Here is a 213,161-nt window from a genome sequence, read left to right on the forward strand (position 1 = left end):
CCTGTGAGGAACTGTGGCAAGCTCACAAGCACAAATTGTGCAGGACACCCCTGAAAATGTCTCTGGCCTATATCCAGCCTCCCTCCTCCCCACAAGCCAGTATTGATCCGTCTCTCCTGGTCGGAGGTGGCTTCTGCCTCCGGATGGGTTGCTGAGCTCAGCGCCTATTCCGGGAACTGTCAAGAGCTCAGATCGATGGGCTGTGTCGGTGCTGCAGAGCTGATTGGTGGGGTCCTGAGAACGGAGAGCCCCACAGGGTGTAGGTCAGATGGGGAGGAAGAGCAGAGGCTGTGAAGCCGCACACTGTAGAGGGACGTGAGATCACACAGGCCCTTTTCTGCTTTAAAACCCTATCCCGAGGAAAGATCAGAAGGCAGAATCCGGGCGCTCGGCAGGGCAGCAGAGATCTGATCTATGGGGCACAATCTGTGGGGAAGTTCTCCTTTGCCAGCGCCACAGAAATGAATGGAAGCACAATATTAGGGTTCAGCTGACAGTACCTGTATTTACTCGGATACAAGACAACTCTGAATTTTAAGACGAGCCCCTTAAAAAGTAAATGCAGGTTATACCTTTACCTACCCAAAAGGAAGAGGATTCTGAATTTAAGATGACCCCCTTGATTTCTAACATCAAAGGTCTTGTGGGAAAAACCTAGTCCTGGATTCGGGTAAATACATTCTGTGGCTTTGGCTGCTCTGCCTGACCTGCTGCCTACACTAAGCCTCCCAGCAAGCCTCCAGCTGGCTTTATCATCTCCTACTGCAAAAGCACAACATAATTTAGCAGCTGTCCATGACTGCAGGACCTCTGCGTATTTTTGCATCCACATCAAACTTGGGGTCTAGGGCAGGGGCTTTCCATGACCCCCCCCCCCACAGTGGCCCAAATGTTTCGTGGCTGCATCCACACTTGCACACCCTTAGCAATAGCAGACCTACTCCTTCCACTCTCATTCATCACAGCATCTCATCTGTAGCTCCTGCACCACCACCACCCCCATGCTGGCACATGTACATTTATTTTCTTTCTTTTTTTTTAAATCCCCAAGGCATCCTACCCTCACCCCCAGCCCACCCCCGACTGCATCACGCCAGCTGTAAACACGCTCCATTTCCTACCCAATTTCCTCTTAGGGAGAGCTAGAAGCAAACGAGAGGTGGAAAAGTATTGGGCGGGGGGGGGGGGGCGGAGGGAGAGTGGAGGGAATAGATAACAATGTGTGCACTCCAAAATTGCTTCCTTTTGTGGCGGGCCAGAGGGGGGCGCGGGATCGATCTTTTAATCAAGCCCTTGGAAATTGGATGCCCACCCTCCATTTGGGGTGGGGTACCACTGCAGAGGGGAAAGGGGACAGAGCCTGCCAAAAAGAAGGTGGTGAGGACGTTTACATTTTAGGAGAGGGTGCACCCACCCACCCAGAAGAAAACAACTCCTCTCTTTGATGGGGTGTGTGTGTGTGTGTGTGTGTGTGGTGTTGTGTTCCATGCATCCTGTCGCTGTCCCTCACTCCATGCATAGGATTTGGTCCAGTTGGCAAGGAGAGGAGGATGCGGTTTCCACGGCGACAGATGAAGTGTCTTCCTTGGCCTGATGGTTTCAAGGTTGGGGGTGGATGGGAGGGAGGGAGAGGGGTAACATTGCCGAGGGGGAAGCAGCATAGAGGAGAGCCAGTGAAGGGAAGAGATCGGGACTGACAGAACTGGCGGGGGGGGGGGGGAGTCCATCATATTTAGGGCACCGCCCGGGGCGGGGTGTCACTTTCAGCCCCACTTTCCTGATGAATTCTGAGCCTGCCCCACAAGACCCCTTGCTGCCTTGGACCGCTAGGGAGCATCTTAGTGGATGCGCCTTCATTTTAATCTCCTCTCATTGCAGCCATGGGGTGCCCCCCGCCCCCAGTCCAGGCTTCTGAATCCCCCAGCTGTCTCCCTATCCCAGCCTTGGGCCTCTCGTGCCTCTGTCTGTGGCTTTTAGATGTTCATTTCCATGGCTTGGTGACTCAACACTGACAGCGGCATGTGTGAACTGTGGCCCCCTGAAAAGCCCCATGTTTGAGGGGGGAAGAACAAGAAAATGGCAAGCCGGCGGAGATGCACCTGCTTGACGCACACACCCCAAGCTGGCTCACACCCGCTTGTACACCCCTTGACTTCTCAGCACTTGGTGGTGCACTGGTGTTGTGAACCCACATCACTGGAGAGCACAGAGTTTTTGAGTGGTCCGAAGCAATGGGAGTCCTCTCTGTGGTGTTGGCTCTGGAGTAGCTCATTGGCACCTGCCCAAGTTTAGGCAAACTCTTGGAGGATGAATCAGTCTTTCAGTGGCTACCAGTGCAGATGGCTGGAGGCGATCTCCAGGCTCAGAGGAGGAGCTGTGTTCCATCTAACAGGGATTCCCAGACGTTGTTGCATACAACTCTTATCATCCCCAGTCAAGGGCCATTGGAGCTGGGGATGATGGGAGTTGTAGTCAACAGCACCTGGGAATCCGTGTTACAGGAAATGCTGCTGAGGAAATGCTTAACCTGCTGGATTTCTGCCTGGGGCTGCACTTTATTTCCTTTTCTTATTAGAGGCACATGCCCTGCAGCTCTTAAGAGTGCAAGCAGAACTCTACCTGGCGGCGGGCAGGGTGGGTGGGATGGTGAACTAGCAAGCCTAAGGATTAACTTATTTTTCAACAGATTCGTCCCTGGGTGTGTCAGAAATAGGCCATCTCCCATGCAAAGTACTGTGCAAAGGCCCTAGAATTTGCCAGTCTAGCAATAGCTGCCAAGCCAACTTAGAGACTGCATTTTAAAAGGACTGCATAAATTCATGACAGAGTTACCACTGCTCATTGCTTTGGATGGATCCAGGAATGGAACCACTGAAAAGATGCTGCAGACAAACTGGGGTAGAGAGCTGGTCTTGTGGTAGCGAGCATGAAGGGCCCCCCCCTTGCTAAGCATGGTTTGCCTTGGTTTGCATTTGAATGGGTGACCACATGTGAGTGCTGTCTGCTCTAAGATCTTCCCTTAGTGGGGTGTCAGAGGCTCTCCTTGGCATGCAGAAGTTCCCAGCTTCAACCCCTTGTCAGCATCGCTGGCGTTACAGTCAGGGCTGTTCCCCCGAATCTCCTCCAGAAGAGAGTGTGTGCGTTCACACACCAGCCAAACTTACCCCGAAGTCCCTTCAAGATCCTGGGAAGCACTCCACACACAAATCGGGCTTTGTCTCCCAAATTCTAAGCTTATCTTGATGTATTTCCTGGTTTTTAAAATGCTGGTTTTAAGTGACTTTTTCTGAAAACACCAGAGCAAATAAAGAGAGGCAATGATGGTAGAATCATTAGCATGATGAGAGGGATACTCTCTTTAGAAATATCTCTCTCCCCCCCCACACCCCACCGCATTGGCTAGAAGGAAAACAGAGAGGCATGAGCGGTGAACTTGCGCCAAAACAAAACCCGAGAGCAGAGGGGAGCGGCTGCTTCCCTCAATGTCATCAGTGTGATTCGAAGTGGCTTTGCTGCCAGTCAGTGTAGACAGTACTGAGCTAGAGAGACCAAGGGTCTGACTCAGTATATGGCAGATTCCAGCGTAACTTCAGAGGCTACACCTCTCTCCATCAGGGCCTTATTTGCAATCACCCCACGGCTGGCGACCGGGACTCAGAGTGCTGGACCTCTGCTCTGACCCAGCGCTCTGTCTGCATGCTGTTCAGTCCCGGTGGAAGGCTGTAATGTATACGGGGTGAGACCCCTTCCATATGCTCCTCTGGAGGTTAAGTTGATGCCCAGAGGGAAGCAGGGTTGCCAGATGCCCCTCCGTTTGAAAGACATCGCCCATCTCAAGGGGGAAAGGTCATTTCTTTCCCCCCTAAACATCACGGCACAGATGGCAGATGCCCATATGAGATTTCTTGCTCACAGGTTTTCACCCTCTGCAGATTTTTAACCCTGATCTCTTTAGACAGAGAGCCGTCGGGAGGGTTTCCATGCCCTCTTGAGCTCAGCCAGATTCAGACCGCTGGGTCCTCGTGTTTAATTTCTGAGAAACCTAACCATAGTGCTGTAGCCAAAGAGCATCTGCTTTGCATACAGAAGGTCCCAGGTTCACTCCCTGGCAGCATCTCCTGGTAGGGCTGTGAGAGGCACCTGCCTGAAAGCTTGGAGAAGCTGCTGTCAGTCAGTGTAGACCAGGATGGCAAAACGTTGGCCCTCCAGCTGTTGTTGGACTACAACTCCCATAATCCTTGACTATTGGCCAGTGTAGCTGGGGGTGATGGGAGTTGTAGTTCAGCAACATATGGAGTCCCACAGGTTGGAGACCTCTGGTGTAGACACTACTGAGAGAGATGGACCAACCGTCTGTCTCAGGATAAGGCAGCTTCCAAGGTTCCAATGTGTTTGGACTACAATGCCCATCATCTCCAGCCACAATGGCCTTGTGGTTGAGGATGATGGGAGTTGCCGTCCAACCACATCTGGGGACCCCAAGGTTGGGAACCCCTGGCTTAAGAGAAAGCCTGCTGGCCGCCTCCCACCTGTGTCCCCTCTAAGAGAGATTCCCAGATGTGGTTGACTACAACTCCCACAATCCCCCAGCCAAAGCCATGGCAGCTGGGGATGCTGGGAGTTGTAGTCGACAACATCTGGGAATCTCTCGGAGAGGGAAAACTGCCTCCCACCCACTTGCTCTCTCTGGAGACCTGCAGCCATGGAGGGACAGGCCCTTCTGCTGCGACCTCTGCAGAGACCGCCAGAGCTGGCCGCGTGTGAAAGCCTTTCCGTTCCTCCCCACCCAAACTCCCCGTTGCTAGGGAATGACAGCCCGAACCAAGGGCTGCCCAAAGGGAAGGAAACCAGCCGTCCCACCCAGTCCTTTCCGCCCAGAGGAGAACCTGTCCCAGCACTGCTGCTCTAGGAAAGGAGGAAAACTCCCAGCTCCCTCCCATCGCCCCTCCAAGAGCAGCGACCGGATGACATAAGGCATCTATTGTTTTGCCCTGTGATACAAAAGTTGACTTTTTTTCGGTAATTGCTACTGGGATGCTTGAAAGGGGAAAATGGTTTTCTTCTCTTTCCCTTTTTAGGCTACCTGCCCACACAGCTGGGTGGAGCCTGGATTCCTGTCCCCAGCAGAGGCTGTTGACTAGGTGGGCAGCTTTTTAACCGGGGCACATGCTTGCCCTGCCAGGCAAGGTTTCGCCTGCTGGTTGTCTGTGGGCCAGGCTGCTGTTAAAGACCAAAGAGGAAGACGGTGTCGTGTAAGAAAAGATGGCAGTCCCGGTTATTATATGGAGTGGGGGAGACAGAGAAGGTGCTTTTCAGGAAGGGCTCTTGCCAACCCTCCCAGGAGCCCTGCCTCACACCCTCGTCCTGCTCTGACACTATTTCCCTACCGAGAACCAGAAAAAGAACTAGCGTGGCCAGATAGAAAATGCACAGAAGACAGGATTTCAACAGGTGCAGCTTGTCATGGGGAAAAGCCACACCTGGAGTTTTTTTTTTTAGATGGCAGTTTTACTGTGGCTTTACTTTGGGAAGGTGGGTATGTGTTCACATAAGAACAGCTCTGCTGGATCAGGCCCAAGGAAGCCCATCCAGTCCTGCATCCTGTTTCCCACAGTGGCCCAGCAGATGCCTCGGGGGAGCCCACAGGCAGGAGGTGAGGGCATGCCCTCTCTCCTGCTGTTGCTCCCCTGCAATTGGTATTGAGAGGCATCGTGCCTCTAAGGCCCACAGCCACCAGACTAGTAGTCACTGATAGACCTATCCACCATGCATCTGTCTAAGCCCCTCTTAAAGCCATCTAAGCAGGTGGCCATCACCACATCCCGTGGCAAAGAATTCCATAGATTAATTGTGCACTGTGTGAAAAAGTACTTCCTCTTGTCGGTCCTAAATTTCCCGACATTCAGTTTCATGGAATGATCCCTGGTTCTAGTGTTGTGAGAGAGGGAGCAAAATTTCTCTCTGTCCACTCTCTCCACTCCATGCATAAATTTCTACGCTTTGATCATGTCTCCCCTTAGTCGCCTCTTTTCCAAGGTAAAGAGCCCCAGATGGTGTAGCCTAGCCTCATAAGGGAGGTGCTCCAGGCCCCTGATCATTTTGGTTGCCCTCTTCTGCACCTTTCCCAGTTCTACAATATCTTTCTTAAGATACGGTGACCAAAACTGTACGCAGTACTCCAGCTGTGGCCACATCATATTTCTACAAGGGCATTATAATATTAGCATTTTTATTTTCAATCCCCTTCCTAATGATCCCTAGCATGGAACTGGCCTTTTTCACAGCTGCCGTGCACTGAGTCGACCCTTTCCATAAGCTGTCCACCATGACTCCAAGAAGATCTCTCACTATTTCAGAGAGCACTTCACACACGATTTGGGTTTTTTCCTCCATATTGGAACCTAACTCAATTTGTGTCCAGGTTATTAAAAAATCCATTTTTTGTGTGTCGGAGTATCCATGATGTCCCAAACTCACAAAAAACCCTCACAGTAAACCCGCAGCAAAGCCTCCTGTTGAAATTCCCTCTTCTGTGCAGCCATTCAAGGCAAGAAGTCTTGTACTTTTTCCCAAATGACCACCCTCAACAGAACCCCAAATTAAGCCCTGATCGCCAGGCAAAGAGGCACCTTTTCAAGTGGTGGCTTTCTTATTTTTAGCGGGGAGAAAGCAACTGTCCCTGTTCAGGCCAGTAGCGTCTCTCCCAGTAGCTGTTGCAGTGGGGTGTGTGTGTCTCCTTTGTGTCTCTTTTTAGATTGTGAGTCATTTTGGGACAGGGAGCTCCTTCCTCATAACTGCTTTATGCTTTGGTTCAAAAGTGGCATCTGAATATTTTTTACTAATAATGTCTGACACCTGTGAGTACAATTAAGCATGCACAGAGTGCCATCCCCTCATTAATGAGAGAGAGCTCCCAGACCGCATTTGCTGCTTATTATGGGCTGCCTGAGGAGAGCCTCTCCCCACAGATTGTCCACCCACCCACAGATTTAGTGTTCTCTCCTTGGGACCTGCCATACCATTTATGGGAGCTGGAGTCTCAGCAAAGGATGTCTCATGCACAGAGCTATGAGAAGCCCCCAGGGGCCGTTGCTGGCATCTGTGCATGCCAACTGTGCAGGGCGTGCCTAGAAACCGGACGGCAGTGCGGCACAAAGAGGGATAATCCCTGTTGACGAAGCCAGGAGGCACGCCTGTCATGTGCAACCACGTTCGTCATCCATTGCAGCATCAAACATGGGTGAAGTTGCCCTCACGGCTCCAACAGGACAGGCAGAACTTGTGCAATGTCTCAGAGCTTTTCAAGGGAGTCTGTTCACACGTTCAGCTGAAAGGGTTGAGAAATGAAGGGACGTGCTCATGTGAATCAGGAATGAAGGGACATTTCTGGGGATTTCTGCCTTGCATGCAGAAAGTCTCAGGTTCAGTGTTTGGCAGCATCTCCAGGTAGGGCTGGGAAGGACTCCTGCCCGCAGACTGCCGCCAGCCAGTGTAGCTGGCGGCTAGCTGCCGCCAGCCAGTGTAGACAATACTGAGCTGGATGGACCAATGGTTTGACTTGGTAGAAGGCAGCTTCCTATATGACATGTACTTGCAAATCAGCTCAAAGGCCCCAGTTAAGCATCTCAAGTTGCACCGTCTTGGCCCAGTGAAAGTGAAAAGCGAGTTTATATTCAACTGGAATATAATAATAATATAAAGATATTATTACATAAATATTTTATGTATCTCTACATAAAAAGATTTGGCTTGGTTCAGTTTGGTTCAGTTCGGTTCGGGGCAGCAGGGACAGGATTGGCCTGTTGGAGCTGTGGACCTGGTCCTGCTCGTATGCTTGTTTGGCGTACTGCCCCTTTAAGAGGCCTGTCAGAAGGCCTCAGGATGAAACCGGCCACATGAGAGGACTGGGGAAAGCGTCCCAGTTTTGCAACCGATGCTAGAGGGAAATGGGTCTGAACTGCCCTAAGCCTAGAAACAAGAAACAGTCTGGAGATAAGGTGTTTTTCTTCTTTTTCTCCCCACCCATCTAAGTTTTCTGCACTGGGCTTTTCCAGTGAGCTTTCAGTAATAAATAGCTGAGTTATTAGGAGGAGTCCAGACTGTGCTCTTCTTCTGCCTATATTCACTTGTGCACCCAGACAATACATATCTGCTCAGTGTTGTCCGTTTGTAAACAAATGGGTGATAAGACACCATAAAGCCTTTTCGCCCTGGGAAATTTGATCTGTGTCATTGCTGAGCTGAGCTGCACTTCTCATTGCTCAAGGAAGGGGCGAAATGCACAATGGTACCTTATTTTGGAACATGAACGTTCCACAAAGTGAGCATTTCCCACTCAGTGACAACCACTGTTAAAGAGATTTTGACTTTAAAAATATCCCCACATATTCCAAAGACCCCAGACACCCCCCTGCAAAGACCCACAGTCCTCCAGGAGGGCTGAGTGGGGCACACCGCATGGATAGCATTATTTGGATCCCGATCTGATAGCTCTCCCCACCCCCACCCCCAGGATTCCTGCCCTTTAGCAGGCATCCGATCCAGATGGCAGCTTCTTCCCCAGCTGGCTGCTGCATAATTTCATGCTAAATTGGCAGTGTGGAAACCAGGAAAAAATAAATAAAAGGGGGTGGGGGGTCCAATTCACCCCAAGGCTTGAAGTAACCATGGTTTGGACTTTGCGGTCTGTCCTGATCTCGCTGATCTTTGAGTCTGACATTTTGGCTAAGTGGAGATCAGCAAAGACCAGGGGAGGAGAGCCGGTCTTGCAGTAGCAAGCACAAATGGTCCCCTTTGTTAAGCAGAATCTACCTCACTTTGCATTTGGATGGGTGACTATTAATTAATTAATATACTGCCTGACTCCGAGGCTCTGGGCGCTTCACAAAAGTAATGACAATAAAAGCAAAATAAAACCACCATTAAAACAATTTAAAACATTCACAGATTACCAAAAGCCGAGCTAAAAAGATGTGTCTGAAGGTTTCTTTTAAAGGCATGTTGAATCACGAACGGCGCATTCCAGACCCTGGGAGCGACTATGCAGAAGGCCCACTTCCAAGTTGCCGCCCGACCAGCTAGCGGCATCCAAAGGCGGACCTCTTTTGAGGACCTTAATGTGCAGTGGGGATCATGCAGAAGAAGGCGCTCTCCCAGGTAACTCGGCCCTATGCCATTTAGGGCTTTAAAGGTCATCACCAGCACTTTGTATTTTGCCTGGAAACCTATTGGTAGCCAATGCAATTGCTTTAGAACCGGCATAATATGGTATCTCCGAGAAAGCCCATGACAACATGTGAGCACCATCAAATATTCCCCATAGAGGATGGGGCATAACTCAGTGGAAGAACATCTGCATACAGAAGGTCTCAGATTCATTCCCTGGCCACATCTCCAGGGACTTTTACCCGCATGGCTCTTAGTTCGCATCTCCTCCGGAACAGAGGGTGCAAATCCACATATCAGCTGGATTTCCCCCAAAGTCTCTGTGAGCTATTAGGGACCAGTTCACACCCAATTCTGCTTTCCCCCGGATTACTGCTGCACATTCTAGCTTGGCCCGAATTATGTCAGGGTTTTTTTTTTAAAAAAAATCATCTATTTGTGGCAGCTTAAAAAAACCCAAACCCAAACCCGAGCTTTCTGGTATGCCCCACCACTTCTCCCGCTATGTGTGGAGGGGCCATTGCCAGTAATTCGGCTTTTTTCAAACTTGCACTGGTCACTATAGGAACATAGGCTTTACATATGCAGATGTTTTTGGAGGATGCCTTAACATTGGAGACTACAGGCTCAATATAACCAGAGGTGCTCTTACCCTAGGACTTTGGGGCCTAAGTCTAGGGCCTCCACAGCCCCTGGAGCTCCCCAAATCCTCTTTAGTCCATCCCAGGTGGTGTGGTCATTCAGTGGAGCATGATGATGCTTAATTTGCAGGGGAGGGGGGCCTCCAAAGGCCTTTAGGTCCAGGCTCCAAAATTACCTAGGTGCAGCTCTGGATGTAACCTGAGCCCTTTGTGTCTGAGCCGATTCCATGAGGCTGCATTTGTCTTCATCACAAAGAGAAAGCAATGATTTCTACTTTAAATTTCCATGGCCTCTTAAATAGTCTGGGGTGGGGGTGGGGACATGAGATGATGAAGGCAGTCACAAAGGCAAGTTCATTATAAAGATAGGCAAGGATTTGGGTCAGATTTGGCTGGTATGGGTTAAGCGTTCTGTTTGATCTGGCTGCTTGGCAAATTGTCCCACCAGTTTTCTATAACTAACTGTCAAACTAACAACAACAACAACAACAACAGATCTCTTGCCTCCTCCTCTGGGATGCGATTGGTTGGAGAAAAGACCCAGAGCAAGCTGTGGGTACACACACAGGAAAAAGATCTGCAGGGATTGTGGAGAGGAGCCAAACCTATGTGAACGGTCCATTTAATCCCCCGAACTAAACATCTGCAAATCTGCTGCGAAGTAGATTCGCTCTTCATATACCCCGCGGCATGAAGCCATGTCTGGATAACTTCCAGGTGGAGCTGGGAGAGACTCCCGCCTGAAACATTGGAGAGCTGCTGCCAGTCAGTGTAGACATCACTGAGCTTGATGGACAAAGGGGCTGACTCAACAGAAGGCAGCTTCCTGTGTTCCTAAAGACCCCTTGATGCGCCCAGCACCCTCCAGATCCCCACAGGCAGGGTACAGCCTGCCAGACCTGCTAGCCCTCCAGTCTTTAGGAACCCAGCCAAACTCTGAAAGGTGCCCAGTTGCTCTCCTGGGCTCCCCTCCTCCTCCTCCTCCTCCACTTCAAGAATCAAGGAGCAGCCGATCTGGGTTCTTGGAGCCTGGCCTCGTCCGCATCTCCCACTGCAGAGAACACACACTGCATTATTGAATGCTGTAAAACAAAAGATCATAAACGCTCCTACATTATTTACTAGGTTCCTGCTCCCTTGATGCCTAGTAGGTAAATGCAATACACCGAGAAACGTTTGCATTAGCGCATTGCTCTCTTACACAAGGCATGTTGTGGAAACGGAGCTTCCCGGGCTGGGTCACTGCTATGGTCCCTGGGGAGCACTTACGAGGGACCCCGAAGCGTGCCCCAAAGCTCTTCTCGGTGCTAGGTTTCTGCCTTGGGGTGGATTACACCAGGGGTTCTCACACACCAGCCACATGGTACAGGCAGGGACCCACATATAGTCCTTCTGCTTCCAGGGCCTTTAGGAGGAGGACGGAGAGGGCTCATCAGCTGGTGGAGACATCTGGCATCGGATCTGATTACCTCGCCTCAGTGCCCTTTCCAGACCCTTCCTCTCATGCCATGAACCATCTCCCCTTGGAAAGGTTATGGGCTCTTGGGTAGGGTTGCCACCTGAAAAAGAGGACAAGGGTCCTGTGGCTTTTAAGAGATGCACAGAAGAGGGAATTTCAGCTGGTGCAACTTTTCCTTCCCCTGCATACCAAGCTGCACCTGCTGGAATTTCCCCTTCTGTGCATTTCTTAAAGGTACAGGAGCCCTGTCCTTGTTTCCAGACAGCAACCCTATTCTTGGGTCTTGTGGGATACACTCTCTGATGCCCTCCCCTCAAGCTTGGCAGGAACTTCAGCCAGCAAACTCGGACTGCTGCGCTTTATTCTCCTTCCTTCTCAACCTGCCACTGTGTGTAAATCTGGGCTGCACAACTTCAGCCCTGTTAGGGATTATGGGAACTGTAGTTTCTGGACTACAGTTCCCATCACCCCAACTATTGTGGCTGGAGATGATGGCCAGTGTCAAAACTGTGCAGATCCCTGGGACAAATAATCAGCAGGTTTTTCTTCTCCCAAAATCCCAGAGCTGAAAGCACAATTTGCATGAAATTTAAATTTGACAAAGAGTGCAGAAGTCTTATTCTCATTACTTCATTGCAATCAGGACTGAGCTTTTCAAAAACAGAGACGGCTGTGAAGAGCATGAGCTGCAAATGAGAAAGTCCCAGATGCAAATCTTACTTTCTGTTAAGGAGGAATTAGAGCAGTCTGTCAACTGATCAGAGAAAACGTCTTGGCTCGCTCCTGTGCTTTTGACACCACAGCGATCTGCAGAAATTGGCAGGGCTGTTCCCAGATGGCTATTTTACTCTGCTTCACCATGGGAAGGGCAGGTGGTGTGTGTTCACATTCTGGGCAGTTGAAGTCCATGCGAGATATCGTGGAGCACTCCTCCATACATGATTCAGAGTTTTCTCTGCACATTGGAGCTTAGCCCGCATTATCACCATGTGAAGAAGTTCCTTTTTACAGTAGTTTTTTTGGATACTTTGATATCTCCGATATACACCAAAGTTTCTTCTGAGATGTAGAACATTGTCTGCACCCTCACGGGATGGGTGCGTATGATGTTCCTCAAGATCACCACGCAAAAGTTAAAAATTTGAAAAGCAGGAAACAAGGCTTTAAGAAAAGCCTACATGTTCTTAAGTACGCCATAAAGTACCACTGGGGGTGATACACCCTACACAGACTTGAATGGTGCACTGAAAAAGTTTGGAAAGAACCGACAGGAATCCTATTAAAGCAGCCTATGTGAACAATAAGTCACCTTAAGTGGTGCAGTGGGGAAATGCTTGACTAGCAAGCAGAAGGTTGTCAGTTCGAATCCCTGCTGGTAACTATATTGGGAAGCAGCAATACAGGGAGGTGCTGAAAGGCATCATCTCACACTGTGTGGGAGGAGGCAATGGTAAACCGCTCCTGTTCTACCAAAGGAAACCACAGGGCTCTGTGGGTGCCAGAAGTCGACATCGACTCAACGGCACACTTCACCTTTATGTGAACAGTCCCCAGGTTCCTTCAAATTATCTTTATTGCTCGTACATGCAGCTAATATATTCTCTCATAATTCGCTCTACTGTACCCCACTTAATTCCGCAATTAAGTCTGGGAAAGGCCCAGGTGAAACTCGCCGTGCTATGGAGATAAGCCTCCTAATATTTGCAAAGCAAGTTGAGATTCAAGGCACAGGTGCCAGTGCCTGTTTTTTTTTTGTTTTTGTTTTTTTGTAAGTTGGCAATTCTATAGTCAAATAGGCTCTGATGGGAGTCAGAGTGAGCATCGAATGAGTTAAAAGTCAGGAGAGGATGCTGTGACTGAGGAGCAGCAGAGGAAGGAACTGCTCTGATTAGCAGCTGATGAGTCTTCCAGCGATTGGAGAGTCCCCCTGGAACATGTGTGAAAGATGGAAACTCACAAGCCCCCTTGCCAAAAAAATGGCCTACATTTGTGGGAGCTGATCTCAGCCTGGACAGATCCTGCTCTTCACCCTCACCCCATTCAAACCCCAGGGTGTTTTTCACCCAGGGCTTTTAGCTCACTTCTCCTCCAGAATGGAGGGGGTGCGTTCACATATCGGCCAGATTTACCCAAAAGTCCCTGCAGCTATCGGGAAACACTTCACACGCGATTCGGGTTTTGCATCGCATGTTAGAGTGTAGCCTGATTTATAGCCAGAGTTTTTTTAAAAAAATACACTTTTTGCATTGGGGTTTTTTTGGGCAACTTCGAACTCGCAGTGAACCCGTGGTAAAACCTGCTGTAGGAAAACGCCCAGGATTTGATGGGACCCAAGAACTGATTCACATACACTTGGCCTTGACCATCACTCACTTCCTGACCCTCGTTTGTACCGTTTGTACCACACTGACTTCCTTGAAAAGTATTGCATTTGCATACAGGATGCCAGGAAATAGGAAAGAACTTCCCTTTGAACCAGGAGCCTAGGGAAGCCACCAGAGGCCCCAGTTCATCTCCCCCCCCAGCGGACCCTCCCCCCCACTTCCCCAGCCACACCCCATATCTGCTATCAGACCCAGGGGGTGTGGCACACTCGCAAATGGAGCCATGCACCCTGTTTTCAAGCACATCGTGCAATGGTGACTCTGCTCCTGCTTTGAACTCTCTGAATTATGACTGTGACTTGAGGAAGAGTGGGATGTAGATAGATAGATAGATAGATAGAAAGCACGGTGTGTGTTTTGGCTTTGCATGTCTCAGTTTTGCTTTCTAAATAGCTTGGGTGGATTGGGGCAGCGGTGTGTGCGAAGGGGGAGCTTTAACCCTTTCCCCCACTGGAATCTTCCATGGGCCACTTCCTTCCTTCTCCAGGCAAACAGCCGATCCCGATCAGGCCCATGGCAAGAGAGAGAGAGCCATGAGAGACCCAGCGTGGTGTAGTGGTTAGAGTGCTGGACTAGGACCGGGGAGCCCCGAGTTCAAATCTCCATTCAGCCATGAGACTTGCTGGGTGACTCTGGGCCAGTCACTTCTCTCTCAGCCTAACCTACTTCACAGGGTTGTTGAGAGGAGAAAATGTAAGTAAGTAGTACACCGCTCTGGGCTCCTTGGAGGAAGAAAGGGATATAAAAATGTAAAAATAAATAAATCCTCCGCCCCCCGCAACTGCTGTTTTAAAGTAAAAAAAATAAGCTTGCCATTTGATGATGGTCCATTGAGCATCTGTTACTTCAGTGGTGGTGCATCTGCTTTGCATGCAGAGGGTTCCAGACCAGGTTCACCACCTGACAGCATCCCCAGGCAGGGCTGAGAAAGACTTCTCGGAAACCTTGGCGTGTCACTGCCAGTCCGTGTAGAGACAGTACTGAGCTGGATGGACCAAGGGTCAGGCTCAGAAGGCAGCTTCCGATGGTCCTAACATCACGCGCCGTGTGGCCTAGAACTGCTCTGGCAGCCGTGGTGAAATTCCCTGCAAGGTTATCTAAACTTGCCAGGAGTTTCACAACCGCTGCTGGAACAGTCATCCCCAAACTTTGGCCCCATCACATGAGTGTGCTTCAGAAAGGATGTGCTTAGATAGTGAAGCTCTTCCCACGATGGGTAGAAAGCGGGCTGTGGGAGCCTAGCCCGCTTTCTACCCATCGTGGGGACCACCAGGCTCGCTAGCGGTTCCCAGGCGGCTAGTCTGCCTAATCCACCCTCCCCTTACTGAGAGCTCCGGTAACCCCGGTGCGCGGCAACACATAAGTAGACCCCCAACGGGGAGGCTACAAGCAGCCTCCTGGGCTTGAGGGTCCCCCCAGAATGCCCCACAGACTCGCGCGGGTCATCCTGGCACTTCTGGGGGCTGGGCAGCCCCCAATCCCCCACCAGCTCCGTCACGGAGCCGGTAGTCGTGTGGGCAGCCGATCTGGCCACCCAGGCTGCTCTGGGCATGATCGTTTGCAGGGAGAGCGGGCGAGTGGGCTGCTAAGCCGGCTCTCCCCGCAGACCTCACCGAGGGGCTTCAAAGTAATCGTGTGAAGCGCTTCCGTGTCATTCAAAGGTCCTGAAGTGGGGACCCACCCACAAAGGAGGCTGCCCCACTCAGTGCACTGGGGACTTAGGAAGCTGCCTTATACTGAGTCCACCATTGGTCCGTCTAGCTCAGTATTGTCTACCCTGACTGGCAGCGGCTTATTTACCTACCTTCAGATGCTGGGGTGTGAACCTGGGACCTTCTGTCAGCGAGCTACGTCCCTGTCCCCTATGAGGAATATATTATTATTATTATTATTATTATTATTATTATTATTATTATTATTAATTCAGTTTCTATACCACCCTTCCAAAAATGGCTCAGGGTGATTTACACAGAGAAATAATGATTAAATAAGATGGATCCCTGTCCCCAAAGGGCTCACAATGTAAAAAGAAACCTAAGATAGACACTAGCAACAGTCACTGGAGGTCCTGTGCTGGGGGTGGAGAGGGCCAGTTACTCTCCCCCTGCGAAATAAAGAGAATCACCACATTAAAAGGTGCCTCTTTGCCAAGTTCGCAAGGCCAAGTTAGCACGGAGAAGGGGTTGGGTCGGGGTGGGGTGGTGGGAAGAAGTGCTGCTTCAACGTCCCCCCTTAAGCGTCTGATCACTTCCCCAGCTGCTTTTCCACCCACAGGGAAAAGAGACGGAAAAGCCACTGAGGGGAGGGTGGAATTTCCAGCAGCAACCATGCCAGAGGGAAGGAGGGAAGCTGAGCAGTTCCTCCCTGCCTTTCCGCAGCTCAAAACTGGCCACCTCCCCATAGTGGCTTTTCATATAAGATCAGGAAAGTGTGTGTGTGTGTGTGTGTGTGTGTGTGTGTGTGTGTGTGTGTACTTCCGGTGTGACGTCAAATGTGGTCTTCAGAGGTGAGCAGGAGCTTGGGGGAGGCACTGCCCTGAGGGGGGGCGGGCGGAGCGGCTTCTCTTTGCAAGACCCCCGAGAAAGGAGAGCCAGGCCGGCTGGAGGTTGCCAAGCCTCCCTCCCGGCCACTGCTGCCAGCCTGCCAGGACTTGCCTTTGTTTAGGTCTCTGCAGACAGTCCCAGGACAGCTTCCGGAAAGAGAGCCTTGGCAGTAGCTCAAGTCAGCAGCGGCGTGACAGGAACTGCCAAAGGCTCTGGAAGGCAACACCGCCGACTTCTCAGCCTTCTTTCTAGCAAGACGGCGGCTTCTGAGGTCGCCATGTCCAGGCGGGTCCCCTCCAATAAAGGGCTGCGTTTACAGTCCAATGCGCACCAAATTCGCAAGCTGAGAGCAGAAGTGTCACCCCAAATGAAATTTGATGAAGAAGTTCAGGGGTCCTCCCAAGGGGAAAAGCCGGGGGATTTTCTCCACACAGGGACTCCATATCCTGAAGATGTATTGGCACTGATGTGCTTGCCGTCAGAATAGAACGAGCCCCTGGTGGTGCCGTGGTAAAACTGCCGCCCTGTAACCAGAAGGTTACAAGTTCGATCCTGACCAGGGGCTCAAGGTTGACTCAGCCTTCCATCCTTCCGAGGTCGGTAAAATGAGTACCCAGAATGTTGGGGGGCAATATGCTAAATCATTGTAAACCGCTTAGAGAGCTCTGGCTATAGAGCGGTATATAAATGTAAGTGCTATTGCTATTGCTATTAGACGCACCAGAAACATGAAGCCCAAGGAGATCAAGAGCCAGCGTGGTGTAGTGGTTAGAGTGCTGGACTAGGACCGGGGAGACCCGAGTTCAAATCCCCATTCAGCCATGAGACTTGCTGGCTGACTCTGGGCCAGTTGCTTTTCTCTCAGCCTAACCTACTTCACAGGGTTGTTGTGAGGAGAAACTTAAGTATGTAGTGCACCGCTCTGGGCTCCTTGGAGAAAAAGCGGGATATAAAAAGGTAAATAATAATAATAATAATAGGAACATAGGAAGCTGTCGTATGCTGAGTCAGACCATTGGTCCATCTAGCTTAGTATTGTCTACACAGACCGGCAGCAGCTTTTCCAAGGTTGCAGCAGACAGGAATTTCTCTCAGCCCTATCTTGGAGAAGAACTTGGAACCTTCTCTTCCCAGAGCGGCTCCATCCCCTAAGGGGAATATCTTCCAGTGCTCACATGTGGTCTCCCATTCAAATGCAACTGGGGTGGACCCTGCTTAGCAAAGGGGACAGCTCATGCCTGCTACCACAAGACCAGCTCTCCTCTTAATTCTTGCCAGATTCCTGCCAAGGATGCTGACCTCACCCAGCAAAGTATCCTGGGTGCGCAGAAAGTATCGCTTAACACAGGTTACTTATCTCTAAACTGTGTAGGGTTCCAGTGCCTGTGCTCTCGCTTTGTGAACTTGTCACATGTCAGCAGGCCATGGGAAGATGAACACCAAAAATAAAGCAAACCACTCCAAACGGATGTCAGCCCACCCGTGACCATGCCAGCCAGCCACCTTGAGGGGAGAGGAAAAAAGGCAAGAAACCACACACTCCTACTCAGTGCTGCTAATTTTACCTTCTCAGGAGGAGGAAGGAAGGCAAAACGTTCCCAGACAAGGTGCCCAAAGGGATTCTCTTTGTGGATGGAGCAGGGATGGCTACCTCTGCGGCTTCAAAGGCTCTGGGTGGTACATCTCAGAGGAGTAGAGGTATATTTTTGAAATCCACCAAAGAGAGGGTGGGGAGGGCAGCATTCTGCCAGGAAACAGATGGGGGGGGGACCCAAACAAAGGAACTTGGGAGCCAAACGAGGTTACAGTCTTTTTAATTGCTAATGTACAATGTAACCTGGGGTGGGGAAGGGGCAACAGGCAACAGACACATCGGAGAGGAGGGAGGCCCTGGAGTTATGGCAGGACGGGGAGGTAGTCCACAAGCTGGGCCCGCACACATTGGCCATGGTGCCATCTCAGGGGATGGATGCCCATCGTGACTTTTGGCAATGCCTACCACTTAATGGCGCAGCGGGGAAATGACTTGACTAGCGAGCCAGAGGTTGCTGGTTCGAATCCCCGCTGGTCTGTTTCCCAGACTATGAGGAAGCACCCATATCGGGCAGCAGCGATAGAGGAAGATGCTGAAAGGCATCATCTCAGACTGCGCGGGAGGAGGCCATGGTCAGCCCCTCCTGGATTCTACCCCAGGGCTCTGTGGTCGCCAGGAGTCAACACCGACTCGACGGCACACTTTACCTTTACACCCCCTAGAGATGGAAAAGAGGGGAGAGCATTCTTGCACTTGGAGCTTTCTGGTGTCATCACCCCTTCTTTACCCAGACGACCCCCCCTCAAAGAATTAGAGTCAAACTGCAGTCATGTTTGCACAGAGGAATGAGTTAAGGGCTAAGGTAACAATGAATAAATGGTTTGTACTCCATGGACTAATCCCTGGAGGGCCTTCCTGCCAATATTCATTTCCATGCCTCTGGCAGCGATAACATTTTAATAGCCGGTTTTGTTGTTTTTAAAACTTTCAAAAGACCATTTGCACATTTGGCCACTTGCAGGTATGAGAAGACACTGAAAGCTGCCAAGTACTGCAATGTTGCGAACTATTTCCCATCCCTAGGGGTGCGGGCCTTCTCAAACATCACAAGGAGCATGCAGCCCCCCAGATGGTACTGGCCACCTCAGCTGGATCAGGTATGCAGGGAGACTGGAGGGAGGAGAAATGGCCACAGTTGCCAACTGACCACTGAAAACTGGGCCGGCCGGCTCCTATGCCTTTAATAGCCACCACTCCCATCATGCCCAGCCACAATTGCCAGAGGAATGGATGATGGGAGCTGTAGTCCAGCATCTGGGGACTACAGGACTCAGGTTGAAGAACCCCCCTGGGTATCTGATACCACCCCCTTCCTCCCCTTCTCATGTGAAACCAGTGGCCAATAATCAGCCCGTTCTTGCTCTCCCGGCCGCCTCACCCCAGGATCTGCCATAGCTCCACAGCCATGCCCCGCTTTCTCTGGGATGCAACACCATTAAATATACTGCGCTTAAAATAAAATTTTAAAAAAGCCCCAAGTCCCCTAAAAGCCAGTGTCTTGACCAGACAGTGCAAGAGAGAGAGAGAGAGAGAGGAGGGGGTCACACCATGAGGATTGGGGGAGGACAGGGAGACTACAACACCCCCCACCCGCAAAAAGCTTTTTCAAGCTTATTCTGTACAGACAAAAATGCCATATAAAACAACACATCTCAATGAAGAGAATTATAAACACACGTTGCGAGGGACGGGATCGGGGCCCCCTCTGGGTGGGGGCAGAAGACCGTCACCCAGCAGTGGTGCACCTTAATGACCCAGGGGGCTGCAAATCAAGTTGCCGCTGCCTCTGGCCCCCAGCAGCCTGGCTGTGCCTGTTTCTCCCATCCTGCTCCGCATCAACGAGAGCCACAGGCTGGCCACTCATCAGGTAGAGCTCTGCCGACTAAGCCGCACAACTCTACCTGATGAATGGCCGGCCGGCAGTGCAACTGGGCAGCGGAGGCAGCTGCGCCTCATTGGACGCCCCCGTGGCTTGTCAGGGCGAGCTGCTGCCGCTGCCACCTTCCTGGCCGCGGGGCTGCTCAGAGCAGCTGGACCGCAGGGTGTGGCTGCCCCCTAGGAGGTAAGACTCGACGTTTGGGGCCGGTCTCCCGGTCCCCAGCTGGCAAAGGACGGAGGTGTGGGGATGCGCAGGCAGGAAATGCCAAAGGTGCGTGTTGTGCAGGCGGAAGGAACACCTCATCGGCAACAGGGAAGATGCAGAAGGCGGCCTGGGAAGCACGTGCAGAGGGGAAGGGGCTCTTCGCCCGCCAGCCTGCAGGCACCACGAGAATTCTCCTTTGGAGGGTCCTGGCTGGGGTTCCAGGGTGTGACCTGGGAAGCCTGCAGCCCAAGCTAGGGGTGGGTGGTCCTGGCAGGCCTTTGGGGCACTGGGGCGCCTGATGGGAATATGCAGGCATGGCGGAGGTTGCCGAGGGGCCGGAAATGCAGCTGCCCGCCTGGCCTGCTCCACTGGTCTGCCGGAGAGGCCGGATCTGCCGACAGCAGCAGCAGCAAGTTTCTTGAGAGCTCGCGAACGGCCGCTGGCGGAGACCAAAGTGCTGCTAACGGGGAAGCCGTCCCAAAGCAGGCACCCTGAAGATGTTGGCGAGCCTGCTGGGGAAAGATGAGGCCCGATCAGGCTTGGCCGATGGGCTAGGAACAGGGGTCCCTGCTGACTGGACGTGGGCATGGAAGGCAGGAGTTCAGAAGATGGAACGGGTACTGCATCGCAGACACACACCGGGGGCAAATGCATGGCATGTGTGAACACCCTGCTTGGGCAAGGTATGTTCCCATGTGCGGCTGCTGAGCGTACATCTGCAGAGCACGTGCCTGGGTATGGCAGGGCTTCTCAAGCTTGGGTCCCCAGATGTGGTTGGACTACAACTCCCATCATCCCCAGCCACAATGGCCTTTGGCTCTGCACCAGCTCTGGTGGCCTTTGGCCAGTGTGGCTCGGGATGATGGGAGCTGTAGTCCAACCACATCTGGGGACCCAAGACGGGGTATAACAGGCATGCACAATCAGTGTGTTCATGGTGAACAGGAGTGTATAGGTACACTTTTGGTGCATGCTCTGTGTTGAGGCTCCAGGGTGTGTGTGTGTGCAGGAGCACGGGTGTTTCACACGCCTTTGCACAAGCTTGAAAACAGCTGCTCAGTTTGGTCACCATTGAATCGAGCAAGGCTCTCCTCCAAGTGACCAGGTGAGGGAGCCTGACACATTCAGGGCGTACGTTTCAGACCAGAAAGGACTCGGGGATGTGTGGCCGCAGAAAGGTTAAGTTAAAACAAAACACAAACAAAAAGGCGGGCCAGTAACTTCTGTGAATGTCCGGGCGAGGCTGTCTTTGCGCATTCCTGACGCAAATGCCAGCGTGGGGCGCCTCTGCGTCAAGAGAGGGGCAAAGGCCCGTCAGTGGTGACACGGCAAGGATCCGGGTGCGCCGATGGGGTGTCCGCTCGTATCGGAGGGGTCTGGGCATCGGTCAGTCTTTTCCTTTCGGGGTGGGGGGGAAGCAGGCCTTTGAAGGAGGAAGAAGTCGTGGCAGCAAAACCCCTGCCCTGGCAGTCTGGATGCATGGATGCCCGCTGCCCCTCAGAGGAAAGAGCGTCTGGAGGGACCGTCTCCCCCTCCCACAGTCCAGCCCTAGCATCCTCTTCATCCAGTGTGTGGTGCAGAGCTGTCAGGGCGGTTCTCTGGAAGGTCAGCTCCAGGCTTCCTCTCAGCACTGAAGGGAGGAGAAATTCAGTGGAAGCAGTGAGGGAAGCCGATGCAGCAGAATCTCCCTCTGCTCCTCCCCAATTTTTCTAACCTCTAGGCCAGGGGTTGTTGGACTACAACTCCCATCATCCCCAGCCACAAAGGCTGAATGGGGTGCTGGGAGTTGTAGTCCGAGGGTCCGAGCTTGGGAGCCCTCGTTCTAGGCCCACATTCCTGCCCCACCTCAAAGCAGGCCCAGAAGAACCCTGCGGGTTGCTGAGAAACAGAAGGGTGCCCCCTTTTTCTCCCCTCCCTCCCCACCCGCCTTGCTTACCTCATTCGTCCCGCCTCCGCCGCTGCCCCCGGGGCTCAGCAGCCCCGTCTGTTCATTCCTCTTGTCCGTCTTCATCTCCACCACCGTGTCGTCAGGATTCCCTTCCTTAGGGGTCCTGGCAGGAGAAGGGAAGCAGATATCTGAGAACCGCATTCCGGAGACAGGTGGGCAAGTGACCCTGCAGAGTAGCATTACTTGCTGGGAGCTCTTTGCCTCTTCGGTGTCCCTCCCTCTCTCCCTCCCGGCCGGCATCATGCACCCATTTATGGCTCTACAGCTGGGCAAACGCGGCTTGTTAAAGGAAAAAATAAATCTGGGCTCTGTGGCCCCTGAGATACATTTGCATCTCTCCAAGGATAAAAGGAAGAGGGTCTGTAAAAAACAAAAAACAAAAACAAAAAAAACAACACACGTGGCTGCTCATTTTAACTGAGCAGGGGTTTTGAAGGGCCACGTCAACGAGCCCCGGTGCCCACGGACTCGGCGGCCACCCTGCAGGCCCTCTCCTCCCAGCGTGAGCAGCTGCAGAGGCTTTTGCTAAAATGCTTCCCTCACTCGCCCGCCCACAGCCGCCGAGGCGCACATGGGAGTGAATGGCTGTGGAAGAGAGAGGCCAACGCCTCTGCCACTCTTCCTGCGGAGGCTGGGGTGGGATGGCGTTAGAGCCCTTGGCCTGTGCATAGAAGGCAGGTGGCTTGCGGAAGAAAGGGAAGGAGGCTTGTTTGGGATCAGGACCGGACAGGAAGCCTCTGCGGAGCAGATGGATTGGCTGGGGCCATCACTTGCCTGTCCCTGAAATCAAACGCTGCTTGACATTTATGCAGAAGAGGCAGGCGCAGATGTGATATCAGTTACGAGAATCTCTCCTTCCTCTCACTTTACAAATTCCCAAGGGATGTTGGAGGAGGAGAGCTGGTCTGGTGGTAGCAAGCATGAATGGTCCCTTGCTAAGCAGGGTCTGCCCTGGTTTGCATTTGGATGGGAGACTACATGCGTGAGCACTGTGAGATCTTCCCCTCAGGGGATGGAGCCGCTCTGGGAAGAGCAGAAGGTTCCAAGTCCCCTCCCTGGCAGCATCTCCAGATAGGGCTGAGAAAGCCTCCCGCCTGCAACCTTGGAGAAGCCGCTGCCAGTCTGTGCAGGTGATACTGAGCTAGATGGACCAAGGGTCTGACCCGGTAGAAGGCAGCTTCCTATATTCCCAGGACACTGCAGGCTGGGGAGGTGCCGGGATTGGGAGCTGCGGGCAAAGCATTCGGATGCCCGATCTGGCGGCGTGGCACGCCGAAGCTTACTCACAGTGATCTCTTCTCGCCCCCGCCACAGGGCAGCCGGCCACGGCGTTGCATGAAGTAGAAGAATCCCACAATCAGCAGCAGCAGCAGGACACAGATGCAGACGGCAATGACCGCGATGGTGCTGCCGCCCTGGGCCTCCTCCCCATCCACTGTTGGGGACGAAGACACACGTTAAATGGGAAAGCCTGTGTGGACACCACTCCCCTGCCCATGCAAACCCCGAGAGCCAGGGCATGGGGCTTCTTTGGCCTGAGGGCACGTCTGACTGGTGAAGCAAGCAAGCGGGGAGTGACAGGGAGGCATTTCCCGTCGCAGTGGCTCAGAGCTACTCGTACGCTTTTGGTGCCATGGTAGCGCTCTCTCCTGCAGGATCTTTCTTTCTTATTTATTTATTTAATTTATTTATTACATTTTATATCCCGCTCTTCCTCCAAGGAGCCCAGAGTGGTGTGCTACATGCTTAGGTTTCTCCTCACAACAACCCTGTGAAGTAGGTTAGGCTGAGAGAGAGAAGTGACTGGCCCAGAGTCACCCAGCAAGTCTCATGGCTGAATGGGGACTGGAACCCGGGTCTCCCCGGTCCTAGTCCAGCACTCTAACCACTACATCACACTGGCTCTCCAGAGGATGTGGATTACTTGCTTTCCCCATGAAGATTACCGCCCCGCCACAACCCCAAACCACATGTTTGGCAGGAAATCTTCACTGGGATTATATATCTGGACCATGGACTTCGATTCGTTTAGATTAGAGGGAAGGGAAAGATGGACGCACAAACGAGCCTCAAACTTTCCCTCTTCTCCTTTCCACCTCTGGCAGCTCCCCATATACCCCCTCCACATGGTCAATCTGTTCATGGGGTGGGACACAACCCAGTGGCTCCTTTTTCCCACCCCACAAACACCCACCTGTCCGGAGCACAGGGTTCTCTATGGCAGCGTGCAGGAGAGGGAGAAAGCAGTTAGTGGCCCGCACCCCTCAGCCTGGCGTGGCAACCAAGCCCACCACCTGAAGCCATGCTCACCTCGCCAACTCAACTCAACCACGGTATTAGCAGAGCGGAAATTTAGGGCAAGGGGGGAAGTCAGGGGCGGGGAGGACTTACCTGCTGGTGCTTGGGGAGCAGAAGTTGTTGGGGGAACTACAGGGAGAGACAGGTCTGTTAGGAAAGGTTCCTGCCGAATCCCTTGCCTTGGTCTACATCCCCCCTAACCTATGCACCCCTGTCCCTCCACCCCATCCATCCTCATAAGGCCACAGGACTGCCAGGGCTACGTGGGTTTTGCAGTTCAGAAAGTGTGCATGAAAAAGCAGCCCCAGGCACAGAGTTTGGAAACAAGAACGACCCTTCAAAGTCTACTTTCCCAGGGCATTCCTCAGGATGCCTAATTTTTATTTTATTTTATTTTATTTATATACCGCCCTTCCACAAATGGCTCCGGGCGGTTTACATCAAGAATTGATTGAAGCACAGAAGAGAGTGATGTGATGTCATTGTGCTGAGGGCTGTCCCACCTCCACCAGCCAATGAGGTGAGGGAGGAGAGGCGGGGCAACACAGGGCATGATGACATCATGCTTTTGATGTCAGAGATCAGGAGGCGAGGAGGGAGGAGACGCAACAGAATTGTGGCAGCAACCATCGAGTTCTGCCCTTATAGTGTATCAAATTCTGGGCCTGGTGGTGCCATCTTTGCACATCTTGGGAATCAATTAAAAAAAAACAGGAGTCCTTAGAAATAGAATTTAGAGACTGGCAGGGGCTTAAACGGACAATCAAAAATAGATAAGAAGAGAACCCGTTTACTACTTTCCATGCATTTTGGAAGTCTAACATAGTACAATGGGTGAAATCTTTCTCTTTGCATTATTCCCATTGAGAAGAAGGAGAGAATATCCCACAAAATGATTGCCTTGTTTTAAAATGAACTATTAAGTACTGGAGTTGCACACTGAATTTTTAAAACAACAGCATAGTAATGAACGTCATGAGTGATGTGATCGTGCAAGATGGTTTTGTATATTTCCGTAGCTCCCCAGGGGCATGAAAGGTGTTGGATGTTCCAAGATAAATTTGACTGGAGATATTTACAAACACCTTCGGAATGTTCTTTTGTGATTCTTGACTGAAGGGCAGTGTATGGTGAAATTAACCAGATTAGCAAAAACATCCGGTGTCTTTGCTCTAAAAAACAAAAAAGCTAAAACACTTTAATTCATCTGTTTTAGGCAGATGTAGAAAACTTGCCTTTAAAAATTCTGCAAGGAACTTTACAATTATTTCTGTTACATAATAGACACCTCGTTTCATACTGATTGTTGTGCTGCTGTATTTTAGGCCACTTACATTTCAACTGTATTTATTGTTGGGTAATATTTTTATTTTTACTCATGAGCACCTTTTGCACCAAATAAATGAACTGGCTTCATCAGATTTAGGAAGCTGTATTTTTTTTAATTGTTATCTTCTTATAAAAAATGCCAAAGATAGTGATACAGTAGAAAAATTTGTAAATAAATGAGCCCTGTTCATTAATTACTGCAATAATAATGATAATGATCAGATTCGTTCTTACATGCTGTTCTCCGTGATTTAAAGTATGTTTTGTTTTTCATTTTCTTTTGAAGATGTATGAGATCCCTCGTTTCTTGTGACTTTTGTAAATGTTTTTATATGACGTAAATTATTAATTGCTCAAAAAATAATAATTTTAACTAGCTTGGCCGGGCGCAGAAAATCTTCGCCTCTAGTTCTCCCCACCCAGCCACCCACCTCCGCCGCGGTTTCCTTCCTTCCTTGTTCCCCCATATTCCACTGCTGTTTCATTCCTTCCTCCCCACCACCCAACTCTGCCTCTGTTTCCTTCCTCCCCGCTCCCGCCGCTGTTTCCTCCCTTCTTTCCTCCGCCCACCACCACTGTTTCCTCCCTGCCCGCCGGCCAGCCAGCCGTCCATGCCCTCTCCGCCTGGCTACAGTGCTGTCATTTTCTCAGCCAGCCACCACTGCTGTTAACTCCCGGGCGCGCTGGCCGCCGCCATTTTCTTTTCCCCACCCATCCCCATCGCTATCCTATCCAGCAGCTCTCTGAACTCTCGCGAGATCTGCCACGCATGGGATTAACCATGGGTATGCCTTAGAGAATTATATATAAAGAAGAAGATTGAATGGATGAAAGCAACCCTCACTACAAATACTCACCAATCTCAAACTGGAAGGACTTTTCCATCTGGCCGAATTCATTCTGTGCGTGGCACGTAACCCCACTCTGGGCCAGCTCTGCGGTTACCTCCACTGACAATTCGCTGGTGACTCGGTTGGCAGCGATCATTGTGGAAGCTCCATCTAAGGGCTACAAAGAACAAGGTTCAGGAGGGAGAGAAGCTCCAGCCCCAACTCCCTCCCTTGCACTTACGCTTTTGGATTCACTGCCTCTCCTGCATTATATATCGGCTCATCCGGCAAGCCTGACATGCAATCCCAGCATGCTGCAGAGGATTCTGGGGGAAAGTTCTAAGGGGCACACACTGCCTTTACCCAGAATATTGTCCAAGCCCACTAGACTTCACTGCTTTCTCATGTCAGGTCCAAGGCAACCTGCACCACAGCCATCTGCAGGACGAGCATACACCCTCATTTACCCTGGATATGTTCTCATTCCCACGGAAAAAAGCAGTTACCTGGAGGAAAGGCAATCTGACTGGTATTTGTATACCTGGCCTCCACCATCCTAGCAGCCAGCTTTACTGGATGGGTGGAGCAGGCGCCTCCCTTCCCCAAACAATGGAGGGGTTCTGGCCACTCTACTGACACCCCACTCTACTCAAGTCTATGAGTAGATTGGGCCTCTGTCGCTCCAGAAGCCAGCTCTACTCCTGCCACCTGGCTGCCCCATTCACAACAATTGATAGGCCAGGCCTCCATTTTCTCCCCACCATTTAGGTGGTGGGAAGAAGGTCCTAATTTTTCAAGTTGAAAATTTGTGTTGTGTGCAACAGATCTAGGGAGTGCCCTTCGGTCTACCTCCTTGTCCTTCACCATTGGCCACCTGTCATTTCCTTGGCCAATCGCTCTTTACTCTACTCACCTTCCCAGATCCCATCCAGGTAATCTCCGGTTCAGGATGGCCCATGGCAAAGCAGGTCAGCGTTACTATCTGGCCCAGACTGTGGTAATGGCTCCGAGAGTGGAGTTGCTCCATCGCTGGTGCTCCTGTTTTGGAGAAGGAGGTCAGCCGGGATTACGTGTGCACTCCACACACCCCAAAAAGGCCAATTCTGCAAGATGCATAAGTCACACCAGCTTGCCTCCCAGGCTTTATTTACTCTGCCAGGCACAAGGAGGGCATGCAATAGCACGGACTCCTGACCAGCTGGAATCCTGCTGAGGTTCTGAAATTAGACCACCCACACATATTCAAGGAACTTAAAAAAAAAGAGATCTGAGATTTTGAGGATGATTAGCTGCATGCGTGATACCAAATTCTGTGGTGGTGAAATCCTACACTTTCATGGAATCAAAAATGGGTGGAAATTGAGGACCTCCCTTTTTAGAGAAGTTTTTGGTCCTAGCTAATTTGCTTTTTAATTCTCTCCTTGGTTTTTAACAGAAACTCCGGGTCTCCAGATTGAGGGGTTACAACTCCCATCATCCTTCAGCCATTGTAGCGGGGGATGATGGGAATTGTAGTCCAGAAACTACAATTCCCATCAGTCTACAGTGGCCGAAGGATGATGGGAGTCACAGCCCAACAACATCCGACGACCCAGATTTGAGAACTCCTGCTGTCCGGGATTCCCCAGTTATCATGGAGCCTCTAGAATTCTGCCTCCTGGACGGCCAAACAGTTGAGCCGGCCTTGCTCTACACCCGCCAACTCGTGAAGCCATCTCCTCTGCAGCATCCCTTTGCTCTGCCTCCATCCGGCCCACCACATGCTTCCCAACACACACCACCAGGCAGTGCACACGATCGGCACTAGAGTAGGGCAGAGCTACTCACTTTCATCCCTCCTGCGAATGTTGGCCTACAGCTCCCATCCTCCCTGGCTATTGGCCACTGTGGCTGGGGATGCTGGGAGCTGTAGTCCAAAAACAGCTGGAGGGCCACAGTTGAGTAGCCCCCTATCCTAATTCTGGGGATGGATTCTGGGGACGGCTCACTCGTCCTACCCAGCTGGGGCTTGACTGAGAATCAGGCTCCCTGCCTCCGGCCTTGTTTTTATTGAAGACACGATCAGAACAACACACGGAAATCGGGAGCAGGCGGGTAGGAGGCTTCTCCGACCCGAGTGTTGACTGTGCGAACCGCCCTTCTCGCCGGGCTTGCCAGCAAAGACACCACTCAAGTGTACCTTCCACGGTGACATGGATCGTCTGCTCCTTCCGCAGCCCGGGGACGCTGGGCACGGTAGCCTCGCAGGTGTAGGGGCCAGCCATGCGGTACGTTAGCGAATCCAGAGCCAAAGTTCCGCCGACCCCCAGCTGTTCCTTTCCCTGCAAGAGGAAGGAAAAGACAGGAAGGCAGCTGTAAGGAGGTTGGCTTTGTAGAGCCCCGGAACCTGCCGTGAGACCTCCAAAGGAGAAGAGAGGGGTTGTGGTTCTGGGGAAAGCTTGCGCTTTGGTCTCACAAGTCCACAGCCGGATGTTGTGCCCCAGTTGATCACTAGGAGGTGCCGAATGTCAGGGAGCCAGATATCCCAAGGGCACATTGGCACCAGAGAGTTCACCTGGTTAAATAGGTTTTTAAAGAATCAGGGGGCATGTATGTATAATTGAGCGGTCACTCCATTAATTTCATTTAAGGGGAGGGGGAATTAGGCGGGCTAGCTGCCTTGGGAGCACCAAGCTCGCCCGGTGGTTCCCACGATCCCTGGAAAGCGGGCTCAGCTCCCTTAGCCCGCTTCCCAGGGATCGTGGGAATAACCTCCCGGTATTTCCATCTTAAAAGATTTCCAGTGGCAGCGCAGTCAAAGGCTTCCTGATTCTGGAGAGCTGCTGCCAGTCACAGCAGACAATTCTGAAGTGTATGGACTAATGGCCTGTCTCATTATATGGCAGCTTCCTTTGTTTGATACAGTTTCCAAATTTAGATGACGCCCCCACCCCTCCAGCATCTGCAGAAAACACCCTCAAGCGCCTGGGTGTGATCCAGTCAAAAAGGGAAGTCATTTCAGTGAGTGGGAGAGCGCTAAGCACCTGCTTACTGGAGACTTAAACGTGCTGCACTTTGGCTGGATCGTACCCACAAGTCTGCTGCTTTGAACTGAAAGGTCTAGGGTTCCCTTTCGGCTTTGCAAGCAGCAAATGTAATGATAGAACTACGTGCAAACACAATGAGGCCAGAATGAGAATAGCTGGCACAACAGTTGATAGCCAGAGATAAAAGAACAGGATTGCAGTGCCCCAAGGACATTTTTGGTGTTTCAGCTTTGTAACAGAGTGAGGGCATGTGGTGAACCTCAAACACAATGTTTCTAAACGCCTTTGTTCTGATAGCTGGGGCACCCTTTTTTTCCTTTGCCTTTCCCCGAATCAGAACAAGTGGGACAATTCCACTCCAGTTTCACAACTCAAACAGTTTACTTTTAGGAATGTGTAAGAATAGAAGAACTGCCCACCCTCAGAGGAGACCAACCGCTGGGTTTCTGCATGAGTCTCTGGCGATGTCGCCTGGCTCATCCAGAGGTGCCACAGGGAACCTCTGAGGGCAAAGGAGTCTGCAATACCTCCAGGGCACAACTAGATGAGACTGCCAGAGAGGAAGCTTAAGCCCCAGATGTTATTTCATTCATTCATTCATTCATTCATTCATTCATTCATTCATTCGATTTCTATACCGCCCTTCCAAAAATGGCTCAGGGCGGTTTTACACAGAGAAATAATAAATAAATAAGATGGATCCCTGTCCCCAAAGGGCTCACAATCTAAAAAGAAACATGAGATTGACACCAGCAACAGCCACTGGAGGGATGCTGTGCTGGAGTTGGATAGGGTCAGTTACTCTCCCCCTGCTAAATAAAGAGAATCACCACGGTAAAAAGGTGCCTCTTTGCCAAGTTAGCAGGGGTTAGACCACAACTTCCATCACCCCCTGCCTTTAGCCATTGTGGCTGCGGATGATGTGAGCTGTAGACCAACAACATCTGGGGACCCAAACTTGAGAACATCTGGGCTAGAGGAAGCGATCTGCCTCGAGAATGACTGTGCAGGTCCCCCTTACCTTTCTCCAGGACAACATGGGTATCTGGGATCCAGTCCCAGAACAGTTCAGCTGGACGTTTCCGCCTTGCTTTACCGTCACCTTCTGGCTTGGGGTCAGGTGAAGTGGGTCCAGATCTGGAGTGAAACATACAACAAAGAGAGAGGAAGAAAGATGGAGTGGGCTTTAGTCCCTAGCCTTCTCCCCCAGGGACATGTTACAGGCATCTCTCCCAGCATTCTAGAGGGTGCTCACAGTTGACGATGATGGTCACCTCCTTCTCCAGCTCCACTTCAGATGGACTGTCGAAGTCGAGGACCTGGCACCGATACGTCCCACTGTCGGCTCTGGTCACTTGCCGAAGGTGCAGGATTCCATGGTTGCTGGCTCCCAGGTCCTTTGAGCTACCATGAGCCTGGATTTGCAGGGGGCGAAGAGGGCAAAAAGGAAGAGGCCAGAGCAGAGTCAGGCTCAAGCCCAGACCTCTATGTTTCCGAGATCAGCACAGGTGGCTTAAAGAAAAGGATATGGCTGCCAATATGTTTCCAAATGAATTACAAAGTGCTGGTTTTTACCTATAAGGCCCTTAACGGCTTGGGTCCAGCGTACTTAAGAGAGTGCCTTCTCCGTCATGAACCCTGTCGCCTATTAAGATCATCTGGAAAGGTCTGGTTAGGGTTGCCGCCAATTTGTTTGGTGGCAACTCGGGACTGGGCCTTCTCTGTGGCTGCCCCAGGGCTTTGGAAAGCGCTCCCTGCTGAAATAAGAGCATCTCCGCCTCTCTTTGCTTTTATTTGGACCTGGAAGACGTACCTGTTTTCCCAGGCTTTTAACTGAAATTTAATTTTAAATTTTAATGTGTCATTTTATCTATTGTGATTTTTATCTGTTTTTATGGATTTTAAACATTTTGTTTTATATTATGTTTTAATCTGTACACCGCCTAGAGATTTCTATACTAGACGGTATAGAAATGCAATTAATAAAGAAATAAAATATGGCAAGCTCTTAGGATAGGGTCATTCAATGGCCATTAGCCATGAAAACGAAATGGAGCCTCCAGGAGCCGGACACCTTTGCATTCCTGGTGCTGGGAACAAACAAGGAGAGCTGTTGACTTCCTGACCTGCTGGTGAGCCTCCCAGAGGCATCTGCTGACAACAGGATGCCGGGTGAAGCAGACCTTTGATCTGATCCAATGAAGCACATTTTAGGCTTCGGTGAACAATTCACTGGCCTGCTGAAGAACCTATAACCGGAAGTCTCCTCTCTTTCCACGGATCACACCAGCTTAGCAACTCCACATCCCATGGACGGTGCTAGAGAGGACAAGCCCATCTGCTCTGCACGCCGAAGGTGCCAGGTGCAATCCCTGCGAGCCTCTCCAGGTAGGGCTGGGAGATACTCCTGCCTGAAACTTTGGAGAGCACCTGCTGGTCAGTGTAGGCCAGGGATTCTCAGCGTTGGGTCCCCAGATGTTATTGGACTTCAACTCCCATAATCCCCAGCCCCAGTGGCCTTTGGCTGGGGATTATGGGAGTTGAAGTCCAATAATATCTGGGGACCCAACGCTGAGAATCCCTGGTGTAGGCAATACTAGATGGATCAATGGTCTGTCTCGGCAGAAGGCATCTTCCTGTGTCCCTCTGTTACCATCTGTGTACAATGTTCATACGAACAGATCTGTACACATGTAAAATTATTCATACATTTTATCTGATGCATGTACAGTAGAACATTTTCCGTCTGTACCCTGCATTTGAAGGGGCCTGTGGCCAGGTCCTAAAGTGTCCGTATGTACAGTCAGTCAGGCCCAAACATGTCAATATGTGCAGACAGCTGTATACATGTACAGCATAATGTCTGAACAGGATGACCTCCTTTTCTACACTCGGTCGTTTGGTAACAGGCCAGTGCCTAGATGGGAGACCCAATGTATGCCACCTTTGAGGATGGGGCTGCAGCTCATTGGCAGAGCATCTGCTTTGCACGCAGATGGGTTTTCGTCCTGAATTTTCATCTTTGGCAGCATCTCCAGGTAGGGCTGGGAAGGACTCCTGCCCGAAACCTCGGAGAGCTGCTGCCAATCAGTGTAGACACTACTGAGCTAGCTGGACCAAGGGCCTGGCCCGGGTAAGGCAACTTCCTATGCTACACCCCAGGAAGGGACAGACATTACCTGCAATTTGTAGAAGGCGGTCTCCGGCGGTGGGGAGCCATCACTCTGGCAGTGAAGCTGAACATCATCGCCTTCCTTGATGACCTTTGGAGAGTCCAAAGCAAAGTGCACGTTCTCTGTGTAGTCTGGGGGGAAAGGAGGCAGGATCAGACGCCTGGTGCCCAACGGAACCTTTTCCCGCCAAGGAGGCACAGAAGCTACGTACAGTGTAACTTGAGCTGGAGAGATTCCGACTGGGCGCTTCCCATTTCTCCGTCTGGCATCGAGTAGTTGACTTGGCAGTGGAAATTCGAGTCCTTATCAGCCTTGGTTGGGCGCAGGTACAGCGTGCTGAAGACGGACTGGAGCCCTGAAGCCTCTTTCACAGTCCGCCACACCACATACCGTTCTGGGGAGGAGCAGAGGAGCATGGGAGATGGCAGGGAGGGACTACGGGGAGGAGGGGACACAGCAGGGTGGGGAGCGCTCAGGCAATGGGGCCACACGGGGATTATTCAGCATAATCTCCCGGCCCCCATAAGGGCACCTTGTCCCTTTAAAAAATGACCCCATACTGGGAAGTGTTTTCATTTTTAAAAGTGGGTTTCCATCCCCACATTTTCCATATACCTTTATTGCTTTAGGACATTAACAAATATTTATCCCCCTGCCCTGCCTGCGATCCCTCCTGGGTTGCTGCCTTCCTCTCCAGAGAGCCAGTCTTGCAGGAGCAAGCTTGAATAGTCATCTTTGCTAAGAAGGGTTCGCTTTGGTTTAAATTTGGACGGGTGACTACATGTGAACCCTGCAAGACAGTCCCCTCAGGGAATGAGGGGTGCCAGCATGGTGTCGTGGCTAGAGTGCTGGACTAGGACCAGGGAGACCCAAGTTCAAATCCCTATTCAGCCATGAGACTTGCTGGCTGACTCTGGGCCAGTCACTTCTCTCTCAGCCTAACCTACTTCACAGGGTTGTTGTGAAAGAGAAACTCAAGCATGTAGTACACTGCTCTGGGCTCCTTGGAGGAAGAGCGGGATATAAATGTTTTTTTTTAAAAAATGAGGCTGTAGCTCAGTGAAAGAGGGTCTCCCTGACTGCAGAAGCTGCCAGGTTCAAGCTCTGGCAATATCTCCAGGTAGGGCTGGGAAAAGCTCCTGCCTGAAACCTTGGAGAGGTGCTGCTAGTCAGTATCAGCTCCTGGCAAATCCATTCATTAATTTCCCCAAGATCTTTAAGCTATAGTATTTGCAATCTCGACAAAATATATCACCCCTTTTGCATGATTTAAAGTTAGGGTTTAGCAGCAAGGACTAGACATTCCTTATTTCACGAACACAGTCCTCTCTCGCCAGTTAATTAATTAATACAGGGTTTCTCAGCCCTGGGTTGCCAGATGGGAGCTGCAGTCTGTCAACAACTGAGGATCCAAGGCTGATAAACCCTGTTTTAGGAACACAGGGACATAGGACGCTGCCATATACTAAGTCAGATCATTGGTCTATCTAGCTCAGTATTGTCTCCACAGACTGGCAGCAGCTTCTCCAAGGTTGCAGGCAGGAATCTCTCTCAGCCCTATCTTGGAGATGCTGCCAGGGAGGGAACTTGGAACCTTCTGCTCTTCCCAGAGCGGCTTCATCCCCTGAGGGGAATATCTTACAGTGCTCACCCTTCTAATCTCCCATTCATATGCAACCAGGGCAGACCCTGCTTAGCTAAGGGGACAAGTCATGCTTGCTACCACAAGACCAGCTCTCCTCTCCGGAGAGGAGGGGAGACCTCTTTTAAGGGACTTCCCCAACAGACAGAAAGATGAAATTTGATAGTCACACAGCCCAACATACTCCAATAACTAGAAATTGGTTTTTTGATTTTGCCCCTCTAAATGAGGAAATCACCCTGATTTGCTGGAAATCAGGGTGGGCAATCAGGGTGGGCAGAGCTTGGGCACGTGTACAAGCCTTCAGTCAGGAACTGAGAACTTTCTGGTGGCAGCCAGACACCACGCCCCAAATACTGAGCAGAGGCTGCACCCAGAGAACGCTTCTGCCCAGGCAAGATGAGGAGGAGCAATTTTTAGCTATCCACCCATGCCTCTGCAGCTGCGTGAGACTCCTGAAAAAATGTCCCCGAGGTATGATCTAGATTTGCTGAGGGAGAGCTGGGTTTACATTCAGGCTGTGGATGACCTTGATGGGGAAGCAGCGGCATGTGGACTTCCGTACCCTTATTGCGCTCCGTGGGGGTTTGCAGAAGGACATTGTCTTTGTACCAGCTGATAGTTGGCAGTGGGTTGGCGTTTCGGCTCACGCACATTGCAATCTGGGGAGAAAAGGAATGCAGTGAGTTGCCTGCCTAGATGGCTCTAAAGTATGTGTCTCCTACCTGGAATGCTGCCTCCCTAATGAGTGCCACGCCCTCCCACTTCATGGCAGGGCTCTGAGCTATTTATAAAGAAATGCATCTTCACTGTGCATCCAGAAAACCCGAATTCCACAGCCTGTATAAATTATGTAAATAAAACTACATATGCATGCCATTTCTTTGCATAACTTATTCCACTTCTGCCAGTCTTGGCGAGGGCCATATCTATACAGGAGAGAGAAGCCCCACCACCTGACCAGGTGACTAAGAACTTTCAGCCCAGCCCTAGATAAATCCTTTTAAAAAACCAAATATCTCCTACAACGATTTTTCTTCGGCTTGTGCAGGGTGGGCTGGAAAAGGAAGAATTCCTAAAGGAATGTACCAAGTGCCCACCCTTCCCTGCAGGAATGAAGGCTTCAAGGCAGAGAAGAACCACAGTCCTTCCGGGGAGATACTATGGCTGCTCCGGGGCTGTGGAATGCGCTCCCTGCGGAAATCCGTAATTTGAATTCTTTATTAGCCTTCAGGAGAGCCCTTAAAATGTATTTGTTTGGCCTGGCTTTCCAGGGTTTTTAAATTCTAACCCGATTTTGGGGCTTTTAATTACTGTAATTGTTTAATTGCTGTTTTAAAATGTTTTTAAATTGTTAATTGTTATATTGTTTTTAATTTGTTTTAGCTTTTCATTGTTTTAGTGGCTTGTTTTAATTGTAAACCGCCCTGAGCCATTTTTGGAAGGGCGGTATATAAATCAAATAAATAAATAAATAAATAAATATAGATTTCCCACTTTTAAAAAATTGAAGCCAGGCTCTCACCTCTGAAGCACCTTCCTCAGTCACTGAGAGGGTCCCATGGTTAGGTGTGAGCTCTGGGGGCTCAGGTGGGCCTGTAAGAAGAACAGTAGTTGTTATCAGATAGGCCTGGGGACAAAGCAGGGCTACTGGGGGGGGGAGCATCACAGAAAATATACAGATGGGGGCCAATTTTAATATCTGGGTCTGAGAGTTACAGGCGTGCGTCTTCTTCTTATCTCTCTTTTTTCAGGCTATTTTGGTTCCAGTATGTTACTGTAATAGGGAACGCAGAAGAAAATGTTGTGTAAGGTGAGACTTCCTGCTAACCGACAAGCAGTCGCTTTTGCCTGCTAAATTCTAACTTCTTCTCCTTCTGTATCTCAAAAAGCCATCTATACTGAGGTTCTGCTAATTTGTCGATTTACTGAAACACCATCAGTGAAACGGCAGACCAGTCAACTAACCGTTCTTTACATCGGCTGACAGTCCTAACGAAAAGCCAGTTCAGATTGTAAATGAAAGCTACGAGAGCAATGCCCTTTCCATGAGAGAATTTTCAGATTCACGGAAAAATGAGGAGGAGGAGGAGAACTGAGAAAACGAACATGGAGCCTTGGCCTCAACCCACATTCAAGACGAACCCCCAAAAGCAAAGTCCTCGTCTGTAAACAAGATTAAATCAATAACTAAAACCAGCAAAGCTGAACCATCTGAGCTGGATCCCAGGACCACAACCCCGCCCATTTCCCCTTTATCAGCGAGTGGAAATAATCAGGAGCCGCTCTTTGTCTGCAACCCCCCAGCCCCCCTTGTAAATTAAAGACAGCTGCTTCTCCCTGCCAGATTCCTGTCACTTTGCAGTTTGTGTCTGTAGCTGTTCGGTGGAGTTGAGAGTAACGGCAAGCAGGCTTTGGGGGCTGATGCACCTGAGCCTCTGTAGAAACAGCGACGCACACCGCCTGGGAAAAGCAGAGCCCAGGAGGGCCTCCCGTGTTAGGTGCCGGGGCACAGTTTGTCAGGCTGAGAGAAAGGGATGATGGGAGATCAGCCGGGTCTGCCTTTGCCAGAAGAGCCGAGGTGCCTCTCCAGGTGTTTTGCTGCGGGCAGGGAAACAATTGCCTAAGCACAGGAATTAATGAGGTACTGGGTGACTTGGCTGCACAACACCTGGTTGCTGGGGGAAAGACCTAGCTCCAGGTGTCTGTGTTGCTAGGTGTGGTGGAGAGAGCTACAGAGATGGAGAGGAGAGATAAATATGGGCAGCAAAGCAGTGGGATATGGGCATTTCTTCTTGCCAACTTGGAGCTGACTAACCTCGCCGGAGTGTCTGGTGACTGAACCAGTTTTGAACTAGTTTGGTTTATATTTCGAGGTTTTGTTCCAGTCCCAGTCGAGGTACCTGCCAACTAAGAGATCTCAGGTCCAGGTTCAGTTCTGGGTCACTGAAAAATGTCTCTCTGAACTGGTTTTCAGGTTTGGATTCACTTCAGCTGCTGGATAAAAGTGTGTCGGGGGGGAAGAGGCAAATTAACAAGGGGCTCCCATCCACTACCCCTGGCAGTGGTGCCAGACAAGACTTCCCGGAGAAAGCGTTTCAGAGTTGGGGAGCCACCATGGAAAAGGCCCTGTTTCAGACTACCCCCTGCCTTCCCTCAGATGGTGGGGGGACCAGAGGAAGGGCCTCTGAGGTTGTTCTCAACAGCCGGGCAGGTTCATGTGGGAAGAGACAGTTCTATCTAGCAGGCGTTTGCATCCTTGGGTCCCCAGATGGTGATGAACAATGACTTGGGATGATGAGAGCTGTAATCTAACAAGGACTGAAAACCCCGGGATTAAGAGGATTAAACCCAAGACTTCATGGCAGAGGGAGTTATGAAGGAGAAATCTGAAGGCTGAAAGATGCAACAGGGAGTTCCAGGCACAGCGGCAGTGAGGGAGGAAGCACAGGACCACTGAGGGCAGCAGGAGACATTTGGGCAAGAGAGGGCAGGAGAAAAGAAGGAGCAAAGTTCTCAGGCAGGAGCACGTTGGGGAATAAGGGCAGAAAGACAAGGCAAGTCCAACCCGCAAAGAGCTTTAAAGGGAAGGACGAGGAGGCTGTGCTGAACATAGAGGGGGACAAGCAGCGATTCAAGAGGTTGGGAGGAGGGCCCTTGCCTGGCCCGAACCGAGGAGAAGAAGCACAGCCAGAGTCTCACCGTACACCTTGAGCTGGGCTGACCCCGTCCCGATTCCTGCGGTGCCTGCCGTCACCTGGCAGGAGAAGGTCCTCTCATCGCTCACACCCACTTCTTTGATGACCAGACTGTTGTCGGCATCCATGGAGACGCGGTCGGAGTACTCTGTGCTTCTGTCCACCCCTTGGCGGCCCTGATCAGTGTAAGCCACACGCCGCTGCTGCCCATTCTTGTCCGTCTGGTTGGGGGGTTTTGGCCGGTGGGGGGAGGAATGCTGGTTACTAAAGCGGTCCAAACCACGGCATGGCCTCGCCCACCAGCCCACTCCCCTTCCCGAGCCCCCCATACTCACGATGAACCACTCCACCAGGAGGTAGCTGTTGTTCCCCGTCACAGTGTGCGTGCAGGGGATGGACACCTCCTGACGCAAGAGCACCTCCTTCAGAAGCGGGACTGAAACTTGTACTTCTGCCTGGCACCCTGGAGGGAAAACAGGGGGACGTTCAGGCAGACCCGGGCAATACCCTCTGACCTCGGAGAGCAGATATTCTTGCCGGAGGGCTAGCTGGGGGGCAAGCACAAGACCCAGTTCCCCGGAGGGCCTGCCAGCATGTCTTACTCACGCAGACCTGTTGCTGGACTACAACTCCCATCATCCCCAGCTGCATAGCCAAGCCCACACCCTGTTGCACGAGTTTTGTATTTGCAGAGCACATCTGCAAATTAAGATAATTAAGAAACAGTCCCCGACTGAAACGGCACGGCCCATTTTACTGCCTCAGCACCCTTCACGGCCCCCATCCTGCACTCCTCTGCCTGCAGAGACTTGGACGCTGTGGCCCAGCTTCCTCTCCGGGCTCCAAAAGAGTCCTTGTCATGCAGCTCCCCAGCTCCTCGAGACCAGAGCGCAGAACAGGGCTCTCGGTTTCCATGACCATTTGCTCTTCACTGAGGACAGTGAGTACAAAGTTTGTCACTTACGGCCTCACTGGGCAGGGCTTGAGGACCTGGGCAGGGGCCCCACCATGAGTGGCTGCCCTAGACACGTCTTTGAAACAAAAGTCGCACACACGCACACGTCTGATGTACGCACGCACACACGCAACACACACACACACACACACAACGCGTGCGCACGCACAATCGCGGGTCAGACCCTTGGTCCACCTAGCTCAGGATTGTCTACACACAGGTTGGCAGCGGCTTCTCCCAGGCTGCAGGCAGGAGTCTCTCTCTCAGCCCTCTCTTGGAGATGCTGCCAGGGAGGGAACTTGGAACCTCCTGCATGCAGTCAGTGTAGACAGATGGACCAACTGACTCGGGATAAGGCCGTCTCTTCTGTTTCTGTCTTGGCCAAAACTACAGCCCGTCCTGCACCGTTCCAAAGACTAACCCGCCTTCCGCATTCACTTAGCTGCTCGACACCACCACGGAGTGCCCTTCCCTAGTCCCGTCTCCTCTTTCTCAGCCATTCTAAATATATCAACGGCCATGCTGGCACTAAACGGAGCACACAAACATTTTGCTTCACACTCAGACCACTTAATGCCTCTGCTTCAGCAGCCACATTACTCAGTACAATGTCCAGAGCTACTGAAAAGTCTGCATCTAAAGGCCCCAGTTTATGCAGCTGCAAACCCACATTTTGCTATGTGAAGAAATCAAGCCATTTGGGGTTCCAGTACTGTACCGAGAGTTCCTCATTTTCTCGCTCTGTGTAGCACCATAGCTGGTGCACACCAGTTTGCACACCTTTAAATCTAGCACTCTTCTTCCTATTAAACAGGATCCAACAACTTTGCTAGCCCAGACAAAGTTTTTGCAGCCCTACAAAGAACTGGCCAGTTGCATATATTTGACTTGCCAAAACATAACCGCGACATGCAGGAACATTTTTGCAGAGGATGAGATCTTGGGTCTTGGGAACTTCATGAGTTAACTTTGCTGAGTTGCCCAGAAGTCTCTCTCTCTCTCTCTTAAAATATTCCACCCACTCTCCCTTACCGTCCCGCGTGCCTGATAATCTCTTCTCAAAACACCTACGTAGCAACTCCTCTCTTTAGATGGCAGTTCAAAAACCAACTCTCCCATAAAGTGTTTTGAGTTCGTCTTTGCTGTGAACAAGAACTAAAGTTGCATCCTACACACACTTAACTAACAGCAAGCCCCCGTGAAAACAGTAGGACTTACTTCTGTGTAAGGGCCCCGCTGAGAACATGTGTAACTAACTACCTGATTGCATTCATCCCCTGCCTTCCCATCTCTTCCTTCTGTTGTCTTCTTCCTCATCTTGCAGGCTAAATCCTGACTGCACGTTCCTTGGGGAAGAAAGTCATCTTTTTTGTTAACTAATGTGACTCTACACTGATGGCACTATATTAGTAACAGGATGGAGCTTTACTGGAAAATGCAGTCGTTCAGGAGAGACTGCCTCAGCCCAGACAGTCCTCCAAATTATGGTTTGGAGGATCACAAGCAAGCGATGGAATTGCACATGCCACACACACACACACTCCCCTTGCACACAGCTTCCCTCTCCATTTGCTGCTTGGCGCTAACCACAGTTTGCTGTGACAGCCTGTTCAACAAACCATGGTTAGCCCTCCAAAGCAGAACCAGAAGTCATATCTTAGTTTCTGATTCTGCTTTGAAAGGCAAACGCTAGCCATAGGGCTTGTTCAGACGTCATGCGGAACCCTAGTTAAAGCCAGTCTCTGCATCTCTGTCTCGAGAGCACACAATCCCCTATCCCATCCGGCACAAGCATCCACTTCCCATCCAGATTAAAATAAACTAAGACTGGTGGTAGCATCCAAACCCACCAGTCTTGGTTTATCCTAGTCTACTTACTTCAAATAAGCTGAAATCTGTTCCGATAATTTGAAGTAAGTTACAGATCTTGGCTTATTTGTAGGCTGGAAGAAACCAAAATTGTTGGGTTCAGATGTCACGGCTGATCTCAGTTTATTTTAACCTAGATGGGAAGTGGACCTTCGCGCGAGTATGGGACACGGGAATTCGGTCTCCTGAGGTTCAGAGATGCTGTGCAGAGCCCAGCTGTAACTGAGGTTCCACATGAAGTCTGAACCAGATCACACCAATTCAACTGTCGGACGGTCAGCAATTTTGTGGTTAATGCAAAGCTGGAAATGGAGAGAGAAGCCACCTGCAAGGAGGGAGGATGTGAACCTAGGGCTTGTTTTCAGCCCGTCAGAGCACGATTTGAAAAGACTGCCTGAATCGAGTCGCACGGTAATGAAGTGTACACATTTCAGATATCTGCTAAAATGAGGGGCTGCTGAGAAATACGTAATTTCGGAGCGAATCTTTCAAAAGTCATGCACACATATGCTCCCTCCACAAAAGCAAAGTTGTCTTTTGCATCACATCTTGTGAACTCCTCATTCACTCCATCTCAAAACAAACACACTTCTTTTCCCCTCTGACAAACACTGGGCAGTTATTATGATGTGCCTTTGGCCGCACTGAAGGCAATCTCGAATAAAAAAATGTGCTGCGGGGGGGGGGGGGGGGCGGGAGGCAGCAGAAGAAGGAGGGGGAGGGAAATAAAGCAGTTCTTTGGCACCGTGTGGGTGGGGGTGCGAAAGGAGGGGGAAGCCATGATATGAAAGGCTCCCAGCGAAGCCAGCTAGTAGCTGCTTGAGATTCCAGGCCGGCACTGAGGGCTTTGTTCCAGGATAAGCCCCTCGAAGTGGGGGGTGGGGGGGGGGTTATCTCCCGGTTGGGCAGGGAAGAGGAGGGAGGGGCCCTGGAAAGGCGAAGTGCCCAGAAACGAGGGAGCCAGCTGGGAACTCCAAGAAAAGAAAGAGAGATTGATTCACAAACACCGGCATACAAACAGAAGGGTCCTCTTCACAGAGCATCGCAAACCAAGCCAGATTAAGGGATGGAGCAGGTTGTCTCCCTGGCCCACCCCCCCAGGGAAGGCTGAAGCCCCCCATTAGACAGAGTGGCACGGATAAGGCAAGGCTCCCTCAGAGAATGGCTGAGAAGGAAGGACCCGTCCGGACTGCAGAACAGGCAGGCACGGGGCCCAGTTACATTCAGAGGCAGACGATGGGGTTTGCTTCCACACACACCCCGTCCGCCACCCTGAAGAGTTGGAAATGGGTCAGGGAAGCATTGCTGGCTTTAGTGTCTACATGCACACTTTTATTTTATCCCACACCGTCAAGCAAGTTGTGTTTTTTTTTTGGGGGGGGGTCTACTAAAACCTGGTTAGCAGAGCCAGGAGTGGGATCAGCGTTCGCACTATTGGCAATGGTGCCTCTTGTGCACGGTTTTCGACACGGAAAAAGAAAACGACCCCATCTCCAGCCATTCGTTTCCCCGGCAGCCCTGCGGTCACAGAAGTGCAGAAGCCACTTCAGTGCAGCCAGTGCAAAGAATTAAAGCATGGAGTGACCTTCCAGGGTTTCTTTTCCCTACAGGCACTCTTAAGGCAGCAGATGGGAGACCCACAACACACCAGTTTGGGGGAGAACCGAGGATGTCCTGACGGGTGCGTATTCAAACAAGCGGCAAGCTGGATGCTGGATAGGGCGGGTGGATACAAGAGCAGTGTAGGAGGGGCAGATTTTGGCAAAGGCTGCGATGTTTATCCAGCCAATAGCCCGCCTTGTCCCTAAGGCTCAGGGCAAATATCAGGGGGGTAAAATAACCATATTCCAAGTAAGCCCCTAAGCAGCCAACCCTCGTCTGCTTGAGGCTATGGCAGCATGCAGCTTTGCTGAGCAGGTTTATGAAGGCGTTGGAAGCATAATCTTCCTTGGTGGTGGGAAATATACCATTGGAAAGCATGGAGATCGCTGATCTTTGCAGCTGTCCTTTCATCTGTGACTCATCTTGTCCCAACTATCCCTGGCCATCAAAAATCAATTCACACACACACACACACACACCATCTTGCATTGCTCCCAGAAGTCATCATAGGCTGCTTGCAGAGAGAGGGCAGAAGGAGTCCCACCTGCCTCAGAGGCACAGAGGTCCCGACGGTCTCCTGTGCTTCTTGCCATCCCAGAACTGAGATGGAAAGAGGAAATAAAACTCAAGAGCCCCGCTAGAGCAGAGTGAGGCTGTGAGTGCCAGGGTGGGAGAGGGCTAGAGTTACGGCTCAAACATTCCTGTGGCGAAGAGGGCTGAGCTGATAAGAGGTTTGCTACAAGGCGACACAGTCTCAAAGGTCCTCCTCCCACACCTTCCCATCCATACCTCTTCTTTCCCCTCCTTCATTTTCTTAACACTTCCGTTCTGTCCTTAGGGGGATGCAGGGCAATGGGCAGAGCTCAATGGGTTCAAATGCAGAGAGCCCCAGTGACGTGGAGATTTCTGCCTAGAATCTCCCCTTTCTTCTTCTTCTTCTGCTGCTGCTGCTGACCAGCGGAGCACAGGTGAGAAATCTCCGCAGGGCCACCACCACTGGCAGAGTGTGGCTGCCTCCCACCCGCCCCAGCCCTCCACCACATAGCGTAAGCGCACGGCGGATGGGGAGATTCTAGGCTGGACTGCGGACGGCACAAGGCTGGGGGGGCCTCGGGGCGATGCCCTCTTTGCCCATCCTAAGGATGGCACTGATTCCACTCTTCCCCTCCAGAGAGCTCAGGTCGGAGCTAAACTTTATAAAGAAGCACAGAGCTGCCTCTGAAAATGGCAGCCCTAAGGCACATTCATTGATCCTATTCCTGACATCATTAAGTGATACATTTCCTTGCTCTCTCTAACCAGGCTCAGCGGTGCCACACATTAAGAAGTCAATTCAACTATTAAAAGATGCAAGAGCCTGATCCTCCATCCACGGCATATGGCTGGGAGCCTTTGTGAAACGAAGATCTGCAAGATCGGCAAATCTGCAAAAACTGTCTTCTGAAATGGACCACCCACTCTCTCCCTGGCTGACAGTACATACTGTAGGTTTGCGAGCTAAATGGAGAAGTGGGGGAGGGGGGAGATCCAACCTTTCCAAATGCACCACGGTCTTGCAGTGAAGTAGCTCCCTTCTCCAAAAACACAATAGTCGCTTCTAGTCCGAGACTGGAAATTACACAAAAGACTGTCAGGGAAATGTTGCAATATGTCCACCAGCTGCAACTTAGCACCCGCTGAGCACATGCTAAATTGTATGCAAATAAGGTTAATTATGCATAAATAAGACGGGCAGGTCAGGTGCTGCCTGCCAGCTTGCAATTCATTGCCAACGTGGCTGTCAAAGCGGAACAAACTCTCTGCACCGGAGTTGGCCAGGCTGAGCTCCAACACACAGAGGCTGTTCACACGTGCAGCATAGCCCAGGCTAGGGCAGGCCAGCCTGGGCTAGGCTGTGTGTGTGAACTTGTGCTGGGATCGAGCCCAGTCCTGGCGCTGTCTCCATGCTGAGCCCGAGTTTTTAATCTGGAGTTTAGCCGAGGTTAAGCAAACCTGTGGTTTGCTTAACCTTGGCCCGCAATTGACTGGGCAATCCCCACCGAGTTAATGGCTTCCCCCCGGCTCATCACCATTTTTGGCAGCGAGCCGGGGGGAGGAGTGGCCGCACCCCAGCCCTGGGGCACCCTGGGATGTGGGGTGGGGGGAAGTCCTCCCACTCCTACGGCCGCCGCTCGGCCGCTCGTGTGAGCACATGGTGCGGCGGAGCAGACGGGAGAGCGGCCACTGTTCGTCTGCAGGGGAAGGCAAGAGAGTTCCTGTCTTTTCTGCAGCAGCCGTGAGGTCGTGTGAAAGATCTCAATAGGTTATTGCAGGATTTCTTAACCTTGGGCACCCCAGATGTTGATGGACTACAACTCCCATCATCCCCAGCCATGTCCATTGTGACATGGGAGTTGTAGTCCATCAGTATTGTGACATGGGAGTTGTAGTCCATCAACATCTGGGGGCCCAAGGTTATGAAACCCTGGGTTATTGTATTCCTCTTTTCCTAAACCCAGGTCCTGAGAACTGCTGGCTCTAACCAAGCCGGCTCAAATGCTTCAATTGTCATTTGATAGTCTCTCCATAGAGTTGCTCTATCACCTCTACTGGCTAGAGAAATATTTCAAATTCAAACCATTCCAGCCAATAAGCCAAAACTTGAAGGCCATTTGGCAAGAAGTGTGCTTGTTAATTTCAGCTCTGTGAACGTTTCTTGAAATAAAATTTTATGCTTTCCCCAAGCCTCCCTTTTACATTCTCTTTTGTTTCCCCTGCTCAGTTGGCTATCGGGATTTAATACAGATGTGAACATCTGTGGTCTTTTATAATATCCTCCTGGGGGAGAGGCCTTAATAGACCGTTTAATAAAATAAAATAAAATAAAAAGGGAAAATCAACGCCCTTTGGTTCAAGTAAGGATTGCCTATATCCACAGTCCTCCAAGTGCAGGCTGGGCTTCCCGTGGGAGGGACAGATGCCAAGGAGGCACTTAATAATCCCAAAAGGGCAGGCTCTGCCAACCTGCTACTACCACTCTGCCCAAACCAACACACACACAAGAGCCGGTGTGACTCCATTCCTTGTGTTGATGTCCAACACAGGGTATCAATAGGGCAACCTCTTAGTCTTCTAATTGCTAATGCAATGAAGAAAATTCCTCAAAGCAGTCCCCTCGAAACGAAAAGGACAAGTAAAGCAATGCCTAACTGGTCCTTTTAATTTCAATGGGACTACTCTAAGGAATTTTCCCTCGTCCTGTCAGCCCCATCACTCCCCCAGGGTCATTCTCCCAGGGGCCTAGAGGCATGCCGTGGAACCATATGGTCCCCGTTTCCCTCAGATCTGCCTGTCCCCAGGGACACAGCTGGGCCCATTTTGGTCTGGGGATTATTTCATTTATTTTTGACCCTCTTGACATACAGTTTGGAAAAGACTGAGAAAGGACAGACGTTTGAGAGCCTCTGGCCTGTATCCAAAGGCTCTTTGGTCAGGCTAGGCATGTGAAAGAGACAGAACCGATCAACCTACCCACCCAGGGGCTTGTGCGCTCGTGAGTGGCCAGGGTGGGCCGGCTGGACACCCTTTACACCACTGAGCCAGGAGGGCAAAATGGCCAATAAACCACAGACAGGGCTGGCTCCAGATTCCAGGATTTTTCAAGAGCCCCAGGCGACAGACCTGTCAGACTTAAGAGTGTGCTGCTCAGGCTTGCTGGCTTGTTCTCTCCCTGCTCTCTCCCGTCCTGGCAGAACTGCCAAGGAAGCGGTGCTAGAATCACACAGCAATCCATTTAGGAAGTAGACTCACTCCACTTCAATGCATACGCTGGCTGGGTCCTTTCCCAGCTGATGGCTGGGCACGATTCCTAATGCATCCCTTCCTCCCTCCCTCCCTCCCGCCCCAGAAGGCCCTGGCACTCTGAAGAGAGGTTATGTTCGGAATAAAGGTGCTTTAATAACAGGGACAAATTCACGGCACTCTCCAGAACACTCTCTTAAATAGGAGCAGTTGGCTCTAAGCCACGGATAAAATAGGATTTGAACCCAAGCAGGTCATTCCTCTCCCATCATCATCAACAACAACAAATATTTATATACCGTTTTTCAACAGAAGTTTCTAAAGCAGTTTAGTTGGAGAAATAATAAATAAATAAGATGGCTCCCTGTCCCCAAAGGGCTCACAATCTAAAAAGAAACATAACATAGACACCAGCAATAGTCACTGGAGGGTTACTGTGCTGGGGGTGGATAGGGCCAGTTGCTCTCCTCCTGCTCAATAAAGAGAATTGCTACTTTTAAAAGGTGCCTTTGCCGCGTTAGCAGGGATTACCATCCCATGGCTGGACAGCACAAAGAGACACAGCAGAATGGAGACCAAAAGCTCCAGTGACTGTTGCTGGTGTCTATCTTATGTTTCTTTTTCGATTGTGAGCCCTTTGGGGAGAGGGAGCCATCTTATTTATTTATTTATTATTCCTCTGTGTAAACCGCCCTGGGCCATTTTTGGAAGGGCGGTATAGAAATCAATCAATCATTAGTACTGCCGTCTCACCACCAAGATAAGCTTCCATACACAGGGGTAGGCAACCTTGGGTCTCTAAGCTGCTGCTGAACTACAACTCCCATCATCCCCCGTAAAAAATAACTGTGACTAGGGATGATGGGAGTTGGAATTCAACAACAGCTGGAGAGCCAACATTGCCTATCCTGGCCTTAGAGAGCCCAACTCCGGTAAGAAGGAGTCCGCTGAGAGCCTCAACTTGGAGCTGGCCTTGCTTGTGGACGAGGGTTCTTTAATGAGGTGCATAATGGTGGACAGCCATCTCTAGAAAGACACCCACCCTCAAGAGTGGGTGGGGGTCTTGCACTTATCCTGGGTATCCCTGCAGTTTGCACAAGCCTAAATTCAAATGGCAAAACATGACACAGTAATGACACAGTGGCCTCGTGACACATGACACAGTTCAAATGACAAAACATGACACAGTGGCCTCAGCTGCAAGTGGTTTGAAATGATTAGGTTTCCCAGCAAAGAAAACCCGCTTCTTAGACATGGATGTATTGTTTACAAGCAATACAGCCATGCAGTGTTTTGCTACCTAAACGTACGTAATCTTTTTAACGGAGTCTAGAAGTAAAGGAAAGCACTAAGACGGCTCCTTGTACTCCCAGGGTATGTAAGTGGATTTCTGCAGCATGTGCTCCTCTGAGAGAAGAACGTAACCCCAGTTCAAGCTGTCTTCCCAATAAAAGCTTGCCAAACTGAATATGTGCGCTGCCTGAGTGGCCGCAGACCGTGTTTTTGCCCTCTCCACCGCGGGTTTGTATGCAAACAAATCTACGAGAGTGTGTCTATATGCTTGCCAACAGTGTGCAGTTAATCCTTTCTCTCAGCCATACCTACGTGTGGGCAAGCACAGGGCCTTGAAATGCATTTTTGTGCTGCGCCCACTTTGTGCAGGAAGCACCAAGGCCCGGAGAAGCCTGTCTCACAAGCTGCGGCTACCCTGTGGTGAAGGGTCTGCAAGTGTAGAGGGCAAAATGTCCCAAAGAGTGCAAATAAAATGGCTGACCCTCATTCCAATCTTACGCCACCTAATGGCGCAGCGGGGAAATGCTTGACTAACAAGCAGAAGGTTGCCGGTTCGAATCCCAACTGGTATGTTTCCCAGACTATATCAGGCAGTAGCGATACAGGAAGATGCTGAAAGGCATCATCTCATACAGCGTGGGAGACGGCAATGGTAACCCCCTCCTGTATCCTACCAAAGAAAACCACAGGGCTCTGTGGGCGCCAGGAGTTGAAATCGACTTGATGATGGCACACGTTACCTTTCCCTTTAATTCCAGTACGGAAAACCATGTTGCAGGGCCTAAGTGTTTGTGGACGCTGGCTCTAAATAAGCCTTGTGCTTGTGTGTGTGTGTCCCCTGCTTGTCCCTGGCTAGGTGAAGTTCCAGACTTGCAGCCAAAGTTGGCCTGAGGGCCCTCGGGTTGGACACTATGGATATATTTCTACCACAAACGTAGACTGGTTTAAGAGCCATTTCTCTCCTCCAAACCCCCCCCCCCCAAAAAAAACCCCAAAAACCTGGGGAACTCTGTATGTGTAGAGATCACTAAAAACAAATCCTAAGCACCAGCACCGAAATACAATTCCTGGGATTCTTTGGAGGAAGCCAGGGCAGTTCAACTGAGGTAAAAATAATATGTGTTTGTCGTGCACTTTAGATATTGTCTCCCTTTCTCTGTACCTCACAGGGGTATTTTTGGTGAGGCGAATATAAACAAGGGAGTGTGATAGCCGAGCCCTGGCGCCCAAATGGCCCACAGACCCTGGTTCTAATTTTAACTTTGAAATTACGTGCTATTAATTCAATGTATATAAATACCATAATCTGATAAAAACCCTTTAAATAAGGGTTTTAAGCAAAGGGTTTTAAGGGAATAAGCAAATTCCCTTTTGCTTGTGACAAAGGGAAGTGTCCATCTTCTCACTCCTCTACTGGTTCTCCCTTTGATCGGACAGATCACTGCCAGTTTTCTTTCAAAATGTTTCATTTATCCACGCTTCCTTTCCTCCACGTTGCAACTGAAACAACGTTCCAGTTCCTTCCGTTACCCTAATCCCGGTTTACTCAAGGGTGGATGCTTTAATAATAGCCGGATTCTGAGGGAGCCTCTCACACCTCAGTGAGGCCCCTGCCTGGACATCCCATCCCCAGGGACACTACACTAGTCCTGTCTGGCTCGCTTGAGCTCCATCTTAAAATGTCTTCAGAGGAAACCGCCTCTCCCCATATCGGGCCGTGGACCGTGGCCCACCTCAGACACACACACACCCCCAAGCGGCAGTTGCCGGCACATCTGAGCCCGGCCATCTCTCCCCCCCACCGCCCCCAGCCGCCCCACTCCGTCTGGGTTCAGGCAGCCCTGTCCTCCTCCCTCAGGCCACCCCTGCCGGCAGAGTGACAGATTAGCCTCGTTAGCGGGATTCCCGACACACGAGGGGACACAGACCGGTGACAGCTGGCGCTGGGGATGCTCTCAGGCCATGGAAAGATGGCCCCAGCCCCCAAAGCCTGCACCAGACACAAGCCACAAAGGCTGGGGAAAGGGTGGTTTATAGGGCTCCGGCCCACACCTGTGCCTGCCCTCTTCTATTTGGGAAGGGGTGTCTTTGCTTCTCTTTTCCCAGAGCAGATAAGCAACTGGGGGGAACCGAAGCTCGGTGGTGGCGGACCTGCTTTCCAAGCAGGCATAATTTGCTAGTAGTATACTCGGGTGCGGCTGGGAAAGACCCCCTGATTGCAGCCTTGAAGAACTGCTGCCCAGGCAGTATAGAGAGACTGAGCTACGTAGGACCAACCCAAGGTCAAGCCAGGAATTATTTTAAGCATATGGTTGGCCTTTGTTCCTTTTTTCTTATTCCAAGACCAGAGCGTGAGTGGAGGGGACCTTTAGTGCTCTGCCTGGCCACACTCACAGTGTTGCAAAAGCTGAAATAGCTGTTACTGACCACAGACGGCAGCGGTCAGAAACATCTCAGCTTCAGTTATTTTTAAAGGAAAAGCAAGCTTCTAGTCCTTTTGGTCCCAAAGATACACTTGATATGTATCAGCAAAGCCAGGCAAACTCTCAGAAGCCAGAAGCAGGATTTCCAGAGTCATCACCCTTTGTCCATCCTCGTGACTAGCAGAAGCAGTGCATTGTGTACAATATTTTATGACAATTTTGTTTAATTTACACAGGTCACAGAATAGCCACGGTGCAGAACTAGTATCCTGTTCACACTCCACGATCGACAAAAACTACAGGTTGTGCAGATCTGGCTTCTCGTGTTCTAGTGTAGAGCATGATGGGAGGAGGAATGGATAAAAGATAGCCACAAGGTAAGCTACTCTTTCCCCTCAACGTACAGTTACAGCATCTGCAGATACTTCTGTATAGTGGTGTGTGCAAAACTAAATCAGACTCCCTACAAATATCTCCTCATTGCTGAAAAAGAACCTAGATGACCTGGCTGCTTCTCACCAAGTATACTTTATGATGAAAGATATTTATATTCCATTCCTAGTAGGATCCTCAAGGCAACTAACAACCAAAATTAGCCCACACCGGTAAGGGAAACCAAATCTGAGCTCAGAAAAGGATACACCATCAAGAGAAGAAAGACAGAGCCTGGACAGATCCCCTCTAGGTGAGGGCCCATGCCAGATTAAAGGAAGTACAAGGTGCTTCCTCAAACTCTGAGGAAGCACAGCAAAACAAATTGTGCCACATGTTTACACAAAGCAATGAAGAAATGCAGTTTGTTGCAGGAAGAGGGAAGGAAAATCCCCAGATTGCATTAGTTCAGGGGTTCTCAACCTGGGGTCCCCAGACGTTGTTGGACTACAGTTTCCATCATCCTCAGCCACAGTGGCTGGGGATGATGGGAGCTGTAGTCCAACAACGTCTGGGGACCCCAGGTTGAGAACCCCTGCATTAGTGATTCCAGAATTACCCCATTTCCTGTATACACAATAAATAACACAATAAATAACACAGCCCCTCAACATTAGGCATTAAACACTTTAATCTATAGATTCAATGAGCCAGTTTGCAGGACAACTGTCAATTGACGTGGCTGAGGTTGGAGAGTACACTGCTTGTGGGTTTTCAAGCCTTCTTAGACCCGATGTGTCACTGCACCAGGAGGTGGGAAGAGACTGTTAAAAGTCCCCTCTTCTCCCAACAATGGGCAGCAGCTTATGTTGATTAAACTGTGAGAAACATACTTCCTTCAAACATCCTCCATTAGTCACTAGTATTAAGATTTTGAGCACAAGCCAATGGACTAAGCAAGCATTGAAAGGGTGGGGTAGGAAACCACTCTTTAACCATCCAATGAACTACAGAGTAGTTACAGGACTTTAATGGGGTACTTAAAGCTATCATTTCTGGGTAAGAACCCAGATATGGCTTCATGCCACCGAGTGGGAAAAGAGGAACAGGACAAACACATTGCAGATAGGCTTGTAGCTCAACCAAGGAGGGTACAAGAGGTCCCAGCTTCAATTCCTGGCAGCATCTCCAGGTAGGACTGGGAAGGACTCTAATGAGTCTGAAACCTTGAAAAGCTGCTGCCAGTGCAGACAACACTGAACTAGATAGACCAGGGGTTTGACTCTGGGAGAGGAGAGCTGGTCTTGTGGCAGCAAGCATGACTTGTCCCCATAGCTAAGCAGGGTCTGCCCTGGTTGCATCTGAATGGGAGACTTGATGTGTGAGCACTGCAAGATATTCCCCTCAGGGGATGAAGCCGCTCTGGGAAGACCAGAAGGTTTCAAATTCCCTCCCTGGCTTCTCCAAGATAGGGCTGAGAGAGATTCCTGCCTGCAACCTTGGAGAAGCCACTGCCAGTCTGTGAAGACAATACTGAGCTAGATAGACCAGTGGTCTGATTCAGTATATGGCAGTTTCCTATGTTCCTATGACTCAGCAAAAAGAAACTTCATATGTTCAAAAATTGTATCCTTCACCTGCATTCTGAAATGGTACAGTCTGTGCTACCACCTCATCCCACGGCATCGGTAAACCAGGCCACAGGCCGAGAATATATCTGAGGTAGCTCACAGCCCTTCCCAGCAGGGAAAGATACTTGGGGCACAACATTTTTCAGATTATTTTCATATTATTGAAACCTTAATATTAGCTGCCTTCTTGAGATACTAAAGGAGATTTCTATGAACAGGGATTTGTTTTTGAATAGGGGAGCACCTAATCATGTAAGCCCCCGACGTGCAGGTTCAAATGGTACAATACAGACACAGGTTACAACCAAATCTGCTGTTTGAAAGAACTAGGTCTGAGTATTGCTTGAACCCATGTACTTCCCCTGTCTGTACCAAGATCTTAACCTGTGCATCACACCAGCTCTCAAGCCAGGGTGAGCTCAGGAGCTGTGCAAAAAGTAGCAGGTCCCTTCTCACCCCAATACACCCTTGTTCACTGCAGAAAGGGCTTCCTTTCCAGCACTTGGAAACGAGAGTGGAGTTTAGTGGTTACAACAGAGGGTGGGAATCAGAAGTTCTACTTCTAGCAAAAGGACAAGGAAGAACCCGCCGAAAGAAGAAGAAGCGGTACAGGACTCCTGGGACCTAATCTGAGAGCGTATGCATGAGTAGGAGGGAGGGAGGGAGCAGGACTTGGAACCCAGGTTTCTAGATTTTGTTTTCAAACTTCACAATAGCAGCTCTGTTTAGTGCACTCTAAAAAGAGCAAACAGGTAGGGCCCTGGTGAGATGAAGACCGCAAGAGCTGGTTTGCTAGCTACCTTCTCATTGTAGATCTCCTAAATGTGGCCCCTGGGAAATCCCTTCCTGGCCATGTGGGTGCCAGACAGTCCCTGGAGACAGTGGAGAGGAAGGGGTTACAAGGCCAGCAAGCAAAAAAAAGGCTGATTAAACAGTAACAGGTGCCACTGACCCAGGGAACAGCTGTGCCTTGCCATGAAAAAGGAGCCAGGGACATCCAAGGAATCAAAACAGAGAGAGGAGGGAGAACAGGGCCCAAGGGGGAAGGCAGAGGCACCAAGAGGGACCAAAGTTGCTGAGAACGAATGGGAGGATGGGGTCAGAAAGAAGGCTGGGTGGGTGTGCTTTATACTCTGTGCAGCTGTGCCGTTGGCTTGCAAGCATGGCCTTTGATGTCTGATGCAGAACTTGGGCATCCTGGGGCAATCATCCCTTTCTTTAAACAATTATAGAAACAGACAAGTTTCTAGCCCTCAAGATGGGAAGAAAGAAAAAAAGGTCTTCCAACACTCAATGAAAGAGCAGAAGCCAGAAACAGCAGAAGACTTGGGTCCCTTCCACATCTTCTTGCTCCTCATCGCTGCCATACACTGTCCCCAGACCCAGCAGTTCTCCAATATCCATCCATTTCCCAGGCCTAATTGAACAATTCCAAACTCCTGGGAACCAGAGTCCCACAAGCAGAACCAGGTACCTCCTGCGCATTTTACTGCACAATTCATTCAGCTTAAGGTACACAATATATGCACATGCATTTATTTCCACAATTTATTCCAGTTGCAAAGAAGTTGAATTTCCTTGCCACAGAATTAGAATTACTTAATTATTTATTTTGTGTGCATGTGCACACAGAGGCCAGGCAGCAGAGTCTACTCAGACTGGCAGCAGCTTCTCCAGGGTTGCAGGCAGGAGTCTCTCTCAGCCCAGTCTTGGAAATGCTGCCAGGGAGGGAACTTGGAACCTTCTGATGCTCTTCCCAGAGCAGCCCCATTCCCTGAGGGGGAATACCTTAGTGCTCACATGTGGTCTCCCATCCCAATGCAACCAGGGTGGGTCCTGCTTAGCAAAGGAGACCATGCATGCTTGCTGCCACAAGACCAGCTCACCTCAGGTGGCAGATTATTCAGGTGCCAGCAGGGCAGCAAGACGCCCCCCTCCATTGCCACAGGAGCAGTTGGGGGGGGAGGCCTTTGCAAACCTTGCAAGAAGTGCCTCTCTTCCTACTCCTTGCAAAGTTTGCAAGAAACACGAGCAGAGGAGAGGAGGAGGCTGCTGGCAGCTTTCCCTCCCCCCGCCCCGCCCCATGCACTTTCAAAGCTTGCAAGGGTTCGTTTTGAAAAAGAGCTGGTCCGTCCCCAGCAGGGTGATGGGGCAAGGCAACATTTTGTGCTTGGCCTCAGGCACTGCAGTGCCTTGAGCCACCCCTGCAATGGTCCCATGCACAGACAGCCTGTGCACAGACACCCCCAATTCCGGGGCTGCCGCTTCCCCATATAGGGGGGTTCCAGGGCACAGCCAGCAGTGGGTCCCGAAGCGGGTCCATGCCATGTCCAGCACATGCATTCCAGAGGGTGGAGCTGGGGAGAGGAGGAATCCTACCAAGCTCCTGGTTCGGAGCCAACCCCGAGAGGCTCGCTCCCCTCTGCTCCGGACTGCCGTGAGAAACTCCCAACAGCCCAATGCCCAGCTATGAATAGCTCCAGCCCTTGGCTACCTGGGGAGGCCGGGCCCCAAATCCCCAGAGCCGCTAAAAAAAGACCCCGGTCTAGAAATAGCCAGGGGCCGGAGTTGCTGGCGCAAGGCCTTTCGGAGCTCTCTTCTGCTGTGCCCGTCAAAGGATGAAAGAGGAGGCGGTGTTGCCGCCGGGCACATTGTTTATCTGCCTGGCTCCCAGGGCAGCAATAAGGGCAAGGAATCATCTCAGCATCACGGCCATGCTTGGGCGCTTGCAGACACGCTTAACGGAGCCAGCTAATTAACATGGCGGGGTGTGGGGGGGCGGAGAATTGGAGTTTGCCTGGGGCGGGAGCTGCCACCAAGTAGAGCAAGGAAGGAAGGGACTTTAGAAACTCCAGCCCAGATGCAGCACTCTTTGATGGGGGACAGGCTGGGGCGGGGAGTCAAGGAGAAGGGGAATTCCAAGAGGAAAGTAGAGTTGGTTCTTTTCCCAGCTCTGAAAAGTCGGAGCCTTTCACCAGCCAAGAACTAATCTAAACACATCAAGAGAGCGGCTAACTTTGAAGTCGGAGGAGAAGTGCCAGGACCCCCACCTGCCTAGAAGCCAGACTCCTCAGCCCTGACAAGCCAGTGTGGGGCAGTGGTTACTGTCCCGTCAGATTAGGACAGGGGAGACCCAAGTTCACAAATCCCTTCTCAGCCACGAAGCTCACCGGATTACCTAGGATCAGTCACTCTCTCTCTCAGCATAGCCCACCTCACAAGGCTGTTGTGAGGATAAAAGGATGGCAGAGCAACCATGTGATGGGTATAAATGTAGACATGGCTGCTTATGGCAACTCCATGGAAAGAGCAAGGCCTTCTGCACATACTCAAGAGATACTTAACGCTCCACAGACCCCAGGCATTTTAAATTACAAGGTTCCAGGGCTGATTCCCTAGCATAACTTAAGCCCTGGGTCTAGAGCAGGGCTGCTCAACTTTGGCCCTCTTGCAGATGTTGGCCTACAACTCCCATAATCCCTGGCTATTGGCTATTGTGGCTGGGGTTTATGGGAGTTGAGGTCCAAAAACAGCTGGGGGGGGCCTAAGTTGAGCAGGCATGGTCTAGAGGGATGGATGGACGGGATTCTGCGGCAGGTCTCCAAGGTTTCTTGGGGCAGCTTGTCAGCCTGGAAAGGTTTCGAACAAAACCAAGGCACCCCTAGGAGTCAAAACCTCCGTATCACACTTCAGCAGCTCCAATCCGAGCTGTTCCGTTACGGCCGAATCCATATCTCAGCTCTGCCACGGATGCGTGTGGTAACGGAAGCAGGGGGGGAATCATTAATTTCGAGTCTGCTATTTGAGGAGGTTACATGCTTCGCCGGATAAACACAATGCGGCAAAGGAGGTGGATGAGTGAAGGAGTCACGCAGAGCAAAAGAAATGGAGGCGGAGGGGAGGGGAGAGAAAGAAAAGAAGACGGAGAGAGCGAAAGGGCGGGAAAGGAGGCTTCGCCTCGGGGAGGAGGGGGGCTGGGGCAGGTGCCGAGCCATGAAAGGCGTTCTTGTGGGACGGGGACAGGCCTCAACACACCTGAAACCGCAGCCCTCCCACATAAAGGGGCTTTGAGAGGCCTGGATGAAAAGCGGGGAACAAAGCGGAGGGGAGAGGGATGACAGGCTTGCCAGGGGGAGACGGGATAGGGCGCCATGTCCTAAGGCAGGCCTCCAAAGGAGAGAATTAGCCACATCCCTTGCTCCAGCGAAGGCCGCCCCCAGCAGCTCCCTCCACGCCGAGGGCCCCTTGAAGTGGCCAGACCGGTTGTCTCCTTGTGCCCGCTCAGGGATACCTAAGCGATGTTATCAGGGAGGCAGGCAGGCAGGCAGCCAGAAGCAGAGCGAGGGAGAGCCGCGCCAGCAGCCCCAAGAGCTGACAAGATGGCGCGGTGGCCTCCATGGCCAACGAGGCCGGCTTCGTGCCCGCTTCACACGGATGGAGAGTGCCGGCCGGGCACATCAGCCTGACGGGTCTCCATGAGGCAAACTGGTTGCGCGGCTCAGACGGAGACAGCCTGCAGGGGCTAGGGGGGAGAATCAGAGGCAAAGAGGGCCAAGAGCCAGGAAGGGGGTATTGTAGCAGGTGGGCCATGACAGGCTTCCTCCGTGCAGACCGGCCTCAGGCCTGCTTGGACCCCGCCTGGAATTGCATCTGCACCGAGGGTGGTCCATGCAGCAAGCTGTTTGTACAGAGCAGCCCACTCTCACGCTATCTGTCCCCCAGAAAAGCAAGTCTGCCAGAGATTTTCAGCAGAACAGAGGAAACCACGGGCGGAGCGGGGTGCGTTAAGCTGCACAGTAAACCACTGACTTTGACCGCCACCAGGCCACCCCCAGACGTGGCTTCTAGCCACTTTCGTGCCACTTGTGCATGGATAGATGGCCCAAGTCTCATTTCCTCACTTGTTCAAAATAGCCAGCCCTCACAGAGCAAGCCAAAGCAATTTCCACACCTCAAATGTCACACATGTGCTACTAGGCAAAGCCAGCAGGCTCACATCAGCCTCATTCACAAACCCCACCCCAGGCCGACCCACAAACAGGCAGCCTGCCCTGCAGTAATCCATGCGCAATGTCCCCCCAGGGGCTAAATTTGTGCCTTCCTCAGTTTTCTCTCCTCTTAGACAGAGATCTGTCAGCTGGTTATCTTATTTCCTAACTTTCCATCTTTCAAGGGCCAAACTAGACATCATATCTCCTTTTCCCCAGACTGCAAATAAGGGGTGTTGGGGGATTTAGGGACTGCTTGCACCTCCTGTTTTCAAAGCTTTCCTTCATGTCCATGAGGACTAGAAACTCGAATTTTAAAGCAGAAGCTCTTGCAGTAATGAATATTTTGCTATGTATTTATATGTTGCTTTCCCACAAGGATTCCACAAGGTAGCTCAAAGCTTTTAAAAAATCATATAAACATAACAGTATAACTATAACAGAGCATCTATGCAGAACTAATAAATAAATTGCAGGCTTAGCAAACAGCAGGGAGAAAAATCAACCGTCTGCCCCCTTAAAGGTTCAGCCACCTTCCTCCATGGTTTTACGCTCAGCACCAGTAACATTCCACCTGGTGCTTCTATGTATTTACCACTAATTGTGTATATGACATCTGGTTTACAGCCTGATCCTATGCATGTTCACTCTGAAGAAAGTCTCAGTGAGTTAAATGGGACTCCCAAATAAATGTGCTTAGAATGGTGGCCTTGGCACTTCTCTTCTACATGAAGGTGTTAAGCAGTTCACGTCCTTTTGTTCTCTTCTCTTTGTTCCTCCTTGACTAACATGTGCCACAGTCCTCATGATCCTGCCTGCGAATCCCACATTAGAGAAATGTTCCCTAGTGCTGCATTCATGCTCATTAGCAAGGATTAGAATCCCATGTCTCTCTCAAACATGCGTCTGAAAGGAGAAAAATTCATCCTTTTATCTCTTTAACTATCTCAGTTGGCGGAATACAAGCAATCTTCACCAAGCGATAACTTATTACGGCACGCGCACAACCACATGGAGAGTTGGCCATCTGGAGTGCCTCCCCACACGGCTGAGAAGAAAATTACCGTGCAAAGGGACTCCATCAGAAATCAGGGAAAGAAGATTGGGAAAAAACCTCCCAATGTGTACCTACATGGGTACAAAGTGCAGATTACCTGTCTCATTCGATGCTTGCCCCAATAAGTTACCAGTTGGTGCTTGTGTGTGTTCACCACGTGCAGAGCACAAAAAAGGATAATTCAAGAGTGCTAAGGGTAACTCATCCATTTTAAGCTATCTCAAGTACATGCGTCCCTATTTTATCTATTTGTTTTTACGTTTATGTCCCACTGCTCGGCAGCATCCCAAAACAGCTTACAACACTGATAAAATACAGTCCAATCATTTTTTAAAACTTAAAAATACGACACAAAACCCAAGAGGCAATAACCAACATCAATGTAAAGCTGGTTTTAGCTGCTTGCCATGGGGCTTTGTGGTACACTGGGCTGTGAATGCAGATAAAGATGGTGGCAGTCATGCCAAGCATATTGCTGTGGCACTGGAGGCCTAGGAGAGGGAAGAGAAGGGTAGGAGGGTTCCTCAGGGCATCTTACCACTCACAGGGCCTACTCAACAACTCTTCTCCAGTATCCAGTTGTGAGGAGAAACGCAGGAGCTGCTCTGAGCTGGGATTCTGTGCTGGTACAGAGTGTCTCTGAGCGCCTGCAAAGTGTATTTCCCTCACCAGTCAGAACCCATGGCCAGCAGCTTGCCCTCAGACATCTGAGACTGGAGGCAGGACTTTAATTGTGAGCCTTGCCAGGGTCACCTTACAAAGCAAATCAGACAAGGGTCCAGCCTGCAGACTTGCAGTCCAAGAGCATATGTGGTTTGCATGCAGGCTGAAGCTCCTCAAATTTAAGCATGGGACTATGGGGCCTGCGGGCTGGAAGATCCCCCCAGATTCCTCTCAGGCTGCCTGATACTGCTCCCCCTGTTTCGGGGAGGCTCCCCCATCTCTCAGAGTGGGAAAGGGCGTGGTTCCTGCAGCCCAGGAGGCTGGGAAAAGCTAACGCAGGGGACCTGGAATGCAAGAGGCTGGGGCTGAGCAAACAGCCAGCTGGGGCATGTTTGGAGAAGAGCATCCCTCCCAGTACTGGGGGTTGGGGAGGACCGGTGACTTGCAACTGATTTACACACCCCACTTACCCAGCCCGGCCACTGCCCCCCCTGCCTAATTCCGACAGAAACCTCCTCCCTCCACACCCAACATAACCACTCCAACAGCCAGCCTCATTCACCTCCCTAAACTTTTATATAAACATCCTCCCTTTGGTGCCAGGCTCTGGCAGCTGCAAAGTCTGCTGCCAGGGGGACGCGACCCACAGCATTTTGGATACTCTGCCTGGAGAGGTTGAAGGGTGGGGGGCTCCCTCCTCCGCTAGGAAGGAGAGGGGCTCCAGCGGTAAGAAGAACGGAGAGGGAAAGTTCTATGGAGCCAGGGTTCCTTATCTGGGACAAGGAGAAGCATGTGAGGCTGCCCTACATGGACTCAGACCACAGGTCTCTCTAGTTCGGTACAGCCTGCACGGTTTGGTAGCAGCCCCCCAGGCTTTCAGCAGGGGTCCTTCCTGGAGATGGAACCTGGGACCTCTGGCGTGCAAAGCAAATGGATCCACCACGGAGCTACATGAGCCCCTCCTTTCAGCAGTTCTTTGCTGAGGATTAAAAACCAAGTTGCCTTTCTTGACAGACATCAAAACAAGCCCAGAAGCGGCAGCACTGGGACTCAAGCTAGCATCGAAGCCACACCCTCGCAGCCTGATGGCTTCACCCCAAATGTGCGGAGATGGGCTGCATCTACTTCGATACATACGAGGAAGGCAAACTCCACACATGCTCAAGGGCCCTCTCCTTCGCTACGTTCCCCCGACAGGTTGCGCCACCTCGGCACTGGTTCAAAAGAGGTCCTGCAGCTGTGCCCAGGTGCAGATTATGAGAAACCCTTTAACACCCTTTCCCCCAAAAGTTGGGATGTTAAGGGTGGCATTTTCAAAGCACGTTTCTGGGGAGAGGGAAGTGGCGTGAGTTTGGTGCACTGTGGCCCTCTGGAGAAGCCCAAGCATGGGATCTCAGTTAGCTTAGTCGACCTGAAATCAAACAGCATGCTCTTGGGCACGGGGCAGTCCTAGATCGAAGGAGATGTGCCTGGAGTTGCACCACCACAGCTTTTATTCCTCATTTGGGCAAGGACTATGTAGCCTATGGCGGGGCGGGAGGGGGGTGGTCCTCTTTCGGCTTCAGTCCCTGCACAAACAAGACTTATTTCCCCTCATTTCATCTTCCCATCAGTCCTTTTCCATCTCATCACCGTGCCCATGACTCACTTAAGAACGGTCAAGTCACTGCTGAGTAAGGAAGAAGAGCCAGAAGGGGGGGCAGGAGATGATGCCAAAGGATGGAAGGGAAGAGTAAGGTGGGGGCAGGAAGGGGTGGATGGGGAGGGGAAGAGCAGAGGGCAAGGATAGAGGGGAGGGAAACAAGGGAATGACACTCAATGTGATTGCATCCTCCTCCCCAGGAGTGCCATGCACCTGGCCAAGGGCTTTGGGAAATATTCATTGGAGAGGTGGGGCAGGGGAGAAAGGGGGCAGACTGGAGGAGACCGGGAGGGAGAGGGCTGCTGGGCTGAGAGCAGGCACCCTGCAGAGTTTCGAGACGAGAAGATCTCTCGATCTCGATCTCTCTCTCTCCACATACAAGCACCACCCCACCCCTCTGCCTCCTCCCCCCGCCCCACCTGCCTTCGCCACTCCTGTCCCATCCATTTCTGCCTCTCTCCCCTCCTGGAACTAGGGGAAAGAGAAAGCCCTGCACACGAGCGCGCGCGCGCGCGCACAGCCCGCCACTAAAGGGGAAGGGGGAAAAGGTTGCCCAGCAGCAGACCCCCGTCTGTCTCTCTCTCCTCTCGGACACCCTCGCGCATCTTGATGGAGCTGGGAAGGGGGCTAGGCGCGAAAGGGGGCCTGGTCAAGAGGAAGGGGAGGAGCCGGAGCCACGGCTGGGCTCGGGGAGCAGCAGCAGCAGCAGCAGCAGCAGGTGAATCCAAGACTTTTGGAGAGTGGGGAGAGGGGGAGGAGGCGAAGGAGGCAACTTCAGAGCCTCCGGAGTTCTCACTCAGGTCCCTTCGGCAGTTAGCAGCACAAAGGGAGTCCGGGTCGCCCGTCTCAGCAGGATCTTCTGGAGCGCAAAGAGGCTCAGGGTGGGACTCGCGGCGACTGGGGCGCGCGGGTCCTCCTCCCAATCGCCCGCCCCCAACTGCGGGGCGCATGGGATTCCCTCCCCGCCGCCCCCGATCGCCTGGCGGGGGCATCGCAGGGGCGCGAGAGGGCTAGCCTTCGGCTCCTGTCCTTACCTGGGCGGGCGAGCAGAAAGAGGAGCCCCAGCAGGAGGGCCCCCTGCGCGGGGAGCGCCTTCGGGGAGCGAGCCGAGCCCATGATGCGCGTTGTCGCCGGAGGAGCGCTCCTACCAACAGCAGAGCCGCCGCTGGCTAGGCTAGGCTAGCTAACTCGCCCCCTCTTGCCCGGCTTCGGGGCCCGCCCCCCGGCCCGCCCCCAGCAGCTCAGCCCAATCCCCGGCCCGCACCCCACCTCCCATTCCCTGCAGGCGAGCGAAGCGCCCGGCGAGACCATCTATCCTGCTCCTCCTCCTCGTCAGGACTCCCGACCACCCCAACCCCCAGTTAAAGCCTCCTCGACTTCCATGAGGGATGCCGCCGGGACTCAGTCCCGCCACAACGGTCTCGGTTAGAGCTCCCGAGCCTTTTTTCCGTGCCAGGCTAAGAAGACCCAGAAGGCATCCCAGGGCCCGCGAGCGCGTGCGGCGCGCTTTTCTGCCCACGAGCCCCCATCGACGGAGCAGTGTGGCACCTTCAAGGCATACACATCCCTTCTAGCATCAGCTGTCGTGGACCAGAGGCGGGCCCACTTCGTGGAGAGCGGGACAAAAGATGAGACAGTAACACGAATACATTTCAGTCCACAAAGCACGTGATCCAACTAATACCTGTATTTTATCATAAGCTCTGTGGGCTAATCTCCACTTGATCGGATGCATCTTCTGATCAAGTGGACTCTAGTCTAATCCACACGAATCTGGGGGTAAAATCAATCAATGTGTTAGTTTTGCAGTTGCCACTAGACTTTCGGTGGGGTTTGCTGCAAGGGATGAACAGCTTTGAAAATCAATCATGTCTCATTGGGTTAGTGGGAAGATGATGATGATGATGATGATGATGATGATGATGACGATGATAGGAACATAGGAAGCTGCCATATACTGAGTCAGACCATTGGTCCATCTAGCTCAGCATTGTCTTCACAGACTGGCTTGATGAATATTTATATGATGATATAAATGATGAATATTTATATGACACTTTTCTAGAAAAAGGAAGCTATCAGTGTTAATAACTCCCTTTAAAAACTCGGGTATATCTGGCGTTTGATATAAAGTCTGCCATGAAGTGTGCGAATTCCAGGAAGGCTTGAACTCTTAGCAATTACTCTCAAATTACTCATCTCCCGAGAGGCAAGCTTTCTGCATTATCTCACGCATGCAGGAGCTTGTTGTGGTTTATCCCGGAGTACAAGCCCTCTGCATATACGCAGAGACACTCTCTTTGTTACTAGAACTTGATTCTGGGGCTGGTTCATGGTTCAGATTGATCCCTGCAAACCCTTCCTTGCTGACACTTGCCCTCGCATTTCAGCATGAACTCCCTCTATTTGTACCCACCCACACAATTCTCCACCACTGAACCCACACACACACACACACACACACAATCCCTCTTCCACTGCAATCATTTTTCAAACTTTGTGATTCAGGGACATCCCCCCCCCCATATAGATTGGCCCCTGTGTAAAAGACAGTCATAGAATCATCAGATTTTGGAAGGACCTTCAAGGTTTCCTAATGCAACCCACTGCTCAGTGTGTGTTCACTGTGCTGAATTATATGCCACTTTTTTGGCCAAGGCATTCAAAGTGGTTTACAATTTTAAAATACTAAAATGACAACAGCCAGAAAAAATATGGCAGAGGAAGTTTCAGAGCATACCCTGGGTTTATGCAGGACACTGGCCTGGCCATTTGGTCTTCATCATTGCTGCCCAGTGTGAACTGAACAGAGCTTGTCCTTATTTTAATCCGTCAGATGTCAAAGGGTGATAGAGTTTTTTGTGATATCAGAGCTCAAAACCAGAAGTGATCATATAAGGCCAGGCAAAGACCTTTTTATTCTCCTAGGCCTCTCAGAAATCATTCCTTTTATGACTATTTATTCTTATTCAGTAACTGCTATTTCAGTTATTTTTGCTTTATTGTATGCCACTTTGCATATTTTTAATAGAAAAGCTGCCTAGAAATTTTCTGAATACATAGATATTCATATAAGAACAGCCTTTGGCCAATCTTTGAGCACACTGACTCCTGAAGAGTGTGATCTCTCTCTCTCTCTCTCTCTCTCTCTCTCTCTCTCTCTCTCTCTATCTATCACACACATACACACACACACCCCTTGCCCCCTTGTCTTGGTATCCCAGCAAGCTACTTGGCTTCACTGCAAGGTCAAAAGCCACTCCTTTCCTTCCCTATCAGGATCATCAGTTATTTTAATTCCGGCTGTGGTGAATCCTATAGCAAATGAGCAGCCAGCTGTCCTGGGCAGATAGGAACGGCTCAAGGTCAGCCAGTCAAAACAGAAAGAAGGGGGGAAAGACGGGTAAACAGAGCAGGTTGAGAATGTGGGGATTCCCAGCATGCTTGTGTGCGGTGCCTGCATTTCCCCCACAGTGGGGCCAATGGCAGCTTCGGTGGGGGGCAATTTACCTTATGATGTGTGTGTGTGTGTTGGGGGATTTAAACATAGACACCCCAGTGCCATCGCTCTTATCAAAACAGGAGTTCCGTGCAGTTGCTTTGAAGTAAAAGAAAAAAGAAAAGAATCCGGAGATCTGATTGTGGCTTTCCTGTCATGTCTGTTTTGGCCCCACTTCAACATTGTTCTTGCATTTGACAGCTCCGCTGCTGCCAGCATAGGTCTTGCCTTGGATTGCAGCCCCGCAAGGGAACTGGACAAGGCCACCCCAACTGTGTAAGCAAGCAAACCTGGTAGCTTGCAACCCTGCTTGAACCAGCCACATTTTTAGCAGGGAGGAAAGCAGCGAAGCCTCTATGGAGCTCCCATACTGATGAATCAGATGTCGGTCCACTCAGCCTGGTCACACCTGAAGGGGAGCAGTTTTCGGCTGCCTGCCTTAGGAAGACACTTTCCCAACCTGCAACTTGAGATCCTCCAGCTAGAACAGCTCGGGACCTTCTGAAGCGAACTTCCTCAGAGGTCCACCTCAGGGTACACCCACATTATGGAGTCAGACGGGTGGCACAGAGAGAGAGACCAGTTGGTGGTGACACCCTGGTTGTCAGATATCCTCCCCAGAGAGGTTTGTTTGGTGTCTGCTTTGTCATATTTCCTTGCAACCAAATGAGAACTTTTTATTTCCCCAGCCTTTTAAAAACTGGAGCGTTTTAGGGCACAACTTTGGCCCACCTGCAGATGTTGGACAACAAATCATAATCCCATACAATTTGTCCCTGTGGCTAGTGATATTGGGAGTTGTAGTTCAACATCAACGGGAGGGCCAAGGTCGTGATGCCTTGTTTTAGAGGATGGGACTCAGTGGGAGAGCATCTGCTTTGCAGGCAGAAGGTTCCAGGTTCCCTCCCTGGCATCTCCATGTTAGGGTTGGGAAAGGCTCCTGCCTGCAACCTTGGAGAAGCCGCTGCCAGTCTGTGCAGACAATACTGAGTTAGATGGACCAAGGGTCTGACTCGGTAGAAGACAGCTTCGTATGTCCCTATGACCCAAGGCTGGGAACCTCTATTGTAGGCCAACCTTCCAACCACTACCCCAGCCTGGTTCCTCTTCTGATGTCACTCTGAGAGACGGCCACCAATGTGTGCAGACAAATCACGGGCCGGGGGCCAATTCACAGGATACAACTGCATGTTCATAGTGCCTCCATACAATCGTGGAGGAGGCATGATTTACATATAGGAACAGAAAGTATCACTCTCTTGTTACTGGCAAAAACTCAGCCGGCCACCTGCTTGCTGTTTCCTAAGAAGTGCTAAGAAAATCCCCTCTTTGTAACATTTTCCAGCAGAAAGAGAAATTTCGCTCTTCTTCGAAAACTACTAGACACAGGAAGGAGGAAGAAGACTTTGGGGCTGGCGACTGCTGTGCTAAGCAGCCTGCCTCGGGATTCAGAACTGGATTCAGGGAAATGGTTCCCTGAACCCAAAGGGCTTGCAGTCTTAAAAAAAAGAAGATTTTTTTAGCACCGGGCACTGGAGAGATGCCATGCAGGGCTGAAGAGGGACAGTTGCTCTCCCCTGCACTGCTTTAAAAGGTGCATCTTCATCCAGTTAAAAGGGCCTAAGTCAATGGGAGTATCACCTTAAGTGACGCAGCGGGGAAATGCTTGACTCACAGGCAGAAGGTTGCTGGTTCAAATCCCCACTGCTACTATATCAGGCAGCAGTGATATAGGAAGATGCTGAAAGGCATCATCTCAGACTGCGCGGGAGGAGGCAAGGGTCAACCCCTCCTGGATTCTACCACAGGGCTCTGTGGGCGCCAGGAGTCGAAATTGACTTGACAGCACACTTTACCTTTAAGTCAATGGGTGCCAAGATCCCTTGCAAACAGCAGAAGTTGCTAGCAATCGCTGGGCTGTAACTCTTGCATTGTGTGTGGCTGGCTACATGCCTTCCAAGAACTACACCCAGAATCCTCTGTGACGTTACAAAGGATTCTGGGGCATGCAGCTGAGCTTACACACCATTGTATGGGAAGAGTCTAATGGTAGAATACACACTTTGTATGGCTAAGGTCCCAGGTTTGTTTGTTTGTTTGTTTGTCCTGTCCTTAAAAAAACCAAAATATTTTCCAGGGCAACTAATAAACATTAGAAAAGTTACAAAGCACAATCAATAAAAACATAATATAACAAGTTGTTCTGGTCATAACTAATCTGTCTGCTTTCCATTCACTACCCCTACAACTGGACTTAATTTGGTTCAAATTGGTTAGGCAGTTCACACGTTGGCCCACTTGTGCCTCAAATATTCATGCGTCCGCCATCCTGAATCACCATTACAAACTATGCCCTTGAACTGTCCCTATGTGTCCCTACACCTGTAGCAAATTTGGTTCAAATTAGTTAGGTGGTTCACAAATTAGATCAGTTGTGCCTCGAATGTTAATGCATCCGGCATTTTGAGTCGGGGTGGATGACATAATCACAGACTACACTGTTGAAACGTCCCTTTGTCTCACTCACTACAACTGTACCAAATTTGGTTTAAATTGGTTAGGCGGTCTGCAAGTTAGCCCACTTGCACCTCAAACATTTATGCACCCGCCATCTTGGACGGGGGTGGATGACATCATCACAAACTATGCCGTTGAGGTGTCCCTATGTGTCCCTACAACTGTATCCAATTTGCTTCATATCAGGAGCAATGCTGAAGCCCAACCGGCTCAGCCGGTGCCCTGTGTGAACTGCACCCTACTCAAACTGTGCACCCACCGGGGATGTGACCCAGAATTCCCTGCAAAACACACCAGAGAGCCATGACCCATGCATGAGGCTTCCTCCTAGGCAGACCTCACGGCTCGGAAAGGGATCTCTGAAGGCAGGAGGTTTGAAAAGCCCTTATCGAGATGCAAGAGCAGGAGCCCAAACTAGGCTCCAGCGAGGCCGTGACCTTTCCTTGCCACAAGCAGGTCAGCGCCTGCCCCTCACCTCCCCAGCCAGCCAGGAACCAGAGCCTGTTGCATGCTCCACATTCCAGTGATGTTCCACTGGGATGAAGCAACCCACCCCCCAAACTTTGGGGTAAAGGTCACGTGTGCAGAGGGGGGTGGAATCAGTAGAGCTGGCTTGGCTTGCTGTCTCCGCAGACAGAACCATCTTTCTTCCAGTTCTACAGACCTTAGTTGGGAGGCATAACCGTACCAGAGTTTACCAAGTGATGGTTAAACAATTTTGATTGGCGTCTTTGCTGCTGACCTCCAGCATCCAGCTCAAATCTGGCTGGGGTTTATATGCACTGCCCATAAACTGGATGGATCCTGAGTCTAAATCCAACCGAGGGCCTTCCTCTAAGCACTAAGTAACCACAGACAGTCACTGCACCGCTGGGATTTGAAGGGCCAAGACTTCGAGGTCAGAGAGCTACGATTCCAGGAAAACATGTGCTTGACAGAAGCACGCTACCTTGCAATAAAACCATCTTTATCGCCACTGGAGGATTACCATAGGTCAGCACCGAATTAAAGAAGGTTTTGTGCACAATGTAGTTTGTCCACTTTGGGAACTGGATCTCAATGCTCTGCTGGTGCAGAAATTTGAAAGTCTTTTGCACCACCCAGAGACTTTGATTTGGTGTCTGCCATGCGGCATGATAGGAAAGCCATAGCCTTGAGGAGGGCAGGATGAGTGGAAAACTAGGAAATCCCTGCTTCAAATCACATTTTAGCCACAAACTCACTCAGGCTGCTATTCTCTCAGCCCCCTATCCCCAAACTGAGAATAATAAAAATTGTTCTGGTAAGAACTAATCTGCCTACTTTCCTTTCACTATCCTTACAAATTTGGTCCAAATCGGTTAGGCGGTACACAAATTAGCCCACTTGCACCTCAAACGTTCATGTGTCCGCCATCTTGAATCGGAGTAGATGACATAATTACAAACTACACCATTGAGAGGTCCCTATGTGTTACTCATTATAACCGTACCAAATTTCGTTCAAATCAGTTAGATGTTCCACAAGTTAGCCCACCTGCGCTTCAAACGTTTACATATCCGCCATCTTGAATTGGGGTCGGTGACATACACACAAACTGCGCCGTTGAGGTGTCCCTTTGTGTCCCTACAACTGTACCCAATTTGATTCATATTGGCATTGCAAAGTTGATAGTGGGGACACCCACGGACACACACACACACAGAATGCCTGGTGATCTCATAAGCATACTTTCCTGGAGGAAAGTAGGCTAAAAAAGACTGCCCTACTTGCCAGGGTTTCTAGAAGGATTAATAGACTGTGGGTTGCTGTCTTCAGAACCTCCTCTAGGTGCCGAAATGAGGTGGGTACCAGCTACAGAGAGGGTCTTCTGAGTTGGGGAATGGCTGTAGCTCAGTGAGAGAGGATTCCAGATTCAATCCCTGGCAGTTTTTAAAGGGCTAGGAAAGACCTCCACCAGAAACCTTGGCGAGCTCACTGTTTGCTTGCTTTCAGGCTGCCGGTTGTGTCCTGCCTCTCTAAGTGGTAAGTCCAACCGAGGCCTCAAGATGAGATGGGCCGTGTGAGATAGAAACTTCAGCTCTGTACCAGAAGCCTGTGCAGATATTGGTTCTGTTCCCTCAGGGGCCCAGATGGACTGGAAACCAGAGATAATCTGTAGATAAGTCATGCTTTCCCCCCGCCCCCCCCCCCCCTGGGCAGGATCTGGACTAAGTTAGTCATGACTAAAGGTGAGGCAAAGTGTTCCGTCAAGTCAGTTTCGACTGCTGGTGTCCACAGAGCTCTGTGGTTTTCTTTGGTAGAATACAGGAGGGGTTGACCATTGCCTCCTCCCGTGCAGTATGAGATGCCTTTCAGCATCTTCCTGTATCCCTGCTGCCCAATATAGTACCAGTGGGGATTCGAACTGGCAACCTTCTGTTAATCAAGCATTTTCCCACTGTGCCACTTAAGGTGGCTAGTCATGACTAAGCCCCCTTGATACTAAGAAGACTTAACTTAGTTATGTGCCATCTAATGACACAGCAGGGAAGCAACTTGCCTAGGGAGCAAAAGGTTGCTGGTTTGAATCCCCGCTGGTCTGTTTCCCAGACTATGGGAAACACCTATATCAGGCAGTAGCGATATAGGAAGATGCTGAAAGGCATCATCTCATACTGAGCGGGAGGAGGCAATGGTCAACCCCTCCTGTATTCTACCAAAGACAACCACAGGGCTCTGTGGTCACCAGGAGTCGACACCGATTCGATGGCACAACTTTACCTTTAAATTAGTTATGTAGAAAGTTTAATCAGGGCTTTTTCAGTGAATTGCTGGCAACAAATAGGTGTTTTCTTCATCTGCCACCCTAACCAGCCTTTCTCTTCAGGTAATGTCCAAGGAGCGTTGCTATTTTCCCCAGAGAGGGCACGGAAATACCAGTGCCAGTCTAGACCCACGGCTCGCGGAGGCGGCCACGAGCCATCGTATTCCACAAGAGCGGCTGTCTGGCCTCGCTGCACCCTCCCATAGCAGGTTTGGGCCTGTGCCATGTGGGGTGGGCACGGTCTGGGATTAGTGGCAGAATGGTTGGCACGCCGCCAATCCTGTGGGCGAGATCTGTAGAGGAATTTCCCCTCCTGCTGGGCACTCTCTTGTGCTCTGTTGCTCTTCTTGCCCCCTCTTGCCAATGTCTAGGGCAGAGTTCGAGGCGGATATTTGGCCTCGGCTCACACACTTCTGGGTCTGCCCCTACGGCCTCAGCTATCCAGCAGGGATTAGCTCCCTTTCGTTTAGAACCGAATAAACTGCGGTGCGAAGGTGTAACACGATCCAACTGAACTTTCAGGGCGTATCGGAGAGGAGAAGCTCTGTGTGTGTGTGTGTGTGTGTGTGTGTGTGTGTGTGTGTGTGTGTGTGTGTGTTTGAAAAAGGCAGCATCTGCATGCTGAGGGGATTGTGTGCTTGAGTGAGGACAGCACGGACCACGGTGTGTGCCTTAGCGACTGCAGCTTCTGTCTGTGTGTAGCTGTGTGCGTGTGCTGTGTGGCTGCTTGTGCAGTGTGTCCATTTGAGCATCCTGGAAATTTTGCAGTGTGTGCATCATGTGCCGGATTTAGGCACAAGCTAAGGAAGCTACAGCTTCAGGCCTCACACCAGGAGGGGCCTCTGAAGACCAGAAAAGGACTCGGTTCCAAATCTGACAGAATTGGGTGGAAAATAAAAGAGAAAAGGGGGAAAGACTCCAAAACAGACAATGCCGTCTTGAGAAGATGAGAGATACACTTCTGTGGCAACACCATTATTTCTCATATTGAATTGAAATAGCTTTGCAGAAGTAACTGAGAGTTATACCCACATTTTACTGGACTGGGGCCTGGCTTAGACCAAGGCCCGTCGTCACGGTTACAGGCAACGGTTCGCCTCTTCAGATGAATGCCGCTGTAACCGTGAGCAGTGCGGCAAGAGTGTGTGTGAGTGGCAGGGGGCGGGCAGGAAATCCAAACCCCTTTTGTCATGTTATGGGGCTGACATAGCTTAGAGCAGTGGTTCCCAACCTGGGTTCCTCCAGATGTTGCTGAACTACAACTCCCAGCATCCCCGCCCATAATAAATTGCAGCTGAGGATGCTGGGAGTTGTGGTTCAGCAACATCTGGAGGAACCCGGGTTGGGAACCACTGGCTTCGGGCCTCTGCATCTCCTAATCCGGCCTTGCATGTAGGGGCCAGGCAGGACGGGCAGGGGGACAGGTATGCTTTACCCAGGCCTAGCAGCAGTAGGGTTACCCACCCTTCGGGACTGGCCTGGAGTCCCCAGAAGCCAACACCAATCTTCTGGAGGCAACTGAAAGGAATTCTGGAGATTTTAAAGGGTGCTTGATCGTCTGAAAAATATTGGGGGGAACACCGAGGGAGAGAAAAAAGTTGGCCAGCCTACCCAGCGAGACCTGGGAAGCCCAGCCTGGCCTGCAAACCCTTTAGCATGCAGAAGGCTAAAAAATTGTAGGTCTTTTCTGAGGATACTGATGCAAATTTCTTTCCCCACGTCTACAGTATACGGGACCTGCCGATCTTGTGAGACTGCTGGAGCAAGGCCTCTTCTGCCAGCTTTTCGAGAGAGAAGGGATGGGGAGAGCGGGGCCCCGCGGGACAAGTTTGTACCAGGCTCAGAGGAGTGACGCTTGGGTCATCTGCGTGGGGAGCAAACTAGCTAGCGGAGGACGAGAAAAGACAACAAGAGGTACACCTCCATGCCTGTTATTTATTGACTTTTATTTATTTATTTGGCTGATTTGTATACCGGCACCGCCCAAAACTCACGGCAGGGTTTTCACAATAAAACAACACAGATTCAAAACAAAGTTGAAACATCACAACAATTTTAAACACTGCATGCAGGGTTGCCAACTTTCCAGGACTGTCTCTAGAAATCGGCGCCCATCTCCAGATGACAGGCAGCAGTCTTGGAGATTTGAAAGGCTGGATATTGTGAACAATATTTCTGGAGGAAAACCAAGAGTTGGCAGCCCTGTCCTCCCTAGCCTTTCACAGGTGAAGGCAGAGATGTGTTTGTCAGACCCCTTGCTATTTGTCTATAGCAAGGATCATTTTGTCAACCCCTCCCCAACCACAAAGGCAATTCTGCAGGGTTCCTGATGCTTTGCTGCATGCATTTACTCTGCAAATAGCCCTGTGCTCCACTGCTTAAAAAGCCAAGAAATCAATGCTGGAATAACAACAGCAGAAAACAAAGCATAATTATCCTACACTATATTGTCCACCTTCACAACAGACACACACAGCAGCGGCGCCACATGGTACTATAATGCAGCTGCGTGTGTGCATGATCATGTATGCGCGCTACGGACAAGATGCATGCACGCATCCATCTATTCATTCAAATGTAATGTGTGCAGAGACCCTGGGGAAGGAACCAGAACTTGACTGACAACGCAAACAACCCATGCTAACCACACCGCAATAAGGCAGCTACAAAAGGCAAAACGAGGTGCAGTGGCTGGCATTCAGACCAAATTAGTCTTGAGTAGTCCTGTTGAAATTATGTAGTCCTTTAGAGCAACTCTTGAGTAACTTAAATCTGGGTGTCAGCCAGTGATTGAGCAGGACAGGAATCAGAAAGCGGGGCTTTCCCGGGTTATAGGGGCAGTTGGAGTGCATCACTGCAACATTTACATATGGAACTCACTGCCACAAAATGCGGTGACGGCCACTAGCTTAGATGGCTTTGAAAGGGGGTTTAGACAAACTTATGGAAAAAGAGAGCTCTGTCACTGGCTGTTAGGATGGCTACGTGGAACCCCCATTTCCAGGAACAGTCTACCTCTGAATACCAGTTGCTTGACAGGGTGACATCAGGGAGAGGACCACTTCATGCCCTGCTTCCCAGAGGCACCTGGCTGGCCACGATGCAAAAAAGACTTGTGGAAGTTAAAGGATTTGTGGTCTAATCTTGCAGGGTTCTTATGAGGAGTAAGAATGTGTAGCCTGAAGCACCAAGTAGGCTGAGGCAGGGCCTTTTGGTTAATGTGCAACCAGGCACCCAATCAGAACAGCTGGTCTTGTGGTAGCAAGCATGACTTGTCCCCTTAGCTAAGCAGGGTCTGCCCTGGTTACAAATGAATGGGAGACTAAAAGTGTGAGCACTGTAAGAGATTCCCCTCAGGGGATGGAGCCGCTCTGGGAAGAGCATCAGAAAGTTCCAAGTTCCCTCCCTGGCGGCATCTCCAAGATAGGGCTGAGAGAGATTCTTGCTTGCAACCTTGGAGAAGCCGCTGCCAGTCTGTGTAGACAATACAGAGCTAGATAGACCCATGGTCTGACAGTATATGGCAGCTTCCTATGTTCCTGCGAATAGCCCTGCTGGATCAGGCCCAAGGCCTCTCTAGTCCAGCATCCTGTTTCAGACAGTGGCCCACCAGATGCCTCTGGAGAGCCCACAGGCAAGTGGTGAGGGCATGCCCTTGCTCCTACTGCTACTCCCCTGCAGCCTCTGATGATGGAGGCGGCCTATAGTCACCAGACTAGTAGCCACTGATAAGTGTCCAGTTCCTCACCAAAAGTGGGGGGAGATTTGAAAGAACATTTGTGCAGTTAAAAAATTCAAGTCGTACATAAGTTGTGTGATGTTAGATGATACGAAAAGTGCCTGATACCAATGAGAAAAATAAAGTGGGTAGTCCAGCCTCCCCTAGAACCCAGACCTTGATGAAGAAGCCTACCCCGTTTTCCTCCCACTGCCAAGGACACTTCCTTCAGACAGACTCCATGGCTGCTCCCCACAGAGTCTCCTTCGCCAATGAAGAGAGCACACTTCTTTAACAGCACTGTCAAATTCCCCATTCTGAGGATTATCTCCCACTCTCTGCAGGCTTCTAAATGCCGTGGAATGCAGCTTTAGGCAACAAAGTGTGTGTGCACCAGAGGCCAGGAAAACACACAGACATGTGTATTGCAACAGCACATGCTGCATGTGCAGATTTTGCTCACATGCCACTGTGCACTTCTAAAATCTCATTCGAAAAAGTCCAGGCCTGAGGAGGTGGTGGGGAGAGAGAGGTCTCCTTGAGTAGCACTCAGGGGCGTAGCAAGGTTGGAGAGGGCCCAGAGACAAGATTTTAAAATGCCTCCCCCCCTCACTGAAGCTCAGCTCTTGAAGTATATAAATCTTAAACAAGGCTGAATAGTGGTAACAAAAAGCAGAGTAAAATATAACCTATGTGCCACAATAGAACATCATCCTAAATTATTTTTTAAAAGGTTTTGTAAATTGTGGCGGATGCAAGTCATTTAATGGTACTAGAGAAAGACCTGCTGTTCTGGTAGCTCCAGGTCTTCACACTCACATCAGTTTCGAAGGATGAATACAACTGAAGGAAGCCCAGGCAGGTGCGCAGCTGGGGGAGTCAATCATGTTGCCCCTGGGGGCCCCACAAGGCAGTGGGCCCCCGGACAACTGTCTCCCTATTGTAGTTATGCCCCTGGTGGCACTCTTAATACGCAAGAAACCAAATGGGGTGTCGGTTTTGTGCTGTAGGTCCTTTAGACCGCCAGAAAAGCTTGCGTTTGTGGGTGAGAAGTGTGTTGTGGGTCTGCGGTGTGTTGTGAGAGCATTTGTTAGCCAGCACCTCAGGCTCCTATAGATTACAGGAGGCCCTGCAGTGTTTGTGTGTGTGTGTGTGTGTTTTCTATGTGTCTGGGCCTGCAGACAACAGGCCTGGCCTGGAGGCGTGAGCCCCATGCGTGTGGGTTTCTGCTCTGAGTGCAGACAAGGCCCACACCCCACCCAAAGGCCCCTGAAACAGGAGGCTGCCTCTGCCTGGTATCAGACATCTCCTCCCCCAAGTGAGGCCTGTCAGCGGCTGCTGGCGCTGTGTGAGTCAAGCCAGGGATGGATGGCCTGATGGATGGTGCTGGGTGGTGGCATCCATCCAAGCAGCCCATAATAACGCCAGTTCCCGGCCTTGACCACATTCCTCACCCATAGGGTGACTGGTGCGCCCCGGGGGAAGTAATGCTGCTACTGGACTCTGGGTTTGCCCTCCAGTATGGGCAAGCAGGGCTGCTCTCACCTCTCCGTGCCGCGGAGGGAAAGCTGGCACTGCCTCCTGCATGCACTTTGCTGCAGCCAATCCACTTCCTTTTTGGAAAGGGAGCTCAAGTGAAGGGTTGCTTTTATTTTTTACTGTTTAAATTTGTAGACTGTCATATACACACACACACAAATATATGTTGATATATGTGTGTATCGCTATAGATATAGATATAGATAGATATAGATATAGATATAGATATAGATATAGATATAGATATAGATATAGATATAGATATAGATATAGACAGAGGTGCACTAGGTCATTTTGGAGCCTGGACCCTAAAGGCCTTTGGAGGCCTCCCTGCTGCAAGTTAAGCATCATTTTTTAACACGTAAGTTCTTGAGGGCACAAACCACACCACCCAGGAAAGACTAAAGACAATTTGGGGGGCCCCAGTTTGTAATGGAGAATAATTGCTACAGAACATGGTGTTGTCCACTAGCTCCAATGACTTTAAAAGGTCATTAGACACATTCATGGAGGATACGGCAAATAGCCGCAATAGTGATATGGAACCTCCATGTTCAGAGGCAGTATACCACTGGATACCAGTGGCTGTGAGACCACAGCAGCAAGGGTGGGCCACATGAAACTGAGGAGCTTCGTTACCCATTTCTTTCTCTCTGCCTGTGAAATGTTAGCAATGTTTGCTCATAAGTAAACATTCTTTCATCAGTCCTTAGGAGAAGGTGAGCCTCTTTTCCTCAGTCAGATGTTGGAGAGTAAAGCTTTGCTTGCCCCCGGCCCCCCCACCACTCCCCCCGCCTGGCCCCCTCTCCACCTAGATTCCTTCAGGAGCAGCCACACCTTGGAGCCGCACAGGAGTCCTCAGCACGGTCCCTGCTGCCTTCCCAAATTCCAAGCCAGGCCTGTGCCAGAATATTCATAGGTGACTAATGAGAACTCTGCATCAATACACAAGGTACTTTGGAGCAGCTTTTTGAAAGGAAAGCCAAAGAAGGCTGCTGGAGAGTTGTGAAAGGGTGGCGTTACTTCTGGTAGAGAACACAGGAGGTGATTCTGTAGGGATTCGGGATTCTGGATCACCGGAGATGATTCTGCTCCGACGCAGGCGGGCTGGCTTTTGCAAGTGACCATTCCTGATCTGCCCGAATGCTGTTTGGAACAAACACAAGAAAGGAAAAGGTGGGCTAAGTCATGAACCCACCTCAGGGTTGTTGTTGTTTTTAATCTAAGCTATTTCTGGGCCCCAAGTTGGCCGACTGGTTAAGGTGAGATCAGCTTTCACTACACAAAGAGGGCAATCCCAGCAGGTCTGAGAAACCGCAGAGTGGGAGCTGCCCACTTGGTCATGTTTGGGTTTGTTTACTGGAGGATTGCAGGGGAGCGGGCCGGAGAACTGTGCTTAGAAACCCTTGCAAAAGGGGGGCCTCAGAGGACCCCCTCCCTCCCCGAAAGGGACAAGAGGGTCACTTGAGCCATTTTGAAATTGCCACCGAACAGAAGTGCATTTCATGTTCTATATACTGAATGGCTGAACAGCCACCAAAGTTGATCAGCAGCAAAAACAGCCATTATCTGAAACCTGATTCCGCAAAAGAGATCATGGCGTGTTCCATGTGTCTGCATCCAAAGTGCCATGCCCAGACTTCTGGCCAGATGCGTCGCTTGCTTTCTGATCGTGTGTTTTCCCTCTCTTCTTCCAGTCCTGTCGTAATCAATGTTACTAGCCCTTGTGGTCGCCAGACGTTTCAAGCTGGTTGGCAACAGGGGCCTGGAGAAGGGCAGAGGGTGAAGTCTGTTTTGTCCCCAGCACCGCACGCCTTTTGGGGAGGAGACAGAGAGGAGAAGCCATCGCAGATGCCACAGCAAATGCCTGCCCCCCCCCCAGTGGAGAAGAAGCCATTCAGTGGGGGCCCAAGCCCCATGGGCCGCCATGCCCTAATGACGCCCCTGTGGGTTGGCTTGTCTTGTAGGGGGCTGGGGGAGCAGAAGGTCAGCCTGGCTGAAGTGAGGGTGGAGGGGAACTCCACACACAGGCACGAAGGAGTTGTGCTGCATCGGGGCTGAGGGGTGAGGGGCTGAGGAGGTGCCAGCAGGGTGGGGCTAAGCTGAGGAGGCAGGAGGAGCCTGCGGAACTACCTCCTACAAGGTCTAGAGTCAGGAGGAAACGGAATCTGGTGCCAAATGTCCTTGATCCAAAGTAACCAACCATTGCATACGGTCTCAAGTTTCCTTTCCATGATATACGATCTTCCATGCTTTTTACATGTGAGGTTAGGAATTTTATTTGGATGGATGGATGCATGAGTTGCTGGCTGGCTAGATGGATACATACATGCATGCATGGATGGGTGGGTGGGTGGGTGAGTGGGTGGATAATTACTATAGCAGATATTTCAGATATGGACAAGACATTTCAGCTTCTGCCTTCCTCAATGGCTCTGATGTTATCGGAAAGGTCCAATAGCTGCAGTGATCGTGATGGAATGGATCTTTCTGGAATCCTGATGATACCTGTACTGAGTGCTCTCGCAGGTCTTATTGCAGCTTGTGGCGGGGGGGGGGGGCTGCTTTTTGTCAGGACCGGGGCACAAGGAGGCTGCACGATGAGGGTGCAGTGGCCCATGTGACGTCTGTGGAATCGCCCTGCATGATTCTACTTGCCCAGGGAGCGCTCCAGAGCTGACTTCTGCCCTGCATGCTGAAGCTTGTCTGGCGAGCTCATGGGACAATTCTTCCTGGTGACACCCAGGCTCTCTGACACACAATCCCTCCCGTGGGAGGTTCATGTTGCCCCATCTCTTCGGCTCTTGAGACAGCTCCTGAAGCCTTGCTTGTTCCCAGCCTGCCTTGAGGACTGCTGCTGAATGTTGGAGTGGGAGGTCTCGCTGCTTTTCTGAGGGTTTGGGGCTGCCCACCTGACTGATGCGATGCCATGCTGTGAGATGGGTTTGCAGCGGAGGGCCTTGAGGTGAAAAGCAGCAGACAAATCATGAAATAAATGGTGTTTTTTGTTTGTTTGTTTGTTTTTTGTGATTTTGAGTATGGAGGAGCCAGAGGGGTGAATATTGGCTGCATTCAAAGTGTCACAAGGATCCTGGTTAAAAAGCGAGTCTGGATGAGTGAGCCCTGTGGAGCTGATTGTGAGGACACAGAATTTCAGGGCAAAGCTGGTCAAACTATTCCAGTTCAGCATCAGGGAGGCTCTATACACGATTCGTACCACACAGACGATCCAGCGCCCAGCCCTGGGCAGCCGGATCGGCCGCCCACACGACCACCGGCTCCGTCATGGCGGGGCTCGGGGCCTGGCTGTGGCGACTCACGATCGGATAAACGGGGTTTAAATGGTTTAAGGGTAGGGGTACTTTCTGCAGTTTGCTGCCGGGAGCTGCAGCACAGGGCCACAGAAAAGCGGGCTAGGCTCCCTTACCCCTCTTCCCTGCAGTCGTGAGAATCGCAGGATAGATAACTGAGATTTCATCCTGGCTAGCTAACCTTGTTACTTACTTGTTGACCAGAACGGTTTGACCAGGATTGCCCTGAAATTCTGGGTTCACACTCGGCGCTGCTGGACTCACAAATCCCGACTCACCTTTTTAATCAGGATCCTTGCGATTGTGTGAATGCAGCCCTAATCTGGCAGAAGCGTGACCCACTTCCCCTCACCCATTTCACCCTGCTCCTTTGCAAGGACTGGCAGGTCACTGACTTTGGGCCAAACGAAGCATTTGTGGGAATGCCTTGTTAAGAAGCGTGCAAAGCATCCCCACTGTCCTAAACAAACAACAGTGGTGGTGGGAATATCCTGACTGGGATGATGGTGCACAGCAGTAGCAGCTCATCCTCATGAGCCAGAGGGGTGCACAACAGGTCACAACTGCCCGGGCCTGCACAGCTCTACCTGATGAATGTCCAGCCTGCAGGCAGTGCAGCTCTTGTTAACGTCGGGGCGAGGTGGGAAAGAGAGGAGCAACCAGAGCTGCCAGGAACCGGAGGCAGTTGTGCCTCGTTTGGCATTCCCCAGGAATTCCTGGCAGGAATCGATCACTCCTGGAGTCCCGTCCCCCATCGTGTGAAATCCCAGACCTTATACGTGACACCAGTTCACTCTGGCTGAAGTAACAGCCTGCTTTATCAGGTGCGCGATATATATGTATGCGAGGGCCATGTGAGGATCTTTGTTTTCTGAAGACGAGGGGAAATACAGCTTCCCGCTAACGTACTGTGGTTGGCAGAGGAAGGTTTCAGCAAAAAGGGCAAACTGGATAGGGTTGCTAAACTTCCTGTGTTCAAAGCGAAACCCCTTGTTTTCAGCAAGTGCTGGCCTCATAAACATCCCATCTTCTCATGCTAGCTTGGAGCCACCATCCTGTCAGACCGAGCGAATGGGAAGGGGATATGGCTTTCAGTGGAGCCAGCGCCGTGTGAGGTTCGGAGTTGCACAGAGCTCCTCTCCGAGGAGTGGAAAGGCAGCTGATTGCCAGATACCCAGAGAGCAACAGTCGGTTACCAAACCAAATACCTTTCGTTGCTTGGTATAAACAGGTGCTGCTGTGTTCACGCATTCATGATCCAGTTGGCTGGCCCCCTCCCCGAGTTCAGGAGCTGTGTGTGCTCCCATTTTGTGATCCTGTGCCTTTAAAAAACAGTGGGGGGGGGGATGATCGTGTGCAAGGCTCTGCCTGGGTAGGAGGGCTTTCCCTCCTACTTCCTTAAACAGCTGGGTCAGTAGGATGGAGCCCTCTTACCCAATGGGAGGCTTGCAGATGATCACTTCCCCTCCCCAGCTTGTTTGCTAGAAGCACACGGCCACAGAACGGGAGCACACACAGCTCCCAAACTCAGGAGGATGTGTGTCCTACCCTATGAAAGGCCATGTGAACCAGCTTCGGTATTTGGACGACTCGCAGCGGAAAGTGTCTGAGGCGGGCTGAGCTGGGGCAAAAGAGAACACAGCCCTTGCCCCACGAACCGTTGATCTCCTGCAGAAGAGAACGTTTTTGCAGGCCCTGCTGGTCAGAGAGGCGTGAGAAAAACAAGGAGCAGAGGCAAAGATGCCCACCTGTGTGAAGGCCCCTTCTGGACACAACGGGTGATTAACCTCTTCTTCATGAATGTGTTTAAAGCACTGAAACCTAAGGCCATCTCGAGAGCTTGTGGCAAGGGATTCTGTACAGCAGTTAGCCGTTGTGTGTGAAGAAGCACTCTCTTTTGTCCACCTGGAGTCACCTGCTCAGCCCAAGTTGTCCTAGCATGATGAAGGAGGCGCGAAAGCCTCAATGCTTGCGTTCTCCATATCTTGAACCGCATGATATTTCTTTTCCTGCAAACTCCCCCTCCACTTCCTGTTTTGCATGGAAGTATCAACAAAGCAGGAGTGTGGGGAATGGCACCATGCAAGGGCTTGCATGAGTCCAATGCAGTGATGTAGCCACAAATTCAGAAATGCAGGGGCCCTCCAGGGCAGCCTCCATAGTCACGCACCCTGATAGCCACACCCCATAGCCACATCCACCCCAATGGACACAGACACACACCCCGCTTAGATAGATGCAGTCATGTTAGGGGGTTTGTTACAAGAAGTCAAGGATGGTTTCCTAATCCTACAGAGGTTGTGGTTATTCACCCGGAAGAGCAGTCTGGATGGCCAGCCACAAAGGGTGGAGGATACTCCCGGTCACAGAAGACAGGGAGAATGCTAATAAAATCAGTTGTAAGGCCAAGACTCCGTTAAGCAACAAAGCATCTGATGAACTGGACTGGTGCTACAGTACATTTGATTGCCTTTAAGGTGCCACAAGATTCTTTGCTGGTCATGGACTTTGACCAGAAATGTTTGTTTGCTTCATTTGTATACCGCCCATCCTAAAATGGCTCAGGGCAGCTCACAATGCAAAATTAATCCATTTTAAAAAATAATATAAAGCATTAACTGTTAAAATATTAACATTAAACCTCCTTAAAAAACCATTAAAAACTACTTAAATATTACTAGAAGCCGGACTGAATAGTCTCTCCAGGCTATTCTGGAGACCAATCTGGCTGCCACATTTTGGACTAAATAAAGTTTCCAGACTACGTACAAGGGCAGCCCTACATAGAGTACACTGCAGTAGTCCAGCCGGCAAGTTAAGAGCTGACGCACCACTGTTTTGCGATCAGTCTTTTCAAGGAGCAGGCGGAGCTGTCATATCAGCCCAAACTGATGAAAAATGCCCTTGGCCATAGCCTCAGCCCCAGACACCAAGGTGAGACCAGAATCCAAGAGCACTCCCAAACTGCATAGAATAGGGGTTGTTCCTGATTAGGAAGAGCAGCTGAAGTGCATTCCTCCATGCTGACCACTTGGTGACCTCTATATGTGCAAACAGAGACAATATTAACGGCAGGTGGTACTGAGCGTCTTCTCTTTCTGTGGAGCGATTGTGACACCTAGTGGCAGAAGACAGAATGGAGAGTGACGCAAAGAAGCCCATTCGAGAAACAATAAAACGCCCAAAGAAGTGATCACCTTTCCCTAGTATGTGTGAGCCAGGTGAGGAGGTGGTACCATCTGGGGGAACGGATGCTCCTTGTGATTTCTGGTAAGGCCCACACCCCTAGAGATGAGAAACAGTGATCGCCTCAAAAGACTTGTAACTTTCTGTGTGTTGCCCTGCTTTGATTGTCCCAACCATCAGGTCTTAAAAGCTTTTAAAAGTGTAAAGAACACAAAAACTACTGTCCCATGTTATTGAGGATGTCAGAGGAATGGCAATGACAATGGGCAGGAATGTCTTCCAGAGACAGGGAGAGAATTCCAGAGTTTGTCCATTGTGACCCTAACACAGACCCTAACCATTGCCTCTGTGCAAAAAATGGCTGCAATTTGACCCCAATAATTTGTGGGTCAGGATACAGAAGGGGTGATAACACACAGAAAGCTCTAAGTGCAGGAATGCTATCACCTATATTCCATCTCTAGTGGGGTAGACGTTGCCAAACGTCACTTTGAGCCTTCATCCCCCAAGATGGTAGCGATGGCCGACATGTGTGTGACTGGTTGGGCTCTCTGGGCTCCAACAGCTGTGTCACAACAAGACAGAAAGAGACAAGAGGAGGCACAGTTCCTCTGCCCACATGCAGATGAAGTGATGGGGGGGAGGGAGGAGAGAAGCTGCACCTGTTGAATTGCTGCCTGCTCCACAGATGTTAAATACATTGGTGAGGCAGAGCAGTGATCCCATCGAGGCCCCCAGTACAGCTGTTATTTAGCACCAATGCTGTTTGAAGAGGCAGATGGGAAAGAGACTCCACATTACCCAGACAGGATTGGGAGAGATCTGGAACGGAGGGGCGATGTGATGTAGTGGTTAGGGCCGGGTTGCACAACTCTGGCCCTCCAGCTGTTGTTGGACTACAGCTCCCATCATCCCCAGTCATAGTGGCCAATAGTCGAGGGTGATGGGAGTTGTAGCCCAACATCCGCGGGAGGACTGAAGTTGTACAGAGAGCCAGAGCAGGACTGAGACACAGATCCAAATTCCCTTTCAGCCATGAAGGTGACCTTGAGCCTGTTGTGATATTTCTACCTCCCTCCCTCCCTCCCTCTCGGGCAATGTGCCTGACCATCAACTGGGCCTACCCAGACCAGTCCTAACGTTTCAGGAGCTGGACCTGCTCCCGTTTTGTGATCGTCTGTTAGATTAAAGCTAGGCCAGAGAGGGGGAGTGCAATCTTCCGTCTGGCTACCGCCAAGCCCAAATGTGGAGACCTCTGAGAACAATGCAATAGCAAGAATTGAGCATGCTTCGAATGTGTGGGGGTTTTCTAATGTGTGGCTGCAGAAATGGACGCTGTTTTAGAGTGAGTGATGGCTCTGCCTTTGGAAAAGAGGATAGGCTCATAATTAGGGTAGGAGAAACCTGGCTCCTACCCTGGTTCTGGATCTGGGTGCAACTCCCGTTTTCAGCTGGGTAAGATCAGAGGTGCTGGCAATGACTGTATGGTACACAGCAGCTGAGGGGCACATCCTACCCGGAAATTTCATGTACGTCTTGAATGAGGCAGAAGGAAACGCCCCCCTACTCAGCGGTGGCTTAGCACACCATCACTGCTTCAGCCTCCAACCTTGTTTTTAGCTCACCCAAGCAGGAAACAGGAGTGCACACAGCTCTGGCATGAGGGTAGAGTGCATCTCCTATCCTATTCACCATTGTGAGAACAGCCCTATAACGTTGTGCCAGTGTTAACAGGCCCCAAAGCCAGAGACCAATGAAGGATCGCCCCCTTGCTTCACGAAATGTGTGCTGCTTGTGTTGCTTTCTAGGTGCTCCCGAATGAGGGGCATGTGAAACAGGACAACGGACTAGTATCCTGCTCGGCAGAATTGCTCAGCAGCCTTTTGCAACATTGCGTTGAGGCACTTTGGTGGTTGCATGTAGAAGAGGAAGTCCTTTTTCACACAGCGCATAATTCATGTATGGAATTCTTTGCCATGGGATGTGGTGATGGCCACCAGCTTGGATGGCTTAAAAGAAGCATAGACAAATTCATGGAGGCCAGGTCAATCAATGGCTACTCGTCTGGTGGCTGTGGGCCACCTCTAGCCTCAGAGGCAGGATGCCTCTCAATACCAGTTGCAGGGGAGCAACAGCAGGAGAGAGGGCATGTCCTCACCTCTTGCCTGTGGGCTTCTCAGAGGCATCTGGTGGGCCACTGTGTGAAACAGGATGCTGGACTAGAGAGGCCTGGGGCCTGATGCAGCAGAGCTGTTCCTATATCTTGTTTCACCAGCAGGAAGAGATGGGAGGCTATTGAGGCAGGTGGGAGTTATTTCTCTTTCTGCAAGGGCTATGTTCTTTCCTTCTTTTACTTGTACTATCAGTCGCCTTCTACAGAGACAACCACAGGGCCACCTTCTTGATCTCAGGCTGCAGATCTGAAAGGCAATTTAGTGTACCTTCTATACTTGTACTGACTTAACTGAAATATGACTTTACTTGGTGGCACAGAACTGACTGTTCCCATAATTTATAGTTGGCTTGCACTAGGACTGGGATGAATAATGTATAGTGGTTAGAAGTGCTGGACTCTGACCAGGATATTAAATTGCTCCAGAGCAAGTTCAAGATGGACAAAAGGAAGCAGATCTTCAAGCAATTGAGAATTCACTTGTATCCATTCCTGTGTAATGTTGAGATGGACCAAAGATATTCCGGGGCTCATTTTACGACGTAGTTGTTGTGCATGCCTGTGTCCGTTAAAAGTCACGCGAGACGCAGCCAAGCACAGTAGCTGAAACCCCAATGGTGTGTGCAGTGGCAAACAGCAACCACCAGGGGGCAGGGGATGCTCACAAAGTTATCAAGAGGTGGTGTAGCCCTGAGCAGAGGGAGACTGAGAAGTCTGAATGGGGAAGCCATTGAAGATGGATCTACACACACTGAACAGAATTGGGTGCTCTAGAATCCAGAGGTGACACTGCAGCTTGAGGACACCATTTTGAGCAACCTTCCTTGTAAACAGGGACAACCACCTGCCAGCAAGTAGAAAACTAGTCCATCAAGGAGAAAGGTTACAATCAAGCCAGCCCCCTTGATGTACTAGTTTTCCTCTTTATGGGAGAAGCTTTTTGTTTGATGTTTTACTTTAGTGGCACCATAAAACGGCATCTCTCCCCTTCTACTTAACGGCCCAGGCCAGCCTATCACTCCAGCGGTCTACCATCTCCTTCTGCTCAATATCTAGATCTCGTGTGCTATTCCTAGAGCTACCCTGAGAAGAAACATCCCTGTTGGGGAGCCTCAAGCAGCCCCTTCTGACACTATTAACCAGTTCTGATGCTATTTTCAGAAGAATGGAAATTTGCAACGAGAATCCAGGGTTGTTTAAGGCGTCGGGAGCATGGTGTGAAGGAAACTCCTGACCATCAGCCCCGCGGGAGAGCTGTGGGCCCTGGAATTTCCCTTGGTTCATGTTTCTCAGAGACCCCACCCCTGGTCCACACAACCCTCAGAATGGAAAGAGGTTAGATGGACTGGGGGCGGGGTGCTGTGGGGGCCTGACTGCGCCATAGATGTCTCCCACAGCGCACCCCTGCCGACTGAACAAAGAGGCACCCTTCAAAGTGGTGGTTCACTTATATTGAGCAGGGGGAGAGCAACTGGCCCTATCCGACCCCAGCACCGCATCCCTCCTGTGACTGTTGCTGGTGTCTGCCTTAGGTTTCCTTTTAGACTATGAGCCCTTTGAGGACAGGGATCCACCTCGTTTATTTATTCCTTATTTTTCTTTATAAGCCGTATATAAAAAGGAGTAAAAACAATAGTGGTGGCTCTGCCCCACCCCTCAGTGCAGAGGAGCTGAAAGGCAGCGTGCAGACTAGCAAGGGTGCCCAGCCCAAAGCAGAGACTTTCGCTGGGCAGTTTCTCTGGGATAAGGAAGGGCCTCCTTACTCAAACCAAGGCACACCCTTGCGCCACCAAAGAGCCTCTCAGGAGAAAGCGGAAAGCAATTTGGAAGGAAAAGATGAGGGGAAGGGGGTGGCAAGATGCAAAGGCAGGCTGTCTGGGGCTCCCTTCCAGGTAAAGGTCCATAGGACTTGGGCTGCTTGGGTAAAGTGTGTCGTCAAGTCGATTTCAACTCCAGGTGCCTGCAGAGCCCTGTGGTTGCCTTTGGTAGAATACAGGAGGGGTTGCCCATTGCCTCCTCCCGCGCAGTAGGAGATTATGCCTTTCAGCATCTTCCTACATCGCTGCTGCCTCATATTATTATTATATTTATATTTATATCCCGCTCTTCCTCCAAGGAGCCCAGAGCGGTGTACTACATACTTAAATTTCTCTTTCACAACAACCCTGTGAAGTAGGCTAGGAGAGAAGTGACTGGCTCAGAGTCACCCAGCTAGTTTTATGGCTGAATGGGGATTTGAACTCGGGTCTCCCAGGTCCTAGTCCAGCACTCTAACCACTACACCACGCTGGCTCTATAGTAGCGGTATAGTATAGTATATAGTAGCAGCAGGGATTCGAACCGGCAACCTTCTGCTTGTTAGTCAAGCATTTCCCCGCTGGGCTTTCCTAAACATGCCCAAGATCAGCCTGGAGGATCTGTGTGGAAGAGAGACCCCAAGCCAAACTTATCCGGGAAGGGGCGGGCGGGCGGGGGGCAGCGCCCCTCAGACATGTAGATGGCCACCCCCACCCCATGTCTGTTTCAGGAATCAAACATGCGATACACTGCTCGCCCACCCAGAAATGCACACTGCCCCTTCTGTGCCCCCCCCACCCCCGCCACTTTTCTCTCTCTTCCTAGTTCCGCGGCACTGGCGAAAGGCTGATGACCTCGGCCCCGTATGGAAGTAACCCGCACGCACCCGCCCAGCTTCGCCATCAAAGCAACCAACGACCTCCCCGCACCCCACTTGGACGTGACCCCTCCCCCGCCCCCCGTTTAGGGACAGAAGCGGGGGATCCTGCACCAACCCACGCAGACTGGCTTTTCCGCAGCGGGGGCGCGATCTCCGCATTCCCCAAGCAGCCCTCCGCGCTGCCACTGCTGGGCAAGGTGTCTGGCGAGGAGGGGGGCGGGAAAGGCGGGGGAGCGGCGGGGAGTGTCTGCCAGCCGAGCGCCAGCCAACAGGTCCGCGATAAGGGGTGGGTGGGCGTGCCCTCGCCGGTCCCCTCGGTGGGCGTGCCCTCGCCGGTCCCCGCCTCCCCGGGGGCGGCGCCAAGGGCGCACCGGGCGGCGGGCAGTTGCAGCGCGCAAGCCGGGCAGACAGACGCAACAGTAGCTCTGCGGCCGCTTCCCTCGAAAGAGGCAGATCTGCGCGCGGGGGAGGGACCGGCGGGGAAAGAGAAGAGAAGAAGAGCAGAGCGAGCCGGAGCCGCTGCCAGCCAGAGCCAGACCCGATCCAGACGCGAGCTGTGCCGCTGGGACCTCCACCGCCCCATGGGCGCGCCTCGGAGTTGGTGCGCTGTCCTGAGCCTCGCCTGCCTGCTCTCCTCGGGTAAGCCGCGCCCCCCTCGGGCACCTGGCAGGGGCGCTTTCCTTCGACCCCCCCCGGCCGATCTACTCCCCCTCTGCCCCCACCCCCGGCTAGCCGAAGCTCCTGCTACGCGCGCCTGGCTTTGCGCTTCTCCTTCGGCTCCCTCCTGATCCCGGGCGGGGTGCTGGGCTGCACCTGGCTCCGGCCCCCTCTCCTCCCCACACTTGCTTTCGGACCCCCGCCCCCCAGCGCGCGCGCGCTGGGGGTGCCTGTCCTCCTCTCCCCGGCTTGGAGCCCCGCCCCCGCCGCCCGGCTCCTTCTCTAAGTCCCGCTCCCCATCCTAATTGCTGGATAAAGTTTCTTTCTCCTCTCCTCCCTCCCAAGATGGCGAGGCCCGGGAACCTGTTTCTCTGGCTGGCAGCCCGGCCCTGGGCAAAGCGCGCGGGGAGGGAGGGGACGGGAGACGCCTCTCACCTGGCGGGGCGGGGCGGCAGGGCGGGGGTCCTCCTCCCCACGGACCCGCCTGCCACATCCCTCCCCGCGTCCTTTTCCCGGGGAGCCTCTCTTCGGCTCCCCGCCGCAGCAGGAATCTGGGGAATTTCGGGAGAGGTGGGGGGAGGAGGCCCCAACGCCCCCGGGTCTGGAGCACATTCCATGGCCCTGGAGTCAGCCCAGTCCAGCCCCGTGGGGCCTGCCCCTGCCGTGCCCTTAGAAACCTGGTGGGGTCTTGGTGGAGGATTCGAATTCGCGTCCTTCTCCTGCCCAGAGTTGGAGCCCCTTTGTGTCTTCTCCTGGGTAGACCCTTCGTCGCTTCCCTGAAAAAGACCCACACCCAGAAAACACACATGACAGGGTGCTGTGTCTAGTGCTCCCATAATATACAGCCGACCAATAATATACAGTCCATCAATAATATAGAGGCAAGCCCCGTTATCGGTAGCTTTTGCTCCTGAAATAATAAAGAGGGGCTCGGCTTCTCCCAGAGGCACTCATGCGCTGCTGAGCCGGAGCTGCCCGTCTGGGTCTGGTGCACCATTTCTTTCCGATAGACACGTCTCGGCTCGGTTGCTTATTATTTTGTATCCAGCAGTGATGCCTGGAAGAATTCACAGGGCGCTCTTGCTGCTCTCGGTTTGTGATTAAAGGCTGCATTCATCTGTCTGGCATTGCTCTCCGGCAAAGTCAGCAGGCAGTTGCTAAGGGAGCTTCCCTGGCCGCCTTCATGTTTCTGTAAGCATCTCGGCGGAAGACTCCATTAGGAAGAGACAAATTGTGAGATTTGGGCTCACACCCACAGTCCAGTGTGTGTGTGTGTTTAACTTGAAACTAAATCCCGCAGTGGCCCATGGCATGCTGGCCCCTGAGAAGCTCTCCAGCAGACAAGCTGGTGGTTCCCATATTCTGGTTTGGGGTCACGTTGCTTCTAGACGTCTGGATCCTATAATGAGTGGCCACGCTGGCCACAAACAGGAATTCTGCTTTCAGAAGCAAGATGCCTCCAGGACGAGAGATGGGAACTACCGCCTTGCCCCAGTGACCAGGCTCCCCCCCCCCATTGTTCTCCCTTCAGGGCGACTCTTTCTCCTCCGGCTAGCCACAGAAACTCCAGCCACAGAAACGCCTGCATTGTAGAGGCTTTGGGGTCACGTTCTAGGCTGACTTGTTGGCTCACCAGGACTGGGCATGGGCCTATTGGCAGGGATCCACAAATTTAGCCTTGTGTCACTAGCCAGCCGTGATTGGTGGGTTGCCAACTTGCCACAAGGGATGTGCACGGAGAGTGTGATGTGCACACTAGGCACTTCCGGTCCGACGTGCATTGGGGCGGCAAGGAGGTAGGCTGCCGCCCTGCAGGACCGTTTTTAAACACAGCGTGGAAATGTGGGGATGCTGGTGTAAGAACACCCTCCCTGCTCCTTAAAAGTAACCCCGAACTGGCCAAACCACCGGTCCTTTGAACCGGTTCGGAGGTCCGTAACAGGGCCTCCAAACCGGTTCGTGTACATCCCTAGTTGCTGCCCACACCGTCTCTTCCCTTGGATCCTTTTCTGGCCCACGAGCAGAGGGCTTGGGAGAGAAGCGGGTCTTCTGACATTTGCACTGGGAGACGGTGAGGGTAAGAAACGGGGGGAGCCCTCTTTTGCTCCTCAGAAAGGATTCCTGCTCTTCCTTCCTTCCTCAAAAATAGCAGTGGAAATGAGACTTCTGGTGCGAAGATCTGTGTGGCGTTGGGGCATTCACGAACTGGGAAGGGGATTCCAGGCAGCGGCTGGCCCGTTGGGGCATCTTGCTACCCCTGAACACCCCCTGGCAGCTCCCCTGTGGTGGCACATTGCAGGGAGTTGTGGGTAGTGAGGAGGGAACCTACTGCCTGGGGAAGATTGTGTGTCATAACTGAACTTCTCAGTGAGGAAACCTGGGGTTCCACCACAGTGCTGACACAAAACCACTTGGGTAAAATCCAGCCCTTGTTTTTAGAAGCTGGTGACGGATGTTTAGGAGCTTGCCCTGTTTGGGACTCAGGCCCCAGTGCCTTGCTTCAGAGGGCCCCCTTGGAGCAGCTGCCACCAGGAGACGACTTGCCCCTTGCAAGGGCTGAGCAAATGCTGTCTGCTCAGCACCAGGTCCCAGCTGAGAACTGCAGGGAAGGATGTAGCCTGAGCACAACGCCAAACAGTTCCCTGGGAGAGAGGGGTGAGGGCTGGTGATTCGGCTTCAGCAGTGCTGACCTCATGTGGACACTTCACTGGTTCCCCCTAAAATTACAGATAGCTGTATTGGTCCACTGGGGGGAAGTTCCTGCATAGGGAATTGCCTTTATTAGGCCTGACTAAAGGCATTTTCCCACTCTGGGTTTTACACTTTGGCTGTTCCCAAATGGCGCAGCGGGGAAATGAGGTTGCCACTTGGAATCCCCATTAGTATGTTTCCCAGATGACGGGAAACTCATATATCGGACAGGAGTGATACAGGAAGATGCTGAAAGGTATCGTCTACTGCGTGGGAGGAGGCAATGGTCAACCCCTCCTGTATTCTACCAAAGACAACCACAGGGCTCTGTGGGCGCCAGGAGTCCACACCGACTCGACGGCACACTTTACCTTTAAAGGTATTTTCCCACTCTGGATTTTACACTTTGGCTGTTCCCGGTAGCAGACTTTACTGTAACTCTCTGGTGAGGGTCGTTTGTAAGCCGCTTGGAAAGCTTCTTGGGCCAGTTACCAGAATTCAGATGTTCTGAGCAACCTGGAGCAGGAGGTATTACCATGCCTAATTCTACAGTCGACTTATTGTGCTCTGGTGTCTGGGAACAGGTGTTGCGGTAGCCAGCATGAATTGTCCCCCAGGGTCTGCCCGGGTTTGCCTTTGAATGAGAAACTACATGTGTGAGCACTGTAAGATATCCTCCTTATGGGATGGGGCCCCTCTGGGCAGATCATCTGCCTGCTTGCATGCAGAAGGTCCCAAGTTCCCTCCCTGGCAGCATCTCCAAGACAGGGCTGGGAGAGATTCCTGCCTGAAACTTTGGAGAAGCTGCTGCCAGTCTGTGTAGACAATACTGAGCTAGATGGACCTGTGGTCTGACTCAGTATATGGCAGCTTTCTGTGTTCCTAACAGTTCATTGTACCAGGCATCCCACGTTTGCAGGAAATCAGGTGGGTAGTGGTGGCTTCGGGATGTGCTGTTGGCATAGCTTATTCACATTTTATGTTCCATGCGTGTGCAATCTGTGTACCTGTACAGAATTGTAGGTGCATACAGTTATTTATGCTCATGCACAGTAGCAGACTTCCAGTCTGTTGCCTGCATTGAGGGGGCCAAGTTCACTTTTAAAATGAACACATGCCCAGTCATTCACACAAACTTGTACGTGTGTGTGGACACCTGTACAGGTGTACAACATCATGTCTGAATAGGTTGTGTGTGTTTTGTTTTTCCCACAGGCCTGCAGTGTGGATGGCATTGTTGCTTGCTCTGTAGGCTCTAGCCTCAAACTGACATGTAATATGTGAACACGTAGTCAGCTGCGGTGTGGGTTTTGGGGACTCGGAGCGGAGTGTGGGTCCTTGTGTTGGGATGGGAGGCAGTGTGTTCTCTCTCTCTCTCTTTTTCATCTGTGTGTGGGCTGAGTTTTGTTCTGGGCAGCAGTATCTGAGCAGTGTGCACGCACCTGCATTCAGAGTGGGGCCTTCCCGATTCAACCTGAGTGGGATCTAAAATGAACTGAGTGGACATCCAAAAACTTGTGAGCGCATGCGCATGCGCACGCCTTAGAGGGAACACTGCTGAGAGGTGCGTTCTTGACAGCAAGCCATTCTCCCACCAAAGAGAAACGACCTGGTTTGTGTGCATGGATTTAGGCTACCTGTTGGTCTTCGATAGCTGCGTCCCAACATCCGGTGTCTGTACAGTCCACACCTTCCCTTTTGGTTGAATTTGGTGAATCAATGGTGAGACAATTGCCTTCCTTTCCAAAAGGAAAGGAGTCACCCGTAGATCCCTTGCAATGCTGAGTTGTCTGTCCGCTTTTGCAAGCCCGATTCCCACGGCTGTACAGGAAAGGGTTGCAGAATGCCTGAGAACTTTGGAGTTGCCCTTTTCTTCCGCAGGTCTGTGGAGGTAATCTCCCATCTGTGTGTGTGTGTGTGTGTGTGTCTCCCCGCCCACCCCCAATCCCTTTTTTAAGCTTCCTGCTGATGCTGCTCATGAATAACAACCTTCACGACACATGCCCAGTCCTTTGAGGAAACCTTTACCTGTGTGGCCGCACCCTCCTGCAGTGCGGCCTGGGAGAAGCCAGGAGTGCCAGGTCTGACGTCTCCTCTAACACCAGATAACACGGCACCAAACAGTGGTGTTGCCTCCAATGAAACACATAAATTAAGTCAGATTAAAAACCAGTCATTATGAGGTTCAAATTATAAGCTGTCTTCCTTTTACTCGCCTCCTTGCAACTCCCCCCCCCACACACACAATTTGGAGTAACCTTCTGGTTGGTGTAAAAATATGCAGACTTCTAAGTTAAGCAGAGCTGCTTGCCATCTCCCCGCCCATGAGCTTTGTGTGACTTGAAAGCTTGCGTACGGCACACCTGGATTTGTGGCGATGGGTGGATATGTACACCTCCCAGAGCCTCTGGATGCGGCAGTTTATAAATGTCATAAATAAATATGGTTTATGTGCCCCATACGGCTTGTGGCAGGAGGATGTGGAGAAGGTAATCCGCGTGGAGAGAGTTATCATTATAATGTGCAAAGCAGCGTGTGTCCCAGAGTGTTTTGCTTAACTTTTCACCTCTCCCACCCTGCGGGTACTCTTCTGAAAGTCAGGAAAACTGGTACGTAAGAAGTGTGCACTGTTGATGTGGTCTTGGCTGGCAAAATGCAGGTCGAAGCCCGAGAGCAGCATGAAGTCACTTCAGGTCAGCCTGGGAGTCCGCTGGAGCCCCAGTGGCATTTGGAAGACTCCACCATGGACCTCCCTGGCAAGGGGAAGTGATTTGGGGTGGGGCAAAGCCTGCTGTTCACAGACCTGCCGAACATGGGCTCTACCCTGACCTGGGGCCCAGAGCTCGGCTGTGATGGTGTCAACAAGGAACTGGCCATGCTCTCCAAGGTGGTAGAGTAGAGTGGTTGTTTGCTTTAATTACAGCAAGACCCTCCCTTGGGCCAGCTGCTAGGCTGGAAGCTGGGGAGACTGTGAGTGTGGGAGAGAAGATTGCCTTTTCTCTACTTCCTGTAAGATACAGATTCTATTCCAAGACTGAAATGATGGTGGTTTTGAGGGTGGGACTGCTGCCTGTGCTCTTCAGATGTTCCCAGTGCAGTCTGGTTTGTTTACTCAAAAGTAAGCCCCACTGCTTTTAACCAGACGTCCTGCTGGGTAAAAGTGTGTGTAGGATTTAACAGGGGGAGTGCGCTTTGTGCATGCTCAGGGATGCTCGGTCCTTGGTAAGGTTGTCAGCTTTGACTACAGCATTCTTGGAAACCTTTCCCTCCACGGTATATTTTCCTACTGCTCTCATAATTTCCAACCCTCACACCTCCAGGGTTGCTACCAGTATTGGTGCTGATTTCTGGAGACGCCAGTCCAATCCTGGTGGGTTGGAAACCCTACTCTACGGTGCTGCTGGGAATGCTGTTGCATGATGTCTTAACTTGTACACTGCCTGGCGATCTCTCTATCAGGCGGTATAGACGTGCAATAAATAAATACATAAAATGGCGGACTCCCAATCCACAATGGCCTATGTTGGTTATTGCAGTTGGGTGTAAAATTCTTCTCTGTTCTAGAGCAGGCCTCTGCAGCTCATAAACTACAAATCCCATCAACCCCAGCCACAATTCTGCTCGATCACCTTGCGAGGGGGAAGAGGAAAAGCTCAGGCTGGGGTAGTGATGGTCTGGGGACATTTTGAAGCTGCCACTTGTGCGAGGAAGGGTATAAGAGCGACATGACTTCATCCATGAAGAACGCTTCTCTAGAGGTATCTCTGTAGCATCTTCAAGAGTCTGTCTGTGCTCTGGAGACGGCGTAGCAATCAGGAAAGCTGTTAGGATTGTAACTGGAGATGCTTCTTCCAGGAGCACTGATAACTGGCTACTTTTGTGCCGTTCTCAGGACACACTGCTTGAGAGCTTCACAAATGTGCAAGGATTCCATGCAACTGGAAATCGGGGGGGGGGGCGTAATACTCAAACGCCTAGGTGGGCTGGAGCCAACCAGGAACTGGCATGCGTGGGCTTAGGTCAGTTTTTCAGTGCATTACTACATTTGTGATTTATTTCACTTAGGTTTTTATACAACCCCCTGTGTACAAATCTCTGGGCAGTTCACCAGTTTAAAAGCACAAGACATTACATCGCTTAAAACAGTTTAAAAATAAATATCGGTGAACTTTAACTCTTATGAGCTAAAAGCCTGACTCAATGGGTGTGATTTCAAGTGTATCTTAAAAGCAGCTAGAGATGGGGAGGCTCTAAACTTGTTTGGGAGCACATTCCAAACTCCTGGGGCAACCCTAGAGAAGGCCGGGCACGTGCCTGCACACATACCTGAAGGCCAGGGCCCTCTTCAGATGCTAGAGAGCAGTTTTCCGTAGGGATGTGCATGGAACCGGTTCCGTGCACATCTGGGTGATGGGGAGGGGTTGCTTTAAGCAGTGGGGAGGGTGCCCTTATCTCCCCTGCCGCGTATGATTCCCAGATGATGGGAAACTCCTATATCGGGCAGCAGCGATCCAGCAGGATGCTGAAAGGCATCATCTCATACTGCGCAGGAGGAGGCCATGGTCAACCCCTCCTGTATTCTAACAAAGACAACCACAGGGCTCTATGGGCGGCAAGAGTTGACACCGACTCAACCGCACACGCTTTACCTTTAAAGAGGGCTAATGTGAGTTAGTAGTTGGAGCTGGGGTGGCCAACCTGAGGTTCCAGCTGTTGCACCTGGGGGTGATGGGAGCTGTAGTCCAACAACAGCTGGGGAGCCTCAGGTTAGCCCAGGGCAGTGATTCCCAACCAGGGTTCCTCCAGATGTTGCTGAACTACTACTCTCATCATTCCCAGCTACAATTTATTCCCTGCTTGGGAACTGCGTCAGCTGTAGTTGAGCTACAACATATTGTGGCTGGGAATGGTGGGGGTTGTAGTTCTATATATAGCTGGAGAGCCCAAGTTGCATACCCCTGGGTTAGCCAGTCCTGGTTTAGAGAGTAGGAGCAGCGGGACCCAGGTTCAAATCCTGCTCAGCTATGAAGCTCAAGTCGGTGCCCTTGGGTCAGCCATTCATATTCTCTCTCTCTCTCTCTCTCTCTCTCTCAGTTCAGCCTACCTAATAGGGTGCTTGGGAGGATAAAATAGGTTGGAAGAGAGAACCTTGTATGCTGCCCTGTGCTCCTTGGAAGATGGGTGGCCTAGGAGTTTGGACTAAATAAACTTGAGTCAGCTTGTAGTCCTGATGGGTTGGATCTTACGCTGGGTAGAGTCCCTTCTTTGCTTTGCTCTTAAATAGTTCCGGTTAAAACTTTCCGTGGCATGTGAGTCATTCTCTGTTTTGGTGTGTACAGTGATTTCCACGTCGAGTACTAAAGTGGGGCTCGTGCATTGCACCAGCAGTCATCTTTTAACGTCCTAGATGTACATGCGCACGCAACCGTGCCGTCTGTCCGCCCCCCCCAGCAAATATGTTGTCTTCTGACCTTGCTCACAAATCCCCCACACCCCAAATCTGCCTGAAAGTAATTTCCCCCTCCCTGCTCCCATCCCCCATCTTCTCTCCCCTCCCTCCCTCTCTCAGTGTCTCTGCCAAAGAGCCGGGGCTCGTCATTAGCATGAGAAAAGCAGTCTGCTAGCCACATGCCTTGAAGGAGGGCAACTGCAGCCAGGACAGGGTTAACCCTCTCCTGCCCCTGCTGAGCTTCTGCGGTTTGGTTTCCCACCCTAGGGAAATCACCCTTGCGGCTGTTTCTGGTGCTTTCTTGAGATAGAAGCTGAAAGTGGGGTGCACTTTCCTTCACTCTTGCCACAGCTTCGTCTCCTCCCCACCCCACCCTTGTGGCTTTCTCTCTTCTTCTTCTTCTTCTTCAAAAAAACCAACAAAACAAAACTGCTGGTTCATGCCACAGTTCACCTGGGCAAAATTTCTAGGGGCTTTTTCGACTCGGCTGCCTGTGCATCACATCTGGCTGGCATTTGTGTGCACGAAATGTAACCAGGGAACTCGGTCTTCTGTGTCTCTGGTGTTGCCGCTTGGAGATTTCCTGTGTGCATCTTGCTTTTTTTTAAAAAAAATTTTTTCAAAAAAATCCAGAGTGACATCAACTCCTCTCTGAGAGTGAAGGCTGTGCTGTGACGCCAAGAAGTCCCCTTTGTCAGTGTCAGGAATTTGTCAGATTTGGTGTGTTGGGGTTCCCCAGTGAGGCAGTTGGTAAGCAGATGAGCTTCTTGGGAAGACGGCTTGCTCATCGGTTTTGGTCTTCCCTTTAACTGCACAGCCTTGGGAGTGTGGCGTGTTCCCTAAGGCAGAGTTTACCAGCTTTGGGTCCCTAGATGATGTTGGACTACAACTGCCATCATCCAGTGTGGCTGGGGATGGTAGGGGGTTGTAGTCTAACAACATCTGGGGACCCCTGCTCTAAGGGGTAGGGGTGTGTGTGTGTGTGTGTGTGTGTGTGTGTGTGTAACATGCAAACGTTGAGTTACAACAACGCTGTGTACTAGTAATGTAAGTTGCATATCACTGATAGGAGTAGCAATAGGAAAGAGGGCGTGAGCCACCTCATGGTGCAGCAGCGAAACGACTTGCGTAGCAAGCAAGAGGTTGCCAGTTCGAATCCCTGTTGGTCAGTGTTCCCTCTAAGAGGGATTCCCAGATGTTGTTGACTACAACTCCCATACTCCCCATGCATAAGCCGTTGCAGCTGGGGATTCTGGGGATTGTAGTCAACATCTGGGAATCCCTCTTAGAGGGAGCAGTTGCCGCTGGTCTGTTTCCCAGACTATGGAGAACTCCTGTATCGGGCAGCAGCGATATTGGAAGGTGCTGAAAGGCATCATCTCACACTGCGCGGGAGGAGGCAATGGTCAAGCCCTCCTGTATTCTACCCAAGGAAACCAAAGGGCTCTGTGGGCACCAAGAGTCAACATCGACTTGATGGCACACTTTATTTATTTTTATTATTTATTTATTTATTTATTTGATTTCTATACCGCCCTTCCAAAAATGGCTCAGGGTGGTTTTACACAGAGAAATAATAAATAAATAAGATGGATCCCAGTCCCCAAAGGGCTCACAATCTAAAAAGGCATGCCCTCGCCTCTTGTCTGTAGGCTTCCCAGAGGCCTCTGGTGGGCCACTGTGTGAAACAGGATGCTGGACTAGATGGGCCTTCTTGGGCCTGATCCAGCAGGGCTGTTCTAATGCTCTTAAGGTAACTGAACAGCATTATTGCTGCGGTTTGGTGAGAGTCTCCATCTAACTTGCACGTGTTCAGATCCTGGAGGTGTGCATTATTGTGGCCACATACCCAAGATGGCACTCTCTGTGTTCCCACCTGACTTCCATCGACCGTTCCTGGTTCTGTCCTAAATTGCATGTGTCGGGTAGTCTCTCTTCTGTCCCCATAATATGCACATTGGGGGGGGGCATGTGCTTCCACCTTAGCTCACCCAACCTGGGCTCCCCTCACTTTGGGCTCTCCCCCACCTCCTCCGTGTCGAGCTTAATTTTTCACCAAGAAGTGCTGGAGCCTAAGCCTTTGTGGAAGATGCATTTTCTGAACCGGAAACCTACCTATGCTAGGTCTGGCTCTCACTGTGGAGTCAGCCGCCATGACACTCTGCACATGCTCAAGGGTCACCCCTGTTTATTTGGGTTGCCGTGGAATGTGCTGCAGCTGTCAACAGCAGGCCCCATGGCTCAGAATTAAGCCCTGTCAGCTTGTGCCGTGCCTCACCCCACACCCCATCTTTTCGGCAACCAGAGTTGTGTCAATTTTGTCCTGGGTGCTGGGCCTGCTGTTGCTGTCTCCTCATTGCCATGGCAACCTCTTGTAGGCCTCTTTCTCGCCCCACTTCCCTCTGAGATAGATGGGCTTCTCTTTCTAGCAGGTGATCCAAACACCTCACCAGGATTGGCCCTGTTCTGCTGTGGGGAAATGAGAACCCGGGGTGGCCGGTCTGGGGTAGAGCTGCCACACACACACACACACACACACACACACACACACACACACACACGAATTCTGGGCTCTACCCGGATTTTAAGCATCTCGTCCAGATTGTTTAGGCCACCCAGATTCAGCTTGCTTTATTATTTTTTTTAAAGCTAGGCTCTAGCCCTTGTAGAGGCGGACTTATGGAGCAAAACGTGCCATCACTATTCTGCTCAAAAATTATTTCCAAGCCAATTGAGTTAATATGCAAATTAGGCACCTGGATTTGGAAAGCTAGAATATCACAGCCCTAGTCTAGGGTGAATAACCCTCCAGCTCACATTGGCTCTGCATCCCCCCCTCCCAATTTCAGATGGGAATCTAAAAGCAACTTTGGAGGCAGATTTGGAGATGTTTGATGCTGTCAGCTTTTCTTCCATGCTGGGCCAAGTGGCGATCGTGTGAACAGTACCAAAGTGACCATGTGGAATTGGGTGAAGCCTTGATCTCCTCGGGAATGTGCTTTATGGCAGGGACCCCACACCATCTTTGGAAAGGCTGTAGCCCTCTTCCCCTCCCCCCATGTGAGAGGGGAGAGCATAACCATGTGCCTAAGGCCTCGCACCTGGTATTGGGGTGCTTGCCACCCCAAATGACCTTTGTGTGTTAATGGAAGTTGATGAGAAGGTCTCTGTTCACAGTCCTGCCCCATTCAGATCTGCAGTAAGGCTTGAGTTGGGGTGCTTGGCCCTGTTGCAGGATAACACCCTGTGCATATTGGGATGGGTGCTGCTTGCTGACCTAAACATATATGAGTCTCTTCTTCCATCTTGGGTTCTAGCAGCCCCTGGATGACCAGATCCTGCACCCCCACCATGTTCCTGCACATAGCCCATGCTTGCTGCTTACCCAGCATTCTTTGCACAGACGTCAGTGCTTCCCTGTTTCTGAAATGCAATGCCTTCCTGTCCTTCTTGTGTGAAAAGCTATCTGTGTTTACAAGTAACCTAGACCTTGGCTGCACAAATTAATTTCTTCGTTCACTTTTGTCATTAAAAAACCCAACAAATTAAAAAGGCACAGGTTGTCTACCACAAGGCTAGAACCTGCAACCTTTGGATTCTCCAGATGCCCAACTTGTGCCTGCAGGCTCCCTGAGCTATAACCCCACTTCTGTTGCGTGGGTGGGGGGCTCCTTCCATGCAATCTCTCCTTGGTTTTTTCTTTGGCTGCCCATTAAGACATCCTTCCACAAGAGAACCTGTGACCTTGGGCTCTCTGGGGTGATCACAGCAGTTTGCCGCACGTGTGTGTGTGTGTGTGTGTGTGTGCGCACATGCGCACACATGCCTGCCCTCCTCTCTTTCTGTTCTCTAGTTGAAACAAGCCCAACGGCATCTCCCGCTCTTTCTGTTCAAACAGGCTTTAATTAAACTTGTGCTCCTCCTGCTCCAGGGGTCTCCCCCTCCCCCTCTTTCCCCTCAACCCATGCCGCCTTCCATCGCTGATTTGCTGTTCCATAAACCGAGCTTAATCCCAGCTCAAGCCCTTGCTTTTGCCTCTTTTGCAGACAACCTTCTGCAGCCAGCAGTTTTTGTGTCTGTCCCTCCCTGCTTCCATTGGCTCCTTTCTTCTGGATGGGCTCAGAGATGCAACCTTAGAATGGGAAGGAAAGCCTCTGCTGATCAGACCTGACAAGGAATGGGCCTGATCTCAGCACCAGGACTCCTGCATTCCCCGCAGGGAGTGTGTGGATAAGGATTGCATCAACCTCTGGACCTGCCTCTGGTTTGGTGAGCCTTTGATGAGGCTTAAGCCAAATTACACATGAGGGTCAATCCAGCACTGGGCCAGATGTGCAGCAACTTTCTTCAGTAAATAACAGCAGGGCTGGGCACTCGCCTACAGACCGTGACCCAGCGGGGGCATTAGAGAGACTTTAACTCTACCTGTTCCCCGCCCCCAGCTGTGTCCGGAGGGTGGCAAGTTTCTGGCACCCAGTTCCCCAATAACAACAAGAGGCTTCCCCAGATAAGCTTGCTGAAACAAAGAGAGGGGGCAGAGGTGGAGACACACATCAGGAATGGATTTTTGTGTGCGAGGCCTGGAAACTCAATTCTGGTACTGAAGACAAATCCCATCTGGTGTCTCAATCCAGGGCTTGACAAATCCTAGGCGCCAGGGAGTCACGGCACCCAGAAATCAAACCATGCTGCTTAGACGAGGATGTTCAGAGGTGGAGTTATTCAATAAGTCCCAGGCAGACTGCTTTCTGTTCAAAGTATGTTACTTGTAAAGGGGATAAAGAGAAGCCCATTTGTCCCTTTCACCCCCACCATCATGTCTGGACCTAAATCCAGGCATTTTGTCAAGTGTCCATTGTCTGACATTTTTTGGTTGCTTCCGAGATCCAAAGAGAATTTCTCAGGGCCTGCTAAATGGATTTTTCAGGCCCCGTGAACGGCCACTGTGCACCTTGCTCTGATTGCTGGACCTTCTTGATTTTAGTGTGTGTTAGAAAAAGAAAAAATGGAGCTTGCAAGCTGAAAGAGACACAAGTTTTGGGCAGTATAGAAATGTAATAAAAAATAATAATAATTAATAAAGTGTGGCTAGCCCTGCTGGGGAGATGTTTGCCTTGGGAATGTTGTCTGGAAGGGTGGCTTTGTGGCTGCGTCAGTGTCTCCAGCCTTAGAGCTGCTTCATCCGGCAACTCGGAGGCTTCTCTTCATGCTGAGTGGAAGGGAGGGGAGGCTGGAAGAGCGGGAGACAAAGGACGGGGAAAGCGAGCTGAAAAGATGAACTGTGAAGCGCTGTCTCTGCTTGTCGAAATCTCCCCGTGGACTTGGCATTGCCTTGGGCCCGTGGGACTAGGAGGAGAGTAATCTCTCTGGACGTGGATGAGCTCAGCGCCCTCCCCACTCCGCACACTCCCTCCCGCTGCTGAGCTGATGGTGGAGCCTAGCCTGGGCAGCGAATTGACACTGTCGGAAGCCAACGCAACAGGTGTCAGGAGTGATAGGTGGGCGCCTTATCAGACCACTGGCCCCTCCAGTTTGATATGGTCCACACTGACTGGCAATGGCGTTCGAGGTTTCCGGCAGGAGTCTCTCCCAGCCCTATCTGACGGCGCTGCCCATGACTGAACCTGGGGCCTAGATGCTCTTCCGCTGAGCTTTGGATCCATCTCCTAAGGGGAATATCTTGCAGTGCTCCCAGGTAGCTTCCCATCCAAATGCAAACCAAGGTGGACCTTGCTCAGCAAAAGGGGACAATTCGTGCTCCCTGCCACGAGACCAGCTCTCCTCCTCGAGAGGGAATGTGCCGGTGTGGTGTGGTGTGGGCTTAAGTCACAAGACTTAAGCCCATTCAGACAACCAGTGGGGTGCACTGAGTATGTGTTTGCGTTCGCAAGCCGTGTGTCGGCTCTGTATAACCTTCCAGTTGGCTGGGGCAGGCCGTGCTGCTGCCACCCTGCTTCCCATCTCCCCCTCCATGCACTCACTGTTCCCTGGTTGTGGTATGAACTGGGCTTTACTGGTGGTTCAGGAATGCCCTTGTAAGCACTAAAAAGTTCGCATTGTATTTTGAGAATGTGGTCAGGGCGGGGGTGGTTCAGACCTACATGAGGGCACTGCTGCTGTCTGCCCTGCCCCTTAATTCAAAGTGTGTGGGATGTGGCTGCCGTTTAAGTGGTGAGGGAAAGGCACTCTTCACATGCTTGGAGGTACTCCTTTTTTAGCCTACTTTCCTTAAGGGGAAAGTAAGCTTTTGAGATCACCTGGCATTCTCTGTATGTGTGTCCCTGTCAGCTTTGCAATGCTTGGGCCAAATTGGGTGCAGTCGTAGGGACACCACAACAGCCTAGTTTGTTATGTCATCCACCCTGATTCAAGATGGCGGATGCATGGACATTTGAGGCACAAGTGGGTTAACTCTTGGACCAGCTAACCAATTTGGACCAAATTTGCTACAGCTGTTGGGACACATAGGCCCATCTCAACGGCATAGTTTGTGATGATGTCATCCACCCTGATTCAAGATGGCGGACGTGTGAACATTTGAGGCGCAAGTGGGCTAACTTGTGGACTGGCTAACCCATTTGGACCAAATTTGATGCAGTTGTAGGGATAGTGAAAGGAAAGTCAGCAGATTAGTTCTTACCAGAACTTCTTGTTTTGAAATAGAATCTCTAAAGAAGGGGCACAGGTGCAGACGGGATGATAATTTATAGGTGTTAGAGTTGCAGGGTGAGGCTTGGCTTTCAAAGTTAAGACCAATCAACATCTTCAAGACACCCCTTGCCCATCTAATGCAAACTGTGTGTGAGACATGTTGGCCATAGTTAGATTACTGCACCTCCTACCGGTTGGTCGGTGAATTTTAAGTTGATCTGAATCGATCAATAATTCAGATTATTGCACCTACTACCGTTGGTCTGTGACTCTTACAGCTGGAATCAGCAGTGTGGGTGGAGCGCCCATCAGCATGGCCAACCTCTTTGAAGAGCAGAGATATGTGCTTCTCTCTTCTCACCCATGCCACCCTTTTGACTAGAGTGCAGACATGGACACACTCTGCCTTGGTGCCCTGGAAGGAGGGGATGCTTCCATTTTGATGCTGTGCTCAGAGGTTACCTAAAATCAGCCAGTGCGTGGGGGAGTTGTGAGGCTGGAAATGGCCTGACTACATAAACAGTGAATATTATGACGGGGTGTCTTGGTTCTGTCACCTTATGCTGGTTGATTCAGTACCTCCAAAAATACAAGTAGCCTAGAAGCTCTCTCCCTGCACCTGCACCTGTGTCCTGCAGAATTGCGAAAAGATTGACCTGGCCTTCTTGGAGTCTTGATATTCTGAAACATCTTTTCCTGGTTTCCTTCAGGCCTTCCAGACCAGAGGTGCTGAGATAGGTGTGGTGGGCTGCTAGGCGAAAGAGAAGCATAAGGCATGAGAGAACTTTGCAAGAAGTTAATAGTATCTTTCTGCTCCCTCAAGGACACCTCTGCCCTCAAGCCATGCTGCCTCCTTTCACCCCCTCTCAGTTCCTTCAATTTTATTTAAAGCGCTTGCCTTGCCTGTCTCCTCTTTGGAGTATCTGCCGTCTTTTCCTTCCCTCCACAGCCCGGGCGTGGGGATTTGTAGCTGGGAGGTGTTCCTCTGAAATGCCTCTTCCCGGACAGTTTGCTCCATTTAACGGCTTTGTTTGCATGTTGCTGAACATCAAACAGCACTTTAGACTCTGCACTGCCACCCCCTCCTCTTCCCTCCCCACAGCTTGGGGTTTCTCTCCAACCTTATTTGTACACACGTGCGTGCACACTGTTTCTCCCCCCCCCCGTCTGTAACCGTGGTGATGGTAGGGTGACCTAGTTAACTCTGATAATTTGCATGTATATTAAGATATGTAAAAATCCGTCCCCTCCAGGGACGCTTGGTCTGTGGTTAAGCCTTATTGATTGTTTCTCGACGCCCATCTTCTTAGCTGCAGCCTCTCGCCTGATTTCTCCCATAAGCAAAAGGCCTAGTGAGCCGTATCCCACACGGAGTGACCTTGGAAGTGCAGAGCTCCTGGGACCGATGCTTCCTCTGCCACTGGTGGAAATGGGCAGCTTTTCGGAGGGGAATGCCATCTGGGTAGACTTGCGGGCTGCAAGGGAGCTTTTGGGAAGGGGATTTATGGGAGGCTTCTCCCGGCTTGGGTATATAGATTAAGAGATGAGAAGTGAAGCGAGGCTAGGGCTGAGATGGGGAGCAACATGAATATGTTGTGGGGGGGCAGGTCTCTGCCCCACGGAGCTTGCAGTCTAATTCTGTGGGGAAGAGGAAAGGCACAGGTGCACGGGCCCAACCTGAGCCTATGCACTCTGGGCTTTGTGGATGGTGGTGCAGGCTGGGGGCTGAGCAAGGGCTTGATGGGGAAAGTGGATTTGAGGGAGGCAAGTGAGAGGGGGAACCCCATGCATGCAGAGGGAAGGGGAAATGGGCAGAGTTATCGAAGGGCTGAGTGGCAGCTAGTTATGTCTTCAAAAATGGGGAGAACAGCCATCATTGCTTCTCTGTTCCAGCAGCCCAAAATCTGTTTTGCATCTTGGCTACGAGGTGGGAGGATGCACCCTGCACCACTTCAGAAGGCATGGAGGTGCAACCTCCTATATCTTAAAAACGGAAAGCTAGCAGATATCTGTAGCCAGAGGCATAGTGACTTGGGAGTTCTTAGCTTGTGTTGGAGATCGGGCTCAAAGTGGAGATTCACGCGTCTTCGCTGAGCCTTGCTCGGAGACGAGTGCATTGGGTGGCTCCAGATTGCCCTGTCTTACCAGTAAGGGGGTTGCCTCGTTGCTTGCTTGAGAGAGCAGGAATTGCCTCGGCAGCTCTGAGCAGGGAGTCTTGAGCCACTCTTCTCTGGCACGACCTCTTTTTTTGCTGGCCAGGCGTGCTGTGAAGCGGAGTTGGTGACTTGTCGGCTCTGTGTTTGTGGCTTGCTCCCCTCGTCATGAGGGCAACTCCTTCAGATGTGGTAGCTGCTGGGTGAAAACATCTGTCTAGGGAGTTGAGCACTGTCACGTTCCCCATCTTAGGCAGGAAGTCCTTGAGAGTGGTCGGGTTGAAATGAACTCCAGGGCCTCTTTTGGCTGAGGTCAGTCGGTCTCTGATCTGAGAGCTTCTTGGATCCGTCTTGCCGAGCACGTTGGCTTCTCACTTTTCTTGTGTGAACGTGTGAGGCTCCTGCCTCTGGTTTGAGGAGAGAACATGGGCATCCCACATCCTAGTCTGACATCTTGGAGCTGCGAATGGAAGTGAGAGTTTTCCATCCCTAAATGAAGTGGAATGTCAATTCTTCTCTCTCGTCTGTCTCCACCAGGCCTGCAGGCTGCGTTAAGGCAACCTTTTCACCTTCCAACGCCTCTCTGATGCTGCCTAGAGTAGCATGCCAGGGCAGATAAAGCTTCGGCAGGCCTCTCTCTCCCACCCCCTCAGTGTCTCCTAGGATTAGAACGTCACTCTCGGACATCTCCGAATTATTATACACTTGACATGTCGCTTCATACCCAGCTCAGTTTTCTGTCCCTGCTGCCAGCATGTGGCAGTGATGGAGAATTGGTGGCTCTCTTCCATGTGCACCGCCCCTTTTCCTTGAAGTTGGGAAACAAAGCCTTCAGAACAGGAAAGTCGTGTTTGGTTGGCACACGGTTCAAGGGTTGCCAGCTAATTGCCTCTTGGCCCGCAGTTGAATATTCCATGAAGCCAAGAACGGCACTGTGCTGGTGGCCGCTGGATGTTCTTTCAAACTTTTTGATGGCGTCGGGTGTCATTAGTTAGCCAGGACAGGAGTGAGGGCTGCTTGCTCTCCAGCCCTGGGGGGGAAACTCAGCAGTAGAACCCAGCTTTTCCTGCTTCTCCAGACTGCCGGTGTCTCCAGACAGGAACCCAAGTTGCCATTCATGGCCAAGGTAGATGAAAAGCCACTGATGTTTGAAGGATTGCCTTACTGCCAGCTTAGGACAAGCATGCTCTAAACCTGACTTCTTAAGTATTTGTGGTTACTTTGGAACATAGGAAGCTGCCTTAAACACAGCTAGACCGTTGGTCCCTCTAGCTCAGTATTGTCAACACCAGGGATTCTCAGCGTTGGGTCCCCAGATGTTTTTGGACTTCAACTCCCATAATCCCCAACCAAAGGCCACTGGGGCTAGGGATTATGGGAGTTGAAGTCCAATAACATCTGCGGACCCAACGTTGCGAATCCCTGGTCTACACTGACTGGCAGCAGCTCTCCAAGGTTAACAGCAGGAGTCTCTCCCAGCCCCTACTTGGAGATGCTGCCAGGGATTGATCCTGAGACCTCCTACATGCAAGCATGCAGTGTTCTTCCACAGAGCTATGGCCCCATCCCTTAAGGGGAATATCTTATGTAGTCACCCATCCAAATGCAAACCAAGGCAGACCCTGCTTAGCCATTCATACCCACAACCGTAAAAACCAGCTCTCCTCCTCCTCCTCTTTTGCTCTTTCACTGTGTTGACTGCAGGTTTTTAAAAAATGTAACTATAGGCTGACCCAAAAAGACGCTGTCCTTGTTCCACAGTAACTGCTGACTAATGTGGCTTTGTAATTGACATAAATTTCAAATCTGTAGATGATGGTGTCTGTTGTTCCAAGGAACCTAATCCCTTACAAGTACTTGACAAATTCTCAGCCCTCGCATGCGGTAATCTCAACAGAAGAGTGAGCCAATAGTTCTTGCTTATTACCAATTATTAAATGAGAGATGGGTTTAATGAAACCACATTCACAGGTGAAGTGTAACCTAGGGGTCATCGTAACAGAAAGCACAGGGCAAGATCTGTCTGCTTATGAAGGTCCGTTTGGGAAAGAAGAACTTTCACCCCAAGCCAGTGAAGTAGAAAAGGCTATATTGGCAGGCGAGGAGGAGGACGACGAGGACAGAGAGAGGCTAGGCAGTTCAAGGGAGAGGGTCAGCTATAGGGTGCCTTGAAGTGGGAGAGGCAAGAGGGAAAGGGTGGCTGAGGGAATACAGAGTCAACCTTGCACAGGGCTCGTGATGGGCACGAGCTATGCCCTGCTGGCAGGGAATAGAGAAGCAAGGGAACTTCAGAGGCTGAAGGACTCTGGAATGGACAGCAAAGCAGACGGGCGAACCAAGGAACCGGTTCGTGGCAGGGCCTGAAATTCACACAGTAAGCCAGTTTGCATGGCCACGGACTGGATAGGAAAAGCATCCTCTCCCCGGCCTTGGGAGCTGGACGTGCTCCCGACTTTTGATCGTGTGTGAGCTACAACCTCAGTAGGAGGAGGGGAAAGTGATCATGTGGGAGGTGGGCACAGGCTCCAGTGGCGTTTCCTCCACCTTCAAAAAGAGATGCTGGGTAAAATGATGCGCCTGGAGCCTGTGCCTGCTTCCCACACGATCACCTCCTAGGCTGTACTTTGCACACGATCAGAAATCAGGAGCATGCCCAGCTGTGCAGGACACCTTCCCTACCCAGTTCATGGCCGTGCGAACTGCTTTACTGGTTGGTGCAAAAATCAACCGGGCCTTTGGCTGTGGCTCTCCAGTCGTTCGGGCTCTGAGCTTGTGCGGAGATGGCACTCGGCTTCCTCGCACAGCTTCGTCCCGTGACCGTGCCTCGCCCACCCCGGCGCGTGTGACTTCCTGAGGTCTCTAGCGAGTCGCGCTTGTGCCTCCGCGCTGGTTTTCAAGGCTGCTCGGCTTCATTTGGCCCCAGGCTGCCCAATGCTCCGCTCGTTGTCCGCTTGCCCAGCGCTTGCAACTCCATCGGGCTGCTGCCCTCGTTCGCTGCTCTCCCGTGGCAGCTGGCTCATGCCGGCTCTGGGCGGAGGGCCGGTGGGGGCAGCACGGAGGCGGCTGTTGACTGCCGTCTTGCCGAGGCGCTGCGGAGCCCAGCTGGAAGTGGCTCGTTCACTTCGCAGCCACGGCTCCTGTCTCCTCCAGTCAACTCAGGAAGGCCCGGCTCCTCCGGGAAGGGGGAAATGCAGGCGGATGTGTTTAATTCACTGCTCCCTGGTTAGCCCATGTTCCTGGACCACTCGATGCAATCTGGAAGTGCAAACTTCTACTTACAAGCTATTGGCATGCGGAAAAAAGCCCGTATTTACCTGAATCCAAGACTAGGTTCCCCCCAAGTTTTTTCCCCTGTTCGAAATCAGGAGGTTGTCTTAAATTCAGAGTCTTGTTCCTTTTGAGTAAATGCAGGCTTAACCTGTATTTAACCTCTACTTTTTGAGGGGGTCGTCGTAAATTTAGAGGAGTCTTTGATTTGTATAAATATGGTACAGTTCTTCAATTTCAGCATCATGATTCTAGCAGGGCTATCAGCCAATAGAATGATATTCAGTTGACCAATAACTTGCCCAAGAACGTAAACTAAATTAAGCTCACTTTAAATTTTAAAAGCACATGAACACCGCATCCATATAGTCCAGGGATTCTCAACGTTGGGTCCCCAGATTTTATTGGACTTCAACTCTCATAATCCCCAACCAAAGGCCACTGGGGCTGGAGATTATGGGAGTTGAAGTCCAATAACATCTGAAGATCCAACGTTGAGCATCCCCGATATAGACGATCTTTGATATACACTGTAGCAAGTTGTAAGGAGAGGAGAGCTGGTCTTGTGGTAGCAAGCATGACTTGTCGCCTTAGCTAAGCAGGGTCTGCCCTGGTTGCATATGAATGGAAGACTTCATATGTGAGCACGTAAGATATTCCCCTCAGGGGATGGAGCCGCTCTGGGAAGAGCAGAAGGTTCCAGGTTCCCTCCCTGGCATCTCCAAGATAGGGCTGAGAGAGATTCCTGCCTGCAACCTTGGAGAAGCCACTGCCGGTCTGTGTAGAGAATACTGAGCTAGATGGACCTATGGTCTGACTCAGTACATGGCAGCTTCCTATGTAAGAGAAAAGCTGCCACTGCTTGTCAGGCTGTCCATAACACTTTCTTAATGCCTTTTGTCATTCTGTCATACGATTTTAATAAAATAGAAACAGCCTCGAAAAATAAAGTGTGCTCTTAACTCTCAGCCTTCCCTGTTAAAATCGCCCTCCCCCCTTTCAAAGCTATTAGTTGATTCATCTGTTGATTAAAGCACTTGACTCTGAGTGCTCATGTCTCAACATTGTTAGGAGTAAGAGAAACCAGGGCAGTCAGTGAGTCAGGCTAGGTTGGGTACCATACAGGATTCGTTTTTCTCCCAGAAGGCATTGCCTCTGCAGGCTTAGATGAGCAAGCTGTTGTTACATAGAAAGCTGCCTTATACCGAGTCGGACTGTTGGTCCATCTAGCTCAGTATTGTCTACACAGACTGGCAGCGGCTTCTCCAAGGCTGCAGGCAGGAATCTTTCCCAGCCCTATCGGGAGATGCTGCCAGGGAGGGAACTGGGAACCTTCTGCATGCAAGCAGGCAGATGCTCTTCCCAGAGCAGCCCTATCCCCTGAGGGGAATATCCTATAGTGCTCACAAATGTCTCCCATTCAAATGCAAACCAGGGCAGGCCCTGCTTAGCAAAGGGGACAATCCATGCTTGCTACCACAAGACCAGCTCTCCTCTGTTGCTGGCCAAAGGCAGTGTCACTTAAACCTAGTATGCACACTCCGTATGTGTGTCCTAGGTAGACTTATCAGGTTTCCCCAACTGCAGCTGCCCTACAACTCCCATCATCCTTGGCTACTGGGCATTGTGACTAAGAACATAAGAGCATAAGAACAGCCCTGCTGGATCAGGCCCAAGGAGGCCCATCAAGTCCAGCATCCTGTTTCGCACAGTGGCCCACCAGATGCCGCTGGAAGCCACAGGCAGGAGTTGAGGGCATGCCCTCTCTCCTGCTGTTACTCCCCTGCAACTGGTACTCAGAGGCATCCTGCCTTTAAGGCTGGAGGTGGCCTATAGCCCTCCGACTAGTAGCCGTTGATAGACCTCTCCTCCATGAAGTGATCCAAACCCCTCTTAAAGCCATCCAGGTTGTTGGCTGTCACCACATCTTATGGCAGAGGATTCCACAAGTTGATGATGTGTTGTGTGAAAAAACACTTCTGTTTGCTGGTCCTAAATTTCCCGGCAGTCATGAATGAACTATAGTAATCCTGATACTTAACTGTCTTCCTCTTTTGTGTGTGAGGAGAAGAAATGGAAAGCTTCTACTTTGTTCTGAATAAAGCAGAGTTTCCATTATGTCCGAACTTGTGAAACTGTGCTTGGAATAAGGTTCTAATTGTGATGGATTCAGGTCAACAAGAATCATACGGTGGTTTCAGATCTTGATTTGATACATGTTGGAATAACCAGTTCCATAGGAAGCGGCTTTATACCATCTGACCATCGGTCCATCTAGCTCCGTATTGTCTACAATTGTGGCTAGGGGTTATGGGAGTTGTAGTTCAACCATAGCTAACATGTCAAAGCTTGCTTGCCCCTGGCTAGCGCTCTACTTGGAGATGCTACCTAGGTCTCCCAACCCTACTGGGAGATGCTGCCAGAGAGGGGACTGGGGAAGTGTGTGAGGCTGAGGTTCACTATCATCTCATTGCTTTCAATGCTCATCTGAATCTAGTCTGTGTGTGCTGAAGTTCTGCACAAGCACATAATTCTGCAACCTGAGGACACTAGCTTTTGCTTTTTTAATTAAAAAAACCAAAACATAGCAGTGGATCCATCCAGATCAGCAGTATCTCCATTGAGAACTGCTGCTAGTCAGTGTAGACAACGTCGTCCTAGATGGACCAGTTTTCTGATCCGCTGTACAGCAGCTTCATAGCAGCTCTTTTAATAGCTGTAAGGTGGCTTTATTGGTCTATTTTAAAAGATGCTGGGGTGTAATGGGGAGGAAGAGGGATGAGATTTAGGAAACCAGGCGGAAGTCCAATATAGTACCATTTAAGAGTATTGTAGCTACAGCTGTGTGTACTTGTGCTAAAAAAAACTAAACCAAACTGGCTGGCAAGAAAAGCTGAACCCTGCAGCTTGGATAAACAATTGCACATTTTAAAATTTGCATCCCACCCCACCCTCTGCATAATCTGTTCTGGTCTGGCTAGTCCTGAGAAGCACCAAGAGGCTGTGAAGCCTACTGATGCCTTGTTCTGTTAGTGGAAACCCTATGTGGTCACTTCTCTGTCTGCTGAGATCCCAAGAGATGTTGCCCTGCAAGCATATTGTGGCAAGCCTAAGGTCCAGAAAGACACATGCTTCTTTTTATTTAATGAAATGTTGGCTTCGGTGGCCAGTTCCACAATCTGCACTTCTACAGAACTGTGGCATCGACTACACACCGCCTTGGATGAAGTAGCCATTTGCAAGTCGAGTGTGATCTAAAATGCAGCTTTTCCCCACTCTACAAGGGCTGCAGCCTTTAATCATTCAGTTAATTTAATCTATTTAAAGAACCTTTTTAATGGGCTAAAAGTTATTCCCAATTAGCCAGGCGACACAGCTCTCTTTTAATTATTCTTAAAACAAGCTTATGAGAACTGGAGATGGCAGAGGCCATCTTAGAAGAGAGAGTCTCTCTTCACTCTCACACAGGAGGGCATACCTCTTCTGAGATGGCACCAGCTGCAACACATTCATGCACTGTTACAAAAATTAAGGTTCTCCCCGCCTTTCAAAATGTATGCAAATATATGCAGATGGCTCTCATCGGTAGTCTTAAAACTCATTTGATTAAGGTTTCTTTAACTGGATGACAAGCCTTGCTGTGTATATGCTTGTGAAGAACATGTGGTTCCAGTGATCCCAAATCCTATGGGATGTGTTAGGGGGTGAGTGGTGATGGCTGTATACAGTGTAATGGGGTTTCCAGATGTTATTGACTTCAGCCCTACAAGTCAGACTCGGAGGAGTCTGATCAGGAAGTAGGCAGGGAGCCAGATCGTGATGGGTGCCTCCGTAGCAAGCCTGAACAGGGTCAGGAGAGGGCTTGGGCCAGTGAACCAGAGGTCCCTGACATGCCCACTGAAGCCCCAGCTAGTGCAGAGACGACTAAGCCAGGAAGCAGGGACCCGGAGCCCCTCTTGGAGGACACCAGAGAAGAGAGCATCCCAGAGCCCTCCGAGAGAGAGACCCCTGTACACAGGCCATCATGGGCGGGGGGTCCCCCTTACCCCCTGTGGACTCTGAGTAGGAGGAGCCTTCCCATCAGATCAAACAGTGCTGGAGCAAGGCCTGTGAAGCCCTCCACGGATGCAGGCAGAGTGCATGCTTAGCTGCCAGAAAGGGTCAAGGGTCACTCATGGGCAAGGAAGAGGGTCTCCTTGTGCGGAAGAGTTCTACTCGGAGGCAGCCCCAGCTGCGACCAATGGCTCCTTAGGCTCTGCTTGCCAAGCCTGCCCACTGCTGGAGCAACAGCTCCTGCTGACTTTGTCTCCAGCTCCCTCACTGTTGAAACCAGCCGGCAGCAGAGACTTTCGTGCCCCGGCTCCTGCTCCCTGCCGTCACCTGCAGCCTCGCTCCTGACGCCACGAACCACCTGGCTCCAGACTGCTGCTGTTGCCTGGTATCTGCCTTCATTGGCCGTCCTGTTCAAGCCTTTGCTCAGCCCTGGCCTACCCTGGCAGTCTTAGCAGTGTGGCCTCCCTGGCACACACGCACACACACACACACCCGTAAACTCTGAGTGAGCGCTCCTGGCCACCATGCGGAGGCTTCACCCACATGCCAGAGCAAGTCGTCAACATCGGGGGACACTGGCCGTACATGCCACTTTTTGATAAAGTTCCCAAAGCGGTTTACACAGCAAAAGGAATAAAGTGGTAGTTCCCCGTCTCCAAAGGGCTTCCAGTTTAAAAAGCAGCACACAGGGAGATGCCCTCAGCAGCCACTAGAGGAGGGCTGGGCTGGAGAGGGACAGCTGCTCTCCCCCTGCTACAACAAGGACCAGCCCTTTAAGAGGCACCTCTTTGTCCAGTTAGCAGGGGTAAGAGGGCTTTTTGCTCCCACGGTTACCCTTTCTGCCGCCGCTGCCGCCTCCCCTCTGCCGCTTACACACACACACACACACACACACACACACACACACAAGCTGCGTTTTTAATGCTCCCGCCTTCCGCTCGATCTGTTTTCTTATTAAATTAAGGGGCGCTTCATTCACGCGCTCCGAATTGCCCTGACTGCGGCGCAGGGCTACGGAGGGGCATGTCGCTTCCCATTAGGGGCACGGGCCTGCGCGCTCGGCTCCCTCGGATAATTGTCCTAGGGTGGGATGGGTTTTTCTCCAGCACAACGCAACCCCAAACCCAACCGCCCCTCCCTCTGGAATGTGGAAGCTGCTCGCCGGGAGGGCGGGCCCTCTGCAACTATTTTTATAGAAAGCCCAACTGTGGCTTGTCTGTTTCCTTAGCGAAATCTTTCCTTCAGAGAGGAATTGTCTGGCAAAACCTGCCCGGAGCTCTCTTCTCTGGCTCTATACTGGAACGCAGAGAACATAATTAGGCTCTATTTTTAAAGCTATCCGCAGAGTCAGGACACGAGAGGCGCACGGTGGCCCATCCCGCCTGCCTTCCCCCATCGATGGCAACCAGGAATCTTGTGGCACCTTCTGAAGACCGACACGTTTATTTTAATGTCAGCGTTCACGGACTGGAGCCTACTAGTCTGTGGCAGTTTAGGCTGAAATAAAATGTATTGTAAACTTCCATCAGCTGGGACGCTCCAGTCCAGGAATGTTTGTTAAAATAAATATATTGGTTTGTAAAGGTGCCACAAGACTCTTGGTCTGTGGCAGCAAAACATCACCACCACATTCCCCCCCCCCCCCCGGAAGTTGTTAACCTGCATCAGGGGTGTTGCTAGGTGCTTTAAAGATCCCATGCCCACGTCCTCCCTTCAAACACCCTCATACTCCACCAGTAACAATTATGTATAGTGTGGATTTTTAAAAATCTCTAATAGTATAATGCAGCATGTATGAGAGTGGGAGCAGCAGAGAGTTGGGTAAGCCTAAGCGCTCTCCCCGCACCCCCGGAAGAGGTTGTGGAGGAGAGAGGGGGCTGATAAGGTTCAGGGTACTGAGCAATTCCTTGGGGGCCTGTGCCCCATGGGCTGCCCCCAAAAATGCCCCTGTCCTGCATACTGTTACGACTTAACCACTGTCAAATGCAGATAAGGCCATGTGGAATATTTGCCAGTTTTGACTTTCTGGTTAAAATTCACGGTTTTGAGGGGGAGGGGGATTGTGCTTGCATACATGCAGATATTCGTTTTCCTCTAATACTGCCCAGGGTGAAGTTTTCCCCGTGGTGATGGCTACTACTTCTCCTTCCCGAACTAGGGATCCCACTCTTGTGCAAACCGCATACTGAACAGGACGATGTCACAGCACCGTTTCTGTGACGGTGTTGCTAGATTTCAGTAAACGAAACCCCACCGTTCAATCGGATGTGATTTGGCCATTGCATCCATGGGGGCAGTTTTCAAACTCATAAGCAGACGTGCTGGCGGCGGCTGTTGGAAGGAATACCACAAAGCACTGCGGAAAGCTTTCTCAGAAAACTGCTGGAACTAGGTCAGAGCCTAAACTCCAAAGGACCTTCCCTCCCCACCCTCTTCCCTGTCAAGCCAACCTGCTCAGTTCACCTTGAGTGCAAATGCACCCTGTCCCGCTCCTGACTAATCAAGCTGTCTCGGAAAGTTGTCTGCGTGGTGCACAGCAGAGAGCTGAGGGTATGTTGTGGGGTCACAGCCGAGAGTCCTCCTTGCTTTGCCTTTTAAAACCTAGCCAGACCTTTTTAGGCATCATAACTGCAGAGGTGAACTGGAAGTGGTATGTATCGGGCATGTCATAAATAACTTCCCTAGAAATGCAGAATTGGGTATTGAACGTAAACGGCAGCATCCTGAGAACCTGCATCTTCATTTTGGTTTTTTTTGGGGGGGATGGGGGAAGAGGACCGCTTTGCAGCCATAAGTGCACAAAAGGAGGCTTGGAAGAGATTGGGGAACGGCTGGCGAAAACCCAAAAGCGTCAAAGGGCTTCCAGTGTTCAGGGTGTCAGTCATGGGTCTCCATGGCTTCTCACATCACTGATGGCTAGCAGGAGGGGCATCACCGTGCAAAACGTGTGTGCATGTGCAGAGTTGCTTAATCTGCATACACAGTTGGGGTGTCTGGATGCATGTGTGCATAGCACAGATGCTCAGTTAGCCCTGACATAAAACTTCTGCTTCATTCAGGCAGATTACATGAAGGTCTGCGCAGTGCTCTGGCCTGCTGTGGATCAGCTGAGGCCAAGATCTTGAGAGACGGCCCTGGCATGGGAAGTCGCTGCCCCTCCAATGCCACCGTGGGGTCTCTGTTCCCAGAGCTGTGTGGGAAGGAGCCACACCACTGCTTCCACTACTTAGGGACAGAGTTTGGTCAAATGGGGCACAAGAGCTCGCTCAGTGCTACTTCTGCCTGCCATCTCCCCTTCTACTTGCTCCAACCAGTTTCTGGCTCTGAAAAGGTTCACTTCTGCTGCAGTGTTGTTTTCCTCCCTCGATGAATGGGAGAGGACTTGTTTGGATGATACTCTCTGTCTGCTGGCCTGGCACCCCGGGATAAGGATGCGTGCATGTATGGTGTGTGCCATGCAGTCCAAATTGAGCTGCTCCCCCATAGGATTAACAAGCACACGGAGGGGACATCAAAAAAACTTGTGTGCGCACGCCTTAGAGGGACCCCGGCCCCCGGGCATCTCGGTTTCAGGTTCTGTTTAGCAAGCAGTGCTGCTCTGCAGTGATTCTGGGATTCGGAGGCCTGCAGTGTGGTGGCTGTACATGACCTCTTGGCTGCACTTTTCCCTTTTATTTAAGAACTTCCTTCCATTCTGCTTCACTTGCTTGGCTGGACACGAGGGTGTGGATGGATGTGAGACGAGACCCAGGTGGAGTCAGTGACTAAGCTGAAATGTGTTCTCCCCCCAAAAACCCACACGGCTCTGTGGGCACCAGGAGTCGAAAACGAGGAGGACGGCACACTCTACCTTTAGATGCGGATCAGGGTGGGGGTGGGCAGGCACAGAGAACTTGAGCAAAGGTTTTGCTAATGGGGGTTTAATGGGGATTCTGCCTCTGTCGAGATGTATTTGTACGAAGGAACCAGTTTAAGGCAGTTTTGGCAAACAGCAGTGTGAATCTTTTTATTTTGCAACGTTTGTTATTGCAGCAGTGATAAGCATAGTTTCCTGGGGGGACTGTATCTTTCTTTCTCCTTGGCAGGATTGGCCGTACTGTTTCCGAGATGGCTTCATATGCATCTGAGATTATCCTTTCTTGGGGCCAGCTGTTAGATATACAGTCCATGTCCGTCTTGCCGCTGCACTTTCTCTGCTGCTGCCTGTTCGAGAAGTGACTTTCTGTCTTGTCCATGCGTCTTTCTTGATGCCGGACAAATGCACTCTGCTTTGGCACCGAGCCGGTGGGTGGGGGTGGGGGGTAGACTAGAAGACCTCCAAGGTCCCTCCCCACTCTAAAATCCTAGGATTCTCCTCTCCATGTTGGCGCTTGCCAGCTGCACTCCTACATCTGGGGCTGTAACTGGAACAGATGCCCGGGACCCGCCGCCGAGGTGCTGGAGAACCAGCCAGATGGCCGTCTCCTGTGGGATTGGCAGGCCTAGCGAGCGAAGCTGTGCCTAGATTCTGCATGTAAACTGAGTGAATTTAATTCCATTCAGATTCAAGTTTACCACTTAGCATTCGCAGCATGCCATGTACAGCGGATGCTATCTCGAGAATCCTTGCACAACCTCCTCCGATCCCCATGTTGGAGAGGAAGAGGTGAATCGTGACTTGAGTTCATGGTTGAGGTGGGATTCGAGTAAGGACCATAGTGTTCTGCTCTTGAGATCTACCTCGTTTCAAGCAAGGACAGAGATGATTTGGGGATGATGTCCTGTCCTGTTCTCCTTTCCTCGACATTTTACCATTTTCTTCAGTTCAGCAGTTGTGGGAGCACAGGCTTTTCTTGGGAGTAGGCACCCTCCTTTTCAAACTCTGTCCATGTGAATGTTCCCTGGGTAAGCCTCACTTCATCCCTTCCTAGGGTTGCCAGCCCTCTGGGCCGAGCCTGAGGGTCTCTACAAATTGGCAACCATCTCCAGGTCCCTAGCAGTCCTGGAGCCTTAGCTGTTGGCAGGGTTGGCCACCCTCCCCCTTCCCAGAATCCCCCTCTTCATCATAGATAAGAGGGACATCCCCCGCCCCAAGAATATGGAACAGAGGAGCAAGAGCCAAGGGTTGAGGAAGTTGGAACCTTCTGAGACTGCACAGTGTGGGCCTTAATGGCCCACATTCCTGGAGGAAACAGTCAGGTAGGTAGGTAGGGGTGTGTGGGTGTGTGTGTGTATAAAGGGCAAGACCCAGACCCAGCAAAAGAGAATACATATTAAAGTCTGATTGAAAGCAGTGGGTTAAGTCTCACTTGATTACTGGCAGCTGAATACGTGTGCACTTATTATATATTATTAATATTGTATATTATATATTTATATTAATATATTAATATCATATATCATATTAATATATTATTATGTAATATCAATTATATATCTGCCATGACTGGCGTATACATGCAGAATATCTCTGCGTAGCAGTCGAGTGATCAAGGTGTGTGTGTGTGTAAGTCCAGCCTCACTGGTTTCAGTGGACTGGTAGCCTGACCTGCTGGCCGTTTGCTCACCGGGAGGATCTCCTTGAGGTCAGCCAATAGGATGCACTTCCATGCAGTCGTGTGTAGGCTTGCAACCCGACTTGTGACTCTCATTGGCTGGACGATGCCCAAATGCTGTCGTGTGAACGCAGCCGGAGCCTCTGCAAACTGCTGTGTCTTGCGCAGAATTCTGTACTCCACGCTGCTCCTCTGGCAGGGCTGAGGTGAGCTCTCCCAAGGATCGTTTCAGTAGTCGTGATGACACACGGGTAGGTCGGCATCACCCGCTCTCTATTCCCCACCCCCTCGAATGTGTGGGAGGAAGCTGCTGCCCCACTGGCTGTACCAAACTCTCTGCCCTGGCTGTGTCTGATCTCAGTCTGCCCCCGTAACCTCCCCTCTCCTCTGCTTTCCTCTCCACTTCTTTCACATTGTTCCATGTGTCTCTTTCTTTGCTTTGGAAAGCATCTTCCAAGCCAAATAGGAAACCAGCTGCTGCAGCAGGGGGGGAAAGAGGGGAACAATAAAGGGTTGTGTTTTTTGGCTGGCCGGCTGGCTGAAGGGGACAGACAGTCTTTCCAGAGGGCTGTGGGAAGTCGGCAAGTTAACCTCTGAGCTCATCTGTTTCCCAGCACAGGTGTGCAGCGCTCCTCTGTGTGCGTGTGTTTTGCGGCTGGTGTTGATGGACTGGCTCCTGTCTCTCTGCGTGTGCCGGGGAAAGGAGCTTCAGCGCTGGGGTGTGGCCCTTGTGGGGCTCCTGGATTTCACGCCCTGCTTTGCCACAGCTTCCCTCACGCCTGAGGTTTTCCAGGGAGTGCCGTGCATGCATGGGCAGAGGCACTCTTTCTGGAGCTGGGTTTCTTAACCTTGGGTCCCCAGATGTTGTTGGACTACAACTCCCATCATCTTCAACCACAAAGGCCATGTCTGGGGCTGATGGGAGTTGTAGTCCAAAACATCCAGGGGCCCAAGGTTAAGAAAACCTGGCCTAGAGCCTTTGGAAGATTTTCAGGACCAAGCAAGTTCTGTGCACCCCTTGTAGGTCTTTTGAACTCAGGTGTTTGGGGCACTGTGCCCAGCTGACTCCAGAATTTCTGTGTTCCAGAAGCAATTTGATCCACACTTGCAATGCTGCCGTATCTCATCTGGCCCAGGTCAGCCTAAGACTTGGCAATGACTTGGGCATCGTGGGCAGGGGTTTTTTTCCCCAGTCCCGCTTCCAGGTGTTGGACTTCAGTGCCCATCAGCCCCAGGCCATTGTGTCCGGGGATGATGGGTGCTGTAGTCCAACAACATCTGGGGGCCAGAGGTCCAGAACCCCTGCTTTAACCGAAAACTTCAGGAGCTGAACCTGGGACTTGCTGCTCGGAACACCCTTGCTCTGCCACCGAACTGTGGCCCTTTGCCCTCAGTGGCATGGAAACCGGCTATCCTTGGTAAAAGAGCCCAAGGCTGGGCAGGCACACACCTTTGGGTGTCCTCGGAGGTAGTTGTTCCCATCCCAGCCGCTGTCGCCCAACACAGTAACTCGGGTTCTGTTTAGTGCACCTTTCCATCTCATCATATCAGTTTTGCTCTCGATGGGATCTGCCCTTTGGTGGCCTGCTCGGTTCTGGGGCAGTAACCGGCCTCCCCTGCCATCCAGGCCTATGACGTTGCCTCTCTGCCATTCCTGACTCCGTGGCTAGGAATGCTCCCCGCTCTCTCTTTCCCACCCCACACCCTCGCTTCCCAGTACTGGCTGCTTTGTAACAAAGCCCTATAATGCGGGCCATTGTTCGGGACTCCTCAGCGTGCCGATAATGCATGACCTCGGCAGTCTGCTGTGCAGGCGGCTTTGTCAACAAGAGCCCTCGCGCCGCCCCATCGGACTGAGCTGGAATCCCCCACTTTGCACAGAAGCGGCAGGCTGGCAGGCTGGTTCACCCCACATTTGACAGAGGAGGAGAAGTGTCCTTCCCTCGTCCAGGAGCCGTGTGCTCTCCTGCTTGGTGACCATGTGCTTGTAAGATACAAGCTAGTGAGGTGGGTGGGGAGATCTCCCGCGAGGCTCATACTGAGTAGGAGGTCTCTGTCCTACCCAGCCACTGTGCCCAGGAGGGAAAGCCCTCTGACTCAGCGCAACCCTCGTAGATGTAGAGGGCTGGTCTCACAATCAGCATTTGGGTAGGGGGAGCCCCCGGCCCTAGTTTGGGATCCATGTGCCCTCCTGACTGGCCATCATGGGAATTCTGCAAGCAGGGCAGGAATCTGAGGGGGAAATGCTCCTCTGCGAGCTGGGTGCGGAGGCAGGAGGCAGGGGTGCCCAGGGGAAGCACTCCACGCCTCCCGCTCCCATCCCCAGGTCACCCGCTGTCCCCCCCCCCCCCGCCCTTGAAGGTAGAGTTCTCACGATGGCCAGTCGGAAGCACGCACAGCTCCCAAATCAGGGTTGGAGGCGTCGACCCTAATGCCAGTTATGATCATACCCCTCGTCACTTCCCCCCTCCCTCCTAGCTGGCTTTTTTGCAAGCACACAATCGCGTGATGGGAATGTGCACAGCTCCCAAACTGATTGTATGAACCAGCTGTGTGCGTGTGTCCATGCGCGTGCACATGTGTGCATGCTGGAAGCAGGGCTCCTGGGTTCTTTTGCACCCTCAGCTTTTAAGAGTAAAAGGGTGGGGAATTAATCACAGCAACCCGAGTGGCTAGGTTTCCCTCCCTGTTTGTGCTGGGCTGTGAAGTGCGAAGAGTTTATTTAACGGCCACATTTCCTTCCCTACCCTCAGCCACACACACCCCTGGTGGCGGGGTGGTGAACACAAGCCTGCCTTGTCGCTTTCTTTTCCTTCCCCCCAATGGCCAGATACCAGAGGTGTGCTTCTGCTTGTCTGGGGGAATCCCACAGCGTACCTGAGCTGCGTGGAAAGTTGTACTACAAGATGTCAGCAGAGTCCCCCACGAGGCCGGCTCTGCCGTGGGCCAGGCCTCGGAAGCCGGCGGCTGCCAAAGCTCCGTGGGAGGCAGGAGGAGTCTAGTTCCGCCCCAAACTCTGCGCACGGGGCAGGCTGGGCCGGGCCTCGCCTGTGACCTCCTGTGCTATCCTGGCGTCGGGCGTTGCAAATACACCTGGGTTCTCTTGGGCAGTTCTGCTGGCACATGACACAGTTCTCACCACAGAAGGTTCAAGATGGAGGCAGAAAACGCCAGTGGCGCTGTCGCCAGCCTGCTGCTAAAAATATAGCAAGCGAAATAATTTGCAGCCTGGCCTGCTTGTGCCCCATAGCGGGGCGATCTCTCCGGCCCCCCTTGTACCATCTTGTGCCAAGGTGCGGAGGGAGGGCTGCAGCCGGGCACCCTCCATCTGGCCCGTGGACGACTGGTGCCCTCGTCTGAGTGGGGCAGGGGAAGAGCTTAGGCGCCCCACTGGGCATACTGGAGCAAGCCTGCTGTGACAGCAGGTGATGTGGTGTAGGCAGAGTGGGTCTTTTAATAGCCGGGGAGGACAAACACATGTTCAGCTCCTGAATTACACAGCCTGACTCCCTGCCAACATCTTATTAGCGACTATAAAAGCATTGCAGTTAGATCTATTCATAAACATAATGCGGAGCACACCTAAGCTAAGCCGCGGAATATGTTAGCGCCGAGTAATGGTTATGAGATGCAGGTGTCCGCTGTAGACTCGCTGGTGACGTTGGGGAGGCTGCTCTGTCTGCCCCCCCCCCCCCGTGCCCATTGCAATATGTGGATGATAGGTCAGTATTATCTACAGGGTTATTGTAAGGATTACTGAGATAATAACATGTGAAGTGCTTTGAGTAATGTAAATGCCAAGTAATGTTTATTAATCTGAAAATACAGCTTGGCTCTCTCCTCCCAGCCTCTTTCTCCATTGGAATAATTGCTTTTGAGGCCAAGATTATGCTGGATTCTTCAAGAGTAACCTGTTCTGTGGGGGTGGGGTGGGCTATGGGAAGATCCGTGCGTCCGGGAGAATGGGAAAGGAATAGGTAAGTCTGCATAGATTCCAAGTGTCCGTGGATATGCCATGGGTGGATTTTGGTGTCTGATGCAGAATTTGGAAACTCTCTTTAAATATTAAGTTTCTAGTCCTTCTGGCTGTGCAGATGATGCGGGCAATGCCTGGTGAAGGCTAGAATCTGGGAGGTGGCTGAGCAGGGCAGTCCACTGTGTGGGGAGTGTTTTTTCAGAGTCCTCTGCAGCTTCTTACCAACCTGTGTTCCTTGCAGAAGCTGCATTCAAATATTAAATGATTTTTTTTTCTATATGCCTTTTAAAAAAAATACTATTTAAGTGAAACCCCAGGAGTCCGCAGTGGGCACCCTTGGCACACACTTCAGTTTTTGAAAATTAGTAGGGAGTGTGGAGCAGAGGGGCCTGGAAGACGGTGGCACACCCCGTTGCCTGAAGAGCGGAGAAGTTTGCTTGTGTGTTCCTTTCTCTCTCTGGCTGCCTCGGGATTCCTGGGGGAAGCATCCATTTTCGCCGTTTAGCCAGTGAGCGCAGCGAACAAAATGGGCGCAGGGGTGTGTGTTAAATGGAGCGCGGCCTGATCTGCTATTGTAACCCAGGGAGCCCAAGTGCTGGTGCTAAGAGCCCCTCTTGCTGGGTCTCCTGCCTGTGTGCCTCGTCGGAGTGTGCTTCGCCCTCCAGGGGCAGAGTGTGGCAGCCCTCTGCAAAGCACGCACTCTCCTCCTTTTACTTATTCATGGGCCGCCCGTCGGAAGAGATCCTCGTCTGCCCAGCCGCGGCTGCCGGAGCGCAGCTTTTGGGCAGCCTGGGATTCCCGACGGGCTCCAGCAGACCTGGACCTGACAGCCGGTGATGGCAGCGGTGCCTGCTTGGGCACAGAAGAGAAGACTTGGTGACTATTTTGATGGGGTCCTCTTCATCCTGCTTTGCTTCTTCCCTCTCCTTTGCCCCCGTTAGGATGGTCCATGAGTCTTCCTGGTTTGTGTGCCTGTAGGGGAAGCAAAGGATTGTGGGAGGGTTTTTTGCAGGCCAATTGGGGCTGGGAGCGGAGAGGCCTTGGCATTGCTTAGCAACCCAGTGTGGGCCCAGACACAGGTTTGAGCCTACACCTGTGCCACATCCACAAGATCACAGCATTCACTGTGCAAATGCATTTGGATGGACTGGGGGTGGTGAAGAGCTACCAGTGGGCTTGGCCAGTACAAGAAGAGGAAGAGGAAGAAGTAGTTGTTGTTTTAGTTGTTTTAGTTGTTTTAGTTGTTTTAGTTGTTGTTTTAGTTGTTTTAGTTGTTTTAGTTGTTTTAGTTGTTTTAGTTGTTGTTTTAGTTGTTTTAGTTGTTTTAGTTGTTGTTTTAGTTGTTTTAGTTGTTTTATTACAATCCTAGACTAGTACTACCTGTACAAATTGTGGTCAAGCACAACCCACCAGCCATTTTTGGTGGGCCTGCTAGGTGCTGGGTAGGCCCACAATGCCCAGACAGGCGGTGGATTACTTGTAGAGACTCAGACCAGCATTCCCTCTAAGAGGGGATTCCAGATGTTGTTGGCTACAACTCCCAGCATCCCCAGCTGGTATGGCTTTTGGCTGGGAATTATGGGAGTTGTAGTCAACAGCATCTGGAATTCCCTCTTAGAGGGAACACTGGCTGAGACCGTACCATGACCTGGGTGGCCAAAGAGAGAGCCAGCATGGTGGTGTGGTCCGTGTGTCCGACCAAGAGCAGGGAGACCCAGGTTCAGATCCCCACTCAGCCGTGAATGGCCTCATTGCTCTGGGGAGCGGCCTCATCCTGAGTCAGACCATTGAGTCAGGCAGTGACTAACAGTGGCTCTTTGCAGTTCCAGGCAGGAGGGACTTTTCTAGCCTCTTTGACGATATAGGAACATAGGGAGATGCTGTATACAGGGCCTCTTCGCAGTTCCAGGCAGGAGGGTGTGTGTGTGCATGTGCACATGCTCACAAGTTTGTTGATCTTCGCTCAGCCAGTTTTAGATCCCACTCAGATTGAAACAGGACGGCCCCACTCTGAATGCACACACTGCCTTGATACTGCCACCCAGACCAAAACTCATTCTGCACACACGCAAAGCAAAATAGAGGGAACACAGCACCCCAGTTGGAGAACCCCTAAATGCTGCTAAATGGTGTCCATCAACATGGCTCCTGCTGAGGTGCTTACAGCACCATCCTGTTCTTGACAGGCAGGCAAGTCTGTCCAGCTAGGCTGGCTTTCCATCGCAATCCGATTATTAAAAAGTCACTGCAGATATTAGTCACTTTCTTAATGCAATGGTTCTGTAGCATCCAGAATGCCTTTAGGTTAGTGGGTGTGACCTCTGTTTTTTATATAGGGATATTCTTTTGAAGGCCTGAGATGCAGGATATCCTTCTGCATGCCTCGCCCTAACCCTGATCATGGTTGATTGTAGGTTGTGCTGCAGTTTGTTCCTAATGGGAATATCTTGTCCAGCACTGAGCCACAGCTAGAACCTCCATAAACCGGAGCACTGCATCTGCGTCCTGGGGGTAAACAGGGTGGCGGTCTGCATTATTCCTTGCTCATGAGCTGGTCACTGCTGGAAACAGAACATTAGACTCAACAATATGTGGTCTGATCCAGCTTGCAATAGAAGATCTGCTATCCTATTAATGTGTTGTCCTACAATAAGTATGATTCAGTGCTGGCTGTCTTTGCTATGCCATAGCAATACTACTGCTCCTGCAGGCCAAGAATTGTGTTGTAGACACAGCTGCCTCTGCCTGGCCTGTGTGGCGTAGTTTGGACGTTCAAAATGCGATGAGCTTGTACTCCGCCCCTCTGTACCCAGGCTCCTGATCTGTCCTGTCCTTTGTCATGTTTGTGGGCTGCTGGTGTGCCCTTCAGCTTTTCACTGTGAGGTCTTGTTGAGTGCCCCCACCACCAGTCGAGCTCTTTGGGGGAAAAAGAGAGAAGCCTCGAGGAGGTCTTCTGAACTCCAAGGTAGTCCTCACTAGCCAAGCGGCCCTCGTCTCGCCTCTCCTTCAAGCAAGCTCGCAGAGCACACCTCGCTAGAAGCTGGTGCAGGGCCTGAGAGACGCCTCCTGCCAAAGGGAGAGGAGAGAGATGAATGAACAGAGCCTCCGAAGTGGGGTGCAGGCACAGGAGCAAGCCAGAACTGGGGCCCCTGCTGCTGAAGCATCACTGTGGGCAGAAGGTGGGAAGAGAGGTTTCTTGCTCCATGCGGCAAAAGGAAAGAAAATTATCCTCTGGTTTTTTTTAAAAAAATTGGTTTTTGTGCCCCGTGTCAAGTTTTTATTAAGAAAGCAAACTTGCTCTTTACATTTCCTCTCCTGTAATTCTGTGCTGGTTTTGTAGCTCGTGGAGGGAGAAGAGAAGCTTGCTTAGTTGAGAATGCTAGCTGAGCTTCTGCCCTTGTGTGGCCCTGCAAAATGCACACAGGCCTGGCTTCTGGATCAGGCTGGGGCAATTGCCTCGGGGATTATTTCATTACCCTTTGAAAATGTGGCCACTGCCTAGAATACCCCTGTTTGTGTGCCGTTTAAAAAAACCACATACTGCAGGGGTTCTCAAACTTGGGTTTCCAGATGTTGCTGGACTACAGCTCCCATCACCCCCATCCCCCAGGCACAATGGCCTCCAGCCTCAATAGAGAAGCTTAAAACTACTCTCCCTAGTGACTGCACTAGCTACTAGCCCATCCCACTGCACTTGGTTCTCTGTGCCCTGACCAGGAAAGGAGAGAAGGCTCCCTGCCCGGGTGCCTTGAGGTACTTCACAACGGCCACCGGTGGCAAGGCTTGAGGGCCTGTTCACAAGTCTGCAAACTGTGGAGGGCCCAATTTCTCACCTTGTTCCCCCTTTTTGATTTCTTCCAGGTGTGTTCACCCAGAGGGTTCGGGTTCGGGATGAGGTCACGGGCTACCTGGGGCAAGAAGTCATCCTGCCCTGCAACTTTGCAGCGACTATCAGTGACATCAAGGTCAGCCAAGTCACCTGGGTGAAGGAGACGGCAGGCAGGAAGCAGAACGTGGCGGTCTACCACCCGGACCATGGGCCCAGCTACCCCATGGAGCCGGTCAGCAGGCGGATCCACTTCCGCACCCCATCCCTGGAGGATGCCACCCTGATCATCGACAGACTGCTCATGACAGACGAAGGCACCTACACCTGCGAGTTTGCCACGTATCCCTTGGGCAACGAGGATGGCGTCACCAACCTGATTATATTGGGTAAGAACAAGCAATTGCGTTATCATCATCTCCTCCTCCCGCTGTGCAGCCTGTAACCATGTCAGCTTGTCTACTGTGAAACTCCTGTGCATTGTACAAGATCCCGGGGGATGTATACAGAAATGTGTGGTTGGTGGCTACGGGGCCCTGGCCAGGCCTGTCGAGCCTCGCTAGCACCCCCCATGTGGTCAGAATGTGATCTAGAACGTGTCTAGTGCACTCTTTGTGGCTCTGCATTGCAGAAGGCGGCTGTCTCTTAGGGAAGCTTCTCTGCCACCCCTGGATTTCTCAGAGAAACCCTAACAAACCTCTGAAGGTTCCCAGAAGCACACATCCCCGAATGCATCTGCAACTTCCTGTGGGTTCTCCACTTGTCTTGCTACTCTCATCTCAGAATGGGTCCTACTGGGCGGGTGCTTAGTTCCATCCAGTTGTGTGACCTGTCCCATCTAACACAGAACACAGTGCACGACTCTGGCTCCAACTTGCTTTGCGTGTTATTTTGGGAGATGCAAATTGCCTGCATCTGGCTCTGTTCTGATGGGAGGAGATCTGTACATTTTTAAATTGCTTCCTTGGGGCCATTCTGAAGCAAGCAGCTTAAACGCTTTCCCTGGCTCGTGCATGTGAGTGCTGCGAGGTAACGGCGTGTCCTAATTCCTTGAATTAATTATGGGCAATTCATTGTAATATCCTGTAACCAGGGAGCGTAATAATAGTGGTAATAAGCTCTTACCTAGCAGGCTCTTCAGAGCAAAAGGACCCAAATAAACCAAAAAGGGCTTTGAGCTACTCAGACCCAGCAGTGCTTTATGTTCAAATTACCAACGTTCTCTTGCATGGCTCAGCAATAAGGTCGCTGGCTCTCATTTTAGGCCTGTTTTTAATTTGGCCACAGAAGGCCTCCCTGCGGATGGAGGGATTCCCCCATCTTTTCTAACTTCAGGTCTCATTAGATTGGAACGTTCCTTGGGTGACCTTCTGGTCAACAATGTATAGACGTTGCAGGTTTAAAGAACAAGTCATGGGATTTCTGCATACGATGTGGCTTCTGCAGAAGTGTGGAATGATATTGGATGGAGAATCCAACTTGCAGATCATCAAGATGCAAAAAAGTAGTTCCTAGTCCTCATGGCCAGGAAGAGATGCCAGCCGTCCTAGGTTCTCTCAGTCCTTTTCTTGATGCACCTTGATCCCCTGTATCAGAAAGGACCAATTTATACCAGTCTTAAAACTGACTGGTCAAGCTCTTCCTGGGTTGTTCCACCTTGGGCTGTAGTAGAGGGGTGCCTGCTTGAATGCTTCCCTCCAACACTTGCACACACACATGTCAGAGAGGAAACCTTCCCTCCACCCCCAAAAAGCATGCTGGTTTTCTACATGCAGGGAGTTGTTCTCTCAGTCAGGGAGCCTTCAAACATATACCCCAACAGTCTGAAGTCGAGCAATCCAGGAATAGCATGCAACCTAAAGTGGTACACTTTGGCATCCCACAGTCTTTTTTATCCCTGCTGCTTCTCCTCTTCTCCCAGCCAAGCCCACAAATACTGCTAAGTCCCTGGAGGTGAAAATTGGGAACAACGCAGTCCCCGTGGCTGTCTGCACCTCTGCCCAAGGAAAGCCGCCTGCACGCATCACCTGGCAGCCAGAGTCCAGTGTCAACTCCAGCGTTTCAGAGGTGGAGAATGCAGATGGCACAGTCACGGTCACTAGCCAATACATCATGGTGCCCACCAGGGAGGCCAACGAGCAGCACATCACCTGTCTTGTAGAGCATAAGACGCTCCCACAGCCACAGTCCATCCCTGTCGAGCTCTCCATATTGTGTAAGTGACGCAGCCTTCGGGGGGGGGCGGCTGGGGGTTTCTGAATTCTGGTGGATGCAAGGGGAAATTCTCGAGGACCAAGGCAGCTTGCTTCCTCCCACCCCCATCTCAGTTGGGACAACCAGCTTCAGTCACTGGCTTTACAGAATAATAGGAGCAGCTGGCAACCACAGAGAGGGCCCTTTGGGCTGTGACCCCCACATTTATGGAGCACAGCCTCTTCTTCCTTTATTGTATAGGCTTTTTGGCAGAGCCCCAAAGCAACAGACAATAAAACGGATGCCCTTCTCTCCTCTGGGTGCCAGACAAAGGTTTGATTTAAAGAAGAACAATTATCAAGCCTGTAAAAACATCAGGACTGTTCTCATGACCTTAAGCAGGGTCAAAGGAGCGTCCAGGTAGGAGAACCGTTCTCACACCTGGTTGGTGGCCTCGTGTTTGTTTGTCAAGGGTCAAGGTGAGGTGCTGGGGAGAGTGATCATGTGGGAAGCACGAACTGGGGAGGACAGCTTTCTGTCCACCCTAGATAAAGTGTTGGGGAGATCATGTGGCTTGGCCACATCTCCCCAGTTCCCCCACAGCCACTCTCCCTCCAACCTTGAGGTTTGCAAACACACAGTCGCAGAGCGGGAGTGTGTCTGGCTTTCCTCCTCCCCTGGCTGGGCGCTCTTCCGATCCTGTTTAGGGTGGTGGAAACAGCCCTGTTGACTCATTTCAGCCACCCTCCTGACGTTCCTGCATTTAATTTAGCTGCTGCTTTATTTCTGCATTTTATCAGATTGTGCGTTTCGTATTGTTAAATTGTGTGCTAGTTGCTGTAACTGCCATCCTGGGAGTATTGTTATTGTTTTAAACTGAAAGTGCTGGATGCAAATGGTTATAAATACACTGAAATCAGCAAACCATCAAAACAGATTCCTAGCCTTTCTGATTTCCCTACAGACCCCCCCGAGGTTGCCATTGAGGGCTACGACGACAACTGGTATTTGAGCCGCAGTGAGGCCATGCTCCAGTGCATCGCCAAAGGGAATCCCAAGCCCACCGAATTCACTTGGACCACGTGAGTCTCAAACTTCCCCACATTCACTCCAGTTGCAGATGCAGTGTCTGCCAAAGTGTTTGCCTGGAGCTAGGGATGTGCGTGGAACCAGGCAGGAGTTGTCTTTAAGGGCAGGGGAAGGTTCACTCACCCCTCCCTCCATTTTTCCACCCACCGGTGCTCGTTTTTTGGCACGTCTGTCAGGATGGCAGTGTACCTCCCTGCTGCCCTGTTGCCCCCTTGACCAGAAGTACCCGATGGACTTTCAAAAAACCAAGCTCCAGCAGGGGAAGAGCGGAGGGAGGGGTAAGTGCATCCTCCCCCGCCCTTAAAGACAACCTCGCCCACCTTCGAACCGGTGGAACCGCCAGTCATTCGAACTGGTTCAGAGGCCCCATAAAGGGCCTCCGAACTGGTTCTGTGCACATCCCTACCTGGAACTGGCCAGTACGGGCCTCCCACCCTTCATATTGATTCTGTGCTGCCCTGGAAGCAGATGCTGATGTACATCTGTTAAACCCTAAATAGTCAAGCCCTTCTTTTCAGTTCAGTCCATATTGGCTCCCGTCATGATTCGTAGTGAAAATCCATCCCCAAGTCTCCTGTATAATTTTCAGCAGTCTCCTCCTGTGCCCATTTATTTTATTTTAAATATTTATACCCTGCCCCTCCAGTACACTACTGCTTGGGGCAGCTCACAGCATCCATACAAGTTCTAGTAAGAACTAATCAGCCTACTTTCTTTTCACTATCTCTACAACTGGACTACATTTGGTTCAACTCGAGGTCCAGAAGTTAGATCTCTTGCACCTCAAATGTTCATGCATCCGCCATCTTGGATTGGGCTAGATGGCATCATCCCAAACGACACCGCTGAAGTGTCCCTGTGTGTCACTCACTACAGCTGTACCTAATTTGGTTCAAATCAGTTAGTCCACAAGTTAGTCCACTTGAACCTCAAAACGTTCACGCATCCGCCATCTTGGATTGGGGTAGACGACATCATCACAAACTATGCCATTGAGGTGTTCCTTTGTGTCCCTACAGCTGCAGTAAATTTGATTCAAATCTGTTAAGCAGTTCACAAGTTAGCCCGCTTGCGCCTCAAAAGTTTATGTGGCCGTCATCTTGGATCGGGGTGGCTGACATCACAAACTACGCCATTGAGGTGTCCTTGTGTGACCCTACAACTGTACCTGATTTGGTTCATATTGGTTCAGGCATTGCAAAGTTGATAGTGGGGGCACACAGACACACGCACAGAATGCTGGGTGATCTCATAAGCTGGCTGGAAAGCAGGCTAAAAATGGATACAATATGAAATAAAAGATTAATAAAGTCGAACATGTTAAAAGACCAGGCTAAAACCACATTTACCACCCAGGGACTTTTTTTGTATGGGAGGTATATAAATGTACTAAATGGGGGAGAAAAAAAGATTTAAAATTGCATTTTGTTAACTGTTTCAAATTAAAAGTTTTATTAATAAAAAGCTAAAAAGTGAAGACTAGAAACTGGCTTCATGGCTAGTTGGTTTTTAAAGGAAACCAACCGTATTGCTCAAGCAGCTCAACGAGAGCTTTCTCTCCCGGAGACAGGCCTGCACAGCTTGTGGCCCAGGAAGCCCAATGCAGCCTGCCAGCAGGGTTCGGACAGTGGCCTGTCCTTGCCTGCCTGGGAATACGGAGAGGCAAAAGGTGGGTGTCAGTCAAGCACAAGACCGGCCTCGCTGCATGGCTCATGGTCTGCAGGGACCATGGTGGGCGGTCAGTGGGGGAGGCCGCCCTGCTCCTCTGCCTCCCGCCTGTCTCGACTGAGGTTTTCGATGCAGCTTCCTTCTGCCTGGGGAGGGCTGCTGATCCTTTCACTGGGGAATGAGGCCCAGCCAGTTCTGCTACCTTGCCAGAGGAAAACAGCCTTTCTGCTTCTCAGGTGACTCACCCGGGGGATAAGGGAGGGCCGAGAGAGCAGGGCTTCTGTGTGTACCACTCTGTAAGAGCACACACAGAGAGAGGAGCATTGATGGTGGGGCGGGGCGGGGCAGGGCTGGAGAGCGCACTCCGCTAGGGAGGAAGTCCATATGGCACAAGCCAGTCCATATGGAAAAGAAGCATCCTATGATGATCCGGCAGCGTGGCTGTTTTAACGTGGTAGACACTGAATGCCAAAATGAATGGGCTCCAATTGTGTAAAAGGGTTCATTCATGGGACACTGTCTACGGTTTATGTGAGGATTATAATACAAAGTGATATGTCTTTACTATGCATCTTTTAAAAAAAATCATTGATAGCTCCCTACTAGGCCCTGCCGTGTGTGTGTGTGTGTGTGTGTGTGTGTGTGTGTGTGCGCGCGCGCCTTTTGCCTTTGCCGTTGTCACTAAAGTGAGCATCCACCTCCAGCACCTTCTTGTATCGCTGCTGCCTGATTTAGGTGACTACAAATATATATTTACTAGGCACAGTCTAGCCACCTAATGGCACAGCAGGAAATGACTTGACTAGCAAGCCAGAGGTTGCCGGTTCGAATCCCCGCTGGTATGTTTCCCAGTCTATGGGGAATTACCTATATTGGGCAGCAGAGATATAGGAAGATGCTGAAAGGCATCATCTCAGACTGTGCGGGAGGAGGCAATGGGAAACTCCTCCTATATTCTACCAAAGACAACCACAGGGCTCTGTGGGCGCCAGGAGTTGACACCAACTCAACAGCACACTTTACGTTTAGGCACAGTCTGGGAAGCACACCGGTGGGGATTCGAACTAACAGCCTCTTGCTACCTCTCCTTTGCTCACCTCCAGGTCCAGTGGATCACTTCCAAAGACAGTGGAGATCCAAGACAATAAACTGCTGGTGCGGAATGTGGATGCGTCGGTGAACACCACTTTTATCTGCAAGGTCACCAACCGCGTGGGTCAGGTTTCGACGGAACAGGTCATCCTTGTCCGAGGTGAGAGTTGTGGGGTGGTGCCTGTTGAGCCTGCAGGGTGCTTTGAGTGAAGGGATGCCGTGCTGGGAGGTGGGTGTCTGGTAGGGTTGGGATGGGTGCTTGGCAGGTGGAAGGAATGGGGATCTCTCTGTGCCTCTGTATGGGTCTTTGGACCACTTTAGCTGCAATTTCAATGTGCTTCTTTTTAGGAGGAATGGGACGGGCGGGGGTGGGGAACGGGCTGAGGGCTGAAACAGACAAGCCAAAGTCCCCGTGATTTGTCTATTGCTGGATGGTGCCATTTCTGACTCCACTGAATGTGTTTGAACCCTTCCCTCCCCCACTCCTGCTGCCTAAAATCTCTTCCTGCTGCCTATATCTCTTCCTTGCACATATGAAGCAAATGTGTCAAGGAGACAGAAAATTCTGGGCTGGGCTCTTCCTGTGAATGGTCTTGTGAGTGGTTCCGAGCGGGGTTAACATCACGGGTGTGTACATCTTGGAATCTCCTGAAAGCCAAGTGCCTTGGGCAACGAGGCAAGTGACATCATTGAGTCTAGTTTGCCGGGTGCATTGTGGGTTGGGGATCTGGCATGCTGGGAGGACCAAGCCGGCTCGGCTGCCTCGTGCCTGGGCAGACCTGCATGGAAGAGACTCTCTCGCTGGCCCTCGTGTATCCCCGTTTTCTTTGGACGACGAGGGGGCCAAATAGCTCCCCTCCGGAGGATCCCACCCGGCTGATGACGGGGGGTCCCTGCGACCCCCTCCCGGTCCCGGCTCCATCTGCAGCTCTGCCCCTTCCCCAGCGCTGGCAACCCTCGCGGTGTCCTTTTTCCTCTGAGTGACTCCCCGTCTTCCTTTTTTTACTCAGACCAGCCGGCGAAGAGGCAGAGCAGCAGCGTTGGCGCCTTGGCCGGGTCTGTCGTGGGGGGGGCTGTGGTCCTGGCTCTGCTGGGGGCCGGAGTCTTCCTGGTCCTGCACCGCCGCCGCCGCTCTCGGGCCACCAAGGGCTCCTACGACCCCAAGACCCGAGTCTTCGGAAATGGCACCGCTCCACCTGCCGTCCGCAACTTTGCCGAACTTGACCGGCCCCTCAAGGGCTCTCCGGGAAGGGGGCGGCAAGAGGACGACGAGTACGAGGAGGAGGAGGAGGAGGAGGAACGTGAGGAGCGGCACCCGCCCTATGGCTACCCATCCCACTGCCTGGAGGATGAGGAGGAGCGATTCGACCAGCTGGGTCCGATGCTGCGACTTGGCTCCACCCCCCGTGGCTATGAGTACGACGACATGGAGTCTCAGCACGACGGCTCCATCATATCCAAGACCGCTGTCTATGTGTGAACCTTGCCTCACGAGAGCACCTCTGAGGGGGGAGGAAGAGACCTTTGGCCCTCCAAGACACTTGCAGAGGGGCTCCCCCCCTTTTTAATTTATGGGCCCTCTGTGGCTGGACTCTGTTGGGGGAAGCACTCCCTTGGAAAGGCAAGGCAGCTGCAAAAGACATCCCTTGGGAAGCAGGCAGGAGCCCTTGTTGCCAAACGGGGGCAGGGGGACTCCCTACCACAAGAAAAAAGCCAGGGGCAGTCTTGCCCTGAAGATCTCCCCCTCCTTCTGTCGCAGGGAGTGCTCTGCTACTGCTGCTGCTGCTGCTGCCGCTGCCTTAAAAGGATACTTTAAGTTTTTATTTAATAAGTGTGTTTTTAGGAGATGCAGAGCCGACTGCAGGAACCTGGGTTGGGGATGGAATTCTTCCTTGCCCCTGGGACAAGGGGCCTGGGAGCAGCAGACATCTGGAGTCTGAGCGATTTCTCTCCTGCAAGGGTTCCCTCTGGCTTGGTGCTCTGACTGCTGCTGCATCTCCCCAGCCTGCTGCTGGAAGGAAGCGTCTCGGCACTTGTCAAAAGGCGCACTGCCCCACGCCCCAGCTGTGTAGGCAGGCAGGCACGGTTGGCCTGCCTCCCGAACCTGGCTCCCTGGAAGGGAGGCCACGTTCGCGGGAAGGAGACGGCCCCGGTCTTGCTCACGCCATCCGCCCTTGTGTGGTGTCTCTTAATTTTCTCTTAATTTCTTGTTTTTAAAGCGAGTGTCCATTTGCCAGGCCTGTCAGTCTGGTTGTCTCCTGGTTTGGCGTGTCCCACTTCCTCCCTCCATCATTCCCATGGTGGGGTGGGGTGGGGTGGGGGGTCTGTAGAACTGTTGGAGGCAGCAGCCACTCGTCCTGGCAAGCCGGGGCAGTGGGGGGGGGGGAAGAGGGCGCCAGAGGAGGTGCAGCTGCCTCTGCTTCCCGACAGCACTTTGACTTGCTCCCCCCCCACCCAACATGAGAGCTGCACTGCCTGCAGGCTGGCCATTCATCAGGTAGAGCGGCGTGACTGGCCCATCTGCAGGCTGCATTGCTGTCGGACGGGGCAAGGAGGGAGAGGGAGGAACAAGCCAAGTGGCTGCTGGGAAGCAGAGGCGGCTGTGCCTTCTTGGGCGCCCCCCCTCCCCGGCTTGTCGGGAGGAGTGCTACTGATTGGAAGGAGAAGGGGAAGAGACCCACTTTCTCTCCTCCTCTGCTACCTTGTGCTGTGCCTTACGGGGACCAGCAGTCTTCCCCCCCCCTCAGCCCCCCCCCGCCAATTGTCTGTAAATACCCCAGCCTATTTAAAAGGCACAGAGTTATTTTCGTACTGGGTTTTGAGTGTGTGTGTGTGTGTGTGTTTCTCCCCCCGCCTTGTCCCCAATGGGCTCTGTCTCCGCTTTTGTGTGTAATTAAAAGCTGTCTTAAAACCCAACTCTGGTCTGCCTCTCTTGGATTTACCTGGCAAGAGGAGGTGTGCTTGCAGGCGGAGTGGCCGCGGGTGTGCGCAAGGAGGAAGAGCCCCGTGGCGGGAGCAGCGAGGCTGATTGCCGCGGCGACACCAAATCTCTCTTCTGACAACGCTGCCTCTCCAGCCTGGCCTCTGCATGAATATTTAAAACCTGCTCGCTCGGTACAGAATTAATTGCAAATGGAATGTCCTAGAGGCTCAGGTTGAGAGACGGCGTTGCGTGCAGGAGAGGAGAGGACATTTTGATTCAGGAAAGGCATGAAATCTCCCCTCTCGCCGTTCAGAGGAGCCCGATGGCAGGCTGCGAGCTGGGGACGGTGTGTCCTGGCAGGCACAGGGGCCACCTTGCAGGGGCACCCGAGCAGCTGATCGCGCCGTTCTGAAAGGCTGCCTGGTATCTTCCTCCTCCCCAAAGAGAGAGAGATTCTTGCTACCAATGCAAAACGCGTTGCCTGCCATTTGGGGAGGAAACAAAGAGTCAGAGGCACAAATGGATGGTGAATTAGGATGATGGGTGGGGGGGAGTTGCATGTGCTCCAGTGCTGTCCATTGTTTAAGGACACTCCCATATTTCTGAACTTGTGCCCCTGCTTTTGCCTTTTTGAGGATTCATTTCAGGGCTGCCTTAAAAATGGAATGGGATCAGTGGCTGAAGTGGCCGTTCTTCAGGTGTTCTCCCTGCACGTTCCATCTAAGGCACCATCTTGTGCAAAGTCAGCTCTTTCCTAGAGGGCAGCTGGTGTTCCTTTTTGGACTGTTGACCTCTTTGAAGACAGTTTCATGACCGTCCAGTCCAGTAGGCCTGTATTTTATTTATTTAGGAATCCGCATCCCGCCTGCTCCCCAAGCAAATCAAGGCAGCTTCCACAAATTAAAACCAAGGCAGTAAAAAATGCAATAAGCCTTGACAAATCCCAGGCGCCAGGGAGCCATGGCACCTAGCAATTTAACCGTGGTTCCTAGATGAGGCTATTCAGAGGCTGAGTTATTTAATTAAAAATATTCTTTGTCCCAGGTAGCCCTGTTTCTCTTCTAAGCTTGTTACTTGTAGAGGGGGGCAAAGAGAAGGCCAAATCTGCCCTCCCCTCTTGTTGTTGCTGACAAGAGCTGTGAGTCGAACATCCTCTGGGGACTCGTGTTGGAGAACCCCTGGCTTAAATGGGTTTTCTGTGTTTAAACATGCCAGCAGTCGGAGGCCACCCTTCCACCCAAGGCCTGAGTGCGGAGGTGTGTGTGCCCTGCCCATCTCACCTGTAGCTACCTTCTGCTGCCAGGTTCTTCCTGGTGGCTGCTTTCTTGCGGGCTGTTTCCACCAGGATTACTGCAGTGTTAACAACTAGCTGCAGCAAGACACCTGGCTGTGCTTGTTTTTCGTGTTTGTAAGCCACTCTGAAAAGCCTTGACCTGAAGAGGGGTAGGCACATAAATCAAATTTCTGTTTTTAAGACTGTGCTGGGGAAAGGGGTTTCTTCCCCACCCCCCCTTCCATATCCCCTCCCCCCGCAAAAAAGCATTACAAAAAAGCTCGAAATGGGGGTTAAGAGTTGTCTTGAATAAGGGAGGCAGGTGTATGGGGTTGTGTGTGTTAAGCCAAGGGTGGGCAGGCTTAAGGCTTGTAGGAACTCCTTTGGGGGGGCGGGGTATTTGTTAGCCAGAGCCTTGGGAGTTAGCAGCCCAAAACAGCAGCTTGGGGAGGCAGGCAATCGCAAAATGGCAGCATGAAGTGGTGGAGAGCCAGTCACAAAATAGCAGTTTCAACAAAAATGTATGTAGTCAGAATAAGGGATTTTAACACCCCAAATCCAGAATTCTCAAATAATTTTGCTGCGGGTTTGGAGAGGAGCCAGGGAAGCTACTTTGTGGGAGAAGAAACTGGAGAGAAATGTAATGGGGGGGGGGGGAAGTAAAAACAACCCTGATCACTCAGAGCGCTTAAAGATGGTGCACCCATGCCCCCCCCCCCCAGCTCAGCTAGCCAGATTTGCAGTATTGGCTGAGAGGGAGAGAGAAGCAAGGCCAAACGTCTGGAGAGCTTCTTCAGTTGAGCCCGGGAGCTTCCTGAAGCTCACTCCTGCCAGTTGTGTGGATTTAGGGGGGTTGGTTTCCAGTGGGGCAGGCCCAGCTTTTAACACTGTGCAGAAGAGAAAAGCTGTGTCTCTCCAGTTTCCAGAGCCCAGTTTCTCTCTGGTGACCTGATGCCAAGAATCCTGATCCCACACCCACGAGCAGTGTCAATAGGATTTAGCCACACCAGTCGGTTGTGATTGCAGCATTGTTGTCAGTTGCTTGTTTTGGATCCGTGGCTGCCTTGCCTTCTCCCCTGTTGTCTTCAGCGGAATTTCCCTGTCGGAGACCTACCTTCTAAGGGCAAACTCGCCCTGGGCCAACAGCCATCTTGCTGGCTTTTTGAGCCACAAGGATAAATCTGGTTGAGGAAGTTCCATTGTACTTTTCTTTCTGGTCCAGTATGCAGTAAAAACAACTTCCAAAAGTCTCCTGTTTGTTGTGGAAGAGTGAGAGAGAGAGAGAGAGTGTGTGTGTTCGTTCCTTAGTAGCACGTGCCTGCGGTTCAGAACTGGTCTGGGCTGTCAGCTTTGCACGTCTCCATGACCACCTGTCTGCCCCTGGAGAGAGCTCTGGTTTCCTTCTGAGCGGCAACAACAGCAGGTGTGGCTGTTTCTTCTTGGGAGAAAAGAGGTTCTCTGTGACGCTGCGAAACAGAACTTCTTTTCAGCAGGTTTAGGCACAGAAGATGCATAGTATCTCGAAAGGGCCAGTGGTTATGACAGTATCCGTTCCTGTCATGGGATTCCTGCACCCCCTTTTTTTTTTTTGGTGGTTGTTTTGTTAAAGTGGTCCTGTTTAAAACTGGTCCGGTCAGCAGCCTGAGATGCTGAAATCATAGCAGTGTGCTTTCACTTTGTCTCCATGCCAGCAAAAGCTTCACCAGCTAAACAGCTGTCTGTGACAGGCTGCTGATCGAGGAACCAGAGTCCTGTATTTACCCAAAGAGAAGACAACCCTGAATTTAAGCCAAACTCCTTTAAAAATACAGATTATACTTGTATTTACTCAAAAGGAAAATGACATTGAGTTTAAGGTGACCCCCCCCCACCCCCAGCAGTTTCTAACATCAAAGAACTTAAGGTAAACCCAGGAAACCCAGTGTACTGAACAAATCTCTCTTTCTGTATTGCTTGGAAGGAAGGGGTGGTTGGCATACAGTGTGCAGTTTTAGTCATCTTGTATTAGTTGCATATTTAAACTCGCATGCCCCCTGCCTACAAGCTTCTTCCCCATCCCCTTTCCTCCCCACAACTGCCATCTGAGGTAGATTAGACAGAGAGAGAGCCAGTGAGGCTGGAGGTTGCTGGGGGCTGGGTCCCCAGCTATTGCTGGACAACCAAGTTGGGCATGCCTGCACCGCCCTGGGCTGACTCCTTTGGCATAAACCTATCCAGAATTGGAAGAAAAGCCAAAGTTGTCTTAAGAAGAGCAAAACGTCTTGTATTCCTGTTTAGTGTGCTTTGACATCCTCTTTTAGTGGGGAAAGAAGTTGGCGTGAGGAGGGAGCCCACGTACGTCCTGATCTATTATTCTTGGACTGCTTGAGAACTTGGAGTGTTTTTCCAGGCTAGGGCCTGCTGCTCAGAGGAGAATGCTGGTTAATGATTGTGAAAACTATTTATGTGCTGGTTTTCAACAAAAAGTCCACAAAGCAGTTTAGATAGAAAAGGAGCATGTGGGGCGGGTGGGGAGAGAAGATGGTTCCCCGTTCCAGTCCTAAAAAGGCACATGAAGGAGAGAGGCCAGGCGGGGGTAAAGGGGGTCAGCTGCTCTCCTCCTGCTAAATAGAAGAGAGTGATAACTTTAAAGGGTGCCTCTCTGCCCACTTATCAGGGGTGCCCTCCTGTGTCCTGGCCTGTTCCTCTTCTCAAGGAGTGCATTCCTGTATGTCAAGCAGGAGAATGAGGCACACTGTCCGCAGTCCGTGCCTTGATTTGCCTCTCTGTGATGCAAGTGAAACAGAGGGTGTGCCACTGACTTTCCCCAGTTCCACCCAGTGATTCTCTTGCCAAGTGAGGGTTTGACCCTTTGCAGAACAGCCCGGCTGGGTCAGACTAAAGTTCAACAAGTCTAGTAATCTGTTTCCAAAGTAAAGTTGTGCCGTCGAGTCAATGTCGACTCCTGGTGACCGCAGAGAGCCCTGTGGTTGTCTTTGGTGGAATACAGGAGGGGTTGACCATTGCTATCTCCCGCGCAGTCTGAGATGATGCCTTTCAGCATCTTCCTATATCGCTGCTGCCCGATATAGGGCAACATGCCAGCGCGGATTCGAACCAGCAATCTTGGGCTTGCTAATCAAGTCATTTCCTCGCTGTGCCAGTGACCAAATGGATGCTCCTAGGAAACATACCAAGCAGGCTATGAAGTGAAGCCACCAGTCCTCCTGTCTAAGCTAGTAGATCTTACCACACCTCCTATGAGTTAATTGCATGCATTGCAATGAAGTACTTCTGTCTGTCCCCAACCTGCTCTCTCCCCCCCATAGTCCAGTGGGTCTGCACTGGCTTTCGGGGGGATGAGCCCAACCAGGCCTCTTCTTCCCCCCCACCCCTTCATTCTTTGCTTCTCAGGATCCTGGCATCTGTTTATCTTTTCTGTATCCTGCTAGAATGCATAACTGTGATCTCTCTCTGGGTATCTTGTTCAAAAGCAGCCGGGCTCTTCACCGCCCCTGCATTTAAAAAAGGAATCAAAGCTTTCCGCTCAAAACTTAGGCATACCAATATATGCAAATGCTCTTATTTTGCATAAATGCTCAAATAGCATACTTTAGTCTGAACCAGATATTGGAGAGTTGGGTTTCCCCTCCTTCATTTGAGAGCAACTCTTCCTCCTCTATTCCGCCCACACACACACACCCCACCTCCTGTGCAAGGAGCAGTTCAGTGGTAAAGAGGGATTATAAAGAGCAGGGAGGCAGAAATGGAGCCCTGAGGGGAGGGGGGGGCCGGAGTGGCTCTGCAGGAGAGAGAAGCGGGGGGAGCATTTCGGCAGCTCCTGGAATGTTCTCCCAAGCAGAGTGCGGGTCAGGAGGGCTGGAAGGGTGTGTGTGCTCATATTAAATTAAAGTGGAGCTGGCGAGCAAGCATAACAATAAGGAGGAAATTGTTTCGGGTGCGGGAATTGATGCGTGCACGTATTGCTAATGTTCTGCCCTATGCAACCGACACCTGATTTTGCCACCCTTCTCCTGAGCCTCGGGAGCTGGCCCTTGGCAACTGCTCTGTAATGTGTGTCCGGGCAGGCGGTCGCTGCACAGAGACCTTGCAGCCTGGGGCAGTGGTAGGTCCTGGCCCAAGAAGAGACGGCAGTGCTCCCGCCCTGTGCCCTGGCATGCTTTTACCATTCCTCCGCTGAGCCCCAGGCGCGGTAAGCAGGAGCTTTGCCCCAGCCAGGGGCCGCCTGCTGCTGCTGCTCCCCTCCAGGGGTTGCATGAACCCCTTTGCCTCGGCTCAGCTGCCTCGGACCGATCTTGGCGAAACCAGATTGGGAGGAGAGCCTGGCCGTTTGTGGCAGCAGAACGTGTCTCCCCCCCCCCTTGTGCTGCTGCAGAGGTTTTGCCATTGATCTGGTCCGTACCCTCCTACGAGCCACTGTTTTAGTTCCTGAGCGTGTGGCATAGCTGTTGTGAGGCCCAAACTGTGAGCTCTCCATTCTTAAGCCTCGAGCTAAGCTACAAATTCACTAGCTGGCCGTAAGCAAGCTGTTCTCGCCTCAGCCCCGCCATCTTTGCGATGGCGATGACAGTGCTGCTTCTGCTCGGAGCATGGAGCACTTGTGCTTCACCAATGAGTGGGAGGAAAGGAATTGGGGCTCAAGCTTTCATTAAATTCATTTCTACCTCCATTTTTAATATTTAAAATGCCAGCACAGCTTCCAACACATAAGAATGAAGCAAGTCTACGTAGGAAGCTGCCATATACCGAGTCAGACCCTTGGTCCATCTAGCTCAGTATTGTCTACACAGACTGGCAGCAGCTTCTCCAGGGTCGCAGGCAGGAGTCTCTCTCAGCCCTATCTGGAGATGCTGCCAGGGAGGGAACTTGGAATCTTCTGCATGCAAGCAGGCAGATGCTCTTCACAGAGTGGCTCCATCCCCTAAGGGGAATATCTTACGGTGCTCACACATGTAGTCTCCCATTCAGATGCAACCCTGCTTAGCAAAGGGGAGGATCCATGCTTGCCACCACAGCGGGGAAATGCGTGACGATCAAGCAAGAGGTTGCTGGTTCGAATCTCCGCTGGTATACCTATATCGGGCAGCAGTGATATAGGAAGATGCTGAAAGGCATCATCTCAGACTGAGTGGGAGATGGTAATGGTAAACCCCTCCTGTATTCTAACAAAGACAACCACAGGTCTCTGTGGGCTCCAGGAGTTGACACCGATTCGACGGCACACTTTACTTTTAGCACAAGACTAGCTCTCCTCCTTAAGTCTAATATTCCAACAAATTAAAAATGGGTGGTAGAACCTAGAGAATACCGCAGAAGATAAAAGAGCAGAATTGAAAGCTGCCTTCATCATCCATCTGAAGGGGAGGGAGGGAGGAAGAGGGAGCTTGCTCACATTCTTGAGGGATGGAGTTCCACAGTTGCGGTGCCATCACCAAGTAGGTTCTGTCTCTCTGCAACCTGAAAAGACCCATGACCCTTTTTCAGAGATTGGCCTTATGCTTGATCTCAAAGCCCAGGGAGGCTCATGTATGAAAAGGTGGTCCTGTGGGTACTGAAGGACCAGATTGTTTAGGATTTGGGCTGAGTTTGGTTACCCAGTGGTGTGGGAAAGGTGTCCCATCCATGCCCAGAGGGGCTTTCGAGTACAGTATCCACTTCATACAAAGAGAGACTCTGCACTGGATATGCAGAGTACTTCCCATATATGAGCTAGGGCTGAGGACCTCGCTCAGGGGTAGACCATGTGATATCACAGCATGCAGGTTGAAGCCCTCGCAGCATCCCTATGTAGGCCTGGGCAAATCCTTGCCTGAAACCCTGGAGAGTCCGTGCAGACAGACCTGGATCGAAGGTCTGATTTGATGTGAGGCCACTTTGTGCACGCCTTAGCTGTCTTGAAAACAAGAACAGTCCTGTCGACTGTGACTTGAAACCTGGCGAACGGAACATGTGAGCACCGTCGAGTGTTGGGCCAGAGCCTTTGGCTGCCCGCCCACTGTGGGTGCGACCTTCCCAGATTACACTTGATCTCTTGCCTTCCCGGTCTCCTAATCCACCGTCGGATCACAAAAGGCCACAATCCAGGCAAAGACTAGCATGAATATTGAGTTAAGTCCTCCCACACCCACAGATTTCAGGTTGGCCTTTGAAGGCCGTAACCAATTCTCCTCGCCCTGGGAGAGAAGAAAAGCACAGCAGCTGTTTCTCCTTAATCCAGAGGCAATCAAAAGGGGCTTGAATGCCAATCTCCACAGCGAGAGGGTGAAGCCGGGTCAGCTGGAGAAGCTTCACAACACTGCCTTTTTGGAGACAGGACCCAGCCTGACTCTCCAGGGCCAGAGAGGTCTTTAGCAAGGTGAACTGGCTCCTGAAAGGCTTAATTTGAGCCACAAATGAAATTTCTGACCCTGTTCTCAATGCCATTGCCTAGGAATGGACCAGCTGCAGACAGTTGTTTTCAGACTTGCTTGTTGTCTGAGGACCCCCAGATGTTGAAGGAGGATTCTGGGAATTGGGGGAGGGGGGGTATGTTCTAAGCGCATGCACACTCAGTATCCCGCATAATGTTGTAGGCCCAGACAGGTGTCTGTATACATGCACATGTTTTTCTGTGAATGACTATACCTGCCTCCTTGTTAAATCAACCCAGGGACTGGGCTCTTCAAAATATAGGATACAGCTTGGGTGTGCTACGGTGCAGATGTTGAACGGAACGTGAAAAACTGTACGTGCATGCAGTTGTGTACACTGTATACAGCTTGCACATGTGTTGAATGTAACTGTGAGCAGGGCTTGTGAGCACACCTTAGAGCACACCCAGCGTGCTCTTGCAGCTGCATGGAGGCCAGGAATGGTGGCGAGGCTGTCTTCCCCAGGGGCGTGTCCAGCATCACGGAGGAATCCCTCCTAAGCTGTGTCTGTGCACCAGAGTTCTTCCGAGTGCAGCAAAAAAGCCTCTGACTTAAGGCAGACGGCCACACTGTGGACGAGCTCTTTAACAGCTTCCTCTTCCTTGGGAAATCCTTCCTGAGAACTCCTAGTGGTGTGAAGAGGGGCTCGGGACTTCTAAGAGAGAATTCTCAGTCCCCTTGCTATCAAACTACCATTCCTAGGAGGAGGAGAATTGAGCATGACAGTTGTATTTGTGTCATACCCCTCTAAGTTAGGAAAATGCATGCACCCGAAGATCGGGAAAGTCCCTGGTTGAATGTTACCTCAACCATGAATGCCCAAGGTAGCCTGCCTGTCCCTTTCCCCCTCCCATCTCTTTGGCCCTGTTCACGTGTTCTGCTCAACACACACACTATGTACAGTGTACGCAGGGCTTTTGATCTGCATGAGTGTACAGGTATTCACGTGTTCAACAAGTGTTTAGCAGGATTCTGCATTTCTGCGTGGCCTGAGCCCCATGCCTGCTTCGAAAAGGAACTTGTCATTCACCCACAAGTATGTGTGCATCTAGGGACGCATGTACCTATTGTATGTCCAACATGATGTGTGAATCTTATTTAAAACACACACACACACACATAACTTCTAGCGCGTCGGTCCGCAGAGGGAAACAGATGGGACCTGGGCCATTGGTTCTTCAGCAGCCAGAGAGAGACCAAGTAGGAAAGTGAACATTAAAAATAAACTTCCTGGAAATTGGCAGGTCTGACACCCAGGTCATAACTTATGCTGTCTAAAGTCCACCAGCCTTGCTGGTTGTAGAAACGCAGCCCTCTTACAAGAAATCAGGGAGCTTCCTTCCCATCGCAGAACGATGTATCTGTGGGATATTAATAGGCGACTCAGCATAGCAGGGTATAATTAGCCTGATCGAGTGGCAGACCCTGGCAGCGTTTCAGGTGGCACAGGAAAGGTTTCAGAATCAAGGCACAAACGTGGAGTGTGTCTACTGCTGGTTAATGATAAGTAGCATCTGCATTGTATTTGGGGGCATGTGTGTGCTCAAAGCACTTCCTATGTTGTTGTCTTCCTGATGGGGCCATGCTCCAGCTTGCTTTTATTTTAGAATATCCCTCTCCAGGACCATCCAGAAAGCGCCAGGTTCAATCTCTCTGGATAGTTGCTGCCAGTCAGGTGTGCAGAGCAGGCTTGGGACCTCCTGGCTGTTTTTGGACAATCCCTCCCATCCACAGTGGTCATTTGTCAGGAATGATGAGAGTTGTAGTCCAGCATCTGAGCCATTTTTGGAAGGGCAGTATAGAAATCCAAACAAACAAACAAATCTGCAGGAGGGCTGTTAAGCTGACCAAAGGGCAGCTGGGGAGTGGGGCGTTGGCTTTTGCCAGAGTTGTCGCTGACTTGGGCCCCCAGATGTTGTTGACACCCCCCCCCACACACACACACCCATGGCTGTGGCAGTCCTCTCCGAGACGGAACCACGAAGCTGCTTCAGCTGCCTGCAGACGCGGGCTCTGGGGAAGTCACAGAAACTCATTCCTCCGAGAGCCTCTTTCCTCTTTTGTCTAGTTTCATGTAAACACAGGCAAAGAGATTCCCAAGGGAGGGGCTGATACTGCCGGAGCACCTCCTGTTAAGGAAACTCGGCAGAAAAAGGGAGTCATTTGTTCCTTGAAAGGGCAGCGGAGTTTGGGCCACCCTTTCGGGCAGCAGATCCCTCTCTTCGGCCTCTCTTGAAGGGGGTGCAAGCAACTGAGGTGGAGGGACAGGAGGTCCCAGGCGATAGGCAGTGGGGGGGAGGCCAGGGGGCAGCGGAGAGGAGGATGCCGGTAATGCTGTGTCATAATGTAAGAAAAGGGCTCCTCCTTTTAGTTTGGTTTAAGCCAAAGGTGCCTAACCTGGGCCCCCTACAGATGTGGCTGGACTATAACTCCCGTCATCCCTCACCACAGCGGCCCGCTGTGGCAGGGGATGATGGGAGTTGTAGTCCAATCTCATCTGGGGACCTCCGGTTAGGAACCCCTGCTTTGAGGGGGGCCCCCCACCTTTTAGCAGGACCTGGGGTAGGGCGAGCTTCTACAGAGCTCTTTCCCGCTGGCTCCAGAGGAGGTAACCCCAACCCCACTCCATGGAGCTGGGGTGAGAGAAACGGGCCGTTGTTTTCCTTGGCTTTGTGTCTGGACAGCTGCGTGGCAGGAGAAAGAGCCCTTATTTCTGGACGGTTTGTCTGAATGTGACGTGGGGAGGGCCTGCTGTTCTCCTTTTTCCACTGCTGAGACGGACTAGAATGTGTCGGGATGTGTTGGGATGTTCTTGAAGGAAGGGGCGAAGGGTTCATGGGGGCGCACCTGGAAAATGGGGCGGAGAAAGCCACGATTCTGCCACTTTTCAACTGTGTGGGAGCGAAGGAGAAAATATTTGGCGTGTGTTAAAGATTAACTCCCTCGTCCTTGGAGTGAGGGCCTCATCCAGACCCCTCTGCCTCTATGGCATTCCTGGTGCCGGTGCAGCCCAGCGGATCTCAGCCCTGGGGCGCCAGATGCTGGTGGATTACAATCCCCATCATCCGCAGACACAATGGTTGGATTACAAATCCCATCATCCGCAGCCACAATGGCCATGGGACAGGCGAGGGCTCCTTTAATCGCTGCACAACAGCCAGAGATTAAACAGGTGACGTTTTTCTTGACACGGCACCCCATTCCAGCAAACACGTCCCCTGTTGAATTTCCAAGTGTCATGCAGCTGACAAAGGCATTGGGGCGGGGGGGAGAGAATGGCAACTTTACTCAAGGGGTGGGGCATATCTAATTACCTTGGGTTTTATTATTTATTTAGGTATTCATTCCATGGGTCCTGCTTTTCCTCTCCTTCAGGGAGTGCCCAAAAGCAACTATCATCAAACCAATAACGTAAACCCAAGAAAACAATCTCTGATAATAATAATAATAATAATAATAATAATAATAATAATGAGTGTAAACAGCTTTCATTAATTTCACCCACATTTAGCTCTGAGCTCAAGAGAGACCTGAGCCGCAGGCTTGTGAAGTCAAAGCTCCCGTGGCGGGTGGGGGGGGCATGGAGGCAATTGGACTATGGCCATTTGGTGTGGGCTGGCTGGCTCGGCTGCCTTCCCCATGCCCAGGGGGCGGAGGCCGGCGGGGGTGGGGGGGTGGGGGAGAGAAACTGGGCTTTGTTAACAGAGATAAGATAAAGCTGCTGTTCCCAGCAGTGTAGAGCATGTGGGAGTCTGGGAGGAGGGGGGTGGACATTGGGCGCACGCTTGTGGGGCTGCTTGGTGCCAGGGCCTTTCGTGTGTGGGGTGGGCAGGAGCTGCTGCCCGTTACATGTGCGGCCTCACCCTTCAGGAATGTGGCCTCCGCTGCCTCTGACACAGCCCTCCTTCCTTTCTCTCGCTGCTTCCCAGAATGGGGAAGTTTCACTCCGTGCAGCGACCACGGTTTCGAAATCGGCAGCTCAGCCCGGACTCGCCTCTCCTTGCTTCTGCCTGACGTCACATGCACACTCCTCGAAACCCCTGGCTTTCTTCTTCCCATGGGCGCCCGTGACTGATAAGCCGCGCTCTCCCCTCTGGCCCTTCTGGTTTGGCTCGTCGGTCCAGGCCTGCTTTCTCACTTGCGTCCCCGAAGCAGGCAGGCCTTCATTGGAATGGGGGCTCACCAGGGACCATTCCTGGAAGGAGCTACACTCCCAAGGCCTCCCGCTGCAATGCAGGGAATGATAACAAAAGGGAGAGGGAGAGAGAGCCTCGCTCTCTGCACACTGAGGAGCAAAGCAGATCTGGATCTGGTCAGTGGCTGGGTGTTCCGCCTGCCTGGAGCTCCCTGGTATGCCAGGGCAGAAAGGTGGGGCATTGGCAGAATAACCAACTTGCGCGCCTTGGGGACTAGGACAAAGGGTGTCCAGGCTAGGGTGGAATAACTGGTGCACCCATCTGGCCTCAACTTCAGGCCCCACTCGGCCATGACACTCGCTGGATGGACCTGATCCAGTCATTTCTTAGCCCAACCTACCTTTCAGGGTTGTTGTGAAGATAAAAACAGTGTGTCTGCTACCCTGAGCTCCTTGGAGGTGGAGTAAGATACACATGGAACGGAGAAACCCATGTTGGCAGGTGCCGCTTTCCTGACCTCTGAAGCACCACGACATGGGATGTTTCCCTTTCTACGTTATTTGCAATTCTGTACACGATTCTCAAGCCTCGTGCATTCACAGGGCTTATTGAAATTGTAGAGGTGCATCCAACCAAGCTGGAACCCTAAAATCTGGTATGCCGACAATCCCCAACACCCGGGCTACGAGGGAGTCAACATTCCCAGTCCAAAAGACAGAGATGGCTAGTCAGGTTGAGTCATTTCGACATGTTTTGCATCCAGTCAGAGTATGCATTTTACTTCATCATGGAGCAGCATTTTAGGCCAGAGCAAGAAGCTCACACCTGGGCCGGAAAGTTGGGGTGTGGCAGTTCTGTGGACTCTCTGGGCTTGGATATGGGAGAGAAGACACCTGCTGTTGCAGCCAAGAGCGTGCATCTGTGCTTGTGCGGGGCAGGCTTTGTTTTGCTCGGAATGCGTCACCGGTTCAGGAGCGTGGCTGGCCTAGATCTGCGTCTTAGGGTGGCCACATGGAGTGGGGGCCAGGGCTCCTCTGTCTCTAACCATTGTGCAGAGGAGGGAACTCGTTTCCGCAGGAGAGAGCAGGGGCCCCTCCCAGAGTCCCCCTCAGCTGGAGCCATAAAAGGTTCAGGAGTCGTCCTTGGAATCTGGGCACCACATCAAGGCTCTCCTGCCTTCCTGCCCAGCCGCGAGTCCTACAAGGAAGTGAACCATTCCAAAGTCGAGGGCCATCAGCTGTAATCTCCGGAAGAGGAAAAGCATGGTGGACGCTGACGCAGACCTCAAATATTGTCCCAGCTGACTCACCAGATTCTCTGAGTCACACCCGACAGGTACTTGGAGTCACCTGCATGTGCTGGTGTGCCTGCAGAATCATGCGCAAGGCAACCCCCGTTTTCCATCTCAGAACACCACGAAGGCGGGGGGGTCCTCCTCCTGCCATTCTGGAAGAGGGAGGAACAACAGGACCCCGGGCGGGCCGACGCCAAAGCCCTGCTCTGGCATCGCCGCCTACGCCTGTGGGCACCGAGTTCCCCTCCTTTTGAAAGAAGCCAGCTTTGCCCCTCGCGGCGCTGTGCGATGTCGGGTTGTGCTGGAGAGGCAGGGCAGGCTCTGACAAGGGATGAGCCGCACAGCACAGCACACGCACGGAGCGATGCCCTCTCGCTTGTGGGTCGACACACAGGCCCATTGACCGTGTGGCCATTGACTGGGCAGCCGTCCCACCCCACGGGACCTCCGGCTGTCTGGCTCTGCCGGCCACAACAGAAGAACCATCGGCTTCGCCCGCACCGGGCACGGATTCCAGGCTGGGCAGAGGCCTGCACAAGACTCTCACCAAGCACCTCCACCTTGAGCAGTCCCAGAGGACTCTGGCCCACACTGTCAGCTCTAGTGGGGCCTGGCTAGGCTGCAGGAGGGGGCTCGGCCTCCATCCCACCCAGGCTTGGGCAAGAGGAAGAGTCGTGCCCCTCCTGCCTCTGAGTACCAGTGGGAGGACCCCCTAGCCCACTTTGCCTGAGGGCCCCCCAAACCCTGAGCCCTGTTGCTGATTCCTGGTAGGGGCCAAATGGTGGGTTAGACCTTGCGAAGGATGCTAGGAGTGGCGGCTGTTACCCCAGGGTGTGTGTGTGTGTGTGTGTGTGTGTGTGTGTGTGTGTGTGTGTGTGTGTGTGTGTGATGGTTTCTGGCCCTCTCGGAGAGATTCCAGGCAAGACCTCCTCCCTACATATCTGGATTTCATTACCGCCAAAAGGGCATAGCTCTCGCTTTTTTTCTTTGTGGAGGTGAAGGGGAAAGCATGCGGGCAGGTTTCTAAGGAGTTGGACAATTAGTCTGATACATTTCAAATCATTTCGCTGCATTGCTCTGCTGCAGCGACCCCCCACCCCTCTTAGGAGCCCTCACCACAAAATTGCAGGCTACGGTCCTGGGCTGGGCGTGGGGGACAGCTGGGTGCGATCACCTGGCCGCCTCTGCCTGCTTCTGCGATCCTCCTCCTCCTCCTCCCGTTTCCTACTCCGGATGTGTGCCTGTCATCTTCTTCTGCGAGTCATCTGCATTTTTAAGCTGGGAACATTCTAATCCTTTAAGCCTCCCCTAGTATTGGGAAAGAAAATCATTTTCTCGGTCTTCCAAGGTTTCTTGTTTCTCTCTCTTCTCTGTCCCCTTTCCAGCTTGCTCCCCCCTGCCTCTTGCTAAGAGCGAGGACAACCCAAACCACAGGCTGTATTCCCCGCTTGGTGCTCCTCCGAGGTCACAAGGTTCCTTCTCCCCTCTGGATTTGGTTTTTCCTGGCTGCGGCTGGCTTCTTGGCAGCACAGAAGCCCTCGCAAGGATTCCTTTGGAAACCTTCCTTCCACCTAAAAATAAGAATGTGGAGCTGCTGCGGAAGGGGCTGCGAGGGCAGGCTTGTGCCCGTCTGCTCCAAGCTTGTCCATGCATAATGTATGGGGCTGTGTGTAATTATGGGTCCTCCCCAGAGAGCTGGGGAGGGGATCAGTTGGTGGATGAACACGCCAAGCTGGCAGCGAAAAGATGGCACGGAGAGGCCTGTTTTTCACGTCTCCAACTTGCACAGCACCATGCAAGAAAGAAAAAGAGCTGCAGATGGGCTTCCCTGGAAGGAAAGGAAGGCCCTTCTGTCGGAGTTCTTCTGTCTCTAGAAAAAGACCAGGGCTTCATTTCTTCATGCTGACAGATCGGTGAGGGATGCATAACAATAATATTTATCATTTATATAGTGCTTCGGGAGGCCACTTTCTCTCCCTCATTTCCTTTTCCTGGCCCTGGCTCTTGTGCCTTTTGCAGCAGGCTGCAGAAACTTGCAGATGACGCTGCTTCTCTTCATGCTTCACTTGCACATCAAAGCCCTATTAAAGGCATAAGAGCAGCCCAGGCTGGGGTTTTCCCCAGATCAGTTGGCAACCCTAATAGCATTTCAGATAAAATGTTGAAAGTGCTTCCTGTACATGATTGCAGCAATCCTTACAACAGTCCTGTAAGGTAGATCAGTATTGCAGGCGGTGGGAGGGAGGCTGCCCAAGGCTCCTGTTGCCGAAGGCCATAAGAACAGAAGAACAGCCCTGCTGGATCAGGCCCAAGAAGGCCCATCTAGTCCAGCATCCTGTTTCATGCAGTGGCCCACCAGATGCCCCCGAGAAGCCCACAGGCAAGAGCTGAGGGCATGCCTTCTCTCCAGATGTTGCTCCCCTGCAACTGGGATTCAGAGGCTGGAGATGGCCTATAGCCACCAGACTAGTAGCCATTGGTAGGCCTGTCCTCCATGAATTTGTCTAAGCCCCTTTTAAGCCATCCAAGCTGGTGGCCATTACCACATCCCATGGCAAAGAATTCCACAGATTATGTGCTGTGTAAAAAAGTACTTCCTCTTGTCGGTCCTAAATTTCCCAACCTTCAGTTTCATGGAATGATCCCTGCTTCTAGTGTTGTGAGAGAGGGAGCAAAATTTCTCCCTGTCCACTCTCTCTACTCCATGCATAATAAAATTCTACACTTTGATCATGTCTCCCCTTAGTCGTCTCTTTCCCAAGATAAAGAGCCCCAGGTGCTGTAGTCTAGCCTCATAAGGAAGATGCTCCAGGCTCCTGATCATTTTGGTTGCCCTCTTCTGCACCTTTCCCAGTTCTACAATATGCTTCTTAAGACGCGGTCACCAAAGCTGTACACAGTACTCCAGATGTGGCCACACCATAGATTTGTATAAGGGCATTATAATATTGGCATTATAAAGGTTACCTAATGAGGGCATGGCAGAGGCAAGAACTGAACCTGAATCCATATCCACAGCTTCTGTTATTTAGTGCCATTTAAATCCCATCCCTGTCCCTAAGACTTAGGGTGGTTTGAGTACATTTTCCTATTTTCTTCTTTTTAAGGGAACAGAAATCTAAAATAGCATTTCTCCAGCAGGCCCAAAGGAATCAATAATACAGAGAAAAGGTGTCATCAAGGAGGGTTTTTGTTGGAAGGGATGGACTTCCTGCTGAGAAGAAGCCACAGGCATCTGCTGGGCCACCCTCAGTACACCAGGACTTCTCCAACCTGGGTCCACAGATGTTGTTGGACTACAACTCCCATCGTCTCCAGCTCCCATGGTTGAAAGCCATGGGGGCTGGAGATGATGGGAGTTGTAGTCCAACAGCATCTGTAGAGTAGACCCAAGTTGGAGAACCCCTGCAGAGGACTGAGTGGGAACATTTGGCGGTCCTGATGGGATACACCAAGCAATGCGAAGGTTTGTCGCCTTTCTTGTTATTGGCTCTGCATGCCTTCTACAGGCAGAAATGATGCAGGTGCAGCTTTTTAAGCATAGAGATAGACGTGGTGCAGTCCTCCCCCCGCTGCCAACAGCATTCACCTGCTTTCTGGGTATCAGGCTGCTGTTAAAGGCACAGGAGCAGGGTCAGAAAAACCAGGTGGCAACCCTAGCACACAGATGCCCTTGGACTCTGTGTTAGCGAATGGCAAAGAAGATCTCTCACACTCCTCGGTATGCATAAGTACTAATGTGCATTCATGGTTTGCCACTCTTACCTTTCTCCACTAGAGCGTGGCCCGGAACCAAGGAATCCTGCTGTGTATCTTCTCCCCACTACCTCCAGCAAGCTGTAGCCACTAGGCCTCCTCTTCAAAGAGCTTTCAAAAGATGAAAGGCATTCATCCTGACATGCACTCTCAGGGCAGCCTACGCTCTGTGCTTAAAAATATAAATTCTGAGCCACAGAAAAGCTGTGCATTACAACCTGTATGAATTATGCACGCCAAGCTCATTTATATATATTGCTCTATTTTGCATAATTTATTTTGCTCCTGCTAATCACAGCCCAGGCAGAGAACCATGGAGAACCTGCAACCTTGCTCCTTTGGTTGAGGAAATCCTCATCGGTGGCCTTTGTGGCTTTGCCCACACACACTTTCAAGTCTTAAGGACTAGAAACGTGTTGATAAGGGAAGGGACTATGGGAGATTCTCTGGATGCTAAACCCTGAACCAACTCCATCTCTTGCACCTTTGTTCCATGCAATGGTGACCATTTCCCACCACTAGATCCCTCAGAGTGGATTCTGGGTTCTTCATCTCCACCCCTACTGTGCATTGTGCCTTGTACATGGGATTGCTCACTACCCCATGTGCAAAAGTGGGGGTCACACCTGGGAGTTCCAGCCCCAGAGCAGGGATGGCTTGCTCCTGTCTTCCCATACAGTCCTGCCCCCTAATATTTCCCAAAGGGTCGATCCCAGAAGCTGTAGGGTGTGTGTGGGGGGGGGAATAGAGACCCAGGTGCCTGAGGGGCCAGTCACCTCACCAAGGAGGGTGCCTAGTAAACTGCCTGCAACATGAGCTTCCAGTAGCTTGCAAATCTGCATTGCAGAATTAAAGCGCCACCTAGTGGCTGCAGAAGGAAAGGGGAGCCTATGCATGGGCAGGGCACAATCCACACCCACCCCTTTCGATTTGTTCATTTATTTCAGGGGTGGCCGACCCAGGGCTCTCCAGCTGTTGTTGGACTACGGCTTCCATCCTCACCAGCTGCAACTTGTTTTGATTCTTGCCCCTCTGTCGTTGCAAAAAGATGCTCAAAGATAGGTGGAGACGGCCGGCATGACCACAGAAACCAGAGGAATTGTTGAGCCAAATTTCTAATAGAGGCACGACTTCAGGGCCACCACCTGTGCTCACAACATACAGGAGCAGAACATGCAAAAGGGAAGAAATCCTGCAAACCTGTTTGTTTTGCATAATGCATTGGGGTTGCAGAATCCGCCTTTTCTTGTCGCAGAATTTGGGTTATGCTGGCTGGCTCCTAGCTCCGATATGTATTTTTCTGTTTTTAAAAAATCTGGAATATGCCATATGGTAAGAAGCAATGAGTGCGTCTCTCTCTCTCTCTCTCTCTCTCTCTCTCACACACACACACACACACACACACACACACACACACACACACACAGACGCGATTGTACATTTGCTGGTGCCCTTGGGCCTTTATGCTGGTGTTCTGACCCAACTCCGCACTTTCTGCCACTCCTGGCAGTTCTCCCTGCCCTCTCCTCTGCTGTCTCCCTTGTGTCTCTTTTCAGCTTGTGAAGCCCCCCTTTGAGATGCGGAACTGTCTCCTGCGCAGAATGCCACATCCACAGATGGCATCGCCGAAGTAATAATAGCAGCATCACATGGCTCTCTGACTCACACATGTTGCTTCCTTTGTGGGTTTTGTTTTCTTTGTCTAGACAAGCCCAACTCGGACGGGGCTGGCACCACTGGCGGCATCATCGGAGGCCTCATTGCGGCCATTGTGGCCTTGGCTGTGGTGGCCACTGGCATCCTCATCTGCCGGCAGCAACAGAAGAACCGGATGGAGCAGGAGGAGGATGAGTAAGCGGCTCGGATTGCTCGGGGCTGGGAACCGGGCAGGGAGGAGGGCTGGGTTTGAGCCGGAGTGCCAGGGCAAGGAGTGGGGAACTTCCTCCCCTGCAGCTTCTCTCCCCCAGGCACCCCACCCCCCGGCATTTCCCCCTTTTCTCTCCCCCAGGCATTTTTTCTTAGGAGGGATCTCAGCTGAGAGGAAAGCACTTAAGGAGAGGGGGCTGCACTTGAGCTAGCCAGAGTTTCTCAACGTGTGGGTCCCCAGATGTTATTGGACTTCAATTCCCATAATCCGCAGCCCCAGTGGCCTTTGGCTGGGGATTGTGGGAGCTGAAGTCCAATTACATCTGGGGACCCACATGTTGAGAATCCCTGGCTTAGGCGGAGGGCAGGAGGAGAGGATTCCGCACTCCTCACTTGGGGGCCCCTTTTGCCATTAAAATGGGACCCGCTGCAGTTTAAGCACACAGATCTGCTGCCATCGCATCTAGTTTGGTCCTAACTAATGAGAAGTCAGTGAGGATTGCTCAGCAACCAGTGGCCAAACATCCCCCCCCCTGATGAGTTTGCTTCCTGTCGCCCCTGCAGCCTGGAAGGGCCCCCCGCCTACAAGCCACCTCCCCCCTGCCAGCTGTCGGAGGAAACGGAGCCGGTAAGTTTCAGTCCTGCTCCATTTATGGCACGGAAGGGTCCATCCAGGTGAGTTCCTAAGGCGTCCCAGCACAAAGCACAATCCAGGGAAATATCAGCAGGTGAGAAGGAGGAGGTGAAAGCAAAAGACACCTGGGAAGGCCTGCTGGAGAAAACAAGTCTTAGCTGCTCTCCAAAAGGCCATCAGCAGTCAGGCAAACGTCTTGTGGCAGGGCATTCCACCGTCTTGGCACTACCACAAAAAAAGGCCCTGTCCTTTGAGCCCAGCTGTCAGTCCTCAGACAGCAGGGGGATACAGAGCAGGATCTCAGCAGATGATCTCGAAGCGTGAGGCAATTCTTAAGATGCTCTGATCCCAGACCATTTAGAGCTATAAAGGTTAAGAGCAGCACTTTGAACTGAGGCCGGACATGAACCGGTAAGCAGTGCAGCTGCAATCATATGATTTGATTTATATGCTCCAATCTGCCAGATACAATCAGCTTTGCAGTAGTTGATTGGTCTGAACCAGTTCAAGTTTCCAAACTGTCTCCAAAGATAGCCCCGCATCACACGCATTGCAGTAGTCCAGCCAGGAGGCGACCAAGGCACAGTGACTGCAGCCAGGTCTAGCTTCTCACGGAAAGGCTGAAGCTGATCCACCAGCCAAAGCTGGGGAAAGGCACTCCCTGCCACCTGATTATCTGTCTTGTTTACATGCTCATCCTGGCTGTACATAGTCCCTACCCTTTTTTATCCTCACAACAACCCTATGAAGTAGACCAAGCGGGAAGATGACAACTGGACCAAGATTTCCCAGGAGGCTTTGTGGCTGCGGGAGGGATTAGAACTCAGACCTCCCTCGTCTAAGTCCTACACTGCTCCATAAAGCAAGAGTTTTCAACTTTGGCTGCCCAGGTGTCGTTGAACTACAACTCCCATCATCCCCAGCTACAATGACTAATGGCCATTGTGGCTGGGGATGATGGAAGTTGTAGTCCAACATTATCTGGGGTCTCAAGGTTAATAACCCCTGCCATAGTGGCTAACCCCATATACAACATGTTGAGTTCCTTAGAAGGGAGATGGGAAATGAATAAAGGTAGGGTGGAGTACAGAGCCAAGCATGGCGTCCTTCACCTCTTTCACAAGGAATACCCTTCCCTCTCGTGCTCCACTGCCCTACACCAAGGTTGCCTGTACCAGTAGTCTGTGCTGAAAAACAAAACCATCTTGGGTCAGGGAAAGCTGACATGACCTGAATAAATCATATATACAGTGAAGCTGATTTGTATAATTTGTATAATCTATTCTTTTCCTGCTAATCATGGTAAGGGGCAGAGAGCTTCGTGGGACACACACACACACACACACACAATCTTATGCAGCCATTGCTCAGGTTCTCCTCTCTGGGTATCGCCCAGACACTATCAAGCCTATCGCTGCAACCATAAGGACTAGAAGCTTGCTTCTTTAAAAAGCAAAGAGCAAAGAAAGCCAGGATTCCTGAAACACTGTATCCCAGGAGTTCTCAACCTTGGATCAAAGGCTGTTGTGGCTTGGGAAGGCGGGAGCTGCAGTCCAACAACGTCTGGGGACCCGAGGTTGAGACGCTCTGCTGCAGTCTGTGCCTGGTACAAAACTCCACACCTGTGCACCTGTGCAGCATGTCCTCGCCGGATCTGCCCACCCGTTTGCAGCTGGTGTAGGATGAGCTCCTCTGATTTGTTTGCACTGCCTCTTTTAGGAGGGGAAGAGACAACGGAGGCTGTGCCAGAAGGGGAGATGTGGAGAAATCAGCCAATGGGTTTCTGGCAAATTCTTCTCCTTCCCGTGAACAGTTCGGAGGAGGCTGGCTGAGTCGACTGGGAGGGGGCACCCTCTCTGCAGCCCAGATTTGGTGCCCAGTCCTTCACTGGCCAACCAGGACTTTGGTTTCTCTCCCTGCTCTCGCCAAGGAGGGTGTTCTTGCTTTGTCCTGATTTTTTTTCCTGGCTCGGGCTATCCCCAGCTGCTCTACCCCTTTCTCTGGTTCACCACATCTCTGGTTTATTCCAGGTTCCTAAGCCCTCGGAGGCGGAGACTATCCCGCTCAAATCTCCCTATTTTGAACCCAGCGACACAGATGGTCACTTTGGAGGGGTCCTTCCCACCACAGTGGAGGTGAGGGGCAGCTGGTGCCGAAGGGGTTTTCTCAAAGGGAGGCCCCATGTTGAGTGCAAGGAGTGTAATGAGGAAACCAGATCCTCTCAAAGGGGATGAGCTCTGCTAGCCACAAACATGACGCTCCAGATTGGGTTTGCTTTCAGTGAAAACACGCCCCTTTAGGAGCCCATTGGGAACCCAGAGGGACATCAACACATCAAACGTACACTTCTCCTGAGGCCTGGTGGTGTCTCCTGCCCTTCGGGCATCACAGCTTGCAAAGTATGGAATTTGGTACTGATCGCACGTATACAAGCACTGAGGATCTTGGCTTTCGTGTTTTTAAACAATGCATGTTTCTGGTCCTTAATGGCTGCAGAAGTAAGTGATCCACTTGGAAATCTGTCGGTTTGGTGAGCTTTCAGCAGCTAGCAGAAGACTCTGGGAAATGCAGTGTTCTCTAGTTTCTTGCTCTTCTCTTTGCGCCTGCCAAAGCAGAATAGCCCCCTTCAGGTATTCAATAACAGACGCTGAATGCAAATATGGCGTCTACAATGGGGCTGTAAGTCCCGCCCCAGGCCAGTCACTCGCCCCTTGCAGGCGCCACTCAGGGATATGCCGGTGTTCTTCCGGCCAGCCTCCCAGCTGCGGAAATGCCTGCGTTCACGGATACGGCATTCGCCTCTTCAGACTACGCTGGAGTATCTGTGAGCAGCACCTGTGAGGGGGTGAGTGACGGGCCCAGGGCGGGACCTCTGGCCCCGTTTTAGACACTGTGCTCACAGTCTTTTATTGAACATCTGGAGAAGGCTGTTTCCTTTCCGTGCATATGCTCAACAGAGTAGGACCGCCTGCTCTTCGGTCTCTAGCTTCAAGCGTTGGCTGCTCCCAGCCAAATCCATGTCAGGCCTTCCAGCAGCTCAACTCGGGATCCTTCGCCCTAGACCCAGGAATGGGCCCTGAAGATCAGCAATGGGGGAAGCCAACAGAGGGAGGGGGGGAGGCCACGGGAGGTGGCAGGCCGCTAACTCTGTTTGCATCCTCTTCTGCAGGAGGCCCCGCGGTACCACGAACTGCCCACACTGGAGGAGCGAGAGGCCGCCGCTGACCCTGCCCCCAGCCTGGACGATGAGTACTTGGACCAGATCAACCCCATTTACGATGCGCTCTCCTTTGCCGCGGCCGAAGAGGAGGTGGCGTTGGCGCCCTTGGCAACTGACAAGGCCTTTGTGATGTCCAGGGCCATGTACGTCTGAGTCTAGGGCTGGGTTTTCAGCTGCGGCCCAGAGGGATGGATGCTACTCGGGGGCACATCTGAGTCCCTTTGTCCCAGAGAGATAGTGCTTCTTTGCCACCATGTCCCACTTAGGTGCCCGGCTCCCATTCTCTTGGCATCCTGGGTTTCCTGTGTGCCTTAGATGGACAGGAGGAGTTTCTCTTGCTCCCAACAGGCTCTCTAACCCCCTCCTTCCTCTAGCAGGCCAGAACCAGGGACTCTCCCTGCTTGTGCCGAGTGCCAATTGTGCCTAATGCCTTCTTGATCACCAGGTGTTGACTGTTCATTCTGGACCTCTTGAGAGGAGCAGAGTGGCTCTGGTGGCTTCCGCCTTCCCAAAGTCTTCTCATTCTGAGCCAACAGGTATTTGGCCCTCTGGGGGCGGGCTGAGTGCTGCGTGGTCAACTTACAAAGAGGTCCCCAAACCCACTCCAAGAGCATGGCTCAAGGTGCGAGAATCATACGGGGCACAAACTTCTCTTGCAGCATATCCCTTGTAGGTTCACTCCATTGCTCCATCCCAAACCAACCAGATTCCTGCTGAAACCACTTTGGGGAGCAGGATGGATTTGGTTTCCTTATGAAGAGGAGTCAATGTGTCCCAGTCCTCTTGCTGCTCTCCTGTCCTGTTCTTAGAGATATTTTTTTAAAGCTCCAATCTGGTGGTACAACTGTGCCTGGACTGTACCACTTCAGATTGCAAACAGGGGAGTGAGTGACTGAATGCTCCTCAAGAACAACCATTCTTCCACATAGAAAAGCATTTCAGGGAGAAGGCTAGGCCTGAACACTGCTTCTTGAAAGCTAATTGTCTGTGTGCATGGGAGTTTTTCAGGGGGGAAAGCATTCAGTTATGCAAACCCCCCACCTTCAGTCTGAAGTGGTATAGCCCAGGAACAACGTTGCTGCCTGTTTGTCCAGACCACACTCCGAGATCAGTTGCAATGAGAATGTTATTGCCGTAAGCTGGAGGATGTTTAAGCACCTGCCAGAAGGCGGACGTAGCATCTGGAAGTGGCAGAGGGATGACTCCCATGACGGCAGCCATCACTATAATTCCGGACTCTGAATGTTACCCCTGAGGGATGGAGAACTTGCCCATGGTGTTGTGGGTTTTGATGGCATCCTTGGGACAATCGTAACATGCCCCAGCTCTGTATGTCATTGCTTGCCAACCACATGCCACGAGCGTACCTGGCCGCTTATAGGGGGAGCGTGGCCAGTTATAGGGAGCTGGATTTCTCTGCAGGAGTGTGCCCATGATTTTGCCCCCATGTTGAGCATAAGAAATGGGTAGTAGCTGGATGACCAATCCTCTTTGTAAAAACTGGGCTCTCACTCCCAAGAATGCACCCATCCACCCATTCCAGAAGCTGCTAGCTGGAACAGAAGGAACCTCACAGCTCTTCTACAAGCTGCCAAAGAAAGGCAGACAGATTTTTCTTTCCTTGAAGGTTTTCAAGGAATGGCTGGACAGGCATTTTCAAGGGATGCTTTTCGAGTTAGGGTGTCATATCTTGAAGCAAAGCCCCACCCCCAGGTGGTGGGGAAGGGGGGAGCACAGCAGAATGGTATGGATTTTTGGCAACCCTCTTTGCCATATTGTTGTTCCTGGGACCTGAATGATGTTGAATAGGGTTCAGCCTGTGTGCCACCAAAGGAAGGAACTGCGGGACAACCAGCCAGACCAGCACAGAGGCATTTTAACAACAATTGGTTAGAGCTGGTCATAACCCTATAAAAGCTGCCAAGGACCATCTTGCTTCCTGGTTTGATGAGGACTCTGCTGCTGGGATCCCTTCAAGAAAGGGGAAGTCTCCATTCTTACCTTTGACACCCACTGCCTTAACCCCCATAGGTACATCACACCTGTTCCGGCCATCTGCCCTCTCCCCATGCACGCATACACACACCACACATGCACATTTCAATTAGCAGGTATGGGCACAGAAATCACCAGAGTCACTGTGGGGCTTACAGGTGCCCAGTACACAACTGAGAAGAAAGAAAAACTCCTCCATCCTGGTACGTCCTCAGGTCAGGGGTTCGCATGGAATGAACCACTGGGTCCCTTCAATATTTCACAAAGAAAAGTTCTCACTTCGGGCGAACTGAGGAGGTTGGCTGGCCTGACAAACATTTCCCTGGTTTCCTTGTTCCGTTCCAGGCTCTGGTCACATACTTGAATTTTGAATCTGTTCCCTAAAGAACCTGGGTGCCACCTGGCTGGATCTCTGGGTTCTGAAAATGTGAAAGGTTTTCTCTTTTTATTCCATTTGTTTATTACACTACCTGTTATGAAGTGAGCTGACTTACCATTCTGAGGTTCACTCCGCTGCTGCCACCGCCACTGTTTTCCACGGAAGGGGGTGCGAACGGGCGCACATTCTTCATTTGTATTGTGATGATGATGATTTTTTTTTACTAGCTGCTGTACTAACTCCCTGCATCTCAGGGTATGGGAAAGGGAATGATTGACACACACAAATCCACGGTGCCTTTTCCCAACTGACCTTTGGGTGCCTTTCTTGACACTACTGAGTGGATTGATTTTGATGGGGACACAGAGGGTGGTGTGTGTTTGTTTTTAATTAATGGCTCCTTAAAAATAAATGCTTGAAAATCATGTGGTAGCAACATCATGCTTTATGGTTTCAGACAGCCTGTGCATTTATCACACTGTGATAAATTCTGCATGGTATCACTCATTGGCTTGGGAGGTCCCAGCCAGCTTGGCCATGCACCCTCCTAGGTGTGATGGAGGAAAATTTGAACAAATTATTTTGCATTCAGTGACTAGTATGTTTACAGCCCAGTGGAGATCAAATCAAGGAAGCCAAAACTACTTGGAGGGGCTGGATTTGGAGTGGAGCTGGATTCAGTAACATGCACCACCAGAGAGATTTAGAAATATGAACTGGACGGAAATGCAAATTTCCCACATGCAGAGGTTTCACCACCTAATACAGAAATCTCTAGGCAATGCACAGATTAAAACAATATAAAACAAAACCTATAAAATTCTTATAATTAAAAAATCAGTTTTATCTTTATTATTCCTTCGCAGGAATAATTTATTATTCCTTCACAGAAACCATTCATGCTTGTTTGCAACAAATCATCTTATATGAACCTGTCTTCGCTGGAGATCTCTGCGCAGTGGAAAACTAGATCCCACTGACAAGTCTCCAAGCACCTGGAAATGTTGACTATTGTAATTTGTTATGCCAAGTAAAATAAAAACAAATAGTGTTAAAGAAAAGAAAACAAAGCTGTTGGGTGGGTTAGCTGAGAGGCCATGACTGCTCCAAGGTCATCCAGCAGGGCCATAGCGGATGGGTTCAAAGGCCCCAGGCCCCTAAGCTCCAGAGGGCCTCCCAGCTCTCCAGAGGGGCCGCCAGGGACAGAGAGGGGTGATCACGGCCCCCTCTCCCCTAGCTACATCTCTGTCTTCCAGTGAGCTTCTTGCACACAATAGGAGCTGAAGTCAGGTCTCTCCTTGTCCTGGATCTTTGCGTCTCTGAGAGGCTGTGGTGCAAGCAGAGGCCAAGGAGAGCATCCTGTAGGAAATGGCACAGGGACCGTTGGCTTTGAGGCAATCATGGTGAAACTCCCAAACTGTCCTTGTTGCAGGCAGCCATGTTGCCCTTTTCCAAGCCAATAAGCACAGGCCACAGACAATTCCAGTAAATGCCTGTTGCACACACTGCAAGAAAGCTCAGCTGATTTGGACATCTACAGGAAGACACCTTGGCCTTTCTTTGCTAGCTGTTGACAGCCAAGGCGGGTGGCATTAAATGAGGCTTTTCCAGAACATGTGAGGTTTTACTGTTTTAACCAGTCTTCATTGCCCCTGAGTCCTTGAGATGAGGCCGTCTCCCCCATGACATTTTATGTCATTTTATTCATTTGCAAGCTGCCTCTCGGCCCAAAGGCAGCCAAAACAGGCAAGGGGGCAACTAATTTTGATTAAGTGCCCTCCAGTTGGTGTTGACTCTTAGCGACCCCATAGATAAGATTCTCTCCATGATGATCTGTCTTCCATTTGGCCTTTAAGGTCTCTCCGTGGTGCATTCATTGCTGTCATAATCGAGTCCATCCACCTGGCTGCTGGTCGTCCTTTCCTCCCACTTTCCCCAGCATTATGGACTCCTCGAGGGAGCTGGTCTTTGCATAACGTGTCCCAAGTATGATGATTTGAGCCTGGTCATTTGTGCCTCGAGTGAAAAGTCTGGATTGGTTTTAGGTCCTTTTAAATGGCAGTTTCTGGAACGGCTTATTAATAGTGCTGATTGTTGTCTCTGAATGTTGGGTTCTGCATCCCTTGAGCCTATCCAGGGCAGTCTCTGCAGTCGGTAGTAATTGTTGGCACCGTGTCTGAGGCAGGCAGGGCACCCTCGCAACTGGTTTCCCCCCTGCACCGAGAGCCTGGAAACCCATTTCTCTGTGGGGTGAAAAGGGGCTCGTGTCTTGCTGCAGGGGAGCCCTGAGACTCTGATTCTGGCTGCTTAACGCTCTGAGCGCCACGACTTCATCACTGGACTTGGAAGGGGGGGGGAGCCCAGAAACCTCCCACGTGGGTTTCTATGGAAACACAGGGCGCGCGGGAGGAGGAGGAGCCGGAACTGATGTTCCCGCAAAGATGACCCCGGGCCCTCGCTTATCTTGTTTCCTCTCTAGGGTTTCGGGAGAGCTGCTCTGGCTCCGGGAGTCTATGGTCTCCGCGGTGCACTTCGGGACGGGCACCTGACCTTGCGCCTGTTCTTCGCAACTGACCTTGCTGAGTGCGCAGACAAGCTCCTCCTCTTCGTTGAGGAACTAGCCAATGAGCAGGCAGCGTGAGGCCCTCTTCTGAGCCCCCTTCTGAAAAACAGCCGATGAAGAAGAGGGGAGGGAGGGTGCCGGGCGGAGAAAACCCCCAATTCATTGCATAGCCGCGTCCAATCAGGGTGGCTGGCCCGAGTGGCGCTCCCGGCGTGCGGCTGGCCAATAGCAGCCCTCCTTGGGAGAGGAAGCGGTGGGACACGGCCGGCCCTGTATCCCGTGAGGGGACCATGATCTCGGGGAAGGGGCGCGGCCTGACGGGACGCCCGCCAGTCGCGTCGCGGCAAGGCGAAGTGGGGGAGGTGCTGGAGGCCGCTCTGGCCAATGGCGGCTGCGAGGGGCGGGGCCTACGGACAGGCGGGTTCGGGTGTCTCCCGGCTCCAGCCCTCGCTGCTGCTGCTCCTGCTGCCGCCGCGTGAGTTTCGAAGGGAGAGCGGGGAGGCGCGCCCGGCGCGGGCAGGCTGGCAACCCACGGTCCCCGCCGGAGGGGCGGGTGACGCGCGGCACGGATGCGCATGGGGGGCCCGGGTGGGAGAGGAGCGGGGGCCCAAAGGGACCCCGCGGCCGGTGGGAGGGAGCAGCCCTGGGCAGGTGGTGGTGGAGGGCCGGGCCCCGCAAGGCACCCCTTCAGGCCTGACTGGCCGGGAGCAGCTGCCTCAACCTGGTTGCCCGCCCGCCTCTGCAAGCCCAGGACTGCAGGTGCTCAGCCCCTGGCCCTTGCCCAGCCTCCCCCAGCGAGCTAGGATCATCCCCAGGCGGCCTCGCAGGGAGCCAGGCCTTCGGCCCGCCTCGCGGCTGCACCAGGAAGCCCCTGCCAGCCCTCTGGCCAGCCTGCCCAGCCCGAAGGCAAGGAGGGGCGTGGAGGAGGAGGAGGAGGAGGGAGGAGCAGCAGTGGTTCCTGTAAATGGGACCTCGGCTGCCATGGGGCTGGGGGCCTGGCCCACTCTCCACTCTGCTCCCTGCCCCGAGGAGCTCTGCTGCTGCAAAAGTAGCCGCTGGCCAGAGGAGGCTGCTCTAACTAGCAGCAGCCTCTCCAGGGCCCCTGCCCCAAAGCTGCCCTTCCTGAGGTGGCCAGAAGCAGAGGGCAAGCAGGACTCCTTCTGTGGCTCCTTCTGTGGCTGCGCAGAAGCAAAAGCGTTGGCCAGCGGAGCGTGAGCAGGAATCCAAACACCTGTCGGAACGGCTTCCTCTGTACAGCAGCAGCCTGTTCTTTGCATTGGTTGCACACACACACCCCTCCTCTAACTTGAGATGTGTTAAACAGAGACTGTGGAGGATTGAGCCGGAGAGCTTTGTGCATTGCTGTCGGCAACTGTCCCTGCTGTACGGATGAGGTTTCCCTGGGCAATCCTGCCCCATGGCATTTGATGGGCTCCCCTTCTTCTTTCCAGTTCCTCACCATGGGCAACGTCCTGGCTGCCAGTTCCCCGGCGCCCCCTCCTGCAATTCCAGGGCCAGGCTCTGGTTTAGTGTCGGTACCACCTGGCTTTGCCATGCCCCCTGTCAGTGGGCTGGTCCCCCCATCACAAGATCGCGCCACAGAAGACAAGTGTGACCAGCTTCCCAACCCAGGCACCTTTGAGGAGTGTCATCGCAAATGCAAAGGTAAAAAAACTTCCCCTTCACCTGGTAAGGAGTGGGGGCATCTGCCACATGAGGTCTTTTTTGCAATGAAGCTGAAAAAGGGCAAGCTTATGCCATCTATCCTGTGTAGAGATCTGTGTAAAATGCATGTTTGATCATACTTCTGCTGTCTGGACTATGCACAGAGACTGGGCTTCTTGAGTTGTATGTTTTTTATTCTGCATATGGCCTCCACCTTTCTTCCCTGGGACTTAAAATGGCGTCCATCGGGGCTATTAGGTGGTCTCCCATCCACACACTGATCACATACAGACCTGCTTAGCTACAGTCTCAAGGTACCTGTATCATATGCCTTCAGACCATGTACTAAAAGCATTGGAGTGAGAGCATGCCTTGAGGGTAAACTGCCCTCCAAACTGAAAATCCCAGTATTGTGGTGGTGTTTTTAAAACACAAATCTAAAATGTCCCACTTGCAGTATGACATGTGGTAGCAATACACACCAAAGGCTTAAGAAGCAGGAAGGAGGGCAAGTGAGTAGCAGCCCAAATCTGTTTCTTCCCAGTCCTGCCGTTGCTTTTATGTGTAGTGCTAAGAGAGTGAGCTGACAAGTCATGGAATCCTTCTTAAAGTTGGAAGGGTCCTTGGAGGTGAAAATTGAACTTCCTCTGGACAGTGCAACTGCAGGATCCCTGACAGAAGGCCGCCCAGCAGGGACCTGCACGGTACAAATAAGTCCTGTTGGGGACAGTGTGGATGCTGTCGAAGATGATGTAGAAGCATGCATTTCCTGCAACGGGGCAGCAGGGAGGTATGCTGCTGCCCCGATGGGCTTTTTAAAAAACTGACACCGGCAGGGGGGAAGAGGCAGGAGGGATAAGTGCACCCTCCCCCCGCTCTTAAAGGGAGATCCCCGCCGCCTTCGAACTGCCCTGCCACGATTCCGTGCACATCCCTAACACCCACCCCCAATTTGGAAAACCTTCAGCAAAGGAGAGCCCACCCAGGTGGGAGGCAGACTGTTCCACTGTCAGACAGCAATTACCGTGAGGAAATTCCTCCTAATCTCTAGCCTGAATCTCCAACCCATTGGTTTTAGTTGTGCCCTCAGGAGTGACAGACAAGTCCGCTGTTCCTCCTCCAAAGCAGCAGCCTTTCAGATATTTTATGATAAACCCCTCCTGTATTCTACCAAAGAAAGCCACACAGCTTTCTGGTTGCCAGGAGTCGACATCGACTCGATGGCACAACTTTACCTTTAAGAACTCCCCTCTGTCTTTTCTTCTCCAAGCGAAATGTACCCAACTCTCGCGTTCAGACTGTACCTTGACCATGAACTCACCGTGACTTCCGCTTCAACTCCCTCTCCGCAAACTGTAGTAATAATACTGACTTTCAGGAAGGAAGAATGGTTGAGAATGTTTGAAGTTGCTTTCTGTGTTAGATCCACCTGTTTTTCATTGTACTCTTTTTGCTCTCTTGCTCTTTAGTTTTGCAATATTTGTATATTGCTTTTGGTTCTCAAAGTAGTTCACAATAATAAAACCAGACTCAGCTAGGTGTGTCTGCCAGCACAATGACTGCTCCTATAAGATGCATTGGGGCATTTGATGGTTTTTATGCATTTTTATTAATATGGATTGGTTTTCCTTTTAGATTGGTTTTCCTTGCCTTAGAAACCTTTCAATTGAAAAGCAGGTTTTGCATGCTTAAAATAAACCAGTAATATGTGTAAAGTATTTTGACCACTCAGAGTACTATATAAAAGTATTTTGACCACTCAGAGTACTATATAAATGTAAAAGTATTTACTGCAAGGTTCCCCCCCCAAAAAAATAAAATAAAATTGGAAAGAACTATGCTATACAGCAGTACAAGCTGTATGTCCTTGTACAAATCTATGGTGTGGCTACATCTGCAGTACTGAGTATGCATACAGTTTTGGTCACCGTATCTTAAGGAGGATATTGTAGAACTGGGAAGAATGGTACTAGGGCACAAGCTTGTCTGGAAGTTGTACCCTTGATGCCGGTACTGGAGGAAGGAGGTGTTATTCCTTCAGACATGAAACTGTAGGTCAGGAAATTTAAGACCTACAAGAGGAAGTACTTTTTACGCAGCGCATAATTAACCTATGGAATTCCCACCAGCTTGGATGGCTTTAAAAGGAGCGTAGACAAATTCATGGAGAACAGGTCTAGCAATGGTGGCTGTAGGCCACTTCCAGCCTCAGAAGCCAGATGCCTCTCAATACCAGTTGCAGGGGAGCAACAGAAGAAGAGAGGGCATGCCCTGCCCTCTTACCTGTGGGCTCCCCATAGGCATCTGGTAGGCCACTGTGTGAAAGAGAATGCTGGACTAGATGGGTCTTGGGCCTGATCTAGCAGACCTGTTCTTATGTTCTATAATGTTCTTATGAAAGCTGTCCACCAGTTTGAACTGTTGCATTCCTGAGCACCATAAGCAAATGACTAGCAGATCTCATACTTGTAGTAGAGTTTTAAATGTGCCTTTGATGTGGAACAGTCATTCAACTGATCTTGTATAAGCAGAGAAAAAAGGAGGGGAAGAGAAGCTGTTGAGCCAAGAAAGGGCCACAAAAAAGCCCTGGACTGAAGTGTATTGTCGGCTTGCCTGGGGACAGGAGGTCAGGCTCCACTGAGACTTCTGCTTCAGTCTCCATTTTTGTAGAACAGCCAAGAACTCCATTCTTGGGGAGGTCCCAACAGCCCTCCTATTGAATCAGGACAGATCTGGAGAACCAGCAGCAGACACTTGTGTTTTCATCCCCCCTTCTTTTCTTGCTCTTCCAGAATTATTTCCCATCCAGATGGAGGGTGTGAAGTTGACAGTGAACAAAGGTCTCAGCAACCACTTCCAAGTAAGAGGAACTGCTTCAAATGTACCGGCCCTCTTGAGAGGGTCCCTCTTGGAACATCTGAGAGAGACTGGCTGACATCCTGACTACCATCTATTCAAGGAAGTTCCAATGAAACTAAAAAAACAAGTTAGGCATGCCAAACTTTAACCTTAATAGGACTTCCTTAGCCAGGATGTCAGGCACTGATTGCATTTAGATGTAAGGGTGAACCATGGCTTGCTATTGTATGTGAATCACCACAAACCTTCAGCTCCTTCCTCTAGGCACATGTTTATTTCGATTTGCAGCAAACCGTACTTTGCCATGGCATCTGAATATGGAAAGACTCTAGCGCTATGTGCAAAGCATAGCATGTCTGCAAACCAGGATCAAACTGTGGCTTAGGGTCCTGATGTGCTGGGTTTGGGTGTGGTGGCAAACTATGCTTTGCCTCAAGCCAGGGAGGGAATTGCAGTGCACAAAGGGAGGAGGAAGCATCCAAGACTTCTGCCAAGCTCCTTCCTGGACTGTCAAAGCATCATAGCCTCTCGCAGAGGTTCTCAGTGCCTAACTTCGTAAAAGAATGGTGCTAGGGCACAAGCTTGTCTGGCAGTTGTACCCCTGATGCAGGTACTGGAGGAAGGAGGTGTTATTCCTTCAGACAAGTAGGAAAGAGCATGAGATTGGGTGGCGGCGGGAGTTGAAGTCTCAAAAAGGTGCTGGAAGTGGAAAGCTATATTGTAAAATGCAATTGCTTGGTGTGTTTCAGCATTCTGCTGCCTTTAGGGCCAAAACATAATTTTTTTCTTTTCTGTTTGTTCTGGCCATTCACTCAGAGTGGAGTCACAGGTTGCGCATCAGCCTGAAAGTGGGAGGCGGGGGGAGCTGTCACTTACAAAAGCGTAGCTTCATTGCATACTCACCCCTCCAGGTGCTCCTTATGAGCCACAGGTAGCCAGGTGAGTGTATCTTTAGAAGCCGGGTCTTAATGCTACGTTCCATAAGTTTGTGATCCTTGCTGCTCTTTCATACATTTCTCTTCCTCAGGTCAATCACACGGTAGCTCTCAGCACAGTTGGTGACTCCAATTACCACTTTGGGGTGACCTACGTCGGGACAAAGCAACTTAGCCCCACGGAGGTAAGTATGTGTTCAGCCTGATGGGAATGTTATTATCAATGGGACAGCTTGGCATGTGTGGGTAATCTCAACTGGCATCCACACCCATCTGTGTTAGGACTGCCTCCTACTGTATGAGCCTGCCTGTTTACTGAGGTCATCATCAAGAACCTTCAGAAATGCCACCACTGAAAAGCCCCCACTCTGGTAACCACATGAGGGTGATTATTCACAGCGGGGCCTTTTCAGTGGTGGCAATAAAACTGTGGGAAAGCCTTGCTAGAGATTTGCTTGGTCTTCATTCATTTGGGCACCAGGTTAATTTCTCATGCGTTTGTAAATCCCACCTGTGTCCCTTTGCTTCTCTTTCAGGCCTTCCCTGTGCTGGTGGGTGACATGGATAACAGTGGCAGCCTCAATGCACAGATCATTCACCAGCTCACAAACAAAGTTCGCTCCAAGGTGGCCTTCCAGGTACAACTTGTGTCGGCTGGAGTCTCCTCTATCCATGGGTTAAGCTGCTGCCTTCTCTTCCAGAGATCTAGAGCTTTTGCTATGTGAACTTATGAGACTGCCTTATTCCAAGCCAGCCTATTGGTCCCTCTAAGCCAGTACTGTCCATATTACTTACTGGCAGTGGTTGTCCAGGGTTCCAGATGGCTCTTTCCACACATCTGGCTGGAGATGTTGAGGATTGAACCTGGGACCTACTGCTTGCAAAGCAGGTGCTCTGTCTTAGAACACTAATTCAGTAAATCACCACTCATTTGGTCACCTGCACGGAGCAAGAATCTCCATTTTGCTTTGTTTTAAGATAAGAGTTCCTACCTTTGGGTCCCCAGAAGATGATAGACTAGAACTCTTCTCATCCTCAGCCACAGTGGCTTTGGCCAAGGTTGGGAATCCCCTACTTTAAAGACCAAACATGACTCAGAGTGTGGGCAGGTAACTCCATGACTCTTTATTTGCTGGACCTGAGTTTCTCTGCCTCCCTGTTCCTCAGTTTCTGCTCCATAGGAACATAGGAAGCTGCCATATACTGAGTCAGACCACTGGTCCATCGAGCTCAGTACTGTCTTCACAGACTGGCAACAGCTGCTCCAAGGTTGCAGGCAGGAATCTCTCTCAGCCCTGTCTTGGATATGCCAGGGAGGGAACTTGGAACCTTCTGCATTCAGATGCTCTTCCCAGAGTGGCTCCATCCCCTAAGGGGAATCTCTTCCAGTGCTCACACATCAAGTCTCCGATTCATGTGCAACCCGGGCGGAGCTTGCTTAGCTAAGGGGACAAGTCATGGTTGCTACCACCAGACCAGCTCTCCTCTCCTTCCATATATTGCTCTTGATTCTGGACTGGCAGCATGGAAGTCAGGGACAGATTTGGCCTGGGGGCTCCAGACAGCATCTTCATTTAGATCCAGTCTGTCCATTTCTCTCCTTTGCCTCCATAAATGGGATGCCTGTGTCTTCATCCAAGGGTGCATCCCCAAGATCTCTGAATGTAGACTAGCTGCGTTTGCACTGACAATTCACTCCTGGTTTTCTGCTGAATGTATCTCTACAGTCGAGTAGTTAATGTTGGATAGCGGGCAGTTCTGCTGTTAAGTTACTCCCCAAACAAGGTAGAAAAATATATATATTTCTCTTCTCTTCCCCCACCCTTGAATTTCAGACGCAACAGTCCAAGTTTGTGAATTGGCAGGTGGATAGTGAATACCGGGGCGCAGACTTCACTGCTGCCGTCACACTGGGGAACCCTGACGTTTTAGTGGGTTCAGGTGAGAAAACTCCTTCCTCCGTGAAAATGTCCCTCCCCCTCTTCCTGCTGACTAAAATCCTTCCAGTGTATCTCTGTCTTGGGACACTTAGCAAGTTGCTGATCAGTGACTAATTCAGTAAATTGCCACTCATTTGGTTTGGGCCCCGGGTACCCGAGGGACCGCCTGCTCCCAAGGGTTGCTGCCCGCTTGTCGAGGCTATCGGAGGGGGCTCTGCTCCGGGTGCCGACAATGAGGGAGGCTCGGTTGTCGTGCACGCGGGGCAGGGCCTTCTCTGTGGCTGCCCCCAGACTCTAGAATGCTCTTCTGGTGGCCATTCACTCCTCGGTCTCCATCACAGCTTTTAGAAAAAGTGTAAAATCTTGGCTTTTTTGCCCAGGCATCTATTTGATTCTCTGCTGCTGCTCTTTATAGTCTGTATTGCTTTTATGCTTTTGTTTTAAATTTTTAAATCAGATTTGTTTAATATTTTTTCCCCCACTTAATATTTTAATTGTGTCTTTTTTACCATCTTGTGTTTAGATTTTTTTGCTGTCAACCGCCTTCGGATTGCTTTAATGAAAGGCAATATATAAATTTAACAATAAATAAATAAATGGTCACCTGCACGGAGCAAGAATCTCCATTTTCCTTTGCTTTAAGATAAGGGTTCCCAACCTCTCCTCTCACTGTCTGGATTGGTCTCTCATCTGGGTCCTGTGCCCTTCGAGTGCCTCTTGCGATCCAGTTGGATCTGTGTTCCATCTGCAGTGCCCTGCCCCCCCGCCCCCCCTCACTCTCACTCTCTCTCTCCCCTGCAGGGATCCTGGTGGCACATTATCTCCAGAGCATCACGCCATGCTTGGCGCTGGGTGGGGAGCTGGTATACCATCGGCGCCCTGGAGAGGAGGGGACAGTCATGTCGCTGGCTGGGAAATACACAGGTACGGAGGAGATCGACCAGAATGAAGAGCTCTTTGTGCCTAGGAACATAGGAAGCCGCTATATGCTGAGTCAGACCATTGGTCTAGCTAGCTCAGGATTGACTTCACAGACTGGCAGTGGCTTCTCCAAGGTTGCGGGCAGGAATCTCTCCCAGCCCTATCTTGGAGATGCTGCCAGGGAGAGAACTTGGAACCTTCTGCTCTTCCCGGAGCGGCTCCATCCCCTAAGAAGGGGAATATCTTACAGTACTCACACTTCTAGTCTCCCATTCAAATGCAACCGGGGTGGACCCGGCTTAGCTAAGGGGTTAAGTCATGCTTGCTACCCCCAGCCCAGCTCTCCTCTCCTTATCCATGTGTGGGTAGCTGGGTATGAAATCCGTCTGCCACCGTGCGGATTGAAGAGGAGCATCCAGAAAGCCACTGTTCTTCAAGTTCTCTGCTTATTTTGCTTGAAATGTGGCTAATTTGACACGCTCTAGTGAGGGCTGACCACTAGCTGCAGCCTGAGCCTCTGCATGTTTACTCAGAAGCAAATCCCACTGAATTCCCCGGGACTCCTTCATCACAGCAACTCTGCTTTCCCCTCCATGGCAGGCAGCACAATCCAAAGTCCTGCCTTCTCGCCTTTCACGCCCTCAGTGGCTTGGCATGGGGGTATCTCGAGTGCTGTCTCCTAGGCAAACCTGCCTGGATATTCAGGCCCAGGCCTGAGGCTGGGTTTTTGCATCTGTGAAGTCCTGCCCCTGGAATGCCCGTCCTGGGGGGCATCCCTGGAATTGTTTTCTGGGTAGACCAGGAAAGCAGATGCTCTTTTCCTCTATTCCGCACGCCCCACCCACACCCCCCCCCCAAATAGATGGTATTCGGAGAGATACTGCGGTGACTTGAAGAAGCCACATTTACCTAACTTGGCTAATAAGTGTTAAGCAGGTTCCCCTTTAAAATAAGGTTCAGGGCTCTTGAGAACACGAGAGATTCTCCTTTTCTCCCCCCCCCCCCCACTTCCCACAGCACCTAACTGGATCGGGACCCTGACAGTAGGACAGGCAGGAGCACACGCTACGTATTACCACAAAGCCAGCGATCAGGTAGGTATTCTTTCTGAGATTAGGTTGCTTGTTGGGCAAGAATAAGATAAGTAGCCTGTGGGTGTGTGTGTGGGTGTGTGTGTGTGCGCGTGCTTGCTGCACGCACACACATCCCTTCCCCTAACACCTTCCCCTTCCCCTGACACAGCATAAAAGTTGGTTCTGGGCGATATCTTCTAGCATTCATCCAAGTCATAAGAATTATTTGTTGGTGCCTGAACCAATCATTTTTCGCTTAAAACCAAAGCCTTCCTGCTAGGGAGAGCTTTGATGCTTGAGACACAGCACACTGAAGGCTCCTTTTAATTTACAATGATACCTCCCAGGTGTGGCCTGAAGGCTTGTGAGGTAGCAGCCTTGGGTGAAGCTAAGCAGATCTGGGTCTGGCCAGGGCCTGGATGGGAGACCACTTAGGGACTTCACCAACACTGCTTCGAGTTCTACCATGGAAAGGAAGGCAGGATACAGTTGTTAATAAACGAGAATCCTGGGCTTTCTGGAGGGCTGAGATGATGATGATTAGGGTGGAAGTTGAAATCCTAAGTGACAGGGAGTGATTTGCAGTGGGGCTCATAGCTTCTTGGAACCTCCAACTCACTCTTCTCCCCCCTTCCTTTTGGTTTCGCAGCTCCAGGTGGGGGTGGAATTTGAAGCCAGCACTCGTATGCAGGATACAAGCGTAACGTTTGGGTACCAGCTGGACCTTCCCAAGGCTAACCTGCTCTTCAAAGGTATAAAGTACTCTCCTCAGTTTAGGGGTGGGGGAAACTGGAGTAAGAGTTGAATCCGGATTGTGGGGCGGGGTGTATAAACTGTAGGGCAAGACTAGAACTGGTGGGTTGAAATTCCAAGGGAGCCGATTCAGACGGGACGCTGAGAAGAATTTCCTAGCTGCGAGAGCTGTGGAACAGCCTCCCACATGCACTGCAGGGGCTCTGGAGCTTTTCAGACAGGTTGCATGGCCATTTGTCACGCCTGGGGGCCAGTGGCGGGCCCATCGACAAACACTGGGCGGCTCCCTGACTAATGGTTTGTTGGAGTGAAGTGTGCGAAGCGTTGGCCAAAGTGGACTCCTCCTGCCTAGTCCCCCTGGCTCCATGCGGAGACAACCATTTTCGCCACGTTGTGCTGAACTTTGCCAAGCTCCAGGGGAGCCCCTTCAAGGGAAACCGCCCTCGTGAGCCCTGGCGCCATCTTGGGAGATGTGCACAGCATGCTGGGAAGTGCCACTCTCCCCAGTGCTTTTCTTCCCCCAGAGCCCTTAAGAGAGGGCTCACTTCCTCTTAAAGGGCCCTCCCATCTCTGAGAAAAGCCCAGTTATTGGGACTAGAAAACCTTGCAGCTGGCTTCCCGCTCTGCAGATCGGCTGTTTCCTGGGCAGCACAGAAGCTGCACGTATATGTATCCCCACGATGCACACACCCTATTCTGATTGTTGTTTCCTCGGCGGTATTGGAAGGACGTTTTGGGAAGGTGCCCTACGACCAAAGATTATGCCCCTGCCAGAATGGTGAAGTAGAGACTACGGAACATCTGATGCTGAAGTGCAGATTTCATACTGAATTAAGGGGAAAGCTTCTCTTCTCCCCACTACTAACTCCTTACACTTCTAATTGCCCTTCTGATGGGGATAAGGCCCTTTTCCTGCTTACTGCTAGGTCAGAGCATGCTTACAGGAGGGTAGCAAAACTTCTCTTCATAGCAAGCAAGATTCGGTTTAGAGTGATTGAGGCACGAGATGCCGGGGTGTGCACTTCAGATTAACCGGTTTTATTTGAACGAAATTAGCCATGTATACGGTATTTGAAGGTCTTAATGTTTTATGTATTTTATGTATTTACTGCTGCTGTTTCGTTTTTCTTTTTGTATTTATGCTGGCCTTGGGCTGAAATAAACAAATACATATTTTGTTGCCCCCCCCCCATCCCAGGCTCTGTCGACAGCAACTGGATTGTGGGAGCAGCCTTGGAAAAGAAGCTCTTGCCGCTGCCCCTCACGCTGGCCATGGGCGCCTTCCTCAACCACCGCAAGAACAAATTCCAGTGTGGCTTTGGCCTTACCATCGGCTAAACCGCTCCCCTCTGCCGCCTCTCTGCCCCCACGGATTCAGTGCCGCTCGCGCCCCCTTCACCCTCCACCCGCATCCTTGTTTGGCCAGCAGTAGCCTCCATGGGGCATAGAGGGCTCTGTGTGTGTTTGTGTGTGTGTTGGGGGCGCCCAGAGAGCAGGGGCATGGGGGCAGGACGTGTTGGGCACTGGGAGAGTCTTCCTCCCTCCCACCAGGAGCAGCCAGCTGGTTCTCAGGGAACTCGGAGGCAGGTATCTGTATGGGGTCTCTCATGGGCTTGGGGCAAAGAACGTCTTCCCATCTCCATCCAGTCTGTGGACCGCTGCTCTGCCTTCCTGCTGCCGCTAGGTGGCGGTGTTGCTTCGGGGATGGAGGGGGAGTGCTTCCCCCCCCCCCACTTACTTTCTAAGGGAATCTATGGCTGCTAACCTAATGCAGGAGGTGGTGGAAGGGGCGAATGGCCCAGGGCCGGTGCTGGGGGCTTAGCATGAGGCTTGGGCTGGAATAGACAGGGTGGGGCAGGCGGCCTTCTGGAGCATGGGCTATGCCAAACTCTGCTTGCCTGGCTTGGGGCTTGGCATCCTGCTCTCACCCACAGGCAGGCAAATGCTGCTCTGACGGTTTTTTGTGGTTTTTTTGGTTTTTTTACAAGTATCTGAGCAACTGTCCTGTCCTGCAGGGCCTTAACTCCTGCCCTTGGTATGTCTTCTACCTTTCCTGCTCTATTTCAAGGAAGTCAACTCCCAGGACCTGCCCTCTCTTCTTCTTTGTTTTTAAACCAGCCGTCTTGCGTTTTGAGGTGTCCTGCCGCCTTCCCTCAGGTTCCCCTACACCCTCCTTGCCCCTGGCGCCAGTTTCTGCAGGAACGGTCTTGTGTTTCTGTATTTGCTGGGCGTCAGGGCGTCCATCCTGTGAGGCTGCACCGAGAAGCTCCACGGGACCATTGGGAGAGACACCCGCCTGTGTGCCCACCACTCACTGCGGAGACAAGTGGGGGAATCTCTGCATGCCCTCCTCCCCTCCCACCACCAGAGACTGAGTGTAAATCATGTTTATAAGTTATGGGGAATGAAAGGATCTTTTACAGAAGGGGGGCGGGAACGCAAGGTGAGAGCCCCCTGACTCCCCTGCGAAGTTGGAAATGTCCACTTTCAATAAACAACCATCTATCACCTTTCCTGTCGATCTTCTGCCTTTTAAAAATCTTTGCCTACAGCATAGGGGGCGGGCTGGGGTGTAGGGCAGAGGCTTTTCTGCGGTTGCTGGGTGTGGTCCCTAAAGTGTAGGATGCCCCCTGCATTCAGTGAAAGCAAAGCTGGCTAAAAAATCGAGCCACGAACCAGCAAGTTCCCAGTGGATGTCCCATCTCTGTCACTAGCATGGTCGGTGAGAACCGGTGTGGTGTCGTGACTGTGTAGAATGTGGGGACTCTAATTGGGTGGAGGGACCTGGGTTCAAATCCTCACCCTAGCAAAGCGGCTTTTCCTCCCTGGCACTGTCTCTCCGCCCATTCTCCCGCGCAAAATTGTGAGGCTTGAGAGGAAGCAGGGTTGAAGAATGGCGGAGATTGCCCTGGGCTCATTTTGAAGAAGGGCTGAATAGAAACCATCTGACATACATCAGACTTGGCCATGCCCGTGCCCACAGCAGTAGTTCCTCACTGGAGAGGATGCTGATTTTCTGTGCAGCCGGGTCTCTCAAAGTGGCTTCCCCAACTTTATTGTATTGGTTGCATTGTTAGATTACCCAGATCAGCTATATCTAGCCAGATGTTGGACTACAATGCCCATCGTCCCCAGCCACAAGGGCCTTTGTCCCCCTTGAAATTCTGCACACCCTCTAAACTCTGCTAGTCTCTCACTGACCAGTGGGGAGCCCCAGTCAACTCTTCCCCACCCACCCCTTAAGGCTTCCTCCGTCTCTTACCAGCTTTGTGGTTGGAAGCTGAGAGCGTCTGTGGGAGCTGCTTCCAGTCGTAGGGGGCACAGTCATGGGACATGGGCACTGCCCTTCCAACTGTAGGATGTGGGGTGGGGGCTTCCAGAGCAACCCAGCTAGCAGAGGTTCTCGGCTGTCTGCAGAGGTTCCTAGAAGAGACCGTGACTGGACCACTCGGCCCATCCTAAACTAACCTTGCCACAGCTTCCTGCTTCTCACTCATTCACTTAAGCTTCCCGCTCACCCAGCAGAGGCGGCCAGAGGCTCAAGGGCGTCTCCCGTGCAAGCAACAGCCAGGTCCAAAGTGGCCAATGGTGGGCTGCTGAAAGTGCAGGAGGTGGCCAACCCTGTGTGCATGCATGGAGGCTGTCTGGTGTGATGTTTGTCGGGTGTGATGTTTGCCAATGTGGTTGCCGCCAGAGTACCTTGAACGGCATCAGCCGAGGGGCAGGAGTTCAGAAGGATAGAGGCCTGGGTGTGCATCCTGCAAGGATTTGGGTTGCCAACATTACATTAAAAAAACCACAACCCAGTTAACTAGCTGCCTTTTGATGCGAGGGGCATAGCTCAGGGAGTGAGCACATGCTTTGCGTGTGGGAAGTGCCAGGTTCAGTTACTGATCTTGCCAGTTCCTAGCGGCTCAGTAGAGCTCAAATGAAGAGGGTGCTTTTTAGACAGATTTCATGTGAAGCTGCTTTGTACGGAATTGGACCCTTGGTGCATCTAGTTAGTCCCGTCTCGCAGGGCCTGGCACCCGTTCAGGCCTGTAGACAGCCTCAAAATTTGGGAGGGGGGGACTGCAGAAGTCAGGGCAGGCAGGCTATAAATGTTCAGTGAAAACAGTGAGGCTGGGGAAGAAAGAGAATTTTTTGGTGTGGCAGGTACACGCTATGCCACCAGCTGGCTACGGGTTTGCACCCTTTCCTTGCAGCAGAGGCCTTTTAGAGGTCTGCCAGAAATCTGTTTTATGGATACTGAGGCAAAGAGGGTACTCTGGATTCTGAAAGGAGCAGCACGCTCTTAAAATACTGCCGTTTCTGCCAAAAAGCCAAATACAGAATTGATCAGCTTTGAAAATTTTTATAACAAAGTCAAAACTTTCCTTTTATAAAAAGTTTGCATGAGTGCTCAAAAGAGACATTCCTTTGTCTAAAAGTCCAAGAAGTTATTTCTTATTGGTGATTAAAGAAAATAAACATGTTTGCATTACTTTTCTGTCCGATTTGGGAGTACAGGGAAGCCTCTGCTAGGAAAACATGCTGAAGCCAAAATGGCTTCAGAGCATAAACAAATGAGACTCGTCAGTATAATCAAAGATATGGGTTAGGTTTTGAAAGGTACACTGATGTTGATTTTAACTGAGCACTGTCACTTCTGTTTGCTTGTGATCTTTTGTGATCTTTGCTGTAGGAAAGAAAACCATTGCTGTTTCTTTTTGAAGTTCTGCTAATGGACACAAATGGAAAAGAAGTTAATCCCCTTTTTCATCTCAAACACAGAGGGAGGAGGCAACCTCAACATCCATGAGGTTTGCATGCTGAGGGAGCCTTGTAGTCAGCCCCTCCTGAATAAGGAAAGGTCTTTTGCTCCCTTCGCACTGGCTCACGTCCACCTCCATACACTATCTCTGCAGCAACTTGCCCTTTGCTTTGGCCTGTGGGGCTTTCCCTCTCCCCTAGTCTCTTATCCACATCACCAGCCAGCGTGGAGTTCTAATATCCCATCCCGGGCAGAGTCCGGGAGGCCAACGTCGAGGGAAAGGGTTGCCACTAAGGAAACGGCGCAATGACGAATCAAGAAGAAAACACACTGGGGGTGTGGATTCATTTATGCATTTATCATGTGTTTAGATGGCACAGAAGCAGCATTTCTAGGTTGTGTCAGTAGCTGAGAGGTGGGATTAGAGTGGTCTGGTCTGTGATTAAAATGGCAGGCACAAGGGACTGGGAGCCAAGGTCCTCAGAAATCTCAGGAGAGCAACTGCAGAATTGGAGCAGATAATGTTACTCGGAGATGTGAAGGACTTCCCCCACTCCTTTTCAAAATGGCTAGTGAGATTATGGGGCTCTCCGGTGTTGTGTGCATGCATGCACTGGGGATGGGGGAGATATTTAATGCTTTTCTCTGTAGTGTGAAATTTGGCTCATATGCTTGAGTCCTCTTATGGAATTCATTGCCACTTGAGCATGGCCTCAAGGGTGCTTCAAGCACCTTAGAATGTGGATAGTCATTGAGAGAAGAGGTGAACTGGCTGTTATTAGTCATGAGAACAAAATGGAACCTCTGTGTACCAAGGAAGTATACCTCTGGGTACTAGACAATGAGGACAAACAGCAGTCCTCTGCTTGCAAGCTTCTCAGGTACATCTGGCAATTCTGAGAAACATACCAGCAAGGATTCGAACCGGCAACCTCTGGCTTGCTAGTCAAGTCACTTCCCCGCTGCACCATTAGGTGGTCATTTAGGGAGAGCAATATTGGGGAGAGAGCACCAATGAAGTCCCGAGAATGCATTGAGGGCTCTTCTGTGACATTTACATGGGCTTGTTGTGAGGTGGCAAAAAAGGGGGGTGGTGTATGGAGCCTTCCTGGTCTTGATTGAAAATTCTACTTTGCATTAGCTTATGTGGGGGATTCTCCCAGCTCTGTCCTGCTTAGCAATTCATCAAGGAATTGCAGACCTTCCACTGGTCTCCAGTACATCGCCTCAGAAGCATGCTGACTTGACAGGAGTGCTACCCACCCCGGTAAAAGGTCCTTTTCCTCGTCAGCTACTTTCACATTTTAGAGTTCAGCTGCATTGTTGGAAGCTGACTCTGTGTGTTTTTCCCACACGCAACATCCTCCTCAACAGAGTCTGAGCTATGGCCGTTTCAAATGCCCTGGGCCTCCCCAGTTCCTGCACCGAACTTCTCCAGGACTGCGAGGAGGAGACGTTGGCTTCTTGTGCTTGAAATAATCTAGACCTGAGGCTTTGCACTGTAGCAATATCCAAAACACATCCAGTAACAAAACTCCTTTTCCAAAGGAGCAGAATGAAGTGGTCCATAAAGTGAAACCTCCCCTCCTCCTGAGATGGAGTGAGGTGGACTACCTCAAACGGCAGGTCTTAGGTGCCATAAATGGGCAACAAATGTTCCATCTGCCTTTTATCTTTTGTAACAGTGGCATTTAGATTTTCCACCTTGGGAGCCAAAATCCTTTGCTTGATTGATTGTTAGATTTGTATACCGCCTTTCATTAAAACAATCCCAAGGCGGTTAACATAGAAAAATTAAAACCAGACTATAAAAATTACACCATTAAAATATTAGGCTAAAGAAATAAAAACAGAGACCTAACTAAAAAGATTGTAAGATACATGCATAAAATAACCATACAAAATACAAAGAAGCAGCAGAGGGGACAATCACATAAAAGCCTGGGTAAAAAGCCACGTTTTCACATGCTTTCTAAAAACCGTGATGGAGACAGAGGAGCGAATAGCCACCGGGAGAACATTCCAGAGTCTGGGGGCAGCAACAGAGAAGGCCCTGTCCTGTGTGCATGATAGCCGAGCCTCCCTCATTGTCGGCACCCTGAACAGAGCCTGTTCAGATGACCTTGTCAAGTGGGCAGCAACCCTTGGGAGCAGGTGGTCTCTTGGGTATCCAGGGCCCAAAAGTATTTTACACTTTTTAGAAACCCATTTTTCTCCTCCTCTGGACACAATATTTCATTCAGATATATATTAAACAACTCTTTCTTCAAAGAGCTCGGGGTGGTGTGTAGATCACCCTCCAGCGGCTTGTAATCCTCACAACAGCCCTGAGAAATGAGTTCAGCAAAGATGAGGAGGGGACTGGAAACCATGTCATTTGCAGATGGCTGAAGGAGCTGTGTATGCTTTGGCCTGGAGAAGAGAGGGTGAAGGGGAGATGGGATAGCTGTCCCGTCTTCAAATACCTGAAGGGCTGTTGCATTGAAGAGGGAGAAAGCGGTGACCTCCGTGACTCCTGAGAGCAGGACTAGAACCAACCGATTAGAATGGCAAGGAAGCAGACTGAGGCTAGGCATTGGGAGAGATGTCCTGGCTGTTAAAGCTGTTTGACAGTCTGCCTTGGGCAGCTGCTGAGTGAGAGGGGAGGAAAAGTCCTCCTCACCAGCAGGAGTTAGTGATGATCACCACCAGCCTCTTGTTTCCCCCTCTCACATGTTCAGAAAACAGGAGTGCACACACAGCTCCCAGACTTAGGCAGGATGTTTCTCCTGCCCAAGTTTGGATTGCATGAACAAGCCTAGCGTTTTGCTCCTTCCCTTGTGTCAAAATGTTGTCAAGAACAAATAGGTCCTTTTTAAATAAAAAATAAAGAAAAGGAAAATCCGCTAGTGTGCTGCCTTGGATTGTCTCCATGAGAAAGATAGGGATTGGAAGGGGTGGGGTGGGAAACAACGTATAGATGATGGAAGAAAAGGAACTCTCAAGAGCCTGGCCTAGCCTGCTCTTTCCCGACTGTGCAATCCAAATCCTGTCAAGACCAGTTGAAATGGGGACCAGCAGTCAAACAAGGACCAGCAGGACTCTGGTGCCTTTTCTGCCCAGTTCATCAGGAAGCCAACGAGCCTCCCTTTCCCAACCTCTACCCCCTTGTCCAACTCAGCGCCCCGGAGGTAACCCTAGGACAGTGCCCTGGCTCCAGGAGTTGTCACTGGGGTGGCACTAACGCAACTCTGCTTTCGGCTGCGATAAGAGGAATTCCTTCCACTCTTATCTCCTGCGGAGACAGCTATAAATACAAGCGTAGGCAGAGAATCAGACTACTCAAGAGGAACCAACAGCCTGCAGAGCTAGGTAAGGCATGCGACAGGTTGTGTGTGGGGGGGGGGGCGGAGGGGGTCACTCCCCTTGCTGGGGATCAAGCCACTGGATGGAAGCACAAATTACTTTGTAAAGGAAAATGCCAGCTTTCTCTGATATTGCATATTCCTGGAAACGGCTTATATAGATCAAGTTTCCAATGATATAATCTGAAGATTCCATACCTGCACACATTAAAGTAAACTAGGAGGATACATTCCAGATTGTAGCCATGGATGCAAAAGGGTATGATTTTGGTATGGAATCAATGCAGAAGTTTTCAGTTTCTTCTAAATGGTTTGATAGGTTCTTGCCCACAGAATAAATATTTATGAGTCTCTTAACTAACAATGGATGTATTGTCAATAACCTGTAACCCAGCTGGATCGATGTATTTTTTTTTCTCAAGTCAAAGTGAATTCCCTTTAATTTTAAGGGAATGTTCATATTTGCTTTGGCCCTTCATGGGCAAACTAGAAGAAGAAGGAGATTTCCCTCAAGCTCAACTCCTGCCTGTAGGCTTCCGGTGGCATCTAGTGGGCCACTGTGTGAAACAGGATGCTGGACTAGATGGGCCTGCTTGAGCCTGATCCAGCAGGGCTGTTCTTATATTCAGCATTAATGCACCTTAATGTGCATCTTGTAACCTGGGGATGGCGGTGAAGGTGTGATGCTCTTTCTGAGGTGTGATGTTGGGGTATATGATGGATCTGAGGTCATCGCTCAGTGGTAGAGCATCTGCTTTGCATGCAGAAGGTCCCAAAATCAAGCCCTGGAAGCATCTCCAGGTAGGGCAGAGAAACACTCCTGCCTGCAACCTTGGAGAAGCCGCTGCCAGTCTGTGAAGACAATACTGAGCTAGATGGACCAAGGGTCTGACTCTATAGGGCCGCTTCCTATGTGCCTATGCAGCTGAAGTTGAGTTCACGCCATGGACCATTAAAAGGTGTGGTGTTTTCTTTTCTTTTTAGTGGCATGCGGGCTTTCTTTCTTTCTTGAGACATCTGGGCAGAGGAATTGGCATATCAGGAAGCAACTTCAAGCCACTCCTGAGAGCCCTTTCTATTGAAGTGTTGAGTTTATTGATTTGGCAGTGCCCTGGAAAGGAAAAGATATTTTCTAACAATCGTATTGGAAGTCTTTGGAAGGACTATTGGAAAATGGCCAGTTATGGAAGTAGAGGCAAGGATGGAGCGTGGAGAGCTATTGATAGTGATTAAGAGGAGCCAGAGTCCAGCCTCAATACCTGCTGCAGGACCAGGATTCAGCCTTGAAACATGGGGCTGTCCTGATCTAGAGTGTGTCAGCAGCTCTGCAGGGCAATCAGCACCCAGCAGGGCTGAAGATGAGCCAAAGGTCATCCCCAGAAGAAACCAGAGCATGCTTTGAAGGCTCAGCCTTGAAATAATAGCCGGGGTGGGGGGAGAGGTAACTTTGGGCCTCTGCAGTGCCACATTACCACATCTCTGGATTGAGAGGTCAGTACAGGGGCGTAACTATAATAGGGCAAGGGGAGATAGTTGTCTGGGGGCCCACTGCCTTGCCCCCCCCAGGCAAGTCACATGACTGACTCCTCCAGCTGCACACCCTCCCGGGCTTCCTTCAGTTGTATTCATCCTCCGAAATTGATGTGAGTGTGAAGACCTGGAGCTACTAGAACAGCAGGTCTTTCTCTAGTACTATTCAATGACTTGCATCGTCCACAATTTACAAAACCTAAAAAAAAAAATTTAGGATGGGGAGAGAGAGAGAGAGAGAGAGAGAGAGAGAGAGAGAGAGAGAGAGAGAGAGAGGTGTTGCATTTTAAAATCTTGTCTCTGGGCCCACTCCAACCTTGCTACGCCCCTGGGTCAGAAGAACCAGTTTTCAGACGGGGCTGAAGTACTCCACACCTCCTTGAAAAGAAAAGAAATTAACCATGACTAGTAAACAAGACTGAAGATCAAGGTTGCCAGCTGACCAGCAAATTATATCCCTCCCTGCTCCTGTGATCTCAGAAATCAGCAGGCAAAGATTTCCACTGAGAGAAACATTATTGCCTCCTGGTGTCTACGTATCTTATTTACTAATTCAGCTTTATTATCCATCTTCTTTATTATTTGTTTCTCTATGTAAACCGCTTTGGAAACATTTGTTGGAAAGTGGTATAGAACTGTTGTTGTTGTCGTTATCAAGTGCCTGTTCAAGGCACAGGAGGAGAGCCCAGCAAAAGGAAACGGCAACAGTGCCCTTTTCACCGTGTAATCCTAAATGTAGGGCCTGCGCCCTGGACAGCACGACTCCCCTCCGTTACCAACCGGATTCTGGAGTTGGAGCCTTTTGTGTCCGCTCTGGCACCAGGATAGCAAGCTAGGGAAAGGAGGAGCCGGTGAACCCCCCACGGTCCCAGATTACTTTGGAGGCCTGGGTTAATGGATAACAGGGTCAGGGCGGTCACCCCATCCTGCCCCTCTCATAAATGGCTGTCCTGGTTCTCTGACCGACATACCCCATTCTTCTGTCTTTTCAGTGGCTTGAGTCTCTTCCACCATGGCGTTTGCTGCTGTCTTCCTAGCCTTGGCCGTCTTCACAGGTGAGTGAGGGTCTCTCAGGCCAGCCTGGCCCCCTCCCCATGCCCCACGGTATCTACCTGCTATAAGAACGCTGTATCTTATAAAATCCAATCCACTGGGGAATGGGGAGCATCCGAAAGGAAGTTATCTGTCATGAATTCTGGCAGGAGAGGAATTATCTGGGTTGGCAGATTTGGCTTATTTTAAGCCAAACTTTGGGTTATGGCCCATTTGACCCATGAGTATACCCCAGAGACTAACACTGAAAGAAAATGGCTTACAAAATGTCCTCTGTTACTTCTCTCTTTTTGTGTGGGGCCGGGGGACCCAGACATGGATAAATTATGTGATTAAACTCTGGTCCAGTCACGCCCTCAAGCCCTAGACTATCAGGTTCTGTGGTAAAATTTGACAGGAATATTGCACTAAGATTGTGGGGGGGTGGAGAGGCAAGTTCCTCACTTTCCCTCAGAGAAGCTGTTCTGTTGCAGTGAAATGGTTAAAATTTTATTGCAATGAAGTTTATAAATGAGCAACATACATATGGTTGTGTCCGTTGGAATGTATTTCCTGTTGCCCGCCTCTGGTAAAATATTTTCTGTACAATAATTCCTTTAAAAAAAGAGAGAGAGAAGAGGGGGGGAAAGAAAAAAAAGATAAATGAAGAACAATCGAGACATGAAATAAATATGAACACACTAGTCCTACAAATGCTACAAAGGAGAGGAGAGCTGGTCTTGTGGTAGCAAGCATGACTTGTCCCCATAGCTAAGCAGGGTCTGCCCTGGTTGCATATGAATGGGAGACTTGATGTGTGAGCACTGCAAGATATTCCCCTCAAGGGATGGAGCCACTCTCGGAAGAGCATCAAAAGGTTCCAAGTTCCCTCCCTGGAAGCATCTCCAAGATAGGGCTGAGAGAGATTCCTACCCGCAACCTTGGAGAAGCCGCTGCCAGTCGGTGTAGACAATACTGAGCTAGATAGACCAATGGTCTGACTCAGTATATGGCAGTTTCCTGTGTTTCCTATGCTTACATACAGAAAGAGACAGCTGTGGGAAATTTAATATTGCCGTCACAGTTGGACGGACACATCTAGGGAGGTTTTCCCGATTTTGTTTTTGAATCAGAGAGGGTCTTATTCGAGGTCTGCTTCCCTTCCACAGGCACTCAAGCCTCTTTTATGAATGACGAGCCTCAGCCACGTCAACGTCTGGAGCAGATCCAGGACACCATCCGGGAGTATCTCCAGTCAATTCGAAATTCAGAACTGGGCAAGGGAATCAAGTATGTGAGCAAGCTGGACTTGGGAAGCTGCCAACATTACAAATATATATATATATATATATATATATATATATATATATATATATATATATATAAAATCTCTCTGCCACCACAATCCCAATCACAGGTTGTGCTGACCCGGGAGGATTGTCCTGCCAGAAAGTCAAATTGCCCTTGTTGATAACAGAATCACTGCTAAGAGATGGGATGGAGGGACTCCCTCCCCGTCCGATTTTCAATGTCGATCCTATTGCTAAAGCAGGGTTGGCCAACTGGAGGCACTCCAGCTGTCCTTGGATTACAACTCCTATCATCCCCACTCACAGTTCCTGAAGCAGGGCTTGATGAGAGTTGTAGTCCTAGAACAGAGAGCCTCAGGTTGGCCAACCCTGCTCCAAAGTTACACGTAAGCACACACACCAATGCCTGGCTTGACTTGCTCATTCACAGGGGTAGTTTTGGGTGCTCCTCAACGGTGTGTGGAACCCTGAAATTTGCTGCGCATGCCAGCCAAGGCGTCCTGAGGCTCAAAACCAGACACTGACACATCTCTTCTTTGAAGCAAAGCACTTGACCTAAAATAATTAAGACCCTTCTGCACTAAAAACTGTGACACACACAGTGTTCAAGAGATTGTTTTAGCTGACCACGGTTTGGAGTATATGCAAATAGGACATTGCAACAGGTCTTACCGTGACCCAAGTATCCACAGTTGGCGAGGTTTTTTAGTGATGTGTGTGTGTTTCAGCTATTGGGGGTGGGTGTTCAGAGGTTTGATCTGCTCATTCCTTTTGGTGACCCTTGCAATTTAAAATGCCTTTGAATTTTTATTTTTATTTTGGGGGGGGGGGCGGTTTCGGAAAATGTCCAGAGGTTTGATCTGCTCATTCTTCTTGGTGACTCCTGGCAATATTGCAGGATTTTTTTCTGATTTTATTTTAGCAATTTAAAAAATATGTTCCCTCTTATTTTTAGGCCTTTTTGTGGGCATGGTTCCCCTAACCCCCTGTTTCCCATTGACTTTAATGCCTCACCAACTGCAAATTCGCCAATGGTGAGGTTTTGCCGGAACGAAACCCTAGCCGTTGGCAAGGGATGACTGACTGTATTATATATGAGGAGAGAGCCAGCGTGGTGTAGTGGTTAGAGTGCTGGACTAGGACTGGGGAGACCCGAGTTCCAATCCCCATTCAGCCATGAGACTAGCTGGGTGACTCTGGGCCAGTCACTTATCTCTCAGCCTAACCTAACTCGCAGGATTGTTGTGAGCATAAACATGCACAATGTTTTGGGCTCCAGGAAGGAACAATGGAGAATACTTGTAAAAATAGATAAGAACATAATATTGTATGCCACTTGGGACATGACGTATATGGAAAGGCAGAATATACATATTTTAGTAAATAAATGACAGAATGTTGTCACAACTTTGAATATATTTCAGTAGCGCCCCTGTTCGTGGCAAACTTTGTGCCATGAATTCACTAAGTGGTCTCAGCCCTAGTCCCTCATCTGCAATCTGGGGATAAATGGACTTTGGCCATTGTGGCAGGGGATGATGGAAGTTGTAGTCCAGCCACCACTGGGGACCCAAGGTTAAGAACCCCCTGAGCTTAAGAATGGGGTTGGACGGCGGGGAACAACCCTGCAAACTGAAGAGTGATTCTTCATCGTGACGTGTTGCTTGAAGGGCCACCAGCCTAGTGCTAATCTGCTGCTCCTTCTCCACAGCACCCATATCACGGAGGGCATCAGCAGCGCTCAAAGCTACCAGGCGGAACTGCAGAAGCAACTTCCTCCGGCGGCCCAGCAGTTGCTGCAGAAGTTCGTTTCGGACCTGCAGGAGCTGAAGCAGAGAGTGGAGCCCTTCACAGAGGACCTGAAGCAGAAGCTGCAGGGCCTGCATGCCGGCCTGGCCCCGTACGCCGAAGATCTCCTGGACAAAGCGGAGCAGCACACGGAGACCCTCCGGCAGACCCTGACCACCCGCACCGAGGAGCTGAGGCAGAGGCTGCAGCAAAACGTCAACGAGCTGGGGCCTTACGCCGACCAGCTGAAGGCCAGGGTTCTGCAGCACTTCCAGGAGCTGGAGCAAGGAGTGGAGCAGCTGCAAAGCAGCTTCAGCCAAGTCCGCGACAACCTCTACCCTTACGCCGAGCAACTGCCGCAGAAGCTCATCCCTCTGGCCGAAGACCTCCAGAACCGCCTCAACAACTTCTGGACCTCTGCTCTGGAAAGCTTCCAGTGAGGATCCAGGCTAGCAACCCAAGAAGGGGGAGGCCGGGTGGGAGGGATGGAGGCTCCTCTCTGAGCACTGGGAACCCACCAGCTGGTGCCTCCCCCGTGAGGCTTAAAGGGGCCTATGGGACCACACAGCACCCTGACTATACACCGCCACCTTGTGCCTGTAACCATCCCTTCTGTGGGACAATAAAAGGACTCCCAGGAACAATCCTTGTTGTCACTGTGACCTTTATTGGGATGGGAGGCTGGAGATGTGAGGGGGGAAAGAATGCAAGCATTAAAAAGCGAGGTGAGGGTAGGGTGCCTGGATTTCTGTTCTGCAATACTCCCAGTGGGGTTCAGGGTCTTCTCTGGGCTTCTCAAAATGTAGGTCCCCAGATGAGGTTGGACTACAATTCCCGTTACGCCCAGCTACCATGGCTGAAAAGGAGTTATTTATTAATAACTGCTTCTCCAGTTTCTCTAAGGCAAGGATGCTCAACTTTGACCCTCCTGCAGATGTTGGCCGACAACTCCCATAACCCTTGAGTGTTGGCCACTGTGGCTGGGAATCATGGTAGTCCAAAAACAGCTGGAGGGCCAGAGTTGAGCAGCCCTGCTCTAAGGTATCATCCCGCTAATCTAAAGGGTAGATTCTGACAAGCAGATACTGGCACGTGGACCCGGCCGGTAGAGCCCTTTCAGCTTCTGGCCTTTAAGTATCCCACCCCCACAACCAGGATGGCCATTATAAGAACTGTGCTGCAGGTCAAAATAAATGTGTTCCACTTCATACCCTTCCCCGTTCCTTCCCAGCTCCTCAGTTGCGGGGCCAGAGAGTATTGCTAATGGAAGGGGTAGTTCTTTGCTCTCTGAATGTTTTAGAGAGGTGGCTGGGAAACCAGAGAGAAGTTGACTGTTGCGTCTAATTTGACCCTTAGATGCAACAAGGTGATCTGGATTCTGGGTTTCCCTTGGGCTTTTAATGTTTTCCTTCAAAGTAGCACCACGGAGCTGCTAATTTGATCGGGGAAGTGGGACTGGGGGAGAGGAACTTAACCCGTTCCTCCTGAGCTCTTTCCCCCCCAATCCAAATCTAGCTCCTAAAGCTGCTATTAATTAATCTCTCAGAAGGAAGGAAATCTAAGCAGATACAGCAACTGAAACGGGTGGTTTCTTTCTTCTCGTAGAATTAGTAGTAGCTGCAGGCAGGTGGGATTTAGAGTGAAGAGATGTGCCGTAAGAAAGGGTAAACTCCCCTTTCTCCAGCAATATCTGCCTGATCAAATTAACAGCCCAATGTTGCTGCTTTGAATGAAAGGAAATTGAAAATCAAGGAAGATTCTGATTGTAAACAGACGGAATCATATCGGTTTTGGTCTTGAGCTGGCTTTTCATTGGCGAGCTTCCTGCTGTTGGCATTTGGGTGTCACATGAAAAAGGTACTTGCCACTTCCAACGACATGGTGTATGGGTCCAGTTGTGTGTTACAGAACCCTGTTGAGAACTCGGACAGCTGCTATGGAGGTGGGCTGTTGTTCTTGAGAGAACTTCAGTCAGAAGGGGTATTTTGCAATATCAGGAACAAGCAGAGGACATCACAACATATGCCCCACCAGTCCTCTGCCTCTGTTCGGTTGTCAACATCAGGGAAGAGATTAGGCACACACAGCCCTGGGATGTAGGCCAACAAACAGTGTGATTTGCAGGACGGGCTCTGCTCCAGCCAACCCAAACAGGATATTTGGACCCCTGGGCTGTGAAGCAGATAAACAAGGTGGCCTTGAGGATGAGGTGCACTGAAGACCCTGCCTCAGGTGGTCTTCACAATTCGGGACAGCTAATTTGGAGCAAATGTCATCCCAAAGGTAGTACGTTTACCCCCACCAACAGCAACCAGCTTCACGGGTCAGGGAAACAAAACAGCAGACGAAAGCAGCCCTAAGAGTAACCCTTTCCCATCCAGTTCAGGCATCTCAACTGCTTTGTAGTCTTAAATAAAACTTCAAGAGAACTAGCCATGGCTCTCCTATGTAACACTGAACATTTCTTGAATGGTTTTTCTCTCTGGAAAGCAAAACAGAGAACTCTGCAATATCCATCGATACCCCTCTGAGGAGCGGGCAATGTAGTGTGTGTAATGAAAACAGCAACCTTTTTACGCCGTGTAATGTAGTGTGTGTAATAATGCAGACATACCTTGCAGCCTCACCAGCCCTCCACAAGATGCCCCCTCCGCATGGGTGAGCCCCTCTGTGATTGGTGGGGCTTACCAGGAGTGGAGTGCATATATTATGCTTCCCTTGGCAGCGACTGGTGTGGTAGAGGAATGGCAGATACCAACAGAACAGCACTCGGCCTCATGCTGCGGAGTAAATGTTGAGCGAAGCCACTTCGAATAACACGGGTGGCACTGAGGGAAGAAGCAGCCCCTCCCCTCTGCTCTCGGGTTTTGTTTTGGTGCCAGTTCACATGGCATGCCTCTGTGTTTGTGTTTTCCTTCTAGCCAATTGGGGCAGGGGAGCTTTTATCTGCATTTCTAAAGAGAGTATTCCTCTTATCATGCTAATGATTCAGTGCCTCTCTCTATTTGCTCCAGCGTTTTCAGAAAAAGTAGCTTAAAACCAGCATTTTTGAAACCCAGAAATATGTCAAGATAATCTAGAATTCACATCACAATGCCTGCTTTCTATGTGGAGTGGGTCCAAGGATCTCAAAGGGACTTTGGGGTATGTTTGGCTGGTGTGTGAACACACACACACTCTCTTCCGGAGGAGATTCGGGGGAACAGCCCTGTCTGTAAAGCCTCCAGCTATTGTTGAACTACAATTCCCAATTGTGGTTGAGGATGGTGGGAGTTGGAGTTAACAGAACGGTTGGAGGGCCAGGTTTACCCACCCTTGACTAGCTAGGCCCAATCCTCCTTAAGGGTCAGGCGGCAGCAGCATCCGTGCTGGCGGGCGCGTTCCAGATTAGACCCTGCAAGAGGGTCACGGCGTATCTCTGAAGTGTGCTTCCACACTTTCTGTGTTGTGACACTGCAATCCCTACGCTGACAGCAGGGTGCCATTCACATTTCTGATGCCTTGTTTCGGATTTAATTGTTGTCATTCATTGATAAAATGTTGTATGTCCGGCATAATGAAGGTTGCTGTTTTTACATGTTGTTCGTTTTTGTGAGATTGCTCCCCCTGCTGGGTGCTTTGCTATTTACATTTTGAATGCGATTTGCCTGAACGGAAGCATTTTGCCGCTGTTGAGTGGCTAATCAGGAACGCGTCCTGGAGCAGCTAACAAAGCTAATGAGGAACCAGCGACAGAGCACTGAAAAAGCACAGGAAGGGCTCTTTTATAACTTGATCTGGAGAAATGAGACTCAACAATATTGTCCCCTCGCCAATATATGCCAAACGTAATATTGCGATATGACTTTTCTTGGTGATCTCTAAGGGCCAAGGACCCAAGTCCCAGCGCTTCCCAGAAAAATCACTGCTCCTTTGATGGAAACACAGGGGCATTGACCCACTGTCTGAACTCGCTTCTATGTTCTCGGAATGCCTTCAGAATGGGAGCAAACAAAGACTGCATGATCTGGCTGCCCTTCTGCAACCCGGCTTTGAGGTGCTCCCACAGCTGGCCTGCAATGGGCTCAAAGAACTTCTGCTCCTCTTGCAGTTGGCGCCGAGTTTTGTTGACGTAAGGGCTCAGCTCTTGCAGGAGCTTCTCCAGCTTCTCGTTCAACTTGGGGTCCAGCTCCATAATTCTGGCCACTTGGCCATGGAGCTGCCCCCCTATATCCAGATTGACTCTCTCTAGGACTAGATCAGCTTTGGCCTGCAGCACCTGCAAGAATTCCTCTTCCTTAGGCATCAGCTTTTCCCTTACTTCATGTAGAACATTAATAGCCTTCTCGGCCACCCCAGCTGGGATGTAAGCTATGATGTCATAGGTTTGTGAGACCTCAGTGGGTAACTCTTCCACCAGGCTGTTCAAGAGCTGATTGGCTTTGGAATATCTGTCAGAAAGATCCTCACTGTAGGAAAAGAATAGAGGGAGGGTGAGGTTTGGCCAGGATGGAAGAGCTCCCTCTCTTAGTAGAGAGAGCCAGCATAGTGTAGTGGTTAGAGTGCTGGACTAGGACCAGGGAGACCCGAGTTCAAATCCCCATTCAGCCATGATCCTTGCTGGGTGACTCTGGGCCAGTCACTTCTCTCTCAGCCTAACTACTTCACAGGGTTGTTGTGAGGAGAAACCTAAGTGTGTAGTACACCGCTCTGGGCTCCTTGGAGGAAGAGCGGGATATAAATGTTAATAATAATAATAGTAGTAGTAGTAGTAGTAGTAGTAGTAACCTTCTGAATTCAAGAGCCAGCCACCAGGTTGCACCTACCACATGCAAGGCATGATCCTGACTGTGTCTTTTCAGCTCCCACTGACAGGCAAAGAAAAAGTGGAGAGATTTGAAGTCAGAGCAAGCCTGGCAAGGAAGGAACAGGCGCTGGCCAATTGATGCCTTCCATTGTTTCACTCTTGTTTCTCTCTCCCTCTTTGCAGCTAATATCCCCTAGCATCTGGGAGAGGGAATCCTAGACAGGAGAGCTTCCTAACCGAGGCTCCTGGGCGGTGGGGTTCAATTCCCATCACGCCTTCTCTATAGCCACCCAGGACTTTGTGATACACTCCCTCCCAGAATAAGAGCAGCATAAACTCTGGAGCTTTTAGAATAATTCTCAAGACATACCTGTTCAACGAGGCTTTTAGTTAAAACCATTCTAGTTAGAATTTTAAATTGTGCATGCTTTTAATTATTTAACTGTCTTGAAGTTTGGGGGTGTATGTTAATCTTGGTGTGAATCTCGTGGAGACTTTGGTTGTAGATGGCGTATATATATCGTAGACTTGGAAAAGAATATTCTCCAGTGCATTTAGTAGAATGGATAGTATCATTCTCTGACATATTCTCTTCAATTCTAATTAATTCTTTGGTGAATATTCTTTTCAAAGTCTACACATCCAGGCATAGGAAGTTGTTCAGAATCTAAAGTTGTGCAGAATTAATGCACAGCTGCCATGTCTGGCTATAAATACAAATCTATCAAGTGGAAATCTAGGCAACTTTGCAAGAGTGGCATTTTTCCTCTGCACCAGACAAGGATTCTGCTCAACAAATGAGAATTGTGAGGTTCAGCTGTCTGGTCACCTGGGTGATAATCTGGCACCATTGGCCTCTACTTCAGCCCCTGAGGTTCCTAATTTCTGCTGCAGATTGCCTATGCTGGAAGGTACTGCAGGATCAAAAGATAAGGCTGCTTTGCTTACTTACCCCGCTCGTCCAAGCTCCGATCGTGAGACCAAGGCCAACTTTTCCTCCACTGCAGTTCTGACGTTTCCCGCAAATTCCTGGATCTCCACCATTAACTTGGCCGCCTTGGAAACTGACTCATCGCTAAGGACAATCGGGGACGCTGGAGGAGAAAGATCATTTCAGCATCACGTCTTCTACTGCAGAAGGTGAGTTAGGGCAACAGCTTGCTGGTTGCACTGGGATCGGCACCCAACCTTTGCTTGACATCATAAAAATGCGTGTGATTCCATAGGGCAAGAGTTCCCCACCTTGGGTCCCAGAGGGTGGTAGACCACAACTCCCATCATCCCCTGCCACAATGGCTCTGTCTGTAGCTTCTTGTTGCCCTACTTTATTGTTGCTGAACATGTTACACGGCCCATCCGCCACAACCCCAAGATCTCTTTTTACTTAAAAACCATTGCAGGTTGCAAAAACCATTGCATGTATGTCTGAAGCTAGGATTCTTTTGCCCCACCGTGCATCAGTTCCTTTACACTGACTCAGTTTTCCATTCTGCTTACCGTGTGCAAGAGAAGGTTAAAAGGAGGCTATTCTTCCATCCTGTAGGGCTTTGAAGTTTGAGACCTTTGTGGGTAGAATAGTTTCTAAGTCACTTCTGAATTAAGCCCTTATCTAAAGACTGGTCTCTCTGCCTCCGAGCAGAGTGTGTTATATATCTGGGGCCAGTGCTGAAGAAGGAGGTGTGTGTCTCTCTCAGAGTGGTGAAGAGGACCTCCTCTGCCCCTGCCTGTTGTCGTGGCTAAGCAGACCCTGCATATGAGCCAAGAAGAGCTTCCAGTTTCTCAAGGATAGAATGGGTGCTCTCTCAGGGTCAGCCAAGAAAGAGACTTCTGAATTCCCAGCTGCAGGTAGAAACACACACACACCCGCACACACTCACCTGTGCACATGGCCCAGGCCAGCGTAAGAAGAAGGAGCTTCATGGTAGCTCTGTGGAGGCTCCTGAGAACCTGCTGCTGGGATGGAGGAGGTGCTATCTCTGAGTGGTGGTGAGCTTTGAGGGGAGAGAAATGATCCCCCTCCCGCCCCCCGCCCCGGGCCTCCTGTCATTCATTAACATAGGGCATTGGCCCTAGGCATCTGTGGGTGTGGGGACTTGCCTCCTGGCCCATCTCAAGGTCACGGCCACAGCAGTAGCAGCTTGTGCTAGTGAGCTTGGGGCGGGAGTTGTGGCAAAGGGGTCAAGTCGGGTTGCTCCTGTCTCTCTCTCCTGCCCCGTCCAAGAGCTGTGCTGCCTGCAGGCTGCCCATCCATCAGGTCGAGCTGCACCACACTGTCCAAAACTGGAGAGTCGGAGGGAGGGAGAGAGAGTGCTAGTTCACTAAAGTAATGAAAGTCCTGCTCCCCTCCTTGGGGAAAACCAAAATCTTTGGGTCATGAATCTCCAGGGCTGATCCCAGAGGGCAATTGTTCGTTTGTCACCCCTGGCTGTAGTTTGATGCATTGTGCGTATTGGGTGGGTGTGTGGGTGCGGGCTGAGGGTAGCAGATACCAACAGGAGGGCGCCTAGGCCAGGGATGGCCAAACATGGCTCTCCCGCTATTGTTGAACCAGACCTCTCATCGTGGAGGACGATGGGAGTTGTAGTTCAACAACAGCTGGAGGGCCCAATTTGCCCACCCTTGACCTTGTTCCAATCCTCCTTGGGGGCAGGCATCAGCAGCATTCCCTACTGGAGTGCTGAGCCCTGGCCTCTGCCCGAGAATCCTGTCTGCTGATGTGGGGCCTGCACAGAGGGACTGTTTACCTTTCCTTGTGTGGACACAACTTTCAACCAACTGGCTGCAGTGGCCAAAGCGAATGAGGAGCCAGAAAGAGAGCACGGACTCAATAGAGGGAGGGCATCTCCTTTATTACGTGATCTAGAGAAGGTGGATGCTACACAGGTACCCTGTCTTGCCCAGTGGTACATATAGTGGTATGACTCTTCTTGGTGGCCTCTAAGGGCCAAGGATCCAAGTCCCAGCGCTTCCCAGGAAAATCACTGCTCCTTTGATGGAAACACAGGGGCATTGACCCACTGTCTGAACTCGCTTCTATGTTCTCGGAATGCCTTCAGAATGGGAGCAAACAAAGACTGCATGATCTGGCTGCCCTTCTGCAACCCGGCTTTGAGGTGCTCCCGCAGCTGGCCTGCAATGGGCTCAAAGAACTTCTCCTCCTCTTGCAGTTGGTGCCGAGTTTCGTTGACGTAAGGGCTCAGCTCTTGCAGGAGCTTCTCCAGCTTCTCGTTCAATTTGGGGTCCAGCTCCACAATTCTGGCCACTTGGCCATGGAGCTGCCCCACTATGTCCAGATTGACTCTCTCTAGGTCTAGAGCAGCTTTGGCCTGCAGCACCTGCAAGAATTCCTCTTCCTTAGGCATCAGCTTTTCCCTTACTTCATGTAGAACATTAATAGCCTTCTCGGCCACCCCACCTGGGATGTCAGCCATGATGTCATAGGTTTGTGAGACCTCAGTGGGTAACTCTTCCATCAGGCTGTTCATGAGCTGACTGGCTTTGTAATATATGTCATAAAGGTCCTCACTGTAGGAAAAGAATAGAGGGAGGGTGAGGTTTGGCCAGGATGGAAGAGCTCCCTCTCTTAGTAGAGAGAGCCAGCATAGTGTAGAGGTTAGAGTGCTGGACTAGGACCAGGGAGACCCGAGTTCAAATCCCCATTCAGCCATGATCCTTGCTGGGTGACTCTGGGCCAGTCACTTCTCTCTCAGCCTAACTACTTCACAGGGTTGTTGTGAGGAGAAACCTAAGTGTGTAGTATACCGCTCTGGGCTCCTTGGAGGAAGAGCGGGATATAAATGTTAATAATAATAATAATAGAAGTAGTAGTAGTAGTAGTAACCTTCTGAATTCAAGAGCCAGCCACCAGGTTGCACCCACCACAAGCAAGGCATGATCCTGACTGTGTCTTTTCAGCTCCCACTGACAGGCAAAGAAAAAGTGGAGAGATTTGAAGTCAGAGCAAGCCTGGCAAGGAAGGAACAGGCGCTGGCCAATTGATGCCTTCCATTGTTTCCCTCTCCCTCTTTGCAGCTAATATCCCCTAGCATCTGGGAGAGGGAATCCTAGACAGGAGAGCTTCCTAACCGAGGCTCCTGGGCGGTGGGGTTCAATTCCCATCACGCCTTCTCTATAGCCACCCCAGGACTTTGTGATACACTCCCTCCCAGAATAAGAGCAGCATAAACTCTGGAGCTTTTAGAATAATTCTCAAGACATACCTGTTCAACGAGGCTTTTAGTTAAAACCATTCTAGTTAGAATTTTAAATTGTGCATGCTTTTAATTATTTAACTGTCTTGAAGTTTGGGGGTGTATGTTAATCTTGGTGTGAATCTCGTGGAGACTTTGGTTGCAGATGGCGTATATATATCGTAGACTTGGAAAAGAATATTCTCCAGTGCATTTAGTAGAATGGATAGTATCATTCTCTGACATATTCTCTTCAATTCTAATTAATTCTTTGGTGAATATTCTTTTCCAAGTCTACACATCCAGGCATAGGAAGTTGTGCAGAATTAATGCACAGCTGCCATGTCTGGCTATAAATACAAATCTATCAAGTGGAAATCTAGGCAACTTTGCAAGAGTGGCATTTTTCCTCTGCACCAGACAAGGATTCTGCTCAACAAATGAGAATTGTGAGGTTCAGCTGTCTGGTCACCTGGGTGATAATCTGGCACCATTGGCCTCTACTTCAGCCCCTGAGGTTCCTAATTCCTGCTGCAGATTGCCTATGCTGGAAGGTACTGCAGGATCAAAAGATAAGGTTGCTTTGCTTACTTACCCCGCTCGTCCAAGCTCCGATCGTGAGACCAAGGCCAACTTTTCCTCCACTGCAGTTCTGACGTTTCCCGCAAATTCCTGGATCTCCACCATTAACTTGGCCGCCTTGGAAACTGACTCATCGCTAAGGACAATCGGGGACGCTGGAGGAGAAAGATCATTTCAGCATCACGTCTTCTACTGCAGAAGGTGAGTTAGGGCAACAGCTTGCTGGTTGCACTGGGATCGGCACCCAACCTTTGCTTGACATCATAAAAATGTGTGTGATTCCATAGGGCAAGAGTTCCCCACCTTGGGTCCCAGAGGGTGGTAGACCACAACTCCCATCATCCCCTGCCACAATTGCTCTGTCTGTAGCTTCTTGTTGCCCTACTTTATTGTTGCTGAACATGTTACACGGCCCATCCGCCACAACCCCAAGATCTCTTTTTACTTAAAAACCATTGCAGGTTGCAAAAACCATTGCATGTATGTCTGAAGCTAGGATTCTTTTGCCCCACCGTGCATCAGTTCCTTTACACTGACTCAGTTTTCCATTCTGCTTACCGTGTGCAAGAGAAGGTTAAAAGGAGGCTATTCTTCCATCCTGTAGGGCTTTGAAGTTTGAGACCTTTGTGGGTAGAATAGTTTCTAAGTCACTTCTGAATTAAGCCCTTATCTAAAGACTGGTCTCTCTGCCTCCGAGCAGAGTGTGTTATATATCTGGGGCCAGTGCTGAAGAAGGAGGTGTGTGTCTCTCTCAGAGTGGTGAAGAGGACCTCCTCTGCCCCTGCCTGTTGTCGTGGCTAAGCAGACCCTGCATATGAGCCAAGAAGAGCTTCCAGTTTCTCAAGGATAGAATGGGTGCTCTCTCAGGGTCAGCCAAGAAAGAGACTTCTGAATTCCCAGCTGCAGGTAGAAACACACACACACCCGCACACACTCACCTGTGCACATGGCCCAGGCCAGCGTAAGAAGAAGGAGCTTCATGGTAGCTCTGTGGAGGCTCCTGAGAACCTGCTGCTGGGATGGAGGAGGTGCTATCTCTGAGTGGTGGTGAGCTTTGATGGGAGAGAAATGATCCCCCTCCCGCCCCCCGCCCCGGGCCTCCTGTCATTCATTAACATAGAGCATTGGCCCTAGGCATCTGTGGGTGTGGGGACTTGCCTCCTGGCCCATCTCAAGGTCACGGCCACAGCAGTAGCAGCTTGTGCTAGTGAGCTTGGGGCGGGAGTTGTGGCGAAGGGGTCAAGTCGGGTTGCTCCTGTCTCTCTCTCCTGCCCCGTCCAAGAGCTGTGCTGCCTGCAGGCTGCCCATCCATCAGGTCAAGCTGCACCACACTGTCCAAAACTGGAGAGTCGGAGGGAGGGAGAGAGAGTGCTAGTTCACTAAAGTAATGAAAGTCCTGCTCCCCTCCTTGGGGGAAAACCAAAATCTTTGGGTCATGAATCTCCAGGGCTGATCCCAGAGGGCAATTGTTCATTTGTCACCCCTGGCTGTAGTTTGATGCATTGTGCGTATTGGGTGGGTGTGTGGGTGCGGGCTGAGGGTAGCAGATACCAACAGGAGGGCGCCTAGGCCAGGGATGGCCAAACATGGCTCTCCCGCTATTGTTGAACCAGACCTCTCATCGTGGAGGACGATGGGAGTTGTAGTTCAACAACAGCTGGAGGGCCCAATTTGCCCACCCTTGACCTTGTTCCAATCCTCCTTGGGGGCAGGCATCAGCAGCATTCCCTACTGGAGTGCTGAGCCCTGGCCTCTGCCCGAGAATCCTGTCTGCTGATGTGGGGCCTGCACAGAGGGACTGTTTACCTTTCCTTGTGTGGACACAACCTTCAACCAACTGGCTGCAGTGGCCAAAGCGAATGAGGAGCCAGAAAGAGAGCACGGACTCAGTAGAGGGAGGGCATCTCCTTTATTACGTGATCTAGAGAAGGTGGATGCTACACAGGTACCCTGTCTTGCCCAGTGGTACATATAGTGGTATGACTCTTCTTGGTGGCCTCTAAGGGCCAAGGATCCAAGTCCCAGCGCTTCCCAGGAAAATCACTGCTCCTTTGATGGAAACACAGGGGCATTGACCCACTGTCTGAACTCGCTTCTATGTTCTCGGAATGCCTTCAGAATGGGAGCAAACAAAGACTGCATGATCTGGCTGCCCTTCTGCAACCCGGCTTTGAGGTGCTCCCGCAGCTGGCCTGCAATGGGCTCAAAGAACTTCTCCTCCTCTTGCAGTTGGTGCCGAGTTTCGTTGACGTAAGGGCTCAGCTCTTGCAGGAGCTTCTCCAGCGTCTCGTTCAGCTTCTTGGTGTCCAGCTTCGCATTCGTGGCCAGTAGGTCATGGTACACTTTCTCCAGACTGTCTGGTTCATCATCATCTAATGATTGCAGCAGCTGCGTGAGTTCCTGCTCCTTAGGCCTCAGCCTTTCCCTTACTTCATGTAGAATATTAATAGCCTTCTCGGCCACCCCAGCTGGGATGTCAGCCATGATGTCATAGGTTTGTGAGACCTCAGTGGGTAACTCTTCCACCAGGCTATTCACGAGCTGACTGGCTTTGGAATATCTGTCTGAAAGGTGCTCACTGTAGGAAAAGAATAGAGGGAGGGTGAGGTTTGGCCAGGATGGAAGAGCTCCCTCTCTTAATAGGAACCTTCTGAATTTAAGAGCCAGCCACCAGGTTGCACCTACCACACGCAAGGTATGATCCTGACTGTGCGTTATCAGCTCCCACCAACAAGCAAAGAAAGGTGGAGAGAGTCAGAGCAAGCCTGGCAAGGAAGGAACAGGCGCTGGCCAATTGATGCCTTCCATTGTTTTCCTCTGGTTTCTCTCCCTCATTGCAGCTAATATGCCCTAGCAGCTGGGAGATGGAATCCTAGACAGGAGGGCTTCCTAACCTAGGCTCCCTAGGGGTGCAATTCCCATCATGCCTTCTCTATAGACATCCCAGGGGTTTGGGGATACACAGAATCCAAAGTTGTACAGAATCTAAAGTTGTGCAGAATTAATGCACAGATGCCATGTCTGCAACTATGCAAGAGCAGGCCAAATTTGGCATTTTTCCTCTGCACCATCCAAGGATTCTGCCCAACAAATGGGAATTGTGAGGTCCTGCTATACAGATTCCTAGGTGGTAATCTGGCAACACTGGCCTCAGCTTTAACCCCTGAGGTTTCTAATTCCTGCTGCTGCTGATCACCTAGGCTTGGAAGTACTACAGGGTCAGAAGATAAGGCTAGTCAGCTTACTACACCACTTGTCCAAGCTCCGAACGTGAGACCAAGGCAAAGGCGTCCTCCATTGCAGTTGTGATGTTTCTCTCGAACTCTTCCAGCTCCTCCTTTAACTTGGCCACCTTGGAATTTGGCTCATCGTTGAGGACAAACGGGGACCCTGGAGGAGCAAGATCATTTCAGCATCACGTCTTCTACTGCAGAAGGTGAGTTAGGGCAACAGCTTGCTGGTTGCACTGGGATCTGCACCCAACCTTTGCTTGACAGTATAAAAATGAGTGTGATTCCATAGGGCAAGGGTTCTCCACCTTGGGTCCCAGAGGGTGGTCGACCACAACTCCCATCATCCCCTGCCACAATGGCTCTGTCTGTAGCTTCTTGTTACCCAAGTCACCCAGCCACAACCTCCAAGATCTCTTTTTAGTTCATAAAAATCTTTCCATAAAGCTAGGATACTTTTGCCCCACCGTGCATCAGTTCCTTTACACTGACACAATTTGCCATGATGCTTAATCCCATGTAACTGTGTGCAGGGTTGCAGCCTGAGAAGGTTAAAAGGAGGCTATTCTTCTGCATCTTGTAGGGCTTTGAAGTTTGAGACCTTTGTGGGTAGAATAGTTTCTCAGTCGCTTCTGAATTAAGCCCTTATCAAAAGACTGGTCTCTCTGCCTCCGAGCAGAGTGTGTTATATATCTGGGGCCAGTGCTGAAGAAGGAGGTGTGTGTCTCTCTCGGAGTGGTGAAGAGGACCTCCTCTGCCCCTGCCTGTTGTCGTGGCTAAACAGACCCTGCATATGAGCCAAGAAGAGCTTCCAGTTTCTCAAGGATAGAATGGGTGCTCTCTCAGGGTCAGCCAAGAAAGAGACTTCTGAATTCCCAGCTGCAGGTAGAAACACCTGCATAGACTCACCTGTGCACATGGCCCAGGCCAGCGTAAGAAGAAGGAGCTTCATGGTAGCTCTGTGGAGGCTCCTGAGAACCTGCTGCTGGGATGGAGGAGGTGCTATCTCTGAGTGGTGGTGAGCTTTGAGGGGAGAGAAATGATCCCCCTCCCGCCCCCCGCCCCGGGCCTCCTGTCATTTATTAACATAGAGCATTGGCCCTAGACATCTGGTGGGGGTGGACTTGCCTATTCCATCTCGAGGTCACGGCCACAGCAGTAGCAGTTTGTTCTAGTGAGCCAAGGGTGGTGGTGGGGAAAGGGTTGTGGCAAAGGGGGCAACTTGAGTTACTCCGGTCTCTTTCCTGCTACATGCTAGAGCTGTGCTGACTGCCGGCTGTCTCTGTCTTCATCAGGTGGAGCTGCACTGCAGTGTCCAAAACCGGAGAGCAGTGTGGGGAGCAGGGGGAGAGAGTGCTAGTTAGCTAAAGTAATGAAAGACACACACACACACACACACACACACACACACACACACACACACACCCCTGGCAAAAGTCTTTGGGCCTGAAGGACAGTTGCTATTTCTCTTTGTAAACCGCCCTGAGCCATTTTTGGAAGGGCAGTATAGAAATTGAATTATTATTATTATTATTATTATTATTATTATTATTATTAATTCCCCAGGGTGGGCTTGGAGCCTCCAGGAATCCCCAGGTGATGGTGGACAGCAAGCCCAGAGACTGTTCTGGCGTAATGGTGTGAAAACCTATTGAGGGGGACGATCGCCAGGGAGAGGGAGCCTCCCAGTTGGCAAGCCAAGAATGGCAGATGTCACAGGTCCCTGTTTATCTCCATTTTCAGATGGTTTCTGGGGATGTTTCTTACTTCTCTGACCTGTGGGAAATTCGAGGTGGCCTCAATGGCAGGGGTCGGGGAAGCAACCTGCCTATAGAGAGCAGGAGGCTGTTGGTTCGGATCCCCACTGGTATGTCCCCCAGAACATCTCACACTGCGCGGGAGGACGCAATGGTCAACCCCTCCTGTATTCTACCCAAGACAACCACAGGGCTCCGTGGGTGCCAGGAGTCAATATACTGACTCGATGGCACAACTTTCCTTTCCTTTACTCATTGGGTCAGGTTCCTTTGGGGAAGGGAGCAGAGGAAATTCTGGACCACAGAGACTTGGTTTTTAATCTTGTTATTTGGCTTCCGTTGGTTTGTTTTGAAGAGCAGTTGTGCAGGGATGACCCTGATCTGGATGAGGACCACAGTGAGGAGGGCCTCCTTCCACTCTGCAGGCTGCTTGCCCCTGCTAACTGAGCGAAGAGGCACTGTTTCAAAGTGGCAGCACTCTTCTATTTATCAGGTGGAGAGCAACTGTCCCTATCCAGCTTCAGCACAGCACCCCTCCAGTGGTTATTGCTGGTATCTACTTTACGTTTCTTTTTGGACTGTGCGCCCTTTTGAATGGCTTTAAAAAGGGGTTAGACAGATTCATGGAGGACAGGTCTAGCAATGGCTACTAGTCTGGTGGCTGTGGGCCACCTCCAGCCTCAGAGGCAGGATGCCTCTCAATCCCAGTTGCAGGGGAGCAACAGCAGGAGAGAGGGCATGTCCTCACCTCTTGCCTGTGGGCTCCCCAGAGGCATCTAGTGGGCCACTGCGTGAAACAGGATGCTGGACTAGATGGGCCTTCTTGGGCCTGATCCAGCAGGGCTGTTCTTCTGTTCTTATTTATTATTTAAAATAATCCACCAGCTATGTACACCACTTAGAGAACCTTTGTTGAAAATTAGTATATGGATAGTCACTGAAGTATCCAAACTGGAGGCTTCTATGGCAGCTCTTTATAAGCAAACATTTTGGCATCTCTGTTGTTCACACTTTATGTTCAGTGCATGCAGAATGTGTGCAGGCTGTAGAGAGTCAGCATGGACAGACCTATATGCATGGACAGCAACTCAGGTATGACCTTCTTCGTGCACATAATCGTAGCATAGTATCTGTACCCAACACTTGAAGGGTCTTCTACCCAGGTTCACTTCCAAGTGGAAGGCATGTGCTGTCATTCATGAACGATGGGATAGGAATGCAATACAGCATGGGAAACTGTCACTGCATAAAGAGAGGACTGACCAGGGAGTGTTGGGGAAAACACCTTTATTACATGATCCAGAGGAAGGAGAGCTGACAGATACCATTTGCCAAGTTGCACGTATTGCACTATTCCTCTTCTCAGTGATGGCCATTCAGAGAAGGCCAAGGATCCAGTATCCATTGCTTCTAAGAAAAATCAGTGCTCAGGTGGAAACACAGGGCCACGAACCCACTGCCAGAATTCCTCCTTGTGTTCTTGGAATGCCTTCACAGTCGGGGCAACATATGGCTGCAAGGCCTGGCTGAGCTTCTCCATCCCGACTTTGATCTGCTTTGGCAGCGGGTCAGTAATAGGCTCAAGGGACTTCTTGATCCCTTGCCATTGGCTCTGAAGTTTCCTGGCGTAAGGGAGCCACATTTGCAGGTCCTGGTTCAGCTTCTCGTTCAGCTTGACATACAGCTCCCCAATTCTCCTGGCGTGATGGCGAAGGGTCTCCGAGTCTAGACCTACTCTGTCCAAGGTTTGAGCAGCGCTGGACAGCAGGTGCTGATGGAATTCCTCTTCCTTAGGCCTCAACTTTCGCTCTACTGCCTGTAGGACATAAACAGCCTTCTCTGCCATACCAAGCGGCAGCCCAGACAATGCCTCATACGTCTGACGGGCTTTGGTGGATATCTCAGAATCCAGAGTATCAAAGTGCTCACGGATTTTGTTATAGACTTCCAGAAGTTCATACCTGCAGTAAAAAGAGAAGGAGGTTGGTGATGTGGGGCTAAGTAGGGAGGCTTCCCTCTCTCAGCAGGAACCTTTCGCATTTAAGATCCAGTCTCCATCTTTCGCCTCCCATAGGAAAAGCATGACCCTGGCTGTGTCTGTTCAGCCCACCTCTCTGGGAATCCCTCCTTACTAAACAACTTCCTTGCCAGGCTGACTCTAGCTTCAAACCTCTCCGCCTTTTCTTTCTGTACTACTACTACTACTACCAATATTTATATACCGATTTTCAACATAACACTAGGTAGATACCAACAGCAGAGGCACCTTTTTAATGGGTGAGTCTCTTCTATTTAGCAGTGGGAGAGAAACTGGCCCAGTTCACCGGCTTAGCACAGCATCCTGCCAGTGACTCCTGCTGGCGTCTACCTAGTGTTTTGTGGATAATCGTAATCGGGATATACATATTTGTAGTACTAGTAGTAGCAGACAAAGAAAAGGCGGAGAGGTTTAAAGCTAGAGTCAGTCTGGCAAGGAAGAAGCAGGCACTGGCCAATTGATTCCTTCCCATGTTTATGTCTTGTTATCCCTCTTTGCAGCTAATCTTCCCTAGCAGTTGGGAGGGGGGACTGTATGTATTAGGTAAGGTTTGCTTTCAGCAATAAGGAGCAGTGATAGAATTTTGCTCTTCTCCTCCCCTCCCAAAATGCCACCCCCCACTTTGCCAGCTATGTGGGGTGGCACATTCCAAAAGGGTGTATTGGTGCAGCCCTAGATGTATCAAGCTGCTTTCTGGCCCGGTGTTGGGATTTACCGGGAGCAGGCCAAGGCTGCCATGTTTCCTCTGCCCCATACAAGGATTCTGATCAACAAATGAGAATGGAGAGGTTCTGGTATACGGATTCCCTACTGATGATCTGGCCACATTGGCTTAACTTCAGTCCCTGAAGGTCCAAATTCCTGCTGCAGAGAGATCACCTAAGCTTGGAGGGTGCTCTGTTGTTGGAAGGTAAGGCTGTTTTTACTTACTGCACTAGTTCCACAAGATCTGATTGGAGAAACGAAATAAATCCCCCCCGCCCTACATTGCCGATAAGTGTCTCCATCTCCATGAGCTCCTGCTTTAGCTGGGCCAGCCTGCGATCATCATCTGGCTTATCGTTGAGGACAAATGCCTGAGACCCTGGAAAAGAAAGAGGATCGGAACATCTCATCGTCTACTGCATCGGATGACCCAGGAGAAAGTTTGCTTGTTGCGTTGGGGCCTGCGCTATCATAACATTGACATAATGATAAAAATGAGCGTTGCACTGAAAAGGTCCCGACCTTGCAGTGGTGAAATAGACCTTTGTTCAGTCCAAAGACGCCCTTTTAAAATACTTCTCCAAACCTCCCTTGATTCTAAACTCCATGTTGAGCTTGTTTGTCTCCACGTAGCCAGCAACCTACTGTCCACTTATGTTCTTTCATGTGTCAGGAAGACTCAGATTGGTGCTGAGTTTCTTCTGGCCATTAATACAAATGGGGAAAACTCACAAGTTCCCTAGGAGAGAGATTAAGTGAATGGCTGGGTCCTTGGTTTCAGTGGCTGGGGCATTCAGCCCCATTACCGGCAGAGTCTTGCCACCTAATGGTGCAGTGGGGAAATGACTTGACTAGCAAGCCAGAGGTTGCTGGTTCCAATCCCCACTGGTACTATATCGGGCAGCAGTGATATAGGAAGATGCTGAAAGGCATCATCTCATACTGTGCGGGAGGAGGCAATGGGAATCCCCTCCTGTATTCTACCAAAGACAACCTCTGGGCTCTGTAGTCACCAGGGTGCTTTCCAGACTAGCTGCTCATCTGCAGCAAAATGCCTCCGTTTGGGCATGTTGAGCAGCTATTTTGCAAAGCACCCAGGCAGGAAGAATCCGGTACCTTGCTTGTATACTTTTCAATATTGTTGTCTTGTTTTCCTGTAAACTGTCCTACTTTTTATGCTTCAACAAACGGGTTCAGTTCAGTTTACTGCGATCTTTGATCAAATACACAATCCAGATCAAATAAAAGAAACCTCGAGGGTAGAGATCAATATAAACACATACATGCATATACACATGTAGGATCAGTTACAGAGAAGTCTGAGATGGGCGGTGGGGGGGAGAATAAAACATAATTAAAAAGAAAGAAAAAGGAGGGACGATTAAAACTGACCGTTTCTGACACACCACAAGTGGATTTTAATTGCAGCCATACAGAATTTGGTTACTGAGTGTGAGACATAAGTGTGCTGATCAGAAAGAAATAAGTTTTTTGAAAATCCATCCGAATTGTCAGGGTCTCTAAGAATGAGAGGAGCACTCTATTTGGAACGCAGCTCATGACAGAAAGAACGATACAGATTGAACCGCATGGCCAACCGTCTCAAGATTCCCATTTCCACAAGGGCGCAGTCTCCCCAAATAGGGGACTCTCCTATACCCCCCCCCCCTCAAGTACTGCAGAGGGCAGCACATCCAGCCGAACCAACGTCAGGGCTCTTCTGTGTGCTGGATAGATCTGGTCAGACAGGTATTTAGCTTGTTTTTGTGAGGGTTTGGTAGCTCCAGGTCTTGCGAAGCTTGGTGCCTGGCTTAAATCTGTCTGGCATGCCATATCAATGATATGCCTCTTAAGGATCACCTTGGCGTTATCATAGCCCAGAGGGAGAAGATATTCCATTGACAACCCATATGATTTTAGCTTTTCAGTAATTGATTGTTTGATTGATTAAGTTCCATCAAGTTGGTGTCGACTCTTAGCGACCACATAGATAGAGTCTCTCCAGGATGATCTGTCATCCACTTGGCCTTTGCGGTCTCTCAGTGGTGCTTTCATTGCTGCTGTCATCAAATCTATCCACCTTGCTGCTGGTCGTCTTCTTCTGCTCTTTCCTTCAACTTTCCCCCACATGATGGACTTCTCAAAGGAGCTGCGTTTTCACATAATGTGTCCGAAGTATGATAGCAATTTATAAGTATAGTAATTCAAGTATGATAGTAATTACAGTAATTAGATGCATCCAATCAGAGGGTTGTTCATCCTTAAAAATCAGGGGAGCAAGGCCAGAAGGGGAATAAATCAATTTCAACCCAAAGTTGAAAATATAAGTCCAGGCACAGGACTCCAAGCTTGACAAGCCCACTTCCAAACGCAACTTAGCATTTGACACATAGCAGCGGGTTTAAAAGACAGCCCCAAGGAATTTAGACTGGTCCTTCTCAAGTGGATGAAAATCACTAAATATACAGCTCTGAGTGCCATAAAGAAGCTGTGGAATCACCTTGACTTGAAAAACCCTGATGGCACCTCGGACATATCTACCCCCAGAAGAGAAAAAGAACCTCAAAATAGTGGTGTAATTGTTTTAAACATCTTCCCAAACATGTGAGTCCATTTGCTGTGGTGGTGGTGGTGCTTACTCCCAAGTAAGTGTGTGCAGGATCACAGCCTTGTAGGGCTTTGACCTCTTTGGGTGTTGAATAGTTTCTAAGCCATTTCTGAAATAAGTCTTTATTTAGCAACTGCATTTCTCTGGAATGGAGAGCAGTGCCCTGCACAATCTACCTGGCAATAGTAACAGTGGGAGGTGTCTGTCGCTGAGTGCAGGTAATTCTGAGAGGGATTAGATACTCTCTCCTGCCCCTGCCTCTTATGATGGCTCAGTAGGCCCTACCATTTGCAAAGTCACACAGGTGCTCTCTAAGGGTCACCCCGCCAGCCAAGAAAAAGATTTCGGAATCCCCAGCCTCAAGTGGGCACTCCACTCACCTGTGAATATGGTCAAGGCCAGCGTAATCAGCAGCAGCAGCTTCATGGTGGTGCTGTGGAGAGTGCTGAGAACCTGCTGCTGGGATGGTGGGATAGTCTCTCTCTGAGCAGTGGGAGCTTTAAATGCTCCTTTCTGCCTCTACCTCCTGTCACTCATTAACGCAAGACATTTGGCCCTAGGCATGTGGGGAGCATCCTGTCCTGTCTCCTAGGTCATTGCCACAGGGTCGAAAAATGGACAGCAGTTGGGGGAAAAACAAACTCCAATTTGCAAAATTAATTTTTTTTTTAAAAAAAGAATCCTTGAGGTGTCAAGGACAGCAGTGTTCATACGCCGATATTTATCCCAATTTACAGATTGTTTTGGGTTGTGCCTCTCACTTCACTGATCTGTGGGAAGTTTGGGGTGGTCTCAATGGGTCAGGTCCCTTTGAAGAAGAGAAGAGCTTGTGACTTTTTTGGGGCCAACCAGGTCATGACTTAAATATATTATTTGGACTGTGCAGCTTACCCATCATGCCCCAGGCTGAATTGGGTGAAAAATTACGGGTCTGGGGGAATCAACGGCATGTCCAAAAATCACTTTGTGAAGTCCTTGGTGTATTTCCGGAGGGCTTTCAGAATGGCGGCAACGTAGGGCTTCAAGGCCTGGTTGACTGTCTCCATTCCTAGTTCCAACTCCTCCTGTGCCTTGTCGGCCACGGGTGCGACGATCGTCTGGAGTTCTTGTAACTGGTTCTGAAGCTCCTGGATGTGAGGAGAAAGCTGCGTTCTCAACTCTTCCAGCTCCTGGGTCAGTTTCTCATTCAACTTGGGGTTCAGCTCCTCTGCTTTGGCGACAAGGGCGCGGCGTAGGCCCTCTGTGTATGGACCCACTTTCTCTAGGACTGAATTGGCATAAGGGGCCAGTATGGAATAAAGTGCATTAGCGAGCTCGTCTGAGACAGGCATCACCTTTCTCCTCAGGTCATAGAGGATGTTGAAGGCTCTCTTGCCCAAGCCCCACGATACGCCAAAGACCCGGTCATACAGCTGTGTGACCTCAGGTGGTAACTGAGCCTCCAGGCTGGGCAAACGCTGGCTGACTGTTGAGTAGCCTTCATGAATTGAGTAGCCTTAGATATCCTGAGGCGAGAGACTTCCTTTTATAACGCAGTTATATTTTCATAAATAAAATAAAATGAATCATCTACCACAAGAGGGCACTGAAGACTGGATAGTAATATATTCTATGAAGCTAGCTCTTAGGAATATAGTGTGGCTGCACTGAATTCCATGGGTTCTTGCCTCCCGCACAGCTGGAAGGTCAATTTCACACAACCTCTTTGAGCAAATTTTGGCTGTTTTCAGGGGCTGTGAAATTTGGGGACAAAATCTGGTGGCTGCAGTACCAACCAGCCACAGGCTCCTGATAGCTATTTCCTCGCCACAGTCGGAGGTGCTTTTACCCCTGGACATTGGGGCTGAAGTCCAGGGCCTCCACACGCCCTGGGCCCCCAAATCCTCTTTAGTCTGCCTTGGGTGGTGTGGTCACTGTGCTGGTCAACCGAGTGTGATTATGACTGTCTGAGAGACACGGGGGGAAATGGAGAAAGAAATATATGGGATGGAAATAAGTCAAGTTGCGTGTTGAAATGTTTCTGCGAATGTGTATTTGCATAAATATACCTGTTTTATATTCTTACATTCTTGTGAGTTCAGTTGCTGTTTGTGCCCTAAAGAACCCACGTGTTAAAAATTGTGTGTGTGTGTAGGGGGTGATGCTTAACTTGCGGGGGGCAGGGGGGCTCCAAAGGCCTTTAGGTCCAGACTCCAAAATTACTTGTGCCCCTCTGCCCAGAATATCGGAAACACCTCTATCGGGCAGCAGCGATCTAGGAAGATGCTGAGAGGCATCATCTCATACTGCGCGGGATAATGCAATGGTAAACCCCTCCTGTACCCTACCAAAGAAAACCACAGGGCTCTGTGGGCACCAGGAGTCGACACTGACTCGAGGGCACAACTTTACTTTACTTTACCTCTGCCTACAATGCTCCTCAGAGTGATACTAAGCCGTGTGGTGACTGAGGCAAAGTCCGAGGGGGAGAAATGCTCCCCCCCCCGAATACTCCAGGAATGATATAACAACCACAGGGCTCTTGGGTCGCCAAGAGTCAACTCCGACTTGATGGCACACTTTACCTTTTAGCGTCACTCTGAGGGGCATCGTGGGAGGGGGAAAATGGCCGCCCAGAGGACCATGAATGCAGCCACCAAACAGGCAATGGCAAAGAAGAACGGGACGAAATGGTGAGCCCCGCCACAAAGAAATTCGAGCCAAAGGTCCTATGAGAAATTGCAGCTCACCCTTGCAAACCCACATGAGCCCCCAGTTCTCATGCACTAGTAAAGGAAACTGCAAGGGGGCACAGCCACCTCTGTTTGAAAAAAGCAAGCACTCCAGGCGCTGTTGACACTGCTGGCCTGATGCTCTTCTGAGTCATTCCGCCCTCCGCCCCCCCCCCGCAGGATGAGAGCCAGCCCGAGCACAGGAACAAACTGTAACTGCACACAGAGTTCTCGTGAAACTCCCCATGTTGGTTGAGTGGGCATTGTCTTCCCAGATAACATTGTCTCTCCCAGCAGATGAATCCTTGACCGTCAACATCTGAGGGTCTACCATGTGAGTGCACACAACACCGACCAGCGGCACGTGGAATGGGGAAGCATCCAGTTATTGGCACTCTTTCTCATTTGCTCCACGACTAATGTGCATCCTGTGACAGGTACTGGTTGCCACGTTGGGGAGACCGTTTTCAATTAAATACAGTATGCATGTAAAGCGACTGAAAATCTCCAAGTGTCCATTCCAAAACTCGCTGACTACAAGGTTTACACAGTATTAGACTTCATAAGCTCAGCGACTCAACTCTAATTGCAGTTTCTCCCCAGCAATTAACTTTTAACGGACTGTGTCTGCTGCTCCAGTAAAGAATGTATCTGTCAATTACCTATTCGTTTTCAAGATGCTTCCCAAGTACATTTCAAACATTTTATTAGAAAAGAGCAGTTCATTTCCCACGCTATCATCACTGCAGTTCCTCCTCTTGTGATGAGCTAGATCACCTCAGAGTTCTCACCTTTTCCTTCCTGGGCCCCATACATGGCTATGGGGAGAGAAGGGTGTGTGCAGTCAGTGTGTGGGGATGAAGGGTGTGTTATAGGGATGCCTCAGAACACTACAAAGGCCCCATCATCCATCTGTGGCAGCGTGGTTAGGCAGGATATTGCTTTCCAATGTGGGAGGCTTGGGTTCGAGTCCTGTTATTGGCACCCAGACACTGTCCTCCATGCCCCTACAAAAGTTGGCTTTGCCTGGTAGAGGTCACTTCAGCATCTCCCAGGAACAGGACCTGCAGCGACATCTCCTGTTTTCCTCGTGCATTGCTCTTTCCTGCTGAGTACCAGCCACTCATGCTCTTGCCTCCTGCGACCTTGCTTTGTTGTTACTGTCGTTTCCATTCTTCTCTGGTTATTCTTATCCCAGTGGCTTCCATCTCTCTCCCTTGCAAAACTATGTTTGCGATCACACCGATTCCAGAACAAGAATGTTTAAGTAGTGCTGGTCCGGTCCATTCATGAGGCCAGGCACGGCTCAGGTGGCAGATTATTGGGGTGGCAACTTCAATTCTTCAGAACCGATCTGACCCTTGCAAGCTTGCAAGGAGCACAAGGAGAGAAGAGGAGGTGGTGGATGCAGTGAGGATGAAAATGTGATCATCCTTACACATGGCATCCTACATTCCTTATAGAACTGACGGGCAAACGGGAACCTGTGCCTCTTGACGGGGATGATATCTTGACTAAAACAAAGTGCAATTACTACGTGAGAAGTGCCTGTGCACTGGTGCTCATACATGGGAAGGGGGATTTCAATGCCCTCCTTTCCTCTAGAAGTCCTCTGAGCCACCTGAAAATAGATCACTGAAGGGCTGCGCAAACCTCGGGGACATATTTTTGGGTGCTTCCATATGGTGCTTCTGTAACCCCTTTAACTCAAGAAACTAGGGGTTGGGGTTCAAGTCTCTCTCTTTTCTGCGACAGTGTATTTCCACCAGTGATTGCAAGGAAGAAAAATTCTAATGCCAAATTCAAGTTCTTTCTTTCTTTCTTTCTTTCTTTCTTTCTTTCTTTCTTTCTTTCTTTCTTTCTTTCTTTCTATTGTTAAATTTATATACCCCCTTTCATTAAAACAACCCCAAGGCAGTTCACATGGAAAAATTAAAACAAGACTATAAAAATAAGCAATTAAAATATTAAAGCTAAAATATAAAAAAAATGAATCTCTCATTTATAGGGCTGCATGTACAAAACTCTTAACCACTGGATAGCAATTGAGTTCCATGACATCATCTTGGCATTGCTGTATTGTGTTCTATGGGAGGTAAGCTAGGCTTGTGGTAGCAAGCATGACATGTCCCCTTTGCTGAACAGGATCCACCCTGGTTTGTATTCAAATGGGAGACTACATGTGAACACTGTAAGATATTCCCCTTAGGAGATGGGGTTGCTCTGGGAAGAGCACCTGCATTCTTGCATGCAGAAGGTTCCAAGTTCCGTCCCCGGCTGCATCTCCAAGATAGGGCTGAGAGAGATTCCTGCCTGCAGCCTTGGAGAAGCTGCTGCCAGTCTGGGTAGACAATACTGAGCTAGATGGACCAAGGGCCTGACTCAGTAGAAGGCAACGTCCATTCTTCCTAGAGTTACTAGTGCTTTCCATGCTTGACTAGTGGGGGAAGAATTATTGGCAAATATCATTGAGATTGGTTGGTGGTAACGGAGTTTCTAGGGATGGTGTGTTATTGCGATGGTAGGTTGTATACTGCTGCTGGGTGGGGAGCATAGGACCTTGAGTATGTTGCTGTGGTGCCTTTTGCCTTTTTCTTTTGGCAAACTGCATTTGCTTCTGTGAATTAAGTCATTGGGCTTTGAAGAGTGTCTTGTCAGAAGCGCGTAAATTCATGACAACCCCTTTGCAAAACCGATGGCATCTTTGAGTGACCGTTGGCCTACATATGAGCACCCAGGGTTAAAAATAAAAATAAAAATCCCCAGTTCTGCTTTTCAAGAGATTCCTTCATCAAAAAAAAACCTGCCACAACCTCCCCCAACTCAGCTGAGGCCTGATATGAGCCAATTGTGCTAGTCATTACTCTCTTGGTTCCTTGGCCAATTATACAACCGGGGGATGTTATCTTTCTCCAGTTTGCCAAATCTTGTCCTTTGTCCCTGTTGGAAGGCAAAGACTTCCTGAGATGGATTTTGTTTTTTTCCAACCTCCCCTCCCTGGGATGAGGCATCTGCAGACAGAGCAGGATAGGTCAACTCTCAGCCTCCTGATAAAAACTAAGACTCCTCTGGAGGTCTGCTTTGTGAGTCACCTCTTTTACTGACCTGTTTACCAGAATCTTTCATCTTGATTAGGACTTCTTCTTTCTTTTGTTTTCCAAATGGTTTCTCTCTCTGGATCTGGCACAGGCATCTGTCGCTGCTGTTGCATTCAGGAAGCTGCCCGAAGGGCCACTTGGATCGCTGACATGGGACTTGTGATTTGCTACCAAGGCTTAGAGACATGATGCTTGGCCATCATCTGCAAAGACAAAGTGTGCCTTCTCAAAGTGTGCCTTGTCTGAACCAACCCTATGCAATAAAACATCATTTGCAAACAGACACCCAATTAGGACCCCAACCCCGTCGGTTTGCAAGCCACCATGGTTTGCCCAGAGAATGCGGATGACATGACATTTAAAGTAACAAAATCATGGGTTAGGGCAGGGATGGCCAAACTAGGGCTCTCCAGTTTTTGTTGGACTACAGTGCCCATCATCCCCTGATGTAAAAAACTCAAAGGGCTCTAATCCTTCACTCCTGTACTTCTTTCCTGCAGAAAATCACCCAGAAGTGGCTATTGGTGCCACCATAGCAAATTCCAGTGGGAAAATCACAGAAGTGCCAAGTGTTACCCCCACTTGCACTGCAGGCCCCATCTTGATCAGGGGCCTCCCACCGCTTCTATTTTAAAGGAGAAAGCAAACACAGAGGAGATGATGTGTGTCATGTCTCATTCAGTATGGCCCTCAGCCTTGCTGAGCATCGTTGACTCTGTACTGGAATTTCTCCCCCTCCCTCCCTTCTAAAATCGAAAATGGTGCCCTTCTCCCAGCTGAAAAGGCAGAGATGGCCCAAGGCATTTTGGCACCTGAGGCAAGGGGCCAAATGGTGCCTTGCCCCCACACTCCTGCTGAGGGCGAGCCTCCTTTCAAAACTAACCCGTGCAAGCTTTGGAAGTGGCATGCCAAGAGGGTTGGGAGGACAGAAGGTGGTTCCAGCGGCCTCCTCTCCCCTCCTTGTTCTTCTTGCTCACCAAGGGCTGGTCCAGCCTCAAAGAGTTGCTCTGAAAGCAGCATCAGAGGCTTCTCCCAGCTGAAAAGGCAGAGATGGCCCAAGGCATTTTGGCACCTGAGGCAAGGGGCCAAATGGTGCCTTGCCCCCACACTCCTGCTGAGGGTGAGCCTCCTTTCAAAACTAACCCGTGCAAGCTTTGGAAGTGGCATGCCAAGAGGGTTGGGAGGACAGAAGGTGGTTCCAGCGGCCTCCTCTCCCCTCCTTGTTCTTCTTGCTCACCAAGGGCTGGTCCAGCCTCAAAGAGTTGCTCTGAAAGCAGCATCAGAGGCTTCTTGCCACCCCAGTAATCTGCCACCTGAGGCAACTGCCCGACCTTGCCTCATGAAAGGGCGGCCCCTGTGAAAAGGGGCCATGCAGAGAAGTCCAAGGGTATTGTGTAAACCAGCGCTCGTGTCTTCACACTTCCCCTGCACCTTTTCCTGTGATCGAAGCTGCTCCAGTTTCCCAAACGTTTGCATGTTGGCTTCCGACTGGCTTACCAGGTCGATTTGAGTCTGCCATGTGTCATCCCTGCTGTTCCTGCCTCTTCTTTCTCCCCACTTCCACAGTTTGCTGCCTCAGCTATTCTGCCATCCTGGCTAAGCCAAAGGCCTCAGGGACACAGCTGCCTCAGCATCTCAACAAAGTAGGGTAGGGTAGACTGGCTTCTGTGGTTAAAGCAGATGATCACGAGTCATGGACGGCGGTTTCTCATGCGAGCTTTGTGTGGGAGGATTGTGCGGTGCAGAGGATGGAGCTCTGAGGCCTAGGCAAGCTTCTGGATCCTGCAACCAGACCTAGGAGAAAAGGGAAACTTGTGGCCTGGCCCTCGTACGGCCTGCAGTGAAAGGCAATCAATCATTCAATGGTGGCTAGAATTAGATATTAAAGCCCTTGCACAGTTGCAGCCACTCTAGGAAATGTCATAGGAACGTAGGAAGCTGCCATATACTGAGTCAGACCACTGGTCTAGCTAGCTCAGGATTGTCTTCACAGACTGGCAGTGGCTTCTCCAAGGTTGCAGGCAGGAATCTCTCTCTCAGCCCTCTCTTGGAGATGCTGCCAGGGAGGGAACTGGGAACCTTCTGCTCTTCCCAGAGCGGCTCCATCCCCTGAGGGGAATATCTTCCAGTGCTCACACATCAAGTCTCCCATTCATGTGCAACCAGGGCAGACCCTGCTTAGCTAAGGGGACAAGTCATGCTTGCTGCCACAAGACCAGCTCTCCTCTCCTTGCCGTGCATGTGCCCAGAACCCGATGGCAAACTCACACACAAGATCTGACTTGGGATAAGGCAGCTTCCAGAGTTTATGTTTAACATCTGCTTGGGGCTGCAGAGATACTCCCAAATCCCCCCCCCCGCCTGAGGCAGTTGCTTTAACCACAGAAAGGCTGTCCCTGCATCTTAGAGGGAAATCTCATTTGCCCTGCAGCTGCTGCCCTCATGGTCAGATGCACTTCTGCCACCTCCAAATTGGCACCCAAAACCTGCAGCCTGAGGATTCCGCTTTGCTTTGCATTATGGAACACGCCACCTCGTGATTTACTACATCCCTTTTGCACCAGTGCTTTGGTAAGGAGTGGAGCGTTGCGTGCATGAAGGAAGAGGCTGTAGAATCAGGACTGCCTGGGTTCTTTCTTTCTGATTTTATCCCTGAATTATTTTGACCCTGTACGAGTCATCTGTTCCACCCTCCTGGTTTCCTGTCAGTACAGCTCCGAAAACAGTGCTGTCTTGTTCTTCCAGACGCATTCTCAGATCTCTGAGATGAGGCTGCAGAAGATCAAAGACCTTTTAGTGCAGAGGGAAAGGGAAGAGATACTTTTTGTTTCTGATTACTCTGGGGGGTGGGCGGGCAGTGAGGGGAGTTCTGTTTGCACTGTGGTTGGGAACAGCATGGAGTAAAAGTAGCAGAGATCCCAGAGGGATGACACCACTCCCTTTGATGGAGACAGTTTTGCAAAGGTGGTCAAGGTGATGGGAAGAAGCAGCCAGCCAGAAGGGGACAGGCCCCAAAGGACTTTGGAATCAAATAAATACATCTTTGCAGATATGTATTTGCACATCAGGAGAGGAGAGCTGTTCTTGTGGTAGCAAGCATGACTTGTCCCCTTTGCGAAGCAGAGTCCACCCTGGTTGCATATGAAAGGGAGACTAAAAGTGTGAGCAGAAGGTTCCCAGTTCCCTCCCTGGCAGCATCTCCAAGAGAGGGCTGATGAGAGAGATTCCTGCCTGCAACCTGGGAGAAGCCGCTGCCAGTCTGTGAAGACAATCCTGAGCTAGATAGACCAATAGTCTGACTCAGTTTATGGC

General features: G+C 50.9%; 8 protein-coding genes across 19 annotated transcripts; 3 read left to right on the forward strand and 5 right to left on the reverse strand.

Annotated features, from left to right (window-relative positions):
* Nucleotides 1-17,990: 17,990 nt before the first annotated feature.
* On the reverse strand, nt 17,991-61,281 carry BCAM (basal cell adhesion molecule (Lutheran blood group)). 4 transcript variants are annotated; one of them, XM_053268165.1, is made up of 17 exons: nt 61,123-61,281; nt 38,149-38,276; nt 37,818-38,034; nt 35,641-35,711; nt 34,681-34,777; nt 32,685-32,867; nt 32,480-32,604; nt 30,556-30,715; nt 30,322-30,437; nt 28,454-28,595; nt 27,188-27,312; nt 26,302-26,452; nt 24,209-24,244; nt 24,012-24,032; nt 23,105-23,252; nt 21,806-21,920; nt 17,991-21,499 (listed from the first exon to the last, which is right to left on the reverse strand). In XM_053268165.1, exons 1-17 carry the CDS (start codon nt 61,202-61,204, stop codon nt 21,494-21,496), a joined length of 1,923 nt encoding a protein of 640 aa, XP_053124140.1. In that variant the 5' UTR covers nt 61,205-61,281; the 3' UTR covers nt 17,991-21,493. The 4 variants fall into 4 exon arrangements, with proteins under 4 accessions (XP_053124140.1, XP_053124142.1, XP_053124141.1 ...); XM_053268167.1 differs by lacking the exon at nt 24,209-24,244; XM_053268166.1 differs by lacking the exon at nt 24,012-24,032 and having other exon boundaries at nt 61,123-61,280.
* An 8,142-nt stretch (nt 61,282-69,423) lies between these two features.
* NECTIN2 (nectin cell adhesion molecule 2) lies at nt 69,424-158,103 on the forward strand. 9 transcript variants are annotated; one of them, XM_053267024.1, is made up of 11 exons: nt 69,424-70,036; nt 70,617-70,803; nt 123,786-124,139; nt 125,672-125,965; nt 126,908-127,025; nt 129,804-129,952; nt 151,291-151,435; nt 152,015-152,078; nt 154,115-154,219; nt 155,254-155,447; nt 155,750-158,103. In XM_053267024.1, the coding sequence occupies exons 1-11, from the start codon at nt 69,995-69,997 to the stop codon at nt 155,754-155,756; spliced, it is 1,659 nt and encodes a 552-aa protein (XP_053122999.1). In that variant the 5' UTR covers nt 69,424-69,994; the 3' UTR covers nt 155,757-158,103. The 9 variants fall into 9 exon arrangements, with proteins under 9 accessions (XP_053122999.1, XP_053122998.1, XP_053123000.1 ...); XM_053267023.1 differs by having other exon boundaries at nt 69,427-70,036; nt 155,254-158,103; XM_053267025.1 differs by having other exon boundaries at nt 69,428-70,012; nt 155,254-158,103.
* A 2,296-nt stretch (nt 158,104-160,399) lies between these two features.
* Nucleotides 160,400-172,900, forward strand: TOMM40 (translocase of outer mitochondrial membrane 40). Its single transcript, XM_053267034.1, has 10 exons — nt 160,400-160,716; nt 161,693-161,906; nt 164,699-164,766; nt 165,793-165,885; nt 166,237-166,338; nt 167,536-167,641; nt 168,442-168,564; nt 169,579-169,655; nt 170,284-170,386; nt 171,586-172,900. Exons 2-10 carry the CDS (start codon nt 161,702-161,704, stop codon nt 171,723-171,725), a joined length of 1,017 nt encoding a protein of 338 aa, XP_053123009.1. The 5' UTR covers nt 160,400-160,716; nt 161,693-161,701; the 3' UTR covers nt 171,726-172,900.
* Nucleotides 172,901-178,405: 5,505 nt separating this feature from the next.
* LOC128332588 (apolipoprotein A-I-like) lies at nt 178,406-184,788 on the forward strand. Its single transcript, XM_053267038.1, has 4 exons — nt 178,406-178,491; nt 181,007-181,069; nt 182,216-182,336; nt 184,068-184,788. The coding sequence occupies exons 2-4, from the start codon at nt 181,027-181,029 to the stop codon at nt 184,582-184,584; spliced, it is 681 nt and encodes a 226-aa protein (XP_053123013.1). The 5' UTR covers nt 178,406-178,491; nt 181,007-181,026; the 3' UTR covers nt 184,585-184,788.
* Nucleotides 184,789-187,892: 3,104 nt separating this feature from the next.
* LOC128332586 (uncharacterized) lies at nt 187,893-190,943 on the reverse strand. The gene is made up of 3 exons (XM_053267035.1): nt 190,808-190,943; nt 189,883-190,024; nt 187,893-188,592 (listed from the first exon to the last, which is right to left on the reverse strand). Exons 1-3 carry the CDS (start codon nt 190,848-190,850, stop codon nt 188,046-188,048), a joined length of 732 nt encoding a protein of 243 aa, XP_053123010.1. The 5' UTR covers nt 190,851-190,943; the 3' UTR covers nt 187,893-188,045.
* An 819-nt stretch (nt 190,944-191,762) lies between these two features.
* On the reverse strand, nt 191,763-194,794 carry LOC128332587 (uncharacterized). Its single transcript, XM_053267036.1, has 3 exons — nt 194,641-194,794; nt 193,716-193,857; nt 191,763-192,455 (listed from the first exon to the last, which is right to left on the reverse strand). The coding sequence occupies exons 1-3, from the start codon at nt 194,681-194,683 to the stop codon at nt 191,909-191,911; spliced, it is 732 nt and encodes a 243-aa protein (XP_053123011.1). The 5' UTR covers nt 194,684-194,794; the 3' UTR covers nt 191,763-191,908.
* Nucleotides 194,795-195,596: 802 nt separating this feature from the next.
* On the reverse strand, nt 195,597-197,957 carry LOC128332559 (uncharacterized). Its single transcript, XM_053266942.1, has 3 exons — nt 197,842-197,957; nt 196,948-197,092; nt 195,597-196,280 (listed from the first exon to the last, which is right to left on the reverse strand). The coding sequence occupies exons 1-3, from the start codon at nt 197,882-197,884 to the stop codon at nt 195,743-195,745; spliced, it is 726 nt and encodes a 241-aa protein (XP_053122917.1). The 5' UTR covers nt 197,885-197,957; the 3' UTR covers nt 195,597-195,742.
* Nucleotides 197,958-199,959: 2,002 nt separating this feature from the next.
* Nucleotides 199,960-204,575, reverse strand: LOC128332442 (uncharacterized). The gene is made up of 3 exons (XM_053266717.1): nt 204,421-204,575; nt 201,658-201,811; nt 199,960-200,650 (listed from the first exon to the last, which is right to left on the reverse strand). The coding sequence occupies exons 1-3, from the start codon at nt 204,464-204,466 to the stop codon at nt 200,110-200,112; spliced, it is 741 nt and encodes a 246-aa protein (XP_053122692.1). The 5' UTR covers nt 204,467-204,575; the 3' UTR covers nt 199,960-200,109.
* Nucleotides 204,576-213,161: the final 8,586 nt, after the last annotated feature.

This window comes from Hemicordylus capensis, chromosome 7 (assembly GCF_027244095.1).
Source record: "Hemicordylus capensis ecotype Gifberg chromosome 7, rHemCap1.1.pri, whole genome shotgun sequence".
Lineage (NCBI taxonomy): Eukaryota > Metazoa > Chordata > Lepidosauria > Squamata > Cordylidae > Hemicordylus > Hemicordylus capensis.

Coding starts and splice junctions, on each gene's coding strand:
- LOC128332442 (XM_053266717.1), bottom strand. CDS start 204,466: ATGAAGCTGCTGCTGCTGATTACGCTGGCCTTGACCATATTCACAG. Junction 201,812..204,420: donor GGCCTTGACCATATTCACAG/GTGAGTGGAGTG, acceptor TTTCTTTTCCAG/GGTCTCAGGCATTTGTCCTC. Junction 200,651..201,657: donor GATCTTGTGGAACTAGTGCA/GTAAGTAAAAAC, acceptor TTTTTACTGCAG/GTATGAACTTCTGGAAGTCT.
- BCAM (XM_053268165.1), bottom strand. CDS start 61,204: ATGGGCTCGGCTCGCTCCCCGAAGGCGCTCCCCGCGCAGGGGGCCCTC. Junction 30,716..32,479: donor CCGCCTTCTACAAATTGCAG/GTAATGTCTGTC, acceptor CTGCAAATCCAG/GCTCATGGTAGCTCAAAGGA. Junction 21,921..23,104: donor GGGGGCGAGAAGAGATCACT/GTGAGTAAGCTT, acceptor TTCTCCTGCCAG/GACCCCTAAGGAAGGGAATC.
- TOMM40 (XM_053267034.1), top strand. CDS start 161,702: ATGGGCAACGTCCTGGCTGCCAGTTCCCCGGCGCCCCCTCCTGCAATT. Junction 168,565..169,578: donor GCTGGCTGGGAAATACACAG/GTACGGAGGAGA, acceptor CACTTCCCACAG/CACCTAACTGGATCGGGACC. Junction 170,387..171,585: donor GGCTAACCTGCTCTTCAAAG/GTATAAAGTACT, acceptor CCCCCATCCCAG/GCTCTGTCGACAGCAACTGG.
- LOC128332588 (XM_053267038.1), top strand. CDS start 181,027: ATGGCGTTTGCTGCTGTCTTCCTAGCCTTGGCCGTCTTCACAG. Junction 181,070..182,215: donor AGCCTTGGCCGTCTTCACAG/GTGAGTGAGGGT, acceptor TCCCTTCCACAG/GCACTCAAGCCTCTTTTATG. Junction 182,337..184,067: donor GAACTGGGCAAGGGAATCAA/GTATGTGAGCAA, acceptor CCTTCTCCACAG/CACCCATATCACGGAGGGCA.
- NECTIN2 (XM_053267023.1), top strand. CDS start 69,995: ATGAATGCCGCTGTAACCGTGAGCAGTGCGGCAAGAGTGTGT. Junction 70,037..70,616: donor GCAGTGCGGCAAGAGTGTGT/GTGAGTGGCAGG, acceptor CCACGTCTACAG/TATACGGGACCTGCCGATCT. Junction 125,966..126,907: donor TGTCGAGCTCTCCATATTGT/GTAAGTGACGCA, acceptor ATTTCCCTACAG/ACCCCCCCGAGGTTGCCATT.
- LOC128332587 (XM_053267036.1), bottom strand. CDS start 194,683: ATGAAGCTCCTTCTTCTTACGCTGGCCTGGGCCATGTGCACAG. Junction 193,858..194,640: donor GGCCTGGGCCATGTGCACAG/GTGAGTGTGTGC, acceptor TTTCTCCTCCAG/CGTCCCCGATTGTCCTTAGC. Junction 192,456..193,715: donor TCGGAGCTTGGACGAGCGGG/GTAAGTAAGCAA, acceptor CTTTTCCTACAG/TGAGGACCTTTATGACATAT.
- LOC128332586 (XM_053267035.1), bottom strand. CDS start 190,850: ATGAAGCTCCTTCTTCTTACGCTGGCCTGGGCCATGTGCACAG. Junction 190,025..190,807: donor GGCCTGGGCCATGTGCACAG/GTGAGTGTGTGC, acceptor TTTCTCCTCCAG/CGTCCCCGATTGTCCTTAGC. Junction 188,593..189,882: donor TCGGAGCTTGGACGAGCGGG/GTAAGTAAGCAA, acceptor CTTTTCCTACAG/TGAGGATCTTTCTGACAGAT.
- LOC128332559 (XM_053266942.1), bottom strand. CDS start 197,884: ATGAAGCTCCTTCTTCTTACGCTGGCCTGGGCCATGTGCACAG. Junction 197,093..197,841: donor GGCCTGGGCCATGTGCACAG/GTGAGTCTATGC, acceptor TTGCTCCTCCAG/GGTCCCCGTTTGTCCTCAAC. Junction 196,281..196,947: donor GAGCTTGGACAAGTGGTGTA/GTAAGCTGACTA, acceptor CTTTTCCTACAG/TGAGCACCTTTCAGACAGAT.